Here is a 254,330-nt window from a genome sequence, read left to right as displayed (position 1 = left end):
ATAAAGAAGGACCAGCGGGCAGCCAGAGTCCCCCTGCCCTGGCAGGTTTCTTACTCTTTGCTTTGACCATTAGGCTTCAAGTGCACCTGTATGTGGAGGTAGGAAGGCATCAGGGAGCAACCGTCACACTTCTATCTCTATCTCTATCAGCTCATTTGCTGTTTCAGTGGTGAACCAAAGTGGAAGCACTGTTGTACGTGGTCTGAGTCACCATTCTCACCAATCTTTGCACCTGCGGGAACCCTCTGTGATCTGTCCCAGCTCACTGGTCTGTATATCTTTTCTGAATTTCAGATACAAACATCCAGTTGCCCAGTCCCTTCTGGATTGCTTTCCTGTGTTATAGAAGCTGGGAAACTAAAGTAACATTTCCCACATTCCACATGGGTTTCACATGTAACCTGGGTTCCATATAGAAAGTGTTCCTTTCTCTTTTTTTTGGTCACGCTGTGTGGCTTGTGGGATCTTAGTTCCCTGAGCACGGATTGAACCCGGGCCCTCGGCAGTGAAAGCACAGAGTTCTAACCACTGGACCACCAGGGAATTCACAAGGTGTTCCTGATAAGACATGGAAGTGGAAGGAAATTATGGGCACTGATGTCTGCATGCAGATAGATAAGATCACCTGGAAAGCATCTGTGATGGGGGTGTCTGGGTGTTCTAGGGGCATCCGCGGAGGAGTTTTTAACAGCCATCACCTCACATAGGTGCCAAGCAACAGGTGGCAGGGTGGTGATATTTCCACTAGAAAATTCCCCTGGTATTGATGGTTGTTTTGGCTGACTGCTTTGGCCCTGACCTTTAACTGTGTAGCACTGAGACTGATTCTCTTCTCCTTCTGCTTAAACCTGTATGGATTATGATGTAGACAAACAAGAACCTCAACTGACAGTTCTCTTGAAGCACTGATCTCATTAGTTGTGATTGTCCATCTTCCCCAATAAAATGTGAGCTCCCTGAGGGGAGTAACTAGTACCCAACACAGAGCCAAAAACAGAGTAGGCACTCAGAAAATTTATTGACTGTTTAAGTGAAGTGTTAGCCATTATAAATCCAACCGAAGTGACTGCATCCTCTGAGGCGTCTGGGGCTGACCTGCATATCCTGAGGGGTATCTCAGTAGTGATCATGGACATGTAAGAGTTAACCACATTCAACAGAAGAAAATTGCCTTCTCAGTAAAACCATGCCTGCGTGATGAAGTCAGGCCTCCCATCAGAGGAAATCATGTTCACAATGGAATCAGGCTTGCATGACCAGCGCTGAACATCAATCAAAACAAACTGGCTTCCAGAACACTGGCAGGCTCCAGGATACGAAAGGATATTCACCAGGAGTAGGCCTATAAAAGTAGGACAGAGGAAAATTGAATTTATATTATATCAATCATCAAATGAATTTAAAACTATCACCAATGGAAAATTCCTCCCTAAAGAAATGTCACCCCAAACTACATCTTGTTTTCTTCATGTGACCTGTGACTCCTTATCCCTAGGTCCTCTTTTTTTTTTTTTTTTTTTTTTTTTTTTTGCGGTACGCGGGCCTCTCACTGTCGTGGCCTCTCCCGTTGCGGAGCACAGGCTCCGGACGCACAGGCTCAGCGGCCATGGCTCACGGGCCCAGCCGCTCCGCGGCATGTGGGATCTTCCCGGACCGGGGCACGAACCTGTGACCCCTGCATCGGCAGGCGGATTCTCAACCACTGCGCCACCAGGGAAGCCCCCCTAGGTCCTCTTAACAACCAAACCCAGGCCCCCAGTTCTGTGTTCTCTCTGATCTCTTAGCAGTTTTCTCATGACACTCTTCTAAGTTCCTGGTTGGGTTTACCTGGACCCTCTTGGTGGCTGGCAGATGTACCACCAAGGGAAGCAGCTAGGCGGTAGAGTACGGTGGTGAAGGATGTGCTGTCTGCCGTCAGGCAGACCTGGATCAGGTCTCTGCTCTGCCAGTTCCCTGGTGTGAGACTGTGTGTGGGGCACTTACCTTCCCTGAGTCTCAATTTCCTCGTCTATAAAATGGGAAGAATGGTATCTTCTTGAGGCTGTTGTGAGGATTAAATGAGAAAAGGCAGGAGAGACTTTGGCCGCTGTCAAAGCTGCCAGCTGTGGAATTTCTGGGCTCTATCAGGGTGCGTTTCTGGGAATGAGGAGCATGACTTCATTTTTGGCAAAAGCTGAGGTGTCAGGGGAGCGGTCCCAGGAAGAAGACTTCAGTCTCATACAGAAAGGGCAGGTTCAAAAGAGTTTGAAAGAGGTAACTGTGGCATTCCGGGTTAGTGTATTGAATTGTGTCCCCCAAAAGATATATTCAAGGCCCTGGACTTCCCTGGTGGTCCAGTGGTAAAGAATCTGCCTTCCAGTGCAGGGGACACAGGTTTGATCCCTGGTCAGGGAACTAAGATACCACATGCCACAGAGCCACTAAGCCCGCGTGCTGCAAACTACAGAGACCACGCGCTCTGGAGCCTGTGCGCCACAACTAGAGAGAAGCCCGGCTGCCGCAAAGAAAGATCCTGCGTGCCTCAACAAAGATCCCGTGTGCCGCAACTAAGACCCAATGCAGCCAAAGAAACAAACAAACAAACAAATAAATTTTTTTTTAAAGATATATTCAAATCCCATCCCATCCCTTGGTACCTGTGAATGTGACCTTATTTGGAGATACGGTCTCTGCAGATGTCATTAAGTTGAGGTCCTTGTGAGAAGAAGGAAATTTGGACATAGAGACACACAGGAAAATGGCCATGTGAAAACAGGCAGAGATTGGAGTGATGCTGCCATAGCCAGGCAACGCCAAGGATTGCCAGCAACCACAGAAGCTAGGAGAGGGTCAAGGAAGATCCTCCCCTAGAGCCTTCAGAGAGAGCACAGTCCTGCCAACCCTGTGATTTCAGACTTCTATCCTCCAGAGCCCTGAGAGAATACATTTCTTTTGTTCAAAGCCTCCCAGTTTGCGCTATTTTGTTACAGCAGCCCAAGGAAACAACGCAGAGGGTGAGGCAAGGGGCAGGGTACTTCAGCTCACAGGGCACAGATGGATTGCAGGGAGGAGGGGACAGAGCTGACCATCATTTTCCAGCTTTGGTGTCTTGGGGCCAGCTGGCAGGAGACCTAATCGCTGAAAACCATCTGGGACATACACACAAAAGCCTAGCCATCTTGCCTCAAAATGGGACAGCTCTGCAATACAGTCCATGATTTTATGCTCCAGACCCTCCTTCCCCACCAGGCTGAGGCTAGGGTCCCCTTAGACCACATCTTTCCTCAGTTCTTTCCCCTTTCCTGTCCTGCTTGCCTCACTCCCTTCCACATTGTTTCTGACAAACACGCCCGTCCCCATCAACCATGTGGCCACCGTCACTCAGAGTGGTCAGTACCCACTTCCCCAGGCCCAGTCATGTGCTGCCTGCTGGGGGATGGTGTTGGTGCAGAAAATTTAAGGCAGGTCCCTGCCCCGAGAGAGCTCACAGTAACCTGGGTGAAATGTTAATTTATTGATTAATTAACTAGTTAATTAATTAAACAAACACACATTTGTTGTAAACATACTATGTGCCGTCCCTGGCTGGGCATTGGAAAGGCTGCAGAGAGATCAACAAAACGGGACAACAAGCTTGTAGACGGATAAACAATCAAACTGAGATAGGCTGGGGCCTGGGACCCTTTACTGCAGTGCTTGCACCTGGATAAACTCTCTTCAAGCAACAGAATACAAAGAAAACAAAGACTAAAAGTAACTACACGTGTGCGCAGTTGAGGCAATTAGGACCAACAGGCTACAAAAAGGCCACAAACCAACTGCCAGTTGGGAGGTGCCGGGAGCAAAAGCTGGGACTGCGTATGACTCCTGCACACATCACCACCAAGGGGGTGGGCAGACCACTTAAGCCACCCCTCTGGCCTGACCCACTAATCCGCCCCTACCCTCACCCCATGTAAGGGACCAGCGCCCCCTCCTTGGGAGGGAGCAAGGGCACCTGTTACTTGTTTTCATTCCCTTGTGCCGCAGCACGAGTCCCAGTAAAGCCTTGCTTGAATTCCTCATCTGGCTTCGTATCAATTTCTATTGATTAAAGAGTCCAAGGACCCGAGTAGGTAACATAACAAACTCACAAGCAAATGTAGCACTGTAACAATGCCAACTGGGCCATTAAGGAAAAATAGATGTTGCTACAAGAGCCTTTGACAGGGGGATTTGACCTGGTCATGGTGGTCAGTGGAGTCTTAACAAAAGGAGGGAGGCCGGGCTGAGACATCAGGTGGTAAGAGTTAACTAGGCAAAGAGGGGAGGGAACAGCATGTGTGGAGAGCTCCCGTGGCTGGAGGAAGCACAAGAAGAAGGGACTTCAGCAAGGTCAGTGGAGGGTGTGGCTGGGAGAGTATGAGAGGGGGGCGTGGATGGTGTGTAAGATGAGGCGCAGGAGGCAGGCAGAGGCCAGGCTGTGTTAGAGAGTTTGAGCTTTATCCCCAAAGGAATTAACATTAAGGGTTTTCAGTAGGCAGACTACCTGGTCAGAAACGGAGACACCCACTCTGGCTGCAGCATGGGTAAGAGCCCCTAGGATGGCTTCAGTGCTGTGGACAGAACAGTGAGGGAGCTCTTGCAGTGGTTCAGGTGAGAATGTGATAGTGACACGGGTCCCGGTCACGGAAGATGGAAAGAAATGCACAGATTTGAGAGACAGCCTTGGTGATGGGTTGGATATGATGTGTGGGAGGGAGAGAGATGGGTTGATGGTTACTCTACTTTTCTGGCTGTGCAAACAGATAGATGGTGGTGCCATTTGCTGGGAGAAGGATCCCTGAAAGAGGACCAGATTTGAAGGAGAAAATCCTAAATTCAGGTAAAAGTCCTTTGTAAACCCTATGGTTGAGGGATGTCAGCTGTTACCATCTACTCATTCAAAAATTATTTAATAAGCGCTTGCTGGGCTTCCCTGGTGGCGCAGTGGTTAAGAATCCGCCTGCCAATGCAGGAGACACGGGTTCGAGCCCTGGTCCGGGAAGATCCCACATGCTGTAGAGCAAAAAAGCCCATGCGCCACAACTACTGAGCCTGCGCTCTAGAGCCCATGAGCCACAGCTACTGAAGCCCACACGCCTACAGCCTGAGCTCCGCATCAACAGAAGCCACCACAATGAGAAGCCTGCACACCGCAATGAAGAGTAGCCCCTACTTGCCGCAACTAGAGAAAGGTCGCACGCAGCAGCAGACCCAGCTCAGCCAAAAATCAATAAAAACAAAAAGTGCTTGCTGTATGCTGGGCCCTGTGCCAGGTGCTGGAGATTAAAGGGAAGGGAATTAACATTTGGTGCACAACTCTGCGAGGAGGTGGGGTAGAGAGATTAAGATGGTCATCATGGTATTAGACAGACTGGGCTTTGAGGCCCGGCTCTACAGCTTTCTAGTTGTATGACCTTAGGCAAGTCATTTAAACTCTTTGTGTCTCAGGAACCTCTGTAAAATGGGATTTATCAATACATCCATATCTCCGAGAATGTTATATGGGTATGGTGACAACACATGTAATGCCTTTAGCACAGTGCTTGGCACACAGTAAGTGCTTAATAAAAAGATGCTATTATTGGTTCTCTATGTAAGGCACTGCCATGTGTCATTCTGTTCAATATCTAATCCTTACCACAGCATCATGAGGAGAGAATTATTGCTGTATCTCATTTCAGAGAAAAGGCAGCCCTGCTGATTGTCTCCTCAACAGCCTTTCCCCTCTTCCTCACTGTAAGGAAGTAGGTTTTGTTTGAGTGTTCATCATTCTACATTCAGGAAAGCTGGCTCCCACTCTTGTCTCAGGGTGTAAATCCTGATTAGTCTAAACCAATCATGGTAAGTCCACTTCCCTATCCAATGACTGATTTAGGCAGTCATAGGGTCCATTCCTACCCAGTTATGAACTCATTCACGTTGCCCAGGAATGTCCTGGTTTTAGTACTAGTAGTGCTGATTCCCAGGAAACACGTCAGTCTGCTTAGCCACTGAGACCTGAGCAGGAGACTTCTACAGGTGTCCGTGTGTGTGCATGTGTGTGAGAGAGAGAGGGAGAGAGGAAGAGAGATGGGGCATCTGGAAAACTTCCTCTTTGCTAAGGATAAATGCTAAAGGCATATGTGGGAGCACACGCCCTCTTTGCTGGATGTCTTTGTTTCTATGTGCTATGCTTGGAGTTGCTGTAGCCATCCTGTGACCACAAGAGGAAATAAACAACATGCTGAAGGTGGCAGGGAGAAGAAATAGAAAACACCTGGGACCTCGAGGAGACGGCTGGGCTGGAAGTGCTTTGCTCAGGAGTTGTTGCTATGAGAGTGATAAACTACAATATCTACTGATATCTGTCACTTGCAGCCAAAAGCATCCTGGTGCAAAGTGACACCCAGCTGGGTATGAGCCTGAATCCATCTTGACATTCAAATCTTTTTTTTTTTTGCGATACGCGGGCCTCTCACTGTTGTGACCTCTCCTGTTGCGGAGCACAGGCTCCGGACGCGCAGGCTCAGCGGCCATGGCTCACGGGCCCAGCCGCTCCACGCGGCATGTGGGATCTTCCCGGACCAGGGCACGAACCCATGTGCCCTGCATCGGCAGGCGGACTCTCAACCACTGCACCACCAGGGAAGCCCCTGATGTTCATATCTTAATACTAAACACTAGGACAGAGATAAGACAAACTCTGGGAACAATTCCATTTGCCTAGGACCGTATTTCTCAAAATACGTTTCTTCCGTGAGATGCTCTTTGCAGAAGGATTCCATGGTCAAGTGGGCTTGGGAGACATGACATGCAATATTCTTACCAATACATATTAATCTTGGGTTAACTCAAGAGTTTCTCAAAATCATTTCAATGTGGAATTTTTAGTTTCTTTTTGTTTTTGTGAAGCCCTATTGTTATCTCCCAGGTGTTCCACAGAACACAGTTTGGGAAATGGTGAGGTAACAGACGAAGAGGCTGTCTGGAGCATCAGACCTTAATGTTGGGCTCTGGATAGGAGACCACACAGGCCTTGGTTTGCCTGTTGTCTGTTTTGATTATCAATGGTGCCCCCTTTCCCTCTTCACTGTGCCCAGTTTGGGATGATCAGAGGTGTAATCACTCAGCTCTGGATGAGGAGGAGGGCTTCCTGGGGAGAGGAGGAAGTGAGGGGCCCTTTAGGATGAGAGATCACTGCTTTCCCCCGGGGAGCAGGATGGTGTGGCCAGAATGTGTTGGCTGGGGCGATGGCACAGCCCGTCAGGAAGAATGAGGGAGTATGAAGTTGAGCTTCTGCACACGCTGTACATGTGATGCAGAAGGGGAGGTGGGGCGGTGGTGCAGGGTGATTTGCCTGGCTGGGCAGAAAGGAATGGCAATTTTACGTATAGTACTGTACATTCTGTCATGTACCATTCCAAGCTTCAGTATACAGTCAGATCTGTTCTTCACAGTGTATCTTTATAATAAATAAGATAGTTCTGGCAAAAAAAAAAAGAAAAAAAGGAAAGAAAGGGATGGCAGTGGCTTGCAGGCTGCAGCAACACGGGCTTGGCCTGGGCACATAGGTTGAGCACAGCACCCGTGGCGGGTGTCCTCCCAGGCCCATACTTCCTCCAGGAATTAGGGTTGGCTAATGAGTCCCTTGGGCCACAAGAACCCAGACGAGTAACCAATCTGGGAAGGCAGAGGCCTAAAGGGAGCTGCCCAGGGCCGAGTTTGTTAATCCTGACCCCTCCAGCCCTGAGGTTTCCTTTGATTTGTCACCTGTCTCCCTCATTGGAACAGAAGCTCTCCAAGGTCAGGTACTGTGTGTGTGCTGCTCACAGTTGTATCCGTAGCACCTGAGGCTGTTCCTCATCCATAGTAAAGGCTCAATAATTATGTGTTGAATAAATGAATCTGAGAGGGAGAAAAACATCTTCTTAAACCACCTGGTATGGAGAATCAGAAGGGCATCAAGACTGAGTCTCAACTGCGCCCGGGGGGGCTTGTCAGCAGGTTACCTACTACAGCCATCCTCAGGCCCCATGGCAGAGGTCATGGATGGGCTAATATGTCACCAAATCCCATTCATCTTCTGAGGCTCAAGCCCCTCAGCCTCCAGGAAACCTTCCCCTTCTGAGCCACTTCCCCTTTGCTGAGCCTCCTCTTCTCAAGCTTTATAAAATCCAGCTCTTGACTGCATGCTGTTCAGTGTGGTATTTCATCAGACTGCCTCCCACTTGACTATAAACACTTTAGGAACAGAGGCTACAACTCTTGTTTCCAAGTCTCCCCCACAGAACCAGGAGCTAAATTGAAGAACAACAACCCTCTGTATTCCTTAATTGATAGGTTTATCTTTAACACTGGTCCCAGCACGACCTTGACTCAGAGCTCTCTTCTGGCAGTTAGTTCCTGCTGCTCTGTGTATTCTCTCTGTTAGGACTGCTTTCTGCTCTGCCACAGAACACCTGACAAGCAGTGTCTTAAACAATCAGATCACTTAATTATCTCACACGAGGAGAGGTCTGGAGGCAGGCAGCCCAAGGCTGGGGCAGTGCTTCTAAGATGCCATCAGAGGCTCAGACTCATGGAGGCTTTTCTCTCTGCCCCCCTTAGTGTACTGGCTGGTAGCCTCATGGTACAAGGTGGCTGATGAAGTTTCAGGCATCACATCTATATTCTCAGCAGGAAGATGAGAGATAGGGGTGAGGCCAGCTAATGTGTCCTTTTGATCAGAAAATCAAAAGCTTTCCCAGAAGCCTCTAGCAGACTTCTGCTTCACCGTACTGGCTACACTAAATATAAAGGAGACTGAGAAAACAATTTAGGTTTTCCCACCTCTGTAGTTAAGGGGACAAAGGAAAAGTAGTTTGAGGATGAGTGTTACATTAGCTATCAACAGTGATTGCTATACAGTCTATAGAAAGAAGAGAGAAAAAAATAATGACTTGTCATTCCCTCAGGCTGACCATTCTGAAATCTCTTCATGCCAAGCAGGACCCTGCTTAGATTTATTTGTTTCCAGAGAGACACTCTAAGTTCTTGATTATAAATAAACATAAAGACACAGTCCATGCCTTTCAGGGTCACAGAGGCAGGTGGGGAGGATGTGAAGGGCTGGCAGAGATAAAGCAATCATCTCCATGATATAGGATGAGGAGGATCTAACATCTCATCGGGGATGGTTAGGGAAGGCTGCCCAGAAGTAGTGACATATGAGGTTGAATTGGCAAGTAAATATATGAGGAAGGGGCTGGAGAGGATATTCTTTTTTTCTTTTCTTTTTTTTTTTTTTTTTTTTTTTGTGGTACGCAGGCCTCTCACTGCTGTGGCCTCTCCCGTTGCGGAGCACAGGCTCCGGACGCTCAGGCTCAGTGGCCATGGCCCACGAGCCCAGCCACTCCGTGGCATGTGGGATCTTCCCGGACTGGGGCACAAACCCGTGTCCCCTGCATCGGCAGGCGGACTCTCAAACCACTGCGCCACCAGGGAAGCCCAGGAGAGGATATTCTTGATAGAAGAAAGTGCATAGGCAAAGGCATGGTGTTGGGAAGAGAGCATAGCACATGTGAGGAGCATCAGAACGTCTGTTTTGCTGGAGTATAAGGTGCCTGAAGGAGAGAGATGAGGTTGGTGAGGCCAGGTCATAAAAGGCATGATGTGTCCAGTTTGGGTGCCTGGGTAGCTGGTGGTGCCATTTTCTGAGATAGGAATTACTGAACTTCGTTTGGCAATGTTGACTTTGGGGGTCTCAAGCTGTTCTTACTCTACAGGATTTCTCAGTATAGTCTCAGCTACTGCCTTGACTTCAGTTACCATCTTCTGACTCCTAAATCTCTATGCCCTGTTCAGATCTCTCTTCTATATTCCCAGCCTGCATATCCAATGCGGCTTTTGCTACATGACAACTGTGTCCCAAATTTAGTAGCTTAAAACTAGAACTGCTTATTTAGTTCCTGAATCTGTAGGTTGGCAATTTATTTGGTCTCAGAAATTGTCTCCCTTAAAGACTTAAAGTATACAGGGGTGGTGGCTCCCATTATATCCCCCATTTAGTCTACCTGTATTAGTATCTACAAGAACCATTTGGATCATGTAGATCATGTTGGATCTGTCAGTGTGTTCTTTTCAATCCCCATTAGTAAGGGAACCAAGAGCATTTCGGGTGTATATGGGAAGAGTAGTCATTCATTCATGGTCATGCCTCAAGACTATGATAACTCTTCTGCTCTCTGTCACAGTGTAGTCTGCAAAGACCTCGGTCATCTTGGCTTAACTTCAGAGCATCACTCTGGTCTACTATATTGATGATATCATGCAAATTGGACCTCGTAAGCAGAAATATGGGGTTACTCTGAATGTCCTAATAAGACACATATGTGCCAGAGGATGCGGAAATAAACTCTACAAAGATTCAGGAGCCTATTACATAGGTGAAGGTTTTAGGGGGTCTAGGTCTGAAGCATGCTGGGACATCCCTTCTGAGGTAAAGAACAAGTTATCGCACCTTATACTCCTCATTGATAAGAAAGATACACATGTTTTATGGGTCCTTTGGATTTTGGAGGCAGTATATGCTGCACTGAGAATAATACGCCAATCCCTTGATCAGGTAGTTCGAAGTCTAGCAATTTCAAGTGAGTCCCAGAGGAAGAGAGGCCTCTGCATTAGGACCAGGCTGCAGGACAAGTTGCTCTGCCACTTGGCTATAGGGTTAGAGACGTCTCATGATATAGGGATGCTGGGCAGAGTGTCTGGCAAGCCCCAGTAGGAGATGCATGGCACAGTCTTCTAGCTAGGCCATGCCTTCTGCATCAAGGAACTATTCATTCAAAAAGCAACTCATGGGCTTCCCTGGTGGCGCAGTGGTTGAGAGTCCGCCTGCCGACGCAGGGGACACGGGTTCGTGCCCCGGACCAGGAAGATCCCACATGCCATGGGGCGGCTGGGCCCATGAGCCATGGCCGCTGAGCCTGTGGGTCCAGAGCCTGTGCTTCACAATGGGAGAGGCCACAACAGTGAGAGGCCCACGTACCACACACACACACACACACACACACACACACACACACAAAAGGCAACTCATGATGGACCAGTGGGCCCCATTACGTGCTGACCAGGGGACAGACACCAAGTGATTATGAGACAGGAGCTGCCTATCATGAGTTGGGTATTGTTAGGTCCATCAAGTCATAATAAGGTCAGGCAGGCGTAGTAATAACCCATCGTATGATGGAAATGGTACATTCAGGCCTGAGGAAGTCCAACAGGCACAAATGAGTCACACAAGTAGGTGTAATCTGTTGCACTGATGCCTCTCCTGCAGCTCACACTTAAGGCCTCATGGGGGCTTCCCTATGACCAGATGATAGAGAAAGAAAACATCTCAGCCTGCTTCATGTATGGGTAGGCTGATGTGAGCTGAAAGTGGACTGTTGCCACTCTAAAGCCCTAGGCAGTGGTGGCCCTAAAAGGCAGTATAGAAGGAAAATCCTTCTAGTGAGCAGTGTTCTGGGCAGAGATTTTGGTTGTGAGCATTTGGTGGAGTGAGAAGTGGTTGAAGGTAGAGATAGATGCTTCTTTTCTGAGCAGTAGTGAATCCCTGGCTGGCTGGTCAGGGGCCTGACAGAAGCACCATGGGAAGATGAAGGAAGAAGCATGCAGATGGGCCTCCTGGGGTGGGCACCAATGTGAAGACGTTTATGTCTCACATCAGTGTTCACTAGGAAGCATTGTCAACCGACCTCTGTCCTTAGTCACGCTGGTGCTGGAGCGATAGACCCATGAATGGAGAAGTCATAGTGTCAGGGATGGAGGCTCTGCACTGGCCCAAAGGCATGCGTTGCCGCTCACCAAGGCTGTTTTAGCTGCTGCCTCTGCTGATTATCTAACTTGTCACCAACAGAGTCTCCAGTGCCACTCCATCCCTCAAGAAGATCAAGCAAGTTGATTGCATCAGATCCCTTCTAACCTAGAGGAGGAGTGATTCTTCCTCATAGGAACTTAAACTAGCTGTGGGTATGGGTTTGCCCTCCCAGCTTACAGGGCCTCTGCCAGGACCAGCACAGAGCTGATGGTGTGCCTGATTTCCTGATAAATCACTCTGCCTCACCCTAACAGCCCCATATCATGATGGAGAAGGTGTGTCAATGGGCACATTCCCATGGGATGCACTGGACCTCCTATAGAATGTGTCACCTGAAAGCACCTGGCCTGAAAGTCTTAGTGAGGCTGCTAGCCAGGGGATGACTCCTTGTGGGGTGGAGTGCTGTTCCAGAGGATGTGTATTCCTGTACTGTGCTGTCCTGTACAATGTATATTGAACCAATGGCTGTTATGTGGTGCTCTGTCTCCACCAGTTGGAATACAGGGGTCCAGGAACACAAGTGTAGAAGGAGAAGTGGCCCCTCTTACCATCATTTCCAGTGACTCACTTGCAAAAGTTTTGCTTTGTGTTCCTACAACTTTAGGCTCTGTTGGAAAGAAGCCCTAGTTCCCAGGGAGGGGTAAGCTCTTCACCAAAGGACACAGGAGGGTTCCGTGTAGCCTGAAGCTATAACTGCCACCTGATCACTTTTGGATCTCTACACCAGCGGCGCAGAAGGCAAAATTGGGTTTGTGGTGGTGGCAGGATGTTATCAACCCTGATTGTCACAAAGAGGCAGGGCTGCTGACGCTTAGTGGGGCAGAAAGGAGAGTGTCAGAAGCTCAGATTCCCTAGGACACATCTTGGTGCTTCTGCGCTCAGTAATAACACTGCCTGGGCAACTGAGGCATCTGTGGTCTGACAAAGACAAAGCCACCAAGGGCTCAGATCCCTCACGGACAAAGGTCTGGGTCATCCCCTTGGCAAGCAGCCTGAGGGTGAGGGAAATTTAGAATGGGCTGTGGCAGGGAGAAATGGTAAGTATCAGAAATGCAAATTCACACTACACTGAGAGACCATTTCTCACCCATCAGATGAGTATAAACCCCACAGCTGGACAACAATTTCTCTTGATGAGGCTGTGAGAAAAAGGCACACTCACACATTACTCGCGGGGGCTGGCGGTCGCAAAATAGTACAGCCGCTCTGGAGGGAACATGGCAACATCCAGCAAAATGACATGTGCGTTTACCCATTTCTAGGAATCTGTCCCAAATACACACTGGCAAAAACCTGAATTGACATTGGCACAAGACTACTCACTGCCATACTATTTGTGTTAGCAAAAGACCCAGAGGAACATCATCAAGAGAGCTGCATTTCTTTTTTGTGGCAGCTGTTGGGAAGGTTTGGAAACCGGACAAAATGCTGTGATTTATTTGTTTCTAATGAATGTGTACGGAGGGCCTGCTATGTGCTTGGTAGCTTACATACGTCACTCCATTTAAACTCAACAATCTTTCATACTTTCTGGAAACACGTTTATATCTGCAATCTCTAACACAGAAATTCTAAGAATACATCATGAAAAAAATGGCAACCATTTTTTATGCACAAAGTTGTCTACCGCAGTATTATTTTTCAGAATTACGTTTTACGTTTTATCAAAGTTATGTAGGTACATATTTTAAAAAAACAAAAGCCAGGCAGTACAAACGAGCTTATAATGGCATCAGCAATCCCCGACTCTTCATCTTCCTGTCATAGCCTCGCCTCCGGAAGTGGCCCCTTTGAACCATTTCTGGTTTTATATCTTTAAGAGGTTCCTTCTATATCTTTAAATAAAATGTTTGCTTGTGTGGCTCTGCTTTTAGCAAGTTTAGATATTACGTATTGGTTTTCTGCTATAGATTACATTAGGGCTTGTTCAAAAGTAAACACTACTTTTTATTCTCTTTAGAGCCCCAGGACCTGGCCTTGGGCCTGGCAGGGCGTGAGTATTAAATAAATATTTGTTAAATAAAGGAATAACCTGGGTAGTTAGGGGTGGGGAGGGGCATTGGAAGCAGAGAGAAAAACATGGGCAAAAAAACAGAGGTCCCTTCTTCCTGACTAATAGGACCCGGTTCTAGTTCAGGGTGGCTATGTTCCACCTAAAATTGCTCACCTCCCATACTCCCTTGCAGCAAGTAGAGACCATGCTGAGTACAGATTCTGGGAAAGGTTTCCAAAGGAAATCTGAGGTAGTTGGTGTATCTTAGGCTCCTTTTTGCTCTTCCTCATTCTTCCTTCCTGGAACAAGGATGTGATTTCCAGAGGCTAGGTAGCCATCTTGCAATCACATTCTATAGATGGCGGACCAAAACAGGGGAAGGAGCTGAATTTTCGAGGACATCATGCAGTTCGACACCAGCCTGGACTACCTATCTCTAGACTTTGTTATCTGAGACAAATAGTGCTTTTATTTGTTTAAGATCATGTAGTTGGTTTTTCTGTTGCTTGCTGCCTCATACATTCTTAAGGGAGGGAGATGGAAAAAGAATGGCCAAAAGTTGGTGGTTATTGGTACCAAAGGGATCCTGAAAATTTTAGGTAATAAAAAGTTGAAAAGAAGTGAGGACATAAAAAAATACATATAAATCATCCTTGTAAATATGATTTCCAAAAAATTTGGCAAGACATCTGGGCTTCAGAGGTTGTTGCTATGTCTTGTAAGCACACCTTAACCTCTAAAAAGTCTGGGTTTTTTTTGGCCATGCCGCATGGCTCGCGGAATCTTAGTTCCCCAACCAGATTGAACCTGGGCCCACGGCAGTGAAAGCACGGAGTACTTACCACTGGACCACCAGGGAATTCCGAAAAGTCTGTGATTTTGATTGATTGTCTTAATGTTTTATGCTGGTGATGACATTTAAATTGACATCTCCATTTTGGGGGGTGAAACAAATACCTGTGAATTATCTCTTTTTCACCAGAAGGGGCTCATTGGTATGGCATCTTCCTGAAAATTATACATGAGGTAAAATAAAACCACTCTGCAGAACTTCATATTTAAATGAAGAGTTTGAGAGTTTTATCTCATTTAAATTAATAAACTAATGAGAAGCTAAGAGCACGGGTTGTTGACCCCATGCAGAGCTCAAATATATGAGCCAACCAAAGGGAGGCAAAATTAATCTACATGTATTGGACTCTTGCGCCCCACCTCACAACCTGTTGGTCCAATTTTGACTCCAGCCAAATTGCTGCTGCAACCAGATCTGTGTAGGCGTAATCCAGCATGCTGGGCCTCAGCTGTATTGTGTGTCTCTCTCACTTTCTGCCCAGGGCTTCTTTGAAGCCACAGTGAGAAAAGCCTATGGGAACTCACAGGCCCTCATGCATATGAGCCCTGATTGTGGGTCAAATTAACACTCCAAGGGGCAATGCTTAACTAGTAAGGGATGAGATGCATCAAATGCTCCCCAGTTCTGAGATGCATCTTAGAAGCTCCACTGGGATCAAACCAACTCATCAGCTCAGCCTTGTACTATTTTTCCCCCTCTGGGGCTAGCTCTCCAGTTCCTGTAGTGACCAACTTCTCCCAGTTTGCTTGGGACTTTCCCAATTTTAGCAATGAAAGCCCTGCATCTCGGGGAACACCTCAGTCCCCAGCAAACATGGATGGTTGGTTACCCTACCAGTTCCTCACTCCTGTACCCTGGGATCACATCCCAAATAAATCCTCTCCATGCAAGTCCTTGTCTCAGGCTCTGTTTTTAGAGGAAACCCAGGCAATGACAACCCATTTGGATCTCATTGGGGTACCTGCTTGTCTCTGAGATCTGTTTCTTTTCTTTTCTTTTGGAAGAAGTATCAAATCCCTTAACTGTCTCCCAAGCAGCTTAATTTCAGCTGTGACTACCACGTGCCACAGTTCTCAGAGCTCCCCCATCCCTACCCAAACAGGTCTTTTCCTAATACCAAGGTTTTGGGAGGGTCCCCCATCCCCCAGTCCTTCCCCTGACTCCCCAGCATGCATAAGCTGTGAGTCACCAGACCATATTTGTTGCCAAGGAGACACACATCATCCCAGTCTACCTGTCCCTTTGAGTCTGGGGCTGCTGCTCCCACTCTACACATGGAAGTTGGGGGACTGTGGTGAGGCTGTGAATCACCTCACCCTGCCCCTTGGTATATGCTCATCACCCCTCTGGGTCTGGGCCCCACCAGGGAGTAGGGTGCTGATTCCCCTTATTCTCTGAGACCTGTTTCTAACCAGTTCGAGACAAGGACATCAAGTTGCAGCTGGCTGAGAACATCTATAGAGCATCGGGACGTGAAAAAGAACAGTTTCTGTTTCCTGTTATTGTGGATTATTGTCTTGTGGTTTTTGCCAGATGTTCATGGGTATGAATCCAGAGAATACAGGTGGAGTCTTATCTGTGAGCCTGCCAGTAGTCAGAGCAGATGGAAGGGCTCTGGTGCTTCTGACTCCTGGAATGAATGTTTCTAGTTTCTAGGTTAGAATTTTATCTGTTTCAAAGCTGGAATGATTTCTTTCTGTTCGAATTAAGGCTCAGCTAAGTGAATTTCCCTGGAGGCTCCAAGAGGCAAAACTCTTGGACCAGAGAAGACTGTTTTCTCCCAGAAACAGGGAACTACCGCCCCCTAGAGGATAAATAAGTATATGATGGCTCAGGGAAGCTCTGGGCAGCTGTGTATTTTTCTGAATTTATGCAGGGTTTCTTCTCCTCAGATGGAAAAAATGCTATTGCTTAATATTTAGATTGTCCAATAATTTAATACCTTCTTCTGTTGTTTGAGTGAGAGATTGGCTCCACTTGTAAAGGCCCAGCTGTGTTGTGTTTGAATTGGTATGAATTGAGGGATTGGGAGTGGGGACCCAAGGATTGGAACCCCAATAGATACAAGCATTCAGGGATCTCTTGAAACCAATACAAATAGGAAATACACTGAGGTTGAGAGACATTATAGAAGTGTTTTCTAAAAATCTACAGAGGGGGCCTAATTAATTCAGAAGTATCTTTGATATCAAACTCATTACTGTGTCATCTGTGGAATGTCCAGAACAATCCTCCAGAAACAAGCACTTGTATAAGTCTAAAATAAAGGGATAGGGCTTCCCTGATGGTGCAGTGTTTGGGAATCCGCCTGCCGATGCAGGGGACACGGGTTCGAGCCCTGGTCCAGGAAGTTCCCACATGCTGCGGAGCGGCTAAGCCCGTGAGCCACAACTACTGAAGCCCACGCACCTAGAGCCCATGCTCTGCAGTGGGAGAGGCCAGTGCAGTGAGAAGCCCGCGCACCACAATGGGGAGTGGCCCCCGCTTGCCACAACTAGGGAGAGCCCACTCGCAGCAATGAAGACCCAGAGCAGCCAAAAATAAATAAATTTTAAAAAATAAAATAAAGGGATTCAATGTGTGTTTGGGGGGGGGGGATTAAGAACGCAAGCCACCTCCAGTACTTTAAATGTGCTAGCCCTTTATGAAAAGCCCTCCAGGCTGAAAGAAAAATAAAAGAAAACCTTCCAAATTGCAGAACACCATGTTTACAAAGAGGCTTGAACCATAAATTGCACTCTGTAATTTATGTTAATACATTTAAATAAATTAATTAGTCTTCAAAAGAATGATGGTACGCGGGCCTCTCCCGTTGCGGAGAGAGTTGTGGTCTCTCCCGTTGCGGAGCACAGGCTCCGGACGCGCAGGCTCAGAGGCCATGGCTCACGGGCCCAGCCGCTCCGCGGCATGTGGGATCTTCCCAGACCGGGGCACGAACCCGTGTCCCCTGCATCGGCAGGCGGACTCTCAACCACTGCGCCACCAGGGAAGCCTGAGAATGATTCTTTTTAACAGTTTTTAACTTAGAAAAATGACTTCCAAGTGACAAAACGAAACTACTCAATTGAGTATTAAGACCTTTGGGTAAAAGGTAAATTTTATATTCTTAAAAGAATAAAACAGAATATGTGAAATAACCTTGGAAAATAAACTAGGTTGTTAATACAAATTTAAACACTATTCCTGTTTTCAAATCTAAGCCTTTTCTTCAACATGTTTCTGGATGGGAATCAGGAAAATCTAACTTTGGTTTAATGGCTTCATGATTCCTGCTGAGTTTCAAAAGAAATATGCAGATCAGGCCCAATGATATGCAAATTCACACCAGGCCAAAAATTGGTAGTCACAAAGGTTTTAAGAAACGCTTCAGTACTAAGACTTCTACTAAGGTTCAGAGAATTCCATTTCTCTGTAAAGTAAATATAAGGAAGCCATTGATCCCCTTTGCCAAGTGGCCTGTCCACAGCCACAGCCCAGGCCCTCCCAGGTCTGGAAATTATGGGACTTCCTTTTGCTGCTTTCAAACATGACACCACCGCCCAGCTTATAATTTACTGAAGACAAAGAGATTCAGTATAGTCTTCATTTGAATTATTCTATTGGGAACCCCCAAGCTTCCTCATTTGCTTTCCAGAGTTCCCTTTTTTCTAAAGCAATTTGTCCCTTGTTTAATTATCTGGAGCATATTACCAGTAAATGACAATGTGTTACACAAATCACTGGCAATGCTTTTCACCTTCTTAGTTTTAGTCTCTTCAAGGGTGTTTTCCCCTTATTTATGTTGATGACCTATCTTTTTTCCCAAGTCAAGGGAAACAAGCCACTGGCCTGCCTGAGAGTTCCAGAACCACTTTGAAAGACTTGTGATGGAGGCTCTGGGTGTTGAGAAACGAGAGTTAATGTACACAACACGCCCCCTGGTGGCTGCACTTGTCTACAGTTTGAACCAATAATGACAGGCTACTGTATTAAATGTGAATTAGCAGGTTCTGTTGCCAGTACAACCTGGAAGAGCTTATAAGTGACTGGATGAGGGCTGGGCCTCTCACTCCTTTGATTCAAATGAACACCCTAGTGAGGCAGGAGATAGATGAGCCCCAAGCTGAGCAGCTGGAGTTTGTCCCCTGTGGACAGATACTCCAAGATGAAGATAATAGCAGGAGGATGATAGGAAAGGCTGAACTCTTCCCAGGTAAACGACAGAGACCACATATTTCTCATTCTCAAGGTCAAGGAGACCTTCCCGACTATACTTGTGCAGAAAAGCTCCTTGGAGGTCAGAAGGGAGTGATGTCAACCTTCCAGGTCTTTGCTGGAATCCATCTTGGCTAATAGATGCATGCGCACACATGGGAGGACCCTGAGATAAACCAAATACAGACTCAGAGCCAGGCAAAGCAAGATAACTGGCCAGAGGAAACCCGGGATAAATGCCAGTAGTTTGAATAAGTGATTCAAACTACCAAGAGGGTGCTTCTCTCTGTCTGAGCCCGCCTGTGTGTGCCTATTCGCACGTACTCTTTTTCCTCCTAATAAACACTTTACATTTCACTACTTTCCGTTTCTTTGTGGGAATTCATTTCTACAAAGCTGACAGTCCAGGGGCCTTGTCACTGACCACTGGTCTAGTGGCTGGGATGCAGCGCTCTCACTGCTGCGGCCTGACTTCAGTCTCTTGCCAGGAACAGAAATCCTGCTTCAAGCCGTTGCAGGCGGAGGCCACCTGAGAGCACTAGCATTTACTAACCTGTACACAAAACTGCTCTGTGGGTGGGAACGCTTCTACCCTCTCCTGCACACAAACGCTTCAGCCAGTGTGTCTCCTGAATGTTTCCCCATTTTATCATCTTGTAAGGAAATACCTGGAACAATTAAGTTGTTTGAATTCTAAGAGAAAAATGTTGGTTTCTGCTGAATGGGTATTTGGAGTTTTAATTAGCTCAGCTTTCCCCGCAGCACAAGCCTATGGTGTGTTTCCAAAGACAGAAGGACATTTACTGCCCAGTAGTGGGGTGGACCAACTACTGATTCTGTCCCAGCAACTCTTACCCTCTCCCTTAGGGAGTGTTCTCTGAATGTTGGTTTTGTTTGACTGAGAATCTTGCCAGAATCTGAAATCGTGGACCTGTGATCTGCATGGGTCCCTGAGAATCCTTGCGTTTAGGAGAAAGAACGTGTTCTGGGTACGAATGCGTATTGTGTATGACCCTCCTCTGTTGCGGAATTAATCTTAAACAAGTGTAACAGAAGCCCTCACAGCCAGAATGGGGCTGGATGGGACAGATTAGTCTTTGAAATCAGCTGCTGTTTGTGATCTGGAATTGGAGGAGGAAAGAAAGAAGAAGGAAGTAACAGCCATCTAATCTTGCCTTTGTACATCATCAGATGGAGTTCTGCCTTATTTGTCTCCCAGGTATTTTGTAGCAATGTGCCTCTCTCAACTATGAGTTTTACAGGCAAAGTTCTCAAACAAACAGACATAAAATGGAAAAGTAAATAAATACCAGGAAATTAAATTCTAATACATGTGCCCTTAGTACTTTTGGTCAAGGCAAACCCTTTGAGAAAATAAATTATACTGTGAATTTTAGCTAAAAGATGACTATAGGTCTTCTCCTTGATTTTACCACAGTGGGAAATGAAAATGCAAATGTGATATTTTAGTTCCTGCAAGACTTTGAATTTAATTTCTTGATCCCCCCCACCAAAATCTAAATTAAGTGGAAATTTCAAGTCCCCTGATTATTATTATTTACACTAATATTTGAGTATGTAAATGAGTATTAAACTAAATTTAATTATTTTACAGAACAAGTATTTTATAAGTTGTTTCTTGTGCTACTGGAACTTGTGTAATATTTATATAATATTGTGAATTATGTACATCTACAGTTTTCACTTAAAATGCATGTTTTGTTATGACAGTTCTCTTATAATCAACAGTTATTGTTTACTGTTAACTTAGTGTATTTTCTAAAATCTGTAAATGATTCTGAATCTTAGGTGATGAAATATTAAGCTAATTAATAAATTACTATTGTTAATCTGGAGATTTTTAAAGAAATTAAAATCCAGAGAGACAGAGAAAATAAAGTATATGGTTACCATATAATCCCCAGGCAGATTTCTAACCTATGTATTAATTTTCTATGTATAAATACACTTGGTCTTTGAAATATTCCAATGAAGAGGGTAAATTAAAACATTGCTTTATTATATGATTGATAATATTAATTATGATTTAAAAAACTAGATATTGTCATTTAAACATACAGTTTGGTGTGATTATATGTGAGTATGTGTTTAACCTCAGACATGGACTTGCATTTGAAGGGGATCAGGATATGCCAACCCAAAATATGCCACTTTAGCATAAGAGCCATTTTGGCCGCATTTGAGTTCCTGGAATCCCTTATCTGCCTAAAAGCAGAGCCTCCCAAAAGAACTCAATTGTCATAAAACCCTTCCCCAGGAGCAACTCTAACCTTGGAAGCTGGAAGTTGGCACCACATCCAACCAGACTTTGTCAGAAAACTATCATGTCTCCTATTTATTCTCCTAAGGGCCTATTTATCTTTATAAAAAGTCATTTGTTTTCTCATAAGTGCCCTTTCTCCTCCTTCTCTTCACCTACTAAGTTAGGTATATAAGCCCCAAATTCTAACCACTCCTTTGAATGACTCAATCAGTAGCCCTGCATACATGCGCATTACATGCAGAAATAAGCTCTTTTTTCTCTTATTGATCTGTCTTTTTTCAGTTTAATTCACAGGCCCTATCACTGAACCAAAGAGAGCAGAGAAAAAGTTGTGGGGTTTTTTTCCCTTCCCCTACACATTCAGGCAGCTTATTTGAAAAGTGATCCTAAAAGCAGAAGGGCAGGGCCTATAACACAACATTGTAAATCAACTGTACTTCAATACAATTAAAAAATAAAATTAAAAAGAAAAAAAAAGGGCAGGGCCTAAAAGTTGGAACAGGGAAGGAGCAAAGCCAACATAAGAATGCATAACAGAGTGGATCACTGCTGTGGGCAACTGGGGCTTGATCCTTTGGGGTCCTCTGAAGAGCTTTATGAAATGAGCCTCAGAATAGTCCAACTGTGGGAAAAAAGAGAGACATGTTTATCCTCTGGCTTATGACCTCTGTTGGTTAGGGGTTGCCCCAAGGAATTTTGACTTCCCCACATTTCTGGGTTGCAGAGGTATGAATGCAAAGTGGGTTCTCCCAGGCATTCTGTGCCTGTGTTAGAAAAAGCTAGAGAGAGGAAGCCAGAGGCACAGCACACTGGGGAGATGTGTGTCAACAGGAGCCAGCATGGAACTCTTCACTACAGATGTGATGGGAATTGTTGGCGAGGCTGAGAGAGTGTGAGGTGGTGCACAAAATGTGCACATGCGTACATTATGCACATGTATGTACATGCATACGTTAAAGTTAATGATATTAAAAACCTCCAGAATAGTGACTGGTTGTCCAGAGAAAAGGAAAATGGTCTTTGGTTATGCAGTCTGCTCTCAGCATGAGGTAATACAACTTTCTCTGTATTTTCTGCTCTGGTAGCAAAACTTGTTGTGTCCCCTGAATCTGTAGTCTTACTTCTCAGAAGTCTGTTCACATTTGTTTTGGTTCTTACCATGCTTTTGAGTACTTCATGACCTTAGACAATTTGGGGGGAAAAAAACCACTATTTATTCATTTGTGAATGAACTAAAATTTCTTATGGTGTTTATGTTACCTTCTACTACGGCTATCATAAAATATTGTTACTCTGATTAATAACTGAATAGGCTATAGCCATTTCCTCTTCTCAGGCACTTTTGTTCTCATTTGCAATCAACTTACATCTTTCAGCATCTCCTTCAGATGTTGCCTCACGCTAAGATCAGGCTCTATAGTCATAACCTTTGGAGACTGACCAGGGCATCTTTTCTCCCAGGTCACCTTCAGTGTTCCCCAAATGATTGGTTTGCAGCACCAAGGGTTTTCTCTTTCATCTTGTACATGTCACCCATGGCATGACACCCATAGCACAAAGGTAATCCAGGAACAACTAGCATGTTGGAATGCACCAGAATTTTCAGAACTGTTCAACAGTATTTTTTTTTTAATTTGGTTGCACCACATCTTAGTTGTGGCAGGCAGGCTCCTTCGTTGCAGCTCGTGGGCTCCTTAGTTGCAGCAGGTGAACTCTTAGTTGCGGCATGCATGTGGGATCTATTTCCCTGACTAGGGATCGAAGCCGGGCCCCCTGCATCGGGAGCGTGGAATCTTATCCACTGTGCCACCAGGGAAGTCCCTCAACAGTATTTTAAAAACTACGCATTTTCAAGACTACAATGTGGGGGGAATTTCCTGGCGGTCCAGTGGTTAGGACTCAATGCTTTCACTGCCAAGGGCCAGGGTTCAATTCCTGGTCAGGGAATTAAGATCCCACAAGCCATTCGGTGGGGCCAAAAAAAAAAAAAAGAAAGAAAGAAAGAAAAAGATTACAGTGTGGGGAAAAACGTGTTAAGACAAAGAGAGAAACTCAACTCCTACTCCCCCACCCCCACTCTGTCCCAACTTGCAAAGATAATTTTATACACATAAATAGAATTTAATAAGTGTATGCACTTTTTAAAGCAAATCTAGGTGCAAGAATTGATACAATGTCTGTTGGCAAAGAGTTCTAAAGTTTTTCTAAAGGCTTATTCTTTTTTTTTTAACATCTTTATTGGAGTATAACTGTTTTACAATGGTGTGTTAGTTTCTGCTTTACAACAAAGTGAATCAGTTATACATATACATATGTTCCCGTATCTCTTCCCTCTTGCGTCTCCCTCCCTCCCACCCTCCCTCTCCCACACCTCTAGGTGGTCACAAGGCACCGAGCTGATCTCCCTGTGCCATGTGGCAGCTTCCCACTAGCTATCTATTTTACATTTGGTAGTGTATATATGTCCATGCCACTCTCTCACTTCATCCCAGCTTACCCTTCCCCCTCCGCATATCCTCAAGTCCATGCTCTAGTAGGTCTGTGTTTTATTCCCGTCCTACCCCTAGTCTCTTCATGACATTTTTTTTTCTTAGATTCCATATATATGTGTTAGCATACGGTATTTGTTTTTTTCCTTCTGACTTACTTCACTCTGTATGACAGACTCCAGGTCTATCCACCTCATTATAAATAACTCAATTTCGTTTCTTTTTATGGCTGAGTAATATGCCATTGTATATATGTGCCACATCTTCTTTATCCATTCATCTGTTGATGGACACTTAGGTTGCTTTCATGTCCTGGCTATTGTAAATAGAGCTGCAGTGAACATTTTGGTACATGACTCTTTTGAAATTATGGTTTTCTCAGGGTATATGCCCAGTACTGGGATTGCAGGGGCATATGGTAGTTCTATTTTTAGTTTTTTAAGGAACCTCCATACTGTTCTCCATAGTGGCTGTATCAATTTACATTCCCACCAGCAGTGCAAGAGGGTTCCCTTTTCTCCACACCCTCTCCAGCATTTATTGTTTCTAGAGTTTTTGATGATGGCCATTCTGATGGGTGTGAGGTGATATCCCATTGTAGTTTTGATTTGCATTTCTCTAATGATTAATGATGTTGAGCATTCTTTCATGTGTTTGTTGTCAATCTGTATTTCTTCTTTAGAGAAATGTCTATTTAGTTCTTCTGCCCATTTTTGGATTGGGTTGTTTGTTTTTTTGTTATTGAGCTGCATGAGTTGCTTATAAATTTTGGAGATTAATCCTTTGTCAGTTGCTTCGTTTGCAAATATTTTCTCCCATTCTGAGGGTTATCTTTTGGTCTTGTTTATGATATCCTTTGTTGTGTAAAAGCTTTTAAGTTTCATTAGGTCCCATTTGTTTATTTTTGTTTTTATTTACATTTCTCTAGGAGGTGGGTCAAAAAGGATCTTGCTGTGATTTATGTCATAGAGTGTTCTGCCTATGTTTTCCTCTAAGAGTTTGATAGTGTCTGTAAAGACTTATTCTTAAGCTTGGATTAACTTTGTCTGTGAATAGTTTGTAAAGGCCTATTGAATCATGAAGGCCTCATATGGCTCACGTTTGTCTGGAATCAGGGAAGGTGGTGAAACTTCAAAATGGAATTCTAGGGACTTCCCTTGTGGTGCAGTAGTTAAGAATCTGCCTGCCAATGCAGGGGACATGGGTTCTATCCCTGGTCTGGGAATATCCCACATGCTGAGGAGCAACTAAGCCCATGAGCCACAACTGCTGAGCCCGCGTGCCACAGCTACTGAAGCCTGCATGCCTAGAGCCCGTGCTCCGCAACAAGAGAAGCCACCGCAATGAGAAGCCGGTGCACTGCAATGAAGAGTAGCCCCCACTTGCTGCAACTAGAGAAAGCCCGTGTACAGCAACAAAGACCCAATGCAGTGAAAAATAAACAAATAAAATAAAATTAATTAATTAAGAAACAAAGCAAAATGGAATTCTAAGGAAGATTAACTGGTCAGGGTTTAAGCAAAAACTGAACTAGAGTGGCCAGATGCCCCTAAGAGTATGACATCTACCAGAAATGAAGGCTGGGACTCTTTGCACCTAATCCATCCATGGGAGGCCTGTGCAATTTTTGGTTACTCCCCCATGGCCACTCCCTGGCAGAGCATTTGTGGGCAAGATGATGTTGTGTTGATTATTTCAAAGCACTAATGATGCACATCTAAGCGTTCTATTCCAGGTGCAACTACCAGCTGACCTCCATAGACAGAGGAATGGCAAAAGCTGTTGAGATCACACAATGTTTATCAAAGGAAGACATCACTGGAACTTCATTGGAAGGGACCTTATCAAGCCTTGATAAGTACTAAACTGGCTGACAGGTGCCAGATCCTTCAGTCTGAGATCCCGCATTCTCACTATAAGAAAAATGTATCCCATCCGTCTAACAGATTTTTGCTATGAATCTCTGTTTTTCTCTTAAACACAGGGACCAATTGCTTCTCACTCAAGGTCCAGGGAGGATAGGACAGCTTCCAGGAAACTCCTGGTAGTGTTACAGAGCAGCAGGCTTGTCCTCTACTCTAACCCTGACTTGTGGTTAATTGGATTTCTATATGAAAGATGATGAAATTTGACTTCTCCTTCAACTATACTACCAAATCAATTCCAACTGGGTTGGTGATCTATATGTGACAAAATAACAAGCTTTCTAGAGGATAACATTGGAGAAATTCTTGATCTTGGGGTAAAGAAAATGTTCTTAAATTGAGCACGATAAACACCAACCATAAAAGAAAAGACAGGGCTTCCCTGGTGGCGCAGTGGTTGAGAGTCCGCCTGCTGGTGCAGGAGACATGGATTCGTGCCCCGGTCTAGGAAGATCCCACATGCCACGGAGCGGCTGGGCCCGTGAGCCATGGCCGCTGAGCCTGCGCGTCCGGAGCCTGTGCTCCGCAACGGGAGAGGCCACGACAGTGAGAGGCCCGCGTACTGCAAAAAAAAAAAAAAAGACAGTAAGTTGGACTACATTAAAATGTATAATTTCTATTTCTTTAAAATAATACAATTAGGAGAGTGAAAAAGTAAGCCACGGCATGGGTAATAATATTTGCAACATATATAGCCAACAAAGAGTTTGTTGAAAGACGGTATAAAGGACTCCTAAATATCAATAAAAGAAATACAGAAAGCCCAATAGAAAACAGGGCAGGAGGCATGAGTGGCATTTCACAAAAGAGGATACTCAAATGATCAATAAGCATATGAAAAAGTGATCAGCTTCTTTCATGAGAGAAATGCAAATAAAACCACAATAAGATGCCCACCAGAATGGCCAAATTATAAAGATCAGCAATAGCAAGTATGGATAATAAAATGGAGCAAGAGGAACTTTGTTCACTTCTGGTGGGAATGTAGACTAATAGACCATTTTGGAAAATTGTTTGGCTGTATCTATTAAAGTTGAACACCAACTTATGGGACATATATCATATGTCCCAGCAATCCCACTCCTAGGTATATACCCAAGAGAATTGAGTAACGTGTAAAAATATGTATACACGTATACAACAGGTACAACAATGTTCATGGTAGCATTATTCCTAAGAGTCAAAATTTGGAAAGAACAAAATCCCATCAATAGTAGAATGGGCAAATAAGTTGTCGTATATCCATACAATGAAATATAATAGACCAATGAAAAGGAATAAAATGCAGCTATATGCAACAACATGAATGAGTTTTACAAATGAAATTTTGAGTGAATCAAGTCAGACACAAAAGAATACATTCCATATGATTCCATTTATATAAAATACTAAAACAGGCAAAATGAACTTCCAGGTTGGTGAACAAGTAGAGGTGCTGGGATAGTGGCTCAGAGAGGGCATGGAAGCTCCCAGTCCCCCATACCATGCCTTACGCATCTCTTCCAGCTCACTGTTCTTGAGTTATATTCTTTATTTTTTCTTTTCTTTTCTTTTAAAATTTATTTTATTTGTTTATTTTTGGCTGCATTGGATCTTAATCACAGCACGCAGGATCTTTGTTGCAGCATGAGGGATCTTTCTTTGAGGTGCACGGGCTCTTTGTTGCAGTGCGAGGGCTTCTCTCTAGTTGTGGCGTGCGGGCTCCAGAGCGTGTGGGCTCAGTAGTTGCAGTGCACGGGCTTAGTTGCCCTGTGGCATGTGGGATCTTAGTTTACTGACCAGGGGTCGAACCCGTGCCCCCTCCATTGGAAGGCGGATTCTTAACCACTGGACCACCAGGGAAGTCCCTTGATTTATTTTCTTTTATAATAAACTGGTAATCTAGTAAGTAAAAAATAAAACAGGCAAAATGAATCTATGGTGTTGGAAGTTATAGCAGTGGTTACCTTTGTGGGATGCAATGACTAATGGGTGCACAGGGGCTTCTGGACTGCTGGCAATGTTCTCTTTCTTGATCAGGGTGCTGGTTACATGGGTGGGATCACTTTGTGAAAATTCATCAAGCTGTACCTTTATAATTTGTGCACTTTCCTGTATGCATGCTATACTCTAATAAAACATTTAAAAAATAATGAAGTCCCCTCCCCTCTCACACCCACATTGCCCTTGATAACTCCAGATCTGCCTCTTTGGCTGGGTACCTTGAGGTACCCATTAGTTTTTCCTCTAATAGCTTTCCCATTCATAGAATGAAAACAATTTATTTATTCAGTAAAGTTTTCCCAAGCTCCTAATACATGCCAGGCATTATTCTCAGTGCTTGGGATACATCAGTGAAGTAAACATACAGAGATCCCTGCCCTCTTGGAGTTTAAATTCTAGAGATAAGAGAGAAACAGGCAATAAATAAGCACACACAAAAAATAAATGATACAGGATGCTTGTAGGTAGTAAATGCTATGGCAAAAAGAAAACTTAGGACAAGAAGAACCAGGAGTATGGAGGGGGCGAGTTGCAATATGAAATGGCATAAAAAATACATGTACAGTATTTTAAATTGTGACAAGTGCTAAGGGGAAGCATAGAGCAGGAAAAGGGAGAGAGAGAGAGAGAGAGAGTGTGTGTGTTTGTGTCAGGGAGGCAATTACAATTGCAGATGAACGTGGCATACCTCACTGAGAAGGGGGCATTTGAGTATAGCCAGGCAGATGTCCGGGGGAAGTAAGCTCCAGGCAGCAAGAATACAAATCAAAGGCCCTAAACCAAAAATGTGCCTGCATGTTTCCGAAATTACAAGGAGGTCAGTGTGGCTGGAGCAGAATGAGCCATTTGGAGAGTGGTAGAAGATGAGATCAGAATGTTTATGGGATGCCGAATTGGATATGGCTTTTTCAGACACTGTAAGGACTTTTGCTGTTAGCCATTTGAGGATTTGAGCAGAGAAATTACATGTTTAGACTTAAGTTCACAGTCATTTTGGTGGGTGAGAGTAGAAGCAGGGAGATCAGTTAGGAGGTTGTATCAGTCGGGGTTCTGTGAATGAAACAGAAACCGCCCAGTCATTTTAAACAGAAAGAGATTCAATATAGGGAATTAGGAGTTTACAAAATTGTTGGAAGGGTTGGAGGAGTAGAAGTCAGGGGTCCTCACTGGCATTGGTCTTCAAAGTCTCACCACTGTGATGAAACTCAATTATCAAAAAGCTGATTCTAACTCCTGCAATTATTCCTACACCCAAAACTGGCTCTCACACCCATGAAACTGATGGAGAGACCTTGGAACGAATAAGGAGTCAAGAATCTGACCACCAAAATAGTCCGGTTTGTCTACATTGGCTTGCCAGCAGTCACAGCAGCAAAAAGATGACCTCCACTTCCACCTTCTATTGTATATTTTGTGTGTGTGATTATTATCAGGAACTAATTGACAGACCCTAATTGCAGTGGGGTCTGGGAAATATGGTTTTTAACTCTCCAACCTCTCCAAGAGTGAGGAGAGCAATGAGGGAGTTTGAGAAAGACAATCTGATTAGTATCTACAGCAGAGGTCACTAAAACAATCCGGGTGGGAAATAGTGGGAGCTGAGACCAAGGTGGTAGGGGTGTAGTGGTGAGAAGCGGTTGTATTGGATTCAGTATATAATTGGAAGGTAGAAACAATAAGTTTTGCCCATGGCCCAGGTGTGGGGTGTGAGGGAAAGAGAAGAGTCAAGGCTAACTCCAAGTTTCTTAGTCTGAGCATTGGGAGAATGAAGTTGCAGTGTCCTCTGGAGGGCGTGTTTAAGTTAGAGCCGGAAGGTGAAGGCAACATTTAGAGAGAGGTTGACGACCTGAGGCATTTTACTAACAATCCACCATGAGTTCCATGGGGCACAGTGGAAGCAATTCAGAAGGTAAAGAAGTGTGGGATATGGGGTTAGAGATGGGAATGTGTAGAGCCTTGTGTGGATGACCTGGAAGACCTGGGCTTCATAAGCAGTGGTCAAGGGCAAAATGAGATTGGTCCTTATAATCCCCAGGCAGAAAGGGGTGGTGAGGCTGTGAATGTTGGGGTGAGGGAGGGGTGGGAGTTCTATCAAAACGCTCCAGGGCTCCCCCTTGACCCTTGCTGCTGAAGCCTTGTGAACCAGGATTTATAACCAATACCCTAGGTCATCCTAACAATAAGACCCTTGTGAATATAATACCACCAGTAAATAAGAAGCCCTGTCTCTGCCTCATGATCCTGGGAAGCAGTGGTAGCAGTAAGTACCTAAGGCATCTCTCAATTCTCCTACCTGGCTCTCTAGGCCGGCATTGGTGAATCCACAACAACCAGCAAGATTCTGTCACGAACTGGGCCAAACTCCCACAAATATCTTTGCTCAAGAATATCACCACCTTATTTCATAAAGCAGCCTCCAGCTGCTCCCCTATTATGAAATATGTTCCTCCAGAATCCTGCTTCCCTGCGTGACTATGAGCAGAGCCCTACTATGGCCTGAATTAAACATGAGCAAGAATTAAACCTTTTCTTTGTTTGCTTGTTTGCTTGTAAGAAATATCTTTCTTCTCTGAGTTAAAAAAATTTCTCCTACATTTTTGGTAATAGTTTTATAGGTTTATTTTTCATATTTGGGTCTTTAATTTCTTTGCAATTACTTTCACATATGGTGCAATGTAGGAATCCAATTCTGTTTTTTTTTTTTTTTTTTTTTCATGTAGAGAGCCAGTCATCCCAATACCATTCATTAATTCATCCTGTAATAGGGAAGAACAATCTGACTCCACATTGGATCTTTCTTTTACTTTAACCTTCCTATTCTATTGCTTTTACTACAAGTTAAGAATGTTGCCTATGTCCTGAAATATACAGGATAGCCCATTCTAAAGGCTCTGACCTTTAAAGGTATAGCACTTTTCCCTTCATATAGAGATAAAAAGTTGCCAAACAGAGAATAACATTTGTCTTTGTTGGAAGTTTACAGGGATATGTGACCTGACCTATGTGGACAGCTGCAGGAACAAGGAATTCTGACCCCAAGAAGTTTGCTACAACCAGCCACACCCCGTCCCCTTTTAGTATAAAAGCAGCCTGAATTCAAACTCAGGTAAGATGGTTATTTGGGACACTAGTCCACCATCCTCTCAGTCTGCTAGCTTTCCAAATAAAGTTGCTGTCCCTTGCCCCAACACCTTGTCTCTCAATTTATTGGCCTGTCATATGGCAAGCAGTACAAGCTTGGACTCGATAACAATCCTTTCCTCTGATCTGTGAGGCCCCCCTGCCATATCTGGAGTGCCTGTGCTTGCATGGGTCTTTTTCTTGACCCTTTATTCTCTCTAATGATCTTTTGTCTATTATTATGCCATTTTATTATATGGTTTTACTTAGCAATTCTTTATACTTTGTCTCAGTAGTTGGTAGGCCAAGGGCAGGCTACTCTTCAGGCATGCATGGAGTGGGGAATGGTAAGTGAGTTAAGTTCTGTGCCTCTTAGCCAAAACCACCCTTGGTGAGTAGAGTGCCAGGCTCTGGGTCTAGACTTCCTGGCTATCTGCATATCAGAACGTGCCTGTCCATTTCCCCAGGGATAATCAGAGTGAGAAGGAAGGGATAGATTTGGGAGCTATTATTAAACTTAATTGACAGGGCTTGGTAAGTGCTTGGCTTTCTGGGAGGTAGTATAAGAAGAGGGATTTAATTTAAGACAGCTCTTACATTTCTGGCTCAATCAATCAGGGCTTCAGGGTTATCTGTGACAAGCATAAGAAATGAACCTGCTCAACTGTGAAAATGCCAGCAACAAATATGATCCTTTGGGAGAATTTCTTGAGCAAATAATACAACCTGTAGAAATATATAGTTACAGAAAAGCAAGGTGTGATTATAAATGGTTTATTTCTTTAGATTGTAACATTCATCACAGGCTTCCCTGGTGACACAGTGGCTAAGAATCCACCTGCCAATGCAGGGGACACAGGTTTGAGCCCTGATCCGGATGATCCCACATGCCACAGAGCAACTAGGCCCATGCACCACAACTACTTAACTTGAGCACTAAAGCCTGCGAGCCACAACTACTGAGCCAGCGTGCTGCAACTACTGAAGCCTGTGCACCTAGAGAGCCTATGCTCTGCAAGGAGAAACCACCACAATGAGAAGCCCGTGCACCGCAACGAAGAGTAGCCCCTGCTCGCCGCAGCTAGAGAAAGACTGTGAGCAGCAGCGAAGACCCAACACAGCCAAAAATAAATAAAATAAAATAAATAACTTTTTAAAAAGCCAACGTTCATCACAATAAAATTGCATTTTTAAGACTGCTGACAGTGCATAAAAACATTGCTTTTATTTATTTATTTATTTGTGGTACGTGGGCCTCTCACTGTTGTGGCCTCTTCCATTGCGGAGCACAGGCTCCAGACGCACAGGCTCAGCAGCCATGGCTCACGGGCCCAGCCGCTCCATGGCATGTGGGATCTTCCTGGACCGGGGCACAAACCCGTGTCCCCTGCATCGGCAGGCAGATTCTCAACCACTGCGCCACCAGGGAAGCCCAAAAACATTGCTTTTAAATCTTAGTGAAGTGTCAAGAGACTAGAGACTTATCTCAGGTAGTAAATTTGAAGACGGAGTGCACACTTTTGCAGTCAGATCCAGCAGATCCCTCAGACGTCTTGGGGACATGAGCACTAATATGCACCACAAAAATACTGTGTCCTACCCTTCCTAATACAGTCGTCCCTCAGTATTTGCGGGGAAATTGTTCAGGACTCCCTGCAAATACTGAAATCCAAGGATGCTCAAGTCCCTTATATAAAATGGCATAGTATTTGCATTTAACCTATACACATCCTCCCATATACATTAAGTCATCTCTAGATTCCTCATAATACCCAATACAATGTAAATGCTATGTAAATAGTTGTAAATACCATGTAAATTCTATGCAAATAATTGCTGGGTGCGTGGTAGATTCAAGTTTTGCTTTTTGGAATTTTCTGAAATTTTTTTCCCAGCGTTTTCAATCCGTGGTTGGCTGAATCTGTGGATGTGAAGCTCCAACTGTACTGCTGATGCTGGCAAGCCAGTCAGCCCCCTGCCACTTTGCCTCCTTCCCACACCCCTCTTCACAACCCCCACGCAGAACCAGGCATTTTGCAGGGGAGGGTTACAGCTCAGCAGGGCGGAGCAGCAGGACGAGGAGGCCAGGCAGCAACAGAAGGAATACAGGGCTTTCTCTCTTTTCTGCAAATGGGAGGAAGAGAAGGAAAGGTTTCTGTATGGGGTTGCTCAAGATGTGGGCCTCCCAAACTTTCTGAGCTTTACACTATGATCACAAAACCAAGAGGGTGGGCTCTAGGGGCTCCATATACTTGGCAAGCAATTAGACACTCCTCTTGCCTTTCAGGGATTCCTGAAGTACTCAGGAACACCAGACAAAGAGTGGAATACAAGGACACATCCTTTGGTTCTCTGAACTTAAGGTCACCCCAAGTGGACTGAGCTCTCAGGTCTGATGGGCCCTTCAGCCTCTCCCACAGCCTTGTGCTCTAACATACAGGTACCTGGGTAAGAGACGTTTTTCCTACCTGCTGACTGCAGCTCCATGGCCATTGTGGGACCCCCTCTATGTTCGTCTTTGTCCACTCAAGAATATGTTTTCCAGTCTGGACTCCATGGAAGTTCATCTTTTGCACCAACATACATATTCCTTTCTCTACTAACCAGTGTTAACTGGAGTCTGACTCTTGGTGGGATTTGGCTTCCTCTCCTGGGGTTCTCAGCCTGCTTGAATGAACATTAACCCAAATCCAGCTTTCCTCTTCTGGACTGTTTACCTGGCTATCAAGTTTTCATTAAGCTTGACCCAAATTCAAAATCCCTCCATGTAAAAGCTTGGAGTCCCCCAGTAATCACTCTCTGTGATCCCATTTCTACCCCCAAACATTTCTCTTTTTTCCAGGACCCTTTTAGAGCATAAAGACTAATTTGGTTGAAACTTGTTGGATACCTTGTCCCTATGCAGCTCAGTTCCACTTCTGGCTGGATCCTGGCATCTCAACAAAACTTAACTTACTTCAGCAGCGTGTCCTGGGGCCCTAATTCAAGCCAGGAATTAAGAACAAGCTCTGGATACAAAGCAGGGAGACAAAGTCTCTGTCATTAAAAAGATCACCAGACTATAAAAAATGGTTATCATAGAGATGGTGAGTGGTGGCTGACATGCGTACAAGATTCTCCATGGGAAAAAAAGACGGTACTTGTTAAGCAGTATCTATGTGCCAGGCAATAAGCTATAAACTTCTCTCTTTTAATTCTCACAGAAACACTACTATTTATTATTTGTGTCCTCATTTTGAAAATGAAGCAATTGAGACACAGATTGCTAAGGTAACTTGGCCAAAGTTACAGAGCCAGTGGTGGTTGAGCCTGAATTACCATTGAGGTCATCTGACCCCAGACCTGTGGTATGGATCATAAATTTTGCCTGAAAGTATCAAGGAAGGCTCAACATTGGAAGTGATATTTGAGTGAGGTCTTAAAAGACAGTTACTAAATTGATACTTAGATTGGATGAAATATGACATGAAATCAAAAAGACTTCAGGCCAGAAGGAACAATGGGTGTAAATGCACAGAAACCTGAGAGCCAGGACACCTTGGGACAGGTTGGGTAAAGTGGAGGCTGCTCCTGGTGGCAATTCTCACCCATCTTGGGGCTGGAGAGCTAACAGTCTTTCTCTGTGCTCTCCATGGCTATTTCCAGCCATTCCTGGTATGTCTTCACAGAGGTTTGTGTCCTCTGGTCTTCCCATCTCTAACCTTCATCAAGCCAGGCATCATCCCAGTGTGTGTAGTCTCCTTCATGGCCCTACTCATGCGAAACCTTTCAGATCTTTGATCTCCTTAGCTCCAACACTATTCACCTACTCTTCGTTCTAGCCAACTGCTTTGATGAGAATGTCTTCTAACCTACTCAGGAACTGCAAACTATCCACACTGGAAATCTCAAGGTTCATTATCCTCATCCTCTTTTTTTTTTTTGTAATCAATTTATTTATTTTATTTATTTATTTTTGGCTGCGTCGGGTCTTTGTTGCTGCGTGTGGGCTTTCTCAAGTGGTGGTGAGCGGGGGCTACTCTTCGTTTCAGTGCGTGGGCTTCTCGTTGTGGTGGCTTCTCTTGTTGCGGAGCACGGGCTCTAGGCGCATGGGCTTCAGTAGTTGTGGCACACGGACTCAGTAGTTGTGACATCCAGGCTTGGTAGTTGTGGCTTGCCAGCTTGGTAGTTCTGGCTCGCAGGCTCTAGAGTGCAGGCTCAGTAGTTATAGTGCACAGGCTTAGTTGCTCTGCGGCATGTGGGATCTACCCAGACCAGTGACCGAACCCGTGTCCCCTGCACTGGCAGGCGAATTCTTAACCACTGCTGCACCAGGGAAGCCCCTCATCCTCTTTTAAGACCACACTCCTCAGCCTGTCCAGCTTTCACTCTCTTTCTCCTGGAATACCTCCTAGAAACACCAATTCCCTGGTCTCCTTTGATCACCACAACCACTGCCTCAGTTCAGGTACCTGCATATTTGCCTGGATTACTGCAGTGGCCACACCATTCTGCCTAGAACCAGCTTTCCCAACTCCCCTGACTCTTCATTGCCACACATTCTGGTACTTTCCATGAGTCGTGTTTCCTGGTGCCCAGCAGATCTTTTTGATCTTTTGGCACAGCAGGGAGATTGGGAGCTTAGCTAGACTAGGAATTGCCATGGGTCTCTAGGCCTGAGCTTTGATTTCTATTCTGGAATGCTAGCTGTCTGCTCAGAGACCAAATGCTCCTCAGTTGACTGGAAGCCTCCCTGTTGTCTGCTCTGGGTAGCTTCTGGTAAAACAGCACTCCCTTCCTGATGGCCCCACTGCTCCCATCTCAAGCACAGACCCTGACTCCCCTGAAGAGACTTCATAGAAGTAGTCCATACTCCTATTACTTTTCAAGCTGTTATAGAAGCAGTTGAAATTGCTCTTATCATTTTGGGGATTCTCAAGTGTAATTTCAAAGTATTTTTCCTTTTTGTTGACGTTGACTTTCTGATATACTTCATACCCTGGAATCATTACTTCCACTATATGTGGATAGTAAGAATATTCTTTAATAGGAACACCCAACCAAGTGGTGATTTTAAACACATTCCACTGCCAGTTTTTCAAAATAAAAGGACTTGCACCTCTTCTCTTAGACAAAGTTGAATCGATAAATCCCCCCAAATGAACATTTCCAATCCCATTGCAATGAAACCTGGGGATAGAGCATTTATATACAGTATAGCAATCTCCTTGATTAAGAAGTTGAAGAGCTCTTATCAAATAATAATGCAAGGCTTTGAACTGAAAATTGTCTGAATTGCTGTGAAATTCTCTTATGGCTCTATTAAATTTTACAATGTCCCCAGTAGAAGAGGCTACTAGAGCTGTTCCATGAAAATCATTGAGTTTCTTTGAAACATTATTTGTGTTCTTTTTTTTTTTTTTTTTTTTTTTTTAAATTTTTGTGGTACGTGGGCCTCTCACTGTTGTGGCCTCTCCCGTTGCAGAGCACAGGCTCCGGACGCGCAGGCTCAGCGGTCATGGCCCACGGGCCCAGCCGCTCCACGCGGCATGTGGGATCTTCCCGGACCGGGGCACGGACCCGTGTCTCCTGCATCAGCAGGCGGACTCTCAACCACTGCGCCACCAGGGAAGCCCTATTTGTGTTCTTTATGTAGTTCCATGTCTCTGATGCCCATTTCCATTTGACTGAAAATTCTTTATTTGCCTCCAGTTCTTCTTTGAACAGCTGGGGTGCCATTTCCTCCATTTCTTCAGTACAGCTGATATACTGATCATCAAACGCATCGTCAGCCATGTCTAGGTCAGTCTGGTCGGACACCTGTAAGGAAGGAGCAGTGTTCTTGGGAACAGAAGGGGAGCAGGATATGCTACCCCCAAATGTGCCACTTTGGCATGCGGATTATTTTGAGGTGAAGGCAATCAAGAACCGGCAGACTCAGGAAAAACTTTTACCTCTCCCTTAACTGCCTAAAAGAATTTAGATAGGGAGACTGTACCAGAGAAGGAACTATTACCAGAGATAACATTTTTTATCTGAAAGACTACTTCTACATTGCAGGGTAAACATTGATTACCAAATATCTGCTCTTCTAATCTTCCTGTGAATTACTCTCCTCCCCTTTGAAGCCCCAGGTCCCTATCCCATTTCTTAGCTCAGGATGGTATATAAGCCCCAACTGTGTGATTTGCCTTTGAGTCTCATGTCTTTGTCGACTCCTGTACGTACATAATTAAATGTGTTTTTCTCCTGTTAATCTGTCTTATGCCAGTTTAACTCTTAGACCAGCCAGAGAATCTAGAAGGGGAGAGAGCAAAGTTTTCTGCCCCTAAGCCCTCATCATATTGACTGAGGAACTGGCGTGTACTTGGCACGCCATGGAACCGTTTACATGCTCCTTGCTCAGCATGATGTACCTGTCACATGACATGGTCACATATCTCATGAATAACACATGCATGTGTGCATGATGGCTGCACACTAATTACACTCTGAAATAATTGAGCTCTGTAGCTTTTATTTAGCTTCTTGATTTTTATCTTTAAAATTCTTGAGATTTGCAATTTCTAACAGGCCCAGTTTACAGAGCCCACCCTTGGAGGCCTCTTGCCTCCATATGCTGTGAGAGGAGAGTAGGAATCAGCAGAGGTGAGGATTCATGGGCAGGAAATGTTACCTGTACTTTTAAACACCAAGTTAGGATCAAAAAGTGAGCCACTGCACTGAGAACAGACGCCATCCTCAAGGTCAGTTGGGACTGGAAAGGAACATAAGTCTGTGAAAGTAAAGTGTGAAAATGTAGCTTCATTGTAAGTATGTCAGTGCATCCCTTCAGTGCTAACTAAGCCTAACTTCAAATCTATGATGTAATATTCCAGACTCCTATATCTCCCCTCCATCCTAGAAAACTAAACTTGATGCCCTAGAAACCACTGCCTGAATCTTACACACAGGGATTGGGTGAACCTGGCTTTGGAGCTGCCTGAGAGAGGGCTCCTGATGAAAAAAGTGACCCTCCCAAATAGACAGCTTTTTTGGTACAGACTACCAGTTAGAGAAAACGATAAGATCTCACAGGCCCTCTAAAGCCTCATCATGTTTTCTCCCCTTAGATGAATACTGTGACTCCTTTCAAAAGTATGGTATCAAATGTTTTTAAAAGTAGTTACTGAAATTTTCTAGCCCAGGCCTCAAATTAATTTAGGGCCCCCAATGTTTCTCAGAGTTATGAGTTTCACCATGACCAGCTTGCTTCATTACTTATTATATCTAGAGCAAAGGCATTATTTTTCACTCTCCTCTTCTGGTTATAAAAAAGAATCCTCCTGCCAATGCAAGGGACACGGGTTCAAGCCCTGGTCCGGCAAGATCCCATATGCTGGGGAGCAACTAAGTCTGTGCGCCACGACTACTGAGCCTGTGCTCTAGAGCCTGCGAGCCACAACTACTGAAGCCCATGTGCCTAGAGCCCGTGCTTCGCAACAAGAGAAGTCACCACAACGAGAAGCCTGCGCACCTCAACGAAGAGCAGGCCCCGCTCGCCTCAACTACAGAAAGCCTGCATGAAGCAACGGAGACCCAATGCAGCCTAAATAAACAAACAAATAAATAAATGACTTTTTTAAAAAAAGACACATTTAACAAGACTAGTCAAGCAGTTAAGATGAGTTAGTCATCAGTCGTTTCTTCATGTAGTGGAAGAGGAGTGGAATATGCCACCCCACAATGTGCCACTTAGGCATAATGATTATTTTGAATGAACAGTTACTTAAGAAATAGCCAGTGAAGAAAGACACTCTGACCTCCTTTGTCCCCCTGAAGGCAATAAAAGGTATCCTTCTATACCAGGAAGAAGAGAGACATCCTTATCACCAGAGATAGGGAATTTATGGCCAAGAAGGCTGTATCAACAAACCTTATTACTCCTTTACTACCCCAAGCTCAAACTTCTTTGTCTTGTCAATTCTTCACAGATTTACTGTTTCTTTGTCTAAAATGTATAAAAGCAGCCTGCTTCGGTCACTTCTTTGAGTCTCATATTTTTATGGGTTCCCTTACATACACAATTTAATTTGTTTTTTCTCTTGTTAATCTGTCTTATCAATTTAATTATTAGGCAGCCCAAGAACCTAGAAGAGAAGAAGTGAAAAGTTTTCCTCCCCCACCCTGCTCTTAGTAAATGATAAGATCCTAATTGTGAGTATGTTTTGTTTCTTTCCATAGTAATGTAACCTGGCCTTGGCAGAACATGGAGCAACTCAGAACTCAAGAAAGACAGGGGTAGCCGGGGATGCTACTGTAGTGGTCCTACCTCCTCTCCACTAGGTAGGACTGCCACAGGGAACTCTGTTTCTGAGCTGGTTTTGATCCCAAAGTTTTTATTGTTTCAAGTAGGGATCCAAAACTGAGCCTTTCCATTTTCTCCCCATAGAAAAATACCATGACCCTTTCAAAGATGTGTTATTAGTCTTCTTGACAAACAGTTCTCAGCATTTGTTAATATATGGCTTTGCTTTTATGTCAACACAACAGAAAATGTTTCAATGTTGTAATCTCTTGCTCAGACCCAAACTGCCTGTGATTAACTGCACCTAAATAAAATCCATTATTTCTTTTTTAAGGGACACAAACCACATACCTAGCAAGGTGAGACAAAGATCTCAGGAGTGAGAGCCACCCAGCTTCTTCTTGGTGAGCCTATACCTTATTCCTTCCTGCATATCCCTCTTAGCAAATAATAAGTTTTAACTCTCACCGTTTGTTTGTGATCTTATTTTCCACAACAACTGAGTATATTCTTGGCTGGATCTGGAAGAACACAGAGCCTGTGATTCGTGGAGGGAGTCTGCAGTGTAAGGGTCAAGCACACACACCAACTCTTTTGCTGCCTGAATTTCAGTTCCTCCCACCTTCTTTGGACTATTTATTCACCCTCATTTTGGAGAGCGTTGCCATTTCTCATAGGGATTGTAAACTGAGTCTCCCCACATTTTATCTTTCCTACATAATCTCATAAAAACATTGGGAGGAGTCTGCAACCAAAAGAAGAACAAATAGCATTTTGCTCACCATGCAATTCTACAGAGAGTAATCTACCACAGTAACTGACAAACTCTGTGCTTCAGACAGAGGTGATTAAGGCAATGTTATAGGATGAAGCAATCTGTGCTTTGGAGGAAATGAAAGACATAACAGGATGCTCTGTGCTTAGAACAAGCAGGCCCCTTAGATAGTTAGATGTATCTCAGGAAGAATTTTAATGAACCCAGCTTCTTGCATCTTTCCATATACAGAAAAGCACTATAATCATTAACCTGAGATATCTGTTCCTTGTGACTAGTAGTAATCTTCTACCAAGATGTACCCTTGACTGCATGTATTCCCCAGACAAAAATCATATATAAGCTAGCCTCCCCCATCCCTTTGGAGCAGTTTCTCAGTGCTACTGAGAGGCTGTCTCCTGGGCTATAGTCGTCAGTAAGACCCTGAATAAAACTTAACTCACAACTCTTACATTGTGCATTTTTCTTTCAGGTGACAAGTCTTAACTCTGCTCAACGTATGTAAGGCAATTGTGGTCCCTGGTCTTTAAAATTTGTTTAAGATAATGGAATTGGTATAAAACATGAAACTGGTGATTCAAAATTAGAATTTGCCCTGTGGTTTCCTTCTCAATGTAAAATAAGAAACATATTTGTTCTTCCCTTCTCCTTCCCAACCCTCCCACCCCCAGAGTTCCTAAAACTCTTGGAATTTCCTGAGTGATAGGAGTGTCTTTGTTATTCATAACAAACCTCTTTCAATGACAACTAAGTTTAAGCTAATGAGGTGACTAAGGATGAGGCCCCTCATGATGTGGCTGGTCACCAGAAAGACTAATTGATTAGAGGGTTGGAACTTTCAGCCCTGTTCGTTGACCTCCAGAGGAGGATGGGGTAGGGGTGGGGAGTAGAGATTGGGTTTAAAAACTCTGAACAGAGAGATTTGGAGAGCTTCCAGGTTGGTGACCGCATCTATGTCCTGGGAAGATGGTGCACCCCAACTCCACAGGACAGAAATTTCTGGACTTGGGACCCTCTGGACCTCATCACCCAATGTATCTCTTCATCTGGCTGTGTAACTGAGCAGGACCCTATGGGGCCTTCCCAGGACAGCCCTTTCCCCCATATCCTCTGCTTTAGCTCCTCTCTGAAGTATCCAGATAACAGTATTTGATGCACATTTCCTGAGTTGTTTTACAGATGTGAAAAGCCCCTCCAAATGGAAGATATTAACTACTTCATTACCATGAACAAAAAGCCGAGGCCTCCTGGAGCCTAAGGACTGATAATGTTAAACCCTGTGACACTGTCCTGTTACCTCACCACCAGCCAATCAGAGAATTGTGCATGAGCTGATCACATACCCTGAGAACGCCCTCCCTTGCCTGGCTTTTAAAAATGCTTTGCTGCTGGGACTTCCCTGGTGGCGCAGTGGTTAAGAATCCACCTGCCAATGCAGGGGACATGGGTCTGAGCCCTGGTCCGGGAAGATCCCACATGCCACAGAGCAACCAAGCCCGTGCGCCACAACTACTGAGCCTGCACTCTAGAGCCCGTAAGCTGCAGGTACTGAGCCCACATGCCACAACTACTGAAGCCCACATGCCTAGTGCCCATGCTCCACAACAATAGAAGCCACTGCAATGAGAAGCCCGCACACTGCAATGAAGAGTAGCCCCCGCTTGCCGCAACTAGAGAAAGCCCGTGCACAGCAACGAAGGCCCAAGGCAGCCAAAAATTAATTAATTAATTTAAAAAAAAGTTTTGCTGAAACCCTTCGGAGAGCTTGGGGCTTTTAAGGGCTTGAGCCACCCGTCTCCTGCGTGGCCCTGCAATATACCTTTCTCTGCTCCAAATTCTGACGTTTCCATTTGTTTGGCCTCACTGTGCATCGGGCACAAGAACTTGCCCTTACAGCTGTTCATTTGTATCTTTTTTTTTTTTTTTTTTTTTTTTTTTTTTTTTTTTTTGCGGTACGGGGGCCTCTCACTGTTGTGGCCTCTCCCGTTATGGAGCACAGGCTCTGGATGCGCAGACTCAGCGGCCATGGCTCACGGGCCCAGCCGCTCCACGGCATGTGGGATCTTCCCGGATCGGGACACAAACCCGTGTCCCCTGCATCGGCAGGCGGACTCTCAACCACTGCGCCACCAGGGAAGCCCCTCATTTGTATCTTTTTAAATAAACTGATAAACACAAAGTGCTTTCCTGAGTTCTGTGAGCTGCTTTAGAAAATTATTGAAACTAAGGAGGAGGTTGTGGAAACCCCTGATTTGTAGCCAGTCAGTCTGGCCTGGGACTTCTTTTGACTGGCAACTGAAGTGGGAGGCAGTCCTGTGGGACTGAGCCTTTTAACTTGTGAGATCTGATGCTATTTCCAGGTAGATAGTGTCAGAATTGAACTGAATTGCTGGACACTCCATAGGTGTTGGAGGATTTGAGTATCACAGAGTTCCTGGGACCATGATTCCTGAAAAATCAGAAAATCTGAAATACTCCATCTTAGCAACTTAGCAAATGGAGTCACGGTATATGTGGGAAAATAAGACTTATGTAGGGGAGGAAAATTAATTTTCCCTCTGTCCTTTTAGATTCTTTGGCTGAGAACCACCCCTGTAATGAAAGACAGATTAACTAGAAAACAAAAAAACCAGAAGTTTAATAACATGTATATGTACTGTATACATGAGAAATACCCAGGAAAACTACTCCCCTCCCCCCAAATGTCCCAAGCCACAACCTTAAATACCATCTTTAGCTAAAGACAAAAGAAAAATGTTAGGGGAAGGGGATACCCAGTTATTGGAGGTTACCAGGAAAAGCACAGTAAACAAGGGTAAGGTTGTTATGCAGATTTAAGCAGATGTCTTCTCCATTGAGTTTCTTATGATTGAGAGTCATCCTTGTCTTCCTGGAACAGAGAGGGAGACACTTGCAAATGGAGATTTCCTTTATAAATGTAATTGTCCCTGACAAAACGACAACTTCTACTCTGTTTTCAGAGCTTCTCCTGTGCCAGCTGTTTCTTAAAAATAATCAGCTCAAAATAATCCTTATGCCAAAGAGGGATATTTTGGGATAGCATAGTCTGTTACCCTTCATTTACAAAAGAAAGACCAAATCATTGACTGCCACCCACATAAGTACCTAAGAAAGGTAAAAAAACCACATTAAGGACCTCAATAAAAAGAACTCAAACTGAAGCCTTTTATGATATCCTTTTATTTCTAATTTATTGGAGTATAGTTGACTTACAATGTTGTGTTAGTTTCTGCTGTACAGCAAAGTGAATCAGTTATACGTATACATATATCCACTCTTTTTTAGATTTTTTTCCCATATAGATCATTACAAAGTATTGAGTAAATTTCCCTGTGCTATACAGTTATCTGTATATGTCCTATTAGTTATCTACTTTATATACAGTAATGTGTATATGTCAATTCCAATTTCCCAATTTATCCCTCCCTTCCCCTCCCCCTCGGCCCTCTCCCCTGTAACCATAAGTTTGTTTTCTACATCTGTGATACTATTTCTGTTTGTAAGTTCATTTGTATGATTTTTTTAGATTCCACATATAAGCAATATCATATGGTATTTGTCTCTGACTTACTTCACTTAGTATGATAATCTCTAGGTCCGTACATATTGCTGCAAATGGCATTATTTCATTTTTATGGCTGAGTGGAATATTACAGTAATATTCCACTGTATATAAATACCACATCTTCTTTGTCCATTCATCTGTTGATGGACATTTAGGTTGCTTCCATGTCTTGGCTGTTGTAAACAGTGCTGCTATGAACATTGGGGTGCATGTATCTTTTTGGATTATGGTTTTCTCCAGATATATGCCCAGGAGTGGGATTGCTCGATCATATGGTAGCTCAATTTTTAGTTTTTTAAGGAACCTCCATACTGTTCTCCGTAATGGTTGTATTAATTTACATTCCCACGATATTCTTTGATTGTTCATTCCCCACTGGCTCTTCAAAATATGGGCTCCTGAGACTATCTCAATCTCTCTGTCCTGACAATACCCAAGAATCTCCTAGCCAGTTGAGTTCCTCTTCTTCCATTGTCCTTGAAGTGACTTTAAACCACCCTTGTTCCATGTCTCATTTTCACACCTAGGAGTGCTGAGAACTCCTTGATAAGATTGTTTCTGTACAAGAAGCTCTCAAGACATCACCAGATTCCCTGAGCATGTAGGAGACAAACTTTAAAACAATAGATTTAGGGACTTCCCTGGTGGCACAGGGTGGTTAAGAATCCGCCTGCCAATGCAGGGGACACAGGTTCGAGCCCTGGTCCAGGGAGATCCCACATGCCACGGAGCAACAAAGCCCAAGCTCCACAACTACTGAGCTTGAGCTCTACAACCCACGAGCCACAAGTACTGAGCCCACGTGCCACAACTACTGAAGCCCGTGAGACTAGAACCTGTGCTCCACAACAAGAGAAGCCACCACAATGAGAAGCCCACACTCACCACAACTAGAGAAAGCCCGCGGGCAGCAATGAAGACCCAATGCAGCCAAAAATAAATAAATGAAATCAATAAATTTTTTAAAAACATAATAGATTTAGAATATTTATCCGTGTTTTCATCTTTTGACCTGATCAGCTTGTACCTAAAGAAAGTCCACTATCTTTTGCTCTCTTTTGAAGATATAAACCACATATCTAGTTAGGAAAAAAGTAACATTGATGGAGTCTACACCTTGATGAAACCCATGCCTTGCACAGGTTAGCTCAGGATAGGAAAGAATTATTAAAGTTCATAATAAAATAATTGTCATAATTTTTGTTTAAGCAAATTAGCTTCAGAGTAGTCTTTTTGTGTGTGTGTACAACTACATGAAATACTTATATCAATGTGGTATTGAGGATGGGTTGTGCAAAAGGAATAAAACATGTTTTGCATGTAGTAAGGAATATTCAGAAAGAACAGAATTTTGTTTGCCTTTATTTATTTATTTTTTGCCATACCACATGGCATGTGGGACTTTCCCTGACCAAGGATAGAACCCATGCCCCCTGCAGTGAAAGGGCAGAGTCTTAACCACTGGACCACCAGGGAAGTCCCTGTTTGTCTCTTAAAAGTAAGACATTTTGAACTAGAAACTTATCGAAAGGGAGATATTCTTTCCTTAGAGTAAGCCTAGAATGTAAAAGGCCAAAGGAGGGAGAAATTGTTTGTTTAAAGAATCCTAGTCCGTTTTTATATATAGGGGATATTATATATGCATATTTGGAGCTTATCACGGGTCAGACACTGTTGTAAATACTTTACAGGGGACTTCCCTGGCAGTTCAGTGGTTGACTCCATGCTTCCACTGCAGGGCCTGAGGGTTCGATCCCTGGTGGAGGAATTAAGATCCCGCATGCCGTGTGGCTTGGCCAAAAACAAGACAAAAAAACACCAGGGCTTCCCTCGTGGCGCAGTGGTTAAGAAGCTGCCTGTGATGCAGGGGACACGGGTTCGATCCCTGGTCCGTGAAGATCCCACATGACATGGAGCAGTTAAGGCCCTGGGCCACAACTACTGAGCCTGCGCTCTAGAGCTCACGAACAACTATTGAAGCCCGCTTGTCACAACTACCGAAGCCCGCGCACCTTGAGCCTGTGCTCTGCAACAAGAGAAGCCACCACAATGAGAAGCCCACGCGCCACAGCAAAGAGTAGCCCCCAATCGCCACAACCAGAGAAAAGCCTGTGCGCAGCAACGAAGACCCAATGCAGCCAAAAATAAATAAACAAATAAATTTATAAGAACAAAACCACCCCCCCCCCATAACTTTACAAACATTAAATCACACAATCCTCATAACAATCCTTTGGGATAGGCGTTATTATTGTCTCCATTTTAGAGATGAAGAAACTGAGATACAGAGTTTAAGTTAACTTCCCCAAAGTCACACAGCTGATAAATGGTAGCTTTGGGATTTGAGCCCATGCAGTCTGGCACCTCAGTCCACATACTCATCCCCTGCCTATACCATGCCATCCCTCCTAGAAAGATACATAATTGTAAGCAACTCTGTTCAACTCAATTTGACAAATGAACAGTATTTTCCTTTCAAAAAGAATTAGGAGTGTCATGATTTATGCAAAAGTATTATGAAGTTATTTAGTTTCAAATGGTGTTCAGGGATTTCAGAGTTTCAAAAACAATTGTCTGTTTGGATAAGCATTTTCCAAAGAAACATGTGTTTGAGTTGCAACTGTAAACCTTGACTAATTGGGATAGTCCCTGTTCTGGAACAAACAAACAAGGAGGTTTTGAACCAACCATCCTTTTTTTCTTCATTGTTTTTCTAAAACATTTACTCTTGAAAAGTGTAATGAGCCCTTCTGTTTCTGGTAATACAGCAGACTACGACCTGGATCAACTCATTCACTGACAACCGCTATCAATCCTGGGTAATATATGTTTAAAGAAACCAAAAAAACACCTCCATTGCAAGCACTGGGAATCTGGCAAGAAAGAAAGGAATTCTCAGTCTAGGGAACCCAGATAGGTAAATGGAGTGCTGGAACTAGCTTTCACTCTAAAGGCATTTGCTGGACCAGGTGAATGGGAGTCTCTGTTTTCACACTTCATGGTACGTGGGGTAAAGGAGATGTGAGGGCCCCCTCTAACGACAGGAGAGTCTCCCTGCAGAAAGCTGGGACTGCACCCTCAGTGTAAAGGGTGAAGTAGAAATACCCCGTCACATACCTCTCCCATCCAACTACAAGAAAAATCAGCCGACTGTGGTGCTTAGTGAAGATGAGGGAAAATCGAAACTTTGGGCTGTGGGAGGGAGAGGAAATTGCCACCAAGAATTTGGAAGGGGAAGAAGGAGGAGAAGGGGAAGCGGAAGGAGAAGGAGAAGGAGAAGAAGAAGGAAGAAGAAAGAAGAAGGAGAAGGAGGTGGAGGAGAAGGAGAAGAGGAGAGGAGAGAAGGAGAAGGAGAAGGAGAACTTGGAAAGCAAAAGCTACATCTTTATGCTATTTGAATGACCAGAAAAACTCGAACCTGAGAATTTCATTTACAGTGATTCAGCCTGGTCTTTCCCTGGGGCAGAAGTAACTTCAGTTCCTCTCTGAATAGAAGAGGTGTTCTGTTTCTGTTTTGTAAGTAAGTTCATTTGTATTCTTTTTAAAATTTCACATATAAGGGATATCATGATATTTGTCTTTGTCTGACTTACTTCACTTAGTATAATAACCAGTTACACTTCAATTTTAAAAAAAGGTAGGTTGCTTGGGAAGCAGACAGTGATGAAAATTAGTGTGCAGGAAACTTATTAGAGAAAGGAAGACAGGGGAACTGAGCAGAGGAAAAAGTTGGGCTATGATGTTTCTATGGTGGCCTCAGAATACACCCTGGGTAGATGCGATGAGAAAAACAGCTTTTTTTTTCCAGCCCGCTGCGCAGCATGCGGGATCTTAGTTCCCCGACCAGGGATGGAACTGGCACACCCTGTAGTGGAAGCACGGAGTCTTAACCACTGGACCACCAGGTAAGTCCCGAGAAAAACAAATTTTGAGGAAAGCAATTTTGTTTTTCTCAATTGCTGCCTAGGGAGTTTACAGTTATGATACTCACACTCAGAATATGGACATTTAGATAAGGACTTGAATTTTGGATGCTCTCCCTAAATTCCCACTGTGCCAGCACCTTTAAAAATAATCAGAGTTAAGCTCAGGAAAGGTTAGTGACCTCCACCCCAAACACCTTACAAGTAATAGGCACTTGCTACCCAGCTCTCTATCTCCGGCTCCCTCATGACCTAGGACAGAGGACTGCCTCCCCACCCTCCCCATAGCTGGGCTGGCAGTGGGTTGAAGGTGGGGAGCACTTCTGGATCTGTAAGTGATAATAAATCTTTTGACTGACTCTACTTTCTTTGTGTGAGTGTATTGAAACTTTGCCTTCAATCAAAACAAAGCTCCGTGGGTTTAACTTCTCCAGAGTGGATGGTGGGATGCTGAGGGAGCCACCTGTCACCCATGTGTGGATGGCTTGTGCCTCCTTATTGAGCAGGTCATAATCTGCATTTTCTTAATTCAATACACCAGTGTGGACTTCTCAACACAATTGGCGACAAGGAGGACAGGATGGTGGGCACAGTTTGCACGCCCATTCAATGCCTTGTAGCTGTGAATGGCATACTAACTTTCTCTCCCAGACTACTCAGTCTCTCTGGGAAGGAACCAGTGCTTGCTGGGAGTCTGTGGCTGCTAAGTATTATTGCTGCCCGGTGTTGCTGGAAATCCCCACTCTAAATCCCCTTTGTTGGTGCTGTGAAAGGTCAGACTCCCCTGCAGAGACCCAGGAGCAGTCCCCAGTCTGAGGTGGGTGTTTTTCCCATTATTCTCTAAAGGAGACCACCCCCCCAAACCCCCACCCCACCCCCATCGGTGTTGGTGCTGGAGGTGATGGGCTACAATCATATGCAAAAATCCAGATGCTTTGCCAAGTTGAGCTAACCGGGGTGGAAGGGCTCTGCCTTTTTCCTCCAGGCAGGAACCAGAGCGAGGGCTCAGGTCCTAGTGTTACTGACCTGGGCTCTTGGACGCTTTAATAAATAGAAATTGATAAGCGGCCACATGCGAATTTCAGACAAGGCTTTATTAGGGATTAAGCTGCAGCACAGGGAGGCGGCAACGAGAAGAAGGTGTTCTTGCTTGTTTTTTCGGAGAGCCAGCTGATCCTTTAAACGGAGTGAGGGTAGGGGTGGGAAGATGGGTTGGAGGTGTGGTCTATGTGGGCTCTTCAGCCCTCTCTGGGTGCCGGGTGCAAGGATCCGCCCTTGAACGTGTGCAAGGGTCATGCGCGGTCCTTCGCCTCTACACCCGTCACCTCAAACATGGTGGATAAGCTCATTATAGCAGCCCCAGGAAGGTAGGAGAGCGGTCAAAATTGCCCCAGTTGCGCATGCTTGAGGTTGAATTGCGCATGCGTGCAGTTGTTCCAATCATTTGTAGCTGTGGCCTTTTGGTGTCCTTTTGCTTAAGGAGACGTTTGTCCAGGTGCAAGTACTCTGGCAGAGGATCCCAGGCCCCAGCCTATCTCACTAGGAGCCAAGGAGAGTTCGCCTAGATTAGTGCTGGTAGGGGAGTCTGGCTGCTGAGTCAACTGTGTCCGTGGGCGGGACTCGGGTGTTGAGCTTGGGGAGCCAGCTGTAACCCGAGTCAGAGGCAGCTCTACCGGGGGCAACATGACACCCCAGGATGGGGGGATGGTGCCTGTTGGAAGTCAGCCATAGAGGGGCTGCCCACAAAATGCCACCAGGTACAGATACTAGCCGGGGGGATTCAAGCACTCTATCTTTTTTTTTTTTTTGCTGTAGCCCTGCGGCATGTGGGATCTTAGTTCCCGCACCAGGGATGGAACCTGCGTCCCCTGCGTTGAAAGTGCGGAGGAATTCCCAAGCTCTCTATCTTAAGTGGAACCAATGGCACATATGTGTAAAGACCACCAGCCCTGCCCAACTGATCACTGACATCCTGACCTCCAGCCACTGGCCATCACAGTGCCCTAATTTCAATCCTAATTGGCTGCTAGGCTTATGCAATTCTTATCCATCTCTGGCAATACAGGGTCAAACATTAAATTGTTGGGCGCATATAACTAAATTTTCTCTAAACGAAGGCTACACATGTGCTTCCAACCTTTACTATTTATGGATGGAAGCCACCTACGTCTTGGAGGAGAGCACCACCCAATCATTTGCAAGGTGTTACCCTGTGGGCCCAACCCCGAATGCTGCCTCTGGAACCTTCCATGTTAGCAGAGATGACACCAAGGAAGACATAGCACTGATGATGGTGAGTACTGCCTGGGATTTGATCGCTAAACTGAACATTTGTTTACCTAAATTCCCTGCTGATGACACTTTTGAGTGGCATTTTGCAGAGTTAACTATGTGTTTACCCCAGAGCCCCTCCCCAGCTGTGGATGCTGTCACAACCACAGCATCCACCCCCGCCCCTAGGACAATAGCCACAGGGTCACCTCCCTGTACCACGCAAGGGGATCCTTCCCTAGGGTCATCACTGAGGTCTCCACAATCCTCCAGTTCAAGCCCTTCAGTAGCTTTTATACAACGGGCAGAAATGGGGCTCATTTTATGGGCCACTGTAATTGTTGAGCATGTTTCCTGACTCAGAAAAGACTGTTTATCGAGTTAATGGCCTGTGGGACTGATTTTTTTTTTTTTTTTGGCCATACCTTGCGGCATGTGGGATCTTAGTTCCCCCGACCAGGGATCGAACCTGCGCTCCTGCAGTGGAAGCAAGGAGTCTTAACCACTGGACTGCCAGGGAAATCCCAAAGGGGCTGATTTATTGACCCTGTCCCTATCTATCCCACAGAAAGCACCCCATGCATCCCTGCAGCTCGCCCGGCCACTCTCTACGGTGCTAAACTGTTCCCTTGCAGGACACTGTACAATACTGTATGGGACACCTGACAGGAGCCCCCACGTGCCCTTTTTATATTCCCTCATATCTGCACAGGCACCAACCCCACATGATGAATATGATCTGCACCTCATCCCAATGAGCACAATCCCCATGGTCTTGGGCCTCATGGTCCAGCCCTTGAGGGGGAATCTCACCTTATTTCACTATCCCTGATGAAGCAGTTGGTGTCCACTGTGAGTGCAGTGCCCTGGGACCACCACACATAGTGATTCTCCATATGTGCGCTTCTCGTTCCCTCCAGTGTATTTGCCTCAGTGCTGTGCACTGGGAGTCCTGTCTGTTCACACCAGTGTACCTTAGTCTCCCTGAGACTACCCTTACCCATCACTGATCAAAACCCCTGATCCATGTCTCTTTCTGCCCCCTCACATCAAAAGTGTGTGGCTTTCATCCTCATTGTATTGTATTGCCAGTACCCTCACTGGGATTAGGCTAGGAGCTGCCTCATTGGACACACAACATCAAATCATGAAGGCCAACACCGGCCTGTCAGTCACCCTGGCTGAGCAGTTGGGCTGTTACACCAATGCCCAGCCTTAATGCAGCACCAACATGATTCTTTAGCTCAGATGGTTTTGGATAACTGTTTAGCTTTCGATTACTTACTGGCCAAGGAAGGAGGTGCGTGTGCTATAAGGAGCACTACCTGTCACATGTATATTAAAAATGCTGGACAAGTTCAGACAAATTTACAGAAGATGGCCCAAGGGGTACAAGAATACCATAATCTCACCTAAGTTGTTTTTGTGTGTGTGGTACGCGGGCCTCTCACTGTTGTGGCTTCTCCCGTTGCGGAGCACAGGCTCCAGACACGCAGGCTCAGCGGCCATGGCTCACGGGCCCAGCCGCTCCGCGGCATGTGGGATCTTCCCGGACCGGGGCACGAACCCGTGTCCCCTGCATCGGCAGGCGGATTCTCAACCACTGCGCCACCAGGGAAGCCCTCACCTAAGTTTTTAATCAAATACCTACCTTAACTTTATCCAAGCACTTTGATTTATTGGCTGGACCACAACAGATGGGGGAATGGTTACAGACAGGATTTCAAACTATTGTTTGTGTATTGATACTGTTGATTGGCATTTTTGCTGTGCTCCAATATTTCATGCCCTTGGTGACCAAAACCCTTCCAGTTGGCTTGAAATATCTCCACTGTTCAGACAGTGTGTATAATTTTCCTTAAAGATTAATGCCTAGGCATCATGGGGTCAACTGTGATGAGAAAAACAACTTGAGGAAAACAACTTGTTTTTCTCGGTTGCTGCCTAGGCATTTTATAGTATAACCCTGCTCACACCCAGAGTCTGGACATCTAGATAAAGACTTGAGTTTAGAGTCATAAATCTTGTGACTCCACTTCCTTTGTGTGTTTTGAAACTGCACCTTCAATCAAAAGGGCCGAAGGGTTTTCACTTTCCCGAAGTGGAAGCTCATAAGTCCAGGGAGCAATCTGCAACCCCCGCCCCGCCCCCCCGCCCCGTGTGGTGGCTTGTGCCTCCTTATTTAGCAGGTCATAATCTGCATATTCTTAATTAAATACACTAGCCGCAGCTTCTCAATGCAGTAGAAAACTCAGGGAAAGGTATTGTCTCAGTAGAGGGAAATAATTAGTGCTGGTCCAAATACCACTTTGGTCTCACCTAACAAATCCTGAAAACAAGACCCAGAAGGACCAAGCTGTTTTCAAATAATTTAACTGTGTCCCAGAACAAAGTTCAAGAATACTTGCAGGAAAACAAAAATATCTAGTGTCCAATAAGATAAAAATCACAATGTCTGGAATCCAATTAAAGATAGGCATGAAAAAAAGCAGGAAAATATGTCCCGTAATGTGGAGAAATATCAGTCAGTTGAACTGACACAGAACAGCAACAAATATTAGAATTAGCAGATAAAGACATGAAAAGAATTATAACTATATTTCATAAGTTCAAAACACTAGAGGAAAGATCAGTCACATTAAGCAGTAATATGGAAGTTATTAAATAGGCCCAAATTGAATTTCTAGAGCTGAAACTGCAATGTCTGGGATGGATTTTTGCCAACTTTTGGGAGAAATAATAGCAAGGTTAAATAACTTTTAATGTGTTTAAAGGCTACTTGTAGTTCTTTTTCTGTGAGTTGGCTGTACATGTATTGCCCATTTTTCTATGGGATTGTTGGTTTTTTTCTTTTCAATTTTTAAATGCCTTCTATGTATTGGGAAAATCAACCCTAAGTGTGTGATGTAACTTGCAAATATTTCTCTCAGTTTGTCATCTGTCTTTTTACTTTATATATCTTGATTTTGGCTTGTTTTCCTTGTTGCTTATTGCTTCTAGATTTTGACTCATAGTTAGAAAAGTTTTATCCACCCCTAGGTTATGGAGGAATTCACACTTGTTTTCTTCTATATATGTATGGTTTCACTTAGCACTAAGGTTAATGGGCTAATCTCTTAGCCATCTGGAACTTCTTTTGAGAAACAATGTTAGATCTAATTTTGTCTTTGTGTGTGTCAACAGAAATAGTCAATAACCAGTCTATAATAAGAATAGAGGAGACTTTTATCTGAGCCAAACTGAGGTCTATAACCGAGGAGCTAGCCTCTCAGATAGCTCTGAGGAACTATTCTAGAGAGGCATGGTTTTCAGCACAGTTTTATATCTTGTTAGAACAAAGACCATCAGACACGACAGGGGTACATTCCTTCAAGGTTTCAAAAAAAGACAAATCAGCACATACACAGTGAGTTGGTATGGCCTTGGCACCTAGGAAGGGAGCCGTATAATTGAAGGACTACGTGTCCCAGGAAGGGAGACATTTAATCTTTATCTTTAAAACAAACATTTTTTACCTTTGGTCAATGCACCGTTTTCTTTAATGCTTAAACAGATGTACAGTATATGTTTAGTAGGCCACAAAACAGGCCATTCTAGTCAGCATAAAGTTTAAGTCATGACTTCCTCATACCTTAGTATGTGAAAATTCCTTCCATCCTGTGTGTGTGTGTGTGTGTGTGTGTGTGTGTGTGTGTGTTCGTTCCACAGAGGACTCAGTCCTGTACATTTACCAATCATACAAGCTAAACATGGGATTACCAATCAGAGAAGCTAAATATGGAAATTGAAAGCAAGCATTTAGAAACTTTTATAACAGTTTGACATTTCCACAGTAATTAAGCATACTGTCATTTTCCTAGAAGTTTGTTCTTATTACTTTTTTTATAAAGTATCAGTCTAGATTAGTCAGGGTTCTCCAGAGAAAGAGAACAACCAGGATGTGTATATATGTAGACTGAGATTTATTTATTTTTTATTTTAAAAATAAATTTATTTATTTATTTGTTTTTATTTTTGGCTGTGTTGGATCATCGTTGCTGTGCATCAGCTTTCTCTAGTTGTGGTGAGCAGAGCAGGGGTTACTCTTCGTTGTGGTGCGTGGGCTTCTCACTGCGGTGGCTTCTTTTGTTGCAGAGCACGGGCTCTAGGCACGCAGGTTTCAGTAGTTGTGGCATGTGGGCTCAGTAGTTGTGGCATGGGGGCTCAGTAGTTGCGGCTCACAGGCTCCAGAGTGCAGGCTCAGTAGTCGTGGTGCACGGGCTTTGTTGCTCCACGGCATGTGGGATCTTCCTGGGCCAGAGCTCGAACCCGTGTCGCTTGCATTGGCAGGCAGATTCTTAACCACTGCGCCACCAGGGAAGCCCATAGACTGAGATTTATTTTAAGGCATTGGCTCACTTGATTGTGGAGGGTTGGCCGGTCCAAAATATAGACCTGCAGGCTGGAGACTCAGGGAAGAGTTGCAGTTCAATTCCAAAGGCAGAATTCCTTCCAATTTTTCCTTTTTACCTATGCCTATCCAAATGGTGAAAGTTAAAATGAAAAACCATTGTTAAAGATGTGTTGATTCACTTCCTGTTTCTGGTTCCACATGTAAGGAGCTTAGGGGCTTGCAGGATCTTAGTTCCCCATCCAGGGACTGAACTCGGGCCTCAGCAGTGAAAGCACCAAGTCCTAGCCACTGGACTGCCAGGGAATCTTGAGATTCTAATTATTTTAAATAGCATTCATGAAGACATGCAATTAGGATTGAAGACTTTTAGGATTAAAAATTACGTTTCACTGGAATTACCGTCACTCTCTTAAATCCATATGTCTTAAAAGAAAACTCATTTATTAAACAATGAAGAGAATGGTTTCAGTTAAATGTTGCAAGACAAATCTCTTCACGGGACTGGAGAGTAAGACAGATGGTTGTATGAATGCTTCCAACCTTATCCCTAAAACTGACTTCATGATGTAGAACAGTATCTGCTTTTCTGCAGCCATAAGACATGTAACTAAAACAAATAGTTATTTGTTAACTAATAACTGCCAGTTATTTCTCTAGCAAAAATTAGTTTATTTGGGATCAACAAAGAATTGCCATTTGGGGTCTGCAACCATGGCAAGCCATGTGCAAGTACCCAGCAAAACTGGAGAGGAAAACTCTTTTATAAAGGAAAAAAGGAAGTTGGAAGGGCTATAGTTAAAAAAGAGTCCATAGGTCTTCATTGGCTGAGCTCTTGCCAGGAAAGAAGAGGAAGTTTTTGTTCTTCCTGTTGGGCTCTGCTATCATTGTAGGGCATGAGAGCTCCCCCTTCTGACGTCCTGACTCTATTTTTATTGAGGTTTCTGTTTATTAATTTTTTATACAAAGAAGGGACATTTTCCCCTTTTCTGAGATTCGTTTTTACTAGCGATTGTTAATAGAAAGGCCAGTATTTTAAAGAGCTAAGTATTATTATTGCAAGTTAGCTCCCAAAGAAAAGGGTGGACCTGAGAACCTTAAAACTTACAGTATGGGAAAGGAAAAGGACGAAAGAGACTTTTTAATGAGTACAGTGTGAGGCATGTAACCTTTTGTTTCTATGCTATTCATAAACAGGTTGCTTCTGATTCTCCTCTTATAGATAATATCTCAATGAAAATCTTGTATATTTGCATTTATGAGAAATTTTTTCCAGTGGAATAAATTCATAGGAGTATAAATGATGGGTCAAGTTATTTTGTATTTAGATTTTGATATATATTGTTAAATTGCTTTCCACAAAAGTTGTACCAATCTGACCCTTATAGTGTTAGTTTCCTCACATTTTTCCTGTACTGGGTGTTTCTGATATTTTTAAATTTAGAAAATCTGGGCAAAAATGAAGTCACATTTTTGTTTTAATTTGTACTTACTGGATTTTTGGTCATTTGGCTTCAGGAATGTCTGGATCCAGAAACACAAACATCACTATCACTATTACAGACATCACTTTTTAGCTATCTCTTGGTTTTACTTAATTTTGCATATTGGTTTTATTTTCTCCTGCTGCAAAAGAGCTTTTTCCAAGCAATCTTAGGACATGAGTAGCAGCACCTCCAGATGACACTGACACATCTTAATATCCCAAGTAGAAATAGAATTCTGCTCACACAATTTGAAGAACAGTGATTGTTTCTTCTTTGGACATATGTTCTCAAGAACAAATTACTGTGTTTAGGAGGATATAATGATAAGACTGGGCTAGTTGTACTCACAATTCCCCACTGAACCATTACTAACCTCTAGGGTCACTAACCATGACCCCTCTCCCTCTGCTTGACAGAACTAAGAGGCAGAGAGATGCTTTCATAAACATTATATTCTAAATTCAGTTTAGAGAATCTTTGGGAGAATGAGGTTTTCCATCTCTGGATCATGGACCTGTCCATGAAATATTGCTGACATGCAGAATAGGCCAGATACCAAAAATTTACTTAACATTGGTTTATTGGCACTGTTGGTTTTGTGCCATGAGAGAAAGGGCAGGCATTCCCAAAACTAAGAATTTCTCAAGCCCACAAACTAAAATTACACATGTCCATGCAATGTCAAATTTTTATTCCTTTGTCCTCTCTCTTGGTTCTACCTGAGCTCCTGCCCAGTACCTCACTCTGGATGGTCTTAACAGTGTGGCCAATTCCCAGACTCTGTTAGATCCATCATTTAGACCCTTCCATATCCTGTTATTATGATATAAATTATAATTTGGTGGCCTAGATAACATCATATTCCTTTGGTGAGAGGTTTTAAATAATGGTGCACCATATTATGCTTCTGTGGTCAACACTAGTAATTGCTGGATGAGAATGTCTCAACTTTTATTTTGCAGATATTACTTAGGGTTTAGCTGATCTATCTGATTTTCCCCTGACCTTGTGATTTTGGTTCTGCATTTTGCAGAGGATTGTTCATCTTGAATTGTTTTTTCCTTATGTGCACTTACTTTAAAATTTAATCAAATGTATAAAAATTTAGATTCTTTTAAAATTTTCTTCTTTATTTTCCATCATTCCCTTACTTGTTTTATGAAAATATTTTTTCATAGTCTGGAATGGCTGTGTGAGGAGCTGTGCAAATCCTCTTCCCAAAAAGCAATGGTAAAACTGGACAAAATAATAAACAAACGAGCAAAAAACTGTTTAACTTGATCAAAGAGCATACAACAAATTGAGAAACATTTATTTTTTTAAAAATCCTCTGAATATTGGTAAAAATAGTGGAAGTGGAAGTCTGTGGCATTTTATCCAGTGGCTGCTCTGATTCTCTATACCCCATCTCCATGGTACAGAAGTTCTATCCCAGGTTGGAGGGATAGGCGATGATCACTGGCAGCTCTGCTGCTCTGCCTGAAGGGGTGACTGTATCTGGATCAGAGCATGGAAAAATTTATGCCCAGTGGCATTGTCAAAAACAAAGCTTTCAGTGACAAACAATTGGGGAGGGATAAAATCACAGAGATATTAATTCGTACAAGCAAAACCCAACAGATTAGCTAGAAATTTAACAGAAGTATCCAGGCAAAGAGATAGATAAAGGAGACCCTGTTAAAATCACACTTACCCCTGGTGATTCAGAAGGCTATGCACATGCACAAGGCTACACTAGCTCAGCAAAGACCAGAAAGGGCCCTTGCAAGCTACTAGTCCCAGGATGAACATGGAGCAGACTTGCAAACTCCTTGAATTGTGAAAGTATTTCATATATACCATACACAGGTTCAGCTGCAAAGGGTAGAATCCTTACTGGCTCAAAGTATTTCAGCACAATCTCTGACCAATCATTGGCTGACCACTAAGTTATGCTGACCTAGGGGAAACCTCTAGGAAGCCAGGCTTTTGGTGAGTCTTTTTAGTCTGCAAACTTGGTCTTTAACATACTGGAAAATTTCTCATCTTTATTCCTCAATGATTTCTTTCCTTTGGTTTTCTCTTTTAAGGAGTTCTTTTTATTAGAGGTTGTACCTCCTAGATTAATCTCTTATTTCTATTATCTTTCTCTCATATTTTATGATTCTTTGTCTTTTTTGTACCTCTTGAGAGATTCACACAAATTTATCTTCTACTCTTCCATTGAACTCATTAAAGATTTGGCAAATATTTTCAATATCCAAGAGCTCGTTGTTGGCTTCTGATTGTTCCTTTAAAAAAAAAAAAAAAAACACCTTATTATTTTATCTTGGTCCTTCTCTTTTATTTTGCAGGCTTTTTTCAAATGTCTGGTTATCTTTGTTATCTGCTTATATTTAAGAATAAAGCCATAAAGCTCTGACTTGGGAGCTTTGGATACATGCACTAGTCTTATCTATCTGCACTTTACTTTGATGTGGCCAAATGCAGACATCTTTCCCTTAGAGTCAGTACGTGTTAATGACTATCCTTGATCCTGGCTCAGTTGTATGGGCCTCAACTTCCCTGTACTAGAGAGAACTAGAGAAGGATTGGATCAAAGAGTGACTTCTTTAAATAGGATAGATGTAACATCAGTCACATGAGGCCCAGCATATGACCAGGGCTCAGATATTTTGGGGAATCCTTTGTACCACCCTCCACTCTCACTACTCTTATCCATTGGAGAAGAATCTTTATCTTGGTCTTGCTCTCTTAAAGCTATTCCTTCAGAAGAGAGTGGCTTATCAGTCTTTGGCTTATTTCTCCCAACACTTAGTTTCAGCGATAAGCGTCTGTCAATTGTTTAATGCACATAATCACAGACAGAAGTTTAGGAAACATTCTCTACCTTAAGTAATTCAGAGATATGCTTGGAAGGGGCCCTCTTAAGTATTTCGCTCATCACATGGTTGATGCTCAATAAATATTTGTTTTATCAATGATTATTGAGCTGGAGATGCTTAAATAACACCTCAATGGTCAAGATTCATTTCGGAGACAGGAGTTGTACTTAATCATGCAGATAATATTATGTATAATAGTAGAGAGATTGTATCTATAGAGGTTCAGAAATGGGTAGAGCCTCTTGCTGAATATTTGGAAGAGAGAAAAGACAATTACTGGGAATATTGCATACTTCTCAATCTCTCTGACCATCGTTCTGAAATGATAGAGCATATAGCTGAATAAAATGTTTATGGAGCATTATTTATAAGAGTGAAAACGTCAGAAACAGCATGAATGTCTAAAGCTGGAGGAATCATTAGTGGACGAATATTATGTAGTCTTTAAAATGATGACTGTAAGAAACTATGCTTATCTAAAAACTATAAAAAAACTTGAAATAAAAATAATTTCTGTGTTGGGATACTTGACTTTAAGAGTGAAATTAAAATTATTTTCTTTTTTATGACATTCTAAGCTGGTTCTGTTACCAATACTGAAGACTTAGCCTTTATCTCTCTACCACACTTGTGCAAATTTTTTGACAGACAGCCAGAAAATCTTAACTCCAAAACAGCAGACAGAAAGCACAAGCAGGTTGTTTGGGCTTGTTTGAGGTTTGTCTGCATCCTCTGAACTGTGGGTGGAATGACATTTTTTCTGACTTCTTCCTCTCTTTCCCCAACTTCACTCTTAGAATAAAGTGAAATTATTATTTAATGGTTCCACACCGTAAAGGGAAATACTATTTGTGGTTTCCACCCAGAAGTCTAGCTTGGTTAGTGGGCAGAAGTTCCTCGGGTGACTTGGAATGGATACTCTGGATCCTTGGTTTCCTTCTTCTATCTCTCCCACAGGCATCACCTTTCCCTTCTTTCAGCTACAGAAATACCCTGGTCAATCCTGGCCCTTTACTCTTCTGTATAAATTTTAGAAGCATCTTATCAAGTTCCATGAAAACTCTATTGAGATATTTATTGGAATCACATTGAATTTGCAGATCAATTTGGGCAGAATTGACTTCTTTTAATGTTCTCTGAAGGGGCCTTAAAGACCTTTCAGTATATTTACTCCTATGGACTTGATATTCTCTGATAAAACTATATTTTTAAACATTTAAATTATATTTTATAGTTGTTTGCTGCTGGTATATAGAAATTCAAGTGACTTTGGTGCCTTATAGCTATAAAAATTTCTAACAATTTATATGTACATCCATTTGGGTATGTTATTTTCAAATAATGGTATTTTTATGTCTTCCTTTCCAGTCTTTATACCTTAATGTCCTCTTTTCTTTCTTGTATTGGTTAGAATCTCCAATACAATTTTGAATAAAAGTGGTGATAGTGGATATTCTTGTGTCTTTTGATTTCAGAGGAATGTTTACAGAGTTTCACCATTTAGGATGAGGTCTCTCTTGGTGTTTTTAAAAAATTGGTATTCTTTATTAGATTGAGGATTTTATCTTTTATTCTTAATTTGATTTAAATATTTATCATGACTGAGAGATGGATTTTTATCCAAAGATTTTTCTGAATCAATTGATGTGATTTTTTTTTTCTGGTTTAATTAGTTAATATTCACATTTGTGGATTTTCTAGTATTAAACTAGCTTGGCATACCTGGGTTAAATTCAACTGAGTAATGGTGTGATTGCTTCTTATACACTCTTTGCTAACATTAAAAAAATTTGCATCCATATTCATGAATGGAACAAGCTTATAATTCTCCCCCCTTGAAATGTCTTTGTCTAATTGGTATACCATGACTATTCATTCTCTTGTCATTGGGTATCTGTTTACTTCCAGAATTTTGCTGCTATAAACATTCTTGTACCTGAATCCTGGTAAACACCTAGGAATATAATTGCTTTGTCTTAAGATACATAAACATTCAATTTGATGAGCTAATGATAGTATTTTGACATTTTCTATTGATTTCCTTTATGTTCTCCATCATTTTTCTTAATATAGAAGAGATCACTTATTACTTTTTAAAAAATTAATAGACTTTATTTTTTAGAACAATTTTCAATTTACAGAAAAATTGAGCAGTTAGTACAGAGTTCTCATATACCCTCTGCACAAAATTTCTCCTTTTATGAAAACCTTACATTAATAGAGTGCATTTGTTACAATTTATGAACCAATATGGATACATTATTGTTAACTGAAGTCTGTAGTTTATTCACATTTCTCTGACTTTTACCTAATGAACATTTTTTTTTTTTTTTACTTCAGGATCCCATCTAGGATACTACAGTATACTTAGTTGTTGTGTCTCTTCTGCATCCCATTGGCTGTGACACTTTCTCAGACTGTCCTTGTTATTGATTACTTTGATAGTTTTGAAGAGTACTGGTCAGCTGTGTTGTAGGATGCCCCTGTCCTTCTCTGTTTCTGGCAATTTTCTTTGCTCTGAGAATACGTTATCTGGTTTTAATATAGTTATTTCTGCTTTCTTTTGATTATTTTCATGATAAATCTTTTCCTATCCTTTTACTTTCAGTTTGTCTATATTGTTATATTTGAAGTGAGTTTCTTATAGACAGTGTTAAAGCATATTTTTAAAACTACTCTACCAATTTCTGTCTTTCAATTTTTAAAAATTAATTATTTATTATTTTTGGCTGTGTTGGGTCTTATTGCTGCACGCAGGCTTTCTCTAGTTGTGGCGAGCGGGGGCTACTCTTCGTTGCGATGCGTGGGCTTCTCATTTCGGTGGCTTCTCTTGTTGTGGAGCATGGACTTTAGGCACGCAGGCTTCAGTAGTTGTAGCATGCAGGCTCAGCAGTTGTGGCTCGCAGGCTCAGCCGCTGTGGCACAAGGGCTTCATTGCTTAGCAGCATGTGGGATCTTCCCGGACCATGGCTTGAACCAGTGTCCCCTGCATTGGCAGGTGGATCCTTAACCACTGCACCACAAGGGAAGCCCTCAATTGGTTTTTAAAACCATTTATTATTGATACATTAGGACTTAAGTCTGTCATTTTATTTCCTGTTTTTCTTTGTTTTTGTTGTTGTTTTTCTTTTTATTTATCTGTAGTGTTTTTGAATGTATATCTTTGCATAGCCTTTATTTACTTATTTAGTTTTGGTCATGCTGTGCCACATGCAGGATCTTAGTTCCCCGACCAGGGATTGAACCAGCGCTCCCTGCAGTGGAAGCACAGTTTTAACCACTGGATTGCCAGGGAAGTCGCATTTGTATAGTACGTACATTTTTATACTGGTATGATTATTTTTCTAGTTTGATTGACATATAGAAATATTACCTCCCTTTATACCTCTTTATACTCTCCCATTTATAATTGTCTTATATATTTCTTCTCTATGCATTTAGGACCATGTCAGACAGTGTTACAATTTTTTTGCTATGACTATCAAATATAATTTAGAAAACTTAAAAGGGGAAGGAAAGTTTTTATTTACTTACTTATGTTTTTGCTTACCATGTTTCATCTGCCTTTTTGATGTAAAAAAATTCCTTCTTTTATTATTTCCTTTCTGTTTAGAGAACTTCCTTTAGTCATTCTTTTAGGTAGGTCTGCTCTAGACAAATTCTCTTCATTTTCCTTGATCCAGGAATGTCTTGATTTCTCCTTCATTCCCAAAGAATATATAAATATTTTTCCAAAGAATATTTTTACTGCATATAGGATTCTGGATTGACAATTCTTTTCTTTCAGCACTTAAAAAATATTGTGCCACTTTCTTCTAGCCTCCATAGTTTCGGTGAGAAATCTGCTGTCATTCAAATTGTTTTCCCCTGTAAGTAAGATGTCATTTATTTCTTATCAAAAAGAAAGTCACTGCTCCTTTCAGAACTTTGTCTTTAGTTTTCAGGAGTTTGACTTTAATATGTCTTGGTATGGATTTATTTGAGCTTACCCTATTTGAGGTTTCCTCAGTTTTTTGACTCTGCAGGTTTGTGGGAAATTTTCATCTGTTACGGATTCAAGTGCTTTTTAGCCCCACCCCCATTCTCCTTTCCTGGGACTCCATGACACAAATGGTACATCTTTTGCCCCACAGGTCTCTGAGGCCATGTTATTTTTTTTCTTCAGTCTGTTTCTTACTGATGTTCAGATTGGGTAATTTCTTTTTTTTTTTTTTTTTTTTCAGATTGGGTAATTTCTGATATTCTGTTTTCCAGTTCACTGATTCTTTCTCTGTCCTCTCCATTCTGCTGTTGAGCCCATCTCCTGGCTGTGTTTTTTATTTCAATCATTGTGCTTTTCAGTTTTAGAATTTCCATTTGGTTCTTCTCTATGTCTTTTATTTCTTTGCTGAAGCATTCTATTTTTTCCCCATTTGTTTCAAGTGTGTTCATAATTGCTCATTAAAGCATTTTTATGGTGGCTCCTTTAAGATCTTTGTCAGATAATTTTGAAGTCTCTGTCATATCAGTGTTGACATCTATAGATTTTTTTTTTGATCAGTTTGAGATATTCCTGGTTCTTGGTATGTGTTATGGACTGAATGTGTGTATCTCCTCCAGATTCATATGTTGAAGCTCTAACCTCCTGCCCACCCAGTGTGATGGTATTTGGAGATTGGGTCTTCAGGTTGTAATTAGGGTTTGATAAGTCTGTAGGGTTTGATGGGTTCTAGAGTCCATGCTAGTAACCAAAAATGGTTAGAATGAGACACATGATCCCATTATTTGACATCCCTGAGTTAGGATTTTGTTATTTATCCTTTGCTCACTACCATGCATTTTTCAGACCATTTAGGGCCAAGTTCTTTTCAGCCTCCAGTCCTTTTCAGTCCAGTAGACAGTTTCTCCATGACTCACTGCTTGATTAATTGCTATTCAATCTTTAAGTGTCAGCTTAAATGTTCCTTCCCCATGCAGCCTGCCCTGACTTCCTACACAAGGCTGGCTTCCTCCACAAAGATTTCACAACTTCCTATCCTGTGCTTCTCCTCTCCGGCACTCAGCGTGTACTTAATGATTTCTTTTTTGTTTTTTAATTAATTATTTTTATTTTTGGCTGTGTTGGGTCTTCCTTGCTGCACACGGGCTTTTCTCTGGTTGCAGTGAGCCGGGGCTACTCTTCATTGCAGAGCACAGGCTCTAGGCATGCAGGCTTCAGTAGTTGTGGCACGTGGGCTCAGTAGTTGTGGCTCTTGGGCTCTAGAGCACAGGCTCAGTAGTTGTGGCGTATGGGCTTAGTTGCTACATGGCATGTGGGATCTTCCTGGACCAGGGCTCGAACCTATGTCCCTGCATTGGCAGGCGGATTCTTAACCACTGCACCACCAGGAAAGCCCTACTTAATTATTTCTGAAATAAGTTTTTTAAGCAGCTGTCTTCTCTGCCATCCATCTTCCCCTCTACTGGAGGTCTGTCTTGTTTACCTTCAGATTCCCAGAACAATGCCTGACCCATAGTAGGTGTGTGCAAGTCTTGTCATGTAGCAGACCAGCAGAGCACACAGGTCAGGAGGGGGCACAGCCTGGAGATACCTCTCTCTGTGTTCTAATGTGGATGCAACGAAGGTGCTAGAATCAGACAGAGAGCCCTGAGTTAAAATATTGACTCAGCAACCTGTGCAAAGTTGGACTACAACTCTCACATTCTGAGATCTGCTTTCTCTCCTGTAATATTGGGTTGATAATACTAGCTCGCACATACAAGAGTGCCTGACATATAGTAGGTACTAAGTAGTTAGATGAATTAATTGAGCATTTTGGGAAGAATTAAAATGAAATTTTAAAAGTTTCTCAACTTTTCTGTACCTCTGTTTTCTGATCTATAACATGAGATCTCATCTATCTGTGGGGATTATTGTGAGAATTCAAGGAGATAATTCACACAATGCAGAGAACCCAGTGTCTGGCATAGAGTAAATGTTCAATAATGGTAAACTATGAATATTATTGTTATGAGTAAAGAACCTTCTGCAGTGTATATCTAGTGTGTATTCCTAGATAGATGGTGCCTAGTGTTACTGACTTGGCCTGGGCCCAATCCTGCCCAGTTCCTCCTAGATCAGTCCTGGCCCTGGGTGCTCTCCTAAGTTCCAGAGTTGGCGCTTCTTGGACACCACACCTGGCCTCCATAAGCTACTGCAGCCTCAGACTTGGATCTTCTCCTACTCCAGGATTTTCCTTCCTGGTTCCATCCAAAACTTAAGAACACCCCAGGGTGTTTCCTTAGGAGACCAGGAACACTGGAGACAGAGCAAAAGGAATAGATTTGAGAGATAATTCCAGAAGGTATGTCCACAGGACTTTATAACCAATTAGATGTAAAGTGAGGAAGGGAAATGTCCACTGTAAGGCAGTGGTTCTTAACCAGGGCGATTTTGCCCAGCAGAGGACATTTGGCAATGTCTGGAGACATTTTTGGTGGTTTACTACTTGGAGAGGGAGTGTTACTGCATCTAGTGAGTAGAGACCAGGGATGCTGCCAAATTCAGTGCCCAAGACAGCCCCCTGACAATAAAGAATTACCCAAGCTAGTGTCAGTAGTGCTGAGGTCAAGATACTCAGGTCTAGGATGATTCTCAGAGTCTTAGCAGGGCATTCAGGGCATCAAGAAGAGCTGTGAAAAACCCGCCACATGAGCTGTCAGTACTGTGTACAACTTGAGGATCAGGTAAGTCTGAGGAAAACCCTACCCAGGACCTAACACAGCCTGTAGGGTTCTCTAAAGTCACAGGAGAGGAAACAGTATTATAGATCATTTATTTCTTCAACTTACACTATTTATTATCCCAACATATATCTTTAATACTGGTGCTGACATTATGTACAATTATTAATCACACTGAAGGACTTAAACACAGAATATACATCCGTTTAGCTAGAAATTCTCAAAGGATCACATAATCTTCTAGTTCAACTAGGAGATCCTTTGAATTTCTACATGAAAAAAAAAAAAAAAGCAGTAACTGTGAACCAAGGAAAAGATTCCACTTTTCATGTTTCCTAATATTTTCCATAACAAACAAAGGAAGTAGTCAGACCCCCTGCCTCTTATTTTTATATGTGCTCTACACTGAAGAAAGTGTAAAATCAGGAAGCAGGTGAGGACTTCTGCTCAGCAGGAAGCAGCAGGACCAGGAGACCAGGAAAAAAAGGGGAGAAATGTTTCAGAATGTTGGCCTCTCAGATTTTTCCAGCAACATGCTTCAGTCAATAATCCAGGCGGAGGGGCTCTCCAGTCCACTTCTCCAGACTCCCAGCTGGAATCCCCTCTCACCTACCAGTAATTTCTGAGACACCCAGAAAGATCCCAAGGACACTGTCCTTTAGTACTTGTCCTCTCTATTGGAAATTCCAACCCAAGAAAGTCTCAGTGTTGACTATCAAGCCTAATGGGCAACTTACTCCCTTCCACTTCTAGGTCTTGGTGTTTCAGGCCGCAAGTCCTCATCTCTGAGCCACTTTGGCACCCTGGGTGCTGCTCCCTGTGAGAGAGGCCTTTCCTGGTGGGTCCTGGAGCACCTCTGGCCATTGTGTGGGCCCCCTGCACTTGTCTCTCTTTACTCCTGAAGGTATCTCTGGCTCTGACCTCCTGGAAATCCTATTATTTGCAACAAATTCTTTCTTTGCCCAATAAGACTTTGTGAAATATTTGTCCTACTCACATGTTAATTGTTTTTCTGACTCTTGTTGAAATCTGTCTTCTTTACCAGTGTCTGGTGTAATCATTTCATCCAACCAATTGAGTAGCATCTTTCCTTGCTGCCCTATTTATCTGTTTCCATTAAGACCTGACGTGAATTTTAAAAGCTTATAAAAGCTCCTTGCAAAGGCTCAAAGCTCCCCTGGAATCACTCTCTGAGTTTCTGTTTTCTGTCTTTAGAATGCTTCTATTTTCTAGAGAAATTTCAGAGCACACTTCTCTAGAAATATCCTAGAATCTAATCAGAACTTAAAATCACTCCACCTTTGAAATGTCAAGGTTCACTAAACTGGTTTCTGACCATACCACTTAGTCCATCCATCTTTCACTTTCTTCCTCCTAGTACACCTTGTTGACCCTAAAACAAATAGACTGCCAGATATTTCTCTAGCAAAGATGTGTTTGTTTGGAATCAGCAGAGAATTGCAATTTGGTGTCTGCAACCATGGCAAGCCATGTGCAAGTTCCCACAGAGCAAGGGAAGGAGAACTCTTTTATAGAGGGGGAAAGGCAGTTGGGAGGGCTGTAATAAACAAGAGTCTATGGCTTTTCATTGGGTGAGTCCTTGCCAGGAAAGAAGAGGGATCTTTCTCCTTCCTGTTGGCCTCTACTATTGTCACAGTGCATGAGAGCTCCCCCTTATGGTCTCCTAACTCTACTTAATTGAGATTCTGTTTTTTATTATTATTATTATTATTTTGCGGTACGCGGGCCTCGCACTGTTGTGGCCTCTCCCGTTGCGGAGCACAGGCTCTGGACGCACAGGCTCTGGACGCGCAGGCTCAGTGGCCATGGCTCACGGGCCCAGCTGCTCCGCGGCATATGGGATCTTCCCAGACCGGGGCACGACCACGTGTCCCCTGCATCGGCAGGCGGACTCTCAACCACTGCGCCACCAGGGAAGCCCCTGTTTATTAATTTTTTACAACCTCATAGAGAATGCCAGCTCCCCAACCACCCTCCATCTCCACAGCTACTGCCTCTCTTCAGGCACGTGGATATTTTCCCAGCTTACTGCAGCAGCGACACCATTCTGCCTGGACCAGCTCGTCCAACTCCCCTGACCCTTTCCATTGCTACACATCCCATTTTTTTCCCATGACTCATGCCTAGTAAGTAGATCTTTCTACCCTTCTGCACAGCAGAAAGGTTGGGAGCTTGGCTGGAATAGAAACTGTCTCAGCTGCTCTCTATTCCAGGATATCAGCCCTCTCTTTTTCTTCTGCAATTGGTTGGAGGCCTCATTGTTCTCTGACCTAGTGGCTATGATAGTGGAGCCCCCACTCTTCTATTTCGCGATGGCCCCACCACTCCCACCGGGAACATAAAATAAGACTCCTGAGCTACTGGAGAAACAGCTGAAATTATTGTCATTTAAAAAAATTTTCAAGGTTAATATTTTAAATATTTTTATATTTTATATTTTTATATTTATATTTAAATATTTTTAATATTTTTATTCAAGTCAATGTGTAGAAAAATACAGAGTTTTGTGTTAGGCTTGCACTCTGTAATCACACCTCATGAGCTAATATTTTAATGACACCTCCTGGATGATAATTAGCCATCTCAGCTCCTTACTTGTCATCCGCAAAGTACAGTCACTGTTCCAAGCTTACCAGACACTGTTTTCTCCTCTTTTTTCCCCCAGTAACTGAGATATTAATAGTCTTCATTAGGAAAATGCTCCTTCCACCCATGCTAAAATTTCACCCTTGTACAGAATTTCCTGTCTTATCGAATGTACTTTGGTTGCAGAAGCAGACTGAAGTACAGTCACTAAACATATTTTCTAATTTTTCACTTAAATACATGTTTAAATAGATTGTGGATTCTGCGAGAAGAATCTGGCTAATTGCATTGTTTCAGTAAATAGCTTGTATTGTCTTCTTAGGAGCCTAGAATATAGATCCATACTCTAATGATTTCTTTTTATTTTCAAAGCAGTAAAATAAGGGAAAATGGAGACTTAGCCAGCTCTGGCTAATTCATACATTGGACTTTACTGACAATCTTTTCAATGCAAACTTAGACATTTCTCAGTGATTTTACTGTTTGAATGTTGAGAGAACTCTTTGGGCTTATCTAAATGTCAACTTTGTGAGGAGGTTATGCTCTGTCTCAGGAGACCTATAGTGCCTGAATCAGTGCTACTGTACTGGGAACCAGTGCTCTAGGGGCCAACTAAAGGACAAACGAGGGAAAATAGCTGGTATTACCTAAGCTTCAAAGAAGACTGTATCACACAGAACCAAAATTGTGGATTTTTTAAATTTTAAATTTTAAATTTTATTTTTGGCTGTGTTGTGTCTTCGTTGCTGCACATGGGCTTTCTGTAGTTGTGGCAAGTGGGGGTTACTCTTCGTTGTGGCGCACAGTCTTCTCATTGCAGTGGCTTCTCTTGTTGTGGAGCACAGGCTCTAGGTGAGCGGGCTTCAGTAGTCGTGGCATGCGAGCTCAGTAGTTGTGGCTCATGGGCTCTAGAGCGCAGGCTCAGTAGTTGTGGCATACGGGCTTAGTAGCTCCGCGGCATGTGGGATCTTCACGGACCAGGACTCGAACCCGTATCCCCTGCATTGGCAGGTGGATTCTTAACCACTACGCCACCAGGGAAGTCCCGAAAATTGTGGATTATTATAAAAATTTCCTCTCAGTACTCTATGCTCCTACTCTTCCCCAGTGACTGCTTAACTGTAACAGAATGAGCAGATGACTGCAGATCAGAATAATGGCATACAAGTCCCAGCCCCAGTACTATAGTCCTATGATCTTTTATAAAAATTCAATTTATTTAAACAAAACAAAACTAGTTTGGTCACCAATTTCTCACCCCTCACCTCCCACCCCTGTCAACCACCAATCTGTTTTTTATATCTATGACCTTGTCTTTGTTTTTGTTTTTTGATTCCACATATAAGAGGGACTGTATGGAATTGGTCTCTCTCTTCTGACTTATTTCACTTAGCATAATGCTGTTGAGTTCCATTCATGTTGTCACAAGTGGCAGGATTTCATTGTTTGTTTCTTTTAATTTTATTTATTTTATTTTTTGCTGTGTTGGGTCTTTGTTGCTGCACACGGGCTTTTCTCTGGTGTGGAAAGCGGGGGATACTCTTTGTTGCGGTGTGCAGGCTACTCATTGCAGTGGCTTCTCTTGTTGCGGAGCAGGGGCTCTAGGCACATGAGCTTCAGTAGTTGTGGCACGCGGGCTCAGTAGTTGTAGCTCACAGGCTCTAGAGCGCAGGCTCAGTAGTTGTGGTGCATGGGCTTAAGTTGCTCTGCGGCATGTGGAATCTTCCCAGACCAGAGCTCGAACCTGTGTCCCTTGCTTTGGCAGGCAGATTCTTAACCACTGAGCCACCAGGGAAGCCCTTGATGCAATTTTAAATAGGATTGTTTTCTTAATTTCTCTTTCTCATAGTTTGTTATTAGTGCATAGAAATGCAACAGATTTTTGTGTATTGATTTTGTATACTGCAACTTTACTGAATTTATTAGTCCTAACAGTTTTTTGATGGCATCTTTAGAGTTTTCTATATATAATATCATGTCATCTGCAAATAGTAAGTTTTACTTCTTCCTTTTCAATTTGTATACCTTTTATTTCATTTATTTATTTATTTATCCTAATTGCTATGGCTACGACTTCCAGTACTATGTTGAATAGACTTGGCAAGAGTATACGTCCTGGCCTTGCTTGTGATCTTAGAGGGAAATCTTTCAGCTTTTCACTATTGAGTATGATGTTAGCTGTGGGCTTGTCATATATGGCCTTTACTACTTTGAGTTACATTCTCTGTATACTCACTTTGCTGAGAGTTTCTATCATAAATGGATGTTGAATTTTGTTAAGTGCTTTATCTGCATCTATTGGGATTATCATATGAAACATATGATTTTTATCTTTCATTTTTTTTATTGTGGTGTATCACATTGACTGATTTGCAGATGTTGAACCAACCATCATCCCTGGAATAAATCCCACTCCATCATGGTATATGATCCTTTTAATGTGTTGTTGAATTTGACTTGCTAACATTTTGTTGAGGATTTTTGCATCTATGTTTTTTTTTTTTTTTTTTTTTTTTTTTTTGTGGTATGCGGGCCTCTCACTGCTGTGGCCTCTCCCGTTGCGGGGCACAGGCTCCGGACGCGCAGGCCCAGTGGCCATGGCTCACGGGCCCAGCCGCTCCGCGGCACGTGGGATCTTCCCGGACCGGGGCACGAACCCGTATCCCCTGCATTGGCAGGCGGACTCTCAACCACTGCGCCACCAGGGAAGCCCTGCATCTATGTTTATCAGGAAAATTTAGCCTGTAATTTTCTTTTCCTGTGGTGTTTTTGTTTTGGTATCAGATAATTCTGGCCTCATAAAATGAGGAAGAGTTTATGGAAGAATTTCCTTTTTCTTTTTCTTTCTTTTTTTTTTTTTTTGAAGAGTTTGAGAAGAATTACTATTAGTTCTTCATCAAATGTGTAATAATGTTCACCAGTGAAGCCATCTGATCTTGGACTTTGTTTGTTGGGATGTTTTTGATTACTGATTCAATCGCCTTGCTAGTAATCAGCCTGTTCAGATTTTTTATTTCATCATGATTTAGGTTGTAGTTTCTAGGAATTTATCTATTTCTTCACTAACAAATATTTATTTCTTCACTAACAAATTATTCACTAACAAATTGGTTGTCCAATTTGTTAGTGAATAATTGTTCATAGTAGTCTCTTGTGATCCTTTGTATTTCTGTGATATCAATTGTAATATCTCCTCTTTCATTTCTGGTTTTATGGATTTGAGTCCTCTCTCTTTTTTTTCTTGATGAGTCTAGCTAAGGTTTTGTCATTTTGTTTATCTTTCCAAAGAATCAGCTCTTAGTTTCATTGATCTTTTCTATTCTCTTTTTAGTCTCTATTTAATTTATTTCTGCTCTAACTTTGTTATTTCCTTCCTTCTACTAACTTTGGGCTTCATTTGTTCTTTTTCTAGTTGCTTGAGGTGTAAAGGTAAGTTGTTTATTTGAGACTTTTTTTTTTTCTTGAGGTAGGTATTTATTGTTATGAACTTTCCTTTCAGAACTGCTTTGGCTACATCCCATAAATTCTGGTATGTTACATTTCTTTTCATTTGTTTCAAGGTATTTTTTAATTTGTTTTTTGATTACTTTTTTTACCCATTGGTTATTAAGTAACATGTGGTTTAAGCTTCACGTATTTGTGAATTTTCCAGTTTTCTTCATGTAATCAATTTCTAGTTTCATACCATTGTGGTCAGAAAAGATGCTTGATATGATTTCAGTCCTATTAAATTTGAGACTTGTTTTGTGACCCAACACGATCTATCTTGGAAAATACTCCATGTGCACTTGAGAAGAATGTGTATTTTGTTGCTTTTGGATGGAATGTACTATAAATATCTGTTAAATCCATCTGGTCTAATGTGTCATTTAAGGCCAGTGCTTTCTTACTGATTTCTTGTCTGGATAATCTATGCATGGATGTAAGGAGGATTAAAGTCCCTGACCATTATTTCATTACTGTCTGTTTCTCCCGTTAGGTCTGTTAATATTTGCTTTGTATATTTAAGTACTCCTATATTGGGTGCATAAATATTTACAAACGTTATATCTTCTTTTGTTGGATTGACCCCTTTGTCTTTACCCTTTACCCCTTTACCCTTCTTTGTCTCTTATTACAGTCTTTGTTTTAACATCTATTTTGTCTGATAATAAGTATAGCTACTTCAGCTTTCTTTTGGTTTCCTTTTCCGTGGAATATCTTTTTCCATCCCTTCACTTTCAATCTGTGTGTGTGCTTACATCTAAAATGAGTCTCTTATAGGCAGCATATAGATGGGTTTTTAAAAAAATTTTCTTCATTTGGCCACTCTATGTCTTTTGATTGGAGAATTTAGTTCATTTACGTTTAAAGTAATTATTGACAGGTATGTGCTTATTGTCATTTTGTTCATTGTTTTCTGGGTGTTTTTGTAGTCCCTCTCTGTTCCTTTCTTCTCTTGCTCTCTTCCTTTGTGGTTTGATGACTTTTTGAGTGATATATGTTCCTTTATCTTTTGAAAGGCTTTTATTCCTTTCCATGAGGCATACATATTACAACTTATATCTATAATGGTCTATTTTAAGTTGATAACAACTTAAGTTTGTTGCCATTCTAGAGCTTAACATTTTTACTCCTCTCGTCATGTTTTATGTTTTGATGTAACATTTTACATCATTTTATCTTATGTAACCCTTAACTAACAATTGTAATCATAGTTATTTTTACTACTTTTGTCTTATAACCTTCATACCAGCTTTGTATGTGATTAATCCACTGCCTTTACTATATATTTGCCTTTCAGTGAGATTTATTCTTTCACATTTGTTTTTGTTACTAATTAGTGCTCTTTGTTTTCTGCTTTAAAAAAATCCCTTTAACATTTCTTGTAAGGCTGGTTTAGTGGTGATGAACTCCTTTAGCTTTTGCTTGTCTGGAAAACCATCTCTCCTTCACTTCTGAATGATAACTTTGCGTAGTGTATTCTTTTTTTTTTTTGTCTGCGTCGGATCTTATTTGCAGCATGTGTGATCTTTGTTGCAGCACACGGGATCTCTCATTGTGGCACGCAGGCTTGTCTCATTGTGGCGCACGGGCTCAGTAGCTGCAGTGCGCGGACTCCCTAGTTGTAGTGTGCAGGCTCTAGAGCATGTGGGCTGTCTAGTTGTGGCTTGAGTGCTCAGTAGTTGCAGTACATAGGCTTAGTTGCCTCATGGCATTTGGGATCTTAGTTCCCCCCGACCAGGGATCAAACCCATGTCCCCTGCATTGGAAGGTGGATTCTTAACCACTGGCCCACCAGGGAAGTCCCTGAGTAAGTAGTGTATTCTTGGTTGGAGGTGTTTTTCTTTCATAACTTTGAAAATATCATGCCAGTCCCTTCTGGCCTGCAAAGTTTGTGCTGAAAAATCTGCTGATAGTTTTATGGGGGTTCCCTTATACATAATAAGTTGTTTTCCTTTTGTTGCTTTTAAGAGTCTCTCTTTGTCTTTAACTTTTGGCATTTTAATTTTAATGTGTCTTGGTGTGGGTCTCTTTGGGTTCATTCCCCCCCCCGTCCCCCTTTTTTTTTTACCTCTCTGGGCTTCCTGGATCTGGATGTCTGTTTTCTTCCCTGAGTTAAGAAAGTTTTCAGCCATTATTTCTTCAAATTAGTTTTCTGCCACTTTCTCTCTCTCTCTTCTCCTTCTGGGAGCTCTATAATGCAATTATTAGTCTGTTTGATGTCCCATAAATTCCTTAGCTATCTTTGCTTTTTATATTCTTTTTTCTTTTTGCTGCTCTGATTGGATGAGTTCCACTGCCTTGTCTTTGAGTTGACTAATCCTTTCTTCTGCTTCATAGTCTGCTGTTGAACTCCTCTCATGTATTTTTCAGTTCAGTTGTATTCTTCAGCTCTGTGACTTCTATTTGGTATTTTCTTATATTTTCCCTGTTGAAGAACAAGAAAGAACAATATTCTTCAACTGGATTATTAGAAGTACTCATGAGAAGGGTCACTTTTACCTCTACCCTCTTTTATCCTATACATGTGTGTCTCAACTGTGGAGGAAACAACATCTTATACCGGTTTCTGGTTTAAAGCATATGCTGCTCCTGTAGGATATATCCCCAACTTGTTTGGGTGCTATCTTCCTGCTGCCACCATAACTGAGCCTTCAGTAGCTCATGCCACTGTTCTTTAAGGCCCGCTATTTCTGGGTGATAACGTATATCCTAAAACTAGTAAATTCCATGGTATGAGCCAATTGCCACATCCCTTTCATTATAAAATTAGCTTCTTAGAAGAAATGTTGTATGAGATATGGTGGTAAAGAAACATTCTTTGTAAGTCTTTGAATGATGATTCTGGTGGAAGCATTGAGAGAAAGGGAGGAAAATCTGGAAATATAACTATTCCCATGAGGACACTTTTCTTCTCAATAAAGGAAGGGTTCCTACGAAGTCAGTTTATCACCACTTGGCTGGCTGGTCCCCCCAGAGAATAGTGCCATATTGTGGGCTCAATATTGGCCTCTGCTGTTGGCACTCACCAGTGATGGTAGCCAAATTAGCTTTGGTGAGGGAAATGCATGTTGTCAAGTTCGTGCATAGCATCCACCTTTGATACCATGCTACTTTGTACTTGGCCCATTGAGCAACCACCGGAGTGGCTGGGGAAAGAGGCCAGCTGACATCTACATGACTGGTCATCTTGTCCACCTGACTATTATTGAGTGATTCAATATACAGGGGATGCCCTATACTGGGCATTTTTGTGGGACATGATTGTCTTCATACTTCTCATTCCAAGAGGCCCATCTCTATATCTGTTCTCCAGACCATCCTTGTTATGAGATCAAAGAAGCCATAGGGGTAGGTTGAAGAAGGGACAATAAAGCAATGGGCCAGGTAACCAATGGGGGAATTCAGTCAATTACTAAATATATCTATTTTAACTATATATTCAAGAACTGGGGGGATCTACTGGGCAGATGGACTGAGGCCAAGGCTCCATTTGTCACATACTTTCATGAGCCCTCATTTTAATCAGTAGACCAGGGTGGTATTTTGTTCCCCCAATGATTAGCATCAACTCAGAATCAGTATCAAAGTTTTCAAAAGTTTGGGGTATTTTCCTTCCCAGTGTGTAGTCTTTTTAGTAATTGGCTGCAGGTCTTTCTGTGGAGAGGCTTAGAAGAAAGTTTATAATATACGCTTATGGCCATATTGCCGGGTCCTTCCTTAAAGAGAGCCAGCCTTCCCTTCAATCAAGGGCCACTAGGCCTGTCAGTAGTCTCTCTATTCCTGGAGCCTGTTATGGTAATTCACCTATCTTGACTCTGAAGTAAAATGCTACCACCTGGCCTATGCCAGTCCAGAATCTTGTTAGTCCCACTGAAATCAGAAAGCCTAGTTCTAATTGAGATTCCCCCACTACCATCTTTGGCATTGCTCTTCACAGGTGCTTTCATCACCTATGCATATCTTACTCTGTAGTAAATGGAGCATCCTCTGGACCTTCCCAGGGTTATGGATGGGAGTGGCTGGGAAAATTGTACATTTAGGTCCACTCCAAAATTCTTATCTCCCTGAAATTTTGGCCCTTGACACCTCATTATCTGTAGGCCACCACTGAGTCCAGGCTTCAATAAACTAGCCAAGCAAGCTGTTAAAGCCAATTGTGGGTGCTCAAGTTAAATTCTATAGTGTGAATCCTTATAAATACACCCCTGTTGATAATTTCATGCCTATTCAAACTTACATTTTATCCTCTTCTGTCTAATGTGCTTAGAATCCACTTCCACCATGCTTTCCAGCTTTCCCAGCTCTAACGCAACAGTCTCTACACATTCTGACCTACATACAGGCTAACCACAAAAAGAAAGCAATTTTAGAACTTTCAAAATAATATAGGGTAAATTGGGATTAAAAAAAAACAACTAAACTTCTGTTGGACAGGATACTTCTCTTTTGGCTCACATCGATCACTCCTTGTACTGTAGAATATCCTTCCATTTCTCTCTGTCAAAACTTTCATGGTTACATTGAGGAACTCTTTCCCCTTAAACATGGAAATAAGGGAAATAAAGAGCCCCAGAAGAGTTGGTACTTTAAAATAGCACATAATGAATCAGAGCAGAAACATAAAAAATCATTCTAAGAAGTAGTACCTGGGCCAGTAGGACTTGACGTTGTTTATATCACTGGTTTTTAACCTTGTTTGGATAACAACTCACTTTGAAAATCTGGTAAAAGCTATAAGTCCTCTCTAGAGAAAATGTACGTGGACATAAAATATGCATTCAGTTTTTAGGTGCTCAAGAATCCTTGGTTATCCTATTCATAAACACATAGTTAAGGACCCATACCTTTCTGGACTGGTTCAATGTAGTAAAAATATCTAAAGAAAGAAAGTGTTCATCAGAAAGAGATTTATTGGTTAGGCATGAGTATAGAGAAAGGAGAATCACAAGACACATACTATCAGTGTCCACCCAAGTACCACCATTGGAGAGAAGATTCTGGACCAAAAAATCCATCAAATGTTCTGGTCCTGGGAGCAGGCTGAGAGTGTCATCCTAACTTAGTCTGAAGCCATTAACCACTCAAATGATCAAATTCTGTTTGTTTTGGTTTCGTGCACACTAAACAAATTTCTGTTTATCATTTGATCCCTTGGGTAGCCTACTTACAAGGCAAAAGTGCTTTGACCAGAGAATATGAGCATCCTGTCCCCTCTGCAGAAAGAGTTCCAGTGTGAATGAACAAACTGGTATTCTGTCATTTCCTTTAATAGGCATTATCTGTGAGTTTGGTTAATAAGAGTCCACATATAGAAGATGATTCTAGGTTTCTGAACTTGCATAACAGAGAGAAATACCTCTATGAAAGATTGATCCTGGTTTCTTAGTCTGCAAGGCAGAGAGAATATGATAGATTTGCCAAGTTTCTAATTTAAATCTCTCAAATAGGGCTTTCCTAATGGCGCAGTGGTTAAGAATCCGCCTGCCAATGCAGGGGACACGGGTTCGAACGCTGGTCTGGGAAGATCCCACATGCCATGGGGCAGCTAAGCCCGTGCGCCACAACTACTGAGGCTGCGCTCTAGAGCCCACAAGCCACAACTACAGAGCCCATGTGCCACAACTACTGAAGCCTGCGCACCAAGAACTCGTGCTCAGCAACAGGAGAAGCCACTGCAATGAGAAGACCACGCACTGCAATGAAGAGCAGCCCCTGCTTGCCACAACTAGAGAAAGCCTGTGTGCAGCAACGAAGACCCAAAGCAGCCAAAAATAGATGAATTAAATAAATAAAATTTTTTTAAAAATCTCTCAAATGTGTTGTCTTAGGACAAAGAGTCTGCCAGAGTCACTGGCTTTATTAATTTTATCCTGGGCCTAAATGAGAAGAGTCAGATATAGAATTTTGAGACACTTCTATAGAACAAAGGGATTTAGGCTATTTATATACCTCTAGGAATTACAGGCACCAGTTATAGTCGTGCAGTTTCCCATGACAACCATTATTATGCAATGCATTGAGATTCAAAGTTTCCTACCAGAGGAAATAATAAAAAGTTTTTGAAGACCCATGTTTTTAAGGAGACTTTTCAGATAACCTTACAAAGTCATTTTTTAAAAAGGCTATAAAATATTGAACAGGATGGACACAAATAAAAATCCTCTCATGAGAGGTATAGTCTTGTGACTATTCTCAGCCTTCATCTTTCTCTAACAAGGTCTTGAGAATGGCTTCATAGCTCTGAATTTCATCTCCTACACCTTAATAACTTTTTCTCTCTAGAGTTTTTCTTTACTGGCAATGAGCAGATAAGAAGACTGCAGTCTCTGACTTCAGGCAAGATTTTATTAGCCAGAAGTCAACGGAAAATACAAGGTTTGTAGAAATCTAGGCATTAACTACATCAAATGTGAAAATAACAAATTGTAAGAAAAATACACATATACCATCCAGTGCATAAATGGTCTCCTAAATCAAGTCTAAACTCTCAGTCTGGTATCTAAGTCCTCAAACACATTGCCCCCGCACCCCCCGCCTCACCCATGTGTCCTCTTTCTCCTTAATCCCAGAGCAGACTCTGCTCCAGACAGCCAAACAGTGTCTTATTGTGGGTTCCCTGAGAAGCTGACTGCAAGACTCCAGTGTAAGTAGTTTATTTGGGAGGAGAAGGGGCCAAGTGCGGGGGAGTTAGGGAAGTGACACAGGGAAAGGAAGGCAGCTAGTAAAGGGTATGTTACTAAGCTCCCTGACACAAAGGCCAACTGGGGGTTAATTCCACAGGAAAATTATGGAAAAGGGTACAAAGCATATCTCAGAATCACCTCAGTGAGAGATAGGGGAGATGGGGTATTTTACCCCAAGTCTCATCAGTCTTTGGCTGAGGGCTGCTCCAGGGATTATTAATCCCCCCAGCACGTCCAGCATACTGAGTTTGGGTAAGCAAGACAGCTTTCTGCAGTTCTGGAACAGCCGTCAGGTACAGAGATGCATCAGATACAGAGATGGCAGAGTCTGAGGGAGACACAGGCAGGGCACTGAGAGTGTCTGCCATTTCGTCCCTGCTCTAAATAAGTGTGTGCACTCCCAGCTTCTCTCCAAAAAACCAATTTCTTTTCTTCCTTCAGAATTGTATGGAAATCCTTCTCTCCCAAGAAGCTTTCTCTGAGTAACCCTAACCCACTCTCATGGTGTCACCTAAGGGTATATGCCTTGAGTGAATGAAGGAGATTCCTACATGGACAAGTTAGACTAAGTGCCCTCCTTTGAGCAGGTGCAGCCCCTTGAGGCCAGAGATTTGGCAAGGGGACAATGTCTTTGGAAAGAAAATGGTGCTCCTTCTGAAGCAGCTCCTACAAGTGTACACAGCTTGGGCGGGGGCGGGGAGGAGTGAACTGGGAACTGGACTTCAACCCTCACTCACCAACTCAGCCAGGCATTTTTAAGCAGTGCGCAAACTGGACAATAGTACCATGGCAGCCCTGCCTACTATGATCATTCCTTTCTTCTAGAACCAGCCAGAACTTATATGTAGCAGAGCTTTCCAGTGGAACGTGATCAGATAATGAGTGTGTAAACTTGGTAGGAGTTCCCCAGGTATCTATTTGTATTAATTGTGTGTGTGTGTGTGTGTGTGTGTGTGTGTGTGTGTGTGTGTGACTAAAGGAAAGGAGAATGTAGGTGGTCCCAGAACCAACTGCGGGAAGAGACAGAGGAAAATAGGATACTGAAGATGATATATTGTTTGTGCTCCAGTTGTCCTTAGGTACTTCTTCCTGGGGGCCTGCAAAATATTCTCCACCTAACTTCCAAGACACTGGAACAAGATCTCTGTCTAAAGTTGACATGCCAAATGCCCATTTCATTTCATCTTCAAAATGATATAAAAGAAGGAGGCGAAATATAGAGAGGAAATATTTCACCCATTGTTCAGAGCATGTGGTGAAACCTAAAATGGGTAGCAGTCCTGAATGTGGGTTCCCGCGTGCTGTTTTCAAGTTAATATCTGTTCACTGACTAGGTACAGTGTGAAAAGTTCAGTGGATTCTTTTTTTCTTTTAAATGTTTAAAATTACAATTTGCAACATTATGAAAATTAACTTAAAATTTCATCTAAAATCCCTTTACACAGAAACTGTTTTAATATCTGTGTCTTCTTTTATATTTCTCCTCATTTATTAATATGCACATGCAGTTTTTACATAGTCATCATTTTAACTGCCACATAATGTTCTAGTAACCTCTAGTACCATTTCTTGTTTTTCACTATCCCAAGTAAATTTTTATAAACATCTTGTTTATAGATATTTATCTATAGTTAGTAATCATTGGCTATCTTCCACATCCCACAGCCAGAAAAGCCTTCCTGGTTTCTAGCTTCTGCAGCTCCTCTCCACAACCAACCTTACCCCACCTGCATTTTAGCCCTACACCAGGCAGTAGAGTGAATCCTGACCTTAGACATGAGGTAGCTAAGCACTTCTGGCTCAATACTCACTGACACGGCCGTCACTGCTTTGGCACCTTTTAATATGCTAGATGCCAGACCAGGCTCAGGGAATTGCAAAGATGAGTGAGATAGATTCCTACTTTGAATTATTTTCTCATTGTGAAGTCTCTGAGTGCTCTGTTTCAGACTCACACCCATGCTGAACTCAATAAAACGTAGTCATTGGAAGTGTAACAGAATGTTTCATCAGAGCCTAAATGCATACGGGAAGTATAAGAACCATGACCTTCTGCTATAAATTATGCCTCATCAGAAGCATCTATTTTAATGACTTGACTGCACAGTTTTTATTTCAAATAAAAAAGCTAACTAAAGGAAAATGGAGGCGGTTGACACAGGGGAATTTGAATGGGAGATGTGAGAAAGGTGGGAAAACAGAGTAATCCTGCTCTTCAGCTGCCCTGGGTCACACTATTTTGACAAAGGATAATCTGAGGTTCAGGTAACCAGCAGAGCTCTTCAGGGGATAATGATGTGATATGGTTAAATTTTAGACTTTCTAAAGGGAGATTACATCCCGACATGGAATACTTCTTGCCAAGTACAGAATTTGATTCTTCACTCCTACACCCACCTCCCAACTATACCCTACCCAGCCCTCAACTCTTCCTCACCTTCCCCTAAATTCTCGTTTTCAGAGGATTTAGTTTCTCTTAGACTCCAGTTTCTTATTTATAGATCTCATGAATTCTTTTTTTTCTTCTTTCTTTCTTTTTTAATTTTTTGGCCACACCACACAGCATGTGGGATATTAGTTCCCTGACCAGGGATCCAACCCGTGCCCCTTGCAGCAGAAGTGCAGTCTTAACCACTGGACCGCCAGGGAAGTCCCTAGACAGCCCCTCCCCTCCACCGCCTGCCCCACAGATTCTTTAGTTTAGAGCTTCCAGGTAACGATTCCTTGGGAGCTCTGATCCTTCATAATCTTGAGGAAAAGATATACTTTTATTTTCAAGATGAATTCAATGGTCAGTTTTTGGTTCAGTTGATTACCCACATCTTGCTGTTGCTGTCTCTCCTTAACCTCCAAAGCCTCTCCACTTAAATTAGTTTTACTCATGAACATGCTCATTTTGGTATATTTCAGGGGGACACATTATCCATTCCCTTTGTCCAGCCAGGAAATTTGAATCCTATTCCCACCACGCCTGCTGCCACTCTCCTATAGCTTGACCTAATAACTCTTGTCATGCTCATCACCTGAGCTTCGCAAATGTTCACATCGTTAGGCACATCTTGATATGCAAGGCTTCTCTGCCTTCCTTTCTGCCATGTGTGTTTCTTTTTACCAGAGCACACCTTCCAAGGAAGAGCGCCACTTGAGGGGTTCCTCAAGTCTCAGGGACATCTGTGAGATATTTATCTTCTTCACTGAAATCTTTTTTCACCTTGGGGTTGAGTCCATCAAACTCTTTAGTTCGTAGCCCTCTGTCATGTCATCATTGGTCTACCCGAAGCCTCTCCCTTCTTTTATTTATTTATTCCCTTTTATTCCCATTCTTCACTCCCATTCTTCTCTCCAAATAGGCAACCACTCTAATATATTTGATGTATATACTTTTTTTAAACAACTTTATTGGAGTATAATTGCTTTACAATGGTGTGTTAGTTTCTGCTATATAACAAAGTGAATCAGCTACACACATACATACATCCCCATATCTCCTCCCTATCCCACCCCTCTACGTGAACACAAAGCACCGAGCTGATCTCCCTGTGCTGTGTGGCTGCTTCCCACTAGCTGTCTATTTTACATTTGGTAGTATATATAAGTCCATGCCACTCTCTCACTTCATCCCAGCTTACCCTTCCCCCTCCCCGTGTCCTCAAGTCCATTCTCTACATCTGTGTCTTTATTCCTGTCCTGCCCCTAGGTTCTTCATAACCATTTTTTTTAGATTCTATATATATGTGTTAGCATGTGGTATTTGTTTTTCTCTTTCTGACTTACTTCACTCTGTATGACAGACTCTAGGTCCATCCACGTCACTACTAATAACTGAGTTTTGTTTCTCTTTATGGCTGAGTAATATTCCATTGTATATATGTGCCACATCTTCCTTATCCATTCATCTGTCAATGGACACTTAGGTTGCTTCCATGTCCTGGCTATTGTAAATAGAGCTGCAATGAACATTGTGGTACATGACTCTTTTTGAAGTATGGTTTTCTCAGGGTATATGCCCAGTAGTGTGATCGCTGGGTAGTATGGTAGTTCTATTTTTAGTTTTTTGAGGAAGCTCCATACTGTTCTCCATAATGGCTGTATCAATTTACATTCCCACCAACAGTGCAAGAGGGTTCCCTTTTCTCAACACTCTCTCCAGCGTTTATTGTTTGTAGATTTTTTTTTTTTTTTTTTTGCGGTACGCGGCCTCTCTCACTGTTTTGGCCTCTCCCTTTGCGGAGCACAGGCTCCGGACGCGTAGGCTCAGAGGCCATGGCTCACGGACCCAGCCGCTCTGCTGCATGTGGGATCTTCCCGGACCGGGGCACGAACCGGTGTCCCCTGCATCGGCAGGCGGACTCTCAACCACTGCACCACCAGGGAAGCCCTAACCTTTTAAATGAATTCAGAACCAGAGTCAGCTTCAGATAGAACTGAGAAGCAGGTAACTCTAATGACTGCTCCTTCCCCTTTTCCAAACCTTCAACAACAGATTTCCCCTATTTTTTTAGCCTCTTCGACCCCCTTGTTTCCTTATTGCTTACGTTACAGCAAAATGAGTCCTATTCTAATCTCTAGAATGAATCCTAACCTGAGAAAGATGTATTTATTTTGTTTTTTGTTTGTTTTTTAAGTATAGTTTATGTACAATATTATATAAGCTACAGGTGTACAATATAGTGATTCATAGTTTTTAAAGGTTATACTCCATTTATAGTTATTATAAGATATTGGATATATTCCCTGTGCTGTACAATATATCCTCGTAGGTTACTTATTTTATACATAGTAGTTTGTACCTCTTAATTCCCATCCCTATATTGCCCCTTCTCCTACCCTATCCCAACTGGTAACCACTAATTTGTTCTCTGTATCTGTGAGTCTGTTTCTTCTTTGTTATATTCACTAGTTTGTTGTATTTTTTAGATTCCACATATATAAGTGATATCATACAGTATTTGTCTTTCTCTGTCTGACGTATTTCACTTAACATAATACCCTCCAAGTCCATCCATGTTGTTGCAAATGGCAAAATTTCATTCTTTTTTATGGCTGAGTTGTATTCCATTGTGTGTAGGTGTATATAACATGTCTTCTTTATCCCTTTCATCTGTTGATGGACACTTAGGTTGCTTCCATGTCTTGGCTATTGTAAATAATGCTGCTGTGAACATTAAGGTGCATGTATCTTTTCTAATTAATGTTTGTTTTTTTGGATATATACCCAGGAGTGAAATTGCTCAGTTGTATGGGAGTTCTATTTTCAGTGATTTGAGAAACCTCCATACAGTTTTCCACAGTGGCTGTACCAATTTACATTCCCACCAACAGTGTACAGGTTTCTCTTTTCTCCACATCCTTGCCGACATTTGTTATTTGTGTTCTTTTTGATGATACACATTCTGACAGATGCGAGGTGATGTCTCATTGATTTGCATTTCCCTGATGATAAGCGATGCTGAGCATCTTTTCATGTTCCTGTTGGCCATCTGCGTGTCTTCTTTGGGAAAATGTCTATTGAGGTCTTTTTCCCATTTTTTTAATAGGTTTTTTTTTTTCTTTTTTTGCGGTACGTGGGCCTCTCACTGTTGTGGCCTCTCCGGTTGCGGGGCACAAGCTCCGGACGCGCAGGCTCAGCGGCCATGGCTCACGGGCCCAGCCGCTCCGCGGCATGTGGGATCTTCCCAGACCAGGGCACGAACCCGTGTCCCCTGCATTGGCAGGCGGACTCTCAACCACTGCGCCGCCAGGGAAGCCCTATCGGGGTTTTTTTTTTTTTTTTTTGATGTTGAGTTGTATGAGCTATTTATATATTTTGGATATTAACCCCTTATTGGTCATATCATTTGCAAATATCTTCTCCCATTCAGTAAGTTGTCTTTTTGTTTTGTCGATGGTTTCTTTTGTTGTGCAAAAGCTTTTAAGTTTAATTAGGTCCCATTTGATTATTTTGCTGCTTTTATTTCTTTTGCTTTAGGAGACAGATCCAAAAAAATATTGCTGCAATTTATGTCAAAGAGTGTTATGCCTATGTTTTCTTCTAGGAGTTTTATGGTTTCCAATCTTACATTTAAGTCTTTAATCCATTTTGAGTTTAATTTTGTATATGGTGTTAGAGAATGTTTTAATTTCATTCTTTTACATGTAGCTGTCCAGTTTTCCCAGCACCACTTATCAAAGAGATCGCCTTTTCTCCATTGTATACTCTTGACTTCTTTGTTGTAGATTAATTGACCATAAATGTATACACCTTTCTTCTTTCACTTAACGATATACTTAGAGATTTTTGCATATTCATACACCAAGAGCTTTCTCATTCTTTTAGTCTTTAGGGCTCATTCTTAAAAATAAACAACTAAGTGTTACCAGAAATTTGAAAGTCTGCAAGATGACTTGCAGACTAAAATAAGAACAAAAGACTATGAAAAAGAACAACCAGGAAGCAAGAATGAGCTCCTGGAAATGAAATATAATACAGTAATTGATAAAATAAACAATTTAATAAAGTATTATAAGATAGAGAGAAAATGTGAGAAAAAATAACAACACTAGAGTAATAGAAATTCCAGATATTACAGAGGGTGGGAAATTATCAAAGAGATAATAGAGGAGAATTCACAAGAGCTGAAGGACACAAATCACCAGACTAATAGAGTCCGCCAAATTCCAACCATGTGAATGAAAAAAGACTCACATTTTGATAAATCATTGCGAAATTTCAGAACTCCACGAATAAAGAGAACATTCTAAAAGATTTCAAAGATGCAAGACAAAAGGTGACTTCCAAATTAGACTTGAAAATTAAACTCACATGGGGCTGCTCATGCATAGTCCTCAGTGTGAGAAGACAATTAATAGCGCCTTTAGAGTTCTGAGGGAAAAGGTTATCAATCTTTAATTTTATATCCCACCAAATTTTCTGTCCAGTGTGAGGTCAGACTAAAAACATTTTCAGATAAACAAGAATCAGAACCTTTATCTCCAACGTACCCCTATGAGGAAGTTACTGAGGACATGCTCAAATAAAACAAATGAGTAAACCAACAGATATGAAGACTTACTATTCAAGCCAGGAAGATAATTAAGGGAGGTCCCAGGATGAGATCTCTGCAACTAGTATAGATTGGAGCAGGAGGGTGAGGGACTCTGAAAAGGTGGAGCTGGATAAAACATGGATTCAAGAGATTTGATATCCTTGAGAATTTGGAGAAACTTAAGGAGGAGATGAAAACCATGTTTATTTCTAGAAAACCATTCTCTTCCATTTCTAAAAAAAAAAAAAAAAATTGCTTCAAAATCCCTGCCTGGGGACTTCCCTGGTGGTCCAGCAGTTAAGACTCTGCACTGCCAGTGCAGGGGGTGCAGGTTCGATTCCTGGTTGGGGAACTAAGATTCCACATGCTGTGCAGCATGGCCAAAATATTTAAAAAAAAAAAAATCCCTGCCTGGTGAACTACCCTACAATTCTTTCTTCTTCTCGGCATCCTTTCCAGGAGGTTCTCAGGAGCTGGCTGTCGCAGCAGAGCCTACTCAGAATTTGGAGGTGTGAAGCCTGAAACCCCCTCCTAGGCATCTCTTTACAAGAATCGATATTCATGAGGGGAGGGGAGATAGGCTTTGCTTTGGGGCTGAGGAAAGTTGGTGCCTGGAGAAGAGACAGGGAAATTACAAAGAAATAAATAATTACATGATATCTGTTGCCCAGCTAGCTCAAGGCCATTCTCCAATTAGCCATTTGGTCTGGGTAGGGCTCTGCCCTCAAGTCTAAAGATGGAACATATAAGCCAAGCTTAAACCAAGTGATACATAGCACTCAGTAGTGACATCATTGGTTAAGAGGCAACAAATGCCCTAAGATGTCCAATCACAGGCTATCTTAGGATTTTAGCTGGAAATGTTTAGGCAAATATTTTCACTGCTTCCTGCAGGACATAAACCTGGAATGATGGAGCCTCAGATGTCATTGGCAGATGTATGCAACTATGTGGCAGAGAGAATGAAACCAACACACAATGGAGAGCAGGGCCAAAGATGCAGAGGACCCACATCCTGATGATACTTTACGAGCTCTAGGTTTAAGCCACACCTGTAGCCAAACTTATGCTGGGACTTTTCTATTATGTGAGTCTATAAACCCACTGTTTGCTTAAGTGAGTTTAGGTTTAGTTTTCTCTTACATACAACAGAAATATTCTTTTTTTTTTTTTTTTTTGGCCGCCTGCGGAATTTTAGTTCCCTGACCAGGGATCGAACTCCTGCCCCATGCAGTGGAAGTGCAGAGCCCTAACAACTGGACTGCCAGGGAATTCCCAACAACAGAAATACTCTTAACTTATATAGAGTTTATAAATTTGCTTATTAATTTTCAACTTTTTGATTGAAAAGAGTATATTATGGCAACAGAAGAGAATAAAAATATTTTTAACCTTGACAGTATAAAAATAAAATACAGAGGAGAGACACAGAGATGGAAGGTGCAAGCAAAGGTAAATGAAGAATAAGGGCACTGATTACTTTAAAAGTTAGGGTCAAGAGACACATTCTAAATGTACCAGAAATAAAGGTGTAAATTAGTAGTTGAAGTTACAAATGTAATGAATAAAGGAACCAAAAACAATGTTATAAGCATATCGGGATGATTAGGAAGGAGTGAAAAAGATACGTATCCTAAGATGTATGAGGAAATGAAGATCAGTTCTAAAACTACTGACAACAAAAAACAACAGAATTTTTTAAGCACCAAGGAAAAAGGAAAATATAAAGGAGAAAGAAAATAGATTTCAATTGTAAGGCTCAGAAGGAGAAAAGGTAAAGAAGTTTGAATGAAACCTTGGGAAATAGTATTTGTCTCCATTCTACATTTATCAAGTGCTTGGTACTCTTAGGTGAAAGTTGCTCTAGGAAGGTTGGGATTTCTTTTCTTTTGGGGTGATTGGTGTGTGAGTAATGTTTATGAGTCAGGTCATCTGGACATGCACACTTTGGAGCCCAAGTAGCCTTGAGCTGAGGGTTAAAAGAGAAAATGAAAATGGAGACATCGATTGGAGGGACAAAAATATAATTGAATCATGTGGTTTCGTTTGACAATTTTGTACATCAGTGTTGGTGGGAAAATGGAAAAATCATCAGCTTAGAAAAGGGGGAAAGTTGGACTTCCCTAGTGGCTCAGTGGTTAAGAATCCACCTGCCAATGCAGGGGACATGGGTTTGAGCCCTGGTCTGGGAAGATCCCACATGCTGCAAAGCAACTAAGCCCGTGTGCCACAACTACTGAAGCCCACACACCTAGAGCCCGTGCTCCGAAAAAAGAGAAGCCACCGCAATGAGAAGCCCATGCACCACAATGAAGAAGTAGCCCCCGCTCGCCGCAACTAGAGAAAGCCTGTGTGCAGCAGCGAAGACCCAATGCTGCCAAAAATTAAAAAATTAAATTAAATTAAAGAAAAAAGACAAGGGGGAAAGTCGACTAATAATGTCTCACGTTAGAGAAAAGTAACAAAAATCTTAGTAAAGGTAGAGGTAACTTGAAACATGATATAATATACTCATAACTCCTTACAAAAAAGGGGGTTAAAATCCAAAAGGAAAAGAAAACTATTTCTATGGCATCAAAGTGGCCTGAGAAAACTCTAGTACCAACCTGCCTTCCTCTGACTGAGGACTGGTGCCAGCTATCTTCCAGATTTTTAAAAAAATATTTATTTATTTGGCTGTGCCAGGTCTTAGTTGCAGCCCACGGGACCTTCGTTGCTGCATGCAGGATCTTCATTGTGGTGTACAAGAGTTGTGGCATGCAGGATCTTTAGTTGCGGCATGTAGGATCTTTAGTTGCAGCATGCAGGATCTTAGTTGTGGCATGCGGGATCTAGTTCCCTGACTAGGGATCGAACCCAGGCCCCCTGCATTGGGGGCGTGGAGTCTTATCAGCTGGACCACCAGGAAAGTCCCTACCTTCCAGATTTCGACCCTAATAATTACTTTTCTTCCTGGAAGAAGAGCTAAGCTTCTGGGAAAGAAACTGATTTCCTCTCTTGAAGTAGGAAGCATTTCAGACTGAGTGTAGAGCATCCTGTCATTCATTTAAGAAAGCAAGGATGCATTCAGAGATACCTGGGCAGAACAGACAAGGTCCAAAAGGCCAGCAGGGCTTCAAGTGGCCAAAGAGTAGCCACATGGACTCCAAGGAGGGAAACAGTGACCCCAGTGAATCAGAACTAGCCCAGTCTGTTAAAAGAACTGTGAGCTCACAGTAATCCTCAGCAGTTAGGGGGCAGATTTCACAAAGGGAACTGAAAGGTGGTGGTAATGTGTACACTGGTTTGCAGTCTTATTGATTTAAAGTTTTATATTGCTCAGCCAAAACTGTGTGAGTCATACATGAATATTTCAGTCAAACCCCAGAATAAAACTATAGAAGTCAGCTTAGGAGAGAAAAAATCCTTGAAAGACACACGTCAAGCATGGGCAGTATTTATAAAAGGTAGAAGAATGCTTGTAGAAGGTGAGGGGATAGTTGTAAAAATTGAAGGTAATTTTGTAAAAGATGAGAGAAGTGCTGTAGAAGGTGGGAAAATGTAAGTGAAACGAGGGGAAATATTAGGCGAGCACTACTGAACAGAGGAAATCTGCTGTATTAGAAAAAGGGAAGGTATTGAGGTGAATTAATAGAAATAACGTGCACAAAGTTAGTAAATTCAGGTTATTGTGTACAGGTCACCAATTCCTTGCTACAAGTCAGCCAAAAGGAGGAGAGAGGTTTGCACATTGCTTGGAAAAAAAGTGTCTAGGCTAGCTGTGTCTTCCTGGACAAATTCAAAAAAGTACAGTCAGTTAAGGTAAAAGAACGAGTCAGAATAACAACAAAAAAAGAGTAGCTTATAAGAGAAATGTCAACAAATTTAAAATAGACTCTTTAAGAAGGTAAAGAAGCAAAGAGCTATGTAAAATGTGAAGGAAGGACAAGAAAAGTAAAAGGATATGAAGGTTTGTCTAAGTTTAATGTCTTAGAAATAATAGGCACATCCCAAGTGCTGGCAAAGAAAAACAGTCCCCTGCCAGAACACATAACCAAAAAACAGATTGGCTTAACTAACATAAGCACCTGCAAGATTGCCTAGGGAAGAGAGCAGCCAGTGCTAATATCATTGAGACCTGCAGGGGGCAGTGTGTGGTCACTCAGCTAGAGTGAGGACACTTCTGCCGTCCTCCAGGCCTCCCTTGTCAGAGAAGTCAGGAGGGAAGAGCTCGTGCATTCAGAGCAGGACCCATCCCCAACGTCTGCAGGACTCCACTCCTCCTTCAGCAGGGCTGAGTGGGAATCCCAGATGTGCATGCTCTGGGCAAGAGCTCACACTCCTCTCCTGCACCCTTGCAGCTGCTCCGTCACTCTGCCTGGGGCCCATCACGATGAATCTCACTGGGCACTTTAGCCCTGTACATGCAGTCACTCAAATCATCCTCATTCCCAAGCTCTAATCCCTTTTCAGCTTGTACATCACCTTTTCTCACCCCATCTTCCATAACTCCTGAAACCTGTCCACAGTGCCTCTGGAGCTCAGGGTCATTAATCAGCAGAATATTCTGCATCCTCACCATCTATAATGAATGTTCTCTTCATCTTCTTACTCTGCAATGTAATTCTCATCTGAGGATACTGCTTTCTTTGTGCTCCTCTCAAGAGGTATTTGCTGCTCTCCTACAGCCCTTGTATCACTGGGCGTGGAGGTGAATTACGTGTTCTATGTTCCCCATTGCTAAACCTAAATGCTCTCTCTTCCATAACATGAAGAGTCTATATTCCACAACCCCTCTGTATAGGGACATTTCATTGGTGATTATTCCAGTGCCCTAAGATCAGTTCCTCCATGTTATCTTCTCCATGACCTTGTCCATTCTATCCCAGCCATTTCCTTCCAGGGTTATATTCTAGAGGTTGTTATTATGATAACCAATCCCACCATAATTTCAATTTAGATATTCCATTCTCTGACCGCACCTCCTTCCTAACCCAGATTTTCCAGAACACAGAACCAGCCTGAGGCAATGCATGTGTGCTGATGCTTTTTTGGGAAAGAAGCAAGAGTGAGGAAAATGGAGCAGTCAGGCAGGAAAGTCAGGAGAGCACCTACAAGGTGGTGCTTTACTGAGCTGGCACCATCTTCATAAGCATTTTCAACTGGGTTTCTCACAGGATAGCTCCAGAAGAGTCATATGGAACCACTGCATCTAAAAACCAATCTATTAGGGGAGGAAAAGGAAACCATTTATCTGTGAGTACATTTCCATGTTCTGTCTCCCTTTGGCCAAAATTCTTCCTGTGGCACAATAATTCCTTACAACCTGCAGGTTGTGTACTTGACCACTCTGGGAAATCATTGGAGAAGCCAGAGTCCCCAGGGGTCCAGTCAGGTCAGCTGCAGCTGCTGTGGCTCCTATGGCAGTGGATATGGTAGAAGCTGATGCCTGGCACTGAACCCCTGAGGAGAGGCTGTGGTGACCACAACTGGGAAATATTGTGGCCAGGGCTATGACCACTGGAATGAAATAAGCTATCCCTCAGGCCAGTCTAGCTAGAAAACCTAGGGCAACTGGCCAAGGTTCCAAGGGGGCGGAGTGGGCAAGTCAGGTTGAGCACATCTAGGGTGAAGTCAACTGGATCATGTACATCTATACATTATACCACCTAGATCTGTTTATACCCATTTATATCTGGATCTTGTGTTAGAAAAACATGTTGCTCTCACTTTTTCCCCAAGAGAGGAAGTTTAAATCCCATTCTTCAAGCTGATGACCAGTTGCATCTGTTTAAAAAGGGGCTATAAAACCAAGTTACGGGCTTCCCTGGTGGCGCAGTGGTTGAGAGTCTGCCTGCCGATGCAGGGGACATGGGTTCGTGCCCTGGTCCGGGAAGGTCCCACATGCCGCGGAGCGGCTGGGCCCGTGAGCCATGGCTGCTGGGCCTGCGCGTCCAGAGCCTGTGCTCCGCAACGGGAGAGGTCGCAACAGTGAGAGGCCCGCGTACCGCCAAAAAAAAAAAAAAAAAAACCAAGTTACATCCCTTTATTATAGCTGGTACCAGAGCCATAATTGATATTCATCATTTCCTGGTTCTACCAACTATTCTAGGTTTCTCTCACCTTCAGTCTGCCCTTTGGCTAATCTGGGTTACTTGGCTGGTTAAGTGATCCAGACCTTCAGTCCTCTTGCCTTGCTCTTGTCAGGCCATGTTTGCTGCAGTTACCCATTCAGAGTTATATCTGGGTGCAGAAGCATCAAGAGATGGCCCAGTGAATCCCCTAAATTCCAGACTTACTCTTCCTTTATCCATTAGGAAATGGCAGCCATTGCTATTCATGTGAATCAGGGTCAACTATCCTGCCAGTACAGAAACATGTTTCTTTGTCTGCTAGTCCACTGGACATGAGGAGCCCAGAGTGGCCAAACCATGGTCCCAGCTTCCAGTTCCCTGGTGGAAACATACACACTCAACACACACACACACACACACACAGGAATTTGTCAAGGCCTGAGATTACAGAACAGGAAACATGAATACTGCAAGTGGGTCATTGGGAATAATCAGGGACAATTCTACTTCTACCATCTAGGAGTTGCCCAGGCCTACGTATTTCTAGCTATTGAGGAGACAAAATCCTCCACCTCCCCAGCATCACAAGAGTAATTGCAAAGATTAATACCACCTACAGAGCTTGAAAGATGCAGAGTACTTATTCCTATCACAATCCCATTTAATTTGTCCTTTGGGCAGATGCAAAAGCTTGATGGATTTTGGAGAAAAACTATGGATTATGATAAATGTAATCAGGTAGTGAATCCAATTTCAGCCACAACCTGGATGTGGTATCTTTATTGGAGCAAGTCAGTATAGCCTTCTACATCTGGAAAATGTTTTCTTTTTAACTCAAAAGCAATCTTCCTTCAGGTGGCATGACAGCTATATTACTTCAGTATTTTTCCTCAGGCCTATGTCAACCTCCTGCTTTCAGGGCTTAGTATAGCCGGAGGGGACCCCGATCATCTTGATAGCCCATAGAACGTCATTCTGGTCCATTACATTGATGATATTACCTTATTTGGACCAGCTGAGCAGGAAGTAGCAAGGTTTTCAGATACTTTGATAGAACATGTAGATTGAAAAAAAATGCACAACCTAAAAATTGAGAATTATGTTTTTAAAAAAATTTATTTATTTTTATTTTTTGGCCATGCAGCTTGTGGGATCTCAGTTCCCTGACCAGGGATTGAACCCAGGCCATGGCAGTGAAAGTCCAGAATCCTAACCACTAGGCCACCAGGGAACTCAAGAATTATGTTTTATTTGATAGACAAAATTGCAGACTTAAGCCTGGGACAGAGCCTCTCAGATAGCTCTGAGAGACTGCCCCGAAGAGGTAAGGGAGGAGCCAGGATATATAGGAGTTTTTGCAACAAAGACAGGTACAGTAGTCGGAACATCAAAAGATTACTGTTAATTAAAGAAAACCAGATATACCAAGTTAAGGAATTTCGTGCTTTTCTATGTATGGGAAGATGCAAGAGTCTGGGCTCAATGAAATCATTCCTTTGATCTGCACCTCAGCTCTCTGGAGCGAGTATCCTGTGCTTTCTCATCCTGAGTCTCCTCACTGTGCACTGTGGATGGCGTGGGGTGGGTGTGGGGGTGTGAGGCTGCAGCGGCTGACCACTAGATGGCGGGCATCCTGCTTCTATCGTGAGTTCCCTCAGGGCTCACTGTCAATGTTGACTGTAATGTGATGACTTGATGGCTGTCACATCCTTTGTTTACTGATATGGCAGCTAACATTTTTTCATTGATAAATGCATGCGTGCCAGAGGATGGGAGAGAAACCCTGTGAAAATCTGGGGAACTGACACATAGATGAAGCTTCTAGAGGTCCCGTTGCCTGGGGCATGTTGAAGTTTAGCTTTTAAAGTGAGAGGCAGCTTGCTTCACCTTGCACTGACCACCATGAATCAAGAGGCACAAAGCTTGGTAGGCCTATTTGGAATTTGGAGACAACGTATATGTACTACACTGGTGCATGTTGCTGCAACCCATTTACCAAGTAATCCACAAGGCTGCCAGTTTTGTCTGTTGTTTAAGCCACCCAGTCTGTGGTATTTTGTTTTGGCAGCCCAAGCAAACTGATACATGAATACAGGCATATCTTGGAGATATTGTGCCTTCAATTCTAGACCACCACAATAAAGTAAATATCACAACAAAGTGAGTCACGAATTTGTTGGTTTCCCACTGCATATAAAAGTTATGTTAGGGCTTCCCTGGTGGCACAGTGGTTGAGAGTTCGCCTGCCGATGCAGAGCACACGGAATCGTGCCCCAGTCCGGGAAGATCCCACATGCCGCGGAGCGGCTGGGCCTGTGAGCCGTGGCCGCTGAGCCTGTGCGTCTGGAGCCTGTGCTCCGCAATGGGAGAGGCCACAACAGTGAGAGGCCCGCGTACCGCAAAAAAAAAAAAAAAAAGTTATGTTAACACTATATTGTAGTCTATTAAGTGTGTAATAGCATTATATCCAAAACCAATGTAGATACCTTAATTAAATAATCCTTAACTGCTAAAAAATGCAAATCGTCATCTGACAACGCAACGTTGCTACAACCTTCAATTTGTAAAAAAAAAATGCAATATTTGCAAAGCTCAATAAAACAAGGCATGCCTTTTGTCAATTATATTTATTGCAAATACTTTCTCCTCAACTCCTTGCAAGCTCCATGAGTACCTGTTATGGCTATCTTTTATAGTGTAACATATAATAGATAGTAACTCTTACCCAAAAACTTAATGACTTAAAACAACAATAATCATTTACTTGGCTCGTGAATCTGCAATTTGGGCAGTGTTTGATGGGGACAGTTCATCTCTTCACCACACAGCATTAGCTGGGGTGGTTTGATGGGGGCTGGAGAGTCACTCATATGGCTGGAGAGTGGGTGCTGGCTGGCATCTGGTTGCTCAGCTAGGGCTATAGGCTGAGGGCCTCAGTTCCTTCCCATCTGGGCTTCTCTGTGGGTCTGCTTGATTTCCTCATAGAATGGCAGCTAGATTCCAAGAACAAGTATTCTAAGAGACAGGAAATGGAAGCTACCAGTGTCTTTTAAGTTCTGAGCCGGCACGTGAGCTTATTCTATTCAAGCAGTCACAGAGTCTTCCCAGATTCAAGGGAAGAGACAGACGCCACTTCTTTTTTTTTTTTTTTTTTTTTTTTTTTGCGGTACGCGGCCTCTCTCACTGTTGTGGCCTCTCCCATGGCAGAGCGCGGGCTCCGGACGCACAGGCTCAGCGGCCATGGCTCACAGGCCCAGCCGCTCCGCGGCATGTGGAATCTTCCCGGACCGGGGCACGAACCGGTGTCCCCTGCATCGGCAGGCGGACTCTCAGCCACTGCGCCACGAGAGAAGCCCCAGACCCCACTTCTTGATGGAGGAATGTTAAAGAATTTTCAGACAGCGCAGCACCTAAACATTTTGTTTCCTGGATTTGCCGCCCTTTTCTGTGCAGGCCAATGACAGCAACGGAAAGACGCTGCTACTGATGAATGATGCTCTTGCTCCCGTATCTAAACTCCCAGGAATTTCTCATATCTTCTGCTCTCTCCCTATCCCAGCTCCTCAAAGGCATTTCCTCTCCCCTAATTTGGATTGTTTTTCGGATCTCCAGAGCGGAAGACCTTCCTGCTATCCACTACACCATCCCAGCAATCTGAAGGGTGCATTACCTCCGCTGTAGATAAACTTAGAATTCCTTAGCACTGCTTATAAAGCTTCTCACAAAGCTAATTCCAACCTACCTTTCAGCCTCATCTCCCACCATTTGGTCTCTTCTGTCCCGTGCATTCATGAGTTCTTGACAGCCCAGAAGGGTAGATTCCCTGAGAGAGGAAAAATAAATAATGCCATAACTTCATGCTTTTGTATACTGTCTTACCTCTGTTGGAAATGCCAATCTCTCTTTACATAGCACAGTAGTTCTCAGATATTTTAGTCTCAGGAATCACTTATGCTCCTAAAAGGGTTGAGGGGAAAAAAAGACATTAATAATTTTTACAACTTCATCAAGTATATTCTTAAGGGAAACTGGTGTTTTAAGATGTTTACTGCAAAGGCATGGCAGTGAAGAATAAGATGACAGTTTGGTGCCACTGCTCGGATTCATATTGAGGTACTGGCACCTTCCCACGCCCACTTTTGCACTATCAATGCAAATGTCAATACAGTGAAAAAGGCAAATAATATCAGTATTATTACAAAAATAGTTTGACCTTGTAAATTCTCTCCACAAGCTTGGGAACCCCCAGCAGTCCACAGACCACACTTCAAAAATGACTGACCTCACAAACTCCTCCTGTTCATTCTCCAAAGCCTCCTTAAACGTTTCCTTCTCTGAGAAGCTTTCCCTTATGTCTCCTAGGCATAGTTAGTAGCTTTCCTCTATGGACTCACACAGCTCCCCTGAACTTACTTCCATTCAAGCATTTATCACAAAAAATTACAAACTTGTCTCTTTATTTGTTTGTCTTCCCCATTAAACTAAGAGCCTCTGAAGGACAAGAACTGTGTTTGCTCATCTGAATGTAAACAGCTGAAATATTAAACACAATTTTTAAAAGATTTTTTTTGATGTAGACAATTTTTAAGGTCTTCCTCGCTGCCTGATTTATTTATTTTATGTTTTAAAATTTATTTAGTTATTTTTGGCTGCATTGGGTCTTCGTTGCTGCGAACGGGCTTTCTCTAATTGCGGTGAGTGGGGGCTGCTCTCTGTTGCAGTGCGCGGGCTTCTCATTGCAGTGGCTTCTCATTGCGGAGCACGGGCTGTAGGCCCGCGGGCTTCAGTAGTTGTGGCTCGCGGGCTCTAGAGCACAGGCTCAGTAGTTGTGGCGCACGGGCTTAGTTGCTCCTCAGCATGTGGGATCTTCCCGGACCAGGGCTCGAACCCGTGTCCCCTGCATTGGCAGGCCGGTTGTCAACCACTGCGCTACCATGGAAGTCCCTTTTAAAGTCTTTACTGAATTTGTTACAATATTGCTTCCATTTTTTTGTGTTGGTTTTTTGGCCTGAGGCATGTGGGATCTTAGCTCCCTGACCAGGGGTTGAACCCGCACCCCCTGCATTGGAAGGCGAGGTCTTAACCACTGGACCTCCAGGGAAGTCCCAAAACACAATTTTGCTAAAGGCCAGAAGATAACCAAAAGGTGATCTGTACAGAGTATTATTATTTCAAAATCTCATTTCCAAAATGCTGCTTGTTCTCAGCTCAGAGACCCTTCTTACCCAGCTTCCCCCTTCCCTGTTCCAAATTTCCTCCAGATCTGTGCTCTTAGATCTCTGGGCTCTTTATGTCTAGTTCAAGAGAGAGAAGCCACTTGATCCCTTCACCTCCTCTTAGTACTTTCTGACTAAGGGAGATAATAGAACGGAGCAAAACAACCACAACATTCAGGCATCAAGACAGCACTCAATGTGGGTAGAGATTGACAGAAGGTGTCTCACAAAGAGCAGTTTCAGTAGAACAGAAGGGGGGGACACGGATTGCACCAGGGTGGCGAGAGAATGGGAATCGAGGGATACGATGTGAACTACCCTTTTGAAAAGCTCAACTGAGAGGGGCTCCTAGCAGAAGTTGCCCCAGCTAGAGCAGTGACTCTTGTCCAGGCATCTCACTGGCTGCTGAATTCACTACCCTGCTCCATAATGATCCGATTCCCCATTGGACTACCTGGAGGACAGGATCTACTTCTGCCTCATCCATGTATCCTCTCCTGTCCCCCAGCACTCAACACAGTAGCTAGCACATAGCATATTGAATAGTCAGTGAAAGAATGAATGCTGTTATGAGTTTTGGTAGTCATGGAGATGTACTGCTCAGACCCCCTTCAAGGAAGGATTTGCTACCCAGATGCAGAGAGTATAGTCAGCAGACAGACTGTAGCCATCAGCTCTTTCAGGGTCTGCCTATGGAGCCCTTACCGGTGATTGAGTGAGGTGGTGGTGGCCCGGGGAGGGGAGATAAAGACTTGGCCATTTCCAGCTGACCCAGGACTCTCAGACAGGCAATAGTCCCGAGTAACTCTGGCCTGGCCAAGGCGTGGGCAGCTCAGTATTTCAGTTCAGTTTCTCCCTCTGCTCAATCCTGCTCCCTTCTCCCGCTGCTTCTCTTTACATGTGTTGATCCTGTTAAACACAATATTCAACTAAGTAACTTTTAAAGATTTTATTGGCTTTATTTAACAATTCATGAATCAGGCAGTGTCCAATCCAGCAGATTAGAAAGGAGCTCTGAGGAGCTGTACAAAATGAAAGACTTTCACAGGCAGAAGGAAGAAGGAACAAGTAAGTCACACTAGGCGAAAAAGCAGATTGGTTATTGCAAGATTGCTTTCCCTACAGGTGCTGCTGGAGGTTTATCAGGCAGATTACCTAATTAATGCTGGAGATCACCGATTGGCTGGTTTAAGATTCCATTTCCGGGAGAGCTGAAACTGTAATTAAGATAAGTCTCAGTTTGGTGATGTGGGACTTAGCATAAGCAACTCCATTTTGAGCCTGTTGTCTTCTTTTTAACAATCCCTAATAACCATCTTGCACCCAAAACTCCATCTCAACTTCTACTTCCATAGAACCCATCCTGTGGCAGGAGGCAAAAGAGCAAGACAGCGATGCAGTTGGGGGAAGGAGTAAGAAGTTTAAGTGTCCAGGGAGGGGGGCCAGCTAAGCAAATCTGTGACCAGAGTTCACGAACCTCCTTACTATCAAAAATATGTGCTCTTGAATTTCCTTTGTTCCTTTGCCTTTTTAAGACTTTTCTTCTTCTGTTATCTTTCTAGTAAAGTCATATTTGAAAAATGTCAAACATCTCAGATATATGAGAGGAAAAAGGAGTTCGCATTGTTCCTGTCCAGTTAGAGAGACCAGAGCCCCTTCAAGCTTGGAAAGGCAGTGATGGTGGTCATCCTACCAGCTCTCAAAGAAAGGCTACTATGCAACCAGGATCTGGGAATTCCTTCCCTCAGGGAGTTTTCCCTCCTCACTTTCAATTGTTTGTGGCATTGGTTCAGTTATGTGGGAGTTTACCCTCATACCCCAGTTCAGAATGTATCTACTCAACACTGTGATAACAAATCTTTTGTTTTTTCTCTTCCTCCAGACCTCAGGCAAACTTCAGAAGTGTCTACTTCATATAGATCTGTTTTTTCCTGCCAGCCAGAATTTTGTAGTGATTAAGTCTGCGCTTTGGATTCAGACCATTAGAGCCCTAGTTTTGCCATTTACAACCTGGGTGACACTGACCAAATTATTTAATCTTTCCACACTTTGATTTTCTTATCTGCAAAATGGAGATAAGATCATGATCATCCTCATAAGATGGTTGTTGAAGTTAAGCAAGATAACATGTTATAAGCACTAAAAATAGAGTCTTGCTCATAGTACCATTCAGTAAACCCATACACACATTCATTTGCACAGGGACAGACATAGGGCTACCATTGAGAGACAGCTTTCAAGTTCAAGGCTTGCCCTACTCTACCCTGGGCATCAGGGTAACTGGAGGGATGGAGAGAGGCTGTGCTGCAGGGGTCATTCTCATTGACTAGGTTTATCTATCAACATGACCAGAGCGACAGTTCCTCTGAGACTGGAGTTAGCAACTTGGCAGCCAAAGTGCCTTCCTTCTCTCCTCCCTAGCATCAAGGCAGCAGGAGACAGCAGTGTGGAAAGAGAGAAGGAGGAAGGGAGAGAGGGAGGGAGGAAGAGAAGGGAGGTGACCCAACTTTGAGCCCTGTTGGGAAGAGCAGATCATTAAGTGAGGGCCCAGGAAAGGATCGCAGAGCAAAATCTTCATGGTGAGAATGAGGAAGCACTGGAGTCATTTAATTCTGGGTTCAAATTTTTGGTGCACTACGTACCTGCTTAGAGAACCTAGTAAATTGCTTAACCTCCCTCGTTCACCCACATTTCTCACCTCTTAGCCCCTCCTACTGTACGCTTCACCCACACTGAACACGCAGTTCCTCAAACATGCGTTGCACAAAAGAAAAATGTACTGTCTCAGCAGATTTGCATGTCGCGTTCCCTTTACCTACAGTGAGCCATTCTCCCAGTGCCCTCACCCCACCCCAGCTGCTCTACTCCCTTTCGTCTGGCCAATTCTGGCTCTTCCTGCAGAACTCAGCTCAGGTGTCACTTCCTTGAGGTCTTCCCTGACCACTGCTCAGCCTGCTGTGTGCTCCCAGGGACACCTGAGTTGTCTCTGTTAGAGCACTTACCGTTCTGCACTGATGTTTCCTGTTGACTGCAGGCTGTCCAGAGTTCCATACCTTGACTGCCATTTCAGTACCTGGTGCCTCACAGCTGTTCAGTAAGTGAGGTTGAATATTATTGAAACTGTGTCAGCTTTAAAGCGTTGGTTGGTTGGGTCAGCTTACCCATAAGCATTCAACAAATATTTGTTGAGAGGAACGGAGTGGGATAGAGTGAAGTTGAATGGAGTGGTGAAAACTCTGATTATGATATTTAACAGCATTATCTTAAAAGCCCACAAGATGTCAACACAACATTGTAAAACAACTATACCCCAATTAAAAAAAAAAAAAATGGAACAGAAGGTGGAAAAAAAAAAGTCCACAAGATGTCAGTGTTTCTACCTGAGAAAAAAGAATGCAATAGTCTGAGATAAAGAACACTCTCACTGATGCCAGAAATTAATTTAAAGTGAATATTGGTATAGAAATAATAGATTGATTTTAATTGAATAAGCAATATATGCCCATGCTACAAAATTCAAAGTGTATACATGGAAAGTAAACCCTCCCTCCCTCCCTACTTCTTTCCCTGATCCCCCAGCCCCATTTTGTCTACCCCAAGGGCAACTATTTTTATTATCCTTCCAGAGATATCTAAGTATATAATCATATAAATGTATTTTTTTCTAAATAACACCAATGATTGTATACAATACAAGTGTTCTGTGCCTTGGTTTTTTCTACTTAAAATACCTCAGAGTTTTCATATTAAAAGAGATAATATTATTTATATCTTATTTATTATTATTATTTATACCTTATTTTATTATTATTTATATATTAATATTAAAATAATAATATTTTTAGCTGTACTAACATATTTACTAAACCTCCTATTATGGATATTCAGGCTGTTACCAATCTCTTGCTATTACAAATATCCCCAAACAACAGGCCTCATTTTACATATGTGCAAGTATATCTATATTTTAAATTCCAATATTGAGATGTTGTCAGCCCTCCATTGAGACTGTACACATTTACACTCCCAGCAACAATATGAGTGTCTTTTTCTTCACAAACTTGCCACAGATGTATATATAATATATATATAGTTATATATATATAACTTAATATATAACTTAAGTGTGTATATATATACTGTAAAATATATTAAAAATATATTTGCCAATCTGATAGGTGAATCATATCTCATTACAGTTTTAAAAAATGCTTTACTGAGTATAATTGACATACAGTAAACTGCACATGTTTAAAACGTAAATTTAGTCAATTTTGACCTGTTTATCCATATGAAACCATCACCACAATCAAGATAATAAACATATCCATCACCCTCAAAGGTTTCCTTGTGTTCCTTTGCAATCCCTCCCTCCTACCAACCTTCCTCACCTCTCCCCCATGCAACCACTGGTGTGCTTTGTGTTACTATAGTTTTTATTCTCTAGAATCTTATATAAATAGGGTAATACAGTATGCAGTCTTTTTTTAAAATCTTACTTTCACTCAGCATAATTATTTTGAAATTCATCCATGTCATTGCATCTATCAGTAGTTCATTCCTTTTTATCAGTGAGTAGTACGAGGTTGTATGGACACACCACAATTTGTTTATCCATTCTTGTGTTGATAGACATTTAGATTGTTTCCAGTTTGTAACTATCACAAATAAGACAGTCACTTAGAAGCCATATGTTTCTGTTTCTCTTAGGTAAATACCTGGAAGTGGAATGGCTGCGTCACACGGTAGGTGTATGTTTAACTTTTAAAGAAACTGCCAAACTGTTTTCTAAAGTGATTGTACCATCTTGTATTCCTATCAGCAGTGAATCAGTGTTTGGTTGCTCCACATTCTCACCATATTTGGGGGTCAGCCTTTTTAATTTTAGACATTCTAATAGATGTGTAATGGTAATTCATTGTGTTTTTAATTTTCATTTTCCTAATGAGTAATGATGTTGAGGGTCTTTTCATTTCACTCTGATGAAGTGTCTGTTCAAATATTTTTACCATTTTAAAATCGGGTTGTTTTCTTATTATGGAGTCTTGAGAGTTCTTTTTATATTCTGGTACCAGTCTTTGATATATGATTTTCAAATATTTTCTCCCCTTTTGTGGCTTGTCTGTTCATTCTCTCAACAGTGGCCTTTGAGGAGCAAAGTTTCTCAATTTTGACGAAGTCTAATTTATCTCTTTTTTTCAAATGAATGTTTTTTGTATTTTATCTAAGAAATCTTTGCCTTACTCAAAGTCACAAAGATTTTCTCTCTGTTTTCTTCTAGAGGTTTCAGAGTTTAGGTTTTACCTTAACCATTTTGAGATCATTTTTGTATATGGTACAGGATGTGGATCATTATAGTTTTGATTTGTACATTTCTTATCACAGGTATTGAGTATATTTTCATATGTTAAAATATATTTTTCTTTTCTTGTGAACTCTTCAGTCAAGTCCTTTGTTCCAGGCTGCTATGATTGGATGTGCAGTTCATGTGCTGCTCAAAAGCCTAAGCCAACAGGACTAACGGAAGCAGAAATCTAGCAGCACACTGCTCACTGAACCCATTTCCCTAATTCACCCCCAGGAAGACCCCACTTTTACTTTGCACAAGGAGTGGTATAAGCTAGCACAAGCATTGACCCTGTCCATTTATTTATCTCTTGTAGGCGTTCTTTGTATTACTTAGCCCTTCATCACTGTGGTGCAAATATATTTTTACCAGACTGTCATTTATATTTTTCACTGTTTATGGTATTTTTCCATCAGGATTGCATTTTACAGAGTCAAATGTATCAGTCTCTTCTGTTGTGGGTTCTGAGTTTTGTGTCATGCTTAGAAAGCTTCTCTACTGCAAATTCATTAAAAAAATACTTTATGCTTTTTCTAGCATTTTTATGATTTTTTTTTTCACATTTCAACATTTTGATTCAGTAGGCATTTATGGAAGAGGTAAGTAGAAATCCAGTTTTTTCCAATTGGCTCCCCAGTTGTCCCAACACCATTTACTAAATAATTCATCTGCAGGTTTTCATAAACAAAATTCTCATCTTTAGTGTAAAAAGTAAACATGTTACTCTGCCCAGAGGCCACATACTACACTTCGATTCTGTGGGAAAGAGGCAGATGAGAAGAAAAGGAGGTGATATAAGAGATTTATTCTGCAAAATATTTTCCATGCATGGTTTGGGTTAATGCTCATGATTTCTACATTTACAACATGGTACAAAAAAAAATCTGTTGTTATAGCAATAACCTTGATCAGGAAAAGGTTAAATTATATTCACTATCTGCTATTTGTTAATACAGCAAAGTGGGCAATGTATTGTATTTGAGAAAAAAATAATGCAGAATATTTTTCACACACACCCCTACAAACATAGATAGAAAACACACACACAAACACGCTCACACATTTCCCCTCAGAACGTGTAATGGCTAAGAGTTTGGGCTTTGAGTCAGGCAAATCTGGGAGTATTAATAGTATCTAACTCATAGGGTTAATGCAGGCAATTAAGAGAGTTTGCTCATATAAAGTGTTTATTAGCACTGCCTGACTCAGAAAATCTCAGCTTTCAGTACCTATTAACTTTAAGTTTCTCCAAGATTTCTCAGATGTAGTTTACATATTATCGTTGGGGTATTGTACCTTCATTAACTAGAGAGATCACATGAAAAAAACATATTCAGCAAAACCTGGGAGAAACTTATCTGAGTATTTATATAAATAATAGATGCAGGTAGGTTATTTAGCACAGTGGCTGGAAAATAGTAAATAGTTAATAAAATTTAGCTTCTATTATTACTAAAAAAATCCATTCATATCACTTATTCCAAAGAGCTGTGGGAGAGTGGGCACCAAGGTAGGGGTATGACAGTATCCAGCAGGATCCGCAGGAAGTGAATTCTGTTTCCAGACCCTATTCATTAACCTCTAGGTATGGTGATAAACATACTTTAAAAGATCTTTGAGTAATGAAGGCTAACCAAAATGAACTACTTATCAGCCACTCTTGATATTTGGAAGAATACCTTATTTTAAAATTATATCTTTTGCTTCTGTTAACTGACCATATAACTTGTAGAAAAAAATTGTTTTCAAAGGTTTCCACTGGAATGCCATGAGAGGATCTTGGGCTCTAGCCATCATCTTCCATGCAAGCATGAAGGTTCTTTGAGAACTCACATATTTTACCTTCAAAAAAATCATGTAAATTTTGTATTTGAATTTATACCGTTGAATGCTCTTTGAACTGAATGATGCCTATGCAAGATGGAGAGCAGCATGATGTGTTGGAAGGAGGCTTTGGAATCACACAGACCTGGACTGGCATCCTAGAGCCATTACTCACTAGTTTATGACATGGACAAATCACTGAACCTGTTTCTCCATCTGAAAAATGGCGGCAAAATCCTACCTTATAGTTATTGTCAGAATTAAATAAGAACATACATGCCTTCTCTGTGCCAGCCACTGTGCAAAGTGCCTGGGATACATAAATGAGTAAGATATGGACCCTATGCTCAAGGAGTTGACTCTAGTAAATCACTTAACATGGTATCTAGCATATAGTAGGTGCTCAACAAGTACTTTGTTGAAAGGACTAATAAATGAATAGCAGACCCTTAATACATGTCAGTTTCTTCTTTATTTCCCCTGCCTATCCCAACTACCAACTGATTTGAGGGAGAAAATAGACTAAAGTACACTTCCCTTAAAAACATTTTATTTTGAATTAATTTTAGACTTACAGAAAGGTTGCAAAAATAGTACAGAGTTTCTTTATATCCCCCACCCCACTTTCTCAATGTTAACATCTTACATAACCACAGTATAGTGATCAAGAACAGGAAATCAACATTTGTACAATATTACTAACTATAGAATTTACTTGAAATTCACCAGTATTCCCACTAATGTCCTTTTTTTGTCCCCAGATCCTATCCATGATCACAGAAGGTATTTAGTTTTCATTTCCTTTCATCTCTTCCGGTCTGTAGCAGCTCCTCAGTGTTTCCTTATCTTTCATGACCTTGACTTTTTTTTTTTTTTTGGCTGTGCCATGTGGCATGTGGGATCTTAGTTCCCCGGCCAGGGATCTAACCCGTGCCACCTGCAGTGGAAGCGCAGAGTCTTAACCACTAGATAGCCAGGGAAGTCTCGTGACCTTGACACTTTGAAGAGTACCACAGTAGTCAGAATTCTAAGGTGACCTCTAAGATTCCCACCTCTGGGTGTACATGCCTTGTGCACACGTTGAGAGAAAGAAGAACCTATGAATCTGATGAACTATCACTCCTGTGATTATATTACTTATCATTTGACATTGATTTATCAAAAGAGATATTACCTGGGTGGACCTTCACATTGGCTCCTGTGTTCTTTTGACAAGCCTGTATCTGGTTTCTCTTTCCTTACTTTCTGGCACACAAGATAGTCCTGGGTCATCTTGTATTTTCCCTACCTCAGTTCTGAAAATAACCATTTCTCCAAAGAGAACTGGTTTCTTTTATTGGAGGATAGTGTTTAGATCTAGGTGGTATGGTGTATTCAGTGTTTAAGGTGTCATTGCTTCTAGACCTTCTCAGGAGACACAGAGAGGGGATATATGGGCTATACTAAGCCATACATACTTACATATCTATATTTCTATATTGGTGTATCTGTATATATTTTATTTATTTATTTATTTTTAATTTTTGGCCGAGCTGTGCAGCTAGCAGGATCTTAGTTCCCTGGCCAGGGATCGAACCTGCACTCTCAGCAGTAAAAGCGCAGAGTCCTAACCACTGGACCGCCAGGGAATTCCCTATCTGTATATATTTTGTTTTATTTTATTTTATTTTGTATATATTTTAAAACCATGAGTTTATACTGATACCCCTAATTCCAATCCAATGCCACAAGGTTCATTTTAGCTTTCTCTCTTTCCTTATAACTTCTTTCTCTCTAACAGTGAAAAATCTAGCTTTCATTATCAACCATATATTTAATTATTTGTTTAAAAATGGGTGTGTGTGTTGTTGCTTTTCAGGAAAAGTGTTTTCTTTAGAAGCCTATAGAATGGTCTCCAACTCTACTCCATCGGTAGGTGACCACAGCAACTGCATTGATCCTTCACTTTCCGCCTCCTCCTAAACCCCACTCCAATAACTCTACTAACCTCATTACAAATTAAATGAAACTGGAGTCCTCTGTGCCCCAACCCAAGAGCTAGAAGCTCAGGGCCCAGGTAGGGTAACTAGAACCTGATATAAATCCTTGCTATCTGAGCAGACCAAAAGGAAGTCTTCCTGAATTGAAGATCTTTTAAAATGTTATCAATGAGACCTGGGCGGGGGGGCGGGGGGGTTGAATTGGTTATTGAAGATCTAGAATTCACTGAGTCCTGGATGATTCTAATGGGTGATTTCCCCATGCTCCCTCACTACTTCTCACTCAGCCAAACATTGATCATTTCACACTCTCAGTATTCCTTACCAAATGCTGATAGTTATTCAACACTGCCTTTTTCCCTTCATAGATGTTATTTGTGAAAATCAAATGAGAGAATCAATGGATATGTGCTTGGAAAGTTATGCAGTTTTAAGTATACTGAAGGGCCCTGGAAAGTGTCTGCAGCAGGGGGTTTGAATTCTGCACACTCAGATGCTCTCCATCTTGTGACCCACCTGGTAATGGGAGCTCAGAGACCGCTCTTCCTGCTGTGACCAACCCTAGTTGGGAGGCGGAAGTCCTCTAAGAAAACAGGGAGGGTGAAGCTGCAATACTGAATAGAGTGGCTAAAAAGACAGGATATCCTGGGAATCTCTTAAAATAGGAGGTCAAAATGCTTTGACTATTGTACTTTTAAAACATTCATTCATTCAACAGCTATTTGCTGAGTGCCTTTACTAAGGGATGGGGAGATTAGAAACCCCATCTCTGCCCACAAGAAGTTTAGAGTAGGGAATCCAATAAACCCCTAGTGTAGGGAATACAAAAGCTGCCATTTCTTGAAGACCGACTGTGAGCCAGGGGTGGTGGTGGTCTACATATTATCTCATTTAATACAACCGATTGTCTTGAAGGTAGGTATTATTATCTTTGATTAAAATGAGGAAATTAAATATCAGATAGGCAAAGAAATTTGTCCAAAGTCATACATGTAGTAAATACAAGAGTCATAATTGAAATCCAGGTCTGCCTGGACTCTAAAGCTCATAGTCATTCCCCCACACTAATAAAGTGAGAGTAAGCCATTCACTGAACAAATATTTATTGAGTACCTCTTTTTGTTCCAGACATTGTTCTGGGTGCTAGTGATGTGTGAAAGTGAAAAAAATAAAGTCCCTGTCGTGGGTCTCACGTCTACTGGAGAAAGACAATAAACAAAACAAATAAGTATTTAGTATGTCAGGTGGTAAGTGCTATGAAGAAAAAGTAGTCAGGTTAAGAAAGACAGGGGAAGGATGATTGCTAATTTAAATAGACTCATCTGGGAAGGCTCTGATACTGTTAAGTAAGTGCAGGAGCTGGAACTGGCATAAAGAAGCGCTTCCTCCTTTGCCTACCTGTGGGTTCACTCTGGAGAAGAGAGGGCAGGTTGGGGGTGCAGGTGTTAATGGAGAGGATGGGCTTGGAGTCAGAAGACTTGAGCTTTATTTATTGATTTATTTCAAAAGTGAAATCCTTTCACTTTCGAGCCTAAATTTCCTTCCCTCTATACGGGAATTATAGTCCTTGCCCAGGTTCCCACATGGCAGCTATCGTGAGGATGAGATGAGCCCATGTGAAAGCCCTTTGAAAATAAGACAAGCAAGAAAGCAAGATTAGGCGTCAGCTTTTCAACCGAAAGGAAGTCTGTGTATGAAAAGAAAAGGAATTCCTATTTCAGGTGCACCAGTTACCTAGATATCTTTTTGAAAAGCAGTCCCAGGCTGAAAAGAGATATAGGCTAAAAGAAATAAACATGTTTCATAATTGGCCTTCGCTGAAGATTCCTGTTTAATTTACAATAGTTAAAAATTGCGTCGCACATTTTAACTAAACTTGGAAACCCGCTCTGGACTTCCAACCTTAACTCTTTTTTTTTTTTTTTTTTCAACCTTAACTCCTGATCGCCGCGCCCCTACTTGGTTTTTTCCCTTCTTGCCACGCCCCCCCGCCCTATCTCCATTTCCCAACATGCCTCGGACTCCCGTAAGTCGGCAGTCATTCTGGCGCAGGTTCCAGAGCCTTCTGGGAAGTGTAGTTTATTTTTTCCTCCTCTACGTCAAGGTCTAAGGCTGTGGACTACCACTCCCGTGAAGTAGTGCGTAATTCCACTACGCGGCGTCTTCGAACGCGCCGCGGCAGCCATGTTGGACGTGGCCAGCACACGGGCCGGCACCAGGGGGTTGTCGAAGCAGCTGTCACGATGCTGGGGTCCCTGGTGTTGAGGAGAACAGTGCCGGCGCCACGGCTGCTCCTCCAGGTGCTTAGGTCCCCATCGTTCCGGAGCCGTGGGAGTGCTACCGACCGGAGTGTGACCACCGGGGAACGCGGGGAGCCTCAGTGGCTGAGGGCAGCCATCGGGGGGCGCCCTGGAACATCGCCGGCCTTACTCACCAGAGGAGGGGAAGCCACTGGGGGGCGCCAGAGAGGAGGTACCGAGACCCCCTGCCTCGCAACTGCCACGTGGGGACGCCTTCCTAGCCCCGAAGACACTCTGCCTGGACAGGATAGCTGGAACGGGGTCCTCAACAGGGCCGGAATGGGCGTGTGGGCGCTGGCGACGGTGCTGGTGGTACACTGTTACAGCAAGAGCCCGTCCAACAAGGGTGATTATCGGGACAGTATGGGTTTGTGGAAGTGAGAGGCGGGAGGAGTGTCGTGACTCCGTATCTTTGGAGGGTGGGAGTTGCATTTAGATTTAGACCACCGGAGCCTCAGTCGTGGTAGGACCTAGACATCATCAGGTCATAGAGCAGGCCGAAGAGTCCAGAGTCTCTGAGTTGCATAATTTCCCAAATTGTACAACTATTATTGTATAATACTACAGTTATTACAGGTCAGCCTCCTGTCTTTGAGCATCACTTTGTCCATCTGTACAATGGGAGCATTTTCTCTACAGTATCGCCTGGCTCAATTCCTCTTTTAAGAGGTCTCCAAGAAACCGCGCGTGTTTTAAGGGCAACCATTAGATGGTTTAGAGAAGTTGCCCTCCCTAAGGTGGCCTAAGAAAGGAAGAGGAGACTTGGTTTCAATGCCAGCTTTGGCCCTGCTCGCCCCTTGCTCCTCTCTAGCTTCAGTTTCCCCACTTATACAGTGAAGGATGATTTCTCAGTACTCTTACAGTGCTGTTATTTTGACTCCTCTTGGGGTTCAGCAGCGTGGGTGTATCCATCAAGGAGACTCCTAAGGTTTTGCTGTGCCTGGTCTCAGGCGTGAGGTGATCTTGCTATGTGGGGCAGTTGGCAGGAGAAGGAAGACAAGGAAGTGGCTCTGTAGAGCCCCAGAGCAACCATGGGGGCTGGCTGACCCAGGTTGGCATCCCCCCCTAGGTGCATGGAGCCGAGCAGGGACTGGGAGAGCAGGCAGAGAGCTAGACTTCTGGCCTACGTGAGTCCAGCTACTCAGGTTCTCAGCTTTTCCTCAAGGGAGAAGACTAAGGCATGGTGTTCCTAGATTCCATGCATCCCAAACTCTGAGGTTTTGGACCAAGAGGAGGGACTCCCTTGACATTCATTTGTTTATTCAACAGATGTGACCAGCTATAAAGGAAGGGCCTTGGATGGGGAGTAAGGACACCTGGGATCTTGTTTTGGTTCTGCCTCTAACTCCCATTGTGAATTTGGAGTTTTGCTCCTCCTCAGTGGTCCTCTGTTTTCTCATCTACAAAATGAAGGTGTTGAAATAGAACCCCTAAGGGCTCTTCTAGCTTGGGCGTGCTATGATTCTATTACTTCCAATATTTTTATAATATTAAAAAATTAAAAATTATATAATATTTTTATTATAGTTTAATGATTCTATTACTTCCAATATTTTTATACTCTGTGTGTGCCTACTTTGGAGCTCGATGTAGAACTCCTAACAGCACAATGCCAGTTAAGGGGACAGTGCAGGCAGTTAGACCTGTGGGTCTGGTGAGTGGTCTGACAGTGTGTTGTTGGGGGATCAGAAGGCCAGCAGGGTCAGGAAAGCCTTCCTGAATGATTGGAGACCTTCCTGGAGGATGGGGAATTTGAACTTGAGTTCCGAAGGATAAGGCAGAGATGAAAAGGAGAGTGAATATTGTGAGCTCCGTGAGAGCAGTGAGTGCATCTTGATATTTTCAGGTTGATGCCAGCTCCTTTCCCTAATATTTTCACGTTGTTTGTCCACCATAGTCTCTGGTATATAGTGTAGGTACTTAGTAAATATACCTCGAGATGGTTTGTATTCTATGCAGAGGTTTCCGGGAACAAAGATAAAGTAGTCGCAGGTCAGCATGGCATGTATAGAGGCTAGCAGAGTGTCCAGCCTGGTTGGAGGACAGGGGGTCTTTGGAATGAGGTGAGAGCAGATGGAGTGGGGTCTGGATATCAAGCACGAGGGTTTGGAAAGGTTGGAATTCTCCTGTAGGCAATGGAAAGTTGATGAGCAGGGAATGTTCGAGGGCAGTATGTTTAGAAGGATTGGGGGAAGGTGTCCAAGGTCTTGCCTTAGAGCTTTTGGGGGGCCCCAGATTGGACTTTGTGGCATGTGAACCCCAGCAAAGAGACTAGGGTCTGTTCACCAAAATAGATAATGACCAAAACCATGACCAATTCAACCCTTCTGACCTGCCAGTTACCCTGTCTCCTTACTTTGAGTTGTAAGCTGAGACCCTCAGTGCAGCACAGTCATTACTGCCCTTTAGGAGCCAGGAGGCCCTGGTTCTAATCTCAGCTCATTCCTCACTCCCTCTGTGACCTTGCAGAGGTCACTTCTTTTTGAAGACTGAGGGGAGAGTGGATACAGCAATATCTGAGGAAGACTTGTTTCCCTTCTAGCTAGGGGCTGCCCAAACATGCCTGGGTGTGTGTTGGGAGAACAACTGGGGAAGGTAACCAGAAGACCTGGTCCTGCAGTCTAGGCCAGGAGGTGAGGTGGAGGCATATGCATAGGTCTGAACCACAGAACTAGTTTGCATATGCATGATAAGGTGGATATTGTACATATGAGGAAACTGAGGCTCAGGAGGTTAGGTAAGTTAGCCAGGTCATACAGAAAGTAAGTGGCAGAGTTAGGACTGGAGCCCGAGTCTGCTCCTTCCACCCTGCTCCAGTGCTTCATCTCATGTTTTACTGGGTGACTCTCTTGGCTGGACTGAGAGCTCCTTGAGGCAGGGATGGGTATGAGTCTGTCCAGTGCCCATCAGTGGAGCTCAGGACCAGCTGGGCTCAAAGTGTTCCACTGGCCCAGGAAAGAATTGTGCCTCTGCTGACTTTTTTTTTCGAGCCAGGCAGCTTTTCCTTATGGCCACAAGGTGGTGCCAACAGCCTACAGGCTGCCCAGGCCAGGCCAGACTTAACATTGCCTTTCTGCTAGGCCTGGTAATTCCTAAAGGATTGATTGGAACCCTCTGCTTTGGATCTCCCTTTGTTGGGCTTGGCACTTGGGTGTTTGCAGATTTTTCAGCCATTATTTCATTTCTTTAGCATCCTTCTGAGGCCATCAGGGCAGGGATTACTGTCTCTGCTTTATAGTCAGGGAAACTGGGGTTGAGAGAGAGAGGGGCTGCCATAGCACATGGTGAATAGCGGGCAGAGTGTATTGGAGGCTGGCCTGGTCGAGGCTGTCTCCACTCTCAGAGGAGCCCACATCCCTGCCTGCTCCTCCCTATCCTGTCCCTCTTGCTGGGCTTGTGACCTGTGACATCAAAATTCAAAACTAGGCTGAGAAACTGAAGTTGGGGGAGAAAATGGGACAAGGTAGGGGGATGATTAATAACAATAGTGATAATCACATAAACCTACAGAGCTTTATAGCTAATGAAGAGTGAGGGAGTTCACACACTGAGTGTTTCTGGTAGGCCACACGTGGTACTAACACATTATTTGGATCACCTTTGTGATGAGAGTTAAGCGTTTGGGCTGTAATAGAAAGATGTGGAAGACAAGTAGTTAACAGAGGCTACCACGTAGGCAGGGGATGACTAGCTTTCTCTTTGTATATCCTGGCGTCCTTTCACTTGCTAAAGCCCGTGTTTCTGAAGTGCCTCCATTTCCACTGTCTTACTGGGCCCTCCAAGCAGCCCTGAGGGGTAGGTCCTGGCCAGAGATTTGACCAGTGCCCCCTCTCTCTTCAGATGCAGCCCTGATGGAAGCTGTTCGAGCCAACAATGTCCAAGAAGTCAACAGGTGAGTGACATACCCCAGGCCTTGCTCTCCTGTGCAGGAGGGCTGAGTGGGATGGGCCCCTTGCTCTGGTGGTGGCACTGCGTTGGAGGAAATCCTCATAGTGAGCTGGGAACTGAACCCTGTGGCTTCCTTGTAGTCACCAAGTCACTTGGGCTCCTTTGGCCCAGGTCAACCCTTAGATGTTTTAAGGTAGAGAATCAGTCCCTGTGTCTTTTTTCTGGCACCAAACATCCCCGGATCCTTTGGCTGTTCTGGTCTTTGAAGGGTGTGGTTTGGAGTTCCTCTGCATCCTGTAGGTTCTTCAATGAATCTTCCAGTTTGTTCTTGTTTCTCTGTGGAATCGGTTACTTGTAATTACTTGTTGCCTGGATGGGGTGCAGGTGGGCACCAGTGGAGAGGCTTGGAGATTTGAGAGGCAGCTGGAAGAGACCTTTCTGCCAGAGCAGCCTGCCTGCAGGTCTGGGTGCACATGCTGGGCCACTGCCCAGGGGCTGACTGCATTTCTAGCCTCCTTGGCTCAGCTGTTCGCCTAGTGACCACTGTTCAGTTAGATCTGAGACTTGTTCTTGCTCAGGGACGGGACTTGACTCGGGCCTCAGCCTGGTGCCCAGGGCAGGGCAGAGTCTGTGTCCTGGACAGATGCTCAGACATAGGACATCAGTATGGGGCTGTTGTTCAGGGGCAGAGGCTTCATTCTTGGTGAAACTAGTGGCGCGCATTAGGCCTAACTTTGGCCATTTTTTTGCCTTTTGTATGCAGCTAGGTGGCCATAGGACACCCTCCCTTCCCTGCCACTATGTCCACATTTTACACAGGAAGTCAGGTATTTGTAGAGGCTGTCACTGCACCCAGCATTGCACACCCGTTGGTGCTCTTCCTCACTCCAGTTGCCTGAACATACAAGAAAGTGTTGAAAGGCAGTCACAGCCCCCATCAAGACTTACTGCTTTGATTCCCTTTCATTTTATCTGCAGCATTATTATTGATTCTCAAGGGTGCTTTTGAGTATTAATGTTCAAGGCTTAGTTTTTAATAAACCACTTTTGGAAGTATGGGCTGGGAGTTGTTTCATAGTCAAATAAATATGATGGAGCAATAGTTTAATAAACATGCGATGATGCATCTTTAAAACCAAGCACAGATGTCAGCTTGTTGTTATAAGAGCCATTCATAACTGCAGGCAGTGCGTGGCCAGAAACGGCTGAGCCTTGTTTCCTTCTGCTGCAGTACGATGGCATGAGGGGGTGGAAAGTGGCTGTGCCCCATCCTTTAAGGCCTTTGCTAACTCTTTAATCACCTGTTGATGACTGCTGAGGTGGCTGCTGCCAGGCTGCTGCTTTCCTCTGGCGAGCCAATATAGGCAGTGCATTTACAGAGCAGCAGTGCTGTGAATCCACCTTTCCATCACCTAGGGAAGGCTGAGTTTACCCTGTTCCATTGAGCCCCCAAGGGTTGATTGATTTAGCTCTTTCAAATATACATTTTTTCTCATTAGCAGGTAAACCCCTGCCCCAAAATTACAGCAAGTGATTGAATTTATGTTGTGTATGTGATTCAGAACATTCATCCTTGTCTGTGTGGATTGGGTCTGTAGGGACTTTCCTGTGTGTCACCACGTCTCTAACCTGCCTTTCTCCTGCCTTCTCTTGTCCTGTCTCTCTTGGTCATGATGACTCAATCAGAATCTCCCTTCACCCCTCATGAGGGGGTCAGAGATGAGCAAGGCACAGACCCTGCCCCTTAGAACTGACAATCTCTCCCCTCCACCACCACCTGGTCTCAAGGAAACAAACATGTAACCTACCAATCACAGTTCTTCCCACTCAGAGAGCTAGACCTACAGGTAGGGGTGGGGAGAGCCCAACCACCCTTGCTAGAAGGAAGCTTTCTTGAATTCCTACTGCAGGTCCTTGTTTAGCCTTTTTATGCCCTGGACTCTGCTCAGGTGCTTAATGCTATCCCTAATTTCTTCCTCTGTGTGTTCTGGCCTTTAATTCTGCCCAACAGACCTGCCAATACCAGGCTAGAATTCCATTCTCAATTTTTTTTTTTTTTTTTTTTTTTTTTTTTTTTTTTTTGTGGTATGCGGGCCTCTCACTGCTGTGGCCTCTCCCGCTGCGGGGCACAGGCTCCGGACGCGCAGGCTCAGCGGCCATGGCTCACGGGCCCAGCCGCTCCGCGGCACGTGGGATCCTCCCGGACCGGGGCACGAACCCGTATCCCCTGCACCGGCAGGCGGACTCCCAACCACTGCGCCACCAGGGAAGCCCTCCATTCTCAATTTTTAAAAAATATTTACTATAGTTTATACGTGGTTGGGTCACCATGTGTATGATGTGTGGTTAAATCAGTATTTGGAATAAAACTCAGACCTGCTGATAATATTGTCCTCTACCCTCCTTTCCTTCTTGCCCTCTCTGGATTCTATGCCATGTGTGTCTCTGCGTTGATGGCCCCCTACCTTCTGCTGGCCCCAGAGCCTTGGGAGAGCTCTGGATAGTGAAGGGCAGCAATCTGAAGCAGGAAATTTCATCATCCTCTTTAAGGATACTCTGGACTCTGCAGTTCCTAGGTTCTAGGTGTGGGCCCTCCACACAGATGGCTCTCTGTACATGGTGCTCATTACCCTCCGCTTAAAGCCTCCCAGCGTCAGCTCAAGTCCTACAGCCCTTGTGAAGACTTCCTTGACTCCTTCCAGCTGAGTGTGATCTGCCCGTTGCCCCACACCTGCCTGCTGGTCTGGGAAGGTACGTGGGTCATCTAGGAAGAGCCGTGTTAGCCATGGCAGGAGAGGAATCCTTTGCTAGAAGAGAGGTTGGAGGTCAGGTGGGAGAAGCAGGGCTGAACATCAGGACTGAGGAGGCACTCAGCCCATGAACAGGAAAACCAGTGCAGTTCCCATGCTGCCCAAATCAGGAACAGATGAGGAATCCTCACGCAGCAAGCCAACAGCTCTGGACAACCACCTGAAGTGTGGGCACTGTTGACCTGTTTTATGTAGAGCTGGCTAACTGTTTGTGGTATGGGCCTGCCTGGCTAAAGGGGCAGGGAAGGTTCTGCCACTCGCCACACTTTTTTTTTAATATTAAGAAGGTTTGGGCTAGACTTCACCTTAAACCACTGCATTGTGTGCCTCCCCAGGGCAGGGACAAGGTCTGGTTTCCCACATGTCTTATCCTCTTCTCCAGCACAGGGAAAGTTGGGGAAGGCTGCTTTTTACTGACTTCTCAGCAAACCTGAAGCAGGCAATTCAGTCTTATTTCCATACTCCCATTGGCTATATCAGAGGAAGGCTGGGTCCCATTTTCTTCCCTTTGTCCTCTTCTCCTTTCTCCGTGTGTGGCAACTGTTTCCTTCCTCCCTCAAGGCACTTAAACCTTGTTATCAAGTTCAGATCTGGCTCTTCAGGAGTGGAAGCCCAGTCCTGAGGCCCCTGTCCCACCTGTCAGCAGCATGAGCAGGTGGCCCTGCTTCTGGGCTTAGCCCAAACCCAAGCCTGGCTTCTGGACCCAGGAACCACTCACCCGAAACCTAGGGCACAGGGCAGTCTGAAGGCACATCTGTCCAACCTCGGGCTTAGCCATGTGAGGAGCTGCCGGGGCTGGCAGAAGTGAGGCCTCCTGTTCTCCCAGTGGAGATCACATTTCCTTTCAAACAAACTTGGGTGAAAGACTATACCCCTACCCACTTGCCTTCTCCTGGCAGGGAGCTGGGCCTTTGCTGAGTGCATTTTTTGTTTGTTTGTTTGTTTGTTTGTTTTTAAATTTACTTATTTATTTTATTTTGGCTGCATTGGGTCTTTGTTGCTGCGCACAGGCTGTTCTCTGGTTGCGGTGAGCAGGGGCTACTCTTCGTTGCGGTGTGCGGGCTTCTCATTGCGGTGGCTTAGCTTGTTGCGGAGCACAGGCTCTAGGCGTGCGGGCTTCAGTAGTTGTGGCTCGCAGGCTCTAGAACGCAGGCCCAGTAGTTGTGGCTCATGGGCTTAGTTGCTCTGCGGCATGTGGGATCTTCCTGGACCAAGGCTCGAACCCGTGTCCCCTGCATTGGCAGGTAGATTCTTAACCACTGTGCCACCAGGGAAGCCCTCTGCTAAGTGCCTAACTCAGTTGTTTCCATCCGCCCAAGCGCTTTTTAAAAGAAGGAAGTCTGATGGTGTCAATCGTGGACTGCAGACTGCCTACCCTTTCTCTCCAGGATTCATTTGTTCATTTGACAAAATTTTACTGAGCACCTGTTATATGCTGGGTTGTATACTTGGCACAGGGGACATCTGACCACTCATGATTCCTGCCCTCAGTGAACGAGTCTGGGGAAGACTGTGGTAATACAGTGTGATCAGTGGTGAGACAGGAGGCCAGGATATGCCACTAATCAACCTGGGGGACCAGAGAAAATGTCCTAGAGGAAATGACACCTCTCGGACATTTCCTAGTGAAAAAGATTAGAGTCTTAAAATATCAGGAGGGCTTAGCAAATAGAAGGAGAAGGCATTCCAGGCAAAGGGAATAGTCTAAGTGATAGCACTGAGGCAAGAAACAGCCTAGAGTGTGTGGTGAGGAGGGGAAATTATATACTGTTTGGTGTTGCTGGATCACAGCCTGAGGCCAGGAGAGACTGGAGATAGGAAGGGACATGGTCATGGAGGGCATTGTCCATTTGTCTCTCAGTCACTCATCTATCCAGCCTACCCTGAGCTGAATTTGTGTTGGTGGCAACAAAATGAGGAAGGAGAAGCAGTCCTTGCTCTGGAGGAGCTCATTGACCCTCTTCTTAGGTGAAGAGGGAACACATTAAGTCAAAAATTGAGAACCAGCAAAACAAGGCACAAGTTGCCTAACTTCTTTAAGACTAAGTAACATGGAAATGATAATACCTATAACTTACAGAGTTGTTGAGTGTTCGTTATTAATAATAGAATTATTACTTAGTTCAACCAATATATATGAGTGCTTATTAGGAGCTAGGCGTTGGACTGAGTGCTGGAGGTACAGAGGTGAACAAGATTGGCACAGTTTCTGCCCTCTTGGTACTTACAGTCTAACCGGGAGCCAGGTGACTAATTATGCAATTATAATTATGTACTTCAAAGTGATGAACAGTTTGTCTCTTCAACAAATGGTGCTGGGACAACTGGATATCCACATGGAAAAAAATGCAGTTGGAGCCCTACCTCACCTGTACACAAAAGTTAACTCAAAATGGATCATAGACCTAAATGTAAGAGCTAAAACTATAAAACTCTTAGAAGAAAACATAGGATTAAATCTTTGTGACTGTGGGCTAGGCAAAGTCTTCTTGGATATGGCACCAAAAGGATAGGAAACCAAAGAAAAAATTAGATAAATTGGACTTCATGGAAATTAAAAACATTTGTGTTCAAAGGACACTTTGAAGAAGGTGAAAAGTCTCTCCCACAGAAAAGGAGAAAATATTTGCCAATTATATGAGATTTGCATCCAGAATATGTAAAGAACTCTTACAACTCAACAATAAAAAAGTTAACCCAATTTAAAAATGGACAAAGGATCTGAATAGACATTTTTCTGAAAAAGATTTTCAAATGACCAATAAGCGTGTGAAAAGATGCAAACATCATTAGCATTAGAGTGATGCTAATCAAAGCCACAATGAGATACTGCTTCTCACCCATTAGGATGGCTGTAATCAGAAAGACATAATAGCAAGTGTTGGTAAGAATGTGGGGAAATTGGAATCCTCATATATTACTGGTGGGAATGTGAAATGGTGTAACTGCTTTGGAAAACAGTTGGCAATTCTTCAAAATATTAAAAATAGAGTTACCTTATGATGCAGCAAGTCTACTCCTAGGTATGTACTGCAGAGAAATGAAAACATGTATATTAATGTACTTGTACATGAACGTTCACAGCAGCATTATTCATAGCAGCCTAAAGAGGGAAACAACTCCAAAGTCTATTAACTGGTCAATGGATAAGTAAAAATATGTTATAGCCATACAGTGGAATATTATTTATCAGTACAAAGAAGTGAAGTACTGCTAGGTATATGCTACAACGTGAATGAACCTTGGAAGCATTATGCTAAGTGAAAGAAGCCAGACACAAAAGACCACATATTATATGATTCAATTTACATAAAATGTCCAGAACAGACAAATCCATGGAGACAAAGTAGATTGGTGATTGCCAAGGACTGGAGAGGCTGGGGGTGGGAGGGAGTAGGGGCTGACTGCTAATGGGTCCAGAGTTTCTTTCTGGGCTAATGAAAATGTTCTGAGATTAGTAGTCAAGGTCACACAACTCTGAATCTACTAAGAACAATTGAGTTGTGTACTTTTAGTGGAAGGATTTTATGGTATGTGAATTATATCTTTTTTATTTCTCCTTTTTTTTTTTTAGAGGAGAGTTTTTAAAATATTTATTTATTTAATTTATTTTTTGGCTGTGCCGCATGGCATGTGGGATCTTACATCCCCGACCAAGGATTGTAACTGTGCCCCCTGCAGTGGAAGCACAGAATCCTAACCACTGAACTGCCAGGGAAGTCCTGTGAATTATATCTTAATAAAACTCTTTAAAAAGTGAAGTACAAAACACTTGGGAATCTAACCTTGAGTATAGGAGGGGTTAGGGGTGGGGGTATGTTGTCAGTAAGGCAAAGCATCTGAGTGAGATTAAAGTGAACTCTGAAGGATGAAGAGAAAACTAGAACATTGTGTTAGAAGGACAGTAGGTAGAAGGCCCTGAGTCAAGCAAAGATGTGAAGGAATTAGAGAAGGCCAGTATGACTGAACTCTAGGGAGTAAGTGGGAGAGGGTGTGAAATAAAGTTGGAAAGTTAAGCAAGGATCATATCACACTGGATCTGTTGGCCAAGTTAATGATTTTTATTTTTGCTAAGAACAGTGGGCAGCCATTGAAGAATTTTAAGGTGTGTGTATGTGAGAGAAAGAGAGAGAGAGAGATCTGTAATTTTAAAAGATCACTCTGGCTGCTCTGTGGAGAATAGATTGATAGAGCTGTGGTGGATGCAGAGGACCAGTTGAAAGTGACTAGAGTAGTCCAGGCCAGAGAGGATGATGGCAGGTGGTGACTTGAAGTAAGATGTCAGTAGCAGAGATGAAGGAGGTAAGCTAGACAGGACTTGGTGATGTGTAGAACAGTGTCAGTACCTGGTATGTAGTAGGTACTCAATATGTGAATCTTGAATGAATGAATGAATAGAATTGGATATGGTTGATTAGGGAGAAGAAGGTGTTAAGAATGAATTTCCGGGCTTCCCCGGTGGCGCAGTGGATGAGAGTCCACCTGCTGATGCAGGGGACACGGGTTCGTGCCCCGGTCGGGGAAGATCCCATGCTCCGCGGAGCAGCTGAGCCCGTGAGCCGTGGCCGCTGAGCCTGTGCGTCTGGAGTCTGTGCTCCACAACAGGAGAGGCCACAACAGTGAGAGGCCCGCATACTGCAAAAATAAAGAATGAATTTCTGTTTTCTGGCTTGATCAGCTGTGGAGATGCTGTTACCATTTGCTGAGATGAAGATCCTGGAGGAGGACTGGGTTGCAAGAAAAAGATGAGTTCAGTTTTGAACATGCTGAGTTTAATGTTTCAGTGAGATATTCAAGTGGAGAGGTCAACTATGCAATTGAGTGGGTCTTTCTGACTCTTCCTGCTGTATATATATAGCATGCTGCCTCAATGATCTGTTTAGAGGATTGTTTTGACATCTTGTTTTGATTTCTGATTTGATGGTTTTAGACAGTAAAGTACTTCATTTCCAGTTAAAAGTTTTTTACTAGATACCTTTGGGAAAAAGTCTGGTTTGATTTGCAGCACAGGAATGAAGAAAGTGTTGGGTTTTGTTGAAGGCTAAACACATTTATTCTAGCTCTGCATTGATGGCTTGGTTTGGTTCTTGTCCCCAGATGCCCCAGCCTGGGGCTTGAGGCACTTGCTGTCCATGTGCCAGGATTAAGGTGTCCAGAATGTGCTTAGCTACAGTATAGGTAAATGTTCTGCATATTGATCCAGGGATTTTATCTAATTAACAAAAACCCTGGCTGGTAAATACATTTGGCTGTCTCAGGGCCTCAGGGAGGCTGTCTGTCTATTGATTGTTGTATCATTTTGGCTTGATGGGAATATATTAATGATGGCATCAGAGCAACCAAAACATCTGACTCTCTTAACCAGTAAATATGTAAATGTTCTTGTGGCTTGCAGTAGGTTGAAACAAAAGCTTTATCCTAGACCAAAGGTTAAGGCCTCACTGGCATCACTCTTGTAATTTGATGCTTATTGAGAGGGTTTTTTAAATGTTAGGGTATAACCCACACAGGTTTTTTTGAATTCTGGGATGTTGGAAGGCAGCATAATGTTACAGAAAGAATACAAGGTTTTTAGGATTAGAAGACCTGGGTTCCCATAATTCAAAGAGTCATGTACCACAATGTTCATTGCAGCACTATTTACAGTAGCCAGGACATGGAAGCAACCTAAGTATCCATCAACAGATGAATGGATAAAGAAGATGTGGCACATATATACAATGGAATATTACTCAGCCATAAAAAGAAAAGAAATTGAGTTATTTGTAATGAGGTGGATGGACCTAGAGTCTGTCATACAGAGTGAAGTAAGTCAGAAAGAGAAAAACAAATACTGTATGCTAACACATATATATGGAATCTACAAAAAAAAAAAAAAGGGTTCTGAAGAACCTAGGGGCAGGACAGGAATAAAGACACAGATGTATAGAATGGACTTGAGGACACAGGGAGGGGGAAAGGTAAGCTGGGACAAAGTGAGAGAGTGGCAGGCATATATATACACTACCAAATATAAAATAGATAGCTAGTGGGAAGCAGCCGCATAGCACAGGGAGATCAGCTCTGTGCTTTGTGGCCACCTAGAGGGGTGGGATAGGGAGGGTGGGAGGGAGACGCAAGAGGGAGGGGATATGGGGATATATGTATACGTATAGCTGATTCACTTTGTTATACAGCAGAAACTAACACAACATTGTAAAGCAATTATACTCCAATAAAGATGTTAAAAAATAATAACAGCTAGCAGTAATTGAATACTTGTAATGTGCCAGGCACAGTTCAAAGCTCTTTAAGTATATGCTTATAACAATCCCAAGATATAGATATCATTATCTCCACTTTATAGATAAGGAAACAAGGACAGAGAGTCAGGAAGAAGGCCAGCAGAGACAGGATTTAAACCTAGACCGTTCTAGTCGCTGTATTACCCTGGAATTACTAAGTTCATTATTATTCAGGAGACAGAATCAGTCACTGTTAGAAAAGTTACTAAAGTTTGACTGAAGTTATTAAAGTTTGCCACTGAATTTGTCACTAAATAGCTGGCTTGGATTTTAGAGAAAAGAGCAGTATGTATTTAAAATATATTACAAACCTCATCTGTTAACATCGTCACATAACTTTAAAGATGATATTTTTTATTTAAAATAACACTGTCAGAAATTAATTCTCAGTGGTTCTCTTATATAAATAATTGGCATTAAGGTGAAGATTATTAAAAAAAAACAAGACCTGGGTTCTACTTCTGTCACAGTAACTGTCTCTGTGACCCTTAATAGGTCATAGACCCTCCCTTTCTGAATCTTAGTTTCCAAATCTTGTTAATGGGCTTCCCACTGAGAACTCTGAAATAGAATTCTCAGGGTTAAGCTCTACAGAAAAAACTGAGCCCTTTGGGGAGGGTCCAAATCACACACTGAAACACCAGGGCTTGCTCAAGTGGGCCTTCACCAAACAAGCAATTTTGCAGAGTGGTCCAGGGCCTGGCACCTTTTCTGAAGTGTGGACTTACTGCGTCTCTGGTTGCTTGCTCCCTGGTGATGGAAAGCAACTGGGGAATATTGGGTTAGCAGCTTTTTATGAATTTCAAGAGTAGGTGAGTTGTGGAAACAGCCAGTCAGCTGCTGAGAACCCCAGCAGAGTAAGGTGGTTGGCCAAGCCCAGGAGCAGAGAACAGCCAGGGCTTACTGGGGTGGCTTGGGGGAAGGAGGGATGCCCCTGAAGGGGAGCCCAGCCCTGGGATTGAGCCTCTACTGCTGGCCCCACTGCTTCTTGGCTGTATGGCCTTGAGCTGGTAGTCCCTTAACATCCTCAGTGACCTCGACTGTAAGATAATTTCACAGGCCACCCTCCCAGGATCTTGTGAGAGTTCCAGGCAGGTGAACTCTTGTGTTCTAGAAAATTACCCATCCTTTGGGTCATCAGTGTCATGTCTTCCAGGAAGCCTTCCCTAGCCCTCCAGGTACTTATATATTACTTCCTCTGTGATAGCACTGATCACCCTGTTTTGGGATGGATCATCTGTTTCCTTCTCTCCCCCCCCCCCGCCCCCCCCGGTCTCTCTCTCTCTCTCTCTCTCTCACAGTACTGTGAGTTTTGGAGGTGGGAGACCATTGCTGTGTTGTTCATCTCTGTTCATGTAAACAGTTAACAAATACTTATTGAGAATTGTAAAAGTGTTTGGTGAATGGTTAAGAGTTAGGCAGATGTTAATAGTTATTTACAGTCATAATAAACCTGTAAATGGAGGAACTGACATCCCCTAGGAAAAAAATAAAAATGGTGAATTAGTTCAGTCATTTATTCTTTCAACAAATAGTGCCTACTGTGTGCTTGCACTGTGCTAGGCCCTGATGGATCAGTGGTAAGCCAAAAATGTACAGACCTCACCTCATGAAGCTTAAAGCCTAGTCAGACAGACGTTAATCATGCAAATATGAAATTACAACTGTGACAAATGCTGCAAAGGAATGGTATGGAGAATCCTGAGTACCTCTGAGAGGTTTCCTCTGGTCAGGGAAAGCTTCCCAGAGGAAGCTTGAGTCTGAAGTGAAGGAGAGGAAGAATTAACCTAGGTGAAGAAGGATAAAAAGAGCTTTCCTGGCAGAAGGAACTTTGTTTATAGAGGCCCCGTGGCAGGAGGAACAACAAGTGTGAAGGACTGAAAAAGGCTGATGGGACTGCAGCTCAGAGGGGGGTGCCAGGAGCTTAGAGAATAAGCAGGTCTTGCAAGGCATTGGAGGCTGTCTATAGTAAGGAGCTTTGTCTTATTCTAACAGCAGTGACAGCTGAGTTGGGGGCCGGGCAGGGGTGGTTGAGAGGGGATTGATGTGCTCAGCTGCTCAGCAACCATTCTTTTTTTTTTTTTAATTCCTAGGTATTTTATTCTTTTTGTTGCAATGGTGAATGGGATTGTTTCCTTAATTTCTCTTTCTGATCTTTCGTTGTTAGTGTATAGGAATGCAAGAGATTTCTGTGCATTAATTTTGTGTCCTGCAACTTTACCAAATTCATTGATTAGCTCTAGTAGTTTTCTGGTGGCATCTTTAGGATTCTCTATGTATAGTATCATGTCATCTGCAAACAGTGACAGTTTTACTTCTTTTCCAACTTGTATTCCTTTTATTTCTTTTTCTTCTCCGACTGCCGTGGCTAGGACTTCCAAAACTGTGTTGAGTAATAGTGATGAGAGTGGACATCCTTGTCTTATTCCTGTTCTTAGAGGAAATGCTTTCAGTTTTTCACCACTGAGAATGATGTTTGCTGTGGGTTTGTCATATATGGCCTTTATTATGTTGAGGTAGGTTCCCTCTATGCCCACTTTCTGGAGAGTTTTTATCATAAATGGGTGTTGAATTATGTCAAAAGCTTTTTCTGCATCTATTGAGATGATCATATGGTTTTTCTTCTTCAATTTGTTAGTATGATGTATCACATTGATTGATTTGCATATATTGAAGAATCCTTGCATCCCTGGGATAAATCCCACTTGATCATGGTATATGATCCTTTTAATGTGTTGTTGGATTCTGTTTGCTAGTATTTTGTTGAGGATTTTTGCATCTATATTCATCAGTGATATTGGTCTTTAATTTTCTTTTTTTGTAGTATGTTTGTCTGGTTTGGGTATCAGGGTGATGGTGGCCTTATAGAATGAGTTTGGGAGTGTTCCTTCCTCTGCAAATTTTTGGAAGCGTTTGAGAAGGATGGGTGTTAGTTCTTCTCTAAATGTTTGATAGAATTCACCTGTGAAGCCATCTGGTCCTGGACTTTTGTTTGTTGGAAGATTTTTAATCATTTTCAGTTTCATTACTTGTGATTGGTCTGTTCATATTTTCTGTTTCTTCCTGGTTCAGTCTTGGAGGGTTATACCTTTCTAAGAATTGTCCATTTCTTCTAGGTTGTCCATTTTATTGGCATAAAGTTGCTTATAGTAGTCTCTTATGAAGCTTTGTATTTCTGCGGTGTCTGTTGTTACTTCTCCTTTTTCTAATTTTATTGATTTGAGTCCTCTCCCTCTTTTTCTTGATGAGTCTGGCTAAAGGTTTATCAATTTTGTTTATCTTCTCAAAGAAGCAGCTTTTAGTTGTATTGGTCTTTGCTGTTGTTTTCTTTATTTCTATTTCATTTATTTCTGCTCTGATCTTTATGATTTCTTTCCTTCTACTAACTTTGGGTTTTGTTTTTCCTTCTTTCTCTAGTTCCATTAAGTGTAAGGTTAGATTGTTTATTTGAGATTTTTCTTGTTTCTTGAGGTAGGATTGTATTGCTATAATCTTCCCTCTTAGAACTGCTTTTGCTGCATCCCATAGGTTTTGGATCATCATTTTTTTTTGTCATTTGTCTCTAGGTATTTATTGATTTCCTCTTTGATTTCTTCAGTGATCTCTTGGTTATAGTAACATATTGGTTAGCCTCCATGTGTTTGTGTTTTTTACGTTTTTTTCCCTGTAATTTCTAATCTCATAGTGTTGTGGTCGGAAAAGATGCTTGATATGATTTCAAGTTTCTTAAATTTACCGAGGCTTGATTTGTGACCCAAGATATGATCTATTCTGCAGAATGTTCCGTGTGCATTTGAGAAGAAAGTGTAATCTGCTGGTTTTGGATGGAATGTCTTATAAATATCAATTAAATATATCTCGTCTATTGTGTCATTTAAAGCTTGTGTTTCCTTATTAATTTTCTGTTTGGATGATCTGTCCATTGGTGTAAGTGAGGTGTTAAAGTCCCCCACTATTATTGTGTTACTGTCGATTTCCTCTTTTATAGCTGTTAGCATTTGTCTTATGCATTGAGGTGCTCCTATGTTGGTTTCCTCTTTTATAGCTGTTAGCATTTGTCTTGTTTATTGAGGTGCTCCTATGTCAGGTGCATATATATTTATAATTGTTATATCTTCTTCTTGGATTGATCCCTTGATCATTATATAGTGTCCTTCCTTGTTTCTTGTAATAGTCTTTATTTTAAAGTCCATTATATCTGATATGAATATTGCTACTCCAGCTTTCTTTTGATTTCCACTTGCATGGAATGTCTTTTTCCTTCCCCTAGCTTTCAGTCTGTATGTATCCCTGGGTCTGAAGTGGGTCTCTTGTACACAGCATATTTATGGGTCTTGTTTTTGTATCCATTCAGCGAGCCTTTGTCTTTTGGTTGGAGCATTTAATCCATTCACATTTAAGGTAATTATCGATATGTATGTTCCTATTACCATTTTCTTAATTGTCTTGTGTTTGTTTTTGTAGGTACTTTTCTTCTCTTGTGTTTCCCACTTAAATAAGTTCCTTTAGCATTCTTGTAGAGCTGGTTTGGTGGTGCTGAATTCTCTTAGCTTTTGCTTATCTGTAAAGCTTTTGATTTCTCTGTCGAATCTGAATGAGATCTTTGCCTGGTAGAGTAATCTTGGTTGTAGGTTCTTCCCTTTCATCACTTTAAATATATCATGCCATTCCTTTCTGGCTTGTAGAGTTTCTGCTGAGAAATCAGTTGTTAACCTTACGGGAGTTCCCTTGTATGTTTTTTGCTGTTTTTCCCTTGTTGCTTTTAATAATTTTTCTGTGTCTTTAATTATTTTCAATTTGATTACTATGTCTCAGTGTGTTTCTCCTTGGGTTTATCCTGCCTGGGACTCTCTGTGCTTCCTAGACTTGGGTGCCCATTTCCCTTCCCATGTTAGGGAAGTTTTCGACTATAATCTCTTCAAATATTTTCTTGGGTTCTTTCTCTCTCTCTTCTCCTTCAGGGACCCCTATAATGCAAATGTTGGTGTGTTTAATGTTGTCCCAGAGGTCTCTTAGGCTGTCTTCATTTCTTTTCATTCTTTTTTCTTTATTCTTTACTGTGGCAGTGAATTCCACCATTCTGTCTTCCAGGTCACTTATCCATTCTTCTGCCTCAGTTATTCTGCTACTGATTCCTTCTAGTGTATTTTTCTTTTCAGTTACTGTATTGTTCATCTCTGTTTGTTCTTTAATTCTTCTAGGTGTTTGTTCTTTAATTTTTCTAGGTCTTTGTTAAACATTTCTTGCATCTTCTCGATCTTTGCCTCCATTCTTTTTCTGAGGTCCTGGATCATCTTCACAATCATTATTCTGAATTCTTTTTCTGGAAGGTTGCCTATCTCCACTTCATTTAGTTGTTTTTCTGGGTTTTTATCTTGTTCCTTCATCTGGTACATAGTCCTCTGCCTTTTCATTTTGTCTGTCTTTCTGTGAATGTGGTTTTCATTCCACAAGCTGCGGGATTGTAGTTCTTGCTTCTGCTGTCTGCCCTCTTCAGCAACCATTCTGATTGCTGAGAAACATTAGGAACCAATCTGAGTGCCTACCAGCTTGTGTGTGCCAGCATCTTCTTGGGCACTGATCTAGCCATGGAGGCAGTGAGGCCAGAAAACTGCAGTCCCCCAGGGCACCCCAGCAGGGGCAGCTGTCAGGCTGTATCTCCCCACCACCATTGCTGTGGCCCAAGTGCTTCTTCTCCAAAGTCCCAGCTCAATCATGGCCATAACACAAAACCTATCAGCGTGACTGGAACCAGTTGGATTTTTTTCCCATGGAGTTTTCCTGGAAACTGAGGAACATAGAGAAATCTAAGAATATTAAAAATAGTCAAACTAATATGTTACTGGGCTTACCATATTCACTTTAGCAATTTGCCTCACAGTTCTGCTTTCTCTATCCTGTTTGAAAAGCCTCCTCAGAAAATCTGTCTTTCGAACTTTAAGGCTCTTCTACATCCTGCTTCCTTCCCTCTCCTCCCTTTGGAGCTGTGGTCCCAGGCCCAAAGTCCTCCTAAGGCCGTAAGTGGTTCTCGTCCTGTGACTCTGTCAGTGGGTTTGCAGGAGAGGTTTTCATATCACTGGCAGGAATCCTGTCAGTAAGGAATTCAGAATCTGAGAAAACAAGGTTTGGATCCCAGCTGTACCATTTGTTAGCTCTGTGACCTTGGGAAAGTAGCCTAACCTCTCTAGCCTTAGATTTTTCATCTGCAAAGTGGGATGATGATTGACCTACCTCACACCTTTGCTGTGAGTATTAAATGAGAAAATTAAATGAGAAAAACCAGCAAGTGCTGTGCCTGGCACATACCAGGTGCTCAATACATAGTAGGTGTTGTTTTTGAGTGTTGTTAATTACACTGTTTGCCCCTGAACTAGCAAAATAAATTAAGATAATGGATAGGATTTTCTGGATAATCTATTTTTACCCTCTACATTTTTCTTAAGCTCCTAGTGTACATTCAGAGACCCCAGCAAATGAACACAAGGTAAATGGATATTAAGGTGGAGCAAAAAGACACCCAGCCTATCATGCTTAGTTTTACTACATTTTTTTAGAACCCATGTATATTCAGAGTTTTTTAAATGTTTATAACATATTACTTTGACAACATACTTTTGTATATTTTTTACATATATTCATTGTATATGTATATTATAAAGCACATAAAATAATATTTTAATAACATTATTAACTATTACTAATAGTGACCAATGTTTATTGAATGCCTTTTTAGAGATAGGCATTATGTGAGACTTAAATCACTAAATCCTTACAACTGTGCAAGTAGTATAGCCCCATTTCATAGATGATGAAACAGAAATTTGGATTGCTTGAGTAATTTACCCAAAGTCGCCCCCTTGGAAGTGACCCACCACTTCATTTTACAGATGAGGAGACTGTGAGGCCTGAAGCAGAATGGAGCTTGCCTGGGTTGCAGTTTCCTCCCAGGACTTTTCCAGGCTCAGGGAGATATTTTGTAGCTCAACGGAGAACCATTTCAGTCTGACTTACTGGGAGTCTATAAGGTTCCTGAAGATAAATATCAAATCTAGATCCCTTATCTGTCCTGCCCTCAACTCTGCTCTTCATTGACAGGCCCCACCCCAACCCTGCATTCCTCCCAGCCAAGCCGGCTCCCCTCTGTCCCAAGAACCCCCATTCCAGTCAGAACTGGCTTTTCTAACCCTAAACACACGGCTTACTTCTTCCTACCTGTGAGCCTTTGTAGCACTTCCAACTCTACCCCTGTTCTTCTCACACCCCTATCTAGATCCTGTTCATGGTTCATTGCCCCCTTCAAGCCCTTCCTTTTCCAGAAAGCTCACCCTCGCTAGTAATAATAGCTGCCATTTATTAGATACCCACTCTGTGTGAGGCAGAGTACCAGATATTGTATATGTATTATCTTCATTCTTTGCTGCAGTATTGCAAAACAGATTGCGTTATAATCATTTTCCACTTGAAGCTCAAGACAGATTTAGTGCTTACTACCCTACAGCTTGTAAGGAGTAGAGCTGTGATTTAAACCAAGTCCCACGTGAATGCAGAGTATGTGCTTTTCTCACTGCAGTTCACTTCTCGTTCCAGCCCATGTTGATCTTTCTTATCAACATTCCCACAGCCTTAAAGTCTGAGCCAAATGGTATCATGTTTAGTTTTCACCTCCTTGTCTTTCTCCTCAGTTGCTTCATGCGTGTGTCTCCTCACCCAGGCCATGCTGTCACAGCCAGGTAGATGGCACCTCCTCCTGCCTTCACCATAGCTAGTCACACAAGGCTGACTGGGCACTCTGAAAGCACACAGTACAGATAGAGTCTGGCCAGTTGATTGACTGGTTGAATAAAACCTTGTTTATTCTCCAGAGTCTACCCAGCAGGAGGGTACAGCAGCTGGGCAGGCTGACTGGTCTCCAGGATCCTCCATTCATGTGGATGGGAGGCCCAGGATGGCTGCATAAGAATCCCTCTCTGAGGCTGAGCTGAGGCTTCCATCTCAATGCCCTTTTGTTTGGGAGGATAGCACCCCGGCCTCCCGGGAAGTCTGTGTATTTGACCAGCTTTTGCAGATAGTGAGCAGGGACCGAATGTAAAGCACAAACAATTGGAGGAGGCCCCTGAAATTCCCAGGGGTTCAGAGTCCAGCAGGCAGAGCAGTATCCTTCCCAGGGCCAACTGGGACTCAGATGCAGCCCCCGAATGGGTCTGTTAGGACTCAAGGCACTTTTGTCTCCAGCCTCACTTCCTCTCCAGTATTCATGTCTCCTCTTTAGGTTCTCTTATGGGCAACATCCAGCCCTCAGTTGGGCACCTCTAGGTATGAGGCACACTCTGCCTCCTGCATGATAAGCAGACTCTGATTGGTCAAACATTTACTCACTCATTTTATTTTTCCTTTTGAGATATAATTTGCAATCATAAAATTCACCCTTTTAAAGTATACAGTTCAGTGGTTTTTTAAATATAGTTGTAAGATTATGCAACCATTGCTGCTCTCTAATTCCAGAACATTTTCATCACCATTTCCCCCCCAAAAAACCCAGTCCCATTAGCAGTCATTCCCCATTCCTCCCTCTCCCAGACCCTGGCAACTGCTAATTGACATTCTGTTTCCATGGATTTCCCTATATGGGTATTTCATATAAATGGACTCATACAATATGTGGCCTCTTGTCACTGGCTTCTTTCACTTAATATGTTTTCAAGGTTCATCTCTGTTGTAACATGTATCAGTACTTTGTTCCTTTTAATGACTGAATAATATTCCATGTATAGATATACTACATTTTATTTATACATTCATCAGTCGATGGACATTTGTGTTTTCACTTTTTGGCTATTATGAATAACACTACTATGAACATTTGTGTACAGGTTTTGTGTGAACATATGTTTTTATATCTATACCTAGCAGTGGAACTGCCAGGTCATATGGTAACTATGTTTAACATTTTGAGGAACTGTCAGACTATTTTCCAAAGTAACTACACCATTTTAACATTCTCACCAGCAATATAGAATATGAGGGTTCTGATTTCTCCACATCTTTGCCAACATTCGTTGTCATTTTTATTAGAGCCATCTTTAGTATGTGTGTAGTGATATCTCGTGGTTTTGGTTTGCATTTCCTTGATAGCATCTTTTAATAAGTTTTTTGGCCATTTGTACATTTTCTTTGCCATTTATTCATTCTTAAGGCCCATCATGAGCAGTATACCCCATTTGGCATTGAGGAGGAGCATAAAGATGTATCCTCATGACCTTTGCCTTTCAAAGAACTTTCAGTCTGGTAAGAGAATTGTAATTAGTACATATGAAAAGTTAAGGCTCCATAGGCAAGGGGGCATTTAGTCTGGGCCTGGAGATGGGTAGTATTTGGATACAAGGAGCTCAGTGGAAAGACATTCTGGGCAGTTGGAGTAATGTAAGCTTAAGCACTTTGTAATTAGAAAAGTATTATATTTTATGTCGTGGTGAATTCTGAGGTAATATTGTGAAAGCACTTGGCATAGCACTTGACACATAGTGGGCTGCGGTTATGTAGTTAGTGCTCTCTACTGCTCCCCTTTTTGGTCCCTGCTCCGTCTTCTAGGACTATACAGCTCCCTTTTCCTGTTCCAGACTTTTAAATATTAAGAGATAGAACTCCAAGCCAAATAACCCTTGGTTCTCTAAATTGTGATTTCAAGTCTTCTCATCCTAGTCATTTTCTAATGAAGTGGCCACAAAGTTTTTGGTGCCCCTTCTGAATTCCAGTGTGGCATGACCATTATTGGGAGGAGCAGGGCAGTGATCCCCTTTTTAGAGATTTTAAGACTCTATTAACATGGCCTGAGCTTGCATTAGCTTTCTTGGCAGCTGCATTATACTCCTAGAGTCTGTTAAGCTTGCAGTCAGCCCAGTCTGCAGAAAACTAGGGCTTCCTGTACTTCTTCTTTTTTTTTTTTAACATTTTTATTGGAGTATAATTGCTTTACAGTGGTGTGTTAGTTTCTGCTGTATAACAAAGTGAATCAGCTCTACATATACATATATTCCCATTTCTCCTCCCTCTTGCGTCTCCCTCCCACCCTCCCTGTCCCACGCCTCTAGGTGGTCACAGAGCACTGAGCTGATCTCCCTGTGCCATGCAGCTTCTTCCCACTAGCTATCTATTTTACATTTGGTAGTGTATATATGTCCATGCCACTCTCTCACTTTGTCCCAGCTTACCCTTCCCCCTCCCCATGTCCTCACGTCTCTACATCTGCATCTTTATCGCTGTGCTTCCCCTAGGTTCTTCAGAACCTTTTTTTTTTTTTTAGATTCCATATATATGTGTTAGCATATGGTATTTGTTTTTCTCTTTCTGACTTACTTCACTCTGTATGACAGTCTCTAGGTCCATCCACTTCACTGCAAATAACTCAATTTCGTTTCTTTTTGTGGCTGAGTAATATTCCATCGTATATATGTGTCACATCCTCTTTATCCATTCATCTGTCAGTGGAAACTTAGGTTGCTTCCATGTCCTGGCTATTGTAAATAGTGCTGCAATGAACATTGGGGTGTGTGTGTCTTTTTGAAGTATGGTTTTCTCAGGGTATATGCCCAGTAGTGGGATTGCTGGTTCATATGGTAGTTCTATTTTTAGTTTCTTAAGGAACCTCCATACTGTTCTCTGTAGTGACTGTATCAATTTACATTCCCACCAACAGTGCAGGAGGGTTCCCTCTTCTCCACACCCTCTACAGCATTTATTGTTTGTAGATTTTTTGATGATGGCCATTCTGACCGGTGTGAGGGGATACCTCATTGTAGTTTTGATTTGCATTTCTCTAATGATTAGTGATGTTGGGGCTTCCTGTACTTCTATAACCTACCAATTAGATTTGTTTGCCAAGCTTGTATTAACCAAGACCACTTTAAAGTATTGTATTGCCATGTAGCTGTGAAAGTGGTGGTGGTAGTATGGAGACTACCACAAAGAAGAAGGGATGGATCTGGCCTTTCTCATCTTCTGTCTAAGAGAAGGGGTCTCTTCCAAGGAAGAAGGTTCTAGACAGCAGAACTAATCAGAGTATCTCCATCCCTCAGATAAGCTCCTTTTCACTTAAGGCTTTTCCTTCTTTATCATTTTCTGTCAGTTGGTTAGTCCCATCAGATACTTGTGCTGGCCCCAGGCTAAATGTGGGGAAAAAGGGAAGAAGGTGGGATATGTGCCCTGGAAGGCAGTGTGGTTCAGTAGAGAGAGCATGGGGTCCAGTCCCAAGCTGCCACTTAACTGACCATGTGATCTTAAGCAAGTCGCTTACCCTCTCTCTATATGACTCAGGCTCTTTCTCTAATCACAGGACCAGATGAGATTATAAGTGTCAAGTACTTGATGCATAGTAGGCTGTTCAAGAAACATGAGCTCTTTTGAACTCCACCATTCAAGAGCTTTGCAAGACGGGAAGAGCCAAGCACGCAGTGTGCTCACTGACCCTGTACAAACAGCTCTCAGAACACCTGTGATCCTTTAAGCACTTATTTGTATACTTACTTGTTCCATTTCCCCACCCCCAGTTCAGACTGGGAGCTCCTTGTGGGCAAGATCCATGTCTGATTCATCTGTACCCTCAGTGCCCAACGCAAAGCCTGGCTTGGAGAAGGGGCTACTTAAGTTTTGTTACTGGGACAAACCTGAATTAATGAAAGCCAGATTTTGTCCCTCCCCATCTAGAGGGCCAGGTACTGTGGTTGGCTTTGCACAATCCATTCTTTCCTGAAAATCTCATAGGGTTCTGGAGCTTAGCAGTAGTGGCTCAAGTGCCAACCCAATTTAAGAAACTTGAGCCACTTCTGTGTCTCGTTGCCATAGTATGATAAGCTTCCTATCAACCAGCCAGCTGCCCAGCTGCCCTACTGCCCTCTGTGGCAGCCTAGAGGCCTGCCGTGGTGCCAGTAGGTGGTGCTCACGGCCCTTTCCTACACTTCACTGCCTAGACAGACTTTGCCTTCTTGTCACCAAGGCAGCTGCTGACTGGGACATAGCTTAGAGCTATGGCAGAGGTACCCAGATGAGAGTGCCCTGGACTACCCCCTCCCCTTTCTGGCCTTGTATTGTTGGTTTTTCTGTTTTGAGTCCCAGCCATGGAACACACTGCTTGAGGAAGTACAGATGTTTCCCATAGAAGATCCCAGGAGTTCATTAGGGGTATCCGTGCTTCTGCTCATCCTTTCTGGCACAGCTCATGCCTCTGCCTCCAAGAAGTCGTCCCTGTGGCTCTTACTCTGACCCACACTCACATGGTGCCTTGTTTGTATTTTAGCTGTTTGCCAGGTGTGTAGCTATTCAGTGAACACTTTGAAGACAAGAACACTGCATAATTCATCAAAGTGCCCTCAGTATCCTGCTCAGAGTCCTTTAATAACCAGTTTCATGAAAAGTTTGTGGAATGAGTAGTTGAATAATAGGACTTGGTTTCTCAAAAAAATTGTTATCCAAATTGAAGGACAATCTACAAACTAGCCTGACTCTGCAAAAATGTCTATATCATGAATATATATCAAAGAAAAGTTGAGGAACTGTTCTAGATGAAAGGAAACTGAAGGCACATGCAATGCTTGATTCCAGTTTTTAAAAAAAATAAATTTATTTATTTATGGCTGCATTGGGTCTTCATTGCTGCATGTGGGCTTTCTCTAGTTGTGGTGAGTGCAGGCTACTCTTCGTTGTGGTGTGCAGGCTGCTCATTGCGGTGGCTTCTCTTATTGCGGAGCACAGGCTCTAGACGCATGGGCTTCAGTAGTTGTGGAGCGTGGGCTTCAGTAGTGATGGCTTGTGGGCTCTAGAGCGCAGACTCAGTAGTTGTGGCGCACGGGCTTAGTTGCTCCACGGCATGTGGGATCCTCCCAGACCAGGGATCGAACCTGTGTCCCCTGCATTGGCAGGCAGATTCTTAATCACTGCACCACCAGGGAAGTCTCTGATTTGAGGTTTGATGCTGGATCTGGGGCAGAGAGGGGATTGCTATAAAGGATATTATTTGGATAATTGAAGAAATTTGAGTATGGGATATATATTAGATAAAAATATTTTATCAATGTTAAGTGTTCTGAATTCAATCATTATTGGTTCGTGGTTATGTAAGAGAGTGTCCTTATACAGGAAATACGTGCTGAAGTATTTGGGAATAAAGGGGTATAATATCTGAAACTAACTCTCACATGGTCTAGGAAAAAAGAGAAAGAAAAGGAGTGGTAAAGCACGTGAGGCAAAATGTAATGAGAATCCAAGTAAAGGATATACCTGAGTTTTGTGTGTGTGTGCTATTTTTTAACTGCTCTGTAAGTTTGAAATCATTTCAAAATAAAAAGTTAAAAATAATAATCTATGTACTTTAGTGTGTGCCAAGTTCCTCCTAGAAACTGTAAGAATGATGGGACAAAGAATGGTCCCATCTTTGGCTTTTATTCTGTTTAATCCAACAGTATTCAGTAAAGTTGTGATACAACTCCTCCACTGTATGCCATTTTTAAAAAAATAATAAATTTATTTATTTATTTTTTGCTGCGTTGAGTCTTCGTTGCTGTGGTGTGGGCTTTCTCTGGTTGCAGCGAGCGGGGGCTACTCTTCATTGTGGTGTGCAGGCTTCTCATTGCGGTGGCTTCTCTTGTTGCGGAGCATGGGCTCTAGGCAGGCGGGCTTCAGTAGTTGTGGCACTCAGTCTCAGTAGTTGTGGCTCGCAGGCTCTAGAGAGCAGGCTCAGTAGTTGTGGTGCACAGGCTTAGTTGCTCTGCGGCATGTGGGATCTTCCCAGACCAGGGCTTAAACCCGTGTCCCCGGCATTGGCAGGCAGATTCTTAACCACTGTGCCACCAGGGAAGGCCCCTCCGCTGTATGCTTTTGAACACATAAAACAATGGTAATGATGATAGCTAACACTTGGAAGTGCTTACACATACATTATTTCCTTTGGTCATCTCAGCACCCTTGTTAGGTAGGTCTAGCAGACTGATAAAGTAGGATGGCTGAGGTCAGAGAGGTAAACATGACCTGCCCAAAGTCACACAGCCTGGAAGAGACAGGTGCAGGCTTATATCCGCATCAGTCTGTTCCAAGGCTGGTGCTTTCTGAGCCTCCATATCTATGTATAAAAGGAAAGATTGGACAGATTGATTTCAGTGGGTCTTTCTTTACATATGGAAATTTTTAAACTTTATACGATAGGAAGTAACTGGTTATGAAGCATGCAGGCACATTACACAGCACACCTCATTTGTTGTTGGTGCTGCCTAAGTGCCAGTCCTCCTCCCTCACTGCCCACTCGCTGCCCTGTGGAGTAGTCCAGATATGGTCGCACTGGGATGGTCTACCTCACTGGGAATGAGAGCATCTGGAGAGATTCCTAGGGGCAGGGCCCTGAGCCGGCCCTTGAATGAGAGTGCTCAGTCCAAGCAGTGAAAGCAAAAGATGCCAGAGAGGCTGTGGAGTTGGAGCACCTGGACCTGCCTGAAGTCAGCTGGCCCAGGCTGGGGTCTGAGAGCAGCATTTCCCCCCTTGCCCCACCCCTCCCAGCCCAGACCCACTGGGTAGATAAGGCACAGATGGAGGCTGTGTGTGGATTCTAGCCCCAGGCGCCTTGCCTCTGCTCAGACAGCAGGGCCTGGTGCTGTTATTACTGTAAACAGGACCTTCTGCGAGGCTCCAGCCAGGGCCCTGTTGCCCAGATAGCAATTATGATCGAGTCTGCATGGCTCACTGCTTCCAGGCCTCTGATGCAGGTGGGACAGGGCTTCCACCCTTCAGCCCCCTCCCCAGCTGCAGCTGAGGGCAGTTCATGTGAAGGGACGGGAAATCAGTTGGAACAATGCACAATTGAAGTTCAGTGGCCGCTTTATATTGATTGGTCATAAAGAAGGAAGAAAAACCAAGTGGTACCTCCCTCCCCTGAGTGGAAGAGCTGTTAGCCATAATAACTCAAAACTGTCCTGTATCCCTGTCTGGGGCTCCCTCCCTCCTATAAACAGCAAGCCTGAGGAGTTGTCTTTTCTTTGGAAGTCATGCTGTCTGCTAGGAGTTCACTTCTGTTTTGATGCTGTGCATATTTAGAATCCTAAGATTTTAAAACTGTCAGGGACTTGAGAAATCATTTAATTCAGTTCCCTTATTTTACTACAGATAAAAGTGAGACCCAGAGAGACAGATTTATCCAGGTCACACAGCTAGTTACTGAGAGAGCCATGACTGGAACCCATGGCCTCCAGCCCCAGGCCTGTGTCTAAGAGTCCTCAGCCCTGAGAGTGAGGACAGGACATCTTCCTCACCCACATCTTCCACATATACACAGGAGCCTAAGTTCTTGGAAGAAGACAGGCACATGAGTATAGGTGAGGGATTTGTGTAGGGAAGTGCTACAGGTATTCATTTGTTCAACCCCTGAGCCCTCTGGTGTGGGCCGCTGTGCAAGCACCAGGAGTCAAGAAACAAGGCATGTCCTCATTTCTAGGGGGCCATGCTGACTACTGGGAGAGTAGGACAAGGAAACTGGATGACAACTGTTGACACAGGCTAGCACAGGGCATCATGGCTGTTCCAAGGCTGTCTTAGGGAAGGCTTCTGAGAGGAAGAAAGGGTAAGTTTTTCTTTTTCTTTTTTTTTAATTAATTTTTTTTTATTGGAGTATAGTTGATTTACAATGTGTTAGTTTCTGCTGTACAGCAAAGTGAATCAGTTATACATGTACATATATCCACTCTTTTTTAGATTCTATTCTCATATAGGTCATTACAGAGTATTGAGTAGAGTTCCCTGTGCTATCCAGTAGGTGCTTATTAGTTGTCTGTTTCATATGTAGTAGTGTGTCTCTGTCAAGCCCACTCTGCCAGTTTATCCCTCCCCCCCACACACCCCCACTGCCTTTCCCCCTTGGTAACCGTAAGTTGTTTTATACATCTGTGACTCAGTTTCTGTTTTGTCAGTTGGTTCATTTGTACCTTTTTTTAGATTCCACATATAAGCAATATCATATGATATTTGTCTTTCTCTGTCTGATTGACTTCACTCAGTATGACAAACTCTAGGTCCAAAGTTTTTCTTTTCCTAAGAAATTTTTTTTAAAAGAGTAATAGCACGCTTATTGTTACAAATAAACAGCAACAGAACTTCAAACAATACAAAAGAGTTCATAGCAGGAAGTGAAAGCTTGAATCCCTTACCCCCGCTTCCCCAAAAGAGGTAACCACTGCTGCCTGTTTGGTCCATAGCCTTCAGGACTCTCCTGGGTCCCTGATAGACTGGAGCAGCTTTTCTTCCCTTGATTAGTTACCCTCTTGTGGAAATCATCAGCTCTTGGGCTGGAGAACCCTTATTCTGCCACTGCCCTTGGATTTGAGATCATCCATTTATCAATCCACAGAAAATTTGGAGCACTTATATTCCAAGTTCTGTGTACACCTTGGATATATCATCCTAGTTTGCTCTGTTGCTTCCTTAAAATGGGGTAGACACTCATTGGAAAATGATGATAGTAATGAAATAGGCTCTTCCATTTGTATAGCAATTTTATTGCATACCAAGTGCTTTTATATATTTTGTCTCGTTGTTTCTTCATGGTTCCCCTGAATGACATATGGAGTAGGGCTGGTGGAGCCCTCTCCCTTTTTTTAACAGTTTTGGAACAGGCTCTGAGTGCAGGAGCTATTACTCAGGTGAGGAGACCAAGCGAGATTCAGAGAGGTTGAGTCACTGGTTCGTCCATGACTACCCACCCAGTAAGTGCCAGAGCGTGCATTTGAACCAAGGTCTCCCTCGCTTATTTTCCTGCCCCTCTCTATTGCCTGAGAGTTGTACATGAGCTGGGATTCAACTCTGGACTGCTAGTGTGGTCTCCTCTCCATCATCTACCCTGGGTTTAGTGTCACCAACCACTGCCCTGCCAAACAGGAGACCTAGTTCATTAGGGAAGGGGCTTCCACAAGTATGGAGTGAGCACAGAAAGGCCTGCAGTACCCACCCTCACTTCTCAGCCCCTGCCACAGGCAGCTCTGCCCTGAGTGGCAACCTGCATTAAGCCTTTCACTCATCATCTCAGGGATGATGGAATCCTAACCTTTTCTGAGACACCATGCTCTGTCACAAGCATTGCTCTTTTTAAAAGAGATTAATTCACTTGCCACATTTTGTCCATTGGTGAAAATCACAGGGGAGAGCAAGGGTGGCTTTCTCAGGCCTCAGAGGCCCTTTCAGCTGCTCTCAGCAGGCATCCACCCGCCCAGCTGGCCCAGGACTTTGAAATGACTGCCTGCTGGGCATTCACTTGCAAAGCAACAAAATGAAATGGAGGAGACCTGGGTTTGTGAAATCCTAACTTTTGGGACTGCTCTGCACACAGAGGAGAAGTGGGGGAGGGGCCCACCCAGCTCCGAAAGAGGAAAAGTTGTTTAGAGTTGGGGTCACTGAGGTTTTTGTTTGTTCTGGTCCTTCCTTGATTTACTAGGTGCCACCACTGCTTATAGAATTCTGCCATGTGGTATCTCTTTTAATCCTTACAACTACCTTGCACAATAGGGATTAATAGCCCCCCTGTCACAGCTAATAAGTGACAGAGCCAGAATCTGAACTCCAGCCTTTGGACTCCAGGGCCATTGCTTTCTCCTTTACACCTTAGCCCCAGGAGGCTGCAAAGAATAATAGCCAGTATGCTGGGCAGGGCTTAAAAACTGGTGTCTCACTAAAAAACACTAAGATTTGCCTCCTAGGAATGATTCCTTCAGGTTTGCAGAGCCCTTTCCTTCAGATTTCAGTGTCACCTCTTAAAACCCTAGTGGACCTATAAAGAGACTAAATCTCAGAGAGATAATATACTTTCTGTGGGGTGTCAGAGTAGGAGGTGGCAGAACTGGAACTAGAACGCAGGTCTCTTGCTTCTGCCCTGTGCTCCTTCTACACTGTTCATTGAAAGGATAGCAAGTTTGGAGAAGCCTTCTCTCCCAGCAGTTTCTCCTCTTAAAAAAACCCTGCAGTGTACAGAAAAGGAAACCTCAACATGCTAATATGCATATAACAAGTAGCTCAGAATTATTGGTAATCAGAGACATGCAAATTAAAACAACAATGTGAGATCCCTTTACACCTATAGACCTTGCAGTGATTAGAAAGTTGGCTACTGTCAAGTGTCCGTGGTACACAGGAACCCCCCTGTCCTGCTGGTGGGAGGGTAGATGGAGCAGTTGTCCTGTAGGACCCTGGCACTATTTAGTCAAATCAAGTGATATCAACCCTGTAACCCAGGGATTGCACTCTCAGTACATTACCTGGGAAAATACTCAAACAGGTCCAAAAGGGTATATGTAAGAGGATGTTCTTTTTTTTTTTTTTTTTTTTTTTTTTTTTTTGTGGTACGCGGGCCTCTCACTGTTGTGGCCTCTCCCGTTGCGGAGCACAGGCTCCAGATGCACAGGCTCAGCGGCCATGGCTCACGGGCTCAGCTGCTCCGCGGAGTGTGGGATCTTCCCCGACCGGGGCACGAACCCGTGTCCCCTGCATCGGCAGGCGGACTCTCAACCACTGCACCACCAGGGAAGCCCAGAGGATGTTCTTTGAGCATTGCTTTTGGTGGCTGAGAGATGGAGGTTAGCTGGGTGGGTATCCCTGGGAGAGCAGAGAGGGAAAATCTGGTGGATGTGCCATAGAGCATTAAGTAGCAAGTTAAAAATGGACTTACTGTATGAATTAGCAGTATGAACATATCTTAAAATGCAATTATGGACTTCCCTGGTTGGCACAGTGGTTTAGAATCCACCTGCCAATGCAGGGGACAGGGGTTCAATCCCTAGTCCGGGAAGATCCCACATGCTGCGGAGCAGCTAAGCCTGTGCGCCACAGCTACTGAGCCTGCGCTCTAGAGCTCGCGAGCCAGAACTACTGAGCTCACCTAGAGTCCATGCTCTGCAACAAGAGAAGCCACTGGATGAGAAGCCCACGCACCGCAACCGAGAGTAGCCCTTGCTCGCTACAACTAGAGAAAGCCTGCGCGCGGCAGTGAAGACCCAACACAGCCAAAATTAAATAAATAATTTTTTTTTTTTTTTTTTTTTTTTGCAGTACACGGGCCTCTCACTGTTGTGGCCCCTCCCGTTGGGGAGCACAGGCTCTGGATGCGCAGGCTCAGCAGCCATGGCTCACGGGCCCAGCCGCTCTGCGGCATGTGGGATCTTCCTGGACCGGGGCACAAACCCGTGTCCCCTGCATCGGCAGGAGGACTCTCAACCACTGTGCCACCAGGGAAGCCCTAAATAAATAATTTTAAAATGCAGTTATTTGTGGAAAAAAGTAATAAACAAATACACACATGCACATTATATATATATACATATATATACGTATATATATATATATATATATATATACATATATATATATGTATATATATAAAGAAAAAAGAAAGAAAACCCTGCTTGGCTTAGATCCTGGAAAACAGGAACTTCAGTCTTGGCTCCTCTTCAGTAGGCAGTATGCGGCCAGGCAGAGTGAGTGTGTGCATGTTTGTTGAATAAATGAACAAAGGAGTGCCTGAAGAAAGCCTGGCTGAACTACCCAGGTCATCCCATGTGACCCTGTGTTAGAATCCCAGGGTACTTGCCAACCTGCCACTACCAACTTGGTAGATCGCTTTGTTCCTTCAAAGAGATAGAAACAGGGTAGCGTGGCAGGCAAAAACCATTCTACTGAATACTTGCTATGTGCCAGGGACTGGGCTGGGATCCCTGCAAATTAGAGATTACTGTCCCTATTTGATAGGTGAGAAAACTGAGACTCAGAATTGATTTGCTCAGCATTATCTAGCTGGGTCAGGATTTGAATCCAGATCTGACTTGCTCCAGAGGCTTTTATTCATCTTTTTCTTTTTATTACACTACAGTCAGCCCTTAAGGGGCAGGAAGAGGAGGCATCTCTATCTTCTTTCTTCAGCACTGCCTCCAGAGGAGTGCTGCTTCTAGAATTCTCAGGGCCCAGGCAGGGGAACACAGGTCACTGACCCACTAAAGGCATAAAGGATTCTGACTGCACTGAGTTTCTTCTGTTCACGCGCACTTTCTCATTTCCCTTCCCTAGCTCATCTCCCTTGTTCTGTGTTACAGCAACCTCCAAATTGGTCTCCTTGTCCCCATTTTCTCTTCTGTCTCCTTTCAAATTCAGCCTGCTTAAGCTATTAGGTTAGTTCTATAATTTCTTTTGCCCAAAACCTTCAATGACAACCCCACTTGCCTATAGTGAGAGTCTAAGGAATGGCAAATAGGTTTCTTCTTCTTGATGGTAGCTGATTGGAACCAGTGTTGAGAAGGATTCTGAGGCTCTTTCAAAGGCTCCATAGGAAAGAGCTGTTGAGAGAGAGTGATGATTTCTGACTGAGATACAGGAGGGCAGGACCATAGCACACACATGCCAGGCATTTGTCAACCCTTGAGATTGGGTTTTTAACCTAGGGTCCACTGTTGATTTCATGGGGACCTATGAACCCCTGGGCATTGTATGTAAAGAAAGATTTTTTTTTTTTTTTTGAGTGTGTGTGTGCCTGTGCACTTTTCTGGAAAGAATCTTCAGCTTTGATGATTTATCCTCAGAGGAGTCCATGGCTCAAAAACGGTTTATGCCCACTGCCTTGGCCTCCTAGCTTGGCTTTTGAGGCCCTGTGGTAGGCCCTGCCTACCTTGGCAGCTGCCTGTTTCTGTGCTGCTAACTGTCACACAGATGGATCTACCTGATGGTCTCTGAGTATACTTTCTCATCCCTTCCCTGCTTCTGAATAGTATCTCGTGTCTTTTGTCTTGACTGGCATGCACGTCCTCCCTCTTCTCTAAATTGTTCCTATTCTTCAAGGCATAGTTTGAGTCTTTTCCCTCAGAAACCTCTGATCAGCCCTTCCTGATTTTCTGGTCTTATAGATTTTCTGGTCTTATAGACTGAGGGCCAGAGAAGTGAAGCCATCCAACCAGAATCACAGTTAAAATCAGACTCCAGTCTCTCAGTTCTCAGAAACTTGCGCTCTCCACAGCACCACTTGGCCTGCTAAACAAGGGAAGGTTTTGTGCAAAGAGAGATTTCTGTCTCAGAAAATTATCCCCAGGGTTCTTAGCCTCTTTAACATCTTTGGCTATGGACAGTTGTTTCTGCATAAAGGATCCTTAACAGTGTATGCAGTAAGAGGAAGAGGCCCAGGACTTTGACCAGAAGAAACCTTTCAAACTAGAGGTGAGATAAGAGGGTTTCCCAACCTCCTCTCTCAACACTTTCCCCTCACACTTCATGCCTGAGTCATGCCAGACCTCTTTCAGGGCCTCATATACCCCGTGCTGCCTTCTACTCTGATGAGAGGCTTTACCTCTGCCTGGAACACTCCTTCCCTCCTTTGCCCCTTTTTGTCTGGCTAACTCTCTATCATCACTTCCTCTGAGAGGCCTTCTGGGTCATTAAGCCTAGGTTAGGTTCCCTGGTTGTACATTTGCAACTTGAGGCCCCCTTCCTAGCACTCATCTGATGTGTAGTGACGTGCTTGCTCGTCTGTCTTCCCCTCAGGCTTTGACGGTGTCTGTCTCATTCCCTGCATCAGCACAGGCTGAGTGAACGAATGAGTACATGATGTGTCTCTTCATCCTCCCAAGCCTTTATCACCTGCTTACTTCAGCAGCACAGAGGTTAGACTTGGCTTGGTCCAGAGGGGCATTTACTACAGATTATGGCATAAGAATGGTGCTAGGACTCAACCCCAAGCCTCTGGACTCTCTGCCAGTGACCTTTCATCTAGAATGCACTGAAGAGGGCTTCCCTGGTGGTGCAGTGGTTGAGAGTCCGCCTGCCAATGCAGGGGACGCGGGTTCGTGCCCCGGTCTGGGAAGATCCCACATACCACGGAGCGGCTGGGCCCGTGAGCCATGGCCGCTGAGCCTGCACATCTGGAGCCTGTGCTCCGCAAAGGGAGAGGCCACAACAGTGAGAGGCCCACATACAGAAAAAAATAAAAATTAAAAAAAAAAAAAAATAAATAGAATGCACTGAAGAGCAGACAGCTTCCCAGTTCCCCCTAATGCCCATTCCTCATAAGCAGTTCCTGCCTTGTTGGTGAAACACTCTTGACTTTTGGTCTCCCTGTTTCCTGGCCTCCTACAGCACTTATGGAGGGAAACCACACACGACAGCCTTTGGTTTCCTGCTATCCTAAATCCTCCCTCCACATCTAAATTCCTTAGGGCAAACCCCATGTCTTCTCCACACCCCCATCCGAGAATTCAGCACAGGACCAAGCACATGTCATGCTGATTTGCTGGAGTCCATTTAGTCTTTTCTCTTCCATATTACATGGAGTCAGGTTCAGTGTAGATGAAGGTTGGTGAGGTGAGGATTCAGGCTGCAGAGCCATTGTTGACTTGGGTTCCAGTCACTGTACTGCCCCTTAACTAGCTTTGTGACCTTCAGCGAGTCATTTCACCTCGCTGAACTTATTACCTCATCCATCAAAAGAGGAGATTAATACCAGCTCCTTAAGCTTGTGTGAAGAGTGAATAAGAGCATGTATGTAAAGTTCTGAGGCAGTTCCTGCTTGTAGGAGGTGCTCAGTAAGAGTTGGTTCTCTTCACTCTCCTCTCTATCCACCCCCTCATTATAAGGCCCCCTGCTCCTGGGACCCAGAATTCAGGCTTTTAGTGGTATACTTAAAAACTTGTGTTAACAGCTACTGAGCTCCTACTGTGTGCTAGGCACTGGCATATAGAGTCAAATAGGCTCATATGGACTTTTCTAGAAACCTAATCTAGCATTTCTAACATTCTTTCCATCTTCCCTTGCATTCAGAGTTCCAGTTTCCAAACAGCAAGCATACAGATAAACTTGAGAAGTGGGATTCTTCTGTAAACCGGGAGCTACATAGATGAGAAGTGTCATTGAGCATTTGGTGCTAAACATGGGGGAATTCTAAGGAAGGAGGAGAGATCTGTGGACTGGATGAGTCAGGAAAGCCTACTTGGGAGAGAGTCCTCAAGCCAGGATTGTATCCCATTATATGAAAGTAGATTTAGAATAGGCAGAGAGGCAGGGAGAGAGCATTCTGGACAGAGGGGAAGGCACATTCTTTCCTCAGTAGGCTGGGAGGATGACAGCAGAGGCAGACTCATTTAAGGGAAGAGGGAGAGAGGTAGGAGAAGGCTGGAGTCAAGGGAGAGTGACCAGAGGAGCTGGGATGGGTATTTACTTCTCAAAGCCCTATAACTATTTCCAAATTCATCTAGCTTCCCTGTTTATTGATTTTTCATTTCTTCCACTCTTACGTCCATGATAAGCCGTACACTGAAAATATTTCTGTCTCTCTCTAGGCTGTTGTCGGAAGGTGCTGATGTCAATGCAAGGCACAAACTTGGCTGGACAGCACTCATGGTAGCAGCCATCAACCGAAACAACAGGTGAGAGATCTCCTTCCACATGGGGCTCCCTTTGCCAGAGCTCTGCAGACCATGATCCTGAACCCTCTCCCACCCTTGCCTGTCCCCCTACTGCCTTCTTGAAAGGCAGGGAAATGGACTCAGCCTAAGGAACTGGTCTACACCTGGTGCAATGGAAAGTATAGGAGATGTGGAGAGGAAGGATGTAGCTCTGGATCGCAGCTCCATCATTCATTGACTTTGTGACCTTAGGCGAGTCATTTGCTTTATTGAAGCAACAAAATGTTTGAAAGCCTGTTGTAAGTGGTTAAGTGTACATGTGCAAGTTATCATCATGATTCCGTTATCATTATCCATGTTGAGCAGTCTGCAATCACTGTTCCCAGCAAGGGTTCCATTGGGCTGTTCCTTTGGAAGTTCTGGTAGAAACTAGGGAAGGTGGGGGTGTTCCTTCTCTCTCGTTAGAGGCCCTGCTGTTTTCCTATATGCTTCCCCATTCCCCCAGCATGCAGCTGTTGTGTAAAGATTGAAACAGTCTACTTTGTGTAGAGTTATCTCTACTTCTTACAACCATCCACAAGATATATATTATTATTTTTCATTTTACAGCTGAGAAAACTGAAGCCCAAAGAGGTAAAGTGATTTGTCTAAGGTCACACAGATAGGATTTAGAACCTGGTCTGACTGCCTGCATAGTTTGTGTGTTTTACTGTACCTCACTGCTGCCTCCCACTGCCGGATCCCGGGCTTGGGCTGGATGCTGCCATTACATCACAGTCTCTAGCTGTGATTATGCAAAAGAATTGATTGAAAAAGAGCAAAAAGAGATGCTTTCAAAGAAGGCAGACTGGGTGCTTTAGTAACAGCCACTGACATTGATAGTGGGAGGTGCAAATTTTCATTTTCCCTTCAAGCAGATCTTTAAGGATTTTATCTGCCAGTACTGGCCACCTTTGGAAGGGTCATAAATATGGTGGAAATCAACCAAACAGGTATTTTATAATGTCAGGGTGGCACTGCCTCAGACTGGCTGAGAGACTTAGCTGTACTGAGATAGTTCTCTCTTCTCTGCTACTCTGTCGTGAACTTGATCTCAGCACTCTTTCTCCTTATTTGCCTCTTTAGCTCTAAGCACATAGTCTTTATTTTTTTTATTTTTTATTTTTTTCCGTACGCGGGCCTGTCACTGTTGTGGCCTCTCCCGTTGTGGAGCACAGGCTCCGGACGCGCAGGCTCAGCGGCCATGGCTCACAGGCCCAGCCGCTCCGCAGCATGTGGGATCTTCCTGGACCAGGGCATGAACCCGTGTCCCCTGCATCGGCAGGCGGATTCTCAACCACTGCGCCACCAGGGAAGCCCTGCACATAGTCTTTAAAAGAAAAATTAATGTAAATAGGTTCTACAGTTGAGAGCCTGGAATCCAGTCCTGGCTCTGACCCTTAGTTGAATTTCAAAATTCTATGAACACCTTGTTTCTTCACCTGAAATCAACTATTTCTACAAACATTTGGTAGATATCTACTCTGAACCAGGGTCTGTGTTAATCACTGGGGAATCAGAGGCCTTGGGAGCTCGTGGTCTAATGTGGAAAAGACAGGCAGGTAGAGAAGCAGAGTATAGTGTAATCAATGATATCAGAGCAGTGTGGACAGGATATTATCAAAGCAGAGGGGATGAGGGGACTGAATCTCACCGCAGAGCAGATAGATACTTACTATATTCTTGTGAGAATCAAATGAGATAATGTATGTGCTACAGGTTACAAATGGTGAGATGTTATCCTCTTATGCTCTCATTAGACCTCTCTACACACAACACACATGTGCTTATTCTACCACTTATATCCCCCCTCCCCTGCCTCCACCCCCACCCACCAGTCTTTCCCAGCTTGCAGGTATCTCCATCTGCAAGAGTTAACCAGTGGTGGAGAAAAGGGAGGGGGTATGTGCTCTTCTGTGTTTGGTTTTATCAGCGTTGAGACAGAATAGGAATTAACACTATACTTAAGAGTACTGCCAGTCAGTGAGCACATAGCTAGCAGATGTGCTTTGAGGACACTTCTCTCTGAATCTAATGAGTTGTTGGTTTAACTGATTGCTCTGTCTTTATCCAGGGCCATTAGCAAATCAGTGATGCTCATTGAGCAAAGTGAGAGTGTTGGCTTGTATTTACTCTGTTCCTAGGACTAATTATTGGTGTTTTAAGCTTCTATTTTGTGCCCTCCTCTTCCTTCCGGTACCCAGTGAGGACAGATTTTTATAGAAAACAGCATACTCTCAGGTTGGATTTATTTATTCATATTACAGAAATTGTTTGGCACCTACTGTTTTCCAGGCACTGTTCTTGACAGACAAATATCCCTGTCCTCAAAGAGCTTATTTCTGTACAAGTGGTGGTCCCTGGGTGGAGAGAGGCAGGGACAGACAATAAACAATAAATACAATGCATAAGTAAACTATATATTAGAAGATAAGAAATGCTAATGGAAAAAAAGGAAAAGTAGAATCTGGTAAAAGGGAATGCCAGGAGTACACTGCTCAGGGTGGGTAGGCCTCATTGGTAAGGTGCTATGGGAGTGGTCTTGAAGGATTATCATGTCCATCCCAGCACAATCTGCCAATAAGTTTTTCTGTATTAGAAGTGTGCTGATTCTCATCTCATCAGTCACCAAACCCTTCTGGAATCATACTGGCCAGACCTGAAATGCCACCACCTTGGAAATGGATTTGGATCAAGGGCGAGTAGAGGGACAGCACCCCATGATTCAAGGTTGAAAGTAGAGAACCTTCACCTCTTTTAGAATGTTGGTAGCCCATAAGCTCAAAGGGGATATCCTGAGAGAAGCTCAGTCATTTCACCCTCAGCTGCCTTTAGTGCCTGGCTGCTTAATGTGTTAAGTCCTTGGGGATATGAACACAATAGTCTCTATACTTAAGGAGATTATCTTCTTGTGAACCTTTATTTATATTATGTATTTATTATTTTATTTAATTTTGAATAATAAAGAGAGTGCTATTTTGTTTAATTTTGAACAGAAAATACAGTGTTATAGAACAAAATGTTAAAAATATGCATGGGAACTTATTTGTAATTTATTCCCTCCTTTTATTTACAAAAAGGGTTTAAGGTGACTTAAATCAAAATACAAATATAAATGTACACAGGAGAGTTAAAACTGGATCAAGATCAGAAATCATATTGGTAAAAAGAAAGATAATTCTATCAGGATTGAACTAGAGATTTTCTTTTCCAAAAATAGGTTTATTGTTTTTGTAAAAAAAATATAGAGAAGAAAGTAGCCGTCAACTGAATCCCCTCTACCTAGAGACTGATCACTATATCTATGTCTATATGTCTAATTTTACATAAATGGGACCAGGCTGTACTCACTGTAAATCAGGTAATTAGTGGAATTGAGTATGAATTTAATTTGAAGTTTCCTGACAAGCAGGGCAAAAAAGGGATACAGAGAGTTTTGGTTCTTCAGGAGAGAGGAACTTTGTGCTGACATACCTTTATGTTATCATGTTATGCATCCAGAAGACTTTTTTAAAAACTAGACTGTGTCAGGTGCTGATATGCTAGGCTAAAGAGGATTCAGATACTAAGTAAGCATCACAGCCTTTGCCTTAAGAAGCTTACTTGGACTGCTGACATCAAGGACTCGAGCATTGTGATGGCCATTGTCTTCAGTAGCCCTCCTGCCAAAGATTTACCAACATTCTGGTAGGACAGTCCTTTTGCCAGCCTAGTAACAGCTTGGGTGTAGTGTTGACTTGAGGAGTAGTTGGTGGGGGCTGGCCCCTTCTCCACAGTGAGCCCTCCATAAGCCTCATGCCACAGGCACTTGTTTAGCCTGAGTCTGGGTGCCTCGTTCCGTGTTGCACTCTGACCCAGCCCAGCTAAACGCTAAGCCACAGGGTCCCAGGATGACCACTATGACTTAGCACAGCCTCTACTGGCTCGTGGAAATATACCCAGCCTTCAGCTAAATTCAATTAGTTTTTCTTTAAGAAGGGAAAGAAATCCAATTTTACTAAACATGGACAGACGGTGGAAGGCACTTTGATGTTACAACCTCTCAGTGATGCTTTACTTAGTCACAAGTTCATAAGCAAGAAGGCTTAATTACTTGGGAAAACACGGGATTAAAACTGGACACAATGGCTGAGTATCCGCTCTTGGGCAACTTGATTCGAACCCATGCACCCTGTTCGTGTGTGGTGCAAACTTTGATGTGTGCTGTGACAAGCTGAAAGTCATGACCCCCTCAGGGATGCTCCTTCAGATGGCATTTGCAGGATGTGTAGGCGGAGAGGCAGGGCCTGCCAGGCCTGTTTGTTTTACTTTGATGTCCAGGCAGCCACAGGCCCCACTGTTTGCTCTTTCACTGAGGGGTGGATTGGGAGCCTCCTACCTTTCCCAGTGGACAATGGCCAGCAATGGAGTGTGACGACTGTTGACCATTCCAAGAGCCTGACAGACCAGAACAGGGCTTTGGGAGGTGCAGAGCCTGGGGGGCGAAAGCTGTTTATAGGACAGCCATTTCTCCAGATGTAGCTTTCTTTAAAGCCTAATGGCGGTTGGGTGCTCATCATGGAGGTAAAAATAGTCTCATGAGTTTTAACAGGTACTAAGTACTGCTTGACCCTTTGTCCAATGACACTAAGGTATTTGTAAGTTGAAAATTTAAGTCTGTCCTGTTTTCTTCATCAGCATGTATATGCAGGGGATAGTGATTTGGAAGAAAAATGGTATGAATTCTAATTCCTCAAAAAAGAAGCTGTCAAAACACGTCTGATGAAAGAACAGTATCCAGAAGCTATAAAGAACTCTTACAAATCAGTAATAAAAAGGTAGCCCAATTTTTTTTTTTTTTTTTTTTTTGTGGTACGCAGGCCTCTCACTGTTGTGGCCTCTCCCGTTACGGAGCACAGGCTCCGGACACGCAGGCTCAGCGGCCATGGCTCACAGGCCCAGCCGCATGTGGGATCTTCTCAGACCGGGGCATGAACCCGTGTCCCCTGCATCGGCAGGCGGATTCTCAACCACTATGCCACCAGGGAAGCCCTAGCCCAATTTAAAAAAATAAATAAATTTATTTATTTTTGGCTGTGTTGGGTCTTCGTTGCTGCGCGCAGGTTTCTCTAATTGCGGCGAGCGGGGGCTACTCTTTGTTGTGGTGCGCGGGCTTCTCATTGTGGTGGCTTCTCTTGTTGTGGAGCATGGGCTCTAGGTGCATAGGCTTCAGTAGCTGTGGCATGCGGGCTCAGTAGTTGTGGCTCACAGGCTCTAGAGCGCAGGCTCAGTAGTTGTGGCGCACAGGCTTAGTTGCTCCACGGCACGTGGGATCTTCCCAGACCAGGGATCGAATCCATGTCCCTTGCATTGGCAGGTGGATTCTTAACCACTGCACCACCAGGGAAGTCCTGATAGCCCAATTTTTAAAAAATAAGCAAAAGATTTGAGCAGACACTTCACTGAAGAAGAGATTGATGGCAAATAAGCACATGAAAGATACTCAGCATTTAGGGGAATGCAAGTTAAAAAGCACAATAAGATACCACTACACACCTATTCCAATGGCCAAAATTTTTAAAACTGACAATACCAAGTGCTGATAAGGATGCAGAACAGTTGTCATCACTGCTGATAGGTATGCATAATGGTATAACCACTTTGGAAAACACTTCAGCAGTTTCTTATAAAGGTAAAACATACATTTATCATACAGCCCAGCAATACCAACTCCTAGATATTTGTCCATGAGAAATAAAATCATGCATCTACAACAAGACCTGTATGCAAATATTTATAGTAGCTTTATTCATAATCACCAAAAACTTGAAATCACCCAAATGTCCATCATCTGGTGAATGGACAAATTATGGTACATCCATACAGTGGACTACTCAGCAGTAGAAAAAGAACAAACTTCTTGTATAGGTAACAACATGGTCAAATCTTTAAAGCCTTATGCTAAGTTAAAGCCAGACATGAAAAGCTACCTGCTGTATAATTCCATTTATATGACAGTCTGGAAAAGGCAGTACTATAGGGACAGAAATCAGGTTAGTGGCTGCTAGGGTTTAGGAGTGGGAGGAAGGGCCCAATGGAACTTTTGGGGTGATGGAAATACTCTAAGTGTTGATCATAGTGGTAGTCATAGAACTCATCAAACTGTACAACTTAAAAGGATGAATTTTACTATGCATAAATGATACTTCAATAAACAGACTTTTAAAAAGTTTTAAAAAAACCACCATCTCTCTATATTTTCACTGTTAATTGTGACCTTTGGTGTACTGAGAATTCCTGTTAGTAGTGTTAAAATGAATTCATATTGTTTATGGTCACCTGGAATGTTTTGAATTCTTATAGTTGATGGTATCTTACTTTGGAGTACTATATATTCTGATTGTTAGTAGAGAATAAAGATTTGTGGATTCATACAGTTTGTGATGTCATGAAGTAGAGTTACTGATGAATAATGATAAATTCACCTAATGAGTGGTAGACAGTGGGCTCACAAAGTGTCATATGGTTCTTTATGGCGAGGAGAAGGTGCAGGGTTCAGGACTGGGAGCTTGCCTCTCATCCCACATCATTCTTGGGTTCCTTGTCCCTGGGCTGCCACGCAGGGAGGATCACCTAAATAGTATGGCCATTGTGGAGCTTCAGGAACCAAAGATCCTGAAACAGTGGGGTGGTGGGGGGAGGTTCAGATTTGAGTCCACTTGGGCTTGCTGGTTGCCTTGAAAGCCCCTGCCTCAGAGAAGGTGAGACTGCCAGGCAGAGAAGGAAACTCCAGCAGAACTGTTTGAAATTCCCCACAAGAGTCTCCCTCCCTCCTTCTGCTTTTTCTCCCGGAGTGCATTTCATCAGCATCGGAAGGACTGCTTCCCGGCACTGCCTTCCCTGCTTGGCTGGGGTCCCTGAGGAGCTGAGCTAATGAGTGGATAACCCGCATTTGCCAAGGCCTTCCTGGATGTGGTACCTGGGCTTTGTTAATTTTAAAATGCCGCCATCCTTGGCTGAAGACCATTTAATTCCCTCTCATAGCAGTCATTTATTTTTAGCATTTGCTTATTTTCCCTCCACCTTACTAAGGGGAGGGGAGGCATTAAATCCTATCTTTAAGAACCCAGCAGCCCAAGCCAGATCACTGACATGCAGGAGAGGTTTTACAGGCCTCTGTGTGGCCGACAACTCCACAGGTGTTCTTAGAGCAAAGAGCTGATGCTTCTCTTGTAGCTGGACTGGGGCAGCCTCCATGGGAGGCTCTTCTTCCTTGTTGGCTGGCCAGAGGCAGAGCAGGTAGAGCATCCCAGTACCTGTGCTTTACTGTAGGTACCGGGCGGCCTGACAACATGGACGTCTATCCTGCTTTGGAGGCCTACAGTCTCTTCCCAAGGTCCCCAGCCTGTCCTCAGCTTGGCTGCTAGCTGCAGAGTGGTGCTTCCTTTGGCCCGAGGAGGCTGGCTTTGTGCTATCTGATCTCCTGACTATAGTGATGATGGTGGCTGTGGTTGATTGGGTTTCTTCTGCGTGCCAGGCCCATGTCGAATACTTCCCATGTTGCTCTAATCCTCACTGCAATCCTAAAATGGGGGGATTATTATACCTATTTTACAGATAGGGAAAATGAAGCTCAGAGATGCCTAAGTTTGTCCAGTAAGTGAAAGGGTGAGCCAGGATTTGAAATCAGGTCCCTCTGAACCCCAAACCCTTATTCTCTCCACTGGACTATACTACCTGGGTAGGGAAGATGGAGGGAGCAAAGCCATGCAAGGAATCAAGGGGTGCCAAGACCAGGAGTCAAGTCAATTCAGGCAGGGTTTCTTGATGACCCATTATGTGCTGGATGATTTTTTGAGAAATCTAAAAACCGACAAACTACTCTCCTTGTCTTCAAAAAAGCTGTCAGAAAAAGGATAAAACAAGCTTCCTTTTAACGGTAGATTGAGGCAGAATGTGGTCAGTACCCAGAGAAGACCAGCCTAGAGTGCTGGGGTGGGGGTTAATCATGAAAGGAGGCCCTTTCACATGAGATGGGCCTTGAAAGACGGACAGGATTTTGGTTGGTAGAGGTGGAGAGTAGAAAGACAGCATTTCTGGAATAAGCACCATTGTGAGCATAGGCTCCTAAAAGTAATAAAGTAGGGATGTACCAGAGTTTGTAGGGGGCACCGGCAGGGTCTAGAGACCAGTGAGGGTAAAGGAAGGCCTTATCCAGCATGGACCATGGTCCTCTCAGGCTGTAACTGTCTAGCATGTGGTAGAGCTGTGAGCTCTAGAGCTGGACGACCTGGATTCACATCCAAGCTGTCTCTTCCTCTTACTAGTCATCTACCTTGGCAAGTTCTTTCACTTATATATGATTGTTTCCTCAGCCATAAAATGGAGATAATAAGCTGATCACTTTAAATGTGTAAATATATGTAGTGTTTAGAATAATGCCTGCCACATAGTAAGCACTTGATAAGAGTTTGCTACTTTAGTTAATAGTAGTATAGTAGTAGTGGTAGTGTCTTAATTATTATTTTGACTAACACTGCTGCTGCTGATTGGTGACCTCAGGAAGTTAGTGAATTTCCTGCAGGTAAGCCTGTCTTTGATGGAGGTGGGGATATTACTTGCCTCTCACCAGTATCTGATGGGTGATGCAGAAGCAGAAGCAGTAGGGCTTTGGAGATTCTTTTTCCACTCCTTTTCATCTAAGAAGCTGGGCCTAGAACATGGGACCCCAAACCAGGGCACTTTGATGTGGAGCTTGCTCTCGTCCCAGGTGGCCACGGCTGCCTAGTGAAGAACAGTTCCCAGTATTTCCCAGCAAGGAAGGGCGAGTGAGCGTGCTGGCCAGGTGCCCAGAATGCCAGCACCATGCCCCCAGAAAAGTGTGCCAAGCTTGATGTCTCTCCCACCGCTGCTGTGGTTGATTATCTCTGAGTAACAAAGAGTCATTTCTAATCCCATTTAGAATCATTGCTCAAGATAATCCTGTTTCGTAGTAATGATATTCCAATTCCAGCATGCACCCGTTTCTAGTTTGGCAGACACATGCCTTGACCTCAGGCCACCCAGACACTGTTCCCTGGAAAGTGGTGTCAGCTCATTTGCCTAAACTGACAGTCTCAGGGTACCCACCCCCTTCTCCAGCACTATATCCCATCCTGGGGTTCTGTGTTCAGTGCTGTCTTCATGGAGAAGATCAGTTGGGATGAAAAGAGCATCCAGTGCTCATCCAGTTCAGCAGCCTGGGGAAGGGTGTTCCATTTCTAGGGACTGTGGTATGGTCCACTCCTGCACCTCCTCTTTAAAGACATCAGACCCACTCTGTGCTTATTTAAATAGGGGTGCCAGCTTGGTGGGTCAGGAATATACAGTAAATATAGTAGGTGTCTCTGGGTTGCAGCAAGGTATTTGGCTGTCTCTCATATCCACATGAATAAAATACGATTTGGCAAATAGTTTGGTCAAACTAATGAATGGTGAATGATCTGGTTCATTGTTGATATATGTATGGATATCAGACTGGGAAGCAGACTGTACTGGTGAGCCACAGGGGTCTGTCCTATTCACTAGTCATATCACTGATTCTAGTGAGACCATTGATAAATTCCAACCAAATGGGCAGATTAAATGAAGCTTAGAGGTAGTTGATATGTTAGGTGAAAGAGTCGGGGATATGAAAAAAGAACTCAGTGGGCTAGAGCAATGGTTAAATCTGTGGTGATAAAAATTAATAGGGACAAGTGTTTCAGTCTACAGTTAAAACCAAAAACCAACTGTAAAATCCAAGGAGACCCAATTTAGCAATACTAGCAAGTAAAGCCCAGGAGCTGACTGAAAACTCAATGTGTGCATCGGCAGTGCAGTGTTTAGGCCTTAGAAGTGAATTGATTCAACGAATATTTACTGGCCCGTACTGGGGCCTATGTGCAAGGGAACAGATGGCCAGGCACAGTCCATACTTTGGGGAGCACAGTCTAGCTGTGTGTGGCAGAGTGGTGAGGAACAAGAGCTCTGGAAAGAGGGCCTGAGTTTAAAACCTAGCTCTACCTTTTAACAGCTGTTTCCTCATCTGCAGAGTAGGAACAATAATAGCATCTGCCTCAGCATAGGGTGGTTGCGAAGATTAACATGCATGTAAGACTGCTTAGTGCAATGCCTAGTGCATAGTACATCTAGGAGATGTACCAGCCCCAACATGCTCTTATGGATCATTTGCCTAGAGAGAGCCTAGTCTAGCCTATACTGTGGAAAGAATCCGTAATAACCAGGGCTTGACCACACTGCCCCATTGGTTTGGCGACTGTGTGTTATGAACCACAGATTGAAAGACATGGAAGTGTATTTAGAACTAGGCTAAGGATATGAAATTGGGATTGTCCTGGAAATCCTGTGATGGGTAATCTCGATTCCTTGGCCCTCTGCTTAACGTGCCATGCCTTCCTTAAGCCTTGCCCAAATTATCTCACCTGGTCTGAGCCCTCTACTGATTTTGACCCTTGTCCCTCTGAATCTGGCTCCCTCTTATCCCAGCTAGCTGTTATGACCATCTGAAAATATCACTGTCCCTGGTACATAGTAAGGGCCCAGCGACTCTGGGATATTATGACAGACTATTGGATGGTCAGATGGGTGAGAACCAGTGTGGTTTAGGGGAATGTGCACTAGGTTTGGCCCCAGACAGACACATGGATTTGAATCATGATTCCTGTGCTTATTTAATGTGTATACTTGGATAACTCATGTTATCTCACTGAGCCTCAGTTTGTTTATTTGTAAAATTGACTAGTACCTCATTGCAAGTGGTTATAAGGATCTGGAATAGTAAATGTAAAGTGCTCAACCCACCGAGGCTGCTTTATTATGATTATTGATCTTTACCTTTTGAGGGAAGTAAACAAAATAACATCCTCATTCAAGGAAACTGGGGCACATTTTCTATACAGGTACCTTGCTTCCTCCTTAAACTTTAGTTTGTTTCCCAAGGAAGCTGGCTTTAAAAAGAAAACTGCACCCCACCCCCCAAAAAAGAAAAGAAAACTGCCTTCCCATCCTGCCCCCCACCAAGCTCATGCCTCCACACCACAGGACCTCTAGATTCAACACAGGCCAGTGCCTTTGGTCGGGCCACCCCGCTTTCCCGACCGCCTGTAGACCAACCAGTAGACTGAATGATCCATAGCTCATTTGACTTTCCAGCAAACCTCCTGACCTGTGACCTCTTTGCTTTCTCCCCTCATCGAGGTGTGCTCTGGGTTGAGAATAGGTCAACTCTTTGTCTTTTCCTTGGGACACAGTGACCCTGTGCTTGGATGTGGGGGGTAGAGGGGAGGAGGAGTCGGAGGAGCTTCTTCTGAAGCTCCACATTGTGTGGGGATGACCTGGAGCTGGGATCACTGCCCTTTCTTGCTTCACCAATTCCAGCTGCTCGCCAGCCGTCTTTGACACGCGCCTCGCCCAGCTTAGGCCTCAGCTCACACCACAGGTTTCCTCCCTCTTTCCTAAACAGTGTGATGACCCAAAGCCCCTCCGGCCACTGAGAGCAGAAAGCCAATTGATGTAACTGTCCTCCTGTGCATTTTGATGCCCCACTGTCCTGAAAGCAGGAGCTCATCAAGGTCCATGTGAGCCAACTTCCTACGTGTGCTCCCACATCTAATCTAATTACAAACCTGATCGGCAAGTTAAAACTTGCCTGGTGGGGGCTTTTGCTCCAAAGGGAGTTCTCTGAGTCCCAGGAACTGCTTCTTAGGGACCACCCTCCTGTTCTTTTCCTCAGCTTTCTTTGGGAACTGCCTGGTGGAGGGCAGGAAGGGGCCTAGTGCTCAGGAGAGGAAGATGGAAATTTTCCACAGCTAAGCTGCCTGCAGCCAGTTCGGACCCTCAGGTGGGGGAAAGCTGGGCAGGGCTGAGACAGTTGCCTTCCACCTTTCTCCCCCATTTCTCACCAAATAAAATAATTATTTCATTTATTCATTCTTCATTTTTTCATACAGTCATTCAGAAAACATCTGTTGACCACTTATTGTGATCCAGGCACCGGGCAAGGAGCTGGGAAAGAAGGTTGAGACATGGCTCTTGCCCCGTGATCTACTGGGAAAGGCAAGTAAAAGTAGACAGGCAATCACGATATAACATGGTGAGGGTCACCTTCCACAGGAGTAGGTACTGGATTCTGTGCAAAGAGGAAGAGTGTGGACCCGGGCTGGGAGTCAGAGAAGCTTCAGTTGAGTTGGTGACTATGTCCCTGAGGAGCCCTGAAGGTGAATGAGCACTAACCAGTTGAACCAGTAGGAGGGGCATATGTGATGGCCTTTGGTGTACTTCGGGGAGTTCATTGTTTTCACTGGGTCCTTAATTCTTCAGCCCCCAAGATCACTAGATCAGCATGGGAATTAGAGTTCTGCAATTGAGAGAATCCCTGAAGGAATAAATTTTTAGAACAGATGGTCAAGTTCAATTAATAAATAATAGTAGGTGGCAGAGAATCAACCCCTTTTTAAAAATCATCTATTCATGTTGCTGCACATGTATCCAGCCTGTTGCTTCTGACTGCTGCATCATGTTTCATAGCATGTGTCTACCACATTTAACTTACCTGTTCCCCTAGTGATGGACACTTGATTGCCTGCAACTCCCCACTGCCACAAAATACGTGGTGAACATCTCCCATGTTGCCCTCTATAGACCTGTGTAAGAATCTCTCTGAGATACATATCCTCAGGAGCAAAGTGCTGGGTCATAGGGCAAGGTAATTTAACATGACAAATATTACAAGATTGGCTTCCAGAATGGCTGCACCAGTCTGTCCCCTGGCAGTGCATGAAGAATCTGAGATCCCCATGTCTTTGCCAACACTGGGCATTTTTCTGCTTTCTCACTTTTTGCCAGTGTGTTAACTTGAAGTTCTATCTCATTTTTAAAAATTAATTAATTAATTTACAGTAAGTCCTTGTTGGTTATCTCTTTTAAATATAGCAGTGTGTACATGTCAATCCCAAATTCCCAATAAAATTCTATCTCATTTTTAAAAAAGTTCCTTTCTCTAATCACACACAAGCTTGAGGATCTCTTCATATACTTAATCATCTGGTTTGTTTGTTTTTTTCCTCTTCTGGGCATTAACTGTTCATATCCTTGCCTTATTTTTCTGTTGGGCTTCCTGATCCTAGCCTTGTTACTAAAACTTGAGTTGAGGCGAAGTGCTTCTACAGACTGTTAGCTACCTGGGAGTCAACACAGGGAAGTGAGAGGCCGTGTAGCAGAGTGATAAGGACATGGGCTTGGTAGCCAGACTGCCCTGGTTTGAATCCCACCTCTGCTCCTTACAGCTGAGTGACCTTGGACAAGTTACGTATCCCTCAGTTTCTGTTTAACCTCCCTCATAGGGTTGTTGTGAAGATTAGATGTTAGTATATATAAAGTATTTAAAATAGTGCCTAGCATGTAGGAGGTATATACAAATGCTAGCTCTTATTATTAGACTGCTATCTTCCTCTTACTTAGCCCTACTGTACCCTTGAGAAAATAGATACTTGTATCAGCAGGCAGTAAAATAAGCAGAAAGAAAACAGCTCTCAGCCTAGGCTCAGAGCTCACCACTCCTACTCATGTGTGTAACTCTTACCAAGGTCTCGGGCTCTGGACCTGCATTCTGCTCCCTACCTAAGGCCAATCTTTAAGACCTGACCATTTCTGATTAGCCAGATTTCCAGGCCTGCAGTGCCCCCCATCCCTGGCCTGGCTAGCTCTGCCCTATTGCTGCTTCTCTGCCAACCTGTCAGCTGAATACTATCCCTCACAACCTTCACCTTCAGTATTCATAAAGCCCAGTCTTTTTGGTGAGTCAGCTCACTTGGGCAGAGATAAGATCAGAGTAGATTCTGATGGACACATAGGAAGGCAAGTACTGCTACCAGAGCCAAGTCACTGAAGGCCAACTCTAAACCCCCATCCTCCTGGGCTGTAGACATTCTCTGACTCTCCAGATCAGTATTGGAAGTAGGGTATCTGGAGATGATCTCTAGCCTTTGAGGTTGATACTGACATTGGTAGGCATATCTTTCCACAGATCACCAGAGGCCAAGTCCTGAGGTGGCTGGGAGAATTGCTGATGTTTGTAAGCCTTTGCCCAGTGAGAACCTCTGGAGTAGTCAGCATAGTTCCTTTGAGTGTGTTATAGAAAAACATAAGTGAGTGGGATGGTGTACTCTGTCCCCTTTAATTCAGCTATTAAGACCATTAAGGCCTAGCCCATACACTTCACTGCCCACTTAGCACCAGCTACTCCAATTTAAGATAGTGATACCTAAACCCAAACCTCCCAAGTGACAGCCAGTATGCCAATCCCAGAACAGAGGGGCGGCTCTAGTTGTCCTTTGGTGGATCACCTCGGATAGCAGTACCTGCCTCCCTTTGTGCCGTCAGATCCTGTAGTCCCCTTGTCAGCCAGGTGGGCCAACTCACCATCTTGCGTACGTCACCTTCTCCCAGATACAGTTCTGAATTGGGGGATTTGTTTCTGCTTCAGCCAAAAATGTCAAAGAGGCAGAAATCTCTTCATTTGCGAAGTCTCCTCACTGCTGCCCCTGGTGTCTGCTTCTTTTGCCTTGTCTTGACCTCTGATACCAGTGTGTTTCTTGGTTTCTGGTTGCTTACTTGTTTTGTGGTCTGCTGTTTCCCTCTGCCTCTAGTTTTTGACATCTGACCTGGCTTTTTACTCTCTGCCTCACATCTCTGCTGCCTGGTCTCTGGCCCTTGGCTCTGTTTTGAATATGAACTTCTTGACACTCCCTGGGCCTGGCCTGCTGCTAAGCCTGTTCTCACCAGCCTTGCCTTAGCTTTCTCTTACCTGGCTAGCCTCCTACCCTGCTTTTGCCCTCCTACATCCCATTGGTCTACAAAGTTCTTTTCATCATCAGAGCTAACCATAGTCATGTAGTTCTTTAGCCTGATCTGGGCTGGCTTCTCCAAAAAGGGCCTGATCCCTGTGGAACTCTGGGTTAGATGCTTTTTAAGTATGAGATAGCTCTTGGGCAAAAAGCTTACTAGCTATCTGGTAAGGTGTTTGGTGCCACTCTTGGCCACTGAGCAGCCACAGTTCCTTTAGTCCTAGGTATACCCCACAGTGGGGCTGCTGCCTTTTGAGTTAATTAAAAGTGAAAGGAATCTTCTCCAGATTGCAGAATGAGTCACTAGCTTGGATGCTCACCCTCTTTGTCCTCCAAGTTTGTGAAGTGAATTGCCCATTCCTTTTGATTGGGTTAGCAGCCCCAGGGCTTAGCCTAGTCACTTTCCTCTCCGCATCCTGCCAAACCACTGTCTGCCCTTTGGGGCGAAGGGCAGCATACTTGGTTGCTTGGACACGTCTTGCAGCCTGCAAATTGGACAGATGGAATCAATACTCAGGAACCTGGAGAGGCCCAGGTAGCACAGTTAGTGACACTAGCTGCCTGGAGGGACAGCTTGCCATGGGAGGGGGTGTGATTGAATGGTGATTGGACACAGCAGCTGAGGATTAACCAAATTATGTCCCTTTGAGTTTAGATCGACAAACCCTTCTCACTTAGATTTTAAAACAAGCCAACTTGTACAGAATATAGAAGAGCTGCCTTTTTTTAAAAAACATCTTTATTGGAGTATAATTGCTTTACAATGGTGTGTTAGTTTCTGCTGTATGTTAAACAGCTATACATATACATATATCCCCATATCCCCTCCCTCTTGTGTCTCCCTCCCATCCTCCCTATCCCACCCCTCTAGGTGGTCACAAAGCACCGAGCTGATATCCCTGTGCTATGCGGCTGCTTCCCGCTAGCTATCTGTTTTACATTTGGTAGTGTATATATGTCCATTCCACTCTCTCACTTCGTCCCAGCTTACCTTTCCCCCTCCCTGTGTCCTCAAGTCCATTCTCTACGTCTGCGTCTTTATTCCTGTCTTGCCCCTAGGTTCTTCAGAACCCTTTTTTTTTTTTTTTTTTTTTTTAGATTCCATATATATGTGTTAGCATATGGTATTTGTTTTTCTCTTTCTGACTTACTTCACTCTGTATGACAGACTCTAGGTCCATCCACCTCACTACAAATAATTCAATTTCGTTCCTTTTTATGGCTGAGTAATATTCCATTGTATATATGTGCCACATCTCCTTTATCCATTCATCTGTCGATGGATAATTAGGTTGCTTGCATGTCCTGGCTATTGTAACTAGTGCTGCAATGAACATTGTGGTACATGACTAGAAGAGCTGCCTTCTTAACACAGGGCTATGCCAACATGAGTCCTGGGGTTGATTAGGTATAGATCTAGAGCCCACTTCAGCCCAGATTCATGTTATTATCACTAAGATTATATGGACACAGAGAAGAGAGTTCATATTTATGGATCTCCTTTGATGTGCCAGGCACTGTGGAGTTTTACATACTTATAACCTACAAGGGAGGCATCATTATCTGTTATTCCAGTAAGAAAATGGAGTCCCAGAGGTATAGTAACTTGTCCAAGGTCACAGTCAGTAAATGATAGAGCTTTGATTTGAACACAGGTCTCCCTATACTTGTTATAAAATGTCATGCTGTCTTCCCAATTTGTGTCTTAGTTCAAACTTCTCTTGACTTTCTCACAGCCCAGCTACAGGGTCAGACATAGTAATGATAACTGATGTTCTTTGAGCACTTATTATATGTCAGGCACTGTACAAGCACATTACATACACTAACAGAGTCATATGAGCTAGATACTCTTTTTTTTTTTTCCTTTAAATTTGGGGGTGCTGCATACCATAACCTTCTTTAGGAGCATCACAGTACTCATTAGCATTTATGTATGTATATATGTATTTATTTATTTGGGCAGGCTGCGTTGGGTCTCCGTTGCTGTGCACGGGCTTTCTCTAGTTGCAGCAAGTGAGAGCTACTCTTCGTTGAGGCACACAGGCTTCTCACTGCAGTGACTTCTCTTGTTGCGGAGCACAGGCTCCAGGCGTACGGGCTTCAGTAGTTGTGGCTTGCGGGCTCCAGAGCACAGGCTCAGTAGTTGTGGTGCACGGGCCCGGTTGCTCCGTGGCATGTGGGATCTTTCTGGACCAGGGCTCAAACCTGTGTCCCCTACACTGGCAGGCGGTTCTCAACCACTGCGCCACCAGGGAAGTCTGAGCTACATACTCTTAATGCCCCTGATAATTATGATTGCAAAATGATTTTCTAATTTCATCATTTGTTCTACATTTATTAGTTGTCATTCTACAGTAGAGAGGAGCTTTCCCTTCTCTCCCATTGACTTATTCACTTATTTTCAATATGGACTCTTGGAATCTTAGTGTACCCAATGGGTGATAATCTATTAATGTCATTATTCATGTTGATGCTCATATTGTCTCTAATTTTAAAGCCAGCGTTCTTAACCTCTGTACCATACTACATCCCTCTCTATCAGATATTTTTCTCACTGCCTGCAGTTAATTTGCCCATCTCTAACAGCCTTTTTGAACCCTCTTAACTTTTAATCTTCTGGCAAGCAGGAAGACTAATGCCAGTCTTAATCCAAATTATGTGTAAACTATGAGCAAATAGTCTCCAAGTGAAAACCTGACAGACTCTGCTGTGAGTTAAATATCTGAGTTTTAGACATGGATTTTAGGTGCTTAGAGACCCTTCTTATTTCTCTTTGGGATCATAATTCATATCCTAGATAAATTACCTGTAAAAGGTAATTCTTAAGATCCTTTTAGGTAAGGGGAATAGACACAGGAGGCTCACTTGACCATGTTAGATCAGATGTAGAAGAACCTCATCTGTGTGGGAGATAGATTCTGGTTCTTTGACTTACCTATGAGGACTGTGTGTTTGTGTGCATGGGAGTTATTGAAATTCATTCATCCATTCAGCAAATAATTGGGCAGGTCCTGTGCCTGTTGAAGGTTATGAAACTCAAACCAGTTGATACAGGGAAAACCAACAATATTGCTGGCTACAGATATTGAAAAACTAACAAAGGAGAGAAACTAAAATTGTAGGTTGGCTTTTTAATATTTATGATAGAGTAATTTTTAAATTTTTATTTATTTATTTATTTTTGACTGGGCCACAAGGCTTCCAGAGTCTTAGTTCCCCAAGCAGGGATTGAACCCAGGCCCTGACAGTGAAAGTGCCAAGTCCTAACCACTGGCCACCAGCAAATTCCCTAGAGTAATTTTTTTAAATGCTTGCCATTTATGCCTTCAAAAACATTAATAGTTTTGAAGGCCAGTGAGCAAAGGATGAACATACTAAGAGAAAAATAGGCAAAAGACATTATGCCTAAAAATAAAAACAAAATTGATAATTGTGATTCATGAAAAAGGAAATACAACTGATTTGCTAAACATTTTTTTTAAGTCCAACCTCACCTCATTATGTGTCCAGATTAACACATAATGAAAAAGCTTTGGTGAAAGGAAGGCACAGCAGTTACTCTCATCCTTCTTCCTTTGATAGTAAAAATAAAAATCGGTACAATCTTTCTGAAAGGTAATTTAGTAACATTTATCAAAAGCCTTAAAAATGCTTATACTTTTGATCTAGAAATTCATCTCTTAGGAGTTTATTCAAAGGAAATAGAGATTGTTGTTGAAATATTAAAAATAATCTAATTGTTTTACCATTGGGGATTAGCTAAATATAGACTAGTCTTTTAGTAGAATACTGTGCAGTCATTAAAAACAATGTGATAGACAGATATTTAAGACATGGAAGGGGTGAGTTATGTGTGTGTTTAGGGAGAGTTTATGTATGATCCCATTTTTGGTAAATAAAAATGTGTATACATTGAAAAAACTGGAAAGATGTTATATATTCTAAAACATTTTTTTCTTTTTGATTAGCCATATCTTCTGAGTTTTTGTTTTTGTTGGTTTGTTTTGGTTTTTTTTTGCAGTACGCAGACCTCTCACTTTTGTGGCCTCTCCTGTTGCGGAGCACAGGCTCCGGACGCGCAGGTTCAGCGGCCATGGCTCACGGGCCCAGCCACTCCACGGCATGTGGGATCCTCCCGGACTGGGGCACGAACCCGTATCCCCCGCATCGGCAGGCGGACTCTCAACCACTGAGCCACCAGGGAAGACCTGAGTTTTTTTTATAGTGAACATGAACCTTTTTTATTAGGGAAAAAAAGGAAAGTATTAGCAGGAACATTACATGATAGAAGGGAAGCTAACATATATGGAGCATTCCTGGGTCAGGCACTGTGCTTGGTGCTATATAAATTCACCTAATTTAACCTCACTGTGGAGGCTCCTGCCTCTTGTCCTACTCCCTCCAGTCCATTCTCACACAGCTATAGGAGTGATTCTTCTAATAGCAAAGATTTGGAAGGAAACACACCAAACTATAAATAGTGGTTACTCTTAGAATTTAGATTAAGGAGATGGCTATAAGGGAAGACTTTCATTTTTCAATTTAATATTTCAATACGATTTGCATTTTTTTTAATGTATATATCTTGAAGTGGGGAGGAAAAGCATGTGTTGCCACGTCACTTCCCTTTTAATCCCTTCAGTGGCTTATCTCATTCCCCACTTTTCTTCCCCTTACACCCTCTACTCCAATTCTACGTTCTTTTTTTTTTTTTTTTTTTTTTAATTTTTTTTTTTTTTTTGGCTGCGTTGGGTCTTCGTTGCTGCACATGGGCTTTCTCTAGTTGCGGCGAGCAGGGACTACTCTTCATTGTGGTGCTCAGGCGTCTTATTGCAGTGGCTTCTCTTGTTGCAGAGCACAGGCTCTAGGTGTGCGGGCTCAGTAGTTGTGGCTCACGGGCTCTAGAGTGCAGGCTCAGTAGTTTTGGCACACAGGCTTAGTTGCTCCGTGGAATGTGGGATCTTCCTGGACCAGGGATGGAACCTGTGTCCCCTGCATCAGCAGGCGGATTCTTAACCACTGCGCCACCAGGGAAATCCCCAATTCTGCTTTCTTCAGGTGAAGCTTCGTGCTCTTTTGCCTCCAAGATTTGTAAATGCATTGGGTCCTCCCACTTCACCAACCCAGGTCTGGCTACTCAGCCTTCCAAGTCTTTAATACCTTAAATACCACGTCCTCTGGGAGGCCTTTCTTGATCCCCTCCCTTGGTTTCCCACCATACATGGTATGGTACTTCTCCCATGTAGCCTTTATCACACTTCGCTGTAATTTTATGCTAAATAGTTGTCCTTCCCATCACACTTCGCTGTAATTTTTTGCTAAATAGTTGTCCTTCCCGGAAGGGACTGTAAGTTCCTTGAGGGCATGGACCCTAGCACCTATTACAGTGACTAGAACATAGTAAGCATTTGATAAGTATTTGTTGAATAACACTTCGTATTTTATAGTCGTGGACACTGAGCCTTAGAGAAGTGTTAGATAACCTGTCCAGAGCCTCTCAGCCAGTAAAGTTTCAGAGCCAACTTTCCTACCCTTGTCTTTGATGCTCGTAAAGTTCATGTTCTCTCCACTGTACCACTCACATGGCAGATCCAGTTCCCAAACATGCCTCAGAATCTGAGTGTCTACTTCCTGGGCCTTTCCTGTTTTTGACACTTGGTGTCTTTTTTATTTCTTCCAGTGTGGTGCAGGTCCTGCTTGCAGCTGGTGCTGACCCAAACCTCGGGGATGATTTCAGCAGTGTTTACAAGACTGCCAAGGAGCAGGGAATCCATTCTTTAGAAGGTAAGTGTGGGCTACCCTGCTGTTCTGAGATCTCTCCTCCCTGTGGCTTCCAGGCAGCCGTGCTCTGTGCCAGCTCTACCAGCAACTCAGGGTGAGAGCCTGCAAGTCCCTCATCCTCTAGGAACTCATGGAGAACCCAAAAGGCTTGGAACAGACGCCCTTCACAGTCCCCTCTGGCTCTATAATTTATGTCACTTCAAGTCTTGGGGAATAAAATAGAGGTCCAATTTCATAACCGGGGGGAGGGGTAGAAGAACCTTTTAACTGGTGTTCTCCCAAAAGTGCCTCAATCTGTGGAGTCTCAGATGAGTGGACAGTGGAGCAGGTTTCCATAAAATAAGGCAACTGTGTGGAATGTGGATTTATTCTTCCTCTACTTTCTGCAGACTTACCCTGTCCCAGCCCTGTCCCAGCCCTGCCCCAGAACTAGAAAGCAGCCTCAGTTGTTTCCTCAGCCTCAGAAGTCCCTCAACTGTTTTTTTCCCCTCTTCTATGTGAAATACAATCCTCTCTCTGGACTGGCCCCTCAACTTACTGAATGACCCAGGACAAAGAGTGGGCCTTGTCTGTGCTTGTAGAATGGGGTGGTCATCAGTGCCTCCCTGGGGTGTTGTGTGCGTGGTTGCTTGGACTTCTTAGAGGAAAGAGGCGGTGTGCACCTACCAGGGCTTGGTCACGTGTCTGTTGAAGGGTACCTGGGCAAGTTAGTCCGTTAATTGCCTCTGGTGAGTAGTTTTTCGAAAGTAGAGTTGAGAAGAAGGCAGGTTGCTTTGACTGCAGACAGAAATGAATATTTTACGTTTGAGCTTTGCTTGTCCAGATTGGCTCTGCTGCCTGCCCATTATCCTGGATCACTCACAGAGGCCGAGATTCCCCTCACTTTCCAGCAGCAGGGCAGATGAGCAGTGGCTACTTTAGGGTTGGCAGTAATGCCAGGAGGACAGACAGCCTTGCTGACTGCCTAAGGGTCAGAACATTGACCTGAGGGAAGGTTCAGCAGAGGGAAGCAGTGTGCTCAGCCCTCAGAGCTGTCAGCAAGGCTACCAGACTGACGTGGGTGTGGTAGCCTAGGGCAGAGGTGTCATTGCTGCCCCAGCAAGGTTTCTCAAATCAGTAGTGTGAGAGAAATGTCAAGAGCATCAGAGCATTGCTACCCAGTTGCAGTGTGAAGTTGCCCTCCGCCTGCCTCTCCACCTCTCTGAACCTGCTCCTTTTATCAAGCTCGCTTGCTGTGACTAGATCCTCCATGGAACCTTTGCTGCAACCTGCCCTCAGCTGCTCTTCTGAATGTTCTCTAAATCTTGCCCCTTTATGTGGTTATTTGAACTCTGATCTGCTCATATGGCTTTTCTTTCCTCATCAGCTGACAGTTCCATGTTCAGGCCTTGACCTATGCCTCCTTGGATTTCCCACTGAGCTGGGGGAATCATGTTCACTTTGTTTTCAACAGAGGAGAATTTCATGCGTACCAAACTTGCCCTGTATTTGCAGCCTGATGTGTGGGGACTCAGCTTATAGGCTGTTCTCTCCTCACTCAGACATAACATTGCCACCCTCAGCTCTGTCTTCTGTTCAGGTGCTCTCACCAAAAAGCAAGGAGGAGCATTTGCTGAGAGGGCAGGGCCAGGTAGAAGGGAAGGGATTATTTGAGTGCCTTCTTATCTGTTCTTGGGATCCCAACAGGGTCCAATAAGCATTTTTGATTTCACAGAATCTCAGAACTGTGAAGCCATCTAATCCAACCTCTGCTGTCACACCAGTCCCCACCCATGCCTTTCAAGTTTTGTACCTTTGTGTTCTAATAGTTCAGCTTTCCAGGTTGATGCTCATATTCAACATTCTAGATCAGTGGTCAGCAAATTTTTTCTGGTAAGTGCCAGATAGTAAACATTTTAAGCTTTGTGGGCCAGTTGGTCTTATCTGTGACTACTCAGCTTGGCCACTGTAGCGTAGAACACAATACACAAATGAGTGGGTGTGGATGTGTTCCAGTAAAACTTTATTTACAAATATTAGCAGCAGGCTGGATTTGGCCCATAGGCTGTAGTTTGCCAACCATGTTTTAGATATTTCCTTTTTTCTTTCTTTCCTTCCTTCCTCCCTTCCTCCCTCCTTCCCTCCCTTCCTTGCTTCCTTTCCATTTCTTTGCCTGTTTTTGTCAGCCTCCTCTGAATTTTTTTTAACTCTTGGTAGCCAGCCTATATTCTAGGTAGGTAGGTAGGTAGACAACAAAAATATTGGAATAGGCTAGCATGTCTCTCATGAAATAAAGATAAAAATATTAACTATCTCTTCTTATTTTATATGATCTGCAAAGTTAACAAATAGGCTTTCTATGGATTCATTTACTTATTCAACAATAATTTTACAAAATTTTATTGATCACATTCCTATCTAGCAGGCACTGATCTAGGTACTGGTGAGTTGAGTTAGACAGGCAAGATCCCTGCCATCATGTACTTCATGTGCTAGTCTTTGATTAAAATGTTTACAGGACTGTATTAAGTACAGAGCCCTGGAGCTCATGATCAGGATAATTTAGAAGCATTACTCAACAGTCACAGTTGTAGATCCACCAAACTTCATTCTTTTCTAGCCTCCATTTCTTCATCCTGTCCACAAAATTTTAAGAGATTTTCTCCAATTTATTGTTGAAATAAAAACATGTTTAACATTTGTCTTAATTTGTTGCTCAGTAATCCTTTCCCAAAAGGATATTAGGTTATTCTGGCATGTTTTTGTCTTACCCTTAGCGAACCCATACTGGTACCCAGTAATCACCTAAGTGTTTCAGAACCATTAAAAATAAATTCTAGATTGAAATAATAAATTTTATCAACGATCATTGATAAACTCACTGCTCTATGGCTTGTGAGATCTAATTCTCTCTGTAGCTTTTTCTCTTTTTTGAATTTCAGACGACCTTTGCCAGCCACAGTTTTCTGGCAGCTCATCTGATTTTCCCTGGTGTATCAGTGTGGATGTACTCTGCTCTCTGACTTCATGCGCTCTACTTTCTGACTCCGGGCCTGGAGAGTGACAATTCTTTAAAATCGTCTCAGGGTTCTCCTCTCCTTACTAGTCTAAGCCTTTAACTCCTTCTTAAACATATTTTTCTTTCCTTTTTCCATTTAAAGATACTTCATTCATTTATCCATTCAACCAGTATTTATTGATTGCCCACTGTATGCAAGTCATTGTACCCAGCTCAGGGTCATTCTCACTGATGAAGTAGACAGAAACAGAAGAATCCTGTGTTTCTTTTTTTCTTTGGATTGGACTGACTTTTTCATGGGAAGCTACCTGACTTGGGGGTGTGTGAGGAGGTTAAGTAGAAGACAAGGTACAAGCCCCTTGTCCAGAGTGTATCTAGGCAAATTCACAGGAAAGTCACAAGCTCAGCAAAGTTCTTCAAAACACAAGCAAAGCATAAAGTCAGTGCCAAAGTCCATCAAGTTCACTAACTTTCTAATAGATGTTTCTGTGGAACTCAGCCTATGCTCAGTACTGAAGGGAAGAGTGAGTTGTAGTTTGTGACTTTGTCAAGACCTCCCTAAACCCCTGTAGTATATCCCTTGTCTACCTTATCAGTATTATGTGAAGATGAAGAGATAAAGTATGTGATGTGTGAATTGTAAAGTACTCTACGGTTGTAATTGCGTATTAGTTTTGTTTATTTATAATTGAGCACGCACTTACTGAGTGTCAGGCACTCTGCCAGATGCTGGAAATAAATAAATAAAAATGGATATATATGATCTAGCCCCTCAATTTATATGATCTGCTCCCAGTCAAGTAAGAAGACAGACCTATGAACAGGCACCACAGTGCAGAGTGATAAATGCAAAGGTTGATAGATATACAAAGGATATAGGTAGCACTGGTATAGGTAGTGATGCCCTCTACCTGAAGGCAGACTGATATCTGGGAAGTGTCACAGGGTAAGTGACTTTGAACTGGGTCTTAAGGATGAGTCAGAGACTGCCAGGCAGACTAAGAGGGGTGGACTTTCCAGGTAGAAGGGATAACACATGCAGAGATACAGGATAGGTGACAGCCACTGGAATCATCTGCCACAGTACTGAGAACAGCAAGAAGTAAGACCAGAGAGGGAGGCAGGGTTCTATGTGGGAAGGACCCTGAAAGGCAATTCTAGGAAACTCATAGTGTTTTCTGAAGGCCATCAAAGGATTTTAAGTAGGATAATGTTCAGTTTACATTAGCATTTTAGATGGACCATTCTGATGGGGTGGGGATGAATTGGAGAGGAGAGATTAGCAATGATTTTTGATGTTTGGGGGATGATGGATCCCTTTGAGAATTGGATGAGAAGTCATGCTCCTCTCCCTCAAAATGCATTTCTCGTTTCTGGGGATTTCTAAAAGAAATCTTTGGGAATGGAGAGAATTGGTATTAGAAAAATAATAGGAGGAGGTGGAGTATTCAGTGGAATGTGGGAGTTGATGGAAAAGGAGGCACCAATCTGTCACCTCGGGTTCTGCTTTGGGTGAACTGTTAGATGAGTGGGTCTGTAGTTCAAAGATGTCTGGCAGCATTTGCTTGGTAGTTAAAACAATGAATGTGACTGAAACTGCCTAAGGAAAGGAGTTAAAGGGAAGGGATAGGAGGACAAGTCCTTCACTCAGGGTATCAGCATTTAAGGTGTGGGGAGGAAAGAGTATCCAGTCAAGGAGACCAAAAGGTATCAGAGAAGTTGCCTGGTTTTCTCTCAGAGATGCTCTATACCCGTTCTGCCTGCTCAGAATGGGCACAGCCTAGAGAGGAAAGAAACCTCTTTGCTGAGACTTGGCTATCGGTTGCCCCATTCCTAGTGAAACCCTTCTCCTGTTTGACGTTTGGCATCGCTCTAGCAAGAAGCCTGCTCAACTGGCACATTACAGTATCTTCAACTCTTGTCAAGGTTGGTGTTTCTGGGTAGAGAACAGGTCTGCTGGTGCAGGTGATGTAGGGATGCTTGGCCTTATTGGTCTGACTGTTCTGTCCATTCTCTCTAGTTCTCAGAATGGCATCTTCAGAGGCACAGTGATATCCTGGAGAAAGGTCAGTCTTCAGTGCCAGGAAGTAATGGGTCCTCTAAGCTCTGTCACCAGCTGTGTGATCTTAAGCATGTGGCTTAAGGTCCTTGAATTTAGGTTTTCTCATCTGTAACATAGGGATAACAATACCCATCTTAAAGGGTTGTTTGGATGACTAGAAATAAATACATGTAAAGCACAGTAGCATGTGATGAAGAATTACTGTATGGAGTTGGGTCTTGGATCAGTGTAAGGCAGGAAACCTGCCTTGGAGGTACTGAGCAACTTTCCGCTCAAGGGGCACTGACAGAGGCTGGCTGTCCGCCCATCAGGGATTTTGTAAAGGGTCATTAGATTGTATAGCCTCCAAGGTTCCTCTCAGCCATGTGATTCGCAAGGTTCTAGAACCTTTAGGCTCATCGTCAGAGGAAGTAATGTACTTAGAAGAAGTAGGATTTGAGCTGGGCTTTGGAGAGTGAAGAGGAGGGGAAAAAAAAGGAAAGATTTTCTTAGCAGGGAGCACAGCTTGAGCAAGGCACTTAGAGGAGACACGTGGAGGAGAGCTTAAGAGATCATGGCTGCTTCTCTACCAACTCACTCCCTGATCTTGACCACATTCCATTCAGTGCCTTGAGCCCCACCCATGCCCACTCTAGGAGAGTTCCACTTGTGGCTGGCTGATGGGTGGTGGGCCCCAATCCTCAGGTGGAGGAGGCAGTAGATTAGACGTAACAGTAAACAAGTCACCCAGTCAGGGATGCTGCTGGCTGCTTGTAAGTAACTGTTATAAACATTGGGTGTCTGGGGCTGTCAGAAATGCAAGGAGCACTCTGAGCTCCTCCCACATAGACAATTAAAACAATAAAACACGGCAGAAACATGGCCAGAGTAGGCTATAAATCAGCTTCTCCTCTCAGCTCCAAGTGGCGGCTGTATAAAGATGAGTTGTGCAGAAGCTGGGTTGGCACAGGGCCCTTCTGGGGGTAGAGGGCCTGGCTTGCCTGGCTGAACCTGCCAAGGGTAACCACTCCAGCCCAAGTGGCCCTCTTCCCACAGCTCCAGGGGCTGCAGGTCCTGACCTGCCCCAGCTGACTTCCCCATCTCTGTGTCTTCAGATGGGGGACAGGACGATGCAAGCTGGTACATCACAAACCAGTGGACAAGTGCCCTGGAGTTCAGGAGATGGCTAGGAGTCCCTGCCAGCGGTAATGGAACTGCTCTCTATAAAATTTCTCCATCTCCCCAGGACACGCTAAAGAGTAGTCTTACCCTAGCTCATCTGTTCACTGTAAGTTAACACCTAGCACCCACTGCATGTCCAGACCTACCCAGGCAAAGCAGAGAGAATCTGTGCCCTTGGAGACAAACTCAAATGGGAGTAATAAGGCTCCCAAGGACCTAAAAATCACCTAGAGAGCTTGTTAAAACACAGATTCCTGCCACACCCCAACTCCCAAGATTCTGATTCAGTATGTCTAGGGTAGGACCTGATACTTTACATTTCTGCATTTCTAACAGGCTCCCACTCTTGAGTAGATGATCTAGGCTACTTGTGCTTGAACTGCTTTAAGAAAACTCACCTGGACCTTCTCCTCCCTGGAAGAGACCTTTTCTTTTTTGGCACTTTAAGTTTTATTCCTAGAGCGTCTGTGTGCTTAAGCCATGGTATTATGGGTGTACAGAACACTTAGTAGCTATGACACCTGGAACAATTTTCTGTACCTCTCAGAGGCTGCATCTCCTTATTTGTAAAATAAAGGTTATTGGGAGAGTTAGGGGCAGTATATTTATCCCTAGCCTAAAACCTAGAACATAGAAGGAATTCCATTAATGTAAATTTCTGTTTTTATATCATCATCTTTGTCCTCATGATACTCTTAATAAAATTTCATTCAGAGTCTGTCACAGCCTTCCAAATGCTTTTCAGTGGTAGCAAACTGTTATCTGCAAAGAACCAAGCATTATCTCAGAGTCCAAGGAATGGCTTGGCTATCACCTAACTGTGTGACCTTGGGCAGTTCTCTTTAGCTCTCTAAGCCTTGATTTTCTCATCTGTAGAGAATAATACTTTTTATACCATAGACTTATTATAAAGATCAAATTGAAGTACTTATGAAATATTTGAGAAAATACAAGGTATCATGCATATATACGGTATCAGCAAGAATGATAATAAATAACAATAAAGATTGACGACATGACCAAGACAGTGTTTGACAAGGGTCCAGTCAGAGGAGCAGATAACAAGGACTATCAGAGCTCAGAGAAGAGAATCTCTGGCTGAAATGTCAGGAAGTAAAATGGTATTTAAGCCTCAAAGTATAAGAAGGTTTTATGGAAGGGCCTGCAACTAAGTGTGAATTGAGTGTGATCAGAGAAGGAGTATGTTATATCCAAAATACTCAGGGGTGGAAAACAGAAAAAACATATTTCAGGGCAGCAAGTAAACTTGTTAGGGTGAAGCATCTGTACAGCAGAAGATTCATTTTACTTTTTTTTTTTTTTTTTTTTTTTTTTGAGTTACTTGGGCCTCTCACTGTTGTGGCCTCTCCCGTTGCGGAGCACAGGCTCCGGACACGCAGGCTCAGCGGCCATGGCTCAAGGGCCCAGTCGCTCCGCGGCATGTGGGATCTTCCCAGACCGGGGCACGAACCCGTGTCTCCTGCATCGGCAGGCAGACTCTCAACCACTGCGCCACCAGGGAAGCCCAGAAGATTCATTTTAGAGGGTAATGAGCAGTAAAGGTGCTGCTTTAAAGAGAGTAGGCTGGGGCCAAATCAAGATTCTTGGACCTTATCCTTTAGGCAGAGAGGAGTCTTGAAGGCCCTAGAGGAGAAGGTACTGCAGGAACTGATTCCTTCCAGAGTAGAGAAGTAGGGGGAAGTGATAATAATAATAGTAAGATGATGATGATGACGATAGCTACAGCAGCAGGTTATGTTTATTGATACTTACTGTGTGCTCACAGCAACCCTGTGATGTAGGCACTAAAGGAAACTGAGGCAGAGAGATGATGCCAAATGCCAGCAGAACTGTCTCCTGCCCTTGTAGGAACCCAGCAACCATATCAGCCTGTATGTGCCCCACACTTAGCTCAGAACCTCTGACTTGTCCAAAGTCTTAGAAGGCTTGGGGATCTGCCAGGCCAAAAGCTGTTTGGGCAAGCTATTATTTTTAATAATGTGCCTGCCTCTTCCTCATCATTGTCAGAGCCTTGTCACACCTTCAGTGCCAGTGGTTCTACATGTCATTTCTCAGCAGTGTCAGCCACTGCAGAGTCACTAGGATGGACAGTGCACTGTCTATCCATCAGGTTGGCCAACTTCAAGATTAAGTGTAGCAGCCAGTTAGGTTAATTGTTTCCATCCTTTTAGCCCTCCAAATCTATATATACATTTAACTAGGAGAGGGAGATAGACTAGTTGACATGTTTTATTAAAAATAATAAATTCGATACATTTATAAAAATAAGAAAAAAGTGGGATGGAGTGTCACAGAACTAGTCTTATGATTTTTAACTGATTTACATATTTTGTGTATAAATATTTTTTCATCAAAAGTTCCAAATCAGGGATGGGTCCCACACACCACACAAAATATATTAGAGACATTTATATGGATAGCAGGAAGGGAGACAGAGGGCTGAAATTTTCCAGGCACCCAGTGATTGATGGGGGCTGAGGCTCCCCCTGACGCTTTATTGAGTTTCCGATGATTATCTCTCACTGAGACATTTTTTACAGATGACGGTCGAGCTGTCACAATGGACCATGGGGGAAAAAAAAACCAACAATAATAACACTTTAATCTTTTTACTGCACTGCTCCCTAGTATCTCAGATTCATCTTCCCTGACACACGCAGTTCATTATTCTGCCCCTCCCTGGATGGGAAATAAAGGAAAATAAATATATATGTAGACACACTTACCCACATACATACACACACACAGAGTATATATAAGAGACCACCCCAGAACCAGAGAGGGGCAGAATTTATTGTTCTTTTTGCAAGTGTTGAGGTTTATTAGCAGAGATGCTGGGTTGGCTTGGAATTGGCTATTAATTACAGCATTTTGTATTTGTTTTTTATTGTGGGTTTTTAACATCTTAAAGAAAAGGCAGAGGAGAGGCATGCAGGTGTAGAGATGGGGAGCAGAGAGGGACCAAGTTTGGCCAACCAAGTAGCATAGCTGGCTGAAAGGCAGAGAGGTCAGACTCCTTCCTCTTGTTGCCAGCCCTGCCCAGAGGATCCCTGGACCTGAAAGAATACTGCTTTGGTTAGGATCAGGGTGGGGGCAGGGGAGTACGAGAAGGTGAGATCAGGGTAATTATAGCACAGATCAAAGGGACTCTAGATACCTGTGAGCATGTTATTCCCCTGAGAGTTAGGAGAAATGGGAAGTAGTGGAAGTTCAAATGGAGTGTTGATGGGTCTGTAGATAACAGAGGAAAAAATAACAGAACAAGTAACAAATTCTTAAGAGTTGGCCCAGCTCTTTGATTTTGATGGTGTGCAGGTGAGACATAGGCTCTGGAAAGCTCTACCTGGGTCTGTGGTCAAAGGAGGGTCCTGGGCCAGAGAGGATGCCACACTGACTGTCTAGGGCCACAGGCAGGGTGAACAACCTATTGTCTTAAGGTTCCAGTCCAACCTTCCTGCTCTTCCACTTCTCTTTCTTGGAGTGAGAGAAGATGGACTTGGGATCCCAATGGGAAGGCTGCCCTTGATGTTTCTCCAGTAGAGTAAGTGCTAGCCCAGTCTTCTCTTTAATTCATCAAACTTCTCTGAGCTCCTACTACAGAAAGTGCCAGTGCTCATGCTACACTATGGTAAGGTATAATAAGGTGAGCCAGGGTCCTGTTCTTAAGGAGAAACCTTCCAATCTATGGGCAGAGAGCGTGGTGTTTGTGAGAACCATTTTTAAGCGGGGTCTAACCCTCCAGCCATAGGCCAGCCTAGATGACCGTTCTCTACATTAAGGTTAAAGAGATCTATAAGACACAGTATCTGTCCTTCAAGAATCTGTTTTCTGCTTGGAGAGACAAGCGTAACATCCATTCACTAAAGAAGTATTTATGGAACACCTGCGATGCTCAAGAGTGTATGCATGAAGCAATCTGAGAACACAAAAGACTATGTAAGAGAAAATGTTAACTAATTTGTTGTGGACTAGACAGTACTAGAATGCAGAGAGGAAAGGGAGATCAGTGAAAATCAGACTTCTTGAGTTGTAAAGAATGGGTAAAACATAGATAAATAAAAGGAAGAAATAGTGAAGCCATGATATCACATAGAGAAGAGAGTAAAAGCCTTGGAGTTGAACAGACTGGCTCAGTCATTGACTACCATTATGACCTGAAACAAGCTACATAACCTCTCTAAGTGCCAGCTGCTTCATTTAGTAAATAAGAATAATAATAATAACAGCCCCATATGATTCTTTCAAGGAAAATAATTGTAAAGTTCCTTGCACAGTACCTGGCACATAGTAAGTGCTCAGTAAATGGAGGCCATTGTTTTCTTATTACTTCAAGACTTTTATATATATATATATATACGTATGTATTATATTAATATGTATATATATTTTTTAATTTTTTGCTGCACTGCATGGCATGTAAGATCATAGTTCCTGTACCAGGGATCGAACCCATGCCTCCTGCAGTGGAAGCACAGAGTCTTAACCACTGGATCCCCAGTGGTTTCTGCTTGGAGAGACAAGCGTAACATCAATTCACTAAAGAACTTCACTCTTGGGAAGTCCCCCAGGAGTTATTATATTTATGTAAGACTCTTAGTCCTGGGATATTAGCCTTCAGAGCTCACCTGTGACCCTTCACTGAGTATGAAATGGGCTCCCTTCAATGAGCCTGACATATTCTTCAGTGTTAGTGTAAGAGGTGATTCTGGCCATGGTTAGAGTGGCGTCAAGAAGAGGAAAGGGCACAATAATAAATTTATTACCATTTATTGCATCCTTACTACATCAGGCGGTGTGCTCAGTTCTTTACATTTTTTAATGTAATAGTTTTATTGAGATTTAATTTACATACTATACAGTTTACTCATTTAAAGTGCATAATTCAGTGGTTTATAGTATATTCACAAGATTTGTGCCACCATCACCACAATCAATTTTAGAACATTTTCATCACCCTGTAAAGAAACCCCATACCCATTATCAATCATTTTCCATGTCTCTCAACTCTCCCTAGCTCTAGACAACCACTAATCTACTTTCTGTTTCCATAGGTTTGCCCATTCTGGACACTTCATATAAATGGAATCATACAATATGTGATCTTTTGTGACTGAATTCTTTTTGACTTAGCATGTTTTCAGGGTTCATTCAAGTTGTAGCATGTATCAGTACTTCATTCCTTTTTCTTAGCTGAATAATATTCCATCGATGGCTATACTACATTTAGTTTATCTGTTCATCAATTGAGAGTCATTTCGGTTGTTTTGACTTTTGCTATCATGAATAATGCTGCTGTGAATGTTTGTGTACAAGTTTTTGTGTGAACATAATGTTTTCAGTTTTCTTGGGTTTATATCTAGGAATAGAATTGCTGGGTCATATAGTAACTCTATGTTTAACATTTTGAGGAACTACCAGACTGTTTTCCAAAGAGACTGCATCATTTTACATTCCCACCAGCCATGTATGAGGGTTCCAGGTTCTCTGCATCCTCACCAACACTTATTATTGCCTGTCTTTTTCACTTTATCCATCCTAGTGGATATGAAGTGGTATCTCATTGTGGTTTTGATTTGCATTTGATGACTAATGATGTTAAGCATCTTTTCATGTGCTTTTAGGCCACTGTGTGTCTTCTTTGGAGAAATAGCTACTCAGATTCTTTGTCCATTTTTTAACTGGATTTGCCATTGAATCTTGTGAGATAGGTGATGATATCTATCTTGCAGATGAGAAAACAGATTCTCAGAGATGTTAATTTGATCAAAGTCATACAGTGAGTTTTGCTTACCAGTCTGACTGGCTCTGACCTTTATGCTCTTCCTAATACACAGTGCTGCCTACTGAGGATTCTTGGTAGGATCACCAGGGTCATCTCATGGAGTGGGGTCTCTCCAGCAGGAAGGGAGGAGTTGGAAGTCTATTTGGAGACATTAGGACCAGGTTGGAGAGCCTCTGAAAGTCAAACAGAGGAATATGGGTATATTACAGGTTCCAGGACAGGGGAGGACATGTTAATTTAAAAGTCGCTATTTCCTAGATGCAGCCATTTCCTGTGCCTTTCACTATATCACATCATTTCAATTTTCACAACAATCCGATTCAAAGATAGTAATGCTTCCATTTTACCACTGAGCAGTTTGAAGCTCAGAGGGATGAAATCACTTTCTAGAGTCACCAGGATTAGAAGCCAGGTCTTTCCAGCTCAATATTCTGAACTCTTTCCTTTCAGAAATACTTGGTAAAAGATAGATTCTTTTGATGTTATTTGCAGCATTTATGAGATCTTGAGGGCAGAGCCTGTTCATATTGCCATGGCCCAGCCCATGGAAAGTATGTAAACTTTGCTGGATGAACAAGGAAAAAAACTAGAGTATATGGTATAGAAGGACCTAATTCCAGTTGGATTTTGGCAGAGAGAGGAGGTTTGAGTGAGATATTGGAAGTCTCCAGTGTCCCAAGACTTGGTGTCCTGGGGGCTTTGCTCTAACTTTCTAAACATGGGCCTTGGGAGAACATTCTGGTGCCTAGACATCCTTGGCTTCCCTAGAGCAGGATCAGGCATTTGGAAGTGGGATGGGTTTGGCCAGCCTTGCATCTTTCTTGTGTTCATGACAAGATTAGAATGGGAAGGACCCTCAGAGACCAAACCCTCAGAGACTAGTCCAGTGCTGCTCAGAGTTTTCTGTGAGGAGCAACACAAAGGGCTTTTTCAACTGTGCATTTCCAGGCCCTGCCTATTGAATCTAAATTGCTGAAGCGAGGGCCCAAGAATCAACTGTTTTTTTTTTTTTTCTTACAAGTTCCCCTTGTGATTCTGTTGCCACTAAAGTTTAAGAGCCACTGATGTGAAAAAACTCCTCTACTTTAAAATAGGGAATCTGGGACATGGAGGGATTGAGATACATACCAAGTTTAGTGACAGCCATTTTTGAACCCAGTTCACTTTTCTCCTAGTCTGTTGTTCTTGCTCTTCCTCATGCTGCTTAATTCATTAACAAAAATCACTGCCTGTGCATAGCTTTCAGGATAGAGTCCAAACCCCTCTCAGGATCAGGCCTCTGCCTGCCTGGGCAACCTCATCTGTGCCCACTGCTCCACCTGCCTTCACTCAGCATTCCAAGTTTACTGAAGGACTCCCAGTTTCTTGTATGGGCCGGTAATGCAGACTTCACCCTCTGTCCTTTGCAAACGCCACTTCCTTTCCTGGAACACTCTTCTCCACCTCATCTTCCAGATAGTTTTTCTGGGAGATTCCTCCGCAAGCCACATGACATGTTCCCTGTCTTTGCTGCCATCAGACCGTTTGCGCACATGCCTTTCATTATCACTCACTGTGCTGAGGTGCTCTGTAGTGGTGTGCTTCAGGGCAGGGGGTGAATGAAGGCTCCTGTGTGCTCATTGCTGAAGCTGCATGAAATACTGAAGTGATGCTGGGTGAGATACATACAGAAAATGTTATGAACTAGTTTCTGTCATCCATGAGGAAATTAGGGAGTCAGAAGGGAAATTTTAACACAAGAAAGTATTACAAGAGCTGTTATAAGACAATAAGTAAGTGGTAAATGGATACACACAATCAACATGACAGGCATCCAAGGCAGAGCAAGGAGGAAAGGACTTCCTAGAAGAGGAGGCCTTGAATTGGGCTTTAAAGAAGAGTTAGGATTTGGAGAGGAAGGAGGGTCATCCAGGCTGTGGAAAGAAATGAAGAGCCTGCCCTCCCCAGAGATGGTCTCTTGGTGACCCAGCACAGGGAGTCTCCCTCTTGCTCCATCCCCTGGCTGAAGATAAACACAAGAGGCAGAGCCGACAGTGCCCGCAGAAGTTGAGGAGGCAGCTTGCCGATGCTGGCAGTAGGACTAAGGATTTAACAAGGTGGTAGATATACAACACCTTGTGGGGAGGGAGCTGTGAGCCCAGAGGCTTCTTCCTGGAGACTCTTGGGAAGAATTTAGCTTAGTGCCCGAGCTTCAAGCCAGGTCCGCTGATGCTGGGGTATGTGAGGCTTGAGCCTGTGGGCATTGGCGAAGCTGTGCAATATGGAGGATGGAACCAAGTGGGTTCAGGACCTAGTCCTGATCCACCACCGATTAGCAATCCAAATTGGGCAGGCCCCCCAACCTCTTTACCTCGGTCTCCTCCTCTGTTCAATAGAATAATATTTGACCTATCTGTCCTAGGTTGACCTGGGGTGAGGAAACAATTGCACTGAAGCACTCTCTAAACCGTAAAGTGCTGCACAATTGTAAGAGGTTATCCTTGTGTTTGTCGGGTTAGTCCTAAAGGTTCCCTTTCATGGAGACATGCTCACGTTTTTAAAGGCACTGCTAGACACTCCATGACATTAGGTAGCATAAGTTCCTGGGCGTGGTGGGTAGAGGCTGAGCCTGAGGGAGAGACTTTTACTAGGGTTACCTTTCCTCCACACAAGGCAATGAAAATAAAGCTTTTGTTATCTGGAGGCCACCCATTTTGCCTCGCATGCTTTTTTTCAGTCTCCTCCAATAGTCTTAACAATATGAGGACAGAAGCCATGTCTGATTCACTTCTGCATCCCCAGTGCCTACCCCAGGGGAGAAAACAGCATTACTAAATGTTTGTGGTAATGTTTTTAAAAATCTGTTATCAGATTTTATTCTCATAATACTTAAATATTTAGTATTCCTCAAATTATTGCTTGTCATGCCCATTTTACAGATAGAAGAACTTAGTAAGTGGCAGAGCTAAGATTCAGGACTGTGTGACTCCTTTACCTTAAATTACTGTTTCTTATTGTGGGAGGCAGTGGTTTGTTGTGTTTTGTTCTGCAGTTTCAACAGTGCTGAGTAGTGGCCAGGCTATAGGAAAGGCTTTGGGGACAACTTTCACCTCTGCTAACCCCTTGGCACTGCTAAGTACAGGGAATCCTGCAGAGTGTACGTCAGGTGCACACCTGCCCATGGCACTCAGACTGACCCTGGCCACGGCACCGTGCCATAGACTTTGCAGCATCAAAAGGCAGAGTTGGGAGCAGAAGGATGACAAAGTAATGCTTTGTCATTCTTCCTGTGGCCATAAGGGTGAAGTGACAGGAATGGCTGGCCTGGAGGGGAAGCAGGAGCCTGAGCCCATCTCCCCCTGTGCTGGAGACAGGCTGGTAGATGTCTTTGGGAAGGGGATGGTTCACTGGCTGAGGACCAGCTGTAAACACCAGGCCTCAAAAGACCACCGTGGTGGCCAGCTGGTGAGCCAGCCTTGGATGAGTCACTGTAGCTTCTGTGGGTTTGCTTCTGCTTTCTCTGTGAGAGCAAGTAAGAACATGAGGGTGCATGCTGCACACACCTCCTTTCCACCTTAAGTCTTTTTTTTTTTTTTTTTTTTTTTTGATAGAGAAGAGTATGAGAGTATGAGATCTAATGATCTGGGGGTTTCAGCAAGATATCCTGGGTCAGGGCTTCTAAAACTGGGCGACGAAGGGAAAAGAGCTTACTGGTGACCTGGACTGGGTCCTAGCTCTACCGCTGACTGACTGTGGCACCCTGCTGAACTTCAGCTTCCCCATCTATAAAATGGGGAGAGTGAACTTCCAGAGTGAACTTCCACCTCACAGGGTCGTTCTGAAATAAATAAGTAAATGAAGTGCTTTACAGATTGTTATGCACAACTCAGTTCCAAAGAGTGTTCCATGGAACACCAGTACTGCAGGATTTTTAACAAGGGTTGGGTGGAAAGAGGCTGTCAGACATAAAACTGCTGAGTAACGCCAAATTAAACAGATAGTTCTTACTCAGAACTGTGCCTTTTGGAGGGGAAAAGTGCATGCAGGGTTCCCAAAACCTCTTTTCACAGAGAGAATACACTTTTGGAAGCACAAGACTAGACAGTAAGGATAATACTGACTAAGAGATACTGTTAGGCCCTGTCCCAAGCCCCTTTACTCAACAGTGTCTCATTCAATCCTTATAATATCCCATGAGAGGGCAGTGTTATCATCTCTGCTTACAGGTAAAGAAACTTGGCATGGAGAGGTTAGGTGAGTTACCCAAAATTACACAGTCAGTAAATTCAGAACTGGGACCCAAGCACAAGTGGTCTGGCTCCAGAGCTCACTTATTTAACAGCTGCACTCTACTTCCTCTACTAAATACTGCTGGCTGGCATTATTATCATTATTCCAAAAACAAGGTAATATTAGGGCCTTATTTATGTATTATGTATGCATTTGCTGATTCAACAAGTCTTTGTTAAGCACATGTTTATGGTCAGACACCGTACTGGGCACTGGGATACAACTGTGGGAAAGACAGTCACACTTCCTGTCCTCGTTGCGATTTTGGTCTAGTGGGGAACGTAGTCAAGTAAACAGATGATTGCAATGGAGTGGGTAATAAATACCATAATTGGGAGATGCCTAAAGTGCTAGGGAAGCTCTTGGGAGGAGTAACTACCTCAGACTCAGCAAGAATAACTAGAGGAAGTGACTTCTAATCAGAGTCCTAAAAGTGAATTGGAGTTAATTAGCTGAAGGCGTGGGAGAGGGGGAAATGTTCCAGGCTGTGGAATAGTATTTGCAAAAGCCAATAGGCCAGAAAGAGCATTAGGAAGGGGACGGTAAGTGATGAGACCTCAGAGGGGAGCAGGGGCCCTCTTCATGGACATTCCTTATTAGCTGGGCTGTGACACTGCCACTCTGCTGATGTTTGTCCCTGAACCAAATAGCCCAGCTGTGTCCCTTGAGTTCATCTACTTTTTTTATGGTAGGCACCCTGTGTATAGCTCTATCTTGCACTCGTGAAAAACAGTGTTATAATTTGTCCATTCAGTGGTCTGATTCTTGCATTAGACTGTTAAATTCTTAGAGTCAAGAAGTATGTCTTATTAGTATATCTCCAGAAGCCACCACCATGCATTGGTGTTCATTAATGATATATTTTGAATGAATGATATATTTTCTTTGTAAAATGGATTATACCTTTCCTGCTTTCTTGAACCAGCTATCACTTTTTGTCAGGTTCATCATTATATCTAGCAGTTAATGTCCTATGTGGCAATTCAGTGGTGCCCTAGGGGCTCTTGAGGCACTGTATTCTGTGGCTTCCTCTTTCAGCTTTATATTGTGCTGTTCTTTTCCCTCCCTGCCTGGTCAGCACTTGATTGTAATCAGCGTACTTGATTCTGAAGACTTCTCCCTAGCCTTCTAATCTGCAGTGGGCTGGAAACAAGATCCCTTACCATGACTTGATGAGACTGTTCGTGACCAAGTTATTCTCTGAGTTAGGTCCTAAAAGGGCTCTTATGAGAAAAATGCAGATGCCATTGCACAACTGACTTACATGTTAGCTAATCAGAGGCCTTCTTCCTGTTTTCCCTGCTCCAGGAAAGGTCAGATAACACTCCAGGGGTGGGGGTCATCAGTCAGGAGAGCCTCTGACTGGTGCAAAAGAGCTGATGGACCATTGATTCACCAGACCACAAGAAAGTGTGGTCTGTTCTCCAGTTACACACTCCAACAACTTCATTTTGACCAAACATTTGAAATGCTTCCACCTAAGCAAGCTTATCCGGTATTAGCTACAAACCTCAGGCTGATCTCTGTTAGGGCAAGTTCCATAGAGAGTGTGCTGGCACCTTCACTTGAGCAGGGAAAGAAGAGGGAGTAGGAGCCAAGGCTGGGACCAGAACATCTGGGCTCTGGGCTCTGACTCCCTCAATTGCAAAATGAGAGTGACAGCATGATATGATGGGAAAAAAGGGTGAGGACTCAGATTAGACCTGGGTTCTAATCCTCACTTAACCACTTACTAGCTCTGTGATCTCTGTGCTTTAGCTTTCATCTATAAAATGGGAATTCTAATACCTACTATATAAGGTAGTTAGGAGAATTAAATAGATTGTGTGAAATGACCATGTCAGCCACAGAGTAGAGGAAGTCAGTAAGTGAAATCTATTAGGATTAGGAAGAGGCATGACAGTCTTCTGGCTTTGGGGACTTTTAATAGCAAGTTCAGTTTTGTAGGAGGGGAAAATGCATAGATTCCATTCCAAGACAGCTTGGGAAAGAATGGTTTCAGAATTGTCTGGTGCTTTTGACTACATAGGCAAGGTTATGAATTACACACCTTTATCCAGTGGGAGGTAGGAGGAGCCTGCCCTCTGCAGGCCCTGTGCCATGGACTCGGGGAGGAGTGGGTACAGGTAGGTTGGACCCAAATTCCTCCTCTAATGAACTAAGCTCAGGAGGGAACATAAGGCAAGAACTCCAATAATTTCTGCATGAGGCAAAAAGAAACCCCATCACCTAAGCAGCATAGATATCATTCCACGGGGGCTCGGTTCCCAAGTGAGGGCCCAGAGGTTGGGTAGCCTTCCAAATATTGTCCAGACTGGGACCATTCAGGACAACAAGCATAAGTTATGACTGTCCCAGGTGAACAAGGACATGTGTGGTCACCTAACCTAGAGTGATGCAACAGGTTTTAGGTTCTTTTGTATCAATTTGGAGAGAGAGAGTCACTATTATTAGCACTAGAATGAGCCTGGGGGTTTTTGGTTCTTTGTCACATGAAATGCTTATTCTTCCTACCTTCAAAAACAGTGTTCACAGTACATTTATTAAGGGAAAATAAGCAGATTACAAAATTGCAATATAGTAAATTCCAGTTTTGTAGGATATATATGCAGGTATAGCTATACCTATAGATATAGATGTAGATATAGATATCAATATCAGAGGACATATACCAAAATACTAAATGCAGTTTCTCAAGTTGCAGAGATAATGATGCTTTTTCTTCTTTGTACTTTCAAATTTTTAATGGCTTTTATAAATTTTAAAAGCTCTTTACAAAATATTAAATACTCACTAGATTGTAGACATCTTCAGAGCACAGAGGAGGTATGTTACTACTGTTCTGCTAAGAACAGCCTCTATCTGTTTCCTGACTTTCCCATGTCTTTTTTTTTTTTTTATGGCTGCCTTTGGTCTTCGCTGCCGCGCGTGCATGGGCTTTCTCTAGTTGCAGTGAGCGGGGGCTACTCTTCGTTGCAGTGCATGGGCTTCTCATTGCAGTGGCTTCTCCTGTTGCAGAGCACAGGCTCTAGGTGCGCAGGCTTCAGTAGTAGCAGCACGCGGACTCAGTACTTGTGGTTCGCGGGCTCCAGAGCCATGGGCTCAGTAGTTGTGGTGCACGGGCCCAGCTGCTCTGCGGCATGTGTGATCTTCCTGGACCAGGGCTCGAACCCGTGTCCCCTGCATTGGTAGGCGGATTCTTAACCACTGCACCACTAGGGAAGTCCCTTGTCCCGAGTCTTACCCTAGCCTTCTTTTCTTCACCTGGATAACTCCTCTTCACCCTTCAAGACTGTCATCTTTTGAGGTCCTCTCTTCATGCCCAAATTGAGCTAAGCTCCCTTCTGGCTTTCTGCATCATCCTGTAATACCTATAACAGCATTTATCTCAAACAGTACTGTAAACATCTGTCTACTGTCTGCCTCCTTTGTCAGATTAGGTCAGGGACCATGTCTGATTCATTTCTGCGTCCCCAAGTGAATCCTATCAACATAATGGATGTCAGTAAACATTTGTGGATGGTCTCTGTTTTACCTCCTCTTTCCCAGCACAGATGGCCAGGCACATAGTAGGTGCCATTATATGTTTAGTAAGTAGGTAGTTGAGTGAATGAGGGAATTAAAATGCCAAGAGAAAGAAGACGAGGTTGGCAGCTCATGGCATTTGTTGCTAATGGAAGGGTTTGTGTTGCTGTCCCTCTAGTCCTGGTCACTCGAGAGGATGACTTCAACAACCGGCTGAACAACCGTGCCAGCTTCAAGGGCTGCACAGCCCTGCACTATGCCGTCCTTGCCGACGACTACCGCACCGTCAAGGAGCTGCTTGATGGAGGTGAGATCATGAGTGAATGGGGCAGGGGGTGGCAGGGAAAGAGAGTAAGGACTTAGCAACCCCTCTGCCCTGGAAATGCCATGCTTCCCCAGAGCCTTGTTACCCTCTTAGAACTAGAGATGCCTCAAGGGTGCCTGTACTTCATGAGAATGGCCATGTGCATGTGTGATTTGCCCTCATGTGGCTGGAGTGCATTCTTTGGCTGTGATTTTGTGATGTACCATGCCATCCTGCCTGTCTGCACATGCTCTGAGAGTTTTCTTGATTGTTGCTCTCCCCCAGAGTGTCCTTTCTTCTCCCCTGTGACCTCCAGAGCAGGGCTGGTGGACCAAGGGGGAGACCCTTCAAATCTCTACTAACCCCAGTCTCAAAGACAGCTTCCTTGATCCCACCTCCACCCTAGTCTAAATTAGGCTCCTTCCATTACTCTGGGTCATGGTACCCTACTTTTCTGTCATCACACTTGTTGCAATCTGGAATTGTTTTTGTGTGTTCAGTAGCCTTTTCTCTAACCTGACTCTGAGCTCCCTGAAAACAAAGGCAAGAACCATGGCTGATTCATTGCCAGCACCTGGTAAAGTACCTGGCACACAGTAAGCACTCAGTAAATCTTTGTTGAATGATTGAATACCCTTCCTTTAGAGAGCATTGATTTAATTGGAGGGATAATACGTACCATCCCCAGGCTCAGGCTAGTCTGGTCCTGTCCAGGCCTGCTACAGAGTTACCTGCCACCCTGCCAGATGCCTCCCATGCAGTCACTTTCCCTCATCCCACTCCAGCCTCTCCTTGGAATAGGGAGGGAAGCATCTTGCCAGGATGTGTGGTGCCCAGGCCCCAGAGTGAGTATGGCATTGACTGCCTGTTTATGCCCTCACTTACACTTCTTAAAGGCTTAGGGACCCTCTCTTGGGCCTGGACGCCAGGGTATTCCTTATCAGTGGTCATTCTTTATAGAACCTGGGAGCTAGAAGGATCCTCAGAAGTCCTCTGGGTTACCCTGATTGCCTGACTTCTCTTCTCCTGGCAGAAACCTCTCCAACAGCTGGCTGGCTGGCATTTCCTTGGATTCTCTCAGGGACTCAGGGAATCCTACTTCTTCTCTAGGAGTTCATTCCATTTTAGTTCTTCTCTGACTGGTGGAAATAGATTCTTTTAAATGAGGTGTGATTTTCTTCTCTGTATCTTCTGCCACCTGTCCTTTGCAGCCAATCACTTTTTCAAAACCCAGTCTTCAAAGAAAGTTCTTTCAGTCCCAGAGCCTTTGCCCCCCTGGCCCAACCTCCCCAGATCATTTTCTAGTCCTTGTCATGTTATTGGACTGGAAGGATTTCCCATTAACCCTCAAATCCTGCCACCTTCCATCAGCCCCAGCCACACTCACTTAAGACTCAGGCCTGGCCCATATCCCCAGCCTACAAGGGACCTACCTGCCCCAGAGCAGCCAGAGTGTGCCTTGGTCTGGGGGCATGTACATTGTGAGGGGCAGGACTGCTTACGGATGTGGTGACAGCGCCTGGGATGACTGATGCTTTTGGAGCAAGAACTCATTTGCTCTCAGAAGCAGAGACTTAGAAAACGTCCCCAAGCAAGATGCTACTCACTTTGTCCTTTGGAAGGCTCTCCGACGAGACATCTGTAGCTAGGAGTTGGAGTGTTCACCATGGAGCTTCCCTCTGCCATGCCTTAAAATCAATCAGTACCCCCAGCTGTTGTCCAGTGGTTTACATTCCCTGCATCCCCTCAGCCCCTAAGCAGACAGGGAATCCACTCTAAAAAGAGTCCTTCTCCCCAGCCTTCCAGATCGAACACCTTTGAAATGAAGAAACACAGGCCTTTTATGAAGCACCCCTCCACCCTCACCCCCCAGGCCAAGGCTGGCCCTTTGAGCCGTTCCAGGGGCATGGTTCTTGCTTGTTGACTTGGAACAGATGCCCTTAGCCCCCACCTTTACAGTTCACCCACCTGCCTTTTTCCCCAGAATCCATTTACACCCCCTGCCCTAGCCTCCCAGCCTCAAGGGCCAAAACCATTAACCCACTTATTTCTCCCTTCCTGAACAAGTGGCCGTCACTCAGGGCCTGCAGGCTTGCCAACTTCTGACCTCCCTCCCCCTTTGACCTCTCTTGGTCTGCCTGTGTGTGTGACCAGCCAACCGAGAGGCAGGATCCTGCTCCCTTGTCCTAGGGGCTCTTGCCAGTGACATTTCCGAAGTTTCCTGACCTCAGCTGACCTCCTCCAGAAGGTTTCAGGGAAGGCAGGCCCAGCCTTCCTGACCATCCAGCTTTTTTAGCCTGTGTTTGCCACCGTCTTTGCTGTAGCACCTTAGAGGCTTTCTCTGTGAGATCCAAGGCAGGTTTAGACACAGGGCCAGCCTGTGATGACGAGGTCAACACCGAACCCTTGTCCTTGAAATTGCTTAGTCCACAGGGATTTAGGGCCCCCAGATCTTAGAGGGTTAGAGCTAGAGGGGCCAGCTGCGCCTGCCCTCTGATCAGCAGTCCCCACGTGAGAGCTGCGGGGAGGTCCAGGCAGCAGCATCAGTCTGGTAATGTGGGAAGTTCTCTGACCTCTTAAGAGGCAGCATGGAGTAATAAAAAGGACTTTAGGCTTCAGAGTCAGACCAACCTGGTTTTGAATCCCAGCTTCCCCAGCTACTAGCTCTGTTGGCTTGGACATGTTACTTAAACTCTCTAAGCCTCAGTTTTCTTGTCTGTAAAGTAACACCTGGGAAATATCACAGTGATTAGTGGGCATGAGGATTAGTGATGATATCTATAAAAGCTCCTAGTACAGGTAGGTGCTCCACGATTGTATAAAGAAATCAAACTCTTACCTGGCAGCTGTAATCCCATTCCTCCCCCATGAAACCTGTACTCCTACCTAACGGCTTCTTAATTCTGTTTCTGCCCACAACTTCCCCACCTTGCCTAAAACCATCGTGTTCCCTCTCTTCTCAGCTAGATCCTCAGACTCTTCAAGGATCTACCTCTAAGGAAGCTTCTCCAGGTGGTCTGGTCTACTCTGATAGCACAGCCTCTGAACTCTTCAGTGTTGGGCTGGGTGCTTAGCACAGAAAGGCCCTTCTTTATCTTTGGGAGACCCTGTAACATAGTGAAAAGAACACAGTCTTGGGGATCAGAGAGACCTGTAGTGTGTCTGATCTCAGCTCTGTAGTGTGACTCTGGGTAAGCCAGTTGCCATCTTTTGAGACCATGGACCTCAGGGCATCCTAAGATGGATCTGGCAAACTGTCCCTGACCCTGAGAGAGGCTCAGACTGGTAGAGGAGACAGACTTGGAAATAGGCAGTGACAGCAGGCAGGTGCTCCAGCAGGGTCCTGGACAAGGGGCTGTGGGGATACCGAGTAGGAAATACCTGCTTCTGCCTGGTGAGCAGGGGGGTGGAATCAGTTACAGAAAGCTTCCCAGAGGATGGCGTGCTTCAGCCTTATCAGGGAGAGTAATAGGAGTTTGCCAGATGGATTTCTGTGGAAGAGTTCTGAGTTCAGTAGTGCCAGTTTTCCACCCCCAGCCTCCACAGAAAAGTGGGTGCACTGGCTTCTGTGGTTTTCATCTCTGAAGATGCTGCTTCCGCTTGGGTTGCCTGCTTATGAGCAGGAAGGCTCTGCTTCAGCACTTGACTGCCAAGTACAAGAAAAGGTTGGAAGAATGAAGGAAGAGCAGGACAACTGAGAAGTAATTAGAGAAGATGGGGGCCTCCTTCCTCAAGTCCCTGTAGCTGACTCATCCCAGTAGTTCCAAGGCTGTTGAGGTGCTTTTGCAGCTTTTTCCTCCCAGGGATGTGATCCCACCTCCAGATTGATTTTCCTAAAACATACCTCTTGTCATGCAGCCTTTCTCAACCAGGGTTCCTCTGGAAAATTAAGCTCTAATGTTCTAAGGCGTCTGTTGCACACAAGGAATTAATTTCTCTCCCAGGCATCTAAAGTGGTACGAGTTATGTACCATTCTTGAGAGAATTGAGAAAATCATTACTCAAATAATTTCCCAGTTTTGGTTCAAAGGAGAAACCCCAGGTGAGAAAGACCACAAGGAGGGAGCATAAACTGTGGAGTCAGGATCTGAATACAACCCTGCCCTTAATAGCTGTGTGTCCTGGCTAAGCTGTGACTGCTCTGCAGTTCTCTTTCCTCATGTGGAAATGGGATCGTGCCACCTACCATCTAAGGTTTTGTAGGATTGGGCATGTGTAGGTTCTACAGAGTAAGCACTCTACATATAATATCTTATTAACTTGAAAAACACCCAGTGCTCATGTATTTTTTTTTAAAAAAGGAATCCTACCCATCCTAATTTGTTAAGCTGGTTTTAGAGTTGTTCTAGTTTGACCCTCACTTAACTTTTTTTTCCCACTGCTGCCCTAATACTCCAGCTACGGCATAACGTCACTTCTGTGTTCCTACCTCAGTGCTTTTACTCATGCAGGTCTTTCTGCCTCTCATTTCCCTTCAAGACTTTTTTTCTCGGCCTAGTGGAATGCTTTCTACCAGCCAATCCGCAGCTCTCATGCCACCTCCCTTCTAAAGTCTTCCCTGTTCCCTGTGATTTGGGTCCAGTTCCCCCTGCTAGAGAGGTCATTTGAGGGCGAGGGTTATGTCTTACTTTGCCTGCCTCCTTTGCCACAGTGCCCTGCACATAGTTTAGTACATACTTGGATGTGCCGCAATCTCCAGAGCCACTGTAGATTTGGATGCCACTGGAGATGTGGTGTCTCTGCTTCCTGGCCCACTTGCTCTGAGTGTCATAATATATCTGGCTTTTTAGAGCTTCGTGTATGAAGCTATCTTCCTTCTTTTAGTCACAGTGCCCCTGCCTTTTCAGCCACCAGTGCTCATCACCTCAGAAACACTGAGCTTTATGAAACCTAATAGCATCTTCCCCAGGGCTTCCCTTAGCCTCTTTCCTACCTACTTTCTTGCCCTTCCATGTTCCTCTGTCCAAGTACAGGGCTCAGTTGTCAGTGTTAACCAGCCGTCCTTAAATTCCCAACCATTGCCGCCTGAGGCAAGGAACCTTCCCAGTGCTGATATCTTCCCTTTAACAGCCTATTATTTTGTTGTTGGGGCTAGAAACTTAGAGCTCCATTTCTTGTTCCATTTCACTGTCTGCCCATCTGGCTGCACTGCCAGATGTTGAGGGGATCGGTTTTGCCCCAGGCTCTCCTCTATGGAAATGTCACCCTCTGATTCTTGCCAGCAATGCAGGGAAGGGGAATGAGCACTGGGCTGAAGATTAGATCTGGCTCTGCCACCAGCAAACCCTATCTCCTTTAGGCAAAACCTTTCTCTTCCGTAGTAAAATAGAGAAATTAGTGTAGCTGATTCCAAGGACCCCTTCCAGCTCCTGCATACGGTACTATGTAACCCCTGAGCAAGTCTTCTCACTCATTTTTCGAGCACTTATTGAGCATCTCTCCTGTCATAGGCTTCACCCTAGGCACCTGGGAAATAAAAGATGATCCAGACATGGTCTTTACCCTTAAGGAACTCATAGGTCAGTGAGGAAATCAGATATTTTAGCAAAAAAAATTGCTATCTGATGTGTTTATGGAGATGTATAGAAGGTGCTGATGGATCACAAAGAAAAGACCTTTTAAATCTCTGGGGAGAGCAGGGAAAGCATGGTATAGGAGATGGTGTTTACACTAAGTCTTAAAGGATGCATGTGAGTTTACCGGGTAGATGAGGAAGAAAGGCAGAGGGAACAGCATGTTCAGAGGTGTATGGAGTAGAAAGCAGCATACTTTATTCAGTACACGGCAGGTAGTTCAGAAGAGCTGAATTTATGGGGTATGAATTGAAGAATGGAAAGCAGGAACCAATAATGAAGGCCTGTAACATAAGATCTGCTAAGGAAATAGAACGTTATCCTCCAGTGGGAAACCATTAAGATTAAGGGTAGGGGAGGATCAGATTTATGTTTAATGTGAAAGATGCTTTAGAAGTTTCAAAAATGTGTATCAGTAGTTGAATGGATAAATAAACTATGGACACGCAATGGAATAATTGAATGAATGAATGAACAAATGAACAAACGAACGAATGAACTCTCGCTGTATACAACAACATGGATGAATCTCAACAACCTAGCATTTCTGGACATAAGCCAGACATGGAAGAGTACTAACTATATGACTGGACTGATTATATAAAGTTCAAAATAGACAAATCACCCAATGTGTAAGAAGTCAGGATGGTGGTTACCCTCAAGAGGGTAGGTAGTGACTGGGGAAGGGCACATGAGGGCTTCAGAGGTGCATAATGTTCTGCTTCTTTATCTAGGTGCTGGTTATGCATCCACCTTGTGAAAATTCTTTGAGCTGTATCCTTATGCCTTTTTTGTACTTTTCTATATATGTGTTATACTTGAAAGAAAGATTAGAGAAAATAGGGGAAAAATATATTAGGAGGGGCATGACTGGAGAAAGGGAAAATATTTCATTTGAAAGCTATTTTAATTGTCTAGGTGAGACCTACAGCAAGGCAGTTGCAGTGGGAAAAGAGAAAAAGATTGATCACAGAAAGATTTAGGAGTAGAATCATTAGGATCAGATGGTGAGAGAGAAGGAGTAGTCAAGATCAGGTCCAGATTCTGGACTGGATGGCCGAGTAGATGGTATGTGCTTGTACTGAGGTAAGGAATACTGGAAGAGGAGGTATGGATCATTTGGATGTGCAGAGGAATGACCATTTCTGCTTTGAACATTTTCTTCTTCCCTCCTTCCCACTTTTAGATTCCATGGTCCAGTGTTCTAACTATTCCCTTGCTTCTCTCTCCCTTCTTTGTAATCACCTGATGAAACACTAGCCCTAGTTAAACCCAATTTCTTTTTACTTCCTGTCTGTATCTGAAGAGCTGAATATTGCTGGAGAAAAAAATATCACAACCATGCTAACTTGACTCACCTTACATTTATGTCTGTGAATTTCAGACACTCAATACTGCCAGCCACCCTGCTACACTTCTTGAGTAAAATCACAGTCTTGTTCTGGATCACGACCACTTTTATATACCTTCTTTCTCCTCAAACCTCCAGCACTCTCCTTCCCCAACTACCAAACTAATGATCTCACTTCACACTTCATAGAGAAAATAAATTGCAGTCATAAGGAAACTACCTTATCTTCCCACCACCACTTCCACCAGCCTACCTGCACCTATACTCCTGTACGCTGCCTGCCTTCTCTGCAATGGAAGAAGTTCCTAAGATCACCTCTGCTTTTGGTCTCAGGCTCCTATTTCCTCTCTCTTTCTCAATTACTTTGCTCCTCTGGTGATCCCCTGTCTTTCCTACATTATCCTTTTTCTCCTCTCTCTGGCTTGTTCCCATCGGCATGAAAGCATGCCTTAATATCACCCATCTTAAACAACAAAGCAAACTAAAAACTTCCCTTGACCCCCATATCTACCTCCAGCTGCCACCTCATTTCTCTGCATCCCTTCATGGTTAAAAGTCCTCAAAAAGAAATGATAGCTAACCACTTAATTCACTTCCCCGGCTCCAGTTCTTTCCTCAGTCTCAATGTCATCATGGCCAAAATATACTTCTATCTTTCTCCCAAAATTGGTATCCCCCAAGTCTTCTTCATCTCAGTAAATAGCTATCATTTACCTAGTTTTCAGGCCACAAATCTTAGAGTTATCCTTGAATTCTCTTTCTCCCTTAACACTGCCTATCAAGTCCTTCAGTAAGTCCTGTCATCTGTACCTCTAAAGTACATCTTGAACCATCCCATTTTTGCCTCTAGTCAAACTCTAGTCCCAGTTCAGGACCACGATGCAGTTCTGGATGATCACCACAGCTTCCTGGCTAGTCTCACCATTTCCACTTGTGTCTCCATGAATCCATCCTCCACATAACTGCCAGGAGGATCTTTTTAAAACATAAACCCTGTCTTTCTGCTGTTTAAAATCTTCAGTTGGCATACCAGTGAAACCAAAATGAAATCCAAATCCTTTACCAGAGCCTACAAGGCTCTGTGTTATCTAGGCCCTGCCTGTCTCTGTGACCTCATCTCTAGCTACTCCCTCACCCGGCTTCTTCACTGTTCTCCAGTGACACTGACCTTTCACCCCTCAGGCACACTGAGCTCCTTTCCATCTCAGGCGCTCTGTACCAACCTCTCTCAGTGATGGGAACACTCTCCCGCTTGGGAATTCAGGTCTCAACTCAAACGTCCCTTCCTCAGAGAGGCCTTCCCTGACCACCCTAGTAAAATAGCTCCCCCGGTCACTTTTTAAAAAAAATTAACTTATTTTATTTTTGGCTGCATTGGGTCTTTGTTGCTGTGCGTGAGCTTTCTCTAGTTGCAGCGAGCGGGGGCTACTCTTCATTGTGGTGCACGGGCTTCTCATTGCGGTGGCTTCTCTTTTTGCGGAACACGGGCTCTAGGCGCCCGGGCTTCAGTTGTTGTGGCACGTAGGCTCAGTAGTTGTGGCACACAGGCTTAGTTGCTCCGCGGCATGTGGGATCTTCCCTGACCAGGGCTCGAACCCGTGTCCCCTGCATTGGCAGGAGCATTCTAAACCACTGCACCACCAGGGAAGCCCCCCAGTCACTTTCTGTCATATTACCTTATTTTATCTTCTTCATGGTACTTATAAGTCCCTAAAATGATCATGTTTGTTTGCATGTTTATCATCTCTCTCTCCCCGCCACAAGCATGTAAGCCTTGTGATCACAGAGACCTTGTCTCTTTATTTCACTGCCATATTCACGGCTCCTAGGAAAAAACCTCACAGCTGGCATATAGTAGGTGACTAATAAATAGCTGTTGACCAGCCGGGGAACCTGTGGGACACTCTTGTAGAGATGTGTAGCAGGCAGTTGGACAATGAGTCTGAAGCTCAGGAGAGGAAGGACTGTAAGTTGGACGTGAAGATTCGAGAGTTGTCAGTCTCTTGGGGGTGGTGGAAGCTGGCTTAGTCTGAGTTGTCCGTGGAAAGTTGTAGAGCTAAAGAGGCCCAAGGACACAACTGAGAGAACCTACATTTCAGGTGTGAGCATGAGAAGAGGAGCCAGTGCAAGAGATTCAAGGAAACAGGGAAAAGGAGAAGCAGAAGAGAGTGGGGAAGGGGTTGCTTTAAGGCAGTGCTTCTCAAACGATCTGAAAAACCTGTCTTCTACAGGTTTTCTTTTTTGTAAAACATGATGAAAACAAATTATTAGAAAAAAATATTTTGAAAGGGCATATAAATTATAGGCCCAAATTTGTCATTAGGTTCAACAGACAAAATTACTCTTAAGTTGCTATAAAAGTTTCCAGACACTTACTGTCACTTACTGTGCTTGTCTCACCGATGACTGGTAACAAAGTTCACAGACCAGCACAAGTATGTGGACTACACTTTAAGCATCATTGCTCTAATGGTACTCCTGGGCAAGAGGGGAAGACAAATGAGCAGAACATAGCCTCTACCCTCAAGTAGCTTAAAGTCCAGTGGAGTAAACAGTTTGGGATAGACAGACACACTACATGGCAGAGAGATCAAAGCAAATGCCATTAGGATGCAGGCACTGGGGACCATGATCTGCCCCAGCTCTGCCACCATCTCACGCTTGTAGGGCCTCTGGCAGATCACAGCCCCTCTGTGGCATCACTTTTTTCATCTGTATGATGAAGAAATCATGTCAGATGATTGGATGCTAAAGTTTTCTTCTGTTTGTTTGGACACAGAGCTAAAAACCCTCCATGCCAGCAGTTTTCTGTGGGAGCGTTGGGGAGTGACTTCTAATGTGTGCAAGGTTTCTTTTGGGGATGATGAAGGTATTCTAAAATCAGATTATGGTGATGGTCACACAACTCTGTAAATATACTTTAAAAAAACCATTAAATTGTATACTTTAAATAGGTGAGCTTTATAGTATATAACGCTATTTTAAACAAAAAGAAAGAAAATCCTCCATGCCACTCAAAACCAGAAAAGATTGGCTTGGATGGGTAACTGTTGCAGGCTGTAAAGCCAGTTGGTCCCATAGCTAATGTGGTGTATAGGAGGGGCCCCTCTGTTGTATATAAAAGTTTCTTTTTAAAGAATGCTATTAAAAACTTACCTGTAAAAAAAAAAACAACAAAACTTACCTGTAAAACTTTCTCTTGCCCATACTGGTCTTTTTATTGATTTCCAGTTATTACCTTAACAAGTATAGCACTCCCCATTTTTTTTTTCTTTTTTTTTGGCCGCTCCATGCGGCTTGCGAGATCTTAGTTCCCTGACCAGGGATCGAACCTGTGCCCTTGGCAGTGAAAGCGTGGAATCCTAACCACTGGACTGCCAGGGAATTCCTGAACTCCCCATTCTTACGAAGCTTTAAGTCTGGCAGAGTATAGACATTAGGCAAATAATCACAAAATTATTAGGTAATTACCACTGAGAGAAGTAGTATTCATGAAAAGTAGAGGGTACTAGGAGAGTGTAATGGAGACCTAATCTAGTCTGAAGAAGGTGAGGGAGGTCTTCCCTGAGCAAATAACATATACACGGAGACCTGAAGTGTAGATGTTAGCCTGTCACTTGACTTGAGAAAAGCCTGTGGAGAGTGATGGCCATTTGTCATCCAGAAGGACCCAGCAGTCCAGTCAGGGGCATTTTGGGGAATGGAGGAATTCTGTGGTGTTACTGCAGTTCATATGGTAGGTCAGGGCTAAAAGGGGCCCTCAGTGACCCTGAGTCCTGTCCTCTGCCCTTGGCCTAGTCAGTGCAGAATGATGAACTGTCCTTGCTGTCCCCAGGGAAAGGTGTTTCTGTATCCCAGATCCTATGGACGTAGAGGAGTCACTGCATAGTTGAGTTAGAGATGAGAGCGCCTGGGCACCAGAGCCCCAAGCTCTCCAGAGCCACCTGCCATCCAGGCACCCGCATTTCATCAAGGCTTTAATCGGCTCCAAGCAGTCCTCAGATGAGCCTGGCTGGTATCCGGCATGAGCTCATCACCGCCAGCAGTGGCAGCTGGAGGCCAAGGCTCCCTTGGGTGAGGGAGAGGTCAGCATCAGTTGGGCCAGGTCTGTTCTGCGTTCTATGCTTTCCTCCACCTGCACTGGGCCTGGAAACATCTGAGTAGGATTCCGATTTCCCAAGGCAGGACCAATTGCTCTTTGCCAGTCCACTCGTGCCCCTCCAGTGAATGTGCTCTTAGGCAGAATGCACAGAGAAAGGGCAGCACTGTGTTTTAAGAAGGGGAACATCAGTCTGAAGGTCAGAGCCTGCAAAATAGCAACAGAGGCCCATCCCAGGGTCAGATGGGTCAGAACTGAGGTTCCCTTCCCAGAAAGAGTTTGCTTCTAGTATTCACGTGCTCTCTTCCTCTACACAGAGGCCTAGAAGTGTCCCAGGGAGAACACAGCAGAGGTGCTCTCTGTAGGTTGATCCCACAGACTCCTTCCTGAACATCATTTTGGAAATGAATTCTTTTAAGTGTAGCAGAAGAAAGGAGCCTGCCACTTCAGGAATCCTTCAGAAACTCCCTTTGAAGAAATAAACCCTGTGCAGTGGGAAGTGCTGACTGGGCGTCTGGTGACCTGCACTAACTTGACCTTGTGGTGGGCCCTTGAATAAGTCCCTTTCCCCTCACTGGACCTCATTTTCCCCATCTATAAAATTAGTTGGTCTAAGTTGGTGATTATTAGTTGGTGATCTCAAAGGTCCCTTCCATTTTCAAATTTTGTGATTCTGATGAATAATTGCTTTTTGACTTATCTGATTGCAAATCTAAGTATTCATATTTATTCAGCAACTATTAATTATTTTCCTGCAGTTGACCACTGGCATCCCTCTTCTAGGTTCCTCTGCTCTTAAAGCAGCCTGTATAATTTCTTTATCTCACTTAACCACAGCATGTAGCTATTCAGTTATCTGATTAATAGATCTCGCCTTCATTACACAAGGTAGGGTCTGGATCTGCAGGGCTTACATCCCCAGCACTTTGCACTATCCTTAGCACATGTAGATGCTCACTGAATGTTTGCTAAGTTCGTTTATAAATGGGCACTAGGCATTACAGGAATAGAAGAAAAAGGTACAGGCCCTTCCTTCAGACTACACCCTGTAGAGTGCTGGTTTGGTGAAAAGGCCCAGACACAAAGCACACTGAAAACACCATGACAGTAGGTAACAGGACTAAATTAAATGTAAGCAAAGGTCAGAAAAAACAGTAAGTATAACGAATGAGGTGAGGAGGGGAAAGATCAGTGTTGGCATTGTAGAAAGCTTCATGGAGGAGGGCGCCTGGAGGCAGATCCTGAAGGACAGGCAGAATTCAAACCAGCAGGGGCGGGGGTGGGGGGGGCGGGGAGGGAAGCTTGTCAGGTGTGGGAGGTGCAGAGATGAGCCTTGCATGTTCAAGACCTGGAAGAAACTGGCCACCTATCGGATGGTGGGTAGGGAGGCCTGAGTGTGGAGGGCCTTGGGGGTGAGCCAGAGGACTTGTACTCAACTTTGAAGTCAGTAGAGAGCCCCTGAAGTGATTGTCTATTGTTGGCTTGACTAGCAACTGCAGTGATTTTTACTTCAAAAAAAGGTAAAAAATAAAAATTTCAAGAAGTACCAGAGGATGTATAGTGAAAAGGAAGTCTGCCTTCCACATGCCTGGTCTTCCTCCTCAGAGGCAACCACTGTAGCTTTTCCTATGTATCCTCCTTACTCCTGCTGTAAACAGATTATCACAAATTTAGCAGCTTAAAACAGCGCAAATTTATTATCTTATAGTTCTGGAGATAAGTCTGAAATGAATCTCACTGGACTAAAATCAAGGTGTCAGCAGAGTTGCGTTCCTTTTTGGAGACTCAGAATCTGTTTTCTTGCCTTTTCCAGCTTCTTGAGGCAGCCCACATTCCTTGTCTCAGTCCACTTCCATCCTCAAGCCAGCAACAGTCCCTCAAGTCTTTCTCACATTTCATCACACTGACACTGACTCTTTTGCCTCCCTCTTTTACTTGTAAAGGACCCTTGTGATTACATTGGGCCCACCTGGATAATCCAGGATAATCTTTCCATCTCAAAGTCACTGATGAGAAACCTTAATTCCCCCGTTGCCAAGTTAACTTTATATATTCACAGGTTCCAGGGATTAGAAAATGGACATCATTGGGGGCCATTATTTTACGTACCACACTATCAGAGATATTTTATAAATGTTTTATTTTTCTTCCTGTTTTTGAATAGTTAATAGTTTTGCATAGTTAACTTGTACACAGTACAAAATTCAAAAGGGTTTTCAGTGAAAAGTCTTACTCCCACCCCATCTCTAACCCAAGTATTGTCCAGTTTCTCCATTGTATCATTATTAGTTTTTCCCTTGAAATTAATAAAGTCTGTGGGGAGACATTTTGAAGGCCATGCAACTATCCTTTTCATCAAAATTTCCCCCCAGACTTAGCATCCACTGATGGTTCTTTCCTGAATAAATCTTTATATGATGGTTGCAAAATGAATATTTTACATCTTTCCCAACTCCAGTGCTCACTCCTCAGTTGACCAGTCAGTACCTGGCATTCTGTGGTCAACAAGAACCCCTTTTCTCCCATTTATCTCTTTATTGTCAAAATGTGCTTGTGGATACTATTGCTTTAATGTTCTAGAATTAATTACTGACCTTAGTTGTTACGTTGGTGCTAAAATTATCTCAGATTTGGCCAGGGTGCCATACCCCCATCTTTTTTTAAAAAATTTCCGTATTTCCTGGCATAGCAAGATGTTTCAGTCTTACCTTGGATCCACCTTGCCCTTGCCCTGGAATCAGCCATTTCTCTGAAAGCCCTACAACTTTTTAGTGGGCAGTTGTATTAGAGACTGAAACATGAGTAATAAGTGTGCTTACTACACACATGCATATACATATACACACATATATGCATTTGTACATACCTATGTTAGAGGTCCTGAGAACACTGATACCTCCCATTCCAGTCCATTGTTACAGTGTTCTTCCTTGCCTTCACACATTTCATATTTCTATGCCCCTTCTTCTGTAATGAGAATTCTGGCTCCAAACAGCACTGATATATGTACTCATTCGCTTAATCCTATAATACATCTAAAAAAAATCTTCAGACCTACTTCAGCTAAACCACTATAGGAAACAAACTACTAAAAGAGTTCAGGTCCGAATTTGTTTACAGTTCTCACAGCTACTCCATCCAAGGCTAACAGTATATAGTCAAATACTGGTTCCTCAGTTACTTAAGTGGGTGTTTTTCTCTTCAGGGTGTTTATGTTGTTCGTTTGAAATACAGTTGGGTTAATTTTTTCAATATTCTTTCACTTTTAGGGTTTTTCTCCTCTACCTCTCCTTGTTTTAATTTTGTTGTTTGAATATGTAGAACATTAACGTTTTTCTAAAAACTGTACAAAAAGGTATACTCAGAGAAGTCAAACTCCCTCCTGTGTCCCTTTCAACCTTTTTCTGCTCTCCTTAGTAAGCCCTGACCCCTTGTAGATAACCAGTTTTGATTGTTTTCTGGTTTATTCTTCCTGTATTTCTTCGTATAAGCAAATATATGTGTGTTTTCTTATTTCTCCTTTTTCCTACATAAAAGCATACTCTATATGCTCTTCTGAAGTTTGCTGTTTTTGCTTAACCATATTTCCTAAAATTCACTCGATATCATTTCACAGAAATCTTCCTTATTTTTTACAGCTGCATAGTAACCCATTGTGTGTATGTGCTATATATCCTATGCTTGATTTTCATTATTTTACAATTACAAATAATGCTATGTGAATAACCTCTTGCACATACATTTGGGGATTGTGGGAGGTGCGTCTCTACAGTAAAGTTCTAGAATTGGTATTGCTGGGTCAAAGGATAATGTATGCCCTTGGTTAATATTGCAAATTTCTCCTCCATAGAAGTTGTGCCATTTTGCATTCCCACTAGTAATGTATGAAAGTGGCTGTTTTCTCACGGCCTTGTCAACATCGTATATTGCCAAGCTTTTGAATTTTTGCCAATCTAATAGGTGAGATACAGTATTTTGGTATAGTTTTAGTTTGATTCTCTTATTATGACTGAAGCGGGCATCATTTCAAATGCTTAAGAGCCATTTTATCTCCTTTTGTCAATTGCCTATTCATGTCTTTTGCCCACTTTTCTCTAGAACTTTTGGTCTTTGTTTTCCTCTTGATTTTTAAAAGTTCTTTTTATGTTAGGAATATTAGCTATTTATCTGTGATATATATTGCAGATATTTTCTCCCATTTTGGATTGATAGGGTTTTAATACTTCTCATATAGTCCTAAATGTACAGCCAGGACTGAGAACCACTGGGATAGTTTGTGCAAATTGGAACTATTTTTTAAAAAAGGAGAATGGATACAGAGAGAAAGGGACAGGGACTGAGGTCTCAGCCTTGGGTGTCACCCATGACTTGGGATAGAAGAATGAACAGGAACCTGCAAAGGAGACAAAGGTTTAGGTATTGTGTATCATATAAATCAAGGTAGAAAAGAATCCAAAGGAGGCAGGATTGGTCAGCAGCATTGGTTACTACAGCCATGGGCAGAGGAAGAAGAGGTTTCTGGGTGTGGGTGGTAATGAAGTCCATACCCTTACCTTCCAATACCACTTCATCCCTTCTCGTTCAGGCTGAGAGAGGATGCCCTGGATCTCTGTGAGTGATTTTGTTCAGCATTATTACCAGGGACTACAGGAAGCCTCTCCTGACAAACATATTGAAGGAACATAGCTCAGTTGCATCATAACTAGGGCATAATTATTCAGTCAGCAAATATTTATTAAATTCCTACTGAGTGCCAGGTACTGTTCTGGGCATGGGCTATCACAATAAACCCTCTTTTTTTTTTTTTCCCCGGTACGCGGGCCTCTCACTGTTGTGGCCTCTCCCGTTGCGGAGCACAGGCTCTGGACGCGCAGGCTCAGCAGCCATGGCTCACGGGCCCAGCCACTCTGCAGCATGTGGGATCTTCCCGGACTGGGGCACGAACCCATGTCCCCTGCATCGGCAGGCGGACTCTCAACCACTGCGCCACCAGGGAAGCCCTAAACCCTCATTTTTAATGTGCTTCTCTCTCACCACTTTCTAAAAAGTTGGAGGTTTCCTTTACCCAAGTCCATCCATCTGTTTTGTCATGAAGCTTCAACTCTGAGACAGACTTGGTAAAGTCTTTAGAATTAATTAGGGAAAAGCACTTTTGAGAAACAGTGGAATCATTAGCACCAGCAAGAAGCTCTGGGTCGAAAATGGTCCTCTTGGTATAGATTTCAAGTCTATTCCCTGTCTTCTCCTTTTCCTAATTTCCCCACTACCCTTCCACTTATACTTTCAGTGACTGTTGCCTGGTGACTGGTTGGGCATGAAGGAAGGAGTATTAACTGGAAGAGTCCGTTTGGCAGTGGATCCTGGTTTTTTGTTTGTTTGTTTGGTTTTGGTTTTTTTGGCAACAGTTTTATGAGGGAGATTTCAACCTTGATGGGGGGTTGAAAAGCAGACATCAGTGGTGAATAGTTCCTATGCCCAGAACTGCAGCCTGTGGCATTTAATATCATAGTTAAAGATACTTGCCTCTGTATTCCTGATTCTCTCCATTCTGGGAAGTGCAGTTAGCAAAACTATTTCATCGGTTTCTGTTTCTGTAGCTGTTCTCAAAGCCAACTGTAAATAAGGCCTCCTGTCTTCCTTAAGGTCAGAGTGAAAGTCTGTATATTTGAGTGTACTTCATTCCAGTTAGCCTGGCTCAGCCACCACTCTAATGTGCTTGTACTTCTCATTCAAACAGAAGGCTTTACTTAGCTTTGTGAATAGACATGTGAGTGGAAGCATAAGCCATCTCTTGATAACCCCCTCTTCCCTGCTATGGACATTAGGCTGGGATTGGTCAACAGAAGCTTAAACATCTGGTCAGCTCAGTCCTTTGGGGTGGTTGGTATTTTATAGACAACCCATCAAGATTGATTGGCCTCGTAACTGAATTAGCCAGATGTGTGGGCATTGTGTGCCCTTTCCTCAGCCTCCTTCAGTGTTGTTAGATGGAAGCAGACATGCGATTAGCATGTTTGAAGATGGTGTGTTTTTAGTGCATGAACAAAAGCTGCTGCCTTCTGCAGAGACTGTGGCTCTGCCCCAGACTTCAGCAGTATAATTATGACTACTAAATTCAGCCCAGACCCCAGGCTTGGCTGCCTTGGTCTCAGCTGTCATTTGCAGGAAGGGGAGGAGGGGTGCTGAAGCCTGGGGACCCAGGCTCTTATTATAGTCCACTTTGAACTCTGCTTTATCCAGAGTCTCTCCCTCCTTACTGACAATTGCTCCCAGCTGCTTTCTGGTCACAGAGCCTGCTGCCACTTCTGAGCATAGTCTGTGCTGGATTGTAGGGAGCACAGGGGCTGACCTACTGAAAGCCCACAACATACAGGAAACTTGCCCCAAATGAAAATGAACTAAGGATCCCCATACTTCCAACGCATATATCACATGCTATTCAGAGCATTATCCCTCATCTAGAAAACCCCTACCTTAGGTTTGCCTTTAACAGAAATCTTTGGCAGGAGTTTTTGCTTTTGCCCTTTTCCTCACCTAACTCTGTATGTGAAATATTCGATACGTTTGAACGTTCATTTCCATGCTTTTGTATCACCTCTTTTCTAACCAGACCAGCCTGCATATTTGCCTTCCTTAGAACACATCAGGCATTTTCATGTCTCTAGTAGCTCTGCTGATGCTTCCTGTAGACATCTCATGCTCAATGTATCCAAACCCAGCCCTCCTCATACTTTCTTCTGTATTCCCTAGTTGGTGAATGACATCATCGTTACTGGTCACCCAAACAAGAAAGTGTTTATAAGTGTCTGATGACTTCACCCTCACTTTCCACTAAGCCCGTCTTTCTTAGAATTTTCTCTCAAGTTTATCCTCTCTCTTCTGTCCCTACTATCCTAGTTCAGACTTCATCACTCTCACCTGGACTCTGTAAGAGACTTCTTGTTGGTCTCCCTACCTCTAGGCTCCTTTCCAAACCTTTACCCTGCAAAACCCTACCACTCTACTGTTTTGAAACCTTCAGTAATTTCTAATGCTTGTGAGTTAAGCTCACATGCCTAACCCAGCCTGCAAGTCTCTCTGCAGTCCACCAGGAATCTTCTACCACCCTATCTCCAAAAGGGGCAGGGGACTGTTGTTTGCTTCAGGATTGGGACCAGAGCTTGATAGGCTTACCAGGGGCATGCCTGCAGCCACGTGGGCCTGGGGGCACAGGAACTGTCTCTGCCATAGGCCCACTCAACTACTCATTCCCTAGCATGGAGTCTTTCCTGCCTCCAAACCTTTGCTCATTCACTTTTCTGTGCCTGGGATGCCCTTTCCCCACTTCACAACCTATGAAACCCCTACTTAGCCTTCAAGAGCCAACTCATTTATGTCTCTTCTGGTCACTTTTCCTGGTTTGCCTACCTGAAGTGAATCACTTCTCACTCTGTTACCCCACAGCAATTTTAGGAAGCTTATTTTTGGCCAAGCCGCCGTGGCATGTGGGGTCTTAGTTCCCCAACCAGGGATTGAACCCCTGCCCCCTGCATTGGAAGCGTGGAGCCCCTACTGCTGGACCACCAGGGAATTCCCTAGGAAGCTGTTTTACTGTTTTAAAGATTACAACTGAAGTTTGAAAAAACAGAGCTTAGCATGTGTCTCCTCATATATCCTCTTCCCTCTGTTCCTCTGATTCTGCTGCCAGTAGCCCTGACTAGGTCTCTAACCTGTGGAAAGCCACTCAGTCTCCCTTCCATCTGCTAAAGAGTTGGGGTGGCTGGCTCCCTCCTCAACACCTCCATATCTACACATACACCATTAGTGAGAAATACTATAGGAAGGAATGCTTAAAAATGGTAATTGTAATAAAAATAACAGTACCTGTCATTTATCGAGTTCTTACTTTGTACCAAGCTCTGGATTAAGGCTTTTCTCTCTTTCAGTACTTAAAATATCTTTGCAAGTTTAATACTTTTATTACCTACATTTTCCATATGCATACTCAAAGGCATTAGGCTGTTAAGTAACTTGCCCAAGTTCCACCACTAGTAAGTGGCAGAGCCACTGTGGTATCTGTGATTATGATCTCAAGAACAGAGCTCCAGTTGTGTTCCTAGAGCCTATACAGGGTTCAGCATAAAATAGGTGCTCTGGAATGTTGGTTGGTTGATCACATGAATGAATGAATCAGTGTTCTTCCCATTGAACTTGTCTTCAGGCTTTTAGAGACTGGCTGAGCATCTGTAGCTTATACCAAGAAGTATGGATTTTGTTTCATTTCCTAATGCCCAGCTATACACAGATGTGTTCCCTCCCATTCAGTAACAAACTGCCTGGAACTCTTTCCTGGCTCATATTTACAAGAGAATGTGATAAATTCAGTATTGATCCCTCCTGTTCCACTGTAAATTTTGCAAAAGATGATTAAATAGAGAAATAGAGTCTGCAGGCATTGTGGCTCAATATGTTGTGGAGTGGCGTATCGACCTCCTCCATCCAAAGGCAGCCAGTGCCTAGCCCTGCTGCCCCAGACCAGTAATTAAAATCCTGGGAGACTGGGATTTAAAATCCAATCATATCCCTGAATCAAGCCTTCTAGCCTCCCCATGTGATGAGTGCAATAAGGTAACAGCAGGAGCATGTTTATGTCTGTGCTGAAGCAGTCCCCATAGGGTGGGTAAGAAATGGAGAGTTGGGTAGCCCCGCTGGCTAAATCACTTTGCCCTGACACCACAGCCACTTGTAAGACAATCTGTAGATACATAAACAAGTCCCAGCCAAAGACCAGTTTGGACTGTAAGAGCAAAATACCATGCACAAAAATTCACAAATTGTGCTTCAGTGTACACTTCTATTCCCACAGACAGTAGTTGGTTTACACAAGTGATTTGACCTTGATTAAACTATGACCTTTAGTAACCAAACGTGTGTTTGAATCTCATAGGAACTCTTTGATTTAACCTGAGCTGAAGTCAGCCTTCCCTGTCCTGAGGCCTGTAATCAAGGCATAAGATACTATTGAAATAAACTTGTCCGTCTGCTTTCAGCAGGATCAGGAGCTCCCTGAGAGCAAGGACAGTGTCTTCTTATTCACCTTTCTGTTCCTGGCACCTGGCATGGTGCCAGATGCATAGAAGGCTCTCCAAAGGTATCTCTGAATGAATGAATAAACACAAATTAACAATCTTGGAAAAAAAAACCTCTGTAAACTGATATGCAGGTAGTAGACCTACCACATTGTTACCCATTCAGAGTTTGAACTCTTCCAGCGCTGGGGAACTCATTTGTTCCTGAGGCTGCTCACATTCTATCTTTGGATTTTCTAATGGTTAGAATTTTCTAATATTGAGCCAAAATCTGCTTCCAAGGGTCTTAATTTTACTGTTGGGTTCATGTAGAGTAAATCTAATTCCTGTTCCACATGATGGCCCTTCAAATACCTGAAAATTCAGGCATGTTCTCCTGAGCTATCTTTCCTCCAGCCTAAACCTCCAATTCCTTAAACCGTGTTTCTCACATGGCTTCTAAACCCTTTCTTATCTTGATCACTTTTCCCAGAACAATCTCCACGTTGTCTGTCATCCAAAACCCATGACTTCCCATTTATCTCCATTAATTTTCATCTCATGTGTTTTAGCTCTTAATGTCCATCTTCCACACATGTATTTCGTACTCTTCCCACCCTAATCTGACATCCATAGATATGATGAACAGGCCATCCCCATGTCAGGGGTCAACATGCTGAACTAGGACCAAGCCTTTTTGGTGCCACTGGAAACTTCCTTTTTCTTCACCTCTTATCTGTCAGTCACTCCACCCTGCCACTTGGGTCTGGTTAGTCCACCAGTCACTGAGTAACCCTCCACTGTAGTGACATGGAGCACACATTTCTCCATTGTGTCCTCAAGGTTGTCCTGAGACACCCCAGCATGTGTCTGAAGAAGTCTACATATGCCCTAACTGTACCTGCTTAAGCAAACACAGGTAATCCTGATGAAGAAAGGAAATGAGGTTAGTCTGGCATGACTTGGTTTCCGTGAATGCATCCTGATGCCTAGGGATCATCACCATTTCCTTTTCTAGGCCTTCACAAAGCATTCCTTTAGTAATGCATCTGCTTCTGGAGACAAGACACATATGGGTGAAAAGCGTGTGATCAGATAAGTACTCTAGGGCTTCAAAGGAGGAAGTTGTCCACGTAGGCTGCAGTGGTCGGAGAAGGCTTCAAGGCAGGGGAAATGGAGCTGGTCTTTGCAGAATGTTGGGTCTGAGTGGTAGGCAAAGAGGCGTTTGACACACTGAAGAGAACGGTGAAAACCCAGTGTAGTCTAGTCCCTCTGGTCAGTGCTGGAACTGAAAGCTCATGGGGTAGGGCTCGAGGCAAGTCGAAAGAGCCCTGGACTGGAAGGCCTGCGTTCTAGCTTATACTCTCCCACTCAGTCTCCATGACCTTGAGCTCTGACTTTCCCCTCTCCAGGCTTTCTCCAGTCTTTTTTTCCCTTAGTTCTTATTATAGCACCTTCTGCTCTATAGCTGGTACATTTTTTTTTCCATCTCCCCAGCTACACTGTGTATGGCTCCCTTGGAGTCGGGGGAGGGATTCATCATCCTTTTCTCCTCATCCTGACACCACACTATATTGTCATTGTTTCTGTCCCTGTCTGTCTCCTACCAGTCTGGGTTCTCCCCCAGGGCAAGAACAAGTCTGATTCCACTGTATGCCCAGCTCCTGGCCCAAAGTCAGTACTCAGTGAATTTTGATGGAGCCATGAGGCAGTAGCTCATTGTTCCATGAATTTTAGAAATCCACCTCCCTGAAGGCAAGGGTTCCCACCCAGACTGTGTGTGTCAGAGAATTAGGACTTCCAAATGACATTCTGGGAATCAACTAGGACTTGTAAATGACCTGTTTGGTGGCTCCCCTGTCACCCCAGACAGGGGAGCCCTGAATGGGAGGAAAAGGAGTTCCATTTCGTACCCTTCTACAAAGCTGTCTGTCCCAAACCTGCCTCTGGAGACCTGCCCCACCCCCATCTTGGTTTTCATCTGAGCACATTGGAAGGGAAGAGGAAAGACAATCTTTACCTCTTTTTGAGTCATCAGGCCTTTGGAAGGTGGTGGAAAACCAGACCTGTCTTCTTTAAAAAAAAATTTTTTTTTATTATGTAAAATTTCAAACATACACAAAAGAGAAAATAGTATAATAAGTCCCATGACTGTGGGCAGATTATTTCAGCTCTCCCCGCTTCTGTTTTCTCAGTCTTTGTATGATGAATAACTGTATATGAAGGCCGTAACACCCAAAAAATGTTAGCCAGTCTCCTTTCACCTTGCTCTTCCACTGGACTCAGTTATCTGTGAAATGGAAAAAAATTATACCTCTCCTGCTTTCTTCATCAAATTCTTATTAAGAATTAAATAGAAGGAAGTAGTTGGCACAGGGTATGGCACATAACAAGAACTCAGTAAAGGTTCTCGGTTACCAGGGGGGCTGATCTGCAGGTGCACATGTGCGCGGGTGTATGGATTCTGTTGAGAATGCTCAGTGGTTGGTTTAGGGGAAAAGCTCAGGAACCTCAGCTCTGTTCCCAGTGCTGCTGTGCTGCCTGCAGCATTCTGGACAGGGCTCCTCTCTCTCACCTTCAGCCTCTGGGAACACACAGAAGAATCAGTCCATCTCTGACCTGAGGAGCTACACACAGACTAGCTCTGAAGATTAAACAGAGATGGACTCCCAGAAAAGGGAGGAGTGAGAGGATAATAGGAGCCCATAGATGATGAGCACTGAGAACTGGAAGGGTGAGGAGGCTTCCCAGAGAAGGGCCCTTGAAAAAGGGGTAGGGTCTGGATAGTCAGGGAGACAAGGAGTGGGGTTCCAGGCATGAGGAGTGTCCCAGACAACAGTGTGGAGGTGAGTGAAGGTGAGTGTGGAGGTGAGTGAAGGTGAGTGTGGAGATGGGACAGGTGCACGGCATCTCTCATGTGGTCGTCCTGTCTCTCTTGGAGCGCTTCCTTGATGGGGAGCTCACAGCCAAAAAGAATGGATGGCTCCAATTGATGTCTCTGATCATGGGAATGATTTCCCTTATATTCAGCAAAAACTTCTAATTGGAAATAGTAAACAGACTGTTAAAATAGTGAAAATCAGGATGAAGGTGCTAAAGGAGCCAGCAGTAAAAATGGAAAGGAAGAGTGAATGCAAAAGTTATTATAAAGAGCATCGTACAACCAGTACAATCTTTCTCCCCCACAATAGTTTTCAAGCTTTTTATCTTATTCAGTTCAAACAAAACCCCTAGAGGTAGGCAGGGCAGCAGTCATTACAACCAGAGAAATGAAGCAGGACTCCAGCCACACAGCCAGGGAGTGGTGACCCCCATCCCCACTGGCTCCCAGGCCGTGTGCCCTTTTAGGGGGCAGGGAGCCAGCTGCAGTTAGGGAAAGGGGTGAATCATGGAAACTGCAGTGGTGGTAGATCTGGATCACTAGAAGGCCCCGATGGCTGGGGTGAGAGGGAGTGGGTGAGCATGTCAATATTATTGATAATATAGCCTCACACATTTGTATAGGGCAGTTACTGTTTTTTTTTTAAGCTGTGTCATACACATCATCTTCTTTGATATTCACAGAGGTAGCAGAGGGCCAGAACAGAGTGGTGTCAAAGGAGGAGGGAGTAATATGCCTCCTCCCCTCCCCACCTTAGGCTTGATGTCAGTACAGAGAAGATCTGAATCCCATCTCCCACTCTGATTTTAGCACTCTTCCCAGGAAGGGCAAGTGGGCCTCTCTCTCCAACCACTTCCTCCCCACTTCCCACCCACAGAGCATTGAGGGTGTCGGGCCCTGACCTGACCTGATCTGTCACCCAGACAAAGAGGTATCTAGAACCAGCAAAGAGACTGGGGGCTTTGGCCCACAGGAGCAAAGAACATGGTCACACACTTGCTGTGAGAAGGGCTTTTCTGGGGCAGGAAGAACAGCCATGTTGTGTGTGCCCTCAGAAGATAGCACCTGGAAAGAAGTCTGTTCATTTGGTAAATCTCATTGAACACCTGTTCTGTGCCGGGCCCTGTGCTGCATAGTCAGGATATAGCAGTGGATCAGCCATGGTCCCTGACTTCTGAGGGTTCTCAATCTTGGATGGAGACAGACTGTTTTAACACAGGGATCAGTATAGTAAGATAGAAGCAGAAGGGCCTGTGGGAGCACAAAGGATGGTACCAAACCTGGGGTGGTAGGGAAACAAGGAAGGTTTCCTGGAGAAGAAGCCTGAACTGAGTCTTAAAAGATGAACAGGTGTTCACAGGAAGTCCAAGGTGGGAGTGGGGTTGGAGAGAGAGGTTGGGCCTCATGCGAAAAGAATCTGCCCTCAGTTTAGTGGCAGGAACCCCTTGGTAGGCCATGAGCTTGAGACTGGGTTCTGGGCATGTTCAGGAAAGCCAGAGTGACCCACCTGTTTCGAATGTAGTAGAGGGGAGTCTCTTCTTAAGGAGTTGGAAGAGCTCATCATTAAGGTCTTTTTCCACTCAGAAAGCCTATGATTATGTTAAACCTAAAGCAGGTACTGTACCAGAGAAAAGCAGCAGTTCCCTGAGCCCCTGTGGGCCAGGCCTCCTCTCCCATCAATACCATTTCCACTGCCTTATCCTGCCCTGGGTGTTGAGACCTAAGCCTGTCACTGGCACCAGCCAGGACCAGTCCAGGACCATCCACCCGCATCCTACTTTCCTGGCCCAAGCCCTATTGACAGATCCCCCAGAATCTGAAGGAATTCAAGACAAATGGTTAAGAGGATGGAGTTAATAAAATTTGAAAAATTGAGGCCTGTCACTCCACTAAACTTTTTTCAATACCACTGACAGAAACATATTTCCCCAATGAGTGACCTTCCACAGCTATAGGGGGCAGGCACAGCCGCAGCAGTGCTGCCAGGAAGCCAATCTACTGTTTATCAAATATTATAAGCTGGGACACACTAATCTGAAGCAGGGAGAGGAGGGGAGGGAGGGGTCCTGCACTATACTGCCTGGGGTGCTCCAGGTGTTGGCCTGAGCCCCAGACAGCCAGTGGGAGGTGACGGATGGCCTGCGATTAGTGCTCCCCACCTCCGCCCAGCCCTCTGACTTACTCCCAGAAGCCTGACCCTCTAGACCAGCTGTTTGGCCTGGAGGGGCCCTGGGTGGGAGGCAAGGGGAGGTCAGGCCAGGGCATGGGCCATCCTGATGCCCCTGGAGAGGGCAGGTGGGTGAGGCCCAACATGGTTATTTATTGGAGTGTAATGGTTTGTGGCCGTTGGTCGTGGAGGTGAAATCGATCAGTTGTAGAAGTCAGGTTCTATCAATTATTACAGCAATTAGTCAAGCCAGAGCATCAGAGCAAGGGTGTAGGGGCTGGGGGACTAATATTAGATGGACATTATCCATGATGCCCCTGCCTTAGCCTTCCTAAAGTGGGAGCAGCCGTGCTGCCCTGAGGCTCCAGAACCTTGGGGAGCCTGACTGGCTTCCCCACTCGGGGTGGCTGGGGTGGGGCCTAGCTGAGAGCCTCCTGGGCTGGTGACAGGCCCAGCCCTGCTTTAAAAGGCATCCCTGTGCTGGCTGGCCCCAGTGCAGAGATGCCCTGCCTATCCCCATCCCATCCTTTATGAGAAGTGACACGACTCCTACTAGAAATTACTCAGTGGCCAATGTTTATGGCACACATTTTTCATTCTGTAAGCAAATATAGATCACTGACAGCACTTGTTTGAAGCTTCTAATCTCACCCTCTCGTCTTCCAGTATCTTCTTCTCTCACCTCTCTTCCTCTTGCCCTCCCCTTCTCTCTCCCAATTTTTTTCCCCTCTCTTAACCATTTCTCTTTTTCTCTTTGTTCTTCTCTTCTTTCCCTTCCAGAGGTCTCTCCCTCATCCCCCTTCCACTCTAGTCCATATTTAGTGACAGAGCCCTCCCTGAGGCTACCTGAGAAAGGAGAGGCCTTTCCACTGCATGATTGTAGCTCTCTTTCGGCCCTCCCTAGCTGTGGTCCAGGAGCTTTGGGGAAGGGGAAGATGATGTCTGCCACTGCCCGTCGAGTCCTCAGTGCTGAGCACCAAAGAGAACAGGGGTGGGCTGGGAAAACCAGGCCAGGTGAACAAGCCCCTTAGTGCTGTGTTCCTTCCTGAGCCTCCATAGTCCTGCTGTCCCTCCTTCGGCACACTGATCACACTTGGCCTGAGTTGTAGTTGCATGGTCACCTCTGGTCCCCATTAGCTTCTGGAGAACTGGAATTGTGCCTAGACTCGAACTCTAGGTGGCACCTAATCGTTTTTTTTTTTAATTTTTGGGCTGCGTTGGGTGTTCGTTGTTGAGCATGGGCTTTCTCTAGTTGCGGCGAGCGGGGGCTACTCTTTGTTGCAGTGCACGGGCTTCTCATTGAGGTGTCTTCTCTTGTTGTGGAGCACGGACTCTAGGTGTGTGGGCTTCAGTAGTTGTGGCATGCGGGCTCTAGAGTGCAGGCTCAGTAGTTGTGGCACACGGGCTTAGTTGCTCCTCAGCATGTGGGATCTTCCCAGACCAGGGATCGAACTCGTGTCCCCTGCGTTGTCAGGCAGATTCTTATCCACCGCACCACCAGGGAAGCCCGACCTCATCTTAAGACAGGAAGAGGAGCCTGCAGAAGAGAGAAGGAACGGTCACGAGGTGTGAGGAAAACCTGAAAAGTGGTTTTTAGAACTCAAAGGAGAGAGTGGCCAAGATATCATTTGCTACAGAGTGGTCAAGAAATGTAAAAAAAGAAAACTCTTCATTGGCTTTGGCAATCCCCCATCTTCCTATATACAGGGCCGTGATACACAGTGCCCAGTAAGCACCAACAGAATTGAAAGAAAAAATGAGGCTCCAACTGAGTCTCTGAGGACCTGCCTGCTAGTTAGGAAGAACGCAGGCACCCTCCTTATTAGGAAGATTGTATTTTATCCTGTAAGCAATAAAAAACCACAGAATGATTTTTCACCAGTGGTGTGTCATGGCTGCCCTGGTGGGAGTGTGGAGAATTGTAGACGACCAGGATTCAACTCCTGCTCCAAACAAATAACCAACTTTGTGACCTTGGCTAGTTATCTCACTCCTCTGAGCCCAGTTTCCATGTCTGTAGCATGGGAATTTAATTCCTGCCCCTCAGGATGGTTGTAAGGATTTAATGATATAACATATATAAAGTACAGAGTACCGTGCCTAGCACATAGTAAGTAAATACCAGTGGCTATTATTCTATTATCATCACCACTTCTAGCTGTATACCCGAGACATGAAAAACATACGTCCATGCAAAGACTTGTACACAGATGTTTGTAGCAACATATTCATAATAGCCAGAAGTGGGGAACAACTCAAATGTTCATCAGCTGGTGAATAGGTAAACAAAATGGGGTATGTCCACAGAATGGAATATTATTCAACCATAAAAGAAAGAAGTACGTGCTATATTCCTACATTCATGTTGTAGCGTGAATGACACGTGCTGCAACATGGATGAACCTTGAAAACATGCTAAATTTAAAAAGCCAGACTGAAAAGACCACATGTTGTATGATGCCATTTATATGAAATGTCAAGTGTAGGCAAATACAGGAACAGAAAGTAGGCTAATGGTTGCTGGGATTGAGGGGAATGAGGAGTGTCTCTGATAATGGTGACGGGGTTTCCTTTCAGGATGATGAAAGTGATCTGGAATTAGATAGTGGTGATGATGTATGATGTTGTAAGTACATTTAAAACCACTGAATTATATATTTATTTTTTTGAATTGTATACTTTAAATGGTATGTGAATTATATTGTAGTAAAGATTATTTATATTAATATTTTGTACTAATTTCAATTAGAAAATAGGATCATGTATAAAAGTATTAATTTTTCTTATTGACAATAAGTTTCCTTGGCCTGGATCATACTTTCTGCTCTCTGTTCCTTTCCCCTCGTCCTCCCACACCTCTTCTCTGCAGCCCAGGCAGACAGCCACTTGTAAATGCTTAATGAATGTTTGCCATTGTCAGTAAGTTTATAGTCCTTTTTAAGAAGCAGAGAGTTTCAGTAGGAATGATTTTATATCATGATATAAATGTTTCCTCAGCCTGGAATTGAGAAACACTGATTTTTTACTGTCCATCAACAAACAGTGGCTGGACATCCCCCTGAGCCAGGCCTCATGGTGACACGGCCTTACCTGTGTATTTAGTGTCCCCAGCCAACTTATTATACCCTTGTGGCAGGGACTGTGTCTTAACCCTTCTTTACTTCTAGACAACACTTCCCTAGCAAAAAAGAAGATCAAGGAATACTAGTTGACCACTATCTTAATGTTCCATTTAACACATAGTTCTTGAGAGGAGTGCTTTTAGAACAGGGCCAGATGTGAGTCTTCCATGTTCCCAGGCCCCACTCATTCAAGATTTGGAAAATTGAATGGAATGCACAGTTTTTGAAGAGGAGAGTGAGGTGCTCAGACCTAGGCTTTGGGAAGGAGATTCTGATAGCATGGGGGTTAGAGTAGCCTTTCCTCCACGACTGCCTATCCACAAGGCTTTTCACCAAGTGGACGCTTTATTCAGGGTTCATCAGCTTCCGGCACTTAAAAGTGAGAGAAGGTAGATGCATGGCCCCCAGCAAGCCTCTTCTTTTTGTTATACTTAAAGTTCTTTGTCTTCAAATCATAGGAACTAATGACTGGAGGAAATGCCTGCCCGAGTGCACAAACTCACCAACAAGTAGCACCGGTGAGGGCTGGCACAGCCAGGTTGCTGATGATGACCAGAGGACTCAGCTGACTCTGGTAGGCAGGAAGTGTCCAGAAGGAAGAGAGCATTTAAGGAGAGGGAGAGGCAGAGAGCAGAAAGAAGGGGGCCTTTTCACTGTTATTTGGTATATTCTGTGCTTTAGATTTTTATATGCTTTTCATGAATGAATATTCATCTGTGTACAAACAAATTTGATAATGCAAGCATTTTAATGAATAATGCATTGGTGTTGGGGTGTATTAATCTATGTGCATGTTTGGTGTCTTTTTTAGCATGTTTGGCTGTGTGTATTTTTGTATGCACAGCACACCTGTGTGTGTGTATAGCATATCTGTGTGGGTGGCACCTCTCTGCGTGGGTGGTGTGTTTCTGCACATGTGCATGCCCATGTAGGAGCCTCAGTACCCTGACCTCTGTGTCAGAGAGGACTGAGAACTCCTCTCTCAGAGTAGCTTAACATGTATTTCAATCTCTTAGGTTTCTGTTGCTCCATATTTCTGTGGGCATTCCCTACACTGAAATCAAGGCACAAGCCACCTCTGAGGGAAGGCCAAGAGCCCACTGATCACTCATAGAGGCTCTATTTCTCCTTCTCCTCCTGCCAGGAGCTAATCCCCTGCAGAGGAATGAAATGGGACACACACCCTTGGATTATGCTCGAGAAGGGGAGGTGATGAAGCTTTTAAGGACTTCTGAGGCCAAGGTAAGTCTCAAAGAAAGGAGAAGGCCGTGGGCACTCCATGCTGCATTTGGTCTTTCACTCATTAAATTATGTCAGGCTAGTGTGGGGCTTCCCTGCTGGCGCAGTGGTTGAGAGTCCGCCTGCCGATGCAGGGGACACGGGTTCGTGCCCCGGTCCGGGAAGATCCCACATGCCGCGGAGCGGCTGGGCCCGTGAGCCATGGCCGCTGAGCCTGCGCGTCCGGAGCCTGTGCTCCGCAACGGGAGAGGCCACAACAGTGAGAGGCCCGCGTACCGCAAAAAAAAAAAAAAAAAATTATGTCAGGCTCCACACCAAGGGCCACTTCTCCTTAGGGGATTATTGTCTATTTAAATTCAAATCCAACCCCCACTCTCATCAAGAATAGGAAGCTGCCCCTCTTCCTGACCAGGAAGAGGCCTGGGCCACTTCTGGCTTCTGAGGACTTTCAAATTCAGTTTTTGAGGTAATGGACCTTCCAGCTCCTTTTCATAGGAGGAAGGATAGCAAGACATAAATTTCAGCCTAACTACTATTTCCTCAGGCCTCATGTATTTTTTAGCCTCATCAAGTAATCCTTTCCCATCATCACTCCTTCTAGAGCTATTCCCTGACCTCTTCCACACACTCCAGAGAGCCTTGTATAGAATCTGAGCCAAAACAATCTCCATCTTCATTTGATCTTCTCAACCAGACTTTTGAACTTTCTAAAAACAGGCTGCCTTCTGCTCCTGTCAGCCACCCAACTATATCTCAGAAAATGCTTGGCAGAATCCAAGAACTAGAACCACAAATCTCAGAGCTGGCAGGGATCTGAGAAGTCATCAAGTCCGGTGATGGGAAATCTTATCAAAGTCTAAACAAATAAGGCAGAGGAAGATAGACCTGTTCTCGTTGAAGGAGAGGTGGCCCAGTGCCCCCACCCACCAGACTGTCCCTAACCCCAGGTAACCTCCCTGAAGGCTGTGCTGTGGGCACACATTTTAAATCTCTGAAACCTAAATCAAATGACGTCTTTTCCTCCTGGGGATACTGGAGCCCAGGGATGTGGTGTGACTTGCCTTTGGTCCCAGTGTGAGTTACTGTCAAAACTAACTAAGACTTGGACACGAGGTCATATAGTAGGTTCACTGGCAGGACTGGAACTGGAAGGCTTGGTTTCTGACTCTGTCTTATGATCTTTCCAACATCGTGGAGTCTCTTGTTGGCAAACTGGCCGAAGTGCTTTGAGATAATTAAGAGTGACAGGTCCCACCTAGTGGCACATACTCTCTGTGTCTTGAGTAAGAGCACTTAGGTGACCAGACTGAGACAGACAAGACAGGGGCTGTGATCCCAGCTCCCCCACTCACTGACAGGGTGACCTCGGGTGAGCGCTTCCCCTCTTGAAGATCAGTTTACCTTCGTGAAATGAAAACATTGTGACTAAGTGGTTTCTAACGTTCCATTCAAAATACCATTGTCTGTGTAGCAGTCAGGATAAACTAGGTCATGCTATGGTAACAACCCAAAATTTCGGAGGCTTAAAACAGCAAAGATTCATTTTTACCTCATGCTACACATGAAGGTCAGCAGAGGGGGGTTGTGCTCATCCTAGGTCCTCAGGGACCTGACTGGCAGAGCAGCCACCCTCTGAAATACTGCCACTTGCTTATAGAGAGGAGAGAGTGCTCTGAAGGGCCTTGCATCTGCAGCTAACTGCTCAGCCTGGAAGTAGGACCCTTAACTTCCACTCACAACTCACTGGACAGAACTAATCCCATGTTCCTGTCCTATAGTTGGGTCAGCTTCCCCCATGCTGTAAGGAAATCCCTGAGCACTGTTTCAGTTCACCTCAGGGACTGCATCCCCATCAGTATCTCCCTTTTCAGGCCAAACCACTGTCCCCTGAGAGCAAGCGCTGCACTTGGCCAAAAGTACCCATATTTTGTCAGGTGGTGTGACATAGGGCAGGCCCTGGTCTAGTCATGTAAAGCAGGAGAACAGACCGCTTAGTGCCAGAGGGGGTGGAAGGGTTAGGGCTGCAGAGGGACCCTTAACAAAATTTGGCTGCTCAAGAAATGGCCTGATGTCAGCCACATCAGTACAATGCTGGTGTCCCGAGTGAATAAGTGACAGTTGCATCCTCTGTGCCAGTCAGATCCTTCTGGACCACAGAGGGCAATTGCAGATGCTACCTTCTGAGTAGACTGAGCTCTTAGAATCTGTGCAGAGGGAGGCAGTAAGGAGGCAAGCAGAACTGTGCCATGAGAAAAGACCGAAGGCAATGGGGCATCTGGCCCGGAAAGGAGAGACTGCACGTAGACACAGGGACGACTGTGAGGGGATGGGAGGAGAGGAAATTAATTCAGTATTAGGGCTAGGACAGAGCCAGGCTTCCTGGATGGCTGCTGCAGGAGGAGCTCCCTCACAGAGCTGTGACCCAGGGAAGGGGCTGCCTTTAGAGGCTAGGAGACCACTCAGAGCCAGCCCAGGGGTTCTGTCACCTCTCAGCTGGAAGACTTTCTCTGTCGTCACCTCTCTGCACTTGATCCCTTTACACAGTCTGGATTTCCTCCTTCCGAAATGCTCACCTGTCTGCTGAGCACCTCCACTTGATTGCTCTGCAGTCCCCTCAGATTCTACCCATGTGAACCACTCTCACCTCTCCCTGGATGTCAGCAGCGTTGTCTTTCTCTTAGTTGCTCAGCATCTCCATGGTCACCCATTCTTTCTGCTCTGCTTTTTTCCTCCAAGCTGCAAAAAACTGCCTTTTCAAAATTGCGCGGAAGAGTTTCAGGGGAAGAACACTGCTTTAGACTGGGTTCTGTCTCCCTCTGCCAGTAAGTAAGCAGCAGCTGCTCCTCTCTGAGTTCAGGCCCCATGTCAGTAACATAATGATTCAGGCCTGGAGGGGTGCTGAGGCTCCAACCTGAGACCTCATCTCCTGGCTCTTTGTCTAGACACAGGTTACCACCACTCTGATCTTATCTTCCTCCCCTGCTTTCCATCCGGCATCCCCCTGCCACCCAGCTCAGCCTCTTCCACCTTCACCTACCTCTATAGTCAGATACGAGCTCTTTATAGAAAATTTGTAATTATGTCATCTTTCCCATTATGGAAAATTTGGAGAGTAAAATGAAGAGAATTAAATAAGTCAGTACATATTTATGAATGACATCTGTGTGCCAGGCTCTCGGCTAGATGGAAAGAAGACAGCTGGGTGAAACCCTCAAGGAGGTCCCAATCTGGTGAGGAGACAGGCAAGTAAAGCATGATACCACTGAGTCATCAGTCCCAGGGAAGCCCAGGGACAGGGACCGTGGAAAGCCAAGGTGGCTTCTAATCCTGCCTGGGAGATCAAGGAAGGCTTCCTGGAAGAGATGTCAACTGAGCTGAATCTCAGTTAAAAACATTTTAGCCTGATAGCCTGACTACCTAAACATAACTGCTATTAATGTTCTTAATTATTTATAATAATAGTAGGTACCATTTATCAAGTGCATCTAGGCACTCTGCCAGGTGTTCTAATATATATTTTTTCTAATCCTGTAACAAAGCCATGAAGCAGCTCTTATTCCCCGCATTATACAAATGAGAAATCTGAATCTGAAATAAAGCAGGTGACTTTAGAAAATCAAGCTATTATTAGTAACTATTGGGATAGGAATTAGAGATTTCTTCTTATGATACTACATTTGCCTTTTTGGACCCTATCTATATATATTTATATAAGTGGTCTTTTTTTTTTTAACCTGGTTAGTAGCCTACTGTATAAACCCCAGGGGTCTCAAACTGGCAGCCATGTTTTATTTTGCCAACTCAGTTTTTTTTTTTTTTTTAATGTGAGTATAATGCCTTAGAGGTTGGAGCGTGGACTCTCCAGCCACAGGTGCCTATTTCCTATTGTATTATGTGCTTGCCTGTCAGACATGTGTATTTCCTGCTTGGTCCTGAAGGTGTTATGAGTTATGATCCTAGTTCCATATTTGGAATCTGCTTTTTTCACTTATTATTTCTTGATGATTTTCTCATTTTAGAATTATCCAAAGCCTAATTTTTAATTTTCTTCTGCCTTTTAAAATGTGTCACTTATCTAATAATCTCTGTCACCTTAGGTGGCCTAAATAATTTTCTCCTCATGACTGGTTTGCTCAGTTCTCTCAGCATTCTCTGTGTGCAGAAGCCCCCTTGGGCCCCCTGAGAAGATCCAGAGGTGGATGAAGCCCAGCTCCTGTCTCCTGAGCTGGCTGTTGGGAGAGGAAGATGGGGAGAGGCAGGTGCTCTTAGCTCTGATACACACAGACTGACTTGTGCCTTAGGAGGGGTCCACACAGAGTTTGTGGGGGCCCCAGGAAAGCATGGATCACCTCCAGGCAGAATGAGCAGGCCAGGCTTCGTAGAGAAGATAACTGTGATCTCACTTTGAAGGATTTCACTAGCTGGAGAGTTTAATACTTAAAGCTTAGACCATTTGCACATCTTAACTAAGAGACGAAGGAGAGGTAGAAATATATCTCTGTGCACACGATGGCAGATAAAACAAAAATATAGGGAGCTATTCCATGATGAATATTCAGCTGAGGGGGACGTGCTGGTGCCAGCCCGCGTCTCCACTCCCAGATCCTTACTCCACCGAGACTCACGAGGAATTTATTGCTCATTTTAATCACATCCAGAGAATGAATTGGCAGGAATATTAAGCAGATAGGCCTATCATATATATTTTATTTGCATATCCCAGTGACAGAATCACAAGCACATTTCCTATCTCTGTATTTTTTCATTTGCTTCAGGGGTAGCTGGGGATGCAGTGCTCCCCTGAGCCCTGCATTCTGGGCTGCAAGCCTGGGTGCTCCCATCAGATCTGAAGGAAGCTGTCAGGAGAGAACAGGTGAGGTATACAGGAGGGTAAGAAGGTTATGTTCCTCCTGCCTTAGGGTGAAGAGATATCCCTTCCCTGCCTTGCCCAATCTGCTCCCTGCTTTGCATCTCATTTCGAGAGCCACTGTGCCGCATGCCTGGCTCTGTGCTTGGCCCAGATGGCTCAGACAGCACCGTTGGACCTTCGTTACAGGTTCTCCATGGGCCAAACACAGCACTCCATGCTTTACTGGGACAGGCTTTTGCTTTCTTTCTTTTTGGCTGTGTTGGGTCTTTGTTGCTGCATGCAGGCTTTCTCTAGTTGCGGTGAGCAGGGGCTACTCTTTGTTGCGGTGTGCGGGCTTCTCATTGGGGTGGCTTCTCTTGTTGCAGAGCACAGGCTCTCTAGGTGCACGGGCTTCAGTAGCTGTGGCACGTGGGCTCAGTAGTTGTGGTTCGTGGGCTCTAGAGCACAGGCGCACATTGTGGCACACGGGGCTTAGTTGCTCTGTTGCATGTGGGATCTTCCCGGACCAGGGCTCAAACCTGTGTCCCCTGCATTGGCAGGCGGATTCTTAACAACTGCGCCACCAGGGAAGTCCCTTCTTTTAACTCTCAAAAACTTTTTGTTGAAACATATTTGTATAAAGTACACATAAGTATACAGCTCACTGTATTTTTACAAGCTGAATATACCTATCAAGAAATAGACTATTACAAGCACTCATTTGCATCATACTCCCTTTGGGTCACTACCCATCCCTAAGGGTAAGCATTGTCCTGATTTGTTTCACTTTTACTTTTACATGATTTCAAAGATAGTACAGCCAATTCCCATAAACCTTCACCCATAATACCAATTGTTAACATTTTATTGCACTTGCTTTATTACTTATGTATATATAAATAATATATAAAGAGATATATGTATAATTTTTTCTGAACCATTTGAGAGTTAAGTTATATACTCGATACTCCTTTACCCCTAAATACTTGTATGAATTTCCTAAAAAATAAAGGGCATTTTCTTATATAACATCAGTATAATCCTCAAAATCAGAACATTAATATTGATATTAACTAATCTATAGATTTTATTCAGATTTCACCAGTTGTCCCAATAATTATCTTTACAAGAAAAAAAATTCTGGATCTGAAGCTGGATTCAGTTTTCATGTCTCTTTGGTCTCCTTTATTTTTTTAAATTAATTAATTTATTATTATTTTTTGGCTGTTTTGGGTCTTTGTTGCTGCACGTGGCTTTCTGTAATTGTGGCAAGTGGGGGCTACTCTTCGTTGCGGTGAGTGGGCTTCTCATTGCAGTGGCTTCTCTTGCTGTGGAGCACGGGCTCTAGGCGTGCTAGCTACAGTAGTTGTGGCACACGGGCTCAGTAGTTTTGCGGCTCGCGGGCTCTAGAGCGCAGGCTCAGTAGTTGTGGCACACGGGCTTCGTTGCTCCGCGTCATGTGGGATCTTCCTGGACCAGGGCTCGAACCCGTGTCCCCTGCATTGGCAGGCAGATTCTTAACAACTGCGCCACCAGGGAAGCCCTGGTCTCCTTTAATCTGGAACAGTTCCTCAGTCTGTCTTTCATGACCTTGTCATTCTAACGAGTACAAGCTGGTTATTTTGTAGACCATCCTCGATTTGGATTTGTCTAATGTTTGCTTATGATTCAACTCAGATTATGCATTTCTGGCAAGGACACCCTCTGGTGTTTATTTTCAGTAAATTTGTTAGGTAGCCCCATGCTAAAAGTAGGGATACGAAATTTGTATTTTAAGTCTCATCTTCCTAAATAGGCTCTGAACTTCCTGAAGGCAAGAACAGGTCTTTTCTTATCTCTAGGGTGGAAAGTGCAGGCACTGGAGTTAGAATACGAGGGTTAGTGTTCTGCCTTTATTACTTGCTACCAGTGGGACCCTGCTTTAATTACTTCATCTCTGGACAGTGAGGGAGGAGATCCTCTGAACTCCGCAGGGCTGTGAGAATTAGCACAGTTGGTCCCAAATCAAGCAAGACTCATCAGTCCATGTTCAAACTAGTGAGTGGAAGTTTGAGGAGTAACAGGATATTTTTGTAGTCACTGAGTCCCACCCCACAAGGTACTTATTAATTACAAAGGGAAAAATGATGGAGAAACTTGGCACAGACCACCTTAACCAAGTGATCAAAATTAACATCCCCAGCCACAGGTACAGGAACATCACGTGCCTCCTGATGTGATGGACTGAGGAGAACATAACCCATTTTCTCACCTTAGCCACTCCTTGCGCCTCTTAACCTTCTCTCGCCACTCTTGTCTCTGGATCAACCCAGCTATTTGCAAAGGAATGACATGATCTGATTTACATGTTAAAATTATGGCTCTGGCAGCAAAAGGAGGATCGACTGGAGGAGAGGAGAATGGAATCTGGGATGCTGACAGAGTGGTCCTCAAGTCTGATGCCTGCTTTGTACCCAGCTTTCCTCTACAAGGATGTGGGCTCTGAGCTAGTTCAAGAGACTTTCAAGTCCCTTAGGTGCCCCTCTTGTCCCCCAATCTCCTCTCCTGTCTGCTCTGTATTTTCCAGGCTCCTTTGTTGGACCCCCTGGGCTCCTCTTGTCATCACCCCACTTCTCAGGACTCTTGCCATCATCCCACAGCCCCCATAGTCTCGTCTGTTGCCCCATGGTCCCCTTTGTTGGCCTCTGCACCCAGTCCTGTCTGTCCCCCACAGCTTCAGGGCATGGTAGAAGCCCTGACTATGATGTAAGTTGGGGTTGGATCAGGGAGTCAGGAAGATGGGGCATATCTGAGTGTGTGAGCAGCCAGTAGGCTCTGCCCTGACCTCCCACAAGAGGCAAACTGCAGCTTGGCCTCTCTTCTCTTCCCTCTTCCATGCTTATCCTGTTCTTGTCCAGGGTCTCATTCTGCCTACCACCCCTACCCTAGCTCCTCTATCAGTGAATGTACTACCAGGTTTATTATCAGACCTGTTCCTGAGGAATGCCCAACAGTAGGTGTGCTGCCATACCCCTTCTCCCTGTAACCTTCCTCTGCAGAGCCACTCTGCCCAGCCGCCCACTTCCTAGCGAGAGCCCAGCTAGGCTTCACCTCGGCCTCCCAGGCCTTTCCTGTAAATGCACTCAGAGCCAGGAGGGGTGCCATATTAAATCAAGAATGATGGAAACCAGTGGCCATGATTATCCAGCCGAGATGCAGCATAGGGAGCTGGTTGCTGCTGGCTCCAGGTGAGGGCTTCTGAAGCTAATTGCATGTGGCTTTTATTAAGAAGATGATCACTCCCCCACTCTTGCTCTCCTGGGTAGCTTCTTGGGCCTCTCAGCCCAGTGCCCCCTACTTTTGCAGGCTGGGTCATCTAACCTGTCTTCTCCAGTGGAATCCTGTCAAAGCAGGACCTTGACCTCAGTCCCTGTAACCTTCTTCCCCATTTCCTCAGAAAGCCGGGAATAGCACTAGCCCACATTCATAGACCCTTACCAAGTACCTTCTCCCATCCTTCTCTCTCTTCTCCCCCGAATAGAATATATACAGACCAAGTGTTTTCCTTTCCTAGGTTCTTCCACTGGTTAGGTTTCCACAAGCCTGAACTCAAAGCTAATGCCTTAAAAAGTCATTCATTCATTCAACATATTTTTAAATATAAACTCTGTGCTAATAAGCATTAGGAAAAGAGTATGAAGCAGTAACCTTCTACCTATTTAATCCCATCGTCCTGTACATTTTTATCAAAAAGTCTGATCCAGTTTCAGAAGTTTCTCTGAGGAGATATATAGGGCTTCAGGCTGGGAGGGAGTATGCTAGAATCAGGATGTGCTCAGATTTAAGCCATAGGTTGAATCTTTCCCAGTACCATCTAGAAAGCTCCTGAGAAACCAGCCAGATCACATTGCAGCCTTTCCCCCATGCTCACCCCCATAAAAGTCAAGAACCCTTCCTTTCCCATAGCCCAAGAAAATAACAGGAATACTAAGATAACCTAAAATCATGACAGTGAATTCGAGTTATAGGAGGTAGAAATTTTCCCTGAAGACTTAAGGAGGCCATGGTGGCCGTACCCAAACCAACAAAGTGGTGGGAAATGTCATGTTAGGCTTTGCCTGTAGCAAAGGAAAAAAGATATGTTTTGTGAGGCTTCACAGACTAATGGATGGAAAGTACCTAGATATGGAGTTCTCTACCACGTGAGGAAAATTGACAGGCAGAGCTGAGCCACCCCAGACAGTAGAGGCGTCCTGAGAACTCAGGTGGTATTGAGATTGTACCCTGCAGACCCAGGGTTCCTAGGGGGAGAAGCCTCAGGAGCCACGCTGGGGCAAGTGGGGGCATCCAAGTGGACTTGGCCTCTGGCTTCTGCTTAAGCCGGAGCAACTGTTCCCCTTATCTGTGGGCTCCGTGCAGATTAAATTAGTTAAAAGGGTTCCAGCACCAAAACAAAAGCAAACAAAAAAGGCACTGGGTTAGATAATCAGTTATCAAAATGCAGCAAAGGAGAAGTTACATTTATCAGAGGCCTGCCACGGGCCAGGTACTATGCTGGCCACTTGAGTCTCTCCCGTAGCCACTTCTACATGCACATTTGCTGTATGCCAGAGACCTGCCAGTTGTTTCATATACATCACCTTACTTAAGCCTCACCAGCTTCCCACAAGGATCCTGCAAGGTAGGTGTGAGTAACATCACCGTGTTCGAGATGTGGAAACTGAAATTCAGGGAGGTGAATTAACTTCCCCAAGGTCAGCTAACTAGTAAGTGGATTAGGTGAGGTCTAAATTCACATCTTTCTGGAGCAAAGCTGCTTCTTTCTGCCACACTGTGCGCCCCACTGTGAGCCAGAAGAGGAGTCAAACTCCAGATGGGGACTATTGTAAGAATTCAGTGAGACACTACATATAAAGTGCTGAGTACAGTGCCTGGCACACAGCAGCTGTTCCACAAACGGTAGTTACCTCATTCGGTTGGCAACATGTATTGACTTCTTCTGTGAGTAGGGCTCTATGCTAGGTGCTGGAGCTATAGCGATGAATAAAACATGGGCTTTGTCACTACAGACCTCGTGTGTGGAGTAAGGAGACATAAACAGTCAGTTAAATAAGTGCTCTGGAGGTCCCGGGGCCAGGGCAACAGGCTCCTTAGACAATTTGGTATTTAAGCTGAGATCACTTAGAGGTAGGTGGGAATAGAGAAGACTTTTGTGCTGAGGGAGCAGTGTGAGCAAAAGGCCCAGAGGCAGGAATACCCATCCCTGAGGGGAAGTGACGAAACAGACCTAACAGACTCTTGGAGGCCAGCTTCCTTCTGCAGCCAGACTGACTGTGAGCTGGCCAGGCCGCTGGCCAGTGCTGTACCAGCAGGTATGTGTGCATCTCACCATCAGAGCCTTCCACCCCAGTGGACTTAAGTGCTGAGAGGGGCTGGGTGGACAGGGAGGAGGAGGCAGATATATGGCTGGAGTCGGCAGAGCCAGGTGATGTATGTGGCGCCTGAGGGAGCTGCACGATCACGCACTGGATTCCAACCAGCAAGTGTTGCTCCGCTGGGATCGGCGCCGAATTATTGCTCCATATGAGACCCCAGAACTGATGGGAGCTTTCAGTTACAGACTGATAGCAACAGCCAAAATTGGATTGTTTGCTATTTATTTTTTTAACTTCTGTCAAGGTCACTACCTTAACAGGAAAGCACTGCCCAAGCAGCAGGTATTTTTCATCCACTCTCCCTGCAAGAGCAATCTGCAGCCACAACTTTTGTGACAGGGCCATACCTTGGCAGCTCGCTTTCTAGAAAGCTGTCAGTATTACAGGGGCCCTAGGGGAAAGAAGCCTCCTGAAGACCCAGGTCTTTCCATCCCGCTTCAAGACCTGCTTCCTTCACCCACCCTCCATCCTCTGGCCTCCATAAATCCTTTATCATCAGACCCACGCACTCACCCCTCCTTGCCCAGTCTCCAGATAGTCCCACAGCTCCCACCTAGCCCAGTATTCCAGCTCCTTCAAGCCTCCTGTCTCCCAGAATTGTTCCGTGCTTTATGTATCCTTCCCTTCTCTGTACTCCTACACCACCCATTCTAGCTGTTAATTTCTCTTTATATCTGTCATCAACTTCATTTTTGCAAATATTCACCAGATGCCTCCACTGTGCCAGGACCCATGCCGGGAATAGCAGTGAGTAAAAGGCAGGGCCTACCCTCAGGGGGTTCATAATTGATTTGGAAGACAGAATCACAAACATGCAACAAACTGGTTTTCAAGTAATTTTTTTTTAGTGATAGGTACAAGGCTAGATATAGGCACATATCCTTTGGAACCATGAAGGAAATGGCTAATTCTGTCTGAGTAGTATTTGTGTACAGACCCTGCCTCACCTCCCCTGCCCAACTTTGAGCTCCCTGAGAGCAAGGCCTGGCTCTCCTCTTCTCCCTCGCAGCAGGACCAAGCTCGGGCCTCCTCCATCTGCCTTTTCTGAACTGGACCAAGCCGGAGGCCAGACACATGCCAGGCACCCAGTATCATCTAAACCTCCCAGGAGGCAGGGTATAATCCTCCTCCTTCCCCCTGCCCCACCTTTCTCTATCATTGCATGCACAGGGCCACGCACACAGCAATTGCTGAATAGTTGTGTTTAATTGAAATGCAGTATCATTGAAGTAGAGGGTGTTCGTAGCTCTGGTTTAAAAACCAAAATGGTTTTCAAGAGGATAAGTGGAGAACTTCCCTGATGGTGCAGTGGTTAAGAATCCGCCTGCCAATGCAGGGGTCACAGGTTCAAGCCCTGGTCTGGGAAGATCTCACATGTCGTGGAACAACTAAGCCCATGTGCCACCACTACTGAGCCTGTGCTCTAGAGCCCGTGGACCACAACTACTGAAGCCCGCACGCCTAGAGCCCGTGCTCTGCAACAAGAGAAGCCACCGCAATGAGAAGCCCACGCACCGCAACGAAGAGTAGCCCCCGCTCACCACAACTAAAAGAAAGACTGCGTGCAGCAACAAGGACCCAACACAGCCAAAAATCAATAAATAAATTTTTTAAAAAAGAAAAAGAGGATAAGTGGAAAAGGAAAGGAACCTATATTTGTAAGCACTCAGTGCACATCAGCCATGATGCTAGGCACATTCTATATACATTATCATGTTTAATACCCAATTTACAGAGGAGAAAACTGGGGCAAAGTAACTTGCTCCAGGTAATAAGCACATCTTGTAAGTGATAGAGCCGATATTCGAACCAAATCTTCTGTCAGACTCCAGAGTCAAGGGTTAATTTACTAGCAGTACTTACTAGCAGGGTGAGGCAGGACCCCTGAGCAGTGGCCACCCGAGGTAGGAAGATGAGGTGAGGCCTAGGTCGAGGGGCTGGGGGAGGACTGGGCCAGCCTCCAGTGGTCATGAGCCAGAGCTGTGCATCAGGACCCCCAGAGAATAAAACCTGTGTTTTTCCCCCCTGGGTTGGGGGATAGAATGAAACTAGGATCCTCCTGGGCCCAGCACTCCTGAGCCACCTTCCCTCTCTCCCCACAGTACCAAGAGAAGCAGCGGAAACGTGAGGCCGAGGAACGGCGCCGCTTTCCCCTGGAGCAGCGGCTGAAGGAGCACATCATTGGCCAGGAGAGTGCCATCGCCACAGTAGGTGCTGGTGAGTATATGCGAGATGCTGTCCTGCACCAGAAAGGGCGAGGAAGCTCGCGGTCTGCCCCAATGAGCATCTAGTCCTGCTGTCTCCATGCTGGGGAGAAGTGGCTAATAATATTACAACATAACATTTGTTGAATACTTCCTATGTTCCAGGCAGTGTTCTAAGCTCTTTGCATATGTTGTGTCATTTAATCTTTACAGCAACTCTATGAGGTTGGTGCCATTAAATTCCTCTTTTACAGATGAGGAAGCTGAGAGAGCACTTCAGTAATTTGCTAAAGGCTGCTTTCGTATGCTTTGAATTTAACTCTGACCGTCATCTGGTCTACTGCCCCCACCCCACCCCCATTTTTCAGGTGGGGAAACTGAGACCTAGAGAGGAACAGGAGTTTGTCCATCACTAGTAATATAGCAGCTGAGCCAGAACTAGAACTTTTATCTTCTGTCTCCCAGCACAGGACTCTGCCACACTTCAGTATAATTTGTCAGCAGCTGGCTCAATTTGGGGGAAAACATTCTGAACAAGTCTTGAGTGCCTTCTTCTCCACCTCAGAAGTTCTTTATGTCTGATACTTTGACCCCTGGGAGCTAGACTGCCTGCTGGTGTAACTCCAAATCTAATGGCCCTCCTCCCCATGCAGATCCCACTAGAGAGATATATCAAACTGAGATTCTGCTCAGGATGGTGGCCTCACTATTGTTCTTCTACTCAGGTGCATGACTCCCTGAGGGTGACCTCAGACAGGTGAGGTAAGGTCAGTGGAACCGTATGCCTGGCTTAGACAAGGGGTATCCCCCAGGGCAGTGGTTCTCAAAGTGGTCTCTGGACCAGCAGCACCAGCATCCTCTGGGAACTTGTTAGAAATGTAGATCTGAGGCCTCAGCCCAGACCTATGGAATAAGAAGTTCTGGCAGGGGGTCCCAGAAATCTGTGGGTTTTGTTTTTTGTGGTTATTTTTTAATTTATTTTTTTGGCCATGCCATGCAGCTTATGGGATCTTAGTTCTCTGACCAGGGATTGAACCCAGGCCCTCAGCAGTGAAAGCACAGAGTCCTAACCACTGGGCCCCCAGGGAATTCCCTAGAAATCTGTGATTTAACAGGCCCTGCAGGCAATCTGATGCTCAGCTCAAGTTTAAAAACCTCTTTCCGTGACTTCCCTGGAGGTCCAGTGGTTAGGACTGTGTGCTTCCACTGCAGAGGCTGCAGGTTCAATCCCTGGTCGGAGACTGGGATCCTGCGTGCCATGTGGCCTGGCCCAGAAAAAAAAAAAAAAATTAAAAACCTCTTCCCTATGATGTCGTGGTCAGTCCCACTCACATGTTGCATCTGGTGCTGCATCTAGTCCCACCAGATGCAGCCCAGCGACTGCCAAGGCCAGTACCAGATTCTGCTCGCCAGTAAAAGGAGATACGAGTCCGAAATTGTGGTGCCCCTCTGGAACATTCTGGAGTGCCCTTGTCAGCCCTAGGAAACCTATTAGAGGAGTCATTGAACAATGAAGGCAGTCACCCCTGTGACGCACCAAGCCCAGCCCAATCTCCATCATCCTCACACACCAGTGGGACTGTTAATTTCTCTTGATATCTGTCATCAACTTCATTTTTGCAAGTATTCACCAGATGCCTCACACACCAGTAGGATCGTGAGCCCCTCTTCAGGGGCCTGACCATCAGTGAATAAGAGGAGCCCATAGGGACTTCCCTGGTGGCGCAGTGGGTAAGACTCTGCGCTCCCAATGCAGGGGGCCCAGGTTCAAACCCTGGTCAGGAAACTAGAGCCTGCATGCATGCCACAACTAAGAATTCACATGCCACAACTAAGGAGCCAGCAAGCTGCAACTAAGGAGCACGCCTGCCACAACTAAGGAGTCCGCATGCTGCAACTAAGGAGCTGGCGAGCTGCAACTGAGGAGCCCACCTGCCGCAACTAAGAAGACCCAGTACAACCAAAATAAATTAATTAAAAAAAAAAAAAAAAAAAGAGGAGCCCATAGACCAGAGCTGCCTCACCAGCTAGAGGTCAGAAGGCTGCCTGCAGGTGCACACAGGAGCCAGGGAAAGCTTTTATGAATACACAAGTTCCTGCTACTTAGGCCCAGACCACACCAGGCTGCCCTTTTGGGTCTGTATACAGACAGCCACCCTCAGCCACCACCTTGGAGGTGGTACCACCCCACTTTGTGTCTGAGGTAGAGGGAAAGGAGACCTGGGAGCTCTTGAGTTGAAGAAGAGAGGAGGGGGAGCCCATGGGAGAGACAGATGACCTAGCAGAGATCTGAGAAAGCATATCCTGCTGGAGTCTCATGTCCACTTGGGCCAGAACTGCAGCTGCCATCATGATATTTTCCCTCCACTTCTTACACAGCCCTTTCCCAGCAGGTTGCCTGCTCCTCTTACCTCCTGCTACTCACCAGCTTATCAAGCCCATAAGCTATGAAGCTCCCAGAAATAGTTGGGGGGAGAAGGAGGATCAACCAGGGCTCAAATCGTAGATGGGCCACTTACCAGCTGTGCAACTCAGGCTGGTCATTCAGCTTCTTTGAGCATCAGTTTCCTTATCTCTGTACCAGGGAGCCAAATCCAGGACTGTCAGACTGTAAAGCACATGCTCCTTCCAGTATGTACCAGATAGCACTCACCAAAATCTAGTCCCCTTCCTCAAGATGTTTACCACCTAGGGTTGGGTACTGTGCTCTATAGGTCAGGCCCACAGTTATTTCCGTCAACCCGGGACTTATCCCTAGTCCCAGCCCCAGACTGACCTCTTCCCCTGGTCCTACACCACCTTGTCTGTCCCTGCCCTTGGCCCAGAGCAGGAGTAGATGATTCCACTCCCCACCTCCTGGAGCTGTCAGAATGTCTGCCCCGAGTGCTTCCTTCTACCCAAAGCTCCATTCTGTCACCTGAACTCCCTCAGATCTGGAGGCAGATCTTTGTCCTGTGGTATGTAGGTTGACCCTGCTATGGCTCCAGTGATGCTGGAAAGGATACAGAGGCCGTGGATGGCCTGGGCTGTGGGGTTGGTAAGGCAGTAACTGTGCACCCACCTTGCTAGAGGCCCTGCAGCCAGGGATCACACTGATAATAGATTGTGTTCGGCTACCAACTCAGGTGAAGCATGAGGCACTCTTTGGGTTGGAATTTGTGGCAGGTAAGCAGCAGCCAGTGCCTCAGGACCTCAAGACTGAAGTAGGTGCAGGAGAGGGAGGCGGATCTAGGGGGTAGGCCAGACCTCCCTGGGTCCTCTAGGCTAGTGTCAGATGTGTGCTGGGGGCTGGCTGGGTGGAGCCTGGCACCCCAGGGGTACCACGAGGATGAGCAGGCAGAGAAGTGCTGCAGAATGAATTGATTTGATAAATGGCCATTTATTACCCTCACGAATTGACTGAAACCAATTTCGGTCACATCAACCCCTGGTAAGTGCTGGGATATTGATTTGTGCAAAGTAATACAGTGAATTTATCAGTGTGATCCCCAGCTGCAGGGCTTCTAGCAAGGCTGGCGCACAGTTACCGCCTTACAAATGGAGGAGATAAAGCACCAGCCCCACAGCCCAGGCCCCCATGGCCTCTCTGGTCTTCTGGGGTCACTGGAGCCAAAGCAGGGCCAACCTACAGACCACAAGCCAGAGCACTGATATTGAAACTGAGGCTCTCCCTCCAGAATGCAGAGCTGTTCTTGATCATGGGGAAGGGGAGGATGCCTGTTCTACTGGGCAGACCTCCTGGGAGCTCAGAGCCTCTGTGCCCCACCATCCTCAGAAACGCAAGCAGTTGTCTCCATCCCATTCAGAGCTAGACTCCACCCCTCTTCTCCAAACCACCCGCCTCCTGTGTTCCTATCTCAGTAAAGGCACTACCGTTCCCTGGTCTCCTAAATAGAAACTTAGGTATTTCCTTGGTCCTTCCCTCCCCCTCATAGCCCATCAAGTTCTATCATTGTAACTCTCTGTTCTTCTCCCCTCTGTTCCTAATACCACTGCCCCAGGTCAGGACCTCAGTATCTCCCACGCGAACCAAGCAGTGGCCTCCTCACTGGTGTCTCTGCCTCCTTTTCTTTCCCTATAATCACTTCTCCCCAGCTAGAGTCAGCTTTGTAAAGTATAAGGGAAAAAAAAAAACCTGTTTAAAATCTTTGAGTGGCTGCCCTAGCCTGGCATACAAGGCCCACCCCTGCTGCTCCCCCTCTTCGGTTGCCCCCACCCATCCCCACTTGGCACTGCACAAAACGGCTGCTTCTGCTGCCCTGCATGTGCTGTGTTGATCTCCTGCCTGCATTTGTTGATGCTGCCCTCTCTGCTTGTAATTCTCTTTTTTCTGGTCCCTTCCCCACCCAAGCCCTGCCCATCTCCCACACTCGGGCTAGTTTTTACTTAGCCTAACTCAGTTCAGGAGCAATAGACTGTAGACTCCTGAGGGCAGAGACCATGATGGAATCATTTTTGTTTTCCCAGTTCCTGGCACAGCGCTCTGCTCGAAGTAGATGCTTAGTGAAGTTTGTCAAATTAATTATTTTGGTATGGCCCTTTGTCCACCTCTGTGATGTGCTCTGAGGAAAGAAGAGAAGCTGTAAGCCTGCTTTCTAGTTGTTCACAAGCATACTAGGAATGTGGCTGTAGCGAAGTAATTAATTACAACACCTGTACTACTCAGCCTTTAACCCCTTTTCCCCAGACCTGCTCCAAGAAGCTTTTTTTGGGCAGCAGGTCATCCTGCACACCCTGTCGCTCCCTCTGACCAGAGGCCTGTCCCCAGAACCCATTGCATCTGGTCCCAGTTGACTCAAGCCCATGAACTCCCCCTGGGAAGCTCTACCACCTTGACTGCTCTTCCAAGGTCTGGCCCGAATTCAGAATCTCAACATCAGCCATGTGCACACAGTAGGTGCACCATCCTGTCTTGTGCTCCACGTCTCTCTTTGACTAATCCAAAAATGTAATCTTCCTAAGCACTGCACCTTTCTGGACCCTCCCTTGGAGTCTGTTTCTAATCTGAGAAATACATCCCGGTCATCCCTGAGTTGTAGAGAGGCAGTGACTGATTTAGAAAACTTCTTACAGTTCCACTTCCCCACCTCACCACTTCAGGTGTCCCTCCTGTGCACCTGCCATTCTTATTGTCTGGACTGCCCTGCCCTTCCACTCACCTGCCAGGACCCTCAACACCCAGGCCTCCTCCAGGAAGCCTTCCTTAGCCCTCCACCTGGGTGCAGGGCCCTTTCTCTGGGCTTCCTGTGGACATCTTTTAAAACTGAACTTACCATTTGGCATCAGTTTGTATGTCTTTCTCCCTCCCAAGGTCAGGAACTACCTCTCATTCAGGTCTGTTTCCCCAGGGTTGGTACACAGGTGTGTAAAAGGTTGAACTCAAGTGAACTCAGATGAACAAAGTCTGAGACCGTCTTGACGTTCTGCCTCTCCTCAGCACAGATTCTGATCTCAGCCTCTTTCTGGAAGGGTGTCAGTCTTCCCTTCAGGGATCCCTTACCTCACAGCATGCACACGGGCACACATAATAGGTGGGCTCAACAAAAGCTGTTTTTTGCAATTTTAATACGTAACCCCTTAGCAGCAATAGTTTGTCTTCAGAAAGACTAATCCTTACAGACTAAGAAGAGAACTCTCTCTCATCATCCAAACCCAAGGCACCAGTATCCACTCAGTCAGCGGACACTTCTTGAGCTGTGCTCCTCGAACCTATAAGCTTAGGTAGGAAATTGCTAATAGACATTTAGATGACTCAGCCATGGAGTCTCTCTGAAGGACAGGTTTCCCTAGGAGGTGGCACAAGCATGGAACAAACATGTTCCAGTTAGGTTAAAAAAAAATCTCTCTCACTGCATCACCAGAACTTATCAGGAAACATGAGTCAGCCTGCCCAGACTCCCCTGGAACCTTGAGCTAGATGGAGGCAAAGGCCTGGCATGGGAGGAGGAGGCAGTACTTTTGTCTCACTTTGGTTTTGCACACACCAGGGCTTTCCTCTGGAATGTCCCTTCATACCCAGACTGCCTGGCCATCTCTCCCTCATACTTCAGGCACAAATGGCTCTTCCCACACTTCTGCCAGTGCTCCCATCCCACTTGGAACCCACAGTTTTCATAGCAGCATTCAACCAAAAGGCACAAACCTTGTTTTAGGCTTCTTTGTAGGTGCCCCAGCACTCAACACAGAGCTTTTTTGCTGAACAAATGAATAAGGCTCCCTGGAGAGAGGTTAAGAAGAGAGTGGAAACCTTATTCACCCAAGGGTAGTAGTAGTAGTAACCAGTTGAAGCCATAAGAGACTCTTGGGTCCAGGCCTCACTCTTCTCTGTAAAATGGGAATTGAAGTGTCTGTCCTTTTCCCCTTGTGATTCCAGAAAAACCAAGAATTAATTCATTTAGTCAGCACACATTAAACCAGTGATGGGCAGGACTCCCTCAGGAAATAGAATGCCTAGCACATGCACCCACGGAATACACAGATTGGGGCACACACACACCCCCGATACGAGGGCACAGACAGATGAAACTTGTTCCACTGCCCCTCTTTGAGCCTCAGTCTCTTCTTCTGTAAAATGGAGTTAATGTCTACTTCTCTGAATTATTGTAAGGATGAAAGATCTGTAAAATAACAAAGCTAATGGTAGCTGCCACTACTGCTGCTATGACTACCATTATTTTTATTATTATTCCATTCTTTGCAATTTATAAAATACTGTAGCCATTAACTCATTTTAATCTTCCTGTGGTGCTGACTGAGCATGTATGGCTCTTCCCATTGTATAGATGTAGAAACCAAGCCTCTAAATCAGTAAGTGTTTTACTCAAAGTCAATCCACTAATAAGTGGCAGAGCCAGGACTACAAACTAGGTCCTGTAACTCCTGCCCTCTCCACCATACTGCCCCATAGATGAACATAGGAGTTAATGAAGCAGATGTGATGTGGTGGAGTAAACAGGAAAGAGTTGTTGCAGGTGAGACTTAGGATGGTCTGGTAGTGGTTGACATGGTCAGGAGAAGATGTTCTGGTAAGGTGAAGAACCCAGAAAGGAGGCCCTGGAGCTGGCTCAGCATGTGGAGAGGCTGCCAAGCCTGTTGGAGCTTTCAGAGATGGGACTGGCCAGAGGAGGGGCTGAGCTGCCTGCTCAGGGGACCTGACACCATCTCAAGCCCAGAGAGCAGTGGTCAGGATATGGTCAGGGACACGGGCTCCTGAGACCATGTATGGAATGGTTGAGCCAGCCAGACTGGAAGACTGCAGCGTGGTGGCTTTCCAGGTGAGGTGAGGGAATGAGGAGATGTTGTGGTAGGGGAGAGCCAACTCCTTTCTCTAAACTCCTAAAGCACCAGTTCATGCTCAGGAGCTAGCCAGAGCCAGGGTTAAAGCCCAGGTTCATTTATTTATCTGTGTAACCTTGAGCAGGTCACCTAACTTCTTTATATATATTTCCTCGTCTGTAAAATGGGAATCAAGTTACCTGTCCTGCCAGCCTCATGGGTTCATAACAAGCCTCAAATGAAGTTATGTCTACAGAGGTTCTTTACAGACTCTGAAGTGCTAGCAGAGGAAGTTGCTGCATTTGCTTGTCCCCAGTGAGAGCACCAATACCTGTGGCCACATCCCAAATGGGCCTATCCAGGTCTCTGTCTGCCCCAGCCTCTGCCCCAGCCTGACAGAACCCTGAGGTGCCCAGCCTTGGTCCTCAGCCACCCTGCCAACCACACACCCCAGGGCCCGCCTTCCCCAGTCTTTCCTAGCTGCTTCCATTTTTCATTCTGTCGGACACCATCTGCTTGGCCATTTTTCTCTTCAGATATTATTAGAAATATCCAGAGTTGTAATTGTTTAATGGTTGGCATTTTGCCTGTTTCACGGGGAGCCCAGATCAAGCCCACCCCAGACTCATGCCCTGAGTCTGGCAGAATTGACCAGGGACAGCTGTGCAGTGGAGTCTGCTTGGCATTATAAAGAGCTCTCTCCCAGGTGCATTATTAGAAAAGAAGGGGGAAAAGATGGCCCCTGGCGTAATCCAATTCAGCATTCTCCATGGTGTTTTTGAACTGCATAGCCCAGAGGCATGCAGCTCTTGGTGGGCTGGGAAGCTTCCTGAGAGAGAAGTCAAGATCAGAACCTCAGGTTCATGACACCTAGGGAACCCTGATCCCCCAGGCCACCTGTCTGAGTGATGCCTGTATACTTTTGCCTCCCCAAACGCCCCCATGAAGCCTGAATCCAGTTTTTGCTCAGCTTCTTTCCAACCTAGATTCTCAACTTAGCCAACTTTTGGAAGAGTGTGACTCCTTTCATATGACCCCTTCTCTCACCCTTGGCTCAACACACATGCACACATAATATTCACAGAAGTCTAGCCTTTGCCATTTTACAGTATCTCCCCCTCCCCAAATACCCCCACCCACAGGGTCTTGTTTCTGTCAGGACACTGGGGGCTCCCTCTCACCAGGCTGGGACTTCTCCATCTTCATCCCCAGCCTTCAGATACCTGTGAGGCCTGTGGATTCCCATCATGGCCAGGCCTTCCAGAGGGCCAAGCCAGTCAGTTGAGAGATGAGACCTAGCCCAAGGGAGAGGTTAGGCTGAGTGTTTTCTCAGGCCCCTCTCAGGAGTCTCAGGGATTATCTTCCGGGCAGGCAGAGTGGCTAGTCTGGTGTCCATGAGGTTGCAGTTTCTTTTTCTGCTGAGGCCAGAACTAGAAAGTATCTTAGGTAGAAGCATTAGAGATTGAGGTGAGAAAGCCCACAGTGTGGACCTGAACTCCTAAGACAGGAATTCGAGACCTCTTTGATCTGATCCCACCCACAAGTACTCATGTTCATTCCTGTCTCTCTACCTCTGTCATGCTGCCGCTTTTGCCTCCAGATCCCACCCAGTCTCTGTGATCTGTCTTCAGTCCCACTTCTTCCAAAAGCCTTCCCTGATCTCTCCAGCCGCTTCTGTGAAACCCAGCCACACAGATTATACCACACAGTATAGCATTTAGGATCTTTGCACCTCAAGAATGGACGATGCTTTCCTAAGACTGTCAACTCTTCCTCCGTTGACTTGGTTTCCAAGCCTTGTCCTCTGACATATATCCTTTTGCTCATCTCCCCTCAGCACTCTGGGGACCAGACCATATATGCTGTTCCACCTGCAAGATGACTTTGACATTGCACAATGCTCTCTCCCCTTCCTCCTTCTGACGGCCGTGTTTCCATTTAACACAACCCAGATTGATACTAGCTTTTGTAAGTAACTGTATGTGACAAAAAAAGAAGACAGGTTTAGAGATGCAACTCTACCATCTCCACCAGTCAGCTGGTAAATATACTAGTTGTGTGACTCGGGCAGATCTCTTTATCTCTTGTTTCAGTTTCCTGTTCAGTATGATGGAGTTGAAAATAATATTTTCCACTCAGGGTATGGGTCTTGAGTAATAAAATGTTGGCAATTTTTCCATTGGGCCTAGCAGATAGCATGTTTAATAAATGATTCTTCTGATGGTTCTGCCTCATTCTGTTCCTACTCTTATACTTGAGTGATGCTTCCGAGCCTGACTCTCCCACTCTGGTTGGGCACTTAATTTTCTCATCTTGCACATAGAACCCTTGAAGAGGAGAGGTCAGCACTCACTCTAGCAGAGCTGAGCCCCGGGGAACCTAGTACATGTTTATTCCCCTTTGCCCACCTCTGCCCAGTGGAGGCCATGTTGGTGGAGGTGATAACCAAGTGGCTCACCCTTCCGTGACCTGAGCTCCACACTACCCTTCATTGGCTTCCAGAAAGTGCATTTGGCTGTATTTCCTAACAGCAGACGAGACCTTAGTTCCCCCAAATGGGAAAGAGTTCAGAGCTCACACCCCAGATCCCCAAGGGCCTGCCATGGGCTTCTGCCTCTCCCAGTTGCATAGGGGCAGGCTCAGACTCCCACCAGTGGTGAGTCGATGGGTTACCAGTGGAGAGCTACAAGTTCCTCTCGAATTCTCCTTCACCAGCCCCCCACCCCCTTCACCTCCATTCACCATCCACCCGCCTTTCAGTTTCCTTGGCAACGCTGAGTGCTCATCCTGGAAAACTTTATCCGAAATCTGCTCTGGGCAGCTTTCCAAATCCATGCTAACCTGATTAGGTGTCTCTAGGGGCCTTGCCAGCTAATCAGATTAGGCAGCACTAATGGTAGTGAGGACTTTGAGTGGGCGCAGAGCAGTAAAACATATTGTATACTTAGTGATAATTATCCTGCCTTTTGTGTCATTGATTTATCTGCCTCCCTCCCTGTCCTCCCGTCTTATGTGTTTGGCCATAGCGATCCGGAGGAAGGAGAATGGCTGGTACGACGAAGAACACCCTCTGGTCTTCCTCTTCCTGGGATCATCTGGAATAGGTAACTGGGAGTAGATCAGCCTGGGGGGAAGGAGAGCTGGGGGAGCCCCAGCTGCTATGGGCCAGAGTCACACGACCCACCTCTCATTCAAATCTAGCTCCCAAAACAACTGCCTCCAAATTACAGAGCCAGCAAGAGGATCATTTGTCACATTTAGGAACAGCTGGAATTATGCCCCTCCCTCTGGAAGCTGTGGTGCAGGGCCTACTTCACCTGGAAGGCCAGGCCCTTGGGGTCCTGTGAGTCCTGATCCAGCCACTCTGCAACCCCAGAGGCTGCCCTTTAGGAATTGAACCACCTCCACTACCCAGTGCACCAGCTTTATCTAGTGTAGCCTGGGACATAACCCTCTAGGAAGCTAAAGAAAGCCCCTGATGGCCAGCACAGTGCTAAGTGCATAGAAAAATTGGTTGCAGTGAAATGGGTTGGGGATTTTTTATAGCCGTTTGGGCTGGATTATCTGAGGCATTCTCACCCCCTCACTCTGCCCTCACAGATACTTCCCACTGCCACCACCACACCACCACCACCTCCCGTTGTCTTTTTTTTTTTTCTCTCCCATTGTCTTGATAGGAATTTCATGCATCTGTTGCCTCCTCTTCCCCTCTCAGCATCTTCATGGGTGCTCCCTCAGATGTAGGGTCCCAAAGAGTTACCATTACCTCACATGATACTATAGAACTTGACCCATACCAGATGGTGACTTCCAAAGGCTTGACCGTCATATGCCAAATGACTCTTCAGAGCCACCACTTCGGTATTATCATTCCTTCTTTATGTTACAAAGCAAGGCAGTGAAGCCAAGGAGAGGTGCTTTTTATCCTCTCCCAGCCTCTATTTGGCCTGTGGCTCCAGGGCCTGGCTGGATAGCAAGACCGTGGGTGTCCAGAGAGATACAGTGAGCCAGGAAGTCAGGGTGCTCCTAGGACAGGCAAGGTTTATGCTGGGCTTCAAAGGACAGGATGGCTCTGTATTATAAGAGTCAACCTCTCACTCTTAGGATGCTGCTGTAGAGAAAAGGTTTCAGTCCCCATCCACAAAAAAATCAAGATGCAATGCAGACTTTGATTCTGGTCCCAGCTTTACCATTAATTCCCTTGGTGACTTTGAGAGAGTCACTGACCCTCTCTGAGCCTCAACATTCCCATCCATAACATACATTATTTCCAGCATCCATGCATTTCTAATATGCTTTCATCACAGGAGGTAGTCATCTGGTCCTAACCCAACACTTCTCTTTTCCTTCTTAATAGGAAAAACAGAACTGGCCAAGCAGACAGCCAAATATATGCACAAAGATGCCAAAAAGGTAAGGGCTGGGATCTATGCCCGATTGGCAGGCCATGGAGAGCTCACCACTCCTGCTAGCCCAAAAAACCCTAGGCTCCCTGAATCTGGCAATAGCCAATCAAAAAGATGGGCCCTGGCCCAAGAAGCAGGCCTCAGCTATGGCCCCAACTTGGCCACCAATTGCTCCAGGAATTTGGGCAAGTTATTCAACCTCTTTGTGCCTCAGTTTCTTCATTTGTGAAATAGGATGAATAATCCTTGCCCTGCCTGACTCTTGAGGCACTTGGGAGAACCCAGTGAGATTCATTTATATAGCATTTCTAAGCATCTGCTCTGTGCCAGGTATTGTACTAGATCCTGATTAAACAGCGTTCATTAAGACACTCCCCTGCCCCGAGGAGCTCAGTCTTGAGGGGGAGACAGCTTTAGAAACATATCACTACTGTCCAGTGCCATCAAGGCCATGCTAGAGGGAGTCTCAGACCTGTAGGAGAAAAGTAGAAATAAGAGGATTTGATTTTCTCCATTCTACTTGAGCTTTTGAACATGATTTCTTAATGCCCTAAGCTATGAGGTGGTCACAGTCCCCTTTTTCCCATGACCCAGAGGCCTGGATTCTCCATAGGACAGGGCTATGCCCATCCCCTTGTTCAGACTCTGGCTTTCCAAGCCCTGCTCAGTTTGACTTTCTAGACTGACAGGAAATACTTTTACACAGAGAGAAATGTCAGAGCAGTCCTTGGAGATTGCAGAAACATTTCAACTTAAAGCCACACATTCTTCTTCCTACTGGCCTTCCCAGTGTGGAGGCATCGCAGGTTGCCCACAACCCTAGATGCCCTTGCCTACTTTCTGTGGAAAGCCTTCCCAGCTGAGGTGATGAGGAATTGCCCAGGCCTCCGCCAGCCAAACTGCCAGCAACAGAGTCCTGGCCACCTCCTATCCTGCTTTTGCCTAGCTCCCCCTTCGCCACCTCCCTGAGGGCCTGGCAGCCACAGAAACAAGGTAGCTCAGGCTGTGTCCTTCTGAGCCGCATTCATAGCCCCCTTCTACTGACTCTGCCAGTAGCTGTCTGTGAGCTGTCTCAACCAAAGCTAGAGCAGACCCACTCAACAGGCAGGCAGGCAAGAAGCAGCGCATGGCATGCTAATATGTTCCAACTGAAATAGCATTTTTAAGACAATTCATCAGGTTGGCAGCGATTGAAACAATTAGCACTCTGGAAAGGGCCATAAACTAGCAAGACTATTAGGGAAGATGCAGTTACAGGCAGGAACCACCTGATTAGGGATGAAGAATTCCGAGTGGTTTAATTTTAATACTGTCAGAAAGGTTAATATTTAATTATAAATCATAATCTCCTTATCCAAGCTGTCTTAATATGTCTTCATACACAGTGGAAGTAGAAGGAAAGTATCTGCTGACTTGCTGGTGTAGAAAGGAGAAGGGGCTTGATAAAAGACTGATGATGCAAGTCATTTTTCAGTTGGAGCATCTAAACAAGAGGCAGATTTCCACCAGTGCAGGGCATCCTGAAAGCTGATGATGGCATCCTTCAGTACATGCCTCACCTAGGAGATGGAGTTAACACCGTCACCACTTGGAGGCAGTGGCCTGGGTGATCCAGGCTCTGGAGTCAGCCATTCCTTGGCGCAGGTTCTACTGGTCCTAGACGGGTTGCTTTACCCCTCTAAGTTTCAGCTCTTGCCTCAGAGTGAAGCTAATCAGTCCTGTGTCTAAGGTTGTCGTGAGCATCAAGTGAGATACTATGAATCATAGAGAACACAGGTTCTAGCACCCAGTAAGTGCCTGATCCCTTGTCTTATATTTATTCATCACTCCGTACTTTCCACAGCAGTACTCCCATCCATTGTCTTATTTGATCTTATAAGGAAAATAGCATAAATGCTAAATTAGACCCACTTTTTAGATGAGAGAACTGAGACCCTACAGCGTTAAGCATCCAAAGCCACCTGTTAGGGGAAGAAGTAAAATCAGAATCCAGTCTCTCAACTCTTCTCTCAGAACTGTTGTTCTCAGCCACAGAGGAGGCTAGATTATAAACTTGTCCATTTGTCCCCATGTCACATAGGGAGATGAGAGGCATGAGAAGCCCAATATAACCATGTATTTTATTTTTAAATCATAGTTGTTGCTTCTATAAAACTTCACTAGCCCTGAGGACCAACTCATTACAGCATCTATGTCTAGCATAGACATTCTCTGGCCATGTAACAGGCATGTTTGAGATCTGCCTTCAAAATATGAGGGTTCTGGGCTTCCGTGGTGGCGCAGTGGTTGGGGATCCGCCTGCCAATGCAGGGGACAAGGGATCAAACCCTGGTCCGGGAGGTTCCCACATGCCGCGGAGCAGCGAAGCCCGTGCGCCACAACTACTGGGCCTGCGCTCTGGAGCCCGCGAGCCACAACTACGGAAGCCCACGTGCCTGGAGCCCGTGCTCCGCCACAAGAGAGCCACCGTAATGAGAAGCCCACGCACCACAACGAAGAGTAGCCCCCGCTCGCTGCAACTAGAGAAAGCATGCACGCAGCAGGGAAGACCCAACGCATCCAAAAATAAATTAATTAATTAAATAAATTAAAAAACAAAAACAAAACAAAATCTGAGGGTTCTGGACTGTAAGCTGTCTAACCAGGGTACCTGATGTCACCAGGACCCACGGAGTGATGTGTGGGAAGTGTCATGTACAGGACCCAGTGTAAAGGAGGACTGAGCACTGACCTGGGAGTCGGTGACTTGAATTCGAGTTCTGGCCCCCTGATCCTTAGTTTCCTCATTTGTAAAGAGTCACAATACCTCCAGACCTGGCTGCCTCACAAGGACTTGTTTGCACATTTTTATAATTTCTTTTTTATTAATATTATTAAGTTATTTACTTTGGCAGTGTTGGGTCTTCATTGCTGCGCACGGGGGCTACTCTTCGTTGCAGTGCGCGGGCTTCTCATTGTGGTGGCTTCTCTTGTTGCAGAGCATGGGCTGTAGGCACGCAGGCTTCAGTAGTTGCAACACATGGTCTCAGTAGTTGTGACTCGCAGGCTCAGTAGTTGTGGCATATGGGCTCAGCTCCATGGCATGTGAGATCTTCCCAGACCAGGGCTCAAACCTGTGTCCCCTGCCTTGGAGGGTGGATTCTTAACCACTGCGCCACCAGGGAAGTCCTATAATTTCGTTACCAGACTTGTGAGCTTATTTTTTTTCTCTCATTAACCTCTACCATTTCTTCCAAATTGAGCAGCTTTGTTAACTCCCATTATTAGGGTTAATAATCCTTGAGAAAAAACCTTAATGGCATTCTGTGATTTCATCCTGAAGTAGGGTGGTGAAGCCCTAAAGACTGCAGTTATAGTGGCAGTATGATGAAGGGATCAAGAGCAGGGCTCTGAGTCCAACGCTAAACTACTCTGTGGAGTTGGCTGAGATCTCTGTTTACATCAGTTTTCTCATCTGTAAAATGGATTCACTAGTGGTGCCTGTCTCATTGGATTATTATGAAGGTTAAGTGAGATAATGATGTAAAATGCTAAACACCATTCTTGGCACATAGTAAGCAATCAGTACATGTTAGATATAATTGTTATTATTGTTGCCTTACTTCTAGATAACCCTAAGGTAAGATCATTTGAAACCAAAATTATTCCAGCCAAGAAAATCAAGCCCTTAGATTTGTTGAGAGTTACTCAGCAAATCAGTAGAAGGACTAGGATAAGAACTCAGGTAATTTGACATAAATGTAAGTGAGCACTGAAGTCTGTACTCCCTGTTACTTGGGGCATTGATTGACACTGGTTCTGGACACAAAGCTCAGAACCCTTCAAATGAAGATGCCAAGAGCCCAGCTGATTGATGGAGTGGGAAGTATGAGGCAGGAGAGTATAGTGTCTAAGAGCACAGGCTTGGAGCCCGATTGTTGAGCTTGAGTGACCTTGAGCAAGTTACTTTAATCTGTGGCTCGGTTTTCTCATCTGTAAGGTGGGAATGATAATAGTACTTTTACCTCATAGACTTACACACATTCTAAGCCCTTTATAGCTTGCTTATTTAGAACATCGCCAGACACATAGTAAGCGCCCAGTGAGTGTCACCTATTATCCAGATACCCATCTCGTGGCTTCCAACTCATTGCTCCCTTTGGGCAGCACTCCCAGCTTCCCCATGTCTATCTTCCCACGCTTCCTGAAGCCAGTGTTTCTCTTGGCCGAGCTGCCTGGGTCCCTCTGAAGATGCTTGCTGGCTAATGCTCCGTGTCCTCTGATAACAGTGATCACCCCTTCATGACCTTAAGAACTTCTCCAAGCCCTTGCCCACCTCTTGGATTAGGTCCTCTCTTCAGACCATAACATAAAGGAGAAACAGCGAGAGAGCATAAGGGCCTGAGTATATAGGAAGAAACGGCAGCTCCAAAAGGGAAGGCAGCCAAGGCCACACAGTGGAGAACTGGGGCTGGAAGCCAAGCCTGGGGCTCTTTCTGCCACCCTGTACCTCACGTACAGAGTGACAGGACAGAGAAAAAAATAGAATACATCACAGACTGAATTTCTGGTCAGCAACCGAACTAGAGTATAGCCTGGATTTCAGACATAGCTACCTCCCTCTCAGGGTCTTGGCGCGCCCTCCCTCATCCCCAGCTCTCAGGAGAAGCATAGGCAGTGGGTGTGTTCTCTTAGATGGAAGCATGTGCCAGTAGGAGAGGAGCCTGAGGAGTCTCTGGGGAACCCGGATCTGGGTGGAGAGATAGGGCCTCTGAATGCCCTTATAATGCCCTAAATCCCTAAATTCTTCATGAAACGTTGTGGTCATTCTGCTTGTGTTAACTCGCAAATCCCACTCCAGAGGGTGTGCTCTTCCCCTGGGGCTAATTTTGGTTGGGCCTCACCCCAGGGGGCCAGTTGCCTGGAAATCAGCCCTAGGCCCAACCATGGAGAGAGAAGGGCTGCAAGCTACATTCTGGATAGCTCTTAAATGAAGTGAAAATATGTAAATAAATGAGAAAGATTTATTAGTTTAAAAGAAAAGTAAGGACTTGCCTGGTGACGCAGTGGTTAAGAATCCGTCTGCCAATGCAGGGGACATTCTATCCCTGGCCTGGGAAGATCCCACATGCCACGGAGCACCTGGGCCCGTGCACCACAACTACTGAGCCTGCACTCTAGAGCCCGCGAGCCACAACTACTGAAGCCCACGTGCCTAGAGCCCATGCTCCACAACAAGAGAACCCACCGCAGTGAGAAACCTGCGTATTTCAACAGAGTAGCCCCTGCTCACCACAACTGGAGAAAGCCTGCACACAGCAACGAAGGCCCAATGCAGCCAAAAATAAATAAAATAAATTTTTAAAAAAACTGTGATTAAAAAAAATTTTTTAATAAATAATATAAAAATAAATTGATGCAGCCACTGTGGAGAACAGTATGGAGGTTCCTTAAAAAACTAAAAATAGAGTTACCGTATGTCCCAGCAATCCCACTCCTGGGCATATATCCGGAAAAGATGAAAACTCCAATTCAAAAAGATACATGCAGCCCAGTGATCATTGCAGCACTATTTACAATAGCCAAGACATGGAAGCAACCTAAATGCCCATCAACAGAGGAATGGATAAAGAAGATGTGGTACATATATACAATGGAATACTACTCAGCCATAAGAAAGAATGAAATACTGCCATTTGCAGCAACATGGATGGACCTAGAGATTATCATACTAAGTGAAGTAAGTCAGACAGGGAAAGACAAATATTGTGTGATACACTTATATGTGGACACTAAAAAAATGATACAAATGAACTTATTTATGAAACAGAAATAGACTCTCAGACGTAGAAAACAAACCCATGGTTACCAAAGGGGGGAGGGGGAGAGGATAAGTTAGTAGTTTGGGATTAACATATACACACTACTATATATAAAAAAGGTAAGAAAGAAGGACCTACTGTATAGCACAGGGAACTATATTCAATATCTTGCAATAATCTATAATGGAAAATCTGAAAAAGAATATATATATATATATATGTATATATGTGGGTGTATGTATGTATAACTGAATCACTTTGCTGTACACCTGGAACTAACACAACTTTGTAAATCAACTATACTTTAAAAAAAAAGAAAAAGGGGCATGTGCCCACATAGACTTGCACAGTTGAGGGCACCATGGAGCTGTCTGGGTGCTTGTTGCTCCCCTCCATCTCATCATGATCCCACGCTGATGGTGACTGACTTTGTCCATGTCAGCCTGCCCCACTCGGGTGCTTCTAGAGAACAGAGACATAGCTCCAGTGCTTGGCACACACAGTATGCCCTCAGGAAATGTGGGATGAGTGTATGATGCGGTGATCAGACCCAGTAGAAGCCTGAAAAAAGAGATTCCAAGCCCGATTTAAGGCAGGAACGCACGACTTGGGTTTATGAAGGTAGGGCATGAGGGAATCGTGGGGGATGAGTGGACAGGAAAAGGAGGCAAGGAGCCAGAAAAAACTATATCATGAAAATGGGATAGAAAATCTTGGCTTGGTGTGGCTTAAAAGCCAGAATGTATTTGAGATCTCTCCTCCTTAACCCTTCCCCCTGCCTTCTTCAAATGGACTCCTGCTTGTTTCCACACAGGGTTTCATCAGGCTAGACATGTCTGAGTTCCAGGAGCGGCATGAGGTGAGTGAGAGTCCTTGGTGAAGTGTGGTTTGGAGAGCCTGTCAACAGGACTCTGCCTGGCTATTTTGATGTGACTTGTCGTTTAGGCCTGAGATAATTCCAGCAGCCTTGGGATTTGTCCTTTGCGGGGGGCATATGTACACAGCAGGATCACTGATCTGTTTTGCATACGATTTGCTCTGAAGAATAAACACAGAAAAGATCATCTGCCCTCCCATCACAGCAGGATTCCTTCCACCCAGAGAGGCAACCTGATTGTCCTTGTTGAGACAGGCAATCTTAACAGTATATAAAGCCATCTTACCGTTGCATGTCCCATATTGGAAACTAAAGCATAGAAAGGCCTTCCTAACTTATTTCCTTCCTTCCATCAGGTGGCCAAGTTTATTGGGTCCCCACCAGGCTACATTGGCCATGAGGAGGGTGGCCAGCTGACCAAGAAGCTGAAGCAGTGCCCCAACGCTGTGGTGCTCTTCGATGAGGTGGACAAAGCCCATCCAGATGTGCTCACCATCATGCTGCAGCTGTTTGATGAGGTGAAAGCTTGGGCCAGGATGGAGTTGGGGACACCTGTAGGTATGGGGTGCTGTGAACAGCAGGACCCAGGGGCCCCGAATTGATCATTCCTCAAGTTGCTGCTTCCTTGTGTGTACGTTTAGTCACTTAGGTGTGGCTTCGCCCCCTCTCTGGACCAGGGCCCAGACTGGGCACCCAAGGAAGACCAGCACTGCCCAAGAGTTGAAATGTTGTGGCTGCCCAGACTACCTTCGAAAGAGACAGAATGGGACAGGGGTGCCAGGGGGGAGAGAGAGAGCTGAATTTTTAGTTCTAGCTCTGCTCCATCTCTAGGCATCAGGGACCTCGTGTGACAAACAAGGAGGCTGGATCCAATAAGCTCCAAGAACCTTTCTGGCTCAGACAGCTCCTGCTCCTCCCTGTGTCAACCATCATTTTCACCAGTTCTTTAAAATGCTAATGATGTTGCTGCTGTATGTGATGATGACCATGACGATGGAATGGTGGTGCCCTGGTTCATGGAACCCTCTTCTCCCGAGGAGCTCCAGGCTGGTCACAAGCAAGGACAGTCTCCCTCTTAACTGGTGAAATGAGCTCTAAATGAGAACAACTTCCTCTTTTTCAGCACAGTCTATGTAATAGGCCTGTGCTAAAGACTTTACAGACATTCTTGCTAATCATCACAATAGCCAGGCAAGGTACAAATCATTTGTTACAGATGAAGAAACTGAGGTTCAGCAAGGTTATAAATGACTTGCCCAAGGCCACAGAGCTACTGTGTGGAAGAGCCAGAAATGGGCTGCAGATACATCTGGTCCCAGAGTCCCAGTTCTCCCCATCTGTACCAGTCCTTATCTTGAGCAGGGGAGGGAGAGCTTATGATCATGGGAGGGGCTGCCATCCACCTTTTCCAGGGGTCCTGCAGAACTGGAGATGAGGCCTCCCATCTGCTCCCATGCAGGGACGATATTAGCCAGCACATGGCCGGATGGAGTCCAGCCCACCTTTCCACTTAGTCCCCTCCAGCCCTGGGAAAATGGAAAGAGGTTTGCTTCCCATGTTAAAGTGCACTAACGAGATGCAGGAATGGATACCCCTGGACCAAATAGCACGTCAGGTACCAAGCCAGGAAGAACCAGCTCCAAATGTCCCCACAGCTGCCCACTGCCTGTCCCACCTGGCCCAGCATCCTTGCCCCTGCCCCAGTTTATTGCTCTCTTCCTAGGCTCTCATCTGCTCCCTGTCTCGAGACCCACCCCCCGCCCCCACTGAGGAATGAAGGCCAAGCCTTCAAAGGTCAACATATTTTGTTTCCCGCACCTGTGCTCGTTGAGAACACCCCCACCCCCACCCCCGCTGCCACCTTCTAGCCTCTTGATGGGATTCAGGTACACAGCTGTGGACCAGGCCCAAACCTGCCCTCTGGGAACTCCCTGCCTAGTAGACAGTAGAAAGGAGATGTGTTAAAGTTGAGATTTTTGTACTTTGTGTGCAAGGCACTGTTATTGCATGTATGAACTCCTTTAATCCTCCCAGAAGGAAGATTGGTTCCCAGAAGATGGTTATTATTACTGACTCCATGTAACAAATGTAGAAACTGAAGTAAAGTGAGACAACTAATTCACCCATGGTCACACAGTTGGGAAGAGGAAATCCAGCATTTGAACCCAGGCAGTCCAGTTCCAGAGCCTGCAGCTTAAATAGTAACTACCATGCAGCCAAGGCCAAAAGAGAACAGTAAATCTGGAGTGAGGCATTCATAGGAAGGGAGAGCCCAGCTTAGGGAAGGTGAGCACAGCACCCTGTTTGGCCTCTCACTTCTCTGGAGAGGTTCCTGGTCCAGAAAGAGGGAAGGCAACTGCTGACTGAAATACAACCAACCTCACCTGGAAAATGCTTACCACCCCCGTGTGCAAGCCCTGTCCACCCCTCCCCTGCTGCTGTCACTCCACTGACTACCTTGGGGAGTTGACAATAACTCCTTCCTACAGCTCCCAACAACCTGCTACAGTTTCTGATGTTTATGCCATTGGTTCCATTGACCAAAGCTGCCATCTGAGTTTACTTAGCCAGATTTATGCATGTTTGCTTCTTGAGGACAGAGACCTTGTCTCGCTCCAACCACTCCCAGAACCCACAGCACCAGGAGAAATGCCCTGTTGACTAACTTAATTCAGTAGTAATTCAGCAAACCTTCCAAGGATGAATAAGTATTTGCCAGGTGAACAGAGTGGAGAAGGGCCAGCAGTAGACATCCGGTGTGCAGAAGCACAGGGGCATGAGGCAGCCTGGTATATGCAGAGAACTGCAGCTGTTCACTATTGATCGACTGCAGAGGGAAAGTGAGAATAGAATGGTGGAGATAGGTGGATAAAGTAGACAGGAGCAGGTTAGAATGCCAGGCAGAGGAGTGTGGATTTTTTTGGTGAATAGTAAGAAGGCTTTAAAGGCTTTAGGCAAGAGAGAAATGTGATCAGGTTTTCACTTTGTAAAGATCCTGTAGGCAGCAGTGAGCAAATGGACTAGAAGGAAGAAGAGAGGCCAGCGAGGAGACTGTTGAGTCCAGGCGAGAGCTTGGGAGGCCTGCTCTCAAGCAGGGCTGTGGGATGGGGAGAGCTCCCGGGAAGTCAACTGTGCAGGGCTAGGTGATTGGATGTGAGGAGAGAGGGAGGGAGCAAGGATGACCAGCGGCAGGATTTCTGGCCTGGGTGACCCATGGGTGCTGCTGCCATCAGCCTGCGGCAGGGAACACGGGGATGAGCAACAGATTGATGAGGAAGGTGAGGAGCTAAGGTTTGGAATTGTTGAAAATGAAATGCTACAGCCAGATGGATATGTCCAAGAAGTCGCTCATCAGTTTGAGCCGTCTGGAATGTAAGAGAGGCCTGTACCGGAAGTAGAGACTCAGGAATGCTTCAGCACAGAGAGAGTACCAGAAGCCACAGGAAGGGATGAGATCTCTGACCTAGTGAGAGTATGGTGTGCAGAGAAGAGAGGTAAGAACAGCCTTGCCACCTCTCCAAAAAGAGTCAAAGACAGAATTGCCAGAGAGTAAGAGGCAAACCAGGAGAATGTGGTTCAGTGCAGGGCAGAGAGGACACAGGGAGAACAGACAGTCCCTGCCTCTGTGTTTCTGAGCGAGGGGGAGACAGGCAGCAAAAAGCAGTCCAGCCACTGTGGTGAGTGGTGCGCTAGGATAAGTAGGAGTTATAAGGGCACCTGATCCAGTCTGGGGAAATAGGGAAGCCCCCCCATATCCACCCAGCCCAGACCTCCCAAGCTTGGACCCAGAAAAGCAGAAGCCCTAATGCTCTCACCAAAACACCAAGCAGAGCTAATGCAGGTCACTCCTCTGTTGACCCCACAGTCTGTAGCACAGGGCAGAAGTCCCAGGAAGCCCACCCACTGCTCCACCCTTCAAGGACAGAAACGGGGAGAAAGCAGCCCCTGTAACCCTGAGGTGAGCATTCACGCCCCACCCAGGATGCGTGCATTCCATTCATTGCTGAGAGGCAGGACAGCAACAGCTCCCTCTTTGGGACACATTCTCTTGCCAGGGACTCTGAGGAGAAGGAGCTGTGAACAGTGTGAAAGTCACCCTTTGGGTCAGTAATACACTGCACCTGCTCCCCTCACCCATCTGGGACCCATCCTCAGGCCCAGTTACGAGCAGAGCTTTGATCTCTGAGAAGGAAATGGCCACTGGTTATTGCTCTGTCCAGTACAGCAGTGTGTGTGCTCAGTCCTCGGGGATGAGCTCTGCGAACACACACAGGGTCATCTGCACGCACTTGGGCACATCACACATGCATGCAGACCTGGTCCCCAAAACTAGAGTTGCCCTTAGTGGATTCTGTCGTGTTGTAACCCATAAGCAGGGGGTGAAGTAGGAAGCTAATGGCCAAGCTCAGAAACATCTGCTTGCACCCTTGCCTTCTCCTCGTCCCTCCCAAGGCTGGGACGGGAGAGTGACCAGGACTCGGATCTCGAGGCCCCCTTTGAATAGTTCCCATTGGAACTAACACTTTCTGAGGCCTGTGCCAAGGTCCCGTGTAAAGTGAGGCAGAAAAGCACTTGGTACCGTGCCCAGTACACAGTAGGTGTTCAGTTAATGCACATTCCTTTCTTTTCTACGTCTGAGGGCCAGGGCTGGTCTGCTTTTGCATTGGCTTTAGAACCAAGGGCTGACCTTGAGTGAGGCCCTTGCCACCAGGGAAAGGGGAACACTTGAGGAGGATTGGTCACCTTAGGTTGGGGCAGGGCCCAGCATCACTGGCTTGGGCAGGTGCCAACAGGCTGAGGTCAGTGACTGTTCCCCAATGCCATGTTCTCAAACTTGGCAGGAGTTTTGCTTTTGCCTGCAACCCAGACGAGTTCCCAGGAAGGTCTGTCTCTCCCCACATCTGTCCCGGTAGCTTGTTTCCAGTCAGGATCAAAGGATGAAAAGTGAATTTGGCACAATTCTGAGAAATGTTTATTTAGGGAAAGAAAATTGCACGAGGCCTCATTTTATCCCACACTGTTGGTATGACCCCAGTAGCCTGGTGTACAGTGAAGGATATGGGTTCTGGGGTCAGACAGTCCAATAGAGCCTCAGCTCTACTGTATTCTAGCTGAGAGACCTTGCACAAATTACTTAACCTCTCTGAGCCTCAGCTTCTTTGTAGGGGTGATGAGTATTCAAACATTCAGCAAGTGTTGAGCACCTGTTATATGCCAGACACTGTTCTAGGACCCAGTGAGAGCAAGACCCAGCCCTCATAAAGCGACCTTCTAGTGGGCAGAGTGCAACAGTGCACAGAAAGCACCAAGCAGGGCACCAGCAGTGGAAGTAGATGTGCCCATCAAAGTCAGACTCCATCAGTCCCTCTCAGTGGGGCCCTGATTATTGCTTTTTTATAAATGACTGCAAAGTCCTGTTGTACCATGCTATCCTTGAGGTTTGCTGAGTGGGCAGAGTTCCTTGCCCTTGAACTGAATGGCCGTGGACAGCTATACTTTGCTCATTCTTCTGTCTCCTCCCTCTACTGTTGCCCCTTTTCTCTTTCCTCGGTACATCTGTTTCTAGGAAAGATGCTTTCTTCTGTGTCACCTCTAGAAAAAGCTAAAGATTCCAAGGCAACTTCCAAAGTTGGTTAAAGGAGGAACATTAACGAGGCCAGAGGATGGCTCTAAAGATGTAGAGATTATACCTGTTTCAGTTCATTTATCTGGTCCTCACAATGACCCTGTAGAATACCCTCCTCTGACCTCCTACAGCATCCTGGCCTTCCCTTTATCATAACACTTAACCACTGCATTTTGACTGCTTGTTTCCTGAGCTCACTCGTTCTCTAGACTGGGATCATGTCAGAGGCTCAGTGAGTCCCCAGTGCCCCAACACAGAGCCTGGCCCAGACTGGGCCTCCAGGAGAGTGTGTTGGATGGATGCATGTACAGTCAGGCTGGCTTCTGGGTGCCCTCAGAGATGCCAGACAGCAGGTACAGTCTCACCTGGGGCACTCCCAGCAGGTGAGCACTGTAGCCAAGGTGTGAGAACAGTGCTCAGAGACCCCAGAGGAGGGAGTGCTGACTCTGCCAGAGCAGGGGGAGGCACAGGGGTTCTGGAGAGAGCTCCTGGGAGAGGTGCCCAGCCTTACCACTCCCTGACCATACAGTCACGGTTCCTTCCCAGGGCCGGCTGACAGATGGAAAAGGGAAGACCATCGACTGCAAGGATGCCATCTTCATCATGACCTCCAATGTGGGCAGTGACGAGATAGCACAGCACGCGCTGCAGCTGAGGCAGGAAGCTTTGGAGATGAGCCGTAACCGGATCGCCGAGAACCTTGGTACAGCACGTGGCCCGAGCTCTCTGGGCAACTGGTCAAGTGACCAGGACACCAGCGCATCTCCTGGGGGCAAGGATGGCAGGATGGCATTGGGGTCCTGGGGCCAGATGAGGGCCCTGGTAGCATCTTTGTCCCTAGCTGGCCCTGACCAGACACAAAGCACTACTAGATAGTGGAGGGAGGCAGACAGACGGTGCCCCTACTTCCTCAAGAAAGCCCCAAGTCTCTTGGGTGACAGGAGGGCTCCAGACAGAGTAATGGACAGAGCCACACCAGGGCATGGGGCCAGGAAGAGGCCAGGGCCTAAGGGGACTGAAGGGATGCACACTCAACAGATGGAGACACTTCGGTGCAATGAGGGGATAGCAGATCAGAAACCATATGGAGGTGACACAGCCTTTTTCAGCCAGGGAGCCTTCCTGCATAGGTGGAAAAGAGGAGCATGTCAGGCAGGAGACCACATGTGTCACCTTTCTATTTAGGATTGAACTCTCCAGCCCACTTCTTACAAGTCAGGACTCAAGTCTTGGTCCTGACTCTTCTCCTCTCCCCTCCCCTCCTTCATACAGTTCCTACCAGTACATGAGCAGTGGAAGGGCGTAGAAGGTACCCAGTCCAGTTCTCTCATTGTGCAGGTGAGGAGAAGGCTGAGGCCCAGACAGCCTGAGACCTTGACCAGGAACACACAGACCATCAGGGTCAGGACCAGGGCCCTTTTCATGGATAGAGCGAAGGAGCAGGCACAGCTCCCAAAGGTCCTGGGTTTATGATTCTATCTCTACAGGGGATGTCCAGACTAGTGACAAGATCACCATATCTAAGAACTTCAAGGAAAATGTGATTCGCCCCATCCTAAAAGTAAGAGTTCTTTGTCATTCCTGCTGGAGCCTCGGGTTGGGGGGGATCCCCTTAGCCGTCGTGAAGATACGGAAACCCTCCCACGCCCACCTTCCCCAGTAGGGTCCAGTAATTCCTTTATACCTTCTGGGTCACTGAGTTCACCCCATCCCTAACCCGGCCCTATAGGCTCACTTCAGGAGAGATGAGTTTCTGGGACGAATCAATGAGATCGTCTACTTCCTCCCCTTCTGCCACTCGGAGCTCATCCAACTCGTCAACAAGGAGCTGAATTTTTGGGCCAAGAGAGTAAGAGCGGGGACTGCCTGTGGGTGGGGGTGGGATATATGCCCACTGGAAGTCAGGGAACACTGGGCTGGGAGCGCCACCCCCAGAAGAAGGAGCACAGAGGGGGCCAGTGGCTATCAGGCACACAGTCTCTCACAGGCCCAGGCCTCAGGCCAGAGCGCTGAGAGATAGAAAGCCCTGGGCCGCATTCAGGCATGCTCCTATCTCACCTGTCCCAGGCCAAGCAAAGGCACAACATCACACTGCTCTGGGACCGTGAGGTGGCGGACGTGTTGGTCGACGGCTACAACGTGCACTATGGCGCCCGCTCCATTAAGCATGAGGTGAGCACAGGAGCCTGAGAGAAGTGAGGCACCTCCACACCTCCCTCCCTGGTGCCCCCAGACCCATTCCCTGGGCTCCCAGTCTGGACTTGTTCTTAGCCAGAGCAGATGCCACTTCAGAACCAAAAACAATATAATCAAGTAAAACCCCTATCCTAGAGGGTAGCTGAGTTTGAACCCCTACCAGTGTGAGAAACTGGGCTGAAAACCTCAGAAACTGACATTACTGTGTAATTAGCACTGTCCTGCAAGCTTGTGTTGTTAGCCTCTTGCAGATGAAAAAACTGAAGCTTTGAGTAAGTACTTACCTGAGTAGTAAGTGATTGAGCCGGGCCTCCAGGCTTTGGCAGTGAAGACCACTTCACCTACCACCTGCAGGTGGAGCGCCGTGTGGTGAACCAGCTGGCGGCCGCCTATGAGCAGGACCTGCTGCCAGGGGGCTGCACTCTGCGCATCACTGTGGAGGACTCAGACAAGCAGCTACTCAAGAGTCCTGAACTGCCTTCACCCCAGGCTGAGAAGCGTCCACCCAAGCTGCGGCTGGAGATCATCGATAAGGATAGCAAGACCCACAGATTGGACATCCAGGCACCACTAAACCCTGAGAAGGTGTGCCACACCCTCTAGCGTCTACCTACCTGCCTATACGTGCCCTGAACACCTAATAAAGCCCCCTTGGCTGTGGCCTATGGTAACCGACCTACCTTCTCCTCCTGCCTCTCACTCCTCTCCAAAGTCAAAAACAGGAAGTTTGCCCTACGCTGATCCCTTCCTTGTGGGCCCCACATGTGCTAACAGGTCTCTGGGAGAGGAGCTGCTCCTCCATCCCCTTCAAGGCAGGGGGAAGAGGGAGGTCCCTTATCTCTGTCCTTCAGCATGATCCCCATGCCCCAGAGTCTCTGGAACTTTATCATGTTTCCTGGAAGCTCAGAAGTACGGCAGCTGAGAACAGATCTGGCTGGAAGAAAACAGGGACCAGGCTGTGACGTGCCACCCTCTGCTGGCTCTCATGCAACTGAGTCCCCAGAATGTCTCCACTGGGAATGGAGAAGAATGCAGAGGCCCAGGCACAGAGGTTCTGCATTTAGGCCGTAGCGTCCTCTTTCCCAAGCCCTAAAATTCCAAGGGAAAGGGACTCTCAGGGACACTACCATGTCATAGCTACTGTTCCTCCCCACCCCGTGTTCAGAGGTCAGACCAGACCATGTCTCTCCAGCCTTGGAACTAAGCCAGCATAGGGCATCTTTAGGAGGAAGGCTGACTGGGCACTACCCTGCCCTACACGGAGACTGGACAGAAGTTACCAAATGACCAAGCAAGGTCAGCTCTACAGGGCCTCCTTCAGGAGACCAACTACGTAGACATTGGGGAACTGCAGCAGGAGGAATCATGGGGTCGGGCTCTGCCCAGATGGCCATGGAGCCTGCTTCAGCCCCATCTATACTATGGTCCCAGCTAAGTGAACCTGGAATAAACAGCTCCCCTGTGCAGTCTGCACGTTAGTCACTAAGCAGAGGGACTGCACACCATCCCCCAAGGCATTTCACGGACCAGACATGTTCCAGCCTCAGCTTAGCAG

At 44.4% G+C, this 254,330-nt stretch overlaps 1 protein-coding gene across 1 annotated transcript; it reads left to right on the top strand.

The window, feature by feature from the left end:
- The first annotated feature begins 107,318 nt into the window (after window positions 1–107,318).
- On the top strand, window positions 107,319–253,450 carry CLPB (ClpB family mitochondrial disaggregase). The gene is made up of 16 exons (XM_059068738.2): window positions 107,319–107,810; window positions 111,305–111,356; window positions 143,774–143,860; window positions 164,426–164,529; window positions 184,523–184,651; window positions 214,033–214,130; window positions 226,493–226,607; window positions 236,896–236,973; window positions 238,227–238,282; window positions 244,891–244,935; window positions 245,310–245,471; window positions 251,126–251,282; window positions 252,067–252,140; window positions 252,309–252,428; window positions 252,647–252,751; window positions 253,130–253,450. Exons 1-16 carry the CDS (start codon window positions 107,408–107,410, stop codon window positions 253,376–253,378), a joined length of 2,034 nt encoding a protein of 677 aa, XP_058924721.1. The 5' UTR covers window positions 107,319–107,407; the 3' UTR covers window positions 253,379–253,450.
- Window positions 253,451–254,330: the final 880 nt, after the last annotated feature.

This window comes from Kogia breviceps, chromosome 7, assembly GCF_026419965.1.
Source record: "Kogia breviceps isolate mKogBre1 chromosome 7, mKogBre1 haplotype 1, whole genome shotgun sequence".
In the NCBI taxonomy this organism is placed as follows: Eukaryota; Metazoa; Chordata; class Mammalia; order Artiodactyla; family Physeteridae; genus Kogia; species Kogia breviceps.
Note: the sequence above shows the minus strand (reverse complement) of the source record. Positions and strands in the feature narration are given on the sequence as shown.

Excerpts from the sequence above, each read along its gene's own strand:
- CLPB (XM_059068738.2), top strand. The coding sequence starts at position 107,408 with ATGCTGGGGTCCCTGGTGTTGAGGAGAACAGTGCCGGCGCCACGGCTG. Across the intron at positions 111,357-143,773 it reads AATGTCCAAGAAGTCAACAG|GCTGTTGTCGGAAGGTGCTG; the intron begins GTGAGTGACATA and ends GTCTCTCTCTAG. Across the intron at positions 252,752-253,129 it reads CCCGCTCCATTAAGCATGAG|GTGGAGCGCCGTGTGGTGAA; the intron begins GTGAGCACAGGA and ends TACCACCTGCAG.